At 36.5% G+C, this 288358-nt stretch overlaps 1 protein-coding gene across 2 annotated transcripts; it reads right to left on the bottom strand.

The window, feature by feature from the left end:
• Positions 1-81420: 81420 nt before the first annotated feature.
• On the bottom strand, positions 81421-237315 carry CDH12 (cadherin 12). 2 transcript variants are annotated; one of them, XM_009095120.4, is made up of 11 exons: positions 237085-237315; positions 204667-204961; positions 157353-157472; positions 150440-150607; positions 131594-131781; positions 121292-121545; positions 97432-97568; positions 91102-91223; positions 90377-90494; positions 85878-86129; positions 81421-82402 (listed from the first exon to the last, which is right to left on the bottom strand). In XM_009095120.4, the coding sequence occupies exons 1-11, from the start codon at positions 237313-237315 to the stop codon at positions 81906-81908; spliced, it is 2382 nt and encodes a 793-aa protein (XP_009093368.1). In that variant the 3' UTR covers positions 81421-81905. The 2 variants fall into 2 exon arrangements, with proteins under 2 accessions (XP_009093368.1, XP_050826781.1); XM_050970824.1 differs by lacking the exon at positions 157353-157472.
• Between the last annotated feature and the right edge of the window lie 51043 nt (positions 237316-288358).

The following is a 288358-nucleotide window of genomic DNA, read 5'->3' as shown; positions in this document are numbered from 1 at the left end:
TTGAGGTGGGTAAGAAATTAAAGTAAATATATCAGGTAAGAAACAAAAGAGATTAAAATTTAGACTAATTAAGTTCAGGTAATAAAAAGATAGTTAATTTGCCAATTAAAATATGTGAGTGTCAAATATTTCCGGAAAAAAATTATGAAACAAGAGCTATAAGGAGACTTCAAACTATAGTAAGTTAGGTACACATAAATGTCTTCTAGGAAAGTAGAGCGTGGCACTAGCAAAGGCAATAGCACATGATTTTTTTTCTCTCTTTGGTGAGTCTAAAACACAAGAATGATAGAATATTTTATATTGATGAGGAAATACATTGATATTTAAAGTATTACAGCTGCATTCCATTACTATTTTAAAATAAATTGGTAGCAATATTGGTAAAGAGAAAGTTGTTGAAAATCTTGCACTTTATTGGAAAGAGTGGGTCATTCTTCCATGGGATGCAGTCCTTCAAGTGCAAGCAGCTGTGGTGTGGGCTCCTTTCCCCATGGGCCTCCCACAGGGTCGCAGCCTCCTCTCAGGCATCCATCTGCTCTGGCATGGGTCTCCTCCAAGGGCTGCAGGAGAGAATTTGCATCCCTCATGAATCTCCATGGGCTGCAGGAGCACAGCTGCTTCACCATGGTCTGCACCACGGGCTGCAGGGGAATCTCAGCTCTGGCACCTGGAGCACCTCCTGCCCTTCCTTCTCCACTGACCTTGGTGTCTGCAGAGCTGTCCTTCTCATGTGTTCTCACTGCTTTCTCTGGCTGCAATTGCAACTGTGCAACAACTCCTTGGTTTTTGTTTTTTTTTTCTTTTTTCTTAAATATAATATCACAGAGGTGTTGCCAGCTTTTCTAATTGGCCCAGCCTTGGCCAGTGGCACGTCTGTCCTGGGAGCTGCCAAGGTTTGGCTTTGCTGTACACAGAGGAAGCTTCCAGCAGCTTCTCACAGAAGCCACCCCTGTAGTTCTCCCTCTGCTTCCAAAGCTTGCCCAGGCAAACCTGATAGACAGACACATGACATGTTATTTTAACATTTACTCACTAGAGATTAAATAATAAAAACATGCAGTGCAAAGTCTAATAGCCTTTTGAGTGGCTTTGTCACTAATCTTTCTTATAAATATTGTTATTATTCAGAGAAATTTTTGCAAATACATATTATTTTTACTCTTTTCATCAGTCTCATGATCACACTGTTAGGGGAAAAAGTATGTTGGATAAGTTCCTCTTCCAGAATTTAAAACACCAGCATAAAACAGGGGACAGCACTTTCATGCAGCCACTTTGAACAAAGAAACAGATAATTTATTTCATGTCTACAAGTTCTACACAGAGCAAAAGCCCATTTAAAAGTTTAATGAAAGTGTTTATACCTAAATGATAACTTGCCGACAAAATACATAGAAAGAAAATGGGGAAGTCACTTAGTAAGTGTCAAAACTATAATTTGCTCCTTCCTCTTGATACACTGCCCATAGTTTATCTACTCCACTGCTCTTATGCAGTAAAAAGAACAGAAGTTCAGGGTGTAACAGATTAATGACATGTTTGTAGCAATATGAATGAGAAGGTTAGGAAATTTACATTACTGTGAGCTACAAGATGGATTAATGTAATTTCTGTTTACAGCCTCACATTTAATTCACCAGTTTTTCCAGGAGAAAATTCATTACTGGTATCATGCTTGGAGAGAGTTTTGGAGTATGGTTATATTAGTAGTGTATAACTGGAGACATTTGTTATAAATACAGAGCTTAATTCCATAAAATGTTGAACAGTTTCCTAATGGAATATAGCTTTTCTTTGATAACAGGGTGAAACAGTGTCAAATTTTTGTCTAGGTCTTGGAATATAAATGAAACAAAATATGAAAGTAAAGGTGATAAAAATTGCAGAGCTCTAAAACTGCATTTTATTTCCTTATCATATTATTATCACTATCTTTATATTTTTTCTGAAACTTTGTTTGAATTTTATCGTTCTTAATCTTCTCAAAATATGAAATTGAATTAAGTTAAAAAGAGAAAAAAAATGAAAATATTTTTTTATAGAGGGTACGACAGAATAGTCATGACACACCGTGGATACTTAGCTATATTATATTATCCAATTTAGATGAGGATTTAAGAAGAAATTAAAATACTATGTTGAATAGTAAAGGATTTCATGTATGTGTGCACTGTTATTTTTCTCTTTTCATCTTTTAGGGTATTAGACCCGATATCATTTCTTCAAGGATTTTTACAATCAGTATGGTTATTCTCTTTTTCTTTTTTTGTGAAAAATACCTGGAAAGAGAGAAAATCTGCAGTTCTGTACTGTAAAAACTAATTTTTTTAATATTCAAATCCAGTTAAAAATGTAGAAGTGTCCTTCTTTGGGAGAGTTTGCATTTCTGAAAAAGATAGGAAGCAAAGTAACCTACCTATGATGAGAACTAGGTCTGTTCTTGGCCACTTGCGTTCAATCTGTTTCTGCCTCCCAAATCACAGCCCTATGGCAGGCCCTGCTGTAGTAGCTGGGTCTTTAAACCACCTCTGCCAGTTTAAGACATTTTTATATAAATATGTCATCTGCAGAGGGGCATTTGATAATTTTTATGCTGTTAGGAAATTGAATGGTTAAACAGCATAAAATATAAAAAAAAGACACACAAAGCAAAAAGTTCAAAGATGGTATTTCACCAGAAATTAATAATAAATTGGTTACTGGAACTTTTCTCTTTTGTTCTCAGGGGAATTTAAGACAACAGCAGAGGCAGGAATTTGTGATGGAATAAGGAAAATGAAAACTCTAGGTTACATTTAATTCATTTTATCTCTCCAGGCAGTGAGCAGGCAAAAAGAAAATACTTACACTGTATTGCTAAATCTTGAGGTATTACAGCAATGTGTATTTCTTGTTTGTTGGTAAATTAATAGTAACTTACAGTTTGATTATATGGGTATGGAAAACCAGAGGTCTTGAATGCCACAGAGTGCAGCTCTCATCTACCCTTTCAAAGATGTGTGTCTTGTGATGTGTGTCTTGTGTCCCCTCCTCTCTTGAAAATGATGGGTTCACATAGTTTTGGTATGCAGAAGCACCTGGAAAGATCTGGAAAAAAGAACATGAGTATTTTTATTAACAAAAAGCCTAAATGGACATTAATGTTGTAGTGTATTTTTTTACTAGATAAAAATACTAAAGAATTTTCTTGTAAGATTATCTAAAATAAAACCTGTGCAAAAATCTTTTGGGTTATTGTGTCTTATATGTTCAAAATGCTTTTTCTTTTGTTCCTTTCCATGTGTTACTAAAATGAACAAACTAACAAAATCACAAAACTACTGTAAGTATCCAGGTCTTTTAAAAAACTGATCTTTTATACAAACTAAGTCAAGGGTTTAATTCTCTTAAATATTGGGTTTTGTCACTTTTTACTGCATATTTCCAACAAAAATGGGAGTTGTACAATCTAATATATAAGACTGTTAAGTCTTGGTAGAGATACTGCTTATGAGAATTTAATAAAAATGACAGCTTTGTATCATTTGGAGGTTTTAGCTGTTTTCTTCCTGCCTATTTGCTTTCAAAAGGAAAAGAGTAGGATTCAGCAAAGCCCCTGGCAAAGGGTGTGGTACTTATACAACACCTCTTCCTCTGAGAGAGTTACTAACAGTCAGAGAGGAAGTTAAGAAAAAGAAGTCAGAGAGGTGAGGGCTGGGGGACTGGGTGAAGGGACAGATGTTTTGCACCATTTTTAAGTTACACATGGATGACTACACATTCTGGGATTGTGGTTTTGGTACAGCAAAAGTAACACTGTGCATTCCTCCAAAAGAGCTCATATTGGTCACTGCCTATGTTGGACAACATTGTGGTGTTGTCTTTGAGGTGAAGCAAGAAGGTAAAGAGAGATGATGTATCCTTATCCTTTGCTTTTTTAATCAGCCAATTTTGAAGAGACATGAAGCACGAGGAAAGATCAGGGGATGCCTCTGGCACAACTGTTATACTCATTCTAAACTTCCTTCTGTGTCTATATTTCAGCGTAGAGAACCTAAGGCTGATCATTGAACAAATGTAACCCTACCAGAATAAATTTAGTATAGACAGCTTTGAAATCTTTCATGTGATTGTAGTCATCTACATCCTAAGGATATGAATTCTATAAGACAACTTCCAATTACTTGTCCTCATTCCTAATGTCAGCATGATCCTTCCACCCTCATGCGGGGCACTCTAATAACAAAAATATCTAAGACTTGTAATACTTCCAGACAAGGATTTACATTTTCCCTAGTTTCCTTTACATAGGTATTTTCCATTATTTTTGCATATCCTCTGGGTATTTTTTTTTCATTATTTTATCTCAGTGTTTTAATTTTAAGCTTCAAAGATAAGGGACTGGCAGCCACACAATAAAACAATTATACTCCAGTTTAAAATTGTGCATACCCATTTAAGTCCTGCAATTTCTGCTGTTGATCTGCTGTTGGATTTCAGGCATTTATTCCCTCTGCCAGTCCCAATTTTCAAGTTAATTTGTGGCCACCTGGTATTAGTAAGCTCTGTTTAGAGCATCACATGGCAGCATGCAAAACAAATATTTTGCCAGCAGTTTTTGACCTTTAAATAACAGCTTATGTCAATGTGGCTCTTTGTAGTTCTCCAACAAGCCATTATATGATTTATAGAACAGAATAAGATAGTGCTTAGTTGAGACTTTAGATTCTTGGATGAGCCCTAATTAAACATCTGAGTTTAATCATTCCATAAAATTATTCTGATGTAAGAAAGATTGTACTGGGTTAATCCAATATGTTTTCTCAGGTTGTCACATAAAGGGCTCATAGTGGAGAGCTCGCAACTGCAAGAGTTTAGCATTCCATTGTTTGGAGGTTTTTTGTAACTTCCCTATCAGTGGTAGAATTTATATCACTGTACTCACTGCCAGAGATCTAGAATTTTTTGTAAAACCATCTGGCATTTGGACACATCAAGATAGAATTTTGAGCAAGTTACTTCAGTGATTTTTTCTTGACTTAGAGTAGGCCATGAAACACACAACAAGAAACTTATCAACAAGTATTGGTATAACCAGGCTATGGATGATTTTGGGGTGGGTGGTCAGATACCCCATCAATCATGTTTTTTTTTATTCACAAGTATCCTATAATCAAAAAAAATCTTTTTTCATATCTTCTTTTGAGACTGAGGATCATATTCAAAACAATATTCAAAACAAAGGACACCACAGATATGGATTTATGCACATTGCAGTTTTGAATTTATCCTTCCTAGTAACTTATATAATTCTAATTACCTTTTTGAATAAAGCTGAACTTCATTTGATAATCTTAATTCCTAAAATATGGTAATATGGAAATGGTCTCTCTTGAATCTGTGGTTTCTTTCCTTGGATGTGGGAGAGAGTTAGGAATGTGAGCCAATTCAGTCTCCCTCCCCTTCTCCTCAGCCTTTTCTGTCATCCTCTTGAGTGCTGATGACTAGCAGTCTTATAATATTTTGAAGTTATTAGCACCGATTTACATCTTTACCTCTTTAACAATGACAATTAACCAAACTTAAAATATAGATAACCTTTTCCCTTGGTAGGAATGACCAAAATAAATAGTGCCATTCTATGTAATTGTGGGGAGGAAGGAAGGAAGGAAGGAAGGAAGGAAGGAAGGAAGGAAGGAAGGAAGGAAGGAAGGAAGGAAGGAAGGAAGGAAGGAAGGAGGAAGGAAGGAAGGAAGGAAGGAAGGAAGGAAGGAAGGAAGGAAGGAAGGAAGGAAGGAAGGAAGGAAGGAAGGAAGGACGGAAGGAAGGAAGGACGGAAGGAAGGAAGGAAGGAAGGAAGGAAGGAAGGAAGGAAGGACGGAAGGAAGGAAGGAAGGGAAAGATAAAAGACAAAAAAAGATGAGCTTCATTTTAATTATAAGCTGCATAACAATCTGTAGGTAGGGCATAACTTCTATGGTTTGTTTAAAAGGCCATAGTGGTGTTAGACTTCAAACATCAGCTGCAGAGATTTTGTAAAAAGAGATGCCCTTTGGATGGATTGCTGTGTTGCTTATCGCTGTGTGTGCTGACTTCTCCAAAGAATATTGGTAGATAGCTCAGACAGACTTTCCCTTTATAAAGGCTCCTCTCATTATTCTTCCTCATATTTCCATTATACTTTATCTTTTACAGCTTCTTAGAAATGAAAGTCATACTGCAGAGAAACTCAATCCTCTTTTTCATTTGCTAACTATTTGCATAACTGAATCCACTTATTTTTCTTCATAGAGAGCTAATGTTATAGTCTTGCCTACATTAGGAAAATAGGTCATATTTTGAAAAAGCTAAATTATTAATGCTTCAAATGGCATGAAAATCAGAAGGAAAAATGGTAATGAAATCTTGATATGTTTCAATACCAGGAGAAGCTAAAGCAAACTCAACTTAAAGGCATAATATCACTAGACTCAAAATCATTATAAAACATGAGTAGAAATTTAAAAAAATAATATTTAAAAAGTTGGGAGACAAAGACAAAAATATTTCAATTGAAAGAAAATTCTGAAAAATAATAATGTAGGAAAATGTTAGTAATTTTAGCATTTGTGTCTGCATGATTTGTGTATATTTCTCTCTTTAAATAGACGGTAGCAGAGCAGCAAGTCCTCAGATTTGTGACTTCTCCTGGAGAAGGTGTTGTGGGAAGTCATTATAGCATAATAGGGAAAGCACTGCAAAATCAGTGTGTTTATCAGTCTCTAAGCAAGCTCCATTGCTGCCTAGATTAATGCACACCATGCTGCTGGATCCAGCTGCTCAGGCATGAACAGTCACTGCTTCATGGGGAAACAGCAATAGGAGTAACAGCCTTTCATGGAGTTTTCTTCTTATGAAGGTCAATTTGTGAGAGCAGCATAAACTGTTTAAAATGAAACATTTTTGCATAAGTAAAAAACCAAAAGCTATGAGGCAGTTTTGAAAAGGAGAAATGAAAAAAAAAAAGAAAACTAAAAAAGTAGACAACTTAAAGAGTTGAATCTTTGCAACTGGACTGGAGTCTGGGATACTGTATGCAGTAGAGAAAGACAAAAACAGAAAGCAGGCACTTGGCACTGCCAATAGCTGATGTTGGGGCTGTGACTGCACCAGGAGGCTTTAATAGGTAGCAATGGTAGATAGCTCTTATGTATGGAATGGGCTGTAGATGATGATAGAATAAAAATGCAATTTAAGAGATGTGGGTGTGGGCTGATAGAAAGAACATGTGGGCACATGGTGAAACCACAGGTAAGGAGCTATGAACAAATAAATGTTCAGTTGTCAATTACTGGGCACTAAACACATGCAGTGCTAAACTGGGAAAACTTTTCAGAACTAACAAAGGAAACACAGAATTGCTATTTAGCATTTATAAAACATGACATATACATTAAGTTCAGGTATAACACAGAATTGCAGACCAGTAAAACAAAAACAAGGTACGGTGCATTTTCCAGAGTACATAAAATTAGTCCATAAGAAGAGGAAGGAATAATATTTGCTATCAATAGAACAAATTTGCCAATTATTACAAGGGGAAAACAGCTCAGTTTACCTAGAATAATCTTAAACTAGAATCAAAGCAATTAATAAATTTATTATGGACTTGTGTTACCCATCTATCCTTGATTTATCCATTTGGGATTAATATATATTATACAACAGACAAGGTAGAATCCTAAGCTTTTTTAAATTGTTAATAATCATCTCTCTGAAACTGAATGCCCAAAATTCTAACCATGCTTAGGCACAGTCTGAATAATAGCTGTTCATGGCTTCCCATGGGGAGGTCATCCTCTAGCAAGGGTAGAGGTTATAGTGCCAGCAAGGATGGGTGATGCTGTTCCTACTCTAAGGTATCTTCCTCTCTTTTGCTACAAAATCTTGTTTCTTCTGTATTTCTCTGAAAAGTGAACTTTTCATTTATTTCCAAAATATGTTAGAATTTTCCCATTTACCACTTACTCTGGCTGATGTTTTCCTTGCCTGTCAACACCCATGGAGGCAATTGGTTCCCAGCCATGATATTTAATGCAATCAGTTTTGGGCAGGCACGCTGCTGAGCTTCCTGCATTTGATCTGTATGCACACACTGTGTACACTTGTTCTAATCCTACCCATGTCACTATTCAGACTATTTGCCAACAGTGGGCTGTATGAGTGTGCCCACACCAGTAAAAAAATGCAGAATATTGACAACTCACCACAGTAATACCCACATCTGCTCTTGAGGAGTCTAAGGTTGGGGATCATAACAACAGGGAAGGTTGGATACAGTGAAATTTGTATATAGGAGATTTCTAGTCTTGTTGTTGAGAAAAATAGGTTCAAAATTTGATTAATGTCTTGAAAAGTTAACAAGTAACTTTTTGAACATATTTTGAACATTTATCAGTTTAATATTTTACTTAGAGTATCAATACATTTGCAAGTAAGGTGTGTTTACTTATCCCACATGGATTGCATGAAAGGTCTGATATGGTACTTCCACCTGTAGACTTAATTTGCCTGAATCACAAGGCAAACAGTTCTTTAAGACACATTGACCAGCATATTTACAACAAATTACACACCAAAAAAATAAATTAGAAAGAAAATGCTTGAACTGCTGTCTATGATATGCATAACATCTCCCTTGAAACGAATTAGCTTCCAAAAGACTAGACAGTAGAAAAAATGATGGTGATTTTCATAGACGATTTCAGGGGTGATGAGTTGAGCAGATAAATTCATTGAGGAAATTCATTGAAAAAGGTATTGATGCTGACACTGTGAGAGTCAGAAACAGTTAACAATTTTCCCAGGGACTTACAGAGAATGACAAAGTGGTTGTGAAAGAGCATTGTGCCTATCTAATGTGAGGGATAGGTGCCATTTCATGGCCTCTGGAGTCTGGCAGTGAGAGATAGCAACCACTGACTCATGGACCAGTGACTCAGGAAACCCACAGACTCAAAAAGGAGAGAAAGATTAACCATCTGGCCTAATTAGTACAAGAAGAAGGAGAATTATTTAACAAACATACTAATTTTAAGTAAACTAAGTAACTTGTAGCCAGCAAACTTTTTTTTTGTTTGTTTGTTTGTTTTGGTTTGGTTTTTTTGTTGTTTTTTTTTTTTGTGTCCTAAAATGTATAATTAGTGTAAACTTTTGAGAATCTGTATGTTTAAATTCTGGAAAAGATTCCACCTTGCACCCTGTTCAGAATCAACTATGTAGCCTATTTAAATTAGGCCCCCTGCCCATTTTTAGAGTCCCTAAATTGGCAACAGTGCCACACTAAATTCAAACATTAAGCAGACACAGGACATCTGTGTGTTTTGGGTTATATGTAATTTTACAAAAAAGGTTGGTTTGACAACAGTCTGGTTATGTAAAGAATGGATTAGAATTTGTTTTTTTCTCACTACAGGTACATTTTAACCTCTTAAGTGCTATTCTCTGATGAGTGTGTGTGTCTTGGTTTGAAAAGATAGGTGACTGCTAAGGAAGGCAGGAGTCTCCCCCGAAATGAAAAATGTAAACCCCTCCCTCTGAATTGTTATAATTTTGAAATTAAAGGGGCTCTCAGGGAAAGATATGGGAGCAGGAATAACAGTTCTTTATTAGGGAAGAAAATAAAAAAAAAAATAAAATAAACAATGCAGTAATACAAAACAACTATGAAAGAGTCAGAATATGACCTGACAACACCCTGTTGGTCAGGGTGTTGATAGCAGTCCAATTGAAATTCCAGTTGCAGTTCTCCCTGAGCGGCAGATGGGGTTCTGTAGAAGCAGTGATCCTGTAGAAGGGTGTAGTCTTCCTCTGAAGATCCAGTGGTGGTGTAGATGGGCCTGGTCTTCCTCTGGGAATCTAGTGTGGAAGGCCGCTGCTCTTCCGGCAATCCAGTGGTCTTCTAAATCTCTGATTATATCCAGTTAGGAATGCTTAACCCTCTGGGTGGAGCTTCTCACAATGGGACAATGTGATTTTATCAGTCCTGCTGTGGCACTCAAGGGGCCATTAACAGAAGGGCAGATTGATTGTGGAAGAGATAAAGAGAACTGCCCAATTAACAGAAGATAACTGCCCCATCAGATGCGAATAGAATACACCCCCCATTTCCAACCTTAGACAGTGTGTAAGGGGAGAAGAAATCACTAAACATTTCTGCCCATATTGAGGCTAAAATACGTTACTGACAATCATAATCAACTCATCTCAAAACCAAAAATTTGAGTTGTGTACTTTAACAAGTTATTTCTATTCTAAGCACATTTCCGAACCCTAAATCCGTTGTCAGTGCAGAGGACCAAATGTTCTCCAAAAGTTATTCAGAGGACAAAAGAAAAACATCCTAGTGATTGTTTTATTTGGGCTCTCTAATCGCTATTTGGCAGCCTTTAATTGATTCTGTTTCTGCTCTACAGACAACAGATGGGGACTTTGAGAGATTTCAGGGTGTCATAAAGCAGCCTATGCCTTATCCAAACAGTACCTATTATGTGAGGAATTTACAAGCAACACCTCTCATTCTTGGCATTTATTACCTCTGCCCTTCTTTGAGAGTTGTTGCATTGTCATATTTGCATATTTACATCTATTCATTGGCACAGTATCCCTTTTCTAGTAGACACAATGAATCAAAGACCTTGCATTTGAAACAGCACTTGTCTAGGTCTTTGTTAGCAGAAGAATGAACTCCATAGGCTTGGATTTTCCCTGCTTCCAGAAGGTTTTGTTTATTTGCAGTGCAGCCCTGTCCAGCTTAGGAATTATGTTGTTGCCACTGCTGGTAAGAGGCTTGGTGCCAGTTACGCTGATCACGCGAGCCTTCGGACCTGTCAGGCTTTACCTGGGAATGGCCCGTTCATGGACCTGTTTCAGCTTGTTCAGCTGTAACACCAGCTGTGTAATGGCCAGGTAACTACTGTCTCTCTTGGTTTAATATTTTGTTTAGCCTTGTACTGCTGTGTGGAATAACAGTAATTGCTATTACATGTTTGTAACTGCTCGGCCACAATAACAAGTAAAGTTTTGCATAAAATAATAAAAAATTTATAGCCTTAGAACAAAATGCAGAGCATAGAGATACAGCTATGGGATGACAGCAGAAGCCTACAATGTACAGGTGAGAGTGATAGCCACAGGGCTACAAAAAACTGGTAAATGCCCAGCAGTTTTTCAGCAGCAGAATGTTGCCTTGGAAGCTGGGCAAAACCAGTTTTAGGGATAAAAAAGTGAGGAAAGGGCAAGTAACCTAAGCAATACAGACTTTAGTAAATCTGAGTGTAATGGGGAATTGCAAACCAGTGGGAGGAAAAACAGCAAGGTTGATCACATTAGCAAATATCTTTAAAATTATACAAAACAGGACAAAGGAAAAACCCTCAGCATTGTGTCTGTGTAGCAGAAGGACTTGCTCTTGAAAATGCTTTGAGTGTAACAAACTGATGTGAATTCAAGCAAATCAGAAAGTAATTCAGATGCAACAAGTTAGTAACCTTATTTGAGCTTTGCACATAAAGTAGGACACTGGTTTTTAATGAAGACACTGAATTTAAAAGCCGCAGTTTTATGCTACAGCATCAGTGGTCTTCTTCTATTATTATTATTATTTTCTTTTTATAGGTTCTGACAGCAAAAAGTATTCTATTGAAAGTTGGTAGCAGATTTAAAGGAGATTGGATAGCAAAAATCACATGAGGAATGGAAAAAATGCTGTTGCTTTTTCAAGTTTTATGTCTATATGTCCATCCTAACTTTTGTCTCCTTGAAATACTAGGACTAAATACCAGATGAAGTCAACTATGCAGATTTTCACAGTGCTATTCTAATTTACATCATGTTCCATGGTTAAGGGGGAGAAATCCAGACGTTTCACTCACTGATAGCACAAAAAGTAGTACAATAAAACAAAAGTGGTTTCAATAACAAAAGAACACTTTATATTAACATCTGTAAATATTTGGATTTGTAATGTTTAGAGTCTAAAGTACTTACTTCAGCAAAATTTTCTGTGCAGATTTTATTAATTTCACAAAATTAACCCTGAACTTTACAAAATTCATGAAGGCAGTTATTTCAAATTCCCCAGATGATTCAAATGATTTCCTAACAATTTCATTTAGGCTGTATGCACTAACTCCTCATTTGCTGTGAACCTCATGCTTATGTTAATTCAAGTTTACACATGGCTCACAGGTGTATTAGAAAAAAATGTTTTACAGGGATGTAAAACATTTTGGAAATGTACACAACAGTTTGGAAATTTCTATTTTCTGTGAACAGAGAATGGTATTCCTTAGGGCAGAGTCCATGGCATATCAGTTTTCTGTATGAGAAATAGAAATACTTCACAGTTCTAAAGCTTCTGGAAGAGTTAAGATGGCCTCATAGGCCAGTGCTTATGGGATCAGATGTTTGAATTAATGTATTAAGATGAGCAAGATTGTTTGCTATCACTAAGTATTTTTGTATGATTTTAGTGAAGGCTTTGAGAATTGCTTGTCTATGCTACAAAATTGTTTTCTTTAGTTTTGTGTTTCAATGTTGCAATTTGTCCTCTAGTAAGCAGCTGAACTAGTCCTCTGTCCTTACATAGTTCCAGTTTGGATGCTCAGCCTACCCTAAATTGTGCTTATATACTAAAGGATAGAGCTTTTAGGCACAGCACTGCCAATTGGGAATTTGGATGACGGTATTTAATGTTAAATTATGCATTTAAATGGCTAAAATTGGAATGATTTCATAAGTGTTTTCTTTAGATACAAACTCTTACTACAGGGTAGTAGACTCTCCTCTGCACCTAAATGGAGCTAGCATTTTTTAAGAAGAAAAATAAAATTAAAAAGTCAAGAATAAAATTAGAGATTTAGGTCAGCAGAAGAAATCCCAAATGAAGATTGTCATGTTCTAATAGACATATATGCTTATTGTGTTTCTGTAAACAAGATATGAAAGATGGTCAAGGGAATATATAATTAGCCAACTGCATCCTGTTTGCTGTGGTTGTTTGTGGGTGAGATTGGCAGTCACCAACCCTGGTGCTTCACACCAGCAGGGGATTTTTTCCTCTCTTTTTTTCTTTTTTTTTTTCCTCTTGCCTAGGCTCCTGAATTGTAATCCTTATGAAAATGAAAGAAAAAAAATATTTTTTTTTTATATGTTTCCTTTTTTATGCTGTGGTCTTTTTCATAACTTTCTTTTGTTAAAAAGAAGAAGTGAATGGCCCTCAAGGGAATCAAAGCCATGACCTTGGCATTATCAGCACCATGCTCTGACCAACTGAGCTAATCTCAGGGTCAAACTATGAACTATGTTTAAAAATTCAAACCAAATTCTTTGCATTTTAGCAGGTTTATTCATGAATAAATTCTAGTCTTTTAAGATTAAATACTCCAAAAGGCACATTGTTAATATATCATTAAGGTGTTATGTTTTGTAAACTTAAAGAATAAATAATTTTAAGAATAAATATTTATATAGGGATATAGATCTCAGCATTTTTCCAGGAGAAAATCACAATTTTCCACATAGTGGAGTGAAATCTAGACCAATTTTATGAGTAACTGTTCACACCCATTTTTTTTCCTTATATGTTTTTGGGGGATTGGAGTGGTTGGGACCACAATGTTTCTTGTGAAGTATTTTTAGCATATTTATGTGTTTTGAAGTTCTGTGATAGCATTTATAAGTATTAACTGTGGAATAATCTTATATTTATTAAGAGATATTTGTTCCTGTAACATGTTCATGGCATTTCAAAATGGTGACCTACATATCCAAATGTATTACAACGATAATATTGATAATATATTCAAACAATTTCTATTTCATTTTTCATATATCCCTTGAAACTTTCACTATCTACAGTGGCATATCCTTATACTGCTGATTATGGGAAGTTATGACTTTAAAAGACTTCCTCTTTGAAGAATCTGGATGTAACCTTCTAGAAATAAAAATGCTTTTAAAATTAAATATTCACTGGCCTCGCTGTCTTGGGAACATTTCTCAGGTACTGGATGGGATCTGAGCAAGTGCTTTAATTGCAATTTAGGAGAATTCCAAGGAGCCTGAAGATGAGTTAAAAATTCAAGAGGAAACACTTAAAATAAATCTGCATGTAGATTGCATGGTTAATAGAGTCTTTATGCAGTTGTGACTTTGTTTTTTATCTCAATTTTGTGTGACAATCGATTGGCCAGTTGCAGTTGACCAGCAGAACTGTGACATTACACTGATGTCATCACCTCTTAGAGCTCCTTCTCACCATCAGTGGAGGAAGAGGTTGCTCTGCATGGGGCTCAGCAGCCTGTTTGTACCACTATCAGAAATGAGTGCTTGAAATGAGACTGATTTCACTCCATTCCTTTGATGCATAAGAATTTTTGGTCATTACACTGCTAGTCCCTGAAAAGAATATTTGTTGCAGTGTTCATATATATAGGATAAGGCATTTAGAAGAAAAAGAAGCTGATACCTGTTGAATTTGTGCATGGAAAACTCAACATTTTTAAAGGAAAACGGGGGGTACTAATGCTCTAGTATGCATGGTCCACATTAAATGTGTTTGGATTTCATGTTTTTTTATTCCTGGTTGAGTAGGAAATATCTCTGCCCTTCCTGTGTTCCAGCACAGTGTGCTATGATCTCCTGCAGACTGCAAAGCTTACTACTTCAGTGGAAAGTTATTGTAAATTTTATTCTGTAAATTACTCTGATTAACACAAGTGACACCTACAAGAGACAAAACAAAGAAGTTTTAAAGTTTTAGCAGGAAAAGATAAAATATAACTTCTTTTAAAGAACTGAGAAAATTTTTGAGAGGTTTTTGTATGAGGAAAAACGTGAACTATTTGGGAGAACCACATAGAATGTGCCTGGAGAAAATGGCTGAAGAAGTATATGTAATATTAATAGTTACCCAAGAGCACTTTGTGATGACTTCTTTTGGATAATTCATTGCAAGAACTGTGTCAGTAGTGCTGTGTGCTCATCCATGAAGTACTAAAAGTTTTGTAGTTGTGGCAAGGATAAATTCCCATGTGTGAAAATGATCAGTGAAGGAAGAATTACTTTGCATTACTGAAAGAATGTTAAGATTCTGAACATAACATTTCAAAAGCATCTGTCTCAGCTTCATTTTACAAGTTCTAGCTCAGGTAGTCAAAGGAATGACAAGAACGAACCTGCTTTATAAACTTACCCTTGGATACCTGTCCTGTAGTTCTTTCTTCAGTTGGTAGTATCTGATTAAAAAAAAAAAAAAAAAAAAAAAAAAAAAAAAAAAAACCCAAAAAAAAAAACCCAACAGTTTTTCTCAATGAAGTATTTTTAGTTCAGGGAATAATGGAATTGCTGGCATAGCAATCTCTCAAAATTTTGGCTGAGTTTTCAACTGTCCCTAATTTGGAATACTTAGGAACTAGAGATGCAAGCACCTCAAGGCCAAGCCTTACCAGGCATCACCTATTAAGTTACAGAACTAAATGATGCAGTTTAGTCTCCAGTGAAAACTATTCTTAGATGAGTTTGGTCTGTCAGCCTGTGGAGGCTCTTACCTAGTGGCAAATCCTGACACTTGAATATGTCAGTGACTGTAGGCTGAATGCTTTGCAAGTGTGTGGCATTCAAAAGGAAAATTAAGAAGGTAGACTTCCAGTAAAAGATGTGTTAACGTTATTACTATTGCTACAGAAAAAGATTCTGGTTTTGAGACTCTGCATTTTCTGCTGAAATCCTAAATCTGATAATCCTGAATTGGATCATCAGGAAAAATTCATGTAACCATATGAAACCCCAATATGTAAATTATTTGATTTTGGCCGAAAAAGCACTGAAAGACCCAATCCCTCTATCATGACTGTATTACTGTAGATTTTAAAAATATTTCTTATTATTAGAGAATCTGGTGTTTGCTGCTTAGCCTGAGGTCCTGGTGCCCCACTCACCCTTGTAGTATAAAGCACCTTAAATTACTCTTCTCCTTCATGCTCTAAATTTTATGTACAGTGTTAATAGCTCTCTGAAGGAAGCATGTCAGACTCATCATAAGCCTTATTCCCAGAGATGACTGAGATCACTGAAAAGATGTTCCCTTAGCCAAAGGTAGGCTAAGTTGGCCTAGCAGTTACACCTTTAAAGCATGTGTTGGATCTTTGTGAAGCAATAATTTTGTGCTGAAGTGTCCCCAAAATATTCTAATTTTTTCTATTGACTGCTATCACATCTCTAAAATGTGAAATTGCCATCATCAGGAAATTGCACCCTCTGTAACAACTGGAAGCAGCAAATTTTTTTCACTTCAAAAACCTTTCAGATCAGCAGAAAATCTAGATTACACCAAAGGAGTTAGAAGGCAATGGTGACTTTTTTGTATCACACAGAAGGCAAACAGAATATTTCAATGAACACTGAAATAAATTTCTTGCAGTGTTTCATCTACAGCAAGCCAATAATGCAATACAGCAGGAAATAAGCTTATATATGTTGCTGTGAATATATGCTTTTATTATTCCCCTTATGTTATGCCCTTGGGGTTATTTTATGTTCAGGAGTTTTCAATACAGACATTACTTAAAATTCATCTCTTAAATTATAATGTCACTTACTCTCTGTCCAATAAATCTGACTTAATCATGGGATAAACCCTGCATCTCTTGCCTGGGATTACTAATAATAGCTCTTCATTAAAGTAATGCTGGAGTGGTTAAAGAATCTATTTTAATTATTCTGCACACGAGCTGCAAGAATAAAGATGCTGTTTTTCAAGCATTTTTGTTCCATAACAGATAATGAGATGACTTCTTGAAGCTAGGGATTACAAGGCATAGAAGTGCCAGTAGTCTTTAACTGGAAGAGAGTTCATTATCTTCAACTGAAGAAAATCAAAATGGGTAATATACATCTTATGCATCATTAAATTGGCCTTTGGGGGGTGGATGGAGTGACACACTTCATTCTTAAGAGATAAGTAGCAATATGTTCATTGATAGGAACCAGCAATTTAACAAATTTTGTTAGTAAATAGCACAGTGGTTGAACAAGATCTCATAACAAGGTACTCTTGACTATTTACTGCATAGAGAACCAGGTCAGACAAAACTGTCAGGGAAACTCTGCTACAGAGTTCTGAGTTTCTGAAAGGACATCCTTATGTTCTCAACTCTTCCTAAGAGTGGAGTTTAGGTGCAGCTGGATCCAGATTTGGTCCCAAACGTTTACAGTGTTTTATGTAAAGTATTATATATGCACAATCAATCATATATGTCAGCAAAGCTTTCAGTATGAATTATGCACCAAGGATTTGTTGTGTTAAGGAATATTTCAGTCTAAAGAAGTAACCTTGAGAAGCCTCACTGCCCAAGGGGAGATCCTGGCACGTAGCCTACTGCCATGTAGGAGAGCCCAGCAGGCCCTGGGCTGTCCAGTATTTATAGGGTAAAAAAATTGACTTACAGTCATATTTGCACACCACCTATAGATGTTAATTTCTTCCAAACTTGGCTTGAGTCAAACTATTAACCAGCACTACTGTTAGATACTTAGGTTGCTGACATTAGCTCTTTGCTCTTGGGTTGTTGTCTGTCTCCTCCAAATCCACAATGAGAGCTACAGCCAAATGGACCAGACACATTCATGGTAGCCACTGGAACTGGTGGTTAACACTTAGGCAGACTTATGGGAAATAAAGTTCAGGTTGAGATCAGGGCATATAGAGTGGACAGCAAAGCATCACAGGATGTATGGCACCAATGGATATTTTTGAAGTGCTTTTGTTATAAGGGAAACTTATCCTAGCATGAGTATTACAGATCTCTTTCTTTTTTTTGCCTCTTATGACTTCCATTTTCTATGCATTTTAAGATTTATTAGAAAGGAAACAACAAAAGCAAGTTTGAAGAAGAGCTTCTAATAAAACTAAGTCATAATTTTTACAAGTGATTCACTAACAAGAACATAAAGAAGTATACAAATGTTTTAATGTGTCAGCATTTTAATCTTGTGCTGCTTTAGTAGCTGGAAGTCATCCTGGTTCACCTGGTTTAAGGAAAAGTTGAAGACAATTTCACTTTTATACTCTTGCTCACTAAGGTTTCCTCCACAAGCATAATGACTAAGAATGCTGAAAGAGGACCCAGAACTGAAAATAAAAAGGATATAGTCTCTTTTAATAGCTCATATTCTTGAGAGAAAGTATTTATTACTTCACTGTGAAACATGCTAGTGTGTGAAGAGGAACAATATGCTGGTGTTCTCAACTAAGCTGGCCTTGTTAGGATTTTTATGAGCAAGTTCTGTAAGTGTTCAGTGTGTAAGATTAAGTAAAACAAAATCATAATGCTAAAGGAACTTCAGTTTATAAAGTGGTGCAGTATTAACATTTTTCATGCTTACTAATACATGGATGCATTATGCCAATTTTCTCCTAACACTGAGGTTTACTGAGCTATTGTATCATCTGGTTTCTGGTAAACAAAGGAAATTTTTATTTGTTCTGATTATCTCATCATACCAGAGAATTCCCACATAAAATTGTTGGTGGATTTTTTGGTTTTGTTTTGGGTTTTTTTTGTTTTGGTTTGGTTTGGTTTTTTTTTTTTTTTTTTTTTTTTTTTTTTTTTTTTTTTTTTTTTATGATTTTTTTAATTGCTTTCCTCCGTTGATATGCATATATAGCTTCTTCCTATAATCTTCCAATACACCCCAGTCATTAATATTTTTCCTGCTGCAGCAAGGGATATGCACTTCAGGGAAAATTAGGCACTTTTTCTTTGAGAGAGCACTGCTGACTCCTGTTCAACTTAGAGTCCACCAGGACCCCCAAGTCCTATTCTGCACTTCAGCTTTCTGGACAGTCAGCCTGTAGCTTATTCTGGCACAAAGGGTTCCTCTTCACCAGATACAGGTCTTAGCTCTTTCCCTAGCTGAACTTCATGAGGTTCCTGCCAACCATTTTCTCCAGGTTCAAGATACCTCCTGCATAGCAGCACAACACTCTGGCATGTCAGCCACTCATCCCAGACATCTGCAAACTTGTTGAGTGTTTGCCCTGTCCCATCAGGATCATGAATAAAGGTGTTGAACAGAACTGGACCCCATACTCTGGTGTACATCTCTAGTTTTTCGTAATTTATAAAACTGGTTCTAACTGCTGTATGACAGCACTGTTATTCCAGGGTTTTACTCTTTTTAAGTCATAAGTCTTTAAAGTACTAAAGAGAGATTTTTACCAAATTAATAAAGTAGATTTATTTGCTGTCTGTAGGAGCAAGTTGCTTAGTATGAAATAGGTCCTCCTCTGCCCGTTCTCTGAAATTAATGAAAAAATGTGGCCCATAAAAAAAGGGTGGGCTTTTAAATTTTTTTTTGATAGCAATTGCTACTTGCAGTTAATTGATCATTATGCATGTTTTTCAGTTAATTTTTTGGCATTTCTTTAGAGAAATTATCAGAGAAGACAATTGTCTGCATTTAGTATACTCCACTTGAAATGCAGGTCTTTAATATTCAAAACTGATGTAGGGATGTCTATTTCTGTGAATGATGAAATATGATAAATGTAAAACATTTCCATGTGTAGGTAGAATATGTATACTTTGTACATAACCAGAGAAAGAAATAGTATCTTTTAGAAGACTGATATGTTACCACTTAGGTACTTTGCACACCTTACAAATTTGCAAAAAACTCTACTTCTGAGAGGTATTCTGACCAAAAGTCACGTTTCTACTGAAATTAATACACTTTGAAAACATGTCAAGTTTTATTATACATGGTTATCAACCCATGTACTTGAAATCTAAAACACAAATTCAAAATGGAATATTGATTAGAATTTTGATATGAGAATAAAAACCTTCTACAAGTTTAGAGGGAATTTATTTAATCATAGTGTGTTCAAAATATGAGAAATTCTATTTTTAAAGTGTTAAAAGAAGGATGAGCCTGTAGAAATTCTTAAACTGTAAGATTTTTTTCTTATCTAGCACTACTAAACAAGTTTTTTTACTGTTGGAACTCTGTATGCATGAAAACATGCCATATGATTAGGTTTATTGCCTTAGGAAAAATAATAAAGAGTATTGGGTTCAGCAGCTGCAATCAAATGCTTTCTGCTTTCAAATTTCTTGTGTGTGTATGCGTGTGTGTACGCGCACGTGTGTGTGTGTGTGTGTGTGTGAGAGAGAGAGAGAGAGATAATGCTGCTTAGCATATGGGCTAGAGAAAATTATTTAAGGCTGTGTGAATTGTAACATTTCTTTTCTTTCAATTCCAACTCCCTTGAAATGTGCTCCCTTGAAAAATGCTGCTGCAAGACTTTCAAGTGAAAAAAAATCTGATTTTTTTTTCCAAAAAGTAGAAGTATTCTTATCCAGTTATGGGTTACCAATTATGCAAATGACAAGGTACTAGATATTAAGTTAAGCAAATACCTTTTTCTCCAAAGCTTTGTAATAAACATCCATTGCCCCTTACATTACTCTTCCAAATAAGTCTGAAACCACTGCCTTTCACAAAATATTATGCCTTGTTTTAATCTCTGAATACAATAAATAATGTCATTCATAATGTGGAAGTACCCAGTACTCTGAAGAAAGATTTAGTCAAATTATACATGCCCTTGAGTAATATCACAGCAATCACTTCAATAAAGATAACCTCTGTTTTTCTATCAGAGTATGAGCTTCCATGGGGCTGTGCAATTCATTCACTAAACTGCATTTTGTATTGAGAGCAACCTGAGGGATCCAATGGATTATGCAGTTGTCTGAGATTTTCTTTTTATTCTAGATAAATGCTAAGCCAAACTGCTTCCAAAATGTGGAGTACCTCCATACTGAGGGTACTTGGAAACTCCCTAGAAACTTGGAGAGGTGCTTGTTGCTGTTGGGCTGCTTGAGCCTATATTAATGATTCTGGGCTGGTGGAAGTGTATAAGGTGTGTAACATTGTACAGAAATAATATTTTTTTATAAATGTAAACAGCCCATTTGCTTGCTTTTATTTCCGCATTAGCTGATTTTGTATTGCAATTTCTTTAACAAGTCTAAGTGATAAATCTTCCTTTTGCCTGTAGGAAGGCAATAGGTAGCCTTAGCCATGGAAGTTCTGGTTAAAAGATTAGGAAACTTCTGTTTCTGTTTTTCTGGTTCTTACTACAGTAGAATCTCCAAACGATTCACAAAAAAACCCACAAAAACAAACAAACAAACAAACAAAAAAAAAAAAAACAAAAAAAAACAAAAACCAAAAAAAAAAAAAAACAAACAAGCCCCAGTAGTTATGAATACTTTTTCTTCCCATGGGAAGAAAGGGCAACTTAGCTTATTTGCCTAACACCTTGCCTATGCAAAGAAAGGTGAACCAAAGGGCAGTTTTAATATCCATCTGTTCTCTCAGTATTTTCATGTTGAGTACATCATTGTCACACTCTGTGTTTTCTATTTATCCCTTTAAAGGATGGGAGATTAATTAATTCAGAAAGATTAAGTTCAGCCACACACTGTTTCCATTCTTATATTGTTGTTAAGTACTTGACTTCTTTGAAAAAGCAGTAATACACTCTGCTTAAATTCTATTACAAGTCCTAGAGCAAGCTCTTTTCTGTAAGTTCAGAAGTTTTTTTTTTCTTTTTGTAAATGGAGGTCTCTTCAGGGTATGCATTTTATTGTCATGAAAGGAGACACATAGAGCACAGACTGTCAGCTTTATGAATAGTTTTTCAGAACACTGGTTTCATTAAACTATTACCAAAGTAGGGAAGAACTTTTTTTTTTTCCCCTGCAGCTCTGAAATTAATTTTATAAATCCTAGATGAAATACAAAGAATGCTCCTAATCTTCATTGTGAAGTTCTTCAGAGGTACAGTAACAGCTTACCCTCTGGAGCATTTGCATAAGGCATGAAAGCCCAAAATCATGCCCTTGGTTTGCTTCATCTGCATCAAAGTTTAGCTTAGTCTTTTTAACATGCCTGGTGGTTACACAAACCTTCTGTGCATTGGTTCTTCTATACTGTATTGTGCAGGGAGGCCTTGAAAGGTACTTTTTGAAGCTTATACTAGTGCATTTGTAAGTGTCTGGCTACATCATAGTCCCTCCTCCAAGTTTATGGTTGTTACACTTATTGGACAGTGAATGAATTCTTATATCTTTTTCCATTTTCCTTGGAGAAACTTATTGTATCTGTCTCAATCTGTTCATATCTAATTTAGATATGTGGCCTTCTAAACAGTCAATATTATCTTGTTAGCATGGGGAAAAACTTCCATACTATATGATATAATCTGATAGATCTTCAACCCCACATTCTCCTCTAGTATGAATAATCTATTTTCTGAACATTTGACTGTGTCAGACATCATACAGAACATTTGGAAAAAAAAGAAAAAAAGTGAAGTGTCATTAATTTTTTTCCAAATGGCTCACTGTGCTTTCTGTCTTCTTGGAACAGTATGTTAACAAACTGATTTATGATTGTAGTTTATGGAAAATTTTAATTTCAATGAGTCACTTCAAAAGTCCTTACAAAAGTCAGGAAGCCCAAAGCATCAATCATTATAACTTTATAAATCATTAAATTTCATTTTATTCAGAGAAATCATAGATTGTCCTGTACTGCAGATCTTTGCCCCACATTATTTTAATAATATTCCTCTGCATATTTTCCTTCTCCTACAGATTTTATCATTTCAACAACTGCAAATCCTTAAGAGAAAAGATTTTATTTATTGGGATGAGGAACTGCGAGACCAATGAATTTAAATAATTTGCTTATAATTACAAAGTGCAACAATTATTTTGAGTGCTTCACCTAGAGTAACTGTCATTTTCCAATCACTGTGAGCACATTCAGTAGAAATCAAAGTTCTTGGATTTTATAACACATGAGAACATGGATTTTTAACATTAGTATTAATTGTGTGTCTAAAAGTTAAAGACAGAACAGATGATGTTAAAAAAATAAACAAGGTGAGGGATTCTGGGATGTACAAAGTCCCGACATGACTTAAAAGGATGTCAGAGCAAACCAGATTTCTCTTCTGCCAACGATGTTAAAGTTATTCCAAACTGTTCATTTCAAGCTGCCTCTTCACCCTATGACAGCTATTTTAACAGAAGATCAGCTGTAGTGGTGATCTGGGAGTCTGAAATTATTCATGTGTTAGTGACCCTGGAAGTTAATACTAAGACATGAATAAAAAATACTGAATAGTTAGATCACAGTTCTTTTTCAGGATTACTTTTTACCCATCATTGTAGTAATATATGATCTATTAATAAACATGAATATATTCCAGTGTAATAATAGTAACAAAGATAGATGTATGTGCTGATTAAATCAGTTTCTCTTCCTGAGGTAATACTGATATATGCTTTGTTTCCAACTGTAAATTTAAATTAAAGTGGAAGGAAGGCTGGATGAAGCAGATAAAATATTGAAGTTGAAAGCCAGAACTGAAGGAGAAATGGAATTTGGTGATAAATAAAATTATGAGCACATGAGGCAGGAATATTTTAATAGATATTAGGAAATACACAGCACACAGATTGAGGTGATATGGTCAAATGATTTAGCATACTTGACACATATATCTGAAAGAAAATGGCTCTAACAGGGAATAGGTATGAAAAAAGAAGTAAAAGTGGAGACATTTAGAAACACAGAGTCTGTTTTTGTTCTCTTGATTGAAGAGAGAGTCTTTTGAGTTTTACTCCTCAGAGACCTGATTTAGCTGTTTTGGAGGCATGAAGTTATGAGTAGTTGCACCAACCAAGGATGTAAAAATAGCATATTGGACTTCCTGAATTGGCTAATTTTAATTATCATTCTTGAAACTCTTGAAAATGAACTCAGATTTCATTGCTCAAATTTTTAAAAATTAATAAAATAAGGAATCTGAAATTATAGGATGTTGCAGGAGTGCTGTCTACAGCAGGATGAAAATATTACTGCTCAAAGACGAAAATAAATAAAAGTAAATTTAAAGCTGATAAAGATAGGATTTTTTCCTAGGTGTCTCCCTGAAATAAGTAGAAATTACCTGTAAGAAATAATTAAAACACTCAGTTGAATACAAGAGGAAAATAAAAGGATATCTTCCCAAAAGATTTTAAGGTCTGGGACTACTGTTGTGGCTGCATGTGTCCAGATTTACTTGCAAGTCAAGATGCAAAAAAAAAATGAACACAGTTAAGTGCAACTTCTGGGGGTTTGACTAACTTGTGTGATGGTGCACTGCAACTTTAAGTGGAAATTACAAATTATCAATGAATGTTGCATTTTCAGATTTTTCATCTCTAGTATTTCAATATCATATTCTAATGCTAATTTGATAAGGGAAAAAATGCATGGTAGTAGAACATACATTATTATGCACCGATGTCAGAAGAGGTCAATTGAAAGTAATTAATAAATAAATAATTACCTTGTTTACAAATAACACATGTTTACAAAGAATATAAATTTATGCTTAGTGGATTCCCATAAAAACTACCTGGAAAAGCAGCTACTATACTAAGAATAAGAAACAATTTTTTCAGAAACAAGCAATCTGTTGCAGTTTTTCAGACTCGTGGTCATGTTCCTTTGTATATCAGCTGAAGTATAACCAGTTTTACATGTTTCAGTCTGTTGTTAAATGCTTTATGACCATTGAAACACCTTTGTGACATGCTGAATGCATCCAACTGTGAGACAGGTGTCATAATAAAGTGCCAGTCAAGGGACTTGAACTCTTGCCTCTTTCCCAGAAGAACAAACTGCCAGTGAAAAAGCAAGCAGGGCTGGCTTTGTTTGTGTGTGTGTGTGTGTGTGTTGTGTGTGTGTGTGTGTGTGTATCTGTTTTGTTGGTTTTTTTTCTTGTTTGTTTATCGATTGGGTACGGTGTTGGCCCTGGGAATACAATCAAAAATCGTTTAATCTTTCTAAAAATCTATGCTACAATGTGTTTCAGCTCAGTTACACCTTCCTGAATGATAAATTAAAAACACTGTGGAGTTCTAAACAAGCTGAAAGCTCCCCCTGCTGTTTCAGAGCAATAGGAGATAACTCATCCCTTTGGATTTTTTTATTTAAAAGAAAAGACAAGATCAAATGCTTAGAATGAGCTAATGGTCAAAAAATGTTTATTTCAGCGATGACATTTTCAGCTGATGAAAGGCAGAAGAGAATATGAATACATTAGTATTAAATTATTGTAAGAATCATTACAGATAGAAAGAATATTATTTAGTTAAACTAAATGATGAAAAATGTGAACTAAAAAATCCCTTTTTTCAAAATGCACCACTACTTAAAATAGGAAGAAATATTCAAGGTATCTGAGAAATTTATTGTTAAGGTTATACAATATATTCTGGTTAAGGTCAATTAGCAATCTCTGAAGATTACACTTTTGAGAATATCGGGTAGTTTATTGTAGCATTACTGTATTCTATAAATGGTGCTTGAACACAGTCTCAGTTATAACTGTCTTCACTAGTGCATTGAAGAAAAATGTACATATCTGGGATAGATGCCTTTCTACCATTCTGCATATGAACAATGTGTTCCTATTATCCATAAAATCCAAAAATCAGTTGGTGGAGGGATAGGTAAAACTGAAGGGCATATTTTTGAGCATATTTTGATTTAAGGAGAATACCAACAATATTTTGCAATACATTATGCAAAAAGCATGCTGTGCTTGCACTAGGTTGCAAATTACACTTGTGCAATAAAACATAAACCAGAGAAATTGCACTGATGAGAATGAGAGGAAGCCATCTGAATTGTATGCAGACAGAAGAAACAAAATGGATCTTTAATTCTTTTTCTAATTCCTGTATTATGCTTCTGATGTCGTTCACAGGGGGAGCAGCATCACAATTCTCACTTTTCCTGTTTCTTTTTCTCCTTGAAATGCTGATCACACATCACCATCTTGATGCATGTCAGCCAAACATGTAACAGGATATTCAGGTCTATTTTGTTTTCAAATTATGTCATCTACAGCTATCTGTGCTTGTCTTTCTGGTTGACCATGCCTGGTTGCCAGACACCCACACAGCCACAGCCATGCTCTCATTCCCCATCCTCACTAGCACAGGGGGAGTAAATAGGATGGAAAAGCTTCTGGGTCAAGACAAAGACAGGCAGATCCATTACTGTCACAAACAGTGACAGCAAAACAGACTCCACTTGTGCAAGATCAATTTAATTTACTGCCCATTGAAAACAAGAATAGGATGGCGAGAAACAGAGACAAAACCCCACACACTAATACTTTGCCTTTATTTGTCAACTTTACTTTCCAAGGATCACCTCCACCTTGAACCTTCACTCCTGATTGCTCTACCTCCTTTCCTCCAAGGCATTCCTGGGAACTGGAGCCTGTGGTCACAGCTTTTTGTAGCTCCTTCCTCCTCACACTTTACCCAGCTCCAGTGGGAAACCTCTCCAGAGGCTGCAGTACTTCAGGATGAACTTGATCCTGAGCGGGTTTTCCACAGCCTGCAGTCTTCCAGGAAATATTCCCCGTCTCTGGTGTTGAGCCTTCCCACGACCAGCAGGGCCAGCCCAGCCCGGCCGGGCTCTCTCCAGTCCGCAGGGCCATCCCTGCCGGGTCTCTCCCGGCCCGTCCCTGCTCCCGCTGTCCCCTCGGGGCTCCCAGCGCTGTTTCTCGCTCGCTTCCCCTGGCTCAGCCCTGGCTGCCGGGCAGCGTTTTGCCCTCCCTTGCCCAGGCTTTCCCCGGGGCTCAGGGGCTCAGCCGTGCCCTGCGCTGGGGCCGCTGCAGCCGCTGGCACCGCCTGGGGCCGGCCCGGGCAGAAGGTGTTGCCGTGCGCACACCGAGCCTCTGGCCGGCTCTCAGCCACCCCAGTGATGTCCCCTTCCAACCTCCTGTGCATCCCCAGACTCACTCACTTCGAGCAGGTGAGGAAGAGCAAGAACAACCCAGCAATAGCTGGAACACTGATATGTTACCAGCACCCTATGGACCACAAATGCAGAGTGGAGAGATTGCTATGAAGAAAGTCAACCGGAGAACTCCATCCCTTCAGCCCAGTCGTAGAATCATAGAATGATTTGTGTTGGAAGGCACCTTAAGGATCATCCAGTTCCACCCCCTCCTGCAATCAGCAGGGACATGTTCAATTAGATCAGGTTGCTCACAGCTCCATCCAACCTGGCATTGTACCTATCCAGGGATTGGGCATTGACCCCTATGGAAAATCTGTATCAGTGTTTCAACATCCTCATCATAAAAAACTTTCATTCTTATACCTAATCTACATCTATCTTCCCTCAGTTTCAAGCCCTTACCTTCTGTCCTATTGCAACAAACCCTGCTCAAAAGTTTGTCCCCCTCTTTTTTGTAGGGCCCCTTCAAGAACTGAAAGGCCACAATGAGTCTCCCTGGAACCTTTTCTTTCTCCAGGCTAAACGGCCCCATCTCTCTCAGCCTGCCCTCACAGAAGATGTGCTCCAGCACTCTGACCATTTTTGTGGTCCTCATATGAACCCCTCCAAAAGGTCCATGTCTTCCTTGTGCTTAGGACCTCATAACTGGACTCACTGCTCTGGGTGGGATCTCACCAGAGTGGAGTATCAGGGGAGAATCACTTCCTTCCATCTTTTGGCCACACTTTTGAGATGGCCCAGGAGGTGTAAGGTTGGCTTCCTGGAGCAAGAACACCTCAGGCTCATGTTCTGCGTTTCATCCATCAGCCCTTCTCATCCAAGCCCTTCTCATCCAGTCCCTATTTTATTCATGGGGTAACCTTTTAAATTCCAAGTATTCTGTTGCTTATAATTCCCTCTTGATTTTGGATTATGTAATCTTACCTATTGTGACACACATCAGATTTCTCAAGGAAAGTGTGAAAAATTTAGAGTTTCTGATATCAGTCCCTGGTTATACACATTTCCTATCTTTACATTTTTTTTTCTATTGAAAGTCCTGATCTTCTGTTTCACTCCCAGTTTCTATTTAAATCACAACAGAAATCTAGTTTGATTCTGTCAGGATTATTTTTAATAGCTCTTTGATTTCCTATTCCCTCTTTTTAACTTCCTCCTCTTACAAGGTTAAGGGGTTGTGAAGTTCTTACCTCCCTTTGTTTGAATACTGAGTGTTCACCTTGTCAGAGGTACTGCACAGTATCTTTCATAACATTGAATAAATTAATAATACTTTACTAATGCAAAAAAAAAAAAACCCAAAAACCCAAACCTACTTAAACATTCTCATTTGGAAAATTGCCTTTGATTAACATGTTTTATTTGGTCACAACTGCCACATTAATACATCATGTTATTAAATAAAAATAAAATATCCTTAAAAAATGTTATTGCTTGCACTCAAAATATTCTCTATTATTTTAAGAAGGAATCTCAAATCTCTTAGTAATCTTGCATACAAGAAAATTTAATTTGGCTTAATTGACTTAACTAATAAAACTGCTTCATATTTAAGCTTGTCTAATATTTAAAGCAGGATTCGCTGATGAATAATCTAATCCAACCCCCAGTTCTTTCTCAAGAATATTTTGGTACTGTGCTTTTCTAGTGTTTCTCTCATCTAAAGGGGTCAAAGTGTAAACTGGTACAGAATTCCAAATTATTCTTTTTCTTCTGCTTTTTGAGATTTCTACTTGAGTTTCTTAACTGCAGTCTGTGAGTTTTTTAGAACGTCAGGTCTATAATGAGGGTTTTTATTCCTGCTGGTATGTATAACAGTGGTGGGTGAAAGGTCTGTTTTACATAAGAATTTATAAAAGTATGAATGGGTTACGTTGGCAAGTATTTATTATCCCAAATAGAGGCTGTACAATACATACCCTTTATTTATGTTTTAACACTATTCTGATCATCACTGCATCTGACTACTTCATGCTTATTACATTATTTTATTTACCAAAACATACAAGGAGGGAAGCTATTACCATAAAATTAGAATCAGAAGATTTTTTAGGTTGGAAAATATCTTTACAATCACCCTGAAGTCCAACCATTAACTCAGCACTGTCAGTCCAAAACTAAACTACATCTTCAAGTGCCACATCTACATGTCTTTTAAATACCTGCAAGAATGGTGAACCACTTCCCTTGACAACACTTTCAGTGAAGGGGTGAAACTATTGTAGAGAGGAAAGAAGTCAGGTATCAGGGAGTTTAGAGGGAATAATTGAAAATATAGTCAGATGTAGATGGAGTTGAGCTAAGCAGCTCATTATTGTTTCAAAAGTTCAGGGCTGGATTTGCCTGTTTCCATACGAAGACTGACTTGTAGACTGCCCTTGCTCCCTTCTGCCTAAGAGCACCTTCCACTTTCTTCAAAGAAAAAATCATCCAAAAATGCTTAAAAAAAAAGAAATCTAAGCTAAAACTCAAGATTTTACCTTTAGATAGTTAGGAAGTGTACTTAAAAGCTGACAGTGTAGGGTGATACCTGGTTAAGAGAGAGCCCTCAGACTGTGGCTCGAGTGACTTAATAGGAAAACTAACTGAGCCAAGGCTGAGATCTATCAGCAAATTCAGGATAAGGAAAAAAACATCATATTATTATAGCTAAAAATCAAACTATGCAGATAGCAGACTGTTAGTAAATTTTGCTTTCAAATGGTTGTGTCATAAGTCCTGTAAATTCTCATAAAAAATTCTAACAATTTATTTTCAGTAGGATTCTTGCAAGAGCTTAGCAGAACATGTAAATCTTTTCTGGATAAACCAGAAGATGGATGAAAGTAGAAATTATTTCTAGATCCTATTTATTTTTCACAAAATTTGAGGTTAAAATCACTTTGGCAGCTTTACCATTTACTCAGTATTATCATTGGTTTCTGCCTCTTTTATTCTTGCGGGTTTTGATATTATATGTGAATATATTTATTTATACATATTTATATATGAACAGAGATGAACAAAGGGCAAATTTGAGTTAATATTTTGATGGATCTGCAAGGGAAGAAGAATGAAACACTCAACATTTCATGATAGAAAAATAAAGCTCCAGAAACATAATGACATGACAAATACTAATATAAAGCTATTAACATATACCAGTTAAAGCTCCTGCTTCTGGCATGTTGATCAAAGGGTGATCAAAAAAACCTGATCTATCATATTACCATTAGTTCTTTTACGGAAATAATCAGTGCAAGGTAAACACAACAAATACTGCCTGATGGGCTGCTAATAAAAATAATTTCATGTCCATGAAGTTCCCAAAGACAAGAAAATGATGCAAATATCTAAGATTTCAGCATGAAAACCAGCATTAAACCTAACTGACTATATGAAGATATGTCAAGTTTCAGTGTTTTGGGATGAGTACCTTAAATACCTATTAGTTGTTTACTAAGGTATACTGAGTGTAATTTCAGACAGAATATATCAAATATTTTAATTTTTTTTATTTTCCACAAATATCTTATTCAGGATTTGTATAGTTTATTTTGATTTATGCATTAAAGCATTAAGTTTTGGAGGAAGGCCTAGCTCTTTTTGTAGTTGTGAATTAAAATGTGCAACTACATTGTTAGAGATGCACCTTGGTCTGAAGTCTGATAAAAGAGCACATTATTTGACAATCTGTCACTGAACTGCTTTGAATGATTTTTTTTTTGCTATGAATGTGGACAATGTCACTGTATCACTGTCATAATTGATATTTCATTAGAAAAATACTTGTTTCTTTTCTTTTTCAGAATAATTAACTGCTATGCACCATTTCAACACATGAGAATCAGTGTGTTCCTATTGATAACGTATTATGTTGGAATTCAGGAGGCCTAGGTCTTATTGTTGACTGATGGTGCTTTAGTAAAGTATAATTCTTTTTTTTTGTTTGTTGTCTGAGGTGTAGCAAACTTTATAAATAATGAAATATGACTAAAATTCTGTTTCCCTGAGTTATAACTGAATTTCTTTGTCAGTCATTGCTTTTCTTATTCCGTTTGTGCATGCTTAAAATGTGTCTGAACAAACCTTTATACTAATTCTTAAAAGTACAGGGATCCTAAAATTTCCCCATACTGTAATATGGCCTTAGAAATGAAATAGGTAATTCTTTCTAGGGCTCCTGAACTCCCAGCAATAGCAAACTTTGCAATGGTTCCAGTGACTCTCATATTGCAGCATGTTTTCACCAACCTTATTTGTGCATAGGGGAGGATGGAGAAAAACAAGACGAGCACCCCTATATAGCAGATTTTTTTTCAGTTTATATTTATGGACAGATAGTTGTGGCTCTGACTGAGTGATTATTAGGACAGTGCTTTTGTCGATAAAAACAATATTTTCTCAGAGGAAGTGTATGTTTAGTGACTGTATTTTCAAAATTCTTATTACTAAAGTAGGATTACTGATCTGATACTGCTAGAGGAATTTTTGCTGTCATTCACTGACATGAAACTGAGATATTTTCCAAGGTCATATGTGAGGTCGCCACCAACTCAGTGCATGTAAAAATGGTTTTTATAGTGGCAGTTGAAAGATATCTTTTTCCTCTTCTGATGCCTGTGATATCAACTCATAATCTAGCTCACATTTATCATCTAAGGCCTGTATCATCTACCTTATTAACTGCCCTTTAGAAATGCTGAAATAGTGTGATGAGTAAAACCTATGCTTCTTGAAGTTTTTAATGCCCATAGCTTAGATGTTGACTTTTGCTGGACAAGTGATGCTGACCAAGCTCTGCTGTTACTTCCCTTTCTCAACTGGAAAAGCAAAGAACCATACTTAAAAAAACCCAATTTTGCTGGAAGACCTCTCTGAATATGTGAAAAATACATAGGAAATAAAGGTTTTTCAGGAGATTAGAGTTGGTCAATTTTTCTTGCCAAGATTGAAACCAAAATATTGTTTTGAGTAAAATAAAGTTTTCTAGAAATTTTAATCCTTTTTGAAAACCTGGTTTTTCCTTCTAATTTCTACTTCTGTTTTGCAGTACTTCAAATATTTTTATTTCAGTGCAAAATTCTGGCATTTATCAAATTGCTTTTTGCATAGTCAGCATTTGGAAAAGTTTCTCTTAATATTGAAGCATTTTCAAATGACATTTCCATCTGTTAGAACTCAGTGGAAAAATACATAAGTGGGCAGCTCTAGGGTTTGACATGTAAGGTGTGGAACTTGATCCTTTTCCATGCAAGGTTGAATCTATGCCATCCTAGGAATGGCAGCAGACTGTGATGGTTATTTAGCTGAATGTTTTCATTAGATCTGACAGTCTCTTCAGATGTAACATGGTGTGTTCAGTTAACTGCATATTTTGATAGGGATGAATGGTACTGCTAACCTGAATAGCTCTGCTGATTTTTCATGGTTTTGTTTTAGAGAGAGGTAATGAATAACAGCCTGCTAACAGAGGAAAGCAATTGCTTTTGGACATTTATAAAAAATCACTTGGAGAGATGAGAGTTAGATTCCAAAGATGAGAGTACCAAAAACGACTTCACTTATAGCTTATCAGCACCTCACTATTGACTTGCTGCTTTTTAAAAAAGCAGTGGAGTAAATCAGTCATTCAAAACTCCTCATAGTTTCTAGATATTTGTGTGAGGATGGAAAATTGTTTGAAGCACATGCACATGCACTGGAGGACTTGACTGTTCTCAAGTGGATTCAATACATTTTAAATGTTTGGTTGGAAGTGAGTAGAAAAAAAAATAAAGGGTTATTGAGTGCCTAGAATTAAATACAGAAGGGTATATTTTAGCAGGAGTCAAAGATAGCTATGTTAATCACCAAAAATATTTAGAACATGAAGCCTCTTTACCCATCTTTCTTTCCGCTTCCTAGAAAGTGATAATTGTTCATAATCTCCAGGTTATCCTAACAATTAAGCTTGTTTTATGTCAACCAAAAGCATTCTTAGCTCTTAGCAAGCACTTGTGAGGAGTTATGTAAAAAATCTGTGGTAGCTGTGAAAAAAATCCCTCATTGCAACTGCAGCTGTGAAGCTGATAATGTACTTCCATAATACAGTACTTAACCTGTTTTCTACATGGAGCTTTCAGGACAGTATGTATAAGACTTTGAATTAGTCACCTGAAACTTCATCTGCTCTTCATGTCCTAAAGACAAATACTTTGCTTGTGGTTTTTTTTCAAATGTTCTATTCTTGCACCACTCACTATAGATGCAAAACTGGGATATGTACCTTCATTTATATTTAATGAACCTGTTATTGATTTCTTGTTCTTACCTTCCTTCTGGCTTCACAAGGCAAGCAAAAAGTGAGATGACTTTGCTCTTTCAATGATGACATAGCTCCTCTGATGCAACATTTCTAGTGTTCTGAATTGGTGTCCGTAGTAATGCATTCTCATTTCTTGTGTTCTAGCAGGGACATCACACTGTGTAGTGCAATGAAAACACCTCACTTGCACAATTTTATTATTAATAATTGTGGGGTTTAAAATGCAACAGAGGGGTTTTTATTAGTCTAAATTTTGGATTTGTTTATTTTTTCTTCGATTAAATGAATATTGCCTAATGAAGGCAAGAACTGCTGCTTGCATGACATGAATATGATTCTGTATGATATAAACAAGCTTATTTCTGCAGCACAGTTTGTTAAAGGGAAATGTGTAACTAAAAACTCTGTAAGGGTTTTTACCCAAACTAGGGAACAGTATTGAAAAATCTTCACAGCTCCATAATACTGGATTTGAATAAGCACACAAAAAAATAGAATATGTACAGCTTTACTCATTATCATGTTTTCTTAAAATCTGTCCTTTTGATTGTAAGGTTATGTGTTTACATCTTATGTAATGTCAAGTGTACTGATTTTTGGTCAATCCTCATATCTTAATGAACAGTGTTATAAAACCTGAAGATTCAGTGATAAATGGAATTTATATTGCATTGATAGCATTATGATAATTCAGAAATTCTTCAACAGAGAAATATTAATGTTCTTCAGGTAGAGGGGTAACAGTTATCTCGGTTTTATGCCACAGACTGAATGTATATACAGTGGCATTAAAATTGTTGCTTTTGAATAGATTTTATTAATTTCAAATTAGTTATACAGCAATTGGTAATTCAAAATTGCTAATTGCTAGTTGACAAGAACAAAAAAAACCAAACAAAAACATTAACAGCAAAACCTCCCCTCCAAAACAAAAAGAAAACAAACTAAAAGTTGCCTAATACAAATAAATTTAGCATCAGTTTTGAATTTCCTACAGTAGTTTTTACTTAAATTTATTTTCTATCTGTATGGCTTGTTTTGTATTCTGTAAGCTTTTAGTTTGTATCCCCTGGTCACCACTTTATCTTTTGTTTGTCGTCTGATTTCATGCCAGGGTCACGCTTTGCAGTCTGCATCTCATCTCTGTTACACTGACACTTGTGTTATGAAGTTTTTTTTAAAGTCCAGGTGATGCAGTCCTCCAGATTGACATTTGAAGGGTAAGACCATGGAATTAAAATCTTCTTTTTGAATTTGGAGACAATGCATGATTTTTTGTAGCTTTTGCACTATCTGCCTGTGTAGGCATCCAGTGCTAGAATATGAAAAACTAAGGAACAGTTAAACAATTGAAAACAAATGTTCAAACAAAAGATATATTTTAACCAGCTGGATTTCAGAGGTGTTTCAGAGATTCATAGAATGACTAGGGTTGGAAGGGATTCTAAGGTCATCTAGTTCCACCCTCCCTGCCATGGCCAGGGACACCTTTTACTAAACCAGGTGGCTCAAAACCCCCACCCTGACCTCGAACACTTCCAGGGACTACACACACACAACTTCACTGGCCAGCCTTCTTCTGGTGTACCACAATCCTCACAGTAAAGAATTTATTCCTAAAATCTACTGTAAACCTACCCTGCTTAAGTTTAAGGCCACTGCCCCTTGTCCTGTCCCTACATGCCCTTGTAAAAAGTCCCACTCCCTCTTCCCTGTTCGTCCACTTTAGGTACTGAAAGGCAGCTAGAACAATTTACTGTCTACTTGCCTTTTTTTCCTGTATCATTGAGGACTACTGAAACATGTTTTCTGACATATTTTGGAGACCAATTTTAGCCAGAAGTGGACAAACACAACAATATTTTTGGGAATTATATTTATGATCTGTCATGGATTAGCCCCAGGCAGCAGTGGCTGACTCACTTCACACTAGAGGGATGGGGGAGAGAATCAGAAGGGTAAAAGGTAGAAAACTCATGGGTTGAGGTAAAGAGAGTATAGTTGGGAAAGCAAGTGCGGTGCACACAGAGAAAGACAGGAAATTAATTTGCCACTTCCCATGGGCAAGCAGCTGCTCAGACATCTCCAGGATGTATTCCATATAATGATGATTTGGGAAGACAAAAGCCATCACACCAAAGGTGTCCACCCCCCCACCCTTTCTCCTTCTTCCCACCACTTTACAAGATCTGGAATATCCCTGTGGTCCGTGTGGGTGACCTGTCCTGGCTTTGTCTCCTCCCACTTTTCAAGCACCCCCAACTTCCTCACCAGCAGGACAGTAGGGAAAGCAGAAAAGGCCTTGGCTCTGTGGGAGCCCTGCTGAGCAATAACAAAAACATCTCTACATTATCAACCCTGTGTTCAGCACAAATCCAAAACACAGCCCCACACCAGCCACTGTAAAGAAAATTAACTCTGCCCTGTCTAAAACCAAGACATGATCTTATTATCAGCAGCTGTATCTGTACTATAAAATTCAGTGATACCAGTGACAACCTCCTTACATCACTTATGACTTAAAAAAAAATGTTCACTTGATTTTATTTCCTGCAAGTGAGGTGTACAGAAACTAGAGGACAAAGACTTTTTTTTAACTTTAAATGACCTCTAAGGGCTGAGAATCATGTATCATTTAAAGAAGGGGTGGTAGTGGAGTTTGGCACAGCATTTAGGATATTAAAAATAAAATGGAGAAGAAAAGTGTCAGTGAGACATGTTAATCACTATGCCTGAAGTCACAGTCCTGCATTTACTTTCTTGGTCAACATAATATTATTTAAAGAAGACATACAAGGAATGCAGAATTGATGAAAAGGTGCAAAAATTGTACATTTTATTATATACAACCTAAATGAGTCTATGCAATGCAGGTAAATAAATTAGTTTCTTCCAGTGACTGCATATTAGTAAGATTATTTGAAATGTTTTGTTATCATTAGTATTTTAATGGTTTTCCATTAATTCTTTTCAAATAGATAAAAAATTCAAAAGGAAATAACGCTTCTTTGGTGTTAATCTCTTTAGTTAAATCTCACATAAAATGTCTTTAAACATTTACAAAAAGAGATTTGTGTTTTTGCAGACCAACAAAAAGGTTTCCTTTTTCTGGTTTTCATTAAATCATACTATTCTGTTCTGTCTTCCAGGATACAGTCTTCTAGAGAATCAAAACAGGAAGCAGGAGTATTTGTGACTATATTGTGAGCTTATAACATTACTCTTTATTAGTTAGCTGATTCTGCATTGTGCATAAAGAAGACAAAATTGTCTTGTTAACATTTTAGATTAAGGTTCAAGGACAACATAAAATGGATCAAAGCAAGTCTACGCAGAAAATGATATTGTCATTTTGATGAACTGTTGATGGACTCTCTGAAAACAAATACAATATATGCTTAGTTATATTATTATCATAATCAAGATCACAAAAAAAAAAGAAAAATTCCCTTTACAGTTGGGATACACAGACTGAGTAATTTTGCATATTTAAACATTGGTTACTCATTCTTTTCGAATTATTCTGCATATTTGACTTTATTTTTGAACAAATTTATTTCCTTTGGAATACAGATTACCCATGTATTTTCTATTAACAGAATGAAATTCATAATAAATGATATATCAAGCATGATTTAACATAAGGTCTGGGTTATTTTTTAACATTGTTATCTCAGTTTAAAAGTATCTAATGATTAAAATAGAACCTGTATTAATTACTGCTCATATTCTATTGATTTAAAGGAATTATAAGTCCACAAGCATTCAGTTTACAGTAATAGTATGGTCTACCATTTTTGAGTAATTTTCCTCAAAATAAAAGCTAAAAATTCTTTCATAATTTTTTTAGTTATGATGAACATTTATTTAATATAGTATTCATGTCAACAGTTACTATTTTTTCTTAATATTTTCTTAAATGTTATATTTACTTCCCTTAGCCTTCTTCTATAAGCATCCCTATGGCCCTGTGTGATTTTCAAACATACTATAAAACAGACCCTGTTCTTAACCTCAATAACCGTGTTTTCTAGAAAAGAAAGATGCACTACATCATTTGAACCACATTCATTTTATATAAGTAACAAAAACTTAAAGGCTGCACTATTTTATACTGAAAAGAAAATGAAATCTTTAGGCAAATAATTAACATTTATTTAGTTAGTAAAAATGTAGACAGTTATACATTAAGGTCTATAACACTGACATATTTTGGAAAAAATTTTGCAAAGAAATCCTATATGTCACATTCCCAGCATGGCAACTAGTACCTATAGGGGACATTCTACACACTTCTGAAAGTGTGGAATTTAACTATTTTGAGTTTGATCAACAAAAACGCATTTTTAAGTATGTAAGTACTATTCTGAGACATCCCTAGATCTGAAGCAAACCTATTCTTTTAAATGTTATTTAAGATTATAGAGATCACTTTGGGGATGCTTTCCTAAAAAAATAATAAAAGCAGACAAAAATTCAAAACACACACGCACTTGCCTCCCAAGCATTTCATGACCTAAAATCTTCCTTTCAATAGTTCTGTGAACTCAGTTCTCAACTAAGCTAGATACCAGTTTCAGTTGGTTGGGCTCAGAAAGGCTTTTCACAAGGTTAATCTGCTTTGAGCAGAATTTAACTTTAAAGACATTCCTAGGATTTGATGCAGAATCATGGAAAAAGATAAAATAAAAATCACAGATAACTAAAAAACACTTTTCAGAACAGTCAAGTGATATTTAAGTACTGAAGTCTATGCTTCAGATACTTAGTATTTCTATGCCCTTGCTATGGTGTCATGTCATTACCTTACCATCAGACCCTTCAGCCACCCCTGTCATCTCTGCTGGATTCTGTGAATAATTTTAGTACAAAGTAAACACATATGATGGAGAGACTACGGCCGTAATCTAGAAATCCCAGTGGGTCATGGGAGTAGCATGAGAACTTGCCTTTTAAGGCCTGGCTTTCTGTGTGACAGCATTTATGTAAGCTGATGAGAGTTTCATAACTTAGATGAGTATCCTGACTACAGGACTTACAGATTTCAGAGTAAAAGAAAATGGTTTGGTTTTTTTTCTCCACAAAGTTAATAAACTTTTGTCCAAGTGTATGCTGATATCTCAGTTAGTTAGAGGAGGGAATTCTAGCCTTAAAATATAAATAGGAAATCGGGGAGTAGAAGCAAAACACTGAAATAGAAAAAGGCTTAAAACACTGTTAAAAGTGTGGTTTTCTGAAAAACTTCAGTTCTGTATCATTCTGATGGATGCTGCTCCACTTTTTGTGTTGCCATCTTCCTTCAGGGCTTTAAGTTCTTCATAGCTGCTGTTGATATTTGCTGCTTGCTTTTGCAGCTTGAGCAGTTCTTCTTCCTTTGGGATTATCCTGTTAAGAAGAGTATCTCCTGATTTTGGTTTATAGGTGACATATAAGAAGACATATGTTCAGGACATATTGTCAGGACACTCTGTATATCTCCTGGATATATGTGCTCAACCCCAATGTGCTTCCAGCAAGTATTAGGATGATAGAATTCGTGGTTGAACATCTGGGCTCTGTGTGACTCACGAATAACATGATTTGTTTCAAAAACCTTTCATAGGAATAATTTAAGGTTTGCCACAATTATTGCTTTCCAGGTATTACATATCTATTAGGCTATCAAAGTATATTTTTCAATTCTCTCTGTTTAAGACATACATAGTCTAGTAGCTGTGCTCTAATTGACCTTTGACCACAATTAATATCCTGCATAAGGGAAGTAATGATAGCTGTTTAATTATTCATTCAATTCAATTTATTATGAATCATTCTGAAATCTTGGCAAGACCTGCAAGATTTCAGTTGAAAGAATATTAACTGCCTGTAATTGTTAGACCAATAAACTTAAATACTGAACGTTAAAAAAGATAAATAGTAGTTATTTCATATTTTAGCTATTCTATTTTCTGTGTGGACTTCCTTCTTCAAAGTTTTTTGAAAATAATTGTGGACCAAATCAAAAAGAAAAAGAATCTTATCTTTGGTTTATGTCACATATTTGATTGTTTGGGTGGAGTCAACTATGGTATTCTGTTGTACAACTTTCAAGATTAGAAGTAGCTATACTTATGTCTATTTTAATAACCTATAGAAATGGTCTCAAATAGAAAAGTAATTTTGCATTGCATCTGATCCAAAAAGCATCATTTCAGTTTGATAATAATTTAAAGTGATGCATACACTACCAAAATATTTTGGTGACGAGCCCTTGCTTCATTTTGGCTAATTAGCTGATTTTAAATAAGCTAATTTAAAGTTTTCCTTCCAACTCAGAATATACAATAGTTCCATGATATTTCTTCTTTTCTCATACAAAGGATTTGATTTCAGGTTAATTCTTTTTCAGATAGATAACTGTTTGCTTATTCTGTTGTTTTCTACTTTGAGTGAGAAGTAAACATGAGTAAATTAAGAGACTCCATAAGTCAAACATGTAAGCAGGAAAAAGTAAACTTTCTGTTTAGACATTTGCATGCACTTATTCATGAATATGCATGTTTGATACATGAATACCTGCATGTGTTTTTAGCTACTATATTTGATAATTTTTTTTACTGAAATGATAATTCATAAAGTGTTGCTTAGCTTATTAAAAGCGAGATTTAGCTGGGAATTTTCTCCTTTAGCTCTTTTGAAATTTAGGTCTTAGCCATGCCAATTCCTTAATAAACATACTTGAGTTGACTCCAAGTTACTCCATTTGCACCAAATGGTGCAAACAAAGTTGCTGGGTTATACTGTATTACTGATTTATGCTAAAAAAATTTCTTAGGGATTGGGAGGTCTGTTTCAGATTTCTGCCATTGCAGTTTGGGGAAAAAAAAAAAGTGATTTAAATTTCTATTGGAGCTTAATATGTTATGAAAAGATTACATAAGTTATGTGAGAATTCTGTGAAATAATAATTTCTCTATGACTTAGAGTACTGAATTACTTTGGATTACATATATAGGTCAAAATATTTCTAGTATTTTTCAGGGTCATAATGATTTTAATTTACTCGTAGTGTTACCTAAATGGAGGTCTCTACTTTCTGTCCTTCCAGTCAATCTCTGTACCACATTCACATTCATAATTACAGCCACTGTACAAGACTAGTGTAAGGATTGATGAAACATCCCATAATCTGAAGGATGGAGGAAAAAAATTCATTTATCTGCTTTACCATATCTGATCAGGGAAAAATTAATTGCAAGTTATATTTATGCCCATTCTTCACTAGATGAAAGGAAGTAGAAATCATACACAGGAATATGCAAGTGTGAGATATTGTAAATCATATTGTCATTTATTAATAACCCTTTTTATGAAAAAGCAAAATAACTGTAAATTTAGATACTTCAGTATTGAAATATTTCTCTTTTATCACAGAAAAAAAAGCAGAATCAGAGAAAAAGATAAAATCTTTTCCTTTTGATCTTTCTAAAGCTGCCATTAAAAACATTTTCTAATAGATATATATTTTGAATGATCATGCTTAAACTTATTATGTGTTTGAAAATTCTTGAAACCCATACATTATTTAACATCAATAACATCCTGTCCTTATCATGCAGTAGAAAGAGAGGTCCAAGAGCAGCCTCTCATGATCTCCCACATGATGCACTTTATCAGGGAGTCAGAGAAATCACACAAATTACCAAGAATAGTATGAGCAAACCCACAACAGAGCTGGAAACATAGCTTTCATCTCTGCAGGCTCAACTTGCATGATTCTACAAACATGGGGGGATATGCTGTTTGTTTGTATAATTCCTCAGTCAAGAACATCACCTCTAAAATCCCAGCCAAGTGTTGTAATAAAATGTGTTACCCTTTCCTGCAGTAATGTATGGTGAGGATCCTCTTCTTTTCTCAGTACTCCTTTTGTGTGGTGCAAACATTTATTTATACACCAAATATCTTTAAGAACTGTGGAGTAAGCAATATGCAGGAATCTTTATACACTGACCTAGAGTATAATTATTCTCAACAAGATATGAATGTTATACACATGCATCAGTGTAGAGATGCATGGCTGTATCATACTGTCCTTCATTAATGAATTTTCAGTGTACTGTTTATACTCTTCCCTGTCAGCTGAAAGAATGCTCCAGGGTTTTTCCACAATTCTTCTTCTATAGTATCACTTCCAGGGGATTGAATCTTATACCTTAGATGAGTAGGATGCTAGTTTAGTACTTTGTTCACATAAAACAGTCTTTCAATAAACACAGCAATTGTCAATAAAATGTAGAATCGGACTGATTCAGTCTCTCATAAGTGACAGAAAATATCTAGAGCAATTAGACCCCTCCAAATGAAGTAAAAAATTATTTTTGCAAACATTTCTTTTATTTCTCCAGCATAGAAATCTTAGCCTCTGGCCCTCTGTCATGATGCAATGGAACCAAGTCTGAGTGGGTTTTCTCCTATAGTAAAATACACTTGTTGCTATTGCTTTTATAACAGAGCTACAACTCTTACAGATCAGTATTACAGTATTAACAATTTACTGAAATGCATTAGTAACTTAGTGCAATCTGGACAGAAGATTTACTGTGCAACTGCAGTCGTAAATACAAAACTAACTCCCAAACTAATCGCATGCTCTACAACACAAGGACTATCAATCTTTAGAAAAAGTATATCCAAAGTGCTGGTGTAACAAAGTTTTATCTTAGTGACTACTTCATCACTCCTTGAATATTTTTTTTCTAAACAAGCAAGATTGATGCATCTACTGTAGCAGTATTTGGGACTAAAACTGTTGACAGTGCTGTACTATAGTGCAAGGACATTACCACCATTTATGCTATATTTGGAAGGGAAGAAGTCTCTCAGGGCTCCTCCTATTGCTTTTAAGCTAGTAGAAGGAAGATTAACTGAGGCCAGACAGGTCTTGAGTCTTCTAGAGCATAATATATGGCTCACTTAAGGCAATAAATTAGAATAAAATACCTTTGTCTTCTCCATTTTGAAGCAGATATGTCTGAGGTGTGAGGCTCTGTACCTAAAATTCAGCAGAAAGAAGATGGTACTGTGAATTCATGCAAGGAGATTAACTACTGATAGTGATTGTGTTGTAAAGTTCTATTTCTATTTTTGGGAGAAATAAAACTATTTCCTCTACAGTTTTTTTTAATTGCTTTACACAGATTTTTGTCAGGATTCTTGTTATTATCTATTAAAAATGGGGGTAGACTGGGGTTTTGCCATCTTCTATATTGAAAGACTTACATGGAAATTTAGATGTGATACCTTTTCCTGAAAACAGAAGCTTGTGAGTTGAGTGACCTGTTCAAAGTATACAAGTGTACCCATCCATGTTTTGATCCTGGAAAAGATGTTTCGGCAGTGTGTTGTACAGCAGAGTCTTTCCATCTTTGTGCCTTAAAATTCAGTCTGCCGCTTTTGCAGAAAGAAATTATATACCAATTCACAAATTTATCAGTCTGCATTTTACAAATTCACTCCCAGTCCTAATCCTATAGTTCCCTGAAGAGAATCTTTTGGAATCTCTCACTTTGGGTTGTTGAGCTATGTGTACATATTCAGAGCCTGGATGTTTTGTGCCTGAGCCACTGCTAGTTTGCTTGGTCCTGTCCTTTATGTACTCAAAAAAGATGGACAAGGCTTCCAGAGAGAAGGAATGTCTTTTACTAGAGGTCACTAAATGAGATGTTGGAATAAAAATTAGGAAAATTCTGTGTATTCATTCATTCTTCAGATTTTCAGAGGGTTATATCTACACTGTAAACAGGTACCTGGAAATTCTGTCATCCATATCCAGAACACAGCGGAAATATATTGTGGCATCTTTCTGGACTTCTTTTTTTCTCCTCCTAAACATCTCATTTCTGAAACATTCCAGTCTGTCAATGTTTTTCAGTGTTCCAGTCCTTTTTTCATTATTGATGCTTCACAACTTTTTGGGGTCCTGTTCAAGTGTCAGGATATTTGGGCTTTTTTTTTATTAAAGCTTTCTGTCATGTCAACTCATGTGACCTGTGATTAGCAGGTCATGCATGTGCTAGTGTAAGAACAGTTGGATCTCTTTGGTCTTTCATGTTTCACAGTTACTTTCTCTGTGATGAAAAGAGAAAATCTGTTGTTCACACAGCGTTCCAAAGAAGCTGTGACTACATGGTGCTGAGCCTGAGCTAATTTATCTTGAGACAGATTTACTATCTTCCCCCGTGCTGGCAAATGGAAATGTTCTGTGTTCTGGGTTCAAAGCAGTGCTGTGAACTTTGTGCTCATCCCTGAGATGTAGCTCGAAATATCTGTGATATTCTTTGGTGGCCCATCTAGACATGGGTCCATAGTCAATCTTCAGGAGACCTGATTTTGAAATAAATACAGAAATTATTTTAATTATTGAGCAGTCTTAAAACATGAGTATCATAAGATAAATGAAGCCACTTACTGGCATCAGCATTGTTTGCATTTCTAGAACAGTAAATCTGCAAACAGCCTGAGAATAAACTTGAGGGGCAAAGGCAACGGAGTGCTAAAAACAACACCTTTGACAGGCTGTCAGGTTATTTTTCTCTATAAGACTAAGTTTACATCAGTTTATGCCAGAAGGTGCCACCTTTTTGTCAGAGTTTTGCAGCATGAGTTACATTTCATTGATACCAAGTTGTTCGCTTTTTTTAGAAATTACTACCTAGATGTCAGTAAGATACTGGCTGTCAGAGATTTTTTGGTTTTGTTTTTATTTTCCCATATTAAAGTAGTGTGGTTTTAACCATACTCACCTGGTTATTCAAGCCTGTGTTAATGCCCAGCAGAAAATTAGGCCCTCTTTGTCATTCAGAATAATATGCTGAATATAATAACATACATAAGCTTAATATACTGCACAAAGAAAGGTCACTATCTTGGAATTTAAAATGTCAGAGAATAAAATGTAACTAAAATTGAAACTTAGAAATGAAATGGAATATTGATCCATTTCATTTTAGATCAATACAGTCAATTTAAATCAAAAAATGTCTTTTATTCACTTAAACACAGTGTTCTTAAACTCCTACAGATGCCTCTGGCCTGAATAACTGCTAAAATATTCACCATATATTGTCTTTCAATTATTTTATAAAACCTAATTATCAGAAAACCATTTGGAAACCCTTCTTATGTTTTCCCCTGAGCAGAAAGGAAATGAGAGTTTTAAAAGTTAGAGTTTTTACTTTGTCTGAATGAGGGTGGTATTGTTGCACCTTTTATCAGGATTAGTCTTCCATCTTTTCTTCCTTTTAGCATTGGAGAAGTTTTGAAACAGAGTAGAAAAAAAATCAGCACAGTAAAAAAATAATAGATTTTTTTACTCTTTCAGGAAAACATGGGGAGGTTAATATGAAAAGAACAGCAAAAAGACAAAAAAAAAAAAAAAAAAAAAAGCCTTAACACCAAGAGTTGGTTTTGAGACATTCAGAGTGGAGAGGAAAAAAGATGACACACTGAATTCCATAACAAGCCTATTGTAATTTTCCATCAGATTTCGGTCTAACCAGTTTCTCATCATAAACCTTATTTATGTTTCAATGTCGTAAGTATAACTCTGTTTTGCTATGAGCAGAAAGGATATGATTAAAACCTTTTCAAATTTTTAGCAAGAAATTAGGAATAGAAGTATTAGAATGGAATATCTTTTCCTATCTCTATTATGGTAGAGAGTCTGAATGATTATTACTCAGCTTTTGCAGTACTTTATCCTTCCCACATTACAATAAGAACAAACTACTACCTGAGATGTAGTATAAAGGGGTAAGATTCAATGAAACACAGGGAAAAGTGAAATCCCAGAGACCTGAAAAGCAAGTAAGTGACACCCCAGAAATTGAGATCTTGGTCTAAAAACTGAGCATAACTCATCCACTATAGAAGTCAGATGACCTCTTGATTAATCTGACAATTATTTTAAGGTTATGCAGGGAATTTTTTCCAGTACCAGGCACTGAGACCTGATCTGCCTCCATCCAAAATGTGCAAGAAAGTTTGTTCTTTTTTTGTCCTTATTTTGCTCTTTTCCTTCTCTCACTTTTCTACCAGCTCAAGCTGTCCAATGCTCTTTTACTTTGCAAAGCAGTATGAGCATTTCTTTCTTGATCTTCTTTCCATTATGTCCACATTTTCCTAAAGTTTTAACTTTTAATTAAGATTAAATAGTTGTGTTAGAAATTTCTTATAAGAGCTTTGATATACTGCATAGGATTAGAATGGACATAATTATATTCAAAACATTAGTAATTTTCTGCTGGCAAATAACTTTTTCTTTCACAAAGTAGGGGTGCCTCTTATATAAGATTTGCATCTCCAACTGGATCAGGTTTTACCCAGGAACACCGGTACATAGTGCTGCACTTTTACATTTCAGGTCTGCTGAATTTATCGCTGGCAAGCTAAAACAATTTATAGTCTTTTTCTCCAGTAAATTGCATTATTTGTGGATTTGTAATTGTGAATGAGACCAGACTTATAGTGTAACCCACTATATGCACCTGGGGTCCTATTGAACACAACCAAAGTTATAATTCTGAATTGGTTCCAACTGGAAATTAAGCCCAGCCACACTCTGCACTTCTAATCTCCGAGGACCAGATGGAATGCGAGGAGGGGTTTATTTTCTGCCAAATTTCTAGAATATTAATGCAACAATTTCCCACTTAACCCAATAATTTTTTTAAAAACCCACTAAAACAACAACAACAAAACAAAGTTAAGAGAATTCTTTAAATTTAAATTTAAATATTTTTCCATTGATGAAAAGAAACCAGAAAACAAGGATAGATGGAAAATTACATTTATATTAAAAAGAAGCATTGAGTCTAATATTCTATTAAGACTCCATTGTGTTTTGCTCTTTGTAAAATCTAGAAGGGAAATAAAAAGTGGGAAAGGTCTAATGCCCCTTTTGATGTGGGTAGTTAACATAAGTCATTTAAGTGGTTTTAAAAGGTCATATTTTACTACTGTCACTAAAACATAGGATTTATGTCAAAACTCTTATAATGGAGATCCTCAGAGAGATAATTTTGGACACAAAAATAAAGATATTTAAATTTCTCTAACACTTTTAATCCTTTAATTTTATTTACAACAATTAAACTTGCATTCTCTTTAAGTCTTGCAGTTGAAGGATCATATTATTGATTTCTCCTTACTTTCTGTTCAGTGGGAAAGTCTTTGTAACTTAATTTATTGATGAGATTTCCATGATTCCCAGGCTTGAAAGTAACTAGCAATTAATTGTCTCCCCTTAGTGTCTCTCTAGAGGTGACACTAGAGTGGCAGTTTAGTCATTGACTTTCTCAAGACTTGGAGGTTAGGATTTTAAAATTTAGATTAACCTTGCTCAAAAGATAGGAATTTTCAAAAGTATAATCAGAGTGGACTTGAGATGTACTGCAGTTTTTCTTCAAGAATATTTTAATTTTGATTTACAAAGATGTCTTCTGATGGCTCTAGTAATGACACAAACCATTGTTAACTCTCCAATAATGCAGGCATATGAACAATGCAGACTACAGGGAAAAGATATCCTTGAACTCATCCTTATAAGAAAAACTTTGTGGAGTAGTGGAGAGAATAACTGAAAGCGCTAAGATACAAAAAAAAAAAATTCCTTCTGTCTTCATTGTCTGAACGACTTGATTAGCTAGTAGGTTTTGTTTTGCATCTTGTGATGTATATCTTAAAGTGGTGGTTATAGGTTAGCATGACAAAGGTATCTTCGATGACTTACAGATTTTTTGTATAAATTGCTTTATTCTTATCAATATTGCAGCATACAGAGCAACAGTTTCCTGCAAAAATGTAGTAGCAGTGATAGACTAGCATAGTCAGGAGAATTATATTTAAATGCCACCCAAAATCCTTGGTGAATATCCATTGGTTGATGAAAAAAAACCTCTACCAAAATACCAAGCTATTATATGATATTATATCAAGGAACTGGCAACCAGTTTGACTAGCTGATATTTGCAAATAGGTTCTCTTGGAAACTGAGGAATTTTCTTGCTCTGAGTGTGAGGAATTTGATGAGGTCAGTTTGGGGTTTAACACATTCTGGTATTGCACCTTGCATAAGCTTAATTTCTATTTATATGAATTGCACAAATAAAGCCAAATTTGTATAATGATAAATCATATTAAGGAAGGAAATAACTTGGAAAATTAAGGTACTTTCTCATAAAACTTTTTGTCCTCACATTTTTGACAGAAGGCTACCCTCATCATTTGGAGAAAGTTCTTTAATGCTGACATTTCCTGTCAAGACTTTTTAAATCAGTTTGTAAATATTAATATCCTTTTAAATTAAATTGGAGGAAGAAATTTTAAATGTATAAAAGATACCCATGTCAGTTTCAGACTGATCAGAAGCTCTAAAAATAGGGCAGAAAGGTGTGTTCCTATGGGAGCAATGTAGAGCCTCAGCTGCCACTTGAGATGCCCACACAAATCATGACTTGACCTCTACAAATCAGATGCATGCCTTCCTTTTTATAACCATAATTGTCATTTTGTAGCTAACTTCATGCTTAACCTCTGATATATCCTGTCACTTATTTTGCTGGGAAGGTGGAATGTAAATTTTGAAATGTGAATCAGCATAATGGAAAGTGTCTCAAAGTATTGCATTTATACTCTGCAATTGCATTCTAAGAGTTTTACTGACCTTGGGGAATGCAAGGAAAAATCATTTCCACAAAAATTGAACATATATTTTCTAGGAACCTGTAGATAAACCTTATGAGCCTTTGAGAACTTATTAGATGGGCACAGCTTTCTCATTTTTGAACTTTATCATCTATCTGAAGCACTTTGAAGTGGTTTTACAGATTTGTGTAGCGGAGGAAAGTCAATTACAGCCTTGAATTTATTACCATTTGTAAAATGATACACTGGCAGACAAATTAGGAGACTACCAAATGAGTAACTTTATTGCAAAGCCATAAATGCTTAGCAAATTCATGTGTCTAAATTTATTCCATTGTTTTCCATTGCTTTTTTACATTATTTTGTACAATTTATGAAGATTTAAAAATAGATATTAAATAAACACTGCTGAAATGTACATTGCTGTGGGGAAACAACTCAGTTATCCGTAAGTAGCATAATATACTTTTAATATTTTGTTAAGTATATGTTGCAGAACTTTTAAACAGAGTCTTAGGACATACTTGCCTGGTACACTTATTCTAAGCTCCAGACAAGCTGTTCCATCTGCACAAAACAGAGCATTGTACATATCTAATAATTTGGGATCCCGAGCCAAGGCCCTAGTATTGCCCCCTTATTTCAATGGACCTGTGTACTGGGTTTGTGTGGTCAGGTCTGAGTAGCATAGGAGTTACAGGGATGGCTCTGTGAGAAGGTGCTGGAAACTTCCCCTTGTCAGACAGGGCCAATGCCAGCCTGATCCAGGATGGACCCACCACTGGCCAAGGCCAAGCCCATTGGAAATAATGGTGGTGATGCTGGATAGTATATTTTAGAATAGGACAAAAACTGTGCAATTGAGGCCAGAGTAAATATATGTGGGATAAACAACTCTGCAGACATCGAGGGCAGTGGAAGAGGATGGGTAAGAGGTGCTTCAGGGCAGCAGAGCTGAGATTCTCCTGCAGCCTGGAGTGCAAACCATGGTGAGGCAGCTGTGTCCCTGCAGCTAATGGAGGTCCATGGAGGAGCAGAGATCCACCTGCAGCCCGTGGAAGACACCAAGCCAGAAGAGGTGGATGCTGGAAGAAAGCTGTGACCATGTATGAAGATGTGCTAGAGCAGGCTGATGGCAGGATCTATGGACTCATGGAGAGAGGAGCCCGTGCTGAAGCAGGTTTTGAAGCAGGACTTGTGATCCCGTGGGGGGTTCATACAAGAGCACGCTGTGCCTGAAGGACTGAGTCCTTGGAAGGGACCAACACTGCTGTAGTTTGTGGAAAACTGTAGCCCACAGGAAGGACTCACATGGGGGAAGTTCATGGAACACTCTCTCCCATGGGAAGTAACCCAAGCTGGAACAGGGGAAGAGTTCTCTCCCTCATTAAGCAGGAACAAGTGGCAGAGAAAATGCTATGATGATCTGACCAAAACACCAATCCCACAACCTTCTGTGTCTCTGTGGGAGAGAAGGTAGAAAATCAGAGAATGTAGTTAAATCTGGGAAGAAAGGAGGTACGAGGAGAAGGCATTTTAAGATTTTGATTTTATTTTGCATTATCCTACTCTGATTTGATTGGTTATTTATAAATTTCATTCATTTCTCCAAATCAAGTCAGTTATACCTATGGTGATAATTGATGAGTGATCTTTCCCTGTCCTTATCCCAGCCCATAGGTCTTTTGTTATACTTTTTCTCCTCTGTCTAGCTGACAAGGAGAGTGATGAAACACTTTTGGTGGACATCTGGTGTCCAGCAAGGATCAACAACCTTCACAAAACTGAAAATTAGGTGGTACTACTGCTTTTATTCCCAAAAGAGTATCAATTAAACTTTGAATTTGTATATACATGGAAATAACCTCTCAAAAGATAAAAATCCTCCAGCTGTATCAACAAAACTGGACTTCTTTCATCAAGAGAATCCTCAGTTAAAAGGTGGAAACAAGTTTGGTTTGATAACCAGCTTGTTTTTACTTGCTTTGAAGTCTCAGGTTCCTAATTAGCAGCTCACAGCATGCTTCCATGTGCAATGACTGAGAAAAACAAGGGCCTCCTCATCCACTCATGAGAATCTGTATTTTCTATTTCTTTTCTGTTACAGGTATTTACACTTTATTTCATGTTATTGAGTATGAAAGATTAATTCCTTTAAAGATTTTTCTAAATGGTATTTTCCATTCTGATTCATTATTTTGCCTAGGAAATCAAAACCAAAACCAATTTCTAATCAATAGTTTCTCAGTGAGAAAATGGTTGTTTCTTTGAAGTCAGGGAAATAGTCTATTTAAGTTTCATATCTCAAGGGTGGTTCTAGTTCAAATGCAGGATGAATAATATGAGGTAGTTGTTTATAAGTGGAAAAGTACCATGAAGTTTAAAACAAACAGAAGCCAGACTTAGAGTATATTACAGTGCCAGATGCTGCTGTGGAATGAGAAGGCATAACTGCAGACCTACTCCAGCTATCTAAACAGATAAATTCCAGATTTACTGGCAGTACTGTCAGCTGGATGTGACTCTGGGTTACTTCTTTAATATGTGTCCTTGGCTACAAGACCTCCTAAAGTACTCTGATAAGGGATTTTTTGGCTCAACATGTGTCTTGCATTCTTGGGGAGCCTATAATAACATTGCAAAACCCAGCATCTTCACTTTTAAATTCCATGGTGTTTATATCTTTGGTGAAATTCAGTTCACATTTCCTGGCAAAAAATGAAAAGTAAGATATCACAGTTGAGGTTTAACTGAAAATAACTGGATTCTGTGTTGAAATAACCTTTCCAAGATTCATTAATGTAGTTTATTTTTTAAATCATGAACATTTTAATCCTTGTGCTTAAATAGTGGAACGAGCATTAACTGCTTAAAACTTTTTCCACTTGTGTCTCCTGACATGTCCTAGAGAATCACAAATCTTGCTTGTGATCCACAGTCCATGCATCATAATTTTAAAAATGCTGCTCTTTATCAAAGTATGTATTTTACGAAACTATCAGTGTTAAAACCGTCACATTTATAAAACTTGTCTTCCTCTCACACTTTAATCTGCAGAATCACATTTGTACAAACATACCAGCTAGAATCAGAGGTTTCAGAGCAAATTAACCAAAAAGTATTCAGTTACACTTGTTACCAGTCATCTGTGTAGACCAAAAGACGGGCAAGAGAGACCATAAGCCCTGAAACAAATGAAGGTACATGAATGAGAGAAGTGTGAATTTAGTGCTGTAATTGAAAGCATTCAAAGATTCTTGCTGTGTTAGCCATGAGAAAACAGTATGAAAAGTGGCTTAGTGGAACAGCTGTAAAGCTCAGTTGTTAATGTAAGGCTCTGCAAAGTCAGCACTCTCTTTCAGAATATCAAAACCTGTAGTCCTTACATCAGTTTGTACCAAGCCTTGGTACCCCTTCACTGCACAAGATCAGCCCATTCTCTTGCCTTGAAAAGGCTACCTAATTGCATTGAAATACTTATCTTTTATAATAAATGATCGAACACTTTGCTTGCATCATTTCTTCCTTCTGTTCCTTACAAAAAATGGCTGAGTTTGTAATGGCTTTTCTTAATGCCAGAAGAGTTTCTTCTTCATCTTGTTTTTGTGTTCCTCCGAGAGCAGAAGAGATTCATGAGACTTAAGTTGCCTGTCAGCATATTATCTTCTTCTCGCCTCTTTTTCATTTCTTTCTTATGGAAAGTTGCTAAAGATGTGCAGTATTGTTTCCACCTATTCTTGTGTTTTCAGCAGGAAAGAATTCAAATTTAAACAAAAGAAAGCACAGAGTAAGTGAGAAATTACATATAATACCTGGATGAGAAAACTACAAGTGCTTTTATACCATGCCATAAAAATTTCCTGAGAGAACATCAGCTGTAGTGTTCAGAAAGACTAGCTTAGACACTTAAAATTTTCACACTTGCTTAAAGATAACAATTATACAGCTGTTTATAGAATGTAACTTGTGTATCAGCCTCTTATAATTTTACTGTTCTATTCTTCCATAGAATCTCCACCAATGATAAACAATAGTACAATAAAAGGGTTCCTCTTCCAACCCTTTGTTTAATGGAAGAAACAAAGGGTTGGAAGAGGGAAAAAAAAAAAAAAACATTTTTGTAGAGCCTTAGATAAAGGAGGAGATAAATTTATATTTAGGTTTCCCAAGATAGATTTATATGTACTGAATTTCAGTGATGGCTAGATCTTGTTCTGACATACAGGAAATACAGTATTTTCATGAGCCAAATTAGAATTTCAAGGTTTCCCACTCTGTCTCTCCCAATTTTCTGTACATTTTTGCATATAGTGCAAGGAAATACTCTAAGATATCTTTTTACAGTTCAGTCACTATTTGCTCATAGTGAAGCTAGATTCTTTCAAACAGATTTTTTTTGCAGCATACATATAAGACAATGTAGACTACAACCCTGTTAGTGATACTCATTAATGGTATAAACATTTTACTGAGAGTAGAAAAAGTTATGTGAAGTTTGTTAGTTATATTGAGTCTGGGAAGGCAGCAAGAAAACAAGACCTTACAAAGCTGTCAAGCTGTCAGGAGAATGAAGTCAGGCTCTTCTTGGTGGTGCCAAGCAATAGGACATGAGGCAATAGGCAGAAACTGATGCACAGGAATTTCCTCCTGGTTATAAGGAAGAATTTATTTACTATGTGTATGAACAAGCACCAGATCAGATTGCCCAGAGAGTTTGTGGAGTCTCCCTCCCTGGAGTTATTTATGAACCATCTAGACAAAATCCCCTGCCATGTGCTCTAGGATGACCCTGGTGGAGCAGGGTGATTGGACTAGATAACCCAGTGTGGTCCCATCCAAACTGGGCCATTCTGTGATTTTCATTCTGTGACAGCTGGGAATCAGAAGTAGATCAAAGTCTCAGGTAACACTAGATCATGTTTCCCAGAATTTTTATGGCATCTCTGTCTCTGGAGATACTGAAAACCTGCTTAGGCAAAAATCTGCTGTAGCTGACCCTGCTTGAGCAGCAGGCTTTGACTAGGTTACCTAAATAAGTCCATTTCATCCTAAACAGTTTGCAATTTTGTGTAAATAAATGTCAACCAATATTAATTATTTTTATAAATTTGTTATATCAAGTACAACATTGATCCTTAAAAAAAAAATTAAATTCCTGCCAGGAACAATTGAGACAAAGTTGTCAAATCATATGACCCAACTATGTGCCATCCATTCTAAAAAATGGTTTTCCCTTTCTAACAGTGTGCTATTAGATTTTTGTTATTAGGAATTTGTTTAATTCATTTAGTTTCATTACAACATTTGTAGTCTTTCATTATAATTTGTGTTGTCTACTTCAGTGTGTTCTGTGGAACAAAACCATTCCGTGGTGTAATCAAACAATCTGTGTCCACATTTACAAATGATTGATCAGACTGATGTTTCCAGTTATCATTTCTGATTACATATTTTTCCTACAGAATCTTATTGATCTTTTTTCTCTTGACATTTTCATACTCTACCTTTGTAAAGGAACACTTTTTTTTTTCTCTTCCTCGGACAAATGTTCCTACTAGGACAAATAAAGGGCAATAGATACTGGGAGAGATTAGGTTATTTATATTGCTCACTGCCTTCTGAGTCCTCTACCACAGAAAACAAGCTGAATCACTTATACAGTGTGTGCTGCAGAATGAGATTACACTTTTGTGGTTTTGTACTGTACTTTGAATATGGTAAGGGTTTATTCATATTATAAATACTTTTTTATTAAGATAAATCTCACAAAGGTGGTTTCTAGTTGCACAAGCTGAATACTCCTAAGAGAAACTTCTATGCAGTTTGCACTTGCTTCTGAAAAAATACAAACAATGCTTTTTTGGCAAAAATTGAATTCCAGGTGCAGTTCTATAAAGTCAATTTGGGGAAAATTCATTTGAGAGCAACAAATTTTGGATGCCTGGTGGATGACCAGTTTATGTTTATGTGATGACTGACAAGAAATAGATGGAAAATTATTTTTTGGCAGGAACAAAATGCGGGTTGCAAACATTTAATAAAGCATATTTTAATTATTAGAGTGATGAGGATGTGTAGAAGTGAATTCCTGCCTAACAAATTCTGTATGGTGCCAGGAAATTGTCCTGTTGGCAGAACTAAACTAGAGCATTTATTATGTATAGTATTTATTATGCATTTATTATGATAGTATGGTCAAAACTTTCATTTTGCATACAAAGTTAAAGACTCCTAGCTATGATTTTAAATACTCAGGGGGTTTTTGTTTTGTTTCTTTTTCAATACAAGCTGACATTACATGAGAAAGGAAGGCAGAAACTGTGTAGACCTAATTGTGATGTTAAACTAGTCTACAGGTGTAAGGTAATTTTAAAGTTGCATACTTATTGCAAATAGCATCATGTTTTTATTGTGATAGGATAATTTGGATTTACATAGTTAAAAGAGAAAGGATCTGAGTATCTTTCACCCTGTTAATAGTCCCCATTACTTTTATTTTTCTTTCTGTTCTTAAGAGTTGTTTTCATGTGGAGTGCAACTAATGTTTTCATGAAACATTGTACTTTTAATAACAGTCATTTAGACAGATTCATACTTCTTGCTGTGCACAAATGGCTCTGCAGTGTCACTTCAGGACAGCATGTACTGTGGGCTGCATGGAATCACATCATCCTTTATGGAGCAGAAAAGGCTTTATGGCTGTAAGCATCTACTACACTGTAGGGATTTGTTTAGTGTCTTACCAGAATCATTAGTCAATTCTCAGAAAAGAGGAAGAGCCTGGACCCAGTATCCTGCTGGTACATAATTTTGGAATTACTGGGCAAACTAAGAAAAGAGTATCTGTGCAATGGTGTTCATAATTGAAACTAAGCCTGGAAGACACTTTTTCAGGGCAGATTTGTGGATAAGTACAGTTTAACCAAAAGAAGGGGGTTTTGATCACCTGAAGAAAGAAAAAATTATGCTGAGCAGAGAATTTTTTCAGGTGATGAGGCCAATATTAAAGTATGTTCTAAAATCCTAAGCAGCCATGCATTTCACCCATGTTTGGAAGGGCTAATATAAAGATGATTATCCATTTAAATCAGAGGTTCAAATCCTGACACAATGGGAAAGACAGAAACTAGATTTTTCAACTATCAATATAAAAGTGAGAAATAACTGGAAGAAAAAAATACAAATATATTTTAAGCCTTTTCATAGAGAATTAGTAAATCCTTTGGTGAAAGGGAGAATTGTGGGGTTTATTGGTGTATCCCTGTGGTTTGTTTTCAAAGCACAATATTAATAACAAAAGCGTTCACCTAAAAAACTCATTGCAACCATTCTCAAAATCAGATTGTATTATTATTTGCCAAAGCACAGTGCCTAGAAATGCATGGATGTTTTAAATGCCTGGACATCTACTCGGATTGCTTTCATACTGTGAAGGGATAAAAGTAAAAGTGTAAATCCTCTAGTTCTTCTGAAAAAAATGCTGTCTTCTATTTTCACCAGATGTAGTAACCCATGCCCTGTGTTACAGCACAATGCTAAAATCTCTTTACTCAGGAATGGAAACATAAATAGCACTTGATGCTAGTGTGCAGTATTGGATAACTTAGTGGCAATTTTAAACAAAGAAGAAGTGGTGAAGTATATTTGAGAAAATTCACTTGGATGGACTTTCTGCTTTTTTCACTCACAGTATTCTTTCACTACTCTCTGGCTGCATTTCTAATGATTTAATAAGTAGATTGATTTTACTCTTTTGCCTCTTGAAGTAGACCAGTCCTTATAAGGTGTGCTTCTTGAAAAGTCAATGGAATTAGAAAAACTCATAGCAAGGCAAAACAAGCTCTTTTGTTTCTTCTTTCATTTAGAAATGAAATTTACAAGGAACTTATAAATGTTCTAACAAGAAACTCAAGTGGTATTTTCTGAGACCCCTGTTGGAGGGAGGAATGAATGAATCTGACTCCATGTTCTTAAAAGGCTAATTTATTATTTTATGATCTATATTATATAAAAGAATGCTATAATAATCTATACTAAATAATAGAGAGAGGATACAGACAGAAGGCTAAAAGAAAATAATGAAAAAGTCCTGACTCTCTCCAGAGCCCCGACACAGCTGGATGGTGGTTGGGCAATAAGTAAAAACAATTCACAGAAACCAATGAAACATGCACCTGTTGGTAAACAATGTCCAAATCACATTCCAAAGCAGCAACACACAGGAGAACAAATGAAATAATATTGTTTTCCTTTTTCTCTGAGGCTTCTCAGCTTCCCAGGAGAAGAATCCTGGGCAAGGTGATTTTTCAGAGAATATGATGGTGACAAACTCTCTTCTTAGCTGAGAAATATTTATGAAAAGTATTCATCAGGCGATGAGCTCTCACTGCAGTATGCAGTAATGAGGACGAGGAAACATAACCAAAGTTATAATTGGTTAAGCTCAATAGACAAACAATAGACAAATCATTGTATGCTCAGAAGGCTTGAGATGGAGAGCACTCAGAGGAAATAAAAAAAATAAACAAAACCCAACAACTTATAGTGATTCAAAGCAGCAGTAGTTTTTAAGCCACAGCTGAATCCATTTTTTGGCATGACCTAGAACTGCCTATTATGTTCTTTATTGCTGCTTGTGCAGGCAGATAAGGTAGTTACCTCCACATTTGCCTGTTTTCAGTTTCAGTTTCAAAGGATTACTGGTTTGTGGGGAACAACTGATGTTGCTTTTCCTTGCTTTTCTTTGCTTCCTGGAAGGACCAAGTGGAAGGGAAGTGCAAAGCACAAGAAGGGGGTCTACTCTTTCTAACTTGCTGGATAAGACTTCAAAAGACAGCCCTGCAAATGGAACCCCTGCACATACTGATGAATGTTTTACAAGACAAGTGCTAGAACATTTCTTGCTGGGATGTGATTTCTACACTAACTTTTATCTTACGCTTTAAACACAAATGCCACAAAATTACCTTGCTGTCACAGCCAATTATGTGAACAAGCTTCAGTATTCACCACAGGCCAGAGTACAAATCTGTAGCTAGAGTACAAATGCATTAAAGACTTTATAAAATACAATTTTTGATTACTTTATAGAAAAGATCCTATATATTGATCCTTCAGTCCTTTCAGTTCTCAGAAAACAGTAGTGTTCAGTTCTGGGAATTTAAATGTTTCAAAGTCATTTTTTTCTTTTCATTTAAACACTTTTTAGAAAACCTTTAATGGTACAACATTTGCTAATGTTGCACACCTAGTGTGCAACAAATATTAATGGCTATAAAGAATTCGTGTACTTAGAGCACTTAAAATGCTACACAGTCAAATGTGGCTTGGGGAAAAAGAAGGGTTGAAAGCTGATGGGAAAAGCAGAAAGTCATAAATGTGCTGAATTTGAAACACAATATCTATATATATAATTTCACAAATTAATGCTCATTGAATTTTATTTTCTTAACAATTTTATGGATAGGTTATCCCTTTTTTATTCATCTTTTTTTTTCTTCCACAATCCTTTCTCTTTTGGACTTTGCATTCTTATATAGATACTGTATACAGACCTGCTTCTTCATTCTATTTCTGGCTTCAGATTTGGTGCACTGATACAAGAGCTGTTCAGAAAGCTGCCTTTAACAGGAGGAGGAGGAAGTGTGAGATGTTCTGACTGCAAACCTGTGCATGTGGTCATGTATTTGTGGGAACTTTAATAAGAATAATTATGGAGTACCATACCTAAAAAAAAACCAAAACCAAAAACAAAACAAAAAAAAAAAAAAAACAAAACAAAACAAAAAAAAAAAAAAAAAAAAAAAAAAAAAAAAGAAAAATCTTGAAGGTTATGGAATTGTTCTGTTTTATTTGCCTTTACAGCCCAAGATTTGGGTCTGGGATAAACTCACTCCCTGAGTTATGGACTGGCTCACTGAGCAGTCTGTGATGAGGACAGGGAGAAGAATGATGGGAAGAAGTAAGAGATCAGAGTTTCTGTGTGTGTGTGAAACCCCAAAATGCTTCAATTTGATGTTTCAACTTCCTGTTTCAAGTCGCACCCTGAGATCTGGTTACATTAAAAATAAAGAAAAAAACCCCAATAAATGAAATAAAATACCTCTCCCCCTAGAAGGGCTAACAAGAAGAAAACAAAACAAAACTTTTTATTTTTAGCTCCAATAGACAGTGTTTACCTGGACTGAAAATTATGATTTGAGGGGCTAAGCTGAATATAAGTAAGAAATTCTTTCCTTTTATGGGCCTTAAATAAGAGTGTTTTTTCATTGTTTTCGGTTCATCAGACATAAAAACACAGTCAGCCATTTGCACAGCTTTACCTTCCAAAATATTTTTTTAATCTTAATGCTAGAAGCCCTTTCTTCCTTAATATCAGTGTAGTTAAGTAAATTTATAATTTACTATAGATATAAATCAATGTAGCTATGTTGCTTAATTTTGAAGAAATTAAAAGTGTAATCTGATGAAACTATCTTGAGCACTCTGGCCTTCAGATGAGATGCAGAGCATGTGAGGGGCAAAGGTTCTGGGTTTTGGTCAGAAGCAGCATTTTATTACGTTATCCTTAATAAGACCATAAAACATAAAACTGATTTGGGTAGCAATGATAAAATAAAAAGGTGACATCTGGAATTTAACTTGCAAGTTCTTTTTATGATAAAGACAATGACTGGTTTTGTTATGAAGTACTGCAAAAAAGCTAGCCAGATGGTTGTATGTATCATTGTCAGGCAACAAAATGATAATTCAGAATGAAAGTGTGCCATAAAATCTTTTCTGCTAAATAATCTATAAAATAATATTAAAGGTGATTTTTTTTTGTAATGTCAGAACAGTAGCTTTCATAGCAAGTTGTGTCACATAAATGAAATATCCAGCTTGAAGTCTGAGGCATGAGGGAAAGCCTTGCTTGACTTCAGGCTGTCATTGCTGTAATTGTTGAAACGATAAATTGTTATGAAACTATATAAATTTATATGGACACAAAATCTTGGAATTTCAGTTGGCAGTTTTATCCACCTGAGAAATGGTATTGAAAATTGTTGCCTTAAGACAATTTCTGCAATAGAGTCATGTCATCATGCTAACACTCACTGCTTTAATATTTTTGGATGGTAATAAAAAAAATAATCATTTTTCACAGAGGCAATCTAGAAAACAGCTTATAGAGAACCACTGTGTCTCCATTGTCCACTGGCTGCATCACTGCTTGGAGTGCAGCCTGGTGCTGAATTAGCAACAGTAAAGAGTAAGTGGCTCTGTTTTCCCCACTTCATTTGTCTCCAGATGTGTCCACGTATCCAGAGGTGGCCTGCCTACTGTCTCATCCCCACACATGATCTCTCATGCAATTACAATAATGCTCCAAAGTGACTGAGGCAGTGATCTGACCTTCCATTTCTCCTCTACTTGGTGTTGTTTCCCAGGAGAATAGGAAAAATCAGGTTTCTTGCTAGTACTTTTCTAGTTTTAAATACATTTTTCCGGACATCATCTGTCTTCAGAACAAAATGATGACAGAAGCCTTAAGTTAACAAATGCCTCACTGAGGTATTGCCAAAATTGAGGGGGGTTTTTGTGTTTTTTAAAGGCAATAAAATAGAAGCTATGATTAATTGTCACAAGGTGATTAATGAATGCTGTATTTAAGGAGAACATTTCCCTCAAATGGATGCAGATCTTTGCCAGGATAGAGTTTATTTTCTTCATAATATCTTGTATGGGATTATTTTTTGGATTTGTGCTGGGAACAGTGTGTTTCCAGCATGGCACAGGCATGGTTTTGTTATTGCTGAGCAGGGATTACACAGCACCAAGGGCTTTTCTGCCCATCACACCATCCCACGAGCGAGGATGGCTGGGAGTGCACAAGGAGCTGAGAGGGCACACAGAGGGGACAGCTGATCTCATCTGACAAAAGGATATTTCAGGTCATATGGCATCCTTCTCAGCATGTAAACTTAGGGGAACAAAGAAGGAAAGGGAAGCCTTTGAAGTGATGGTGTTTGTCTTCCCAAGTCACTGTTACACATGATGGGGCCCTGCCCTCCTGAGGATGGCTGAATACCTGCCTTCCCATAGGAAGCACTGGATTAATTCCTTGTTTTTCTTGTTTGTGTGTGCAGCTTTTGCTTTCCCTGTTAAAAGGCGTTTATCTCAACCCAGGAGTTTTCTTTCTTTTACCTTTTCAATTCTGTCTCCTGTCCCGCCAGGTTAGACGGAGCAAACAGCAGTGTGGGGATTAGTTTCCAGCTGGGAGTGCACAAGGAGAGTAGGAAATAGAATGACCTTTTCCATCCATTAATCATACGTGTTTCTTTCATTGCCCTGGTTTGTGAAAGGAAACGCATTCAGGGTTCATCTCTCACTGTAGCTGGTGCAAACCCCACTGCTCCCCACGGGATGTCTGCTGGGACACTTGTTCTCCACAATTCCCACAGTGTCTTGAAGAATTCATTTGCTTCTCAACTAAGTTTCTATTCCACAATATTTTACATAACTTCAGCACATGTATTGTTTACTAACTCCTAGTTAGAGGTGTTTGAAATATTGTGGGGAAGGTCCATTTGCCCTCCCCTACCAGATCCCTTTACTTGTTTTGGTTATCCTAGAATATATATGCTGAAACCAAATTTTTGACAATTCTCAATTCAGTTTTCAGTTTGTTTTCAAATGGTTGAAAAAGTTGACTTTGTCATTAATTTTATATTTTACCTTTTCCCTAAATAAGAAGTTTTGTTTAGAAAATGTAATTTATCTGTAATATATTGTTGAGATTTCAGTAATATAAATGAAGCATAAAAATTTTTTCAGGTTTCTTTCCTGAATTAATTATTATTGGTGTCAAGTAACCTTTATAAAATTTTAAACTATTCCCACCAATTTAAGAAGAAAATAATTTTCAGAATTGTCAGAGAATATGGAAATTTTCTTTCCTCTTTTTTTATACTCGGTTAAAAATCTGTGCCAAATTCTATCTTGAGAATTATGAAAACTAAAGCAAACAGCAAATGCCAAGATAACTATGTTTGAGCAGAATCATTACTTTTTTCAATTAATTGTTTGTTTAGATGAACATTCTGTAAATGTTAAAGTTGTGTTGAGTTTGCATTTTCCTCCCTTCAGATTTGCTGAATGTCTTGGTGTGATATTCTTAATTATTCATCACCTTTTCAAGTGAAGTTTACCATATTATTGCTGATAATCCCTAAAGGAATAACACAGTGCATCCCACCTGTCAAATCAATAACTGCAGACTGAAGGTTAGCTGGTAAATAGGATTAGGTCTTCTAATTGTTATGGGGCTGTGTATCTACACACCTCTATGTTACTTTTCTCAGCATCTTTCCCTCAAAAAGTCTATTCATTCTGGCAGAGGTAAATGACTCTTACTTCTTCTATCAAAAATAATTGAGAATAACTGAGTGCTGCATTCTTCAACTTAAGCACATTGCCTAGGGTTATTAGTTGAGCAAATATCCAATTATGTTTCTCTGATGTGCTAATAGTAAAATGAATAATTATTGGTTTAAATGTTGGCTAGAAACAAATGAAAAAATTCTTTGTGGATAGAACTTTGCATCTACACAAGACAAATATCAGCATTTTTATCTTTTATTTTGTCAGATAACTGCAGTTCTTGCTGAAAGGTCAGTTCTCTGAAGTAATGGGATAGTTTACTTGGGGCTACAACCTTTCACAGAGCTTTATTAGAAGTAGTATAAGATATTCACTAAGGACTTTACATCCTTGTAAAATGCCCTCGGTGATATGTTTGAAAAATGCTAATAGGAATCTGGGGACGAGGGAGAAAAAAGCACCTGTCATTCTTCAAGCTTGCCATCAAGTGGCACAGTCCCTGTCATAAGGTCCAGTATTCCCAAAAGCTGGCTTTATCAGCTGCCAGGTATCCCCATAGGTTCTTCAAACAGATTGCAAAAACGCGGGAAAGGCTTACGTACTTACTCTTTATTTATAGTCCCCAAACACTTACCCTGGGGAAAGGGAGGACATTGCTTTGTAAAACCCTCTAAAAATGTAATTAAGAATGGGAGATCTGGAAAAGATCTGGAAAAGATCCTGAATCTAGGCTGGGAGCTGACTCATGAGAAAAGCTGACATCAAGAGTAGAGAGTAGAAAGCAGCACAGCTAAAGTGCTTTGGTTAAATTTTTTGCCTATAGTTCTCAGATAAATAAATAATAAAGCACAACTTATTCATGGTAGGAACACTTCAAATTCATATTTTTTTTCTTCAATAACCTAAAAAAAAAAAAAAATATCAGTAGAGCCACTTTAAGATCATTTCCAAGCTGCTGTGGGACAGAGTAAGCAAATGCCTGGATGACTGTCCTTAATTAAAAGGTTTCAGCTTGCTGATTTTTCTATTTTTTAAATTTTTTAAAATTTATAATGAGTATTTAGTTACATCATCAAAGACCTAATATTGCTAGTACTGCCTACATGCCTCCCAGGCACCTCTACGAGCACCTAAATGAAACTGTACTACAGAATGTACAACGCCCAGTCTTCATCACTTCACTATAAACCAAGAAATGGGTTTGTATCTAAAATATACAGGTAATTTCCATATGCAGATTAAACCAACAAATAAGCCTTAAACTCATCTAAAGGAACTTCTTACCTTCCACATAAATCTTACATTTCTTCTCAAATATATTGTGACTGTGATAAACTGCTGCTGAATGGTTTCTGAAAGCTGAAATACTTTCACCTTTTCCTCTACTGATCTTCACATTTTAAATTCATAACACTTATTAAAAGCATGTTAAAGGGATTGAAAATAATGCAGACACAATATTTTTTATTTATTTCTCACTGCTAACATTTTTCTGGTAAAGATGTACATGTTTAAGAGAGCCACTGTATAGACACATGATTGAATTAACACTTAGTGAAGAGAAAAAAGGTTTCTTTTATTAGCGAGCTTAGACAAACGAAACAAAAACTACAAGCAAAACTATATTCTCTTTCTCACTCTTGTAAAAATACTGAAAGCTGAAGATCTCTTTCTTAGATAAACTGCAGTGTAACTACAGTTTGTAACTGTAGCCCTGTATTTTTCTTCAGAAGAACATTTAAAATCAGTAGCTTTGTAATCTGCTTTTAAAAATGTTTAAGGTTTTTGGCAGTAGGAAGAAATCTGAGATTATGAAAGATTTTCTAAAGTAGTATATTTTTTTATAACTATGCATTAAATTATGCCAGTCTAGATTTAGCCCATCAGACATATGTGATATTCTTTCCTGGATTCATCAAAACAAGCACTTTATATTTTTTCAATGTGTAAATACACATCTATTTTTTGCTTTCATGTAGAGCCAAATATCCTGTTTATGTTGTAGGAACTCTGCTTTTAAAAATATAAGTATTTCAGTTGCTCGAAAATTTAATTTTTTGCTAGTTTGCCAAAAAAGTTTATCTAAAAATTCTGGGGGAAAAAAAGGCTGCTTATATGACTCTTGACAGCCTGCAGGAAGGGCAGAAAGTAATTAATTTGTGATTAAGCCGTTCCAAACAAATAATTTGAATAAAGAAGGTATTTTTCTTAAAGTGGTCAATACTTATTTTCAGTTCATATTTTTTCTTTGTTTAAAGAATTGATTTTATAATTTATATTGAAAAATAGGGATTGATGATCAGGAAAAGCTAAGGAGAAATAGACTTGAAAAAAATACTTCCACTGATGAGTAGCAGTTTCTCTTTGTTTCATTTCAAAAGGTAAGTGCTTCCTAAAAATTAATGCATTTTTCCTCCTTCCTCTGAAGTAGGATGGTGTTACTTTTCTCAGTTTGAAAGGAGAAAAAGTCTCTGAGAGATTTTCATTATAGAATAGATTGTCCAAATTTCATGGTTACTGCTGTAGAACTGGGGCTGTCTGATGGGCTCTTGTGGTGGGCACTATGCATACTCATAACAGTAAATTAAAAAATAATTAAAAGTACTCTGAGTGCTAGTGGAAATATTTCTATCACACATATGAGGAAATTGCAGCAGACAGAGAAATTTAAGAGAGATTAAGGCAATTGACATTTCTTTTGGGTGTTGCTATTTCGATACTAATGAGCCTTTGAAAATATTCCAAGAAATTTAGAACTATTCCATTTAATTTAAAACACTGATCTGTGTCACCTAAGATATCCACCTATTCACTTCAGATTCCCACCAAAATAGATAAAAATAGCTGGACTAAAATGAGACTCCATTAGTAACTGGAGAATCCTGACACTTCAAAGTAGGAAGGAGACCAAATCATCTTGAGAAACCAGAACACAGACGACAGCATTATGTGTAATTACATACCCTCCTTTTCTCACTCTGTCCACATTCTTTTCTATGCTTTAAATCTGCAGGTCATTATTCTTTATTCATCCTTTTGACATATTGATGATTTCGTTTTCTACTGAGAAACTCTTTTATCACAGATTCACTAATTTCTGAGATAGGGAATTAAACTGTTCTTTAACAAGGAGACAAAGATGGAAACACTTAAATGAATGCAGCTTTATAACATATCTACAGTAGTCCTTTTACAATTTTTAAGTACTTACTATGGGGCAGCAAGTCGAATATTCTCTTTCTTTTTCACACATATTAGTTTCTGATGCAGAAGACATAGGCTCATTGATAATTGCTTGCAGAATGGTAAAAACTCCAGCTGCTTTATACAACTGGATTCTTTCTGCCTAGAGTGTTCAAAAAAAATCTCTGTATTTCAATTCAGGCTGGTAATACTCATAGCTCTCTGTCCTTCATGTTAAAACAGGCAGCAGGAGAGATTTTCTAACATAGTGAAATCTGTCAAAAGCTTGTCTTCCCACAGGGAGCTGCTGATTGCTGGTCTATTGTGCATAGTCTCACAGTAGTCAGTGGGACTTCTAAAATGGAGCCAAACTTATCAGTCAGGTAAATGGAAAACAATTAAAATTTGTGATAGTTGAGAAAGGTCATTTTGATCTGTGTTTGCCATCCATTTATGGCCTCAGCCCAGTATGGACAAATTCCTACCTTTAACAACAGGGCATTGTCTTGGAGAGTTGAAGAGATTACTGATATGCCTGAGAAGTTTGTGTGAAAGCACTTTACAAAATCAAGCCCAAATGAAAGTTTTCAAAAACTTTTCTTCTTTGCTCTTACAAATCATTATTGTTTCAGTAGGAGTGGCCAAAGGCAGCCATCTCTATCTTTCTCAGTGCCAACTACTTACACATATTAATACTAGCTTCATAAAATGGCCCAGTTGGACATCAGAGGTGGAGAAGATTATACCTGCCTGGCAACTTGAGTTCCTGTTAGAAAGTACAAAAAAACTCGTGCACTGATATGTGCATTGACTTTTCATTGCTTCCCAGATATATTCTTACATTGTGTTCTTAAGCTCAAATCCATAATGTGTCAAAACAAATACTATTCTCATGGATTTTGGCCAGAGCAGAGGGCACTCAAATGAAGCTCATGAACATCTACAAAATCCCATATGGACAGCAGATGCCATGTGGCTGTAACTTTTTATGTTACAAAAATAGTTTGATTATGATTTTAGGGATTTTTTAAAAATGTATCAAAACTGCTTAGATGAGATGCTTTGTTTATTCACAATAGGAAAAATTACAGAGCAAGTAACATTGGATGGCTTTTCCTTGCTGCTTTTCAAGAAGCAGTGAAAAAATATTTGGCAGCAACTCACTGCTAGTTTCAGTTCTTTTGTACATAGAAAGCTTTAAGTTGCAAGGTAAATAACATAAGGTTGGCCATTAAAACCTATCAATATTTCTAATGTAAAAAAATTATTTATTTCTCTTTTAATTTCTTCATATTCATATTTCTTTAGTAGGAATTTTGATGCAATTCAATTTTCCTCTGCTAACACATTACAGAATACACATAATTTTAACTGTTTCTAGGTCCATTTCACAGAACTCAATAAATGCTATTATTTCAGCATTACATATTAATGATTTAAGGACATTTTAAATGTCTGCACATGTTGATTCATTAAGCTTATACAATATGTTTTAAAACATCCAAAAACATCCATTTAAATATCAAAAAAGTGAAAGAAGGGGCTAGGTGAGAGAGATAGACTGTCTGAAATCACTCTACAGAGGGTATCTCTCAAAGAATTTCTTCCTATATTTTTTGTTTTCCCTTCTTATAAAATCAAACATTTTGCCCTTTTCCAAATTAACAAAAGTTTTCCTTAGGATTTAAAAAACATAGTATTGGAAAAATTCCTTCTATTCAAAACAAAGAATTAAAAGAGCTGTCCATCAATTGCATTCTTGTTTATAAGTAAAAGTCTGTATTCTCTATGTCTGAATAGAAAAACAGTTCTAACTCAAAGAATTGTGGTTGTAACTCTAAACTGAATTGTGTGCCTTAAGTAATTGGGGTGATTTTACCCTGGATGGACATCAAGAATCCATCAAAGCCATTCTATCACTCCCAAGCCCAGCTGGAAAGGGGAGAGATAGGAATTGGGAGAGATTATTCACCAATTACAGTAACAGGCAAAACAGATTTGATTTGGGAAAATATTGAGTTTATTATCAGTCAAACCAGTGCAGGAATGAGAAATAAACCTAAAACTTAAAAAAAAAATAAAATAAAATTTCCCTCCCTTCTTCTCAGGGTGAACTTTATTCCTGAGTTCTGTACTTTGCCTCTGACAGAGGGGCAGGGGGACAGGGAATGACAGCTGTGGTCAGCTCATCACATGTTCTCTCTGCTGCTCCTTCCTTCCTCAATGGAAGGACTTCTCACTCTTCACCTGCTCCAGCCTGGGGTCCTTCCCAAGGGTTTCAGATCTTCATAAACTGCCCTGGCAGGGGTCCTTTTCCATGGAGTGCAGTTCCTCATGAACAGCCTGCTCCAGTGCAGGTCCCCCACAGGGTCACAACTCCTCTCAGCAAACCTGCAGGCTCTCCTCTCCCCTGGGTCACAGCTCCTACCAGGAGCCTGCTCCAGCACAGGCTTCCCACCGTGTCACAGTCTCCCTCAGACATCCATCTGCTCTGGCATGGGGTCTTCCATGGGCTGCAGATGGATCTCTGTTCCCCCATGGACCTCCATGGGCTGCAGAGGAATCTCTGCTTTAGCGCCTGGAGCACGTCCCCCACCTCTCACTTCTCTGACCTTGGTGTCTACCAGGCTGTTCCTCGCAGGTGCTCTCACTCCTCCCTGGCTGCAGGTGCAGCTGTGCAATAACACCTTCCCTTCTTGGATACGCTTTCGCAGAGGTGCTGTCACCCTTGCTGAGGGGCTTGGCCTTGGCCAGCCGTGTGTCTGTCTCAGACCCAGAGGCCATTGGCTGAGCCAGGAATGGGGATGTTTCCAGCAGCTTCTCATAGAAATTGCAGCTGGACTCCCCCCTTACCAAAACCAGTCCCTGCAGACCCAATAAGTGTTCAGTTAAATCTGGCTCCTTTGTAAGTTGTCACAAGTCTTGCCGACTTGGAATGGTGAGCACTTTTTCTTAGCTGAATCCTTTGCTACTAATAAAGTTGCAAGCACTTAGCAAGAGAAGCATTACACTAAATACAGGAACTGTGGAGAGCCATTGTTGGGTACTTGCTACTAATTTATGCTTTTGAAGTGCACAAAGCCATCTACAGTGTCAAAATTCATCAGACTGTGTTGTTTTGGTGCATTCAAGCTTTTCCTCACAGTCAGTGGTACTCCTGAAAAGAGATCCAAGACTGTTGATTTCGGTTAGCTAATATTTGATTGTCAAATCTTTTTATTCTTGTTTCTATGAAGTTTTGAGCAAGCTGAGACAAATTTATTATAGAAGGAGCTATTATTTCTGATGTTAGTAAATAATAATCTCTGTATATTTATATATATATATATCTATATATATAAATATATAGATCTATACAGATTATATATATATAGTGACTGCCATTTGTATATCTCATTCTTTAATGCACATAAGAAAATTTTCTTACTGGTAGTAGCAATCATCTTTACTATTTCAGAATTCATTGACAATATCCATTGTTATTTTTATGATGAAAACACATTAAAAAAATGAACATGCATGCTATACCATGGAAATAGACCTGAACAAATATAAATAAGGAGTCAAATAGGAATCACCAATACCGCCTGTTATAATTTGTTTCTTTATGCGCACGTACTAAGCAGAGCCCCATCCCATCGGATGCGGCAGATTTCGGATGTACGGTACCAAAGGTACACTTACCCAGTGTGAACACGGTGAGTCCCCTTTCCTGCCTTGGAAGGACTCCTGAGCCTCTGAGCCACATGAGGGCAGCAAAGACCCAGACTCCGAGGGAGGGCTGTGTGAGCCATCGAGAGAAGTGAAAATGCCACGGTGGCTTCTTGATTCTCCTACTTCCCTTTTGCTTTTCCCAGATAAATTCTAAGAAGATCATAACAGCAATGGCAGAAAGTGCATCACTGCAGTCTTTTAGAAATCACTGGACAGAGTTGATGGCCCTCTCTTGCCACGAGGAATGTTCAACGGCTTTCAATGGGAACTCCCAGCATTACTTTGGAATCCCAAAGCAGATTTATATAGCTTGTTTTATCCACAGTATGGATGAGAGAAACTGTATCGTGGTATTAAAAAGCAAACTCTTCTCCTTTGCTCCTAAGGTACAGAATATGGAAAGTTTTCCTGTGGTACACTGCTTTAGTAATGTTTTTTCTTTTGAGTATTCTTTCTTCATTTGAGTCACTTTGGTGTTTATTTTCACAGCTGCTGTTTCTGTCACATTGATTACAAAACATCTGAATACCCTTTTTTTAATAAATATTTCAATGCTTTATACATTCACACATGGAATCTTTAGGTAATCTGAGCCAAGAGAACCCCCCACTATCTATTGCCTTGTTAGTACAGTCTTAGCCTAAATTGCAGGAGTACGCATTTCAGATTTCTGTATTTTTAATTTCTATTGTTCTACTTAACAAAGAATGAACCTAAACAGAAATAGAAATTAATAAAATCAGATAAATAAGTATGCATGGCTATCAGTTCTCTTAGTTTGTACTAAACAGAGTATTTCATAACTACACACAATGAAATGAGTCCCAATTTCTGCCAAAATTGACACAAGTTTCTCTGAAATGTAAAGCATTTATTGCAAATTAAGATAGTAAAACCTACCAGATCTATGGTTTGATATGGCACCCAGCAGTTGTCAGCCAAGATAGTTCTATCTTATGTAATCTTAGTGCTGATCCTATTTCACATAGGCAAAGAAACAGATCAGGTGGTTGCCCTCTTATTTCATTGTTATCCTGATAGATTAGTATTCCATTTTTATGCTAATAGAGAAGTTGATAATTACTTTTTAATGTTTCTAAATGTTATTATAAACTTTTTACCAAATGACTGTGACACTGATGCTCAAACAGTGCAAGTAGAGCTGAATGGCAGACATCTCTTCCCTTTGCCATAAGTCCCAGCTCCTTCTGGTCAGAACCAGAATCCAGTCTTTCAGACAGATAGCAGTTTGTGGTTTTGCTTATACTACTGTTGCCTTGCATATGCTGGGGTACTTCAGAAAGTTCTTATCAGATGTTCTGTTGAGTGAAGTCCTTGCACCAAAGTACTCCTTTTGTGCTTACTTTAATATGTGCCATAAAACATCTCTAACTCCCTCCCACCATTTTTCTGGGGAAAGGACTGCATATCTGCCACACTGCATTTCAGGCATAGGTGTATATCTGACCTGTTCCAAGGGAGAAATGCTGCTGGATTATCAGCAGCTAGTGTTTTTCAGATGTGTATTTGTGTTCTGCTCCAGGGAAGTCCTCTTCAGCAGTTTTTCAGTACCAATGAAACACCTGTAAACATTCCTCCTCTAAGACAGAGCATATCAAGCAAGAGGGGGGAGGCAAAGGCTAGAGTGCAGCTGGAACAATTAGAGCAGAAGGGGATCCTGATGCCTGTGAGTAGCTGTAGCATGGGTAGAGTATACCCCAACATGATGGTAAGAAGCATTTTGATTGTACATCGAGATTCATAAGGGTTGCAGGACCCTTGTGAGTGCTTCAGCAAACTGTTGCCAAAAACGTGAGTTAGTGGACAGGCAAGAAACAAATTATATGTTTTGGGGTGTGGAAGGTATTTCTGAGAGAGCATGCTTTTGTAATCCCTTCTAAGTGATCAAGAGTACCAGCAGAGAAGTAATCCTACTAACACTTCAGAACAGATCAATATGATAGTAACTCAGGAGAATAGTGGCCACCTCCTATAGAAATGATGATATTTCACTGCCCATGGATCACAAGAACTTTGCTATCCAATTGATCCATTGCCCAATTTGCTGTAAAAGTTGAAATAATTCTGGAGAGAAGACTTAGTGAAATAGGTTAGTGAAATAAGCTAAACCTGAGGTCTGGAACATATTCGGTGATAAATTCCTCTGTGGTGCTAACAGAAGCTTTAAACCAAAAAAGGCTTTGAAGTCTTTGCAAATTCCTTCTCATTCTTTTTAACCTCATTTTCAGAGGTTGTTTCCAATACAGAACTGTTGATTGTGAAGCAAACTGAGTAATCTTAATCTGTGTCTCTGTATTGGAATCATTCATTCTATTAGAATTGCCAGATTAATGATGAACTCATTTTCCTAAGTTCTTTCATATGCTTAGAAATCAATGTATTGAACGTAATAATAATTTTAAAAATTGCTTTCATTTTTTTCAATACTTATTGAAAATGGTAAACATTTGGTTTTAAACTTAGTAGTTTAGAATTAATTTGATAAAATATTATTTAAAATAACTTCTTGATGACTGTGTGGAAGTAAAAACATCAACAAAAATTTAAGTACAACTTAATAAATAAAATTAGACACAACCACATCCAAATATATAAATTATTTATAGTGTAGTAAAAGTATCAGCCTAGTGAAGTGCAAAGTAAAAAAAAAGTTTTAATGTAAGAAATCTGGGGTTAGAAAAATGGGTGTTATTGTTTGGATATAAAATACTCTTTAAAATTTTCATCACATTTTTCTCTTTTGATGGGATTTATTTTGAAAGAAGTAGACTGTTAATAAAGTTACTTTCAGTTTTCCCCTATTATGCTGTATCTCTTTTATTTCAGTGTCTTCTCTACTATTTGTTCTGTGAATCGTACTAATACTTTCTGAAATGCTTTAAAGCCATAGTTGAAGAAGTTTTATGTATTAGTTTTAAACACATTTCCTGTTGAAAATATATTTCCTGTTCTAGTGCCTAGAGTTGCCAAACTAATCTACTACACCTTTATAAAAAATTTAAATGCAATTTAATGAATAAAAATATAATAACTAACAAAATAAAATATACATATTTTCAGTGAAAACTTGTTCCATACACCAGAACACACTTTTCAACTCATAATAGCCATTAATTTAATTTACAAGTCTTGTGTCACTGCAATTCAGGATTATTTCCATTAGAGTTCAAGGTGTTACATAAAGTACTGTAAAAAATACAAGACATCCAATCTCAAACATTCAAAACACATTACCTGGCAAAAATATATATTAAAAAATATTATGTTTTATTGTTTAAAAATGTTTGAATCTTTAAGTAATTATGTAGAATATCCATATGTCCCATCACAAAGAGTGAAAATAATGTTCTAATATCTCATTAAAATTTGCTTACTGTTTTTATGTGGATTTTTCATGGATATACCTTTTGTTCTAAAGTTTACTTCTCAAGTTCTTGGTATGTGAGCATTTCAGGAGAAAGGCAGGAAAGTTTTCTCTGCATATTTTTAATAATTATTATGTGCAGTAGTCTCTTTCACAAGTTTTTTCTCATTTCACAAGTAAAACAAAGTTCTTCAGTTGTGTTAAATATTGCAGATTCAGCAAGTGCAGAACAGACAAAAAGGAGAGCTGTTGCACACTAAGAAAAACTTTTTTTACTTTTTTATAATGGATAGTTCCAGAAAGCAGCTCTAAGCCAGAGAAAATTCAACTTGATACTTCAAGATTAGCAGTGTCTAGATGAGTCAGAGCAGCTAATGTATGAGACCAACATTGAGGGGGAATCAGAATGTCCCTGGCTAGATCTTTCTGTCATACAAAATCAGCCAGAAGCAACTTTCTAACATATTTTGCATATTAGAAATTGAGCACTCTTTATTGCAGTTCATTTGCCAGTCTGGGGATCCTTCCTCTGAGCAGCCCAGCATCAGCTGAATGGAGTTTTATCATGCACACTGATTACATATTCATTAGTCATCCCCTCTTACTTGACGTATGTAAATTAATTTATTTTGCATGGTCACACTCCTTGTCAGAAGTCCTTGTGTGGTCTTTTGGGGTCTTCTTTGCTGATCTTTGGTGTCTGGCTTCAAAATATTTTAGGTGGTCATTCATTGACCCCAGTCCTTGAGTAAGATCAGTACTGGTGTGTTTGTATGGCTCCTGCTTTGTCAGCCTTGCAGAGCTGAGCTGGCATCCTGTTTGCATTAGTTTCATCCTTATCTACTTTTCCAAGCCTCTCCTGTTCTGTTTTGCTGTCCTTATCAGCTGGAGCATTTTCAGTCCCAGTCCTAAGAAACTTCCAAAGGCCAACCTGTACTTAGTCGTGGTTGAGTCCAATCTTCCTATAGAAAAGACATTTCAGTCTTCATGATGAAGGAAGAAAAATTCCTGGAAGAAATACAATGAGTGAAATGTCATTTTTTCCTCACTCAAGGAAGAAGAGTTTGCCAGGGATCTGAGATTGTAAAGGGCAAGTATTAGCTGTGGGAGAAGAATCCTAAGGGCAGAGTGCCTGGCTTGTGAGCCTAACTTTGCCTATGGAGCATGTGGGTTATGTTTTATGGGCTTGACCTGATAAATTATCTACTCCTTTACACACAAATTTTATATAGTTTCAGCAGATAGTGTGAGGGACACAATGATGACTTGAACATGCTATGAGAGAAGCAAGCTACTTTACTTGCTGCAATCTTTGTAGTGCTTTAAAATTGGGCTCTTCAATTTTGTGTGCATGCTTTAACTGTTGAGCTACTTCATGGCAGAGAGGGGAGTTTCTTGTCATTGGCAAGTTTAGTTTCTTCTTCTGTTTTGATTGATTTCTGCAAGTGACTTCTGCAGCCTGTGTGATACACTAGGGCTAGGGCAAATAGGATCCCAACTGACAATTTAGAAAAGGGGGGGTTTTGTCCTGCATTTCAGCAGAATGTAGATATGTTAGCACTGTCACTGGTTTTCTACATTACCTGAAAATTCTTCACAGAAAACTTACCCTGGTAAGTAAAGAAAGCCTATGGACAACTTCTAATCTGAGAACCTGGCAGAATCTTAGGAGGAAAAGTACTTTGCAGGGCATGTTTTCAATTGTGTGTAAATGAAGTCATGTAAATGAGGCCAATGAAACAAAACACCATTACTTTGGGTAAACATTCTCCATGTTGCATTCTACTTTGGCACAACACAGGCACAGCAAATAAGATAATAATTGTGTTTTCCTTTCTCTGAGGTTCAGAGAATGTGAAATATTCTTGGGAAGAATTGTGCCTTGTATTTCTATGTTAAGAGAAATATGTGAAGCTTCCCTTTGGAAGCTGTGCTGGGTCTAGCTGGGATGGAGTGAGCTTTCATCATAGCAACCCTTCCCTTTGCACCTGTGAGCAAAGCAGCGCTGATAAATGCAAATCTTCTGGCTATTGCTGAGCAGTCAAGGTTTTACTTTCCCCACTCTGCCACTCCAGTGAGGAGGCTGGGGATGCTCAAGACTTTGGGAGGAGACAAAGACAGACCAGATTACCTGAGCTGGCCAAAGGGATATTACTGACCATGTAGTGTCATGCTCAGCAATAAAGCTGTAGGGAAGATTTTTCTTGCAGGCAGTCTTTGTTTTTAGACCGGCTGAGCATTGGTCTCTGTGGGAGGAGATGAGTTCATCACTTGGTCTTGGTGTGTGGTTTTTTCATGCTTTTCTCTTTCCTTGTCTTTTTAAACTGTTTTTAACTTGTTCCATGAGTTATCTGACTTTTCTCTGCCTATTCTGTCCCCCAACCCACTGGGGTGGGGAGTGAGTGAGTGAGTGAGTGAGTGAGTGAGTGAGTGAGTGAGTGAGTGAGTGAGTGAGTGGCTATATGGTGCTTAGGCACTGACTGGAGCTAATTCTCCACAGGGGCTCTCTCACATGCAGAAATAAGGACAGATTTTTGTATAGAGAGAAAATAAGAAGAATGATGGAGCCTGGCCAGCTCAGAGACTTTGAACAAAAGGGAGAGAACAATTTTAGTTCGCAACATCTTTTCTGATCCATGTTATGCTTTTTTATTTAATCCTGCAATGCCTTGTGTAAATGTTTGAGTAGTCTCTGAATTAGAGAAGAGCAGTGAAGGCCATTTATAAGGAAAATGTTGTGCCTTACAGTCCTTTGCAGATCATTTCAATGTGAAGAATGGTCCTGCTTAGATTTTCCCATATACTTAAGTCTACTCTGCTGCTGAGTATTTGAAACAGGGATCTCACTCTGCTCATGGCAAGTTTTCTAGAGTAATTATTCAAAGAAGTTGTCAAGTCAAGACACTGTTTCATTAAATTTGTACCGTGGGAGAACAATTTCCTCTCCATAACAATCAAGAGAGAACTCAAGCACTGCTTTCAGCTTGGGTAGCAAAGCACTATCTTCCAGATAGGCAGCAATTCAGACATCAGTATCTGTCTTTGAACATCGCTGGTCAGCACATTGCTTCATTAATTCATTTTTCTGATGTTACTTACTGTGGTCTCTTGACTACATATAATATTAAGCAATTTCAATCATATCATTTGGATCAAGCAAAAAAACACTAATGTATGTGATATAAAATTTTAATTTGAATAAACAGAATTGCAATCATAAAAATTAGTCCTAGAAAGAAAAATGTAGTACTTACCAACTGTGGGACAGCATTACTAGAAGCAATAATCATTCATTGGTGAGTTAAATTCATCAAATCTGAAAAAGATCAACTGAATTTCTGTTCTCATAAAAGTTTCACCTTTTATGAAATGAAGATGAATATCTTTCTTTACTGTATTTGAAGCATTTCTATTCCATTTGTCACTGACAAATTTCTTTTCATTTCATAGAATATTTTTTTCTTAATTTAAGAATAAAAACACAATTGAGCTAAGAAATGTTAGCTTGTTATTTATACATGCAAAAGGATGCTAAATACTAATAGTCATAAAAAAAAAAAAAGAACATAACAACTCCAGGGTCTTCATCTCCTACTCTTTGTATCGCCTTCCCTTTACAGAAAGGATGTGGTTTTACATACTGTGGTAGAACAGGAGAAAATACACTACAGGTTTTGGTATTGCAGTTAGGCGTCTTTCTTTTTCATACTCATAGTCTGATTTTTGCCTATGTAAGTTGACAGAACATTAATTTGATATTTGTTCATTCTGAAACATCTTATGCAAACCCAGACTACAGTTCTGCACCTCTCCTCCTGTGTACTATACTTTTTGGTCAGATGTTTCTGGTGTGAAACTTCAGCTGTGGTCATTTATGCAGCAAGACTCACAACTGGGAATATAATGAATACACAGGGGGATAAAGGTCCAATTTCAAAGTAACCTAAACAACCTAAAGCAGCAAGGGAGGAAGACAATTGGAGCATTTGAATAATATTATATGTATCTTCTGACCTCACTTACTGCTCTGAAAAATGAACTCCAAGGACAAAATTAAAAATATAAAACTAAAAACATAACTATTTACTGCAGCCATATGACCAAATAATATATGACAAGCTTTCAAAGCATATTTATTTGTGACCCCTCTTAATATGATTTCATTTCCTCACCATACACTTTTTTGTGTATGCTTTTTGAATTGTCCTTTTTTACGGAGGCAGAAAAACAGGCATTTGAGTGTAAATGCAGAGTGTTCAACATTTGAAAGCAAAAAAATCATTACAACACATAGCAGGAGAACAGTAGCCTCCTGCTATTCTGCATTCCAGAATAGTGGACTAATATTGACCCCTTTTCTAGTCAGTCACTTCATTCTCCCTTCTCTTTTTCGGGTGTTCTTGAAACACAGAGAGGTAACCAAGAAAGCTAACAAAGTGAAACACATGCAAAAGAGGACATGTATTGTAAAGTTGATTTTTTTAATGCAAAAATGTTTGGGTTTTTTTTTTAAATATAGACTAAACCAAACTGTGTCATCAGCCCTAACAGCAGTGTTAGTGTCCCTGTTACAGACAGAAAATGTAAGGTCTGTCTAAGGTGTACAGTATTGAAGGAAATACAGCAATTGCAATGGGTAAAATCTGAGGGAAATAATAAAATATGCATGCATATAAGCATGTGATATGTAATAAATAGGAAGAAACTTTTTATCTATGTGATCTGGAAAATTAGAACTGAAGGAATGTTGATATGAAGATCAAGTAAATTTACAATAAAATCATAATAAGAAAATAAGTTAGTCAAACTTGAGTAGTAAACATTTACTCAGCACTGGCAGAAGCTGAGATCCCAGCAAAACACCAAAAAACCAACCACATTATGTGACTTCCTATGATGTGACATTCTTATGATGCTAATCAAGCACTATTCAAGAAAATGTTCAGCCAGATAAGATTCCTATGTATTAAGCAACTCAAAACCTATCAGTTTTTCAGGACTTTGTCAAACCTTTTTTTCAACCTGTGTAAACTCTGAACCTCCATGACTCTCTCAGCTAGTCATCACATGAAGAACCAAATTTTTTAAATTTCACCCTCACATCTACTTGTTTCATATAATGCCCCTTATTTCTTGCACTGGTAATTACAGTCAATAATTTATCCCTCTCCACCCTGTCCTCCTTGCTAGTTACTGTACAGAGTGTTACTCTATTTCTTCACTCCTACCTCAGCTGTCTCACTGAAACAAATCATAGTTACTATGGATGGAGCCCCATGTCAGGGGCTTGGAGCTAGATGGCCTTTAAGGTTCCTTTCAAGCACAAACCATTGCGTGATTCTGTGATTCTACTCTGCTTATGTAGTTAGGCCCCTAGTGCTACTGAGCTTACTAGTGCTAAGGAGTCCAAGTAGGATTTTATCACAAGTCACAAAATGGATGAGGTTGGAGGATACCTCTGGGGATTATCTTGTCCAGCTTCCCTGCTTATAGCAGGGATAGTTACAGCAGGTTTCTCAGGAAAAAAACCAGTTGGATTTTGAAGATCTCCAAGGCTGGATATGTGACAACTTATCTGAGCAATATGATCACCTGTTTAACAGCCTGACAATAAAGCACCTTATTTCTTGTATTTTAATGGAATTTCATGCATTTCAATTTAAGTTCATTAATGCTTGTCATGTCACTGGGCACACTGAAAAACACCTTGCTCCACCTTGTTTACTTCCATCCATCAGGTATTTATACACACTGACAAGATTTCCCTGAGTCCTGGAAAGCAATTTGATTGGGAAAACAGTAATGAAAGTAAGATTAAAGAAAAATTCCTGGGAATTTTAGTTGAAAACTAAAGTTTAATAAAAGAAGCCTATGAATTAAATAAATAAGTTAAAAAGCACTCCAAAGTCCCACCAAAAAGCTCCAGGTACTTTTCTTAGTTTTGCTCAAAATAGCAATGGCTGCTGCTGCCGGTGTTCTGACTACTTATCTGATTCTTGATTTAAATAAGAACAGAAAAGGATTCAGGTTATTATAGATTTTCCATTACAAAAAGGTTGTGAATGAGTGTAATATAAAATTTGATTTTCATTCACACTCAAATGTCACCTCAGTAGGGTTATTATTGGGGGTCATTTAATTATTTGCTTTCATTAAGTTTTTCAAAGCTCAAATAAGTTTTTATACACACAGGATTTGCGTATCTATGGTAATAACAATCATAATAATAAAAGTAATAATATAACTGCTGTAACAGTACAACCTCAAATCTCAACAAGTAAAATATATTCATTAATGTAATATTAAATGCCTTTAACCCAGTGAACTATTACCTTTTCTTCCTGTATTCATTCAGTAGAGATCTGTTATTCCATAGCAACACAGACTTAGCTCTCACATCAATAATGGAGGTAAACCTAGTATGAATATAACATCTGCAGAACCAAATTTTTAGCAGTGTAAAATATAGGCAGTGCTTATGAGGATATGGAAATGGCATTGTAAAGGCAAGAATATTTTGAAGGCAATGTCTAGAAATATATTATTAGTAAACTATTGAGTCATCTATTGGTCTTTTCTTCATAATGAACTCTGCTTCCAAAACCTAGAGTAAATCTGCGGTGACTGTGATTGTATTTCAAACAGTGAAATTTAGCCAATATATAAAATATGTAAAAATCATGAAAGTATAAAATATTTAACCATAACTTTGTGCAGGAGACATAATCTACTGTCATTGTTTTCCAAATTCTTGCTCTTTTCCTCACTGTCATTTTTGCAGATCTGTGTTACGAGAATAGCAGTAATTTCAGATTTGTGTGGTAGAGGTCTTAAACCCAATTATTAAAAATCTTTTATATTCTGACTCCACAGAGAAATTGTATGAACTTCCCTAAGTATTGATATTTTCAGTCTTCTTGAGAGGGCAAGGAAGATTTTTTTTCCTTCTTCCCTGAAATTCCTTTGAGATTTTTTGTTATGCATTTGTCTTCTATTCTATATATTTATGATGAAAGTTTAATAGTTGACTTTTCTTAGATACTTCCACTCTTAGCTGAATGCTTTATTTCAGCATCAACATTGTGTGCCATAAATATTTGTTTTTAAAAGGGAAATTTTTTGTGCCAGTGAAGTATTTCAATTATTTCACATGCAGAAGGTGTTTTACAGAATGTTGTGATTTGCAGGGGGTGCACTGTTGGGACATTTGAGATGATGTTAAATGTGTACGTACCAGTGCCCTATTTTTGAAAATTAAAACGAAAAGATTCTCTCAATTCTGTGCCTTTTATACATTTTCTTAGCTTCTGGACACTGAGAGCTTTTGAGGTTTTGGCATAAAGAGAGACATCCACTTCAACATCTTGACTTTGCAAGGTTTGTTTTAAGATATAGTGTGTAAAACCAGAAGAAATTAACTGATACAATATATATGTTCACTGGGGCTCCCTACTCCTACTAACTTAATGTCATCTCAGATGCCTTGACTAATTTTTATTCTTGTAAATTTCATATTTCTTTAATTATCGTTTAAAAAATAAGATGTTAAAAACCTGGCAAATATCTTCTAGAAAGGGAATGAAAGAACATGGAATAAAACACAAATTTCCTGAATCCCAGGTTATGAATAAATGAAAAGCAATTAATTTTCTTAGTTCTACAGAACTATTTACAAAAAATACCCCTAATATGTTAAAAATGTTTGATCACTCTCCAAAAATGCTCTTCAAATAATTTAATTCTATATCTTTAGGACACTTTTGTAATTTATTACATTTTTTTCCAAAAATATTCCTGGATGTGTATTAATTATGTGATAGCAACATCTCAGCTACAAATACCTTAAATGTCAAAAATATACACTTGATATTGAATTTAGGTATTGATTTGAGATACAGCCCCTCACTGTCACATACAGATTGTGTGTAGCAGCATATTAAAGATCACGTTTTCTGTCTACCCATTTTTGGGTAGACAGAAAAGTCTACCCAAAGTCACAAAAGGACTTCAAAAGGCTCACATAAGGACTGTCCAGCTTAGAACAAAAGCCTGCCTATTCAAGACAACTAATGATCAGCCAGTATGCACTACAAATACAAAGAATTTCCTCAGGAGCCAGCACGCCTCATGGTGTCAAAAAAGTCAAACACTGCCCTCACTTGTGGCGATTTCACTAGTGAAAGTAAAGGAAATATAAACTAACACAGTTTCTAAGAGCAGGGGTTGGCTACAGGATTGCACATCTGAAAATGATCAGAGTCAGATGTTTGTTTTAGTGGTGGCAACAGGGCAGGAAGCATTGCCATGCACGTGCTACATGAGGAAGCTTTGCTAATTAGTTGTGACTCTTGTATGAATCAAGTCTCAGTTGTGACTAGTAGAAAATATAAATACTTCCTCTTTTATCCAGTGCTCTGTTTTAGGCCAACAGTGCAGTATCAAGTTGCTTTTGATGTACTGTCAAGATGTGTGAAAATTTAAAAGAATCTTCCACATGAAAACTTCTGTGCAATCAAATGGGCTCCATCACTTCATCTGCTTTCCTGTCCTGTGAGGAGAGAGCTTTTATTGATTTAGTCTGTCGTTAGGGAATGCAGGATACCTTTCCTGAAAACAATAAAAACCACAAGTTGCCATTTGCTGTGTCTCTTCCTCAGCACGCTGCTGGTAGAATTGTGCTTTTGATGCAGCCCTGTCCAACTGCACTGAATGATCCAAAACTCATTTATAATGTGTTTCAAAGTCTTATTGAGGGATTAAGTTTTACAATGCTGAAATATCTTTACCTTTCCCCCAGAGGGTAAAGGGAAACTTTTGCACTTTAATATCAGACTTGTGAGCTAAGTATATATGATAGTTATTAATTCTTTAGCTATACAAAAGGTAAGCAATAGGCTTGAGATGAACAAAAGACTTCTAGTTCAAGAGAGACTCAGGCTGACCTTGGCAGTGCCATTAATCATGAGTAGAGCTCAAACAGATTGTATAGCACTGCAGAGATTTTAGAAGAAGAATATAAGGATATATGCACTTTGGGAGCCATAAACCATTGTCTTACAAAATGTCTATGCCTTAGATCATCAGAAAAAGTCACATAAAATACAGTTTTGCAAGACATTTTCCAAGACATAGTGCCTTTTGTGCATCTGAACTTCTGTCATCTGCACAGCTGCATTTAGTCATGGGTATGTATATAAAGAGTGGACAAAAGTGTTGGTTTATATATTTATTCTGCTTCTGTTTAAATTATGTCAAGAATAAAATTAAGAAAGTGTCCAGCCTCAGAAGGTATTCTCAAATGTTTCCTGTGGGTGTGGTAGTGAAATATGGTGAGATGCTGAACTGTAGCAGATCATCAATGGAAAAATAACTATATTTATAATGTATATGCTTAAGGTGACTACAGAGTAACAATCTAACTGCAAAGAAAAATGGTGTGGAGTTATTTACATGTACTCTAGTAATACTTATAGTGGAAAAGGTGTCTTGGTACTGAAAATACAATAATAGCCTGTAAAGAACCTCTCCATTTTTATGTTCTAATAATAGTCTCATTTCAAAAGAAGAGGGAGAGACAAGGGAAATTTCCTTCACATCAAGGAATAGCTTCTTTCATCTTTTTTATTATTTTGGAAAAATGTAATATTTGTATGAACATTTTAAATATTCACTGATGTATGCTAAGATCTTTTCCTTTTTAATTTGGGCTTTACATCTTCAAAGTGAGCAATAGCATTTTAAATTTAAATTTTCAGTGAAACTTTGGAAGAGGAAATATGATGTTGTGACATACTGTTTTCTTTAAAAAAAAGACAACAAACATAACCCCCAAACACAATGTACACACCCCCCTCCTCCCCCACAGTTCTAGTCATTAGATACTCCAGGAAGTGGTCTCCATTTTTTTTCTAAAAGAAGTCAGCATGTTGCTATTGCTTCTTGTCTTAAAGTTCATGTTTGATTTACCATTCAGTTTTGTAACACCATCACAGCAGACAGTTTACCACTTAAATGATAAAAGTTTCAATAGGCACTTTAGTGGAATTACGAAAAAGCTACCACTCTTCCACCATGATGCCAGAAAGCTACCTTCTTTCCAAGTCAGGTCAGTAAACTGCACCTTGTAGGCCTGAGCTTGTCTCAGTGTAATTCCAGAGTAACAAAATAACAACAACAAAAACCTGTGTATGTTACAGGATTCATCATTCTTTCTCAAATCAAACCAAAACTGACGGTATGATAAATGTAGTAACTTGCTGGAAACAACTGCTGTCTTTTATAATCAAAGTAATTGTGTCTTATATAAAGCTTAGGTTTATCTTTTAAATTTGTTGTTGGTTTGCTTTTCTTTTTGTTTCACTGTTGGAGTTGTACTTAAGTGACTTTGTCAGGGCTATAACTTTCTTCTCCAAACATATCTGCCAAGATCTTAAAGCGAGGTCCCCAGTCACTCAGATAGTCATAATCCTGATCTGCCTCTGTAGTGAGGGAGTCTATAGAGCTGAGAGACTCTGCAACAGATCCGTTTCCTTCATAAGCATAGGTTGCCAAGGAGTCATAAGGGGGTGCAGATGGATCTACATCATTTTCCTGCAGCCTTTGATTAATGAAATCTCTTATGTCTGTGTTATCTTCTGCTGGTGGTCTGTGGCGCGTAAAACGCAAGGTGTCTGGTTTTATGTCCCTGCGTATTTTATTATCTTCAATCACTTTGGGATTCCTCAGGGCACCGATGTCAAAAGCCTGGGTGTCCTCTTCTCCCCCTCCTTCATCATCATAATGGATAACATTATCTCTGATGTCTTCTTTAGAGGTCATCAGGGTGTCTTTCTTCTTCTGCCTCCGTAGTGCTACATACAGTACTACAATAACTGTAATGAGAGAAAGCTGAAGTTAAGACATGCAGAGAAATAATTTAGTACGCTGATGACACATCATTATATCTTTCTTTGAAAGCCACAAGCAATCAAAGGGACTTTTGTCCTTAGAAAAGAACAGTGCTTTGCAGTGCTGTAGACAGTGACAAATTATATGCTCTTTGACATATGAATCTAACTTTCCTAAGTGCTTGCTGTACTGTTGGAGAAAGTACCAAATAATTTTCCTGCTGGTCTGCTCTGTAAACTAATAGAATTGAAAAGGACTTCAGGTTTGTTGTTCAGAGAGACAATTAAAAATATTTTAAAAATTTCTTTTCCATAGAAAAATAGAGAAAAGAACCCTAAATTTACACTTTGAAGACAAGAATAAAAAACCTAAACCAAAACCCCAACCCAAAGAAAAAATAAAAATGGAATTTTGAATAATAAATCGTTTGAGTAATTTCAAATTTGGAATTTTTGAAATACAGAAAAAATAATCCTACTGTATCTTTTTATACAGTACACTTCAGCCTCTTCAGGAATCTGCTTCAAAAAAATTACTTGTTATAAGGTTCTGGAGAGAAGAGGGGTCTAGGAGAGCTGGTTGATTTTCAAGTATCATGTCCTCCAAACTCAACAGTGGTCCAACCTCCAAGTGGAGGAGCAGGAAATCAAGAAAAGGCAGCAGGAGGCCTGCTTGATGAATAAGAACCTCTTGACTGAACTCAGCGATAAAAAAGAGGCATCTAAGAGTTGAAAACAGTGACAGGTGAGCCAGGAGAAATATGCAGTGACAGTCTGAACGTGCAGGAATGCGGTAAGGAAAGACAAAGCCCGCATGGTGCTGTCTCAGGAGGGACAAGAGGGGCAGCAAGAAGGGCTTGTACAAGTAGAAAGGTAAATATAGGTCCACTGCTGAATGGGGCAGGGGAGCTGCTGCCAAATGACATGGAAAAGGCAAACCTAATCAGCAACTTCTTTGACTGTCTTTTTTTGTAAAGTTGTTCTTCAGTAATTCCATGTCTCTGAGACCAGAGGGAAGAAAGAAGGAAGACCTAATCCTTGGTGGAAGAAGATCAGGTTAGAGAATACTTGAACAAACTGGACACACAAAAGCATGGGATATGGTGAGATACACACATGAATGATGAGGAAGGTGGCTGCTATCATTGTGAGGCTATTTGTGATAATTTCTGAAAGGTCATAGTGACTGGGAAAGGTTTCTGAGAAGTGGAGCAAATGTCACTTCTATCTTCAAGTAGGGCAAGAAGAATGAGCTAGGGAACTAGAGAGGTCAGTCAGTCTCACCTTGTTTTTTAGGAAAGCGATAAAGAAAATAATTCTGGAAACTAAGAAGGGGTGTAAGAGTAACAAGCATGAATTTATGAAGGTGAAATTCTGCTTAACTCACTTGATAGCCTTCTACAATAAGGTGACTGCTTGATGAAGGGAGAAAAGTGCAATAATTTTATCCTAACTCTAGCAAAGCTTTTGTTATTGGTATGAAAGCATACCAATCTTCTCAGAAAACCCGAGAAAGTGTGGACTATACAAGCAGGTGTTGAGGTGGATTGCAAAGCTGCCAAACTGCCAGACTGTAAAAGTTTTGAGCAATATTTCAAAGACCAGATAGAGGCCAATCTCTAATAAAGTACCACAGGATTTGGTAGTGGGACTACTTTTGATATTTTCATACATAGCCTGGATGGTGGGATTGAGTGAGTCCTCAGCAAGTTTTCAGCCAATAAAAAGAGTGGTTGTGCCACTGTCCAAAGGGATCTCATGAGGCTGAGGGAGTGGGCCAAAAGGAACTCCATGATGTTCAACAAATTGAAATTCCAAGTCTCACACACAGAGAGAGGAGTAACTGCCTGCTGTAGATGCTGTTGGCCAACTGACCAGAAAGCTGCTTGATGGATGAGGTCTTGTGATCCTGGTGGACAAGAAGCTCACCATGAGCCATCAACGTGCCCTTGTATCAAAGAAGATCAACAGCATTTGCGACTGCAATAGGAGAAACGTTGCAATGTGAGATGGTTATTGCCCTCTGCTCAGCTCTGCTTAGGCATGCTTGGGGTTCCAGGCCCAGTTCTGGGATCCTCATTAAAAGATGGACATGGACTCCCTGAAGTGACTCCAATGTAGACTCACAAAGATGATTAAGGGATGGGACCTTCTGCCACACAAGGAGAGGCTAAGAGAGCCAGGTCTGCTCATTTTGGAGAAGGCACAGGCGGATCTTACCAATGTGAATAAATACCTGATGGATAGAAGAAAACATTGAGCCAGGCTTTTCTGAAGGGTGTGCTGTCACAGGACAAGAGGCAATGGGCATAAAATAAAAAAATCGATTAAAATGTTAGAAAAAAAGATTTCTTTATCACCAGGATGTCAAGCAGTAGAATATGTTGCCCAGAGAAGTTGTGGGGTATCCATTGTGCTCTAACTGGAATTGTGTCAAAGGAGACAACACTCTTCTTTCTTCAAAAAAATGACGTAAGTTATTTGGTTTAGTTGTTTTTTGGTTTTGTTTTGAATTCTTCAGAATGAGTATATTTGTGAATTTAACTGTTATTCCATGGGAATAGAGACCATTTGCCATTCTTGTTCAGATTTGAAATAATATTTTTCCTCCCAACATAAATTTTTGACACAGAGCAGAAATCCTGACTTTTACCCACTCTTACTCAGAAGCTATTTATGTAACCCTGAGTCTTTAGTAATTAACTTAAGTGGCACCTACATCATTCAAATGCAATGAGGCATTGACATGTTATATATTCTGTGCTGGGAGCTATTTTTGGGTACACATAAGTCTATCACGGGACCTTGGAAGCCATTAGTATCAAAACAAGGCATAAGCCAGAATCTGTAAGACTCAGTCTGATACCTAAAGCCCACATTGCACCTGTGTAAGCCTTAAAGTTGGTTTTATTTCATTAACAGTTGCTTCAGGCTATATTACAAGTAAAATGCATTTTGGACAGGCTGTAAATAAGACAGTACATTAATATAAAGTAGAAGAAATAATAGTGCCACCTTATGAAATCAATGCCTGCCTGAAATAAAAAAAAAAATCTTCCTGTGAAGCTGTATATAGATGTGTCCAGTAAGAGTCTGTTACAATTACTTTCTCCTCTTCCATTTCTTACCTGTGCATGAGGAATTAAATAAAAGCTCTTACTATGTTCTTACTGCTGTCACTGTCAGTAGGACCTGTCTACCTTAGTAATAATCTAAAAAATTGATTATTCAATAAAGATATTTAAAATAATTTCAGAGAAAAAATAATGATTTGGGTTCCACTGAAAACTAATGCAATAAGAGATATTGCATGGATTAGGAGATTCTTGGTCATGAGCAGTGCTTTGGGATATTCTTCTAGAAATAAACTGCCACACATTTTCCATGGCTTTTGTTAAAAACTAGGGGAAGCTAGTGAATAATCAGAGTGAAGCACTTTGCAGGTTTCATGAGAACTAACCTAGAAGTATAACAATACACAACAAGATTGCAATCAAAGCTCCTGTGCTGAGGCCAACTGGTAAGAAGATTGCCTCCACATTGCAGGACTGGATGGTGCCATCAGAGTCACATCTGCAAACACGGATGGTCAAAGTGTTTGTGCTGCTCTGGACAGGGTAACTGCTGTCTTCAATTACTACTGGAAGAAAGTACAGCTCTTGCTGCCTTCTGCTGTAGCCATTTCTCCTGGCTTCAATCCCAGCTGTGTTGTCTGTAAAACATGACAGTCATTAGCAGATTTTTATTTTGTACTTCATATTGTAGCTTGTATCACCTTCAGTAATAGGCTGGTATTTCATACTTGAAACTTGGTGAATGACATGCATTACATAATTGCCTTGCTTTGCCATTACAGAAGGCGTTGTATTCTTACTGGTACAGTTTTTTTTTTTTCAGAGCCTTAAACAATCTTCCTTTTCTTATAAACCTTTTAACAGCTGAAATTTCAGAGACAAAAATAATTTTAAAATCCCCAAACAAAACATTACAAGTGTGATTTTGAAGACTTTTCAGTTTTTTTCACCTGATCTCCTTACATTCTAAGCCTGTGGTCCAAAGGATCTTGTTTGCATATGATTTTTAGAATCATTTCTGCATCAACCAATTAATTTCCTTAAAAATATCAAGTAATACACCTGGACAATATGCAATCATTTTAGCTTTCCTGCTCCATTAAAAGAGAAATTAACTGAGTACTAAAAAATCAGTACAGTTTCCATCAATTATTCCACTTCTAGACTCTGTCATTTCTTCCCAGTCAGTTATTGACGCTTTTCTGAATCAAAGAAAGTAGCAAGGAATTGATGTAAAGATTAAAATAATTGTATAAAAACAAAACTAACATTAATTTGGCAGGTAATTAATGAAATGACAGAACTAAATGAAAGTAACCTGCTGTAATTGCCATTTTTCCATCTCACATATATTCGTTACTATATTTTTACATACTTTATTATATTTTATTATATATAAAATGTCACATGATGGTTTTCCTGCCTCAGAGGTTTGTTCCAAGGTAGAAAAATTAAGGGTGATGAATTTCACTCTCAAATTCTGGTATGGAGTTTTGATTAAGGACAAGAAGAAAGAACCCTAAATATTCAAAATAAGGTATATTATGATTAGACACTACTGAAAAGGTGCATAGCTAAAAAAATGCTTCAGATGCCTTTTCATCAAACTCAAACATGGACAGGTCAAACTCAAACGTGGACAGGTCAAGTTCAGTTGCACTTAGTTTTGAAAGGAAAAAATATCTCAGAAAATTTTGATTCAAACTAGCTTCCATCTTCAGCTTTTTATTTCTCTCTATGATTAATCACCTGCACTGTATAAAAAGTTTAAGAACTAATTTGAAGACATTCAGTTTAATCTTATTTTTATATTTTTTCCATATTTCTATCTTTAGAATTATTTATACTCTTTTTTTTTTCTTCTAATTGAAACACCAAAGATCACTTTAATAGCTTACAATGCAACTAAATGACTTTCCATCTTCCTTTGAGAAGAATCAATCAGATAAACCTCTTAACTCCTTGATTTTGAACACTTTTTGTTGCTCTTTTATGACCCCTTTCGATTGTTCAAAGTTCTTTTGAAAATATGAACACAGGGAGGTGTTTGAACTCTACACAGAAGAGTCTGGAGAAGCTGAGATAACTTCTGGTTCTTCAGTCTGTTGGCAATAAATTAATTTCTAGGAGATGTGTGAGAAAAGGAAATTCTGTCTCTTACATGAGTAATGGAGTGTACTCCACATGAAAGCTGCCCTCTAGAGAGCAGACTGAGGCCAGCAAAGCAGGAAGAAGGAGATCTGCAGTCCCTTTGAAAGCACTCCAGCTCTGCCACTTCTATTAACACAGTGGATTGATCTCAGTGCTGCTGAAAGGCAACCTTGAGCTTCTGTCTCACTCCAGAACTCATTAAGCTGTATTCTGAAGTTTGGGGCCTGGCTTCTCCTGGGTACAGCACAAGAATACCTGCTGAAGTTACACCTGCTGAAGTATCTGACCACCCATGGTTTTCAGTTGTATAGAATAGCACAGGCATTAGGGCTTCTTGATATATTTAAAAATTTTAAATGCCACCTTTACTTACAAAATCATTAATTGTACTACAGTGAACAACACTGTGTCCTCAAAAAATAGGAAAAAAAAATGATTTCACAAAGTACCTGCTTGTTACTAGCATAATTGCTAACTTCAAAGGAAATGGTACTTGTTTTTAAAAGGTTTCTCCTGTGAAAATAAGGTTGTGTTACTACATGTCTAAATTGTACACAGAACAGACCTTCCTACAACATTTTTTGGCAAACAAAAAGCAGATAATATTGCAAGACAGGGTTTTTGTTTGGACAGATTTTTTCCTAATATCTCTGCAAATCATTAATAATGAAAAAAAGGTTTTTATGGTTTTTGGTTTTTTTGTTCCTTACATTGTAACAAATTGCATACTTCTATTTTATTTTTCTTTGTGTTTCTAAGTGTTAAAAAATGCTTTCAAAATTTTACATCTTGGTGGTTTCCACTATTTATCGGAATATTGCACTTGTTTTTATACAGTAGTGAAGCTTCATTAAGAGAGTACTGAGATCCAAAGTCATCTCAGTGTCAACATTACTGGTTTTAACAGGGAAATTTAATTATCTAATATTATTTGAACAATTTCCTCACCAAACTCATGCTAAGCACATTTTACAAAATCTGTAATTACTGTATACACTTACTAAGTTTAAAAATTCCTTTGATGAATAAAATCTATTAAAATTATCTAGGAAGACTTCTTTTTAAAGCATAAGTTTTAAATTATTATTAAAAAAAACCCCCAAACCCCCAATCTTTATCAAAAAAAATTAAAGGTATTTAGAAATTTATGGTATTTATGTTCTAAAACTATATAATCCTGAAGATTCTACCCATATGGGCCTTAAAATATGTTCCAGAGCAGAGTAAGGCCTTAATTTTCCACGAACAGAAGTAAGGAAATCTGGATTTGTCATAAAGTCATCCTTCATATTCATTGAGCTCTCTGTCTCAAGAAAACTGCTTGAATGCCCTTTGATAAAATGTGTTAGATCTACATAGTTTACTAATTTTCATGTCTATGATACTATGAAAGGCTTCATTGTATTCTCTATTTACGAATCCTGAAGTGAAGTTCTTGGCTCATCCATTCAATCTTTTTAACTATCTATGACACACAAAAAAAAGTCACTATTAAGTTTGGGTCTAAACCATTTTCATTGTATCAGCCTCACAGGAGAGCTATACATAAAGAGAAAAGAAACACAGTTTGTTTTTTCAAATTTATTTCTTCCTGACGTTTCTTCAGGATTAAGAGTGGTTAGCTTAATTTGCTGGCTTTAGTTTTCTATTACATAACAATGTCAGCAGTGCATGGCTCAAAAATTATGTGGGCCATATACATAAATGAAATACATTTTTTTTAAAGGTTAAAAAAAAGACTTTCACTGTTTAATTTCAATTAGTGCCTTAATTTCTAGCATCTTTAGGGGCTTGGGTCACTAAATTCACAAGAAAGGAACCTTTACCTTACAAACAATGTAACCTCAAATTTAAATTGAAAACAGAAATTTAAAAACTAAGAATTAAAGACTTTTTTAGATAGTGATATTTATAACCTGCACAGTTGAATGGTTTTGGACTTTGTTGGATGGCTTTAGATGTTCTTTCTTTGAAGTGTGATTTAAGTTCAAAGATCATCTAATAAGTAAATACTTTTTCTCTTATTTTGTTAAAGTACTTAGTGATGAAAATTTACTACAGTTTCGGTTTAGCTGTGTCTGTTCACAAGACTACATCCTTGAAGATGCTTACAGTAAAAAAAAAAAAGATAATTTTTTTTTGTCTTAGTTTTTTCTTTGCCATCGAACAAAAGAGTCCAAGTTATTAAGGAGAAAAAAGGATATTCAGCTGTGGCAAAAATTGGAAGAAAAATCAGGGATGTAATTTGTGTAAATTTCCAAGTTATTAAGGGTGTTGTTCCTCAGCAGCTCTGTTGATATTTAGAACTCACTCTTTTGCAGGACTAGGTATCCTCAAAAAAGCACAATATCTGGGTACTTTGAAAATGGTTAGCAAAGTCATAGTATTTAAACAAGACAGCAATATTGCCTTGTTTAAAGGTATACCTGCATTGGCATATGGATTCTTCCTGAGATACTGAATGATAAAAGGAAGAAAATAAAACAGGAAGCAGAGTTTTTGAAGGCCTTTAGGGAAATCTCAGCCTTTGGTGTTCTGACAATTCCTGCCCCTAAAAATAAGAAAAGGTGCAAGACCTGAATTTATATTAATATAAGTCCCAGAGAGTTTAGCAATTAGAAATGTCAAAGAAAAATGTTTGGTCTTCAGACACAACTGTAATTGAAAGTAAACATATTTGTCATTGTAACTACAGTCTGCTGCTCTGAAGGAGAGTTATGGGTAACCAACTTACTTCTGTAGTCATGGACTGTGAAGTTTGGTTTGTTGGAAGCCTCAGATGACAGTTTGAAGGAAAACCTTTGCCCAGCTGGTGACAAATCTTTATCTGCAGCAGTGATGGTCTGTATCACCTGAAACCAGATTAATTCTGAATCAGTTCACTCTTCCAAAAGAAGCAGTTTTGTAGAGGTGCAAAGTGAACATCAAACAAAACTGTTGAAAGTGAGATCTAGCTGGATTACTGTCATTCCTTTAAAACACTGCACAGTGAAGGCAAGAGGTCTGAATTCTGTAATCACCAGAGAACTCATAAGGTCTTGCTTTGACATATCTGATAAAAATCAGAAAGATTTACTGCATATTAATGGTATTTAATATTTATTGTTTATATTAAAATGCTAGTGATGGCTTTCAGTTGAATGGTTATGCTTCACTTCATCTGCTACTACGTCTGTCACAGTTACAACCCTTTAAGAAAGGGATTCTTTCTCCTCTAAAAGCTATTAAATGCACAATAAAGGGTGGCTCAGGTCCATATAATTGGAGAAATTTAAAAAAATGGACTGCAAATTGACCATAAAAGTCAACAAACAGAATTCCAATATGTATTTCTAACACAGAAATTTTGTTTGTAGAAGAATTTTGCCCATGACGTAAATTTTAAACCCAGAAATTTCTACTTCTATATATAACAAGAAAAGAAAAAGCAAAAGAGCAAGCATCACAAATTTGAAATACCTGTCCTGGCTTGGCATTTTCACATACAGATGTCTCATATGGAACTGAAATTTCAGGAGGAAACTCGTTGACATCCAGAACATTTATTATAACATTGACTTTGCTGGTTAGTAGTGGGTTACCTATAAATAATTTTAGAAGAAAAACATTACCTTTTTTATCATCACCAGTCTCATAAACTGTCATAAACCTGATCTCAGTACTGGCTTTTGGGTCCCAAAAGCCCTTGAATTCCACTTATTTCTGATTTGAACTAAGAAGAAAACAGAACCAAATTTCTTATCAATTTGTACCAGACTTTGATCCATTACTCTTCATAGGTTAAAGAATCAGTCAGGGTGCTTATGTTTATCAGAGCATAAAAGGGAAAAAAGTGAAGATGTACCTGTTATTAAGGATGCAAACTTTTCTCACATCACTTTTCATTAAGCCTGTGAAAAACCCTTCCAATGCTTAAAACTGAATTCTGTTTTCCACAAATAAATTCAGAAAATCAATATTTATTGCCTAGCCATTGTTTAAATCTTCGAGATTAAGGAGGCAAGCAGAGCATACCAATTTAGAAGACGGAGAAAGATATGGAAAAGCAAAATCTTGCTGCAAGCCAGAGAGAATCAGTATTAAATTTAGCAGTGGAGCACTCACAGCTAGCATTCAAATATTTGGCCATGTCATGGAAGGTATTTCTTTAACTGCAAAAATTTTCAGGCAGCAAATACTTTTGTGCAAAAGAAATGTTAAACAACAGTATACACCATGTTACTTTGTACTGTCCTTCCTCTATAGATAATCTTGATCAGTCACTAGTTGCATGTTGGAAACAAGTTTCTGTCTGACAAAACAGAGACTCTAGTACAATACAAAGCAGATAATGTTCTCTTTTACTTTTTTTACTTTACAGCATCCTCACTGTACAAATTTCTACCTCATACCCAATCCAAATCTACTCTCCTTCAGTTTGAAGCCATTCCCCCTGTCCTGTCCTTACACAGTCAAAAGTCCAGCTTTCTTGTGGCCTTCCAGGTACTGGAAGGCCACAATTAGGTCACCCCAAAGTGTCCTCTTCTCCAGGCTGTAAAAGCTCAATTGTTTCAGCCTGTCATTATAGAAGACATGCTCCAACCCTCTGATCATCTTTATGGCCCGCAATGGACCTTTCAAATTATTTGCACTGGGCACTTGCTTTGCAGCTTGTATAATCCTTGGCATTTCTTTTGTTTATGACTAACATAGTAAAGGGCAAAGTCTCTTCACGTTGTCACTAAAAAATTTGCATGCTTTCTTCCTTATTCTTAGGAACTACTAAATGCAGTAGTAGTTTCAGAAGACCTCTGTCAAAACCAAAGGTATTTTCTAGTTACACAGAACTAGCTGCAAGATGGATTTTGTTTTACCTATTTACAAGTAGTAGATAAACTGACCAAGCTACAAACACATCTTGGAACCTAGAAGACAACAAAAATGACTACCCAGATCACACAGTTGTAGTCCCTACCTATGAATTTAATAGAAAAATATTTAATATTTAATATAGAATGTATATAATGACATCTCTTTGAATTATCATTTATTTCCAATTCAGCATCATCCCTACTTGCAGAATGTCTCTGTGGAGGAGGAAATTGTGCAGTACAATCAAAGACACAGTCTGGTCTAGCAACTAGGAATTGAGCACTCATTCTTTAGGTGCTTGAAGAGCTGGGAGAAATCTAGATCACTTGTTCACACTTGAATTGGTTCCTTTGTAACATAGGAAGTAATAAAAAAATAAATTAAGAAGTTATTTTATTCAGTAGAGGGCTGACCTCTATAGAGAGATCAGAAAATCCTTGAACAGGTCAAACTCACAGAGCTACTGGGAGAAACAATCTGACCTAAACTTCCCTCCTAGCAGTACTCACTGAAAAGGACACACAATTTATATGGAGTAACTCAGATGTTGATTTAGATATTTTTGTGTGTCTGTGTTCATTTTAAGGTACAACACTGAGAAACGGGGATTCTAAACATATTCTTCAAACAGATTAGAGATTAAGACATTGCCACCAAAATACAGGCATAGATGTCCATTTACTTTTAGGAATATGTTCACAGTGCCTTTCCAATAAAACTTAAGAATGTATTCAAAATTATGCATCATGTGCATGAAAATATCAGATGATTTTGATGATTTCTGTTAGACATGTCAGTTTCTTTAGGAAGTTTTTTAGGTCATATTTTTTGTAAAGTAGCTTGTAGAAATTACTTTTTTCTTCTTTTTGCAACCATTTAGATAGTATTTGACCTAAATTTTTAAAATTAACAAAAGGATTTGACATTTTTTCCCCCTCAAAATCACAACAGAATAGCATGTTCTGGAAATATACATGAATGTAAGTAAAGTTTTTACATTTATTTCTCACTGATGGTATCTGATTTATTCTCTGTGGTTCTTTGAAAGTTATATTAGAGGCTAAAATCTTCTATTCCTAAGTATTTCAGAAAACTAAAATTTTACCTTGCACAGATGGTCTGGAAAAGACAGATATGAGAGTAAACAGAATTACCAGAGCCTAAGATGAACCTATTTCAGGTTTTCATTTTGTTCATAAGATTTTTCTCTCTGGTTTGCACTGACATCACTTTAACTTGTATATATAAATGAAGACTGCAAGAAGATTGTGTACAGCTTTGAATTCATATGTAATACCAAAGACCTGTAATACTTGATATGAGCAAGCATGAAGAATTGCATTTAAAATACTACTTTGCAGACTTGACCTCTATTTTCTCTGGTTTTTTGGTTGATGTTTTGCTCAAATTCAAGTCTTCATGAACCCTGTGAACACAATTGTGATGTACATATTGGTACCAGTGAGTGAGTCACTAAAAGCATCTGCTTATGCCTTTTAAACCCAGATTACACAGATGAGAAGACAAACTGGGTTAATCATGAACCTAGAAATTAAGAAACTGATTTAATGTCTCAATTCCACCAGTAAGATATAGGAAAATTAATTAGCTTCAATAATTTCTTTTATCAAATTAATTAATTAGTTGACCTTATTTTCCCTTGTTTTTCCTGTCTGTAAAACAGTGACCATCCTGCTCCCTTTTTATGCTTGATTACCATCATTTGTCAGAATGACAAAGCTCTTACAGCAGTAGAAAACATGTAACATTCTTTGAATAATGAACTTGTGAAAATCCAAGGTATCTGAGAAAATAGATACTGACTATTGAGGAGAACTGCTGATTCCTTAATCCCAGTTATGGTACATAGGAGGAGATCAACTCCATCTTGTGATTAAAGGTGAGGTTTCTTTAACATTCTAAAAATTTGGACCTAGACATAGCTGAGTTAGGAAGATGGTTTGGACAGGAAGGATTATTACTTCATTTTTACCCTTAAATTGTGCCTTGAGGACAGGAAAGCAGAAGTAAGTTCTTATGCATTTTATCTATCTCTTCTCTTGTAAAAAGGAAAAAGCACTTCCACACTAGATACTTAGGCAGTATATGGAGGAATTTTGAACACTGGACTGTGCTTTTTTTAATGCCACGATGCTCTTACAGCAGCTCTTGATACCGTTTTGGCCCAGGGCAACCAGCGGTCTTGTGGACAATTCACATGCATGTGCTGGGAATTAGTAAGGGCTAAAGGATCAATTTAAATGTGGGGACTCTGGAAGGTAAGAAGGCATAGAAACAAGCAACTTCATGCCAGCTGGCCTTTGTGCTTGAAATGAATGACAGCCCTGTTTAATTTACTAGTTTGGATAGGTTCTGTGGCATCAAAAAATGTTCAAAACCAGCATCCATGCAGACTACTAGGGTATTGATTTATTCTAATTATTAAGAAACAAAACAACAAGCTAAAATGAAATATAGTCATGCAATGAAAAAAAGTATAGAGGAATTGGGAAGTGAAATGGGGGGAAAAAAAAGTGAGTCTGAAACATCCTCCACCTGCTCAAGTACTTTGTCCTATACAAAACCTGAACTTTACATCTATGAATGGGCTAGGGATGTTCTGCATTCAGCTGCCTTCTCAGTATGTCTGCAGAACAATCATCCATCTCCTGCTTGAAAACATCTCCATTCAGGGACAATTCAAGAAAAGTTAGTTTACAGAACCATTAGGATGTGCTTAAAATGTGTGAAAAGTGTGGGAGGTGTTGTTATTGCTATTCTCTCACAATGAGAAAACAATATTTTAGCAATGATGTTTTTAAATAACATGATCTGTTACTAGTTGAGAGTCTACTTTTTTATTCTTCTTTTATAAAGACGTATTATATATATGTGTGGTGTGTGTGTGTGTGTGTGTGTGTGTGTGTGTGTGTATGCATGTCCTCGTAAATACAGTCAGTAGGAAAATACTTAAATTACAATACTGTCTGTTCTTTTCTGAAGAAAGTTTATGCAACTAATTTCAATAGTGGGCCACCTTTTTAAATAGTCATGTATATGTCAAGGCACTTCTCAGTGTGTTTTTCCTGTGATAAGGGATGACAGTTTCAGTTTCTACATCAGCACTGGACAACAATTTTTTATATCAACATTTCTTCAAATATAGCAATTTTCCCTCAATCTTTTTCAATTTTTTTCTCTCTAACCATTATATTTTGCTTTTGTGCAGTGTGTCAAACCTCAATCCACCACCCTTATTTCTACGCTCTTAGTCAGACTATTGCACATAATGTTTTGACAGTTACTATAGCTCAAATCCTCCCAGATTTTGCCAGTTACTAGTATTGTTGAGATATGGCAATTGTTACCATTATAGGTAATGGTCAATATATAAATATTTTGGGATATGTTGCAATAAAGCACAGATATGTTTTAGGTGTAGATTCTTAGCGTAGCAATTTATAAAATTTGGGATATCAAAATATATACTATTTGCTACAGCTCTGCTTAAGCGTCATAATATTATATATATGTGTCCATGGAAAAAATAAATTCCAGGGTTTTAGATATCTTTAATTACTTTTGAGAATAATAAACAGATTTAAATAATATTTTTCCCTTGCTGCAGGAAAAAAAAAATTACAAATCTCAAATGTTCTTTGCCCACTACTAAGCCTAAATAGTTAAGCTTTACTGAAACATAAACTATGATGAGACCTTCTTTCTTCACCTGCCTGCCTTTCAGTTTCTCTGGAAACAAATTACACTTCTGCTGGTTTTTCTGTGAATATATGCCTGCACATATTTATCCATGGACTCAACCACTTCTGACAGCTCAAGCTTCTCTGTTAGTGTATGTCTTTTCCAATCTAGGGATAAAATTCAAGCATTTATTTGACTGGTGTTCTCTTTATATTTTCAGGCTCCCAGGAGTGAGCCCATGGTTCTTTTAGAGATAACTACAATTGAGAATTTGGAAGGGGGGGGGGTTATCTGAAATAATATAAACGTTCTCTGCTTCCCAAATCTCCCTCTTCCTGTTAGTAGCATGTATCAACTTTTGAAGACTCAGCCAAACAATACACTGAGGAAAGCATGTCATTTGCTACAGAAACTTGACTTTTCTGACACATAAACAACATAGAATGAATAAGAACTAAAGCAGGACCCTTTTCTACAGCCTAATGATATCAACAGAAAGAATTCTGTGACCTTTGCACAACTGCTAAGTGACCAAAAGACTTGTATTCAAAGCATGAGATACACCCATGAGAGTTACAGTTTGACAGGACCATGAATGAGAAATGCCACACACAGGAATGGCAATGAAGAAAGTTGAAGGCACATAATATAATGGAAGAAGGGACTTATAAACAAAAAAGGCTATGCAGAAGACACAAAAACAAGAAATGAAATTATCCTGCCACAAATCATATAGAGAAAGAAAAGAAGGATTAGGCATAAAATTTTGGGCAGAGAGAAAAGATCAGAGATGCAGCACACAGTTTAATTTAGGGTAATAAATCTTGACTTAATTTTATTGTACTTTTTTCCTGAGTATAAAATTACTTTTAACATTTCTTTGTCTTCAGAAAACACATTGACAGACCTGTTATTTGACTAACCTAATTTCATGTGAAGTGACTTAGAAAACCAGAAACCAGAACTGGAAGGCACCCATACAGCTCCATGATGACAAAAAGTTTTTCAGCTTCTAAGGGAGCTGTGGTTACATGTGATCTGCCAGCAAAACCTTACTGAACAGGGCTGATTGAACATCACAATTATCCTCATGAGTCTGGGAAAATGATATGCATTGAACCTTCTTAAACAAACACTTGGCAATGCAAGTAGTCTTCACATTATATTTATACCTGAGCATTATATTATGAGAAAAATACCATATTAGCATATTAATTCTCTTTGTGTCATACTTACTAACTTTACTTGCAATTATAGAGAAATTGTATTGTGCTGTGCTTTCTCTGTCCAGTAATTCATTAGTAGCAATGGTTCCTTCAGTGGCATCTATGGTAAAGTAGCTGTCCACATCATTCTTCCAATCCATGAAATATCTGTATGAGAAAAATATTAAAGAAAGTAGATGCAAATGTTCAAAGATTACTCATTTATCATAGCAGCAGTGTACTTGCCTCAAGTTTTGTTATTTTTCTCTTTGCAGCTATTACCATCCTTGCAGGAAGAAGACAATAAAGAATGATTTGTTTATTTCTTTTTTTGCCGGCTTGAAATGCTCAAGGGGAAATGGGATATAATAAAAAGTTTAGTACTCCTGGTGTTCAGATTATTTGAAAACCTTGAAGTCCCAAGAAGTTGATGCACGTCTTCTGTGACCCTGATTACTTATATTAGCCACTTTGGAAGCACTATAGAAGCTTAGAGGGAAAAAGAGAAAATTTATGTGAAATAGGGCTAGAGGTGATGAATGGTGATGAAGAGTGTGCCAGATCTGGTCTCTTTACATCCATTTGTAGCTGCAGTGGGCTGGACATTGCCTCACAAAGAGGTGTCCTAAAAGATTTTGGCAGAGTAACAGCATGGGAGATGGGGAATAGTATGCTTATTCCCACCCATATATAGGATCAATAAATAGCACTTTGCCTATGTGAAGAATAGGCACCTTTCACTGGACCTGTGTGGAACAGGGAAATATCACTGTTTTGTTTTGTTTTGTTTTATTTTCCTGAGCCCTTATTTGTCAAGAAGTATGAACATAGAACAGATTTGAAACTAGAAAGGTTTACTTAGTTCTTATTTTTCTCTAGCAAGGAATGGAAAGCAGAGATGTACCTGGTAACACAGCTGTTTAAAAGCAATGTGATAACTATCCCAAACCCATTTCCCTTAAATGCTAATTAATTTGAAAGTCTATTTTCACATTTGATGCTACTGTTTGTAGTCAGAATAATTTTTTTTTCTGATGCAATTGCCTCCAGCTACTAATTTCCTTTTCATTGTCAGTCTCTTCATACCTTTAAAGTGTTTCTCAAAAACTAGGCAGGAGGAAATTGAGAAGGCTGTTTGTGAGCAGTAGGCAATAGGAAAAAAATGGCACTCAACAAGTACATTCAGAAGATTATAAAGCCTAGAGAACCACTCCTATGACACCTAATAGAGAACCACTCCTATGACAACTAATTTAATGTAAACCAATGAGAACAGGAATAAAAGCTGCTTTTTCCATCTCTAATTAGAGTTTTTTTGTGTTTAATATAGAGGGAATAGAATGATAAGCATTGTGTTTACTTCTGTAGAAGGAAGAAAGAGTAGAAAGGAATATATGTCATATTCATAAAGAAAATATTTCTACTTGGTACTAAGAATGCCAGTAGCTCTGGAAGACTTGAAGAGTAAAAAAGCCAGAAATAAGGTGATGTGCTCGTTTGGAGACATTTTGTTCAATCAAAATCACAAAAAATTTCCTATCTGTAGATGAAATAGGTTATTTCATCAATTGACAGGCATCATTACCAGTTTACAGCTATAATTAAAAAGCTTCAGAAATGGTTTGCTAAAGGCAGAATGTATCCTTTTACACAGTTGAGCAGGCACATTTTCTTGAATATGATATTATTATCTACCCATACTGGTAATTTCAATCTCTTTGTTCAAAATTTGCTTGACATTAAAATTATGAAAAATATATAAACCATTTATTAGAAATACCATTACCCTTGGATACTCTCTCAGGAACAGCAAAATTACTCTGTCAGGCTTTGCATCTTTAATAAATTATAACTTCTTCCAAAATTAAATACACAGCAACACACAAATAAATGAGTTCAAAGCATGAGCTAGTAACTTTGCTTTTATTTCCCCTTAGGAAGATTAACTTTGCCTGAGTACCTTGCACATTGCAAGGGATGAGCAGGGAAGTATGAGCCAGGGAAAAAAATACAGGCCTTAATTCAAAGCACCTGTAGGGGATGGCCTCCTTCACTGGAGGCTTTGAAAGTACAGAAAACATATTAAGGATGAGCACTCTTTTGTTTGAAGTGAAGTTCAGGCATGAATATTTGTAGGATGAGAATCTGATAGTCTGTCTGGAAGCATTCTCACAGGTGATAACTTCATGCACAGGCCCAGCATGCCTATTCCCAAACATAAGCATCAACAGGATCAAAGTCCACAGTAAGCACTGCAAGACTAGTACTACTCCTGCTGGTACTTCTGGCAGAATTCCTCATGGCTTCCATGGAAGTGGGAATCAAATAAATCAGGCTGTTCTTTCAGCTCCTCTCATTTCAATAATCTACATATCCAATTAGACTACTGAAGGGAGAGGTATAGGCAGAATTATTGGAGCTGCATTGTCTAAAAGACATGAATAAACAGGAAAAACTGCAAACAAGAATACATTCTTCCTCCTTTCATTGATTCTCCATGTATAGTACCCAAGAAAATATACCTAGCAGAAAATCCTCTTACAGGCAGATCTTCTGGACACAGGACTTCTCCCAGGTACATCAGTAAGTCTATAAAGCTTAAGAAAAGTGGGAATGGTACCCCATCTGTCTGGTCTTGAAAGGGAAATTATTTGGGACACCCCAAGGGGAGGTAACTTCTGGCAAAGACCCTAAGAAAATGCAATTTCCTTTTACAGGCAGAAATCACTCTTTCACACACTGATGTTCAGTGTGTGATTTTTTGTAAATAGGACAGCAGCAGCTAATCCCTTTCTAAGGCCAACTGCATAGCCTGAGCTCTGTTCTTAACATGGAAGAGATGCTTTGAAGAAGAGAAGAAATGGGAAAAATGTCTTCAACCAGAAGAGTCAGTAACTTTCTAGAGGTTAACCCAGATATCTGGGACATAAAGCCTGACATTTCTTGTGAGATTGGGATATGCAGAGGAGCACTGTTGAAAGACTGGTATTAGGACAGCTGTCTAGATCTTCCAGTCATGGTCTAGCAGTTTGAAGCAACTGTGGTTGGTTTATTTGACTTCTCAGAGTGTCTGCAAGACAGACCATGGATAAGTGCACTAATCCAAAGAGGCATTTCCTTCTTTGCAAAGTTAGGGTGAACTTGTTGATATAGGACAATGCAGAATTATTTTTCAGAAGCCCCCTTCCAGGCCTGCCTGGCAGCTCTCAGTACCAGACATTGATATCATTCATATTCACTGTCAGTGAAGAAATTTTGATATGTATATCTCCCTGAATATTCTGTCCAGCAGAGAAGTGTATTCCAGATTCCCTTGTTGAAGTCAGGGAGTGTGTGGAAGGACATGTCTTTGCTAGCACTGTCTGAGTTTTCTCAAGAATAGCTGAATTTGGACACCATGTAGAATAGAAGAGATAGAATGGAAATATTCAGTTTATAAAATTATAAGATTCAAGCTTACAAGACTCACACAGAGTCCACAATAACCTCTTAGGAGCTCCAAGAACTATGGACACTCACCCTGGCTAGGCAGTGAGGCTGCATGTCCCTCAGGAGCTCTCACAGAACACTCCCATGGACAAGGGCTCACCTCCATTCAAAGAGAGGAGGACAGCAAGGAAGGCTGAGCTGATTCCTGCTGCAGCACAGAAGATGGCAGTGCTTGATGGAGCAATATTGAATACATGAGTGACAGCACTGTTATCCTCACTGTTATCCTTGTGAGGATAACAGTGACTCTGAGCCATCGAGCAGACAACTGCAGTGCCTTTAGACTCTTATGCCATGAATAAAAGAACTGGACAGCTTTCCTGTGCTGCTGGGAAAACCTGTGTGACAGCTTGCTCTGAAGGGATGGGAGGCAGCAGGATGCTCGGGAGGCTGTGGAGCTTAGGACTCAGGATGTATTTTTTTTGGTCTTAAAAACATGGGGAAGACTTCTCCTGCCTATCCCAGAAAATGTTTGTTCTTGATATTATGATCATGTAATTTAAGCCAGGAAAGCAAGGTAAGAGATCTAAAAGTGTGTGTGTTTCAGAGGAAGAGAAGACTGCTTTAAAGCTACGCTGGCAGGATTAAGGCCAAATGCCAGAGGTAAAACTCAAGGATTGACCTAAAAGAGTGCTAAAGCACAGACAATAGATAAAGTGAAAGATAAAAGAGGCAGTGGCAATATAAATTTAGCACAACCAAAATCAGGCATTTGAAGGTTAATGGCTTCTGATCATTGTGCCTTTGTGCTCAATAACCTTTTCCTTAAAAATTCTTAATAATTTATTTTAGTTTGAGAGGGAGAAATAACCAGGTGATAGACGAGATTTACAAAAATAACTTCAATTTGTCTCAACTCACACTTTGCTGACATAAAGCACATTGCTTACTCTAGTACCTAGTGACTTAGAATACAGGTTATTTTTAAGAAAAATATTTCAAAGAAAGTTAAGGGATTAAATAACAATTTTCTGTAATGTGATAGATTACTATTTGTGTATATGACCTTAAATTGTTTAAACTGCATTCACTTTAAGTTTTATTTAAATATTAAACTGCAACTAAACAAAATTCAGAGTCTATGACAACTTGGGATGTATAAATAGCACCCATCATATCAGAAATAATAGGCAGTAGCCTAAAAACAACTAGGAACATAAAGGAAAGATAAGAGAATTCAGCTGGGTATTGTGATTAGTTAAGATTTTTTTTTTATTTCCAATACATATATAATTGAATAGATGAAAGAAGCATTAAAGCAGGAATGGCAAAAGGGATGAGAGACTGGAAGAATATAAATGAGATTCTAGGTGTGATGAGACTACCTGAAAGCCCAAAGGAATTTTCATTAGTAGAATGATCATGTGCTGTGGCTTGAAATTATTAGATCTCTGCGTATTACTGGATGTTGAGAATATGACACCTCTACAATACAATTTTGTCCTGGTCATTAAGTCAACAGATAAATATAAAAAAAATTAGAGGAAGCTTATGGAAAAGCAAGAAAAACTGTCTTGGGTCTAGGAATTTCCAAGTTATAAGGAAAAATGAAAACTCTAACATATGCTAGGCATGGATAAGAGATGAAAAAAAGGGAGACAGGATAACAGCCTAGAGATAACTGAAGAGCTTCAACAGCAAAAAGGGAAGGGTAGGATTTTTTTCAACACAGAGAAGTGAAAGGCCAAAACTCAGAAGGGAAAATTTATGTGGTGTAGCAAAATCTTTCTGTCAGTGATGTATATTATGCTGCACACCAGAGGAATGACAGAAGTGCTGTCACTTGGTACTAAAAGGGCAAGCTGGGCAATGTAATAGAGACTGTGGAGTAAAGGAAATTTCTAGAAAGGTGAAATGATAATCCTTATAGTCTCTGTAGCTGTAAGCTCTGTTAAATAAGAAACAATATCATCATATCAATCATACTCATCATAAGGTGCAGTTACAGATATTTTAAAGTGTAACAATGGTTTTCAGGTCTTTTTAAGATTGTTGTTAATAAAATATGGGAAAACAGGTAAATCACACCGACAATGAGAAACAAGAAATTTAGACTTCAAGTCAAGCCTGAAAGAATTTAAAAAGCTAGAGAATGCAATCTATTAAAGGATACAAGCTACATGTTCTCCAAAATCCCATCTTGCCACTAAATTTTTTTCCTGCAACTCTAAATCCATTCACTGAGTTATCATTGTGTAAAACAAACAAATCTATTACCATATTTACATGCATAAATATGAGAAAGTCTAAGTCAGAACTTTATTGCTCTTCTCAAATATAAGTGCTAAACTCTTCTGCCAGTTACTGGAAGTATCTTCCAGTCCAGTTAACGCAGAGGAGTGATTTCAATAATTTTGCTGAAAGTGCAGTCAAGAATTTTCAAAATGAGTCTTCTGTGTAAAAATATTGAATCAAATACTCCAGAATAAGCTTTTCCAATTGCTTAGCAGCTTTTTTTTAATTGAAAAAAATGGTACAAAAGTACATCAGTCCCTGCTCTCAGAGTCCCAGCCACCCATTGAACAAAGGGTTGCTGGAGGAGTCAGATGTTCTGTGTGAGCTGCTGCATCACAAGGGCACAGACACTCATCAGCTGCATGAATCCATCAGCACAGTCTGCCAGGCATTTGTCCACTCTGGAAATTTTCTCAGCAATGACAAATTCCTGCTTGTCGCTCTAACCCATGTATGCCTAAAGAAGTCATTAAGTTCAAACAGATATAAACAAATTTAACAAAACATTTTATTTTCTTGTGCTAAATGATACAGTCATCTGAGTATTTATGACTAAATAGGATTGTTAAATTACCAGTCTTTCTCAGGGCTATAGCACTTAAATCAGAATTATATTAATTTATTTTCTTTTCCATATGTCCTTTTGACTTAAAAATTACCCTTGACTCAGTTTCTTGTGGTTTTCTATTAACTTGAAAATGTTGTTTCACAGTTTTACAGGAGTAGAAATGCTAAAGAATCTTTTTTCTCGTCTGTAATATGATAATATGAAGTAAAATGTCATGTACTACTTGCTCAACAGTAGCAGGCAGGTTTGCATATCATTCATGTTGTCCTGTACTAATACAATTGCAATAATTTTTAAGTGCCCTTTACACTGTACAACCCAGCAGCTGTTGTGTTGTATGCATGCACACTATTATATATGTGAAATATTAGATATTTTAAAAAATAAAAGTGCTTGTTATAAAAAAAGTACTTGTTATATAAAGCACTTGGCTAAGCTCTATTAATATAAAATATTCTAAGAAATAAGTTTCTTAGTATAATGAAAATACATAGGACTTCTCTTATGCAGAACTCCCAGTTTTAATACCCTGGGTTTAATATTGTGATATTCTGCTTGAAGGAAGTAAATGCAATCGAATTTAACTATTTTCACATAAAACCATCATCTGATACAGTCATACCTGTCTTGAGTTGGTTCTTACATAGCAGATGCTGTTCCACTAGGTTGTGGAGTATTATTTTTGTTTATATGTTTTAAATAATTTATTAAGCCATCTCCCTTAACGGCAGCAGAAATTTTCTGTACCTTGCAGAATATCTTCAGAACACTGCTGAGGCATTAGAGATCAAAGCAAAGGAAGCTTGGACTGGTCTGCTGTCAGATTATATCCCTTCAGTAATCTCATGGATACCAAGTAGAGCACAGAACCCTACCCATGCCAATAAATAATAATCTCAAGTACCTTGGTTTTATTTTTCTTTTTTTAGAAGGAATACTAGAAATGGAAGATAAATATTAATAAACAAGCAAACAAACAAACAAAAAACCATCAAAGGAGAAAACCGAGTTCTACCTGAGGTGTGGAGAGGATTCAACACAGTCACAGAAGGGCTTCTGCTGCTGTTCCAGGTTAAGTAGCTATGTCCTATCCTGATCTCCCTTCCTGCTTTGAATCAGCATTATCCTGTAGTTCTCTAAAATGCAATTTCCTTTTCAAATGAAAAGGGAGAGTTTGTAAAAATGTAGTTTGGTTTCAGCTGCTTTGTGACCTAACCAGTGTCACAAATGGGCCATTACTCAGTTGTGCTTGCAGAACTGATGTCAAAAATCACCTGAAGTGGGATGCTAAGTTTGCATTAGAAATGCAACCAAAAGTGAGCAGACAATGTAGTTGGTTGACTTTACTGTCATGTAATAACACAAAACCAACAAGGGGAACATACACTGAACATTTTCAGAGGCATTGCTTTGTTCCAGGGTATCAAAACCTAGACATGCCTGTGTGGTTGATGCTGTAGAAGTGGCAGAATTGTCTTTACAGCACATCACACTTGACACACTTAAAAAAAAAAAATACACGCTCAAGTTTACTGACATAAATATTTTACTGATTAAAATATTTCTGTCAGTTTTACTATGATTTTTCATTCATCATTTCACACAAAAGCCATAATCTGACATGATTTTGCAAAGATTTTCAAATGTACAATACACTGAGGTAAAGTTTTTGTGATAGTCCAGGCTGAGTGCTTTTGAAAGTCCCAGTGAAGGAATGTATCTAGTCTTTTAGGGAGGATAGCTCTGCATTACTTAAAATATTTTGGCTTTAAAACCAGAGAATTCTGGATTTAGTTTGACAGAAGCCCCATTTAGTTGCTATCTCTGTATCCTCTTCCAAAAGAGGTCAGTAGTGTAATTTTTTAGAGTGCTATCCTGTGATCTCTCGTTCAGCCTTCCCACAATGAGTGTTGTCTATACAGCCCATCAGGTGGTGATGCTTAAGAGAAGGACAAAGGGATTGTTACACCTTGGGAGAAGGCATGAATGCTTCTTGTCATTGTTCCATGCCTGTTGTTTTCATGTCTTTCATATAACACTTGATCTCCCACAAGAAAAAAACAGTTTTTGTCTTTGGCATACTACTTGACTGGGTTCACAGTCCTCATACATGGCTTCCTACTTCTGTGATTTTAGTCAGGAGGTAGAAGGTGAAATGATGTTAGCAGTCAGTATCTTACTTGGTCTGCAATGAGTAGTATCAGTGCCAATAAATTACGTTTTGCTCCTTTGGAGAAGATCAACCGTTATGCCAAATTAATTGACAGGAAAGCAGCGGCTGCAGACAGCCAAACTAATGATGGGTCAGAGTCAAGAGAAGGAAGCTGTTAAACTTTTCATAAGCCTTATAAATCTTACATAGGAATTTTAGTAAAACATGGTAGGTAATATAGGAATTAAAATGTGCTGCAGTTCAGTTATCAGCCCTTTCAAACTGACAATTCTGCCTGTCTACAACTTCCTGTGATTTCTCTTCCCCCTGCCTTTAAAGGTTTTGTTCATTTGCTTATCTGACCCTCCAGTCAGCTCCATTGTCTGCTCTGCATTTCTCATTACCAGCTGAGTATCTTATCAAAAGCTGTTGTCATTTGGAAAATGCATTGTTTTCATTCAGTCTCAACATCGTTTTTCCTGCTTCATTGAGCAGGCAGAACTGCAAGACAGCCAGGCAGAGGGAAAGCTTTGTCCTGCAGCTTAATTAAGTCTCAGGTTTTCGACTGTGAGCAGCAGTAGAAGGCCTGTCGGATTTAACACCCTCACTCCCGGCTTAGCAGTCAATCCTGCTACCGTGGGAAAGCAGTAGAGCACTTTCTATACCAGCACCACACATTATAGACCCTGAACACCATTTCACCCTGATTTTGAAAAGTGTACATTTGCCCTTTGCCCTGCTGTCCATGGTCTGCTCTTTCCCCTTTCATCCAGCCCATGGTAGGAAGAACCAAGCCCCTGCATCCACCAAGGTACCCAGGTACCAGAGGGCACATCTCACACTTGGTGAAGAAGAGAAGGGCTCTAGCTTTTCTGGTTTTAGGTGGGGAAAGAAGATGCTGGGATGAGTGTCTGGATGTGTATGAGTATCTCTACTAAGGGGCAGAGTGAGTATAGAAAGATGGAGCAAGTAAACCTGAATGAATAGCTCCAGCCCTTAAGAAAGTTGAGGGGGTGAAAGCGAATGCTGTGACCTCATTAGATAGTCAGCCTCAGTAGACACCTAAAATGTATTTTGCCCTTGGGTGCATCTGACATAAACCCCAAAGGATAAGACAGAGGTGCTTCATTGGCTGCTGTTCCCATGCCTGGCCTGGAATGCTTTGTCTTCTGATAAAATGCTGAGACATTAAATATCATAAATACGATAAAGGAGAGCCGGCCTGCTGGTATATATCCAATATAAATAATCTTTGATTGTTTGCTTTTTCATCATGAAAATACTTAAATATTAGCTCTGTTCTATATCTTTGGGAACCAAAAACTGAACAAATATCTTATATTTTTATCCATTTAAAAGGCTGAAGTAAAATGCTGATGCTGAGATAATAAAAGGAAAAGCAAATAAAATAAACATGCTGACTCTAGAGAAAACTGCAGCATACAGTAAAAGATTTATTGCTTGCTTAGATCATCACTTGGGACTCAGATTTTCAGCTGGATCTGCAAGGGGAAATAGTGAAGTCAAGAACTGGAGGCTTCTTTTGTGCTGCTTTGAAGCTGATTTGGTGAAGTGCTTATAAAAATAATAGATTATTCAGAACAGCTCTGATGCTGCAGAGCTGCTGCATTTTCCTCTTTCATTTCTCCTTGCCTAGCCTCTGATGTATCAAGGAATGCAGAATCTACAGAGGTCAGTATAAGTATGAGGTCACCTTTTCAAAGGTTTTATAAATTTCATGAGGACACCAGGCAAAAGTTGCTGGATAAGCATCTCCTTGCTCCCATTTGCATGCTGATTGTCTGACCTGAGCAACATCAGGTCTCATCACTTATTCCTAAAATTGGTTCCTCTCTCCTCCTATCTGAGCTGAATTTCTGTGCTGTTTCCTTCACAATATTTTCAGATTTATTTTCTGAAATAATCTGTTGTTATAGCTCTGTATTCTTACTGTTTCAATGAATGATGACAGCAGTTTTTTAGCCATCATAGATGATTTTCTCCCTTTATTTTCCACAGATTCTGTTCCAGCTTATTAAAGATGGATGCCACAGAATCAGAGAAGGGTGGAGGTTGGACCTTTAGAGGTCATCTGGTCCAAGCCCTCTGTTCAAGCAGGGACATCTAGAGCCGCTCATCCAGGACCAACTCCAACTGTTTTGATTTTTTTTAATATCTCCACAGATACCCCATCACCTTCTTGGGCAATTTGTGCCAGTGCTTGGTCAATCTCACAGCAAGAAAGAAGTGTTTCCTATTCCTGATATTCAGATGAAACCTGTCCTTCAGTTTGTGCCTACTGCTTCTTCTCCCACCTCTGAACACTACTAAGAAGTTGTTTCCATCCTCTTTGCACTCTCCTTTCAGGTGCTCCTATGTGCACTAAGTGCTTTTATAACTGTTAAGACCCTCTTGAGCTTTCTCTTCCTTGGACTGAACATTCCCAACTCTCTCAGCCTTTCCTCATAGAAAGAATACTCCAGTTCCTTCATCATCTTGAAGGCCCTTTGCTGGACTCCCTGCAGTATGTCTCTGGCTTTCTTGCACTGAGAAGCCCAGAATTAGGACACAGTAAAAGTAGAAATATCTGAGATCTGTTTGTATCTACAGTCAGAATATGACTGAAACTTCAAAACACAGAGATCTCAAAAAGTGTAAAATTCTCAAAAAACCTGCTGTTTAAACTTTATTATTTTAACTGAAAACAACAAACAAAGTGAAAAATATATAAGAAACTGTGTATGCAATAACTATTTAAATGTAATAAAAAATTTGAGTATTTTAGGACAGGAAAGTATAGGCAATGCTTACAAACAGACCTAAAGGACGAATTCAGAAGGAAAGGACTTGGAATCTGACTAGGCTGCAGTTATCCTTGCAGAAAGGTATTAAAGACCTTAAATGAAAAATATTGGGAAGCCTATTTATTATTTGTTACTAATGAGATAGCTTCATGGTCGACTTGGTGTACCAAAGTGCAGATTACCAACTAACACACTTCCCTGTAGCACATAGATTTTTCTGAGACATAGTTTTAATTCCTGAGCCCTCATAATTCTCTGTCAAGCCCTGAGAGGTTCACCCACCAGTTGAGGTGATATGAAGATGGCTGTAGCCATTAAAGCTCTGTTTTAATCTCACAATTGGTTTCTAGAATCCTTGAGAAATCCATTCCCGAAGAAATTTGAAATAACACTTCTTGAAGAAAAATCAGGAGGGCTATTATTTGAGGTAAAATTACAGTTTGTGCCTCTGGGATAAGAACTGGCTTTGCAAAATCACATCACCAGGGGGTACAAGTGCTGTGAAAAAAAACAGAAACTATTATGAACTATTATGATCATATTGTTCCCTTCCCCTCACTTTGGCTACTTAGCTGTTCTCAATTAATTTAAAAGCTTTCCTTGCCAGGTTGTTTTTTGTCTTGGATCTGAATGCATACTTCTTGATTTTCAGCATCCACTTCTTTCTCAAACAGGCCATTCACTGAGAGCTGTAGTCCATAAACTTCTTGGGTCTACACATCTATTTCAGTTCAATCTCCTGACTGACATTTTATAGCATAATATGGCTGCATATGCCAACAGAAGATCACTTGCTGTTTTTCACAAGCTTCAGTTACTTGATGAATTACTGACTGTAAACAAAGTTACTGTCCTCTCTCTCAGTTTTACACTTTGTTTTCAGTTGCTTTTGACTTGCTGGACTTAGGAAATAATATTTCACACTTCAAGTGCATCCGGCAGTTGATCTAGGAAAATTTATACAAGTCAAATGAATCCCAACAGTCTTGGGAAGGTCTGATTTTTCACTAGCACAGTCTTTCTGACTTGTGCCAGAAAGTACTTACCTTTGCTCCATGTTCCTGCCAGTCTCGAGAAAACCCACACAGATCAAAATGTCAGTCTGCATGTGTCCCAAAATTGCAAAGAAGGATTTTTAACAACCCCACACAACTCCATCTGTTTCCAGTGAACCTGCTGCAGCGTCACAGAGGGCTAATAAGTGACTACATTTTCCACTGATCATGTGTGATCACTTCTGCCTCAAGTATATAAATTTAAGATTAAGGTTAAGACAAATTTACACCTTTTTTGTAGTTTCTTGTCGTAGTAGCTCCAAGCCAATCACTGAATCAAGGTACCACAGACCCTGAATTGATACAACTGAGCCACTTACCATCTGAGCTGTGATGATCGTCTGCATGCACCCAATCCATTGCAAGTGTAAAATAAAATGTAGTAATTTAAACTACCATGAAGGGGCTTGCCACAATAATTTGTTATTCACACTTTGTTTCATGGTAAAGGTAAAGTAAAGGCTGTGCTGCTAGAAAACAGCTCCTTTTGACAGACAATTTATACACAGAAGATAAAGATTTTTTCTGCCTTCTGTTTGAAAAGAAGTCACTTTTCTACACAGTTCCTTAAAACCACCCAGTTGCTGAGGAGGAAGACAGGTCATTCAAACCTAGAGAAGGACAGAGCAGTACATGGGACCATAGAGGAAAATCTTAGAGGACAAGGGTGGTGGAGTAAAGGATGTGATTGCTTGAGTTCATGAAGATGAAGATTAGGAGCTAGAAAACAGAGAACAAAGGAAGAGTCAGCAACTGGGGAGCAGTGGAAGTCAGAAGTAGGAGTTCATTGCTCTATATTATACCCAGCAGTGCTGGAAGGTAGGTGGATAGAGATCTTGTTATTATGTCGTAGTTTGGTGTTCACTGAGCCAAATGGGAATGGAAAGGAGAGGACAGTGAGGAAAGAGCAGATGTGCCTGCTAAATGTGGCATTGGAGTCCCTGGGAGAGCAAGGATAGGTTGGATTCAATCTACACAGGGACTCTCAGCCAATGTCGTCCAGTTCCAAATGCAGATGTACCTCTGGCCAGAGAGCTGGATGGGGCTAAGACCTCAATCAATCACATGTGCAATTGGAGAGCTTTTGAAAGGAGCTGGAGGAATAAAGTGGAGGCTGTTTGTCACATGGAGCTTTGGGGTGTGTGAGTATTGTCTCTGTCTCCAACCACCGACCCCATGGAATGAGTGGATAATGAACTCAGTGTGTGGTGGTGTGCCATCTGGGTGTGGAAGGGGGGATGAAGGAAGGGCTGGGCTCCCATTCTTTTGCCAGGAAAACAGGGGTAAAACCCCTACAAGAGAATGGTGGGGAGAGGTTGGAGGGAGGGTGGGTACTGTGGGAATGGAAACAGTGGAGTCTTCCCAGAAAATGGTGCCGGCCACATAGCACAGCCAGCTCCTGGCCACAAAAGCGGGACCCCAACAGCCCCAGCTCCAGGAAACTGCGACCCAAAGCTCCAGAGCACAACTCAGCACTCTGCAGAAACCCCAGCTGTGCCAAAAATTGCCACTCCAGGGGGGGAAAGGCAGTACTCCTAGGCAGCCTTTTCCTACACCAGTCAGGCCATGGGAAAAATCCCTGCAGGAGTCCCAACAGGACTGTGCCAAGCTGGAGCAGCCCACACCTTTCATCACCGTGGAAATGCCAGGACTGCCCCCTCCTGAGACTGAGTGAGCTGGCTCCAAAGAAGCACCTCTGCTGAGCATAGCCATGTCTCCAGGAGGCACGATCCCATCCCCGATTCAGCCTCTGATGGCCGTGCCTGCTTGTTGTTGCCCCGCAGGGGAGAGCCCCAAGGAAACAGCACTAACACAAAGGTGCCGGGTCCCGGCCCCTGCCACAGCCTCTCCCAACCTTTCTCTGCAGAGGTGTGACAGCAAAAGCCGTGAGGGAGAGACACAAAAACCTGCAAAAGATGCCTACTATTATTTCAACTCTACCAAAGTCTTTCATACTAGATACTTTCTACACACTAAATTATTTCTACTAAATAAAACAGAAGGTCGTGCTAGTTTAATAGCTTCTTCCTCAAAAGGGAAGTCTACAACTTCTACATATGTTAAGGTTAAACTGACTCATATAACATATGGCAAAGTGGTTTCACTTTTGCTGTCTCTCTTTTGTAGTACTAAATCTGTGTTTATAATTTCAAATGGGTTTGTTTGTAACAAGAGGGCAAATGGTGACATTTGTTTGTGTGTGTACGTATTATTGCTTATACTTTTTTTTAAGAGATTTATTAATTTGAACACTTAATTATAGTTTTTTATAGGTTTTTTATAATATCATAATTTAGCTAAACAACAAAGCCAACTATTCTATGGGTTATTACTGAGGGATTACTATTAAAGATATGATGGGGAAGCCTGTCCAGTCTATGTCTCAGTTCTAGCCAAGCTGTGGCCTTAACTGGTGAGAAAGTTGTTCCATCAGACCCTTCCAGACTGAGTCATAGCCCTGGCCAGGCTATGGTTTTTCAGGCCGGGAAGGTTATTAAAACCAGGTATTTCTGTGCTAGCTAAATTGTCTTTGCAAAAGCTTTTCTTTGAGATAATCATGGAGGCTTTGTCCAGAAGAAGCCCTCCAAGTCCTCATTGTGAGAAAGAGGCCCCTCAGCGATGGCAGACCCTGGGTGATGGTAAAGCATATAGGCAATTGTAAGTTTCACCTTATTGATTTTGTTCAAAGGTATATGTTGTGCTCCTACTGTGGTTATTAGAGCAAAGAAAAGGGTACACCCGTCTCAAAGGTCTCGAGTGTTCTCATATTCTCATTTCTCTCATGTTTTCCAATAAAAATCACAGCATGACCTGGCAAGCCAGCAGATCATCAGAGGCAAGAGATTGTCAATAGAGAGGCAGTCAGTCCATCAACTACAAGCTCCAAGACTCAAATATTTAGAGAACATCAGTGGTAGAAATATATATGGTTTTAATTGAAATGTTTTGAGTTGAATTATTATTGTTTGTAGCGTTAAGTCGTAATGTTGTAACTTAAGCATTTAGTCTGTGACATGCTAACCTAAAAAGATTGTCATGTTGGTAGTTTTAACTGACAGCTTCTGGGTGTGAGCATCACAGCTCCAATGATACATGAGGCAGATCACTACCTGCTGAGTGAAAAAGCCTTATTCAACTAGGCTCATCAATTACATTTTATAATATAACTGAAAGGGTGAGCTGTGGCATTGGAGTCCCTGGGAGAGCAAGGATAGGTTGGATTCAATCTACACAGCGACTCTCAGGCAATGTCATCCAGTTCTAAATGCAGATGCAACACTGGCCAGAGAACTGGATGGGCTAAGGCCTCAATCAATCACATGTGCAATTGGAGCTCCTATAAAAGGAGCTGGAGGAATAAAGTGGAGGCTGTTTGTCACATGGAGCTTTGGGGTGTTGTCCCTGTCTCCAGCCACTGACCCCAAGAAAAACATTGATAATAAACATAATTGCTAAAGATATTCCTTGGGATTCAGAGAAACTGTTGGAGGGAAACCTTGTTTATGTAGTTTTCAGAAGATCAAGTAGGTGGAACAAAATGAAAGGCACTGAGATAAAAAAAGGTGTCTGTCCTCAGCAGAAGAAAAGAAGAGGATAGAGCAGGACAGCAGTGAAGCTGATGGGAAATGGTTCAGCAGTAAAATTACTCAAACCAGACATGGGAGAAAAAAAAAGACTGTGGAGAAGGAGATTACTGTTAGACAGAGCATAAGAGATATAAGAAAACACTGGGCTTATAGGAGGACAGAAAACCATGCCAAGGCATCTGCAGCAGAAACTGAGAAGTAGTTCTGCAGGGTTTAAGTTAAATAGTTTGGATAAATTAGAACTTGAAATAGAGGTTTTAAAAGGGGGGGGGGGGTGTGACAGGGGTTTGATAAAATGCAAATGATGGAGTATAGCTAAAATTGCAACAGAAACTGACAGGAGGCAACAGAGCAAGTGTGCAGAACCACCAGAGCAGCTGAAAAGGAACCAAAATTCATGAGTCTCAACATCTCTTATCTGTACAAAACTGACTTGTTTCTCTCCAGCATGACACCATATACAGAAAAAATGGCTGTCACTTAGTCTGTTTTAAATGAGAATGCTTAAGGTCCTGGAACTAGATGTCCCAGATTTTCTATATATGTATGCAACTGTAAGGTACATTTTAATGTCAGAGGGTGGGACTTTTCTTTTCGAAGAATAACTAAATTCAAAAAATGCAAACACAAAAAGTACACACATTATTTCATCTTGTTGGTGCTTGTACATTAAGATATGGTGTTCTAGGATTCAGGAAGAAATCTTTATTTTCTTGATCTTAACATGACAAAGTATTTTTCTGGGAAAACAGAACCTGTTTATAAAAGTGTATAGACCCTTGTGAACTAGTTCAGAAAAAAAAAAAAATAAAGGGGGTTTTCTTTGAAAGCACTTACAGGGAATACAGTCTTATCCCTGAGATACTGAGGACAGGACTGACCTATGAATAGCACACATGGCTTTTTACTTTAAAATCACAGTTTCCTGACTCTGGACTTGGTCAAGAAAATGCATGGTCCCACAGCTTTCCTGCTATGAATGATTCTTTTGGTTCCTAAGGCAAAACTCCTGAGTCATGCAGAGAAGACCTGAAGGACAGTGTTTTGGCACAGAATATGAAACCCATTATTAATTAGAGTTGTCTGGGATTCACATCAGGAACAATAATCCTCTTATACTTTATTCCAGAGATCATCTTCATGGAAATCTGACAACTTCAGACGTGTCAGTGCAAAGTTGTTGAACTGCTCACACACTGTTAGACAGAGCTCACTAGGAGGTACTTCAGTCTTGCCCTTCATTTCTGCTTTCTTGTTATTTAGACAGCTTTGTCCATAACATTCATGCTGTATGGACACACAAAACAGCAATTTTTAGGAAGTCCTAAACCCACTGGTTCCAGAAGTAAAAGGATCTTTACCAAAATCTTGCCTGGTTACAAATTACAGACCTTACAACATAGTACAGGAGAGCAGCTTTTTTTCCTCCCACTCATCTTCAAACTGTCATAAACTGGAGGAATCTGAGAAGAAAATGAGATCAGAGCTGTTTTTGCAAGTGATTTGGGATTTTTAATAGCCAAAATGTACTTAGGACTTCAACTTAACATGTTTCTTGAAACACTATGGATGAAATAGGAATAGACAAAACAGATCACTTGAGACACATAAGCTCCAGATTTAACACAGTTTGAAAATTAGGTGCACTGGGGTAATGTTCCAAAACAGCTGCAAAACCAGTCACCCTTGCAGGTGTGGAATACCTGCAGCTCTTTTTCTCCTTGTGCTTAATTTCCTGTTCATTACTAAGTGTATGCTCTGTGCCCTTTCACTCCAGCATCTCTAGCAAATACCTTCCTACAAAAAAAATTTTTTAAGGCTTCTGACTTGTTTAAAATTTTGATACCAGTAACAGAAGAAAAGAGACAAATAATATAACCCTCTCCATTTTCAATGTCCTCCAGCAAAATATTTTCTTTAATGGCTGAATCCAGTTTTCAACCTTAGTCATTATCTCCCCCTTCCTGATGTGTCTAGCATAACAGATACAAAATTTTTGCCTGATAACATGGATTTAGTTGCTGGAACAAATACTGTTTCTTTTCATGTGAACTGCTCTAGCTTGCATTGCTCTCTGGAGTTTTGCCTTCTGTTGCATGCAGTGCAGATTTTATCCCAGTCTTTGTTGTTTGGCAGAATGTTGACTGTTTCTTTTTTCTGTTCCAGACTTCTTACAGGACACACCATTCCAGGAAAACATTTCACAGAAAATGATGAATCTGTAGAGAAACTACAACCAGTAGATGTAGTACTGCCAGTACAATCTGGGACTTTGTGTGGGCTGTGCCTTCAAAGAGCATGACTTGCTTTTCCCCATTTGTTTAGAGTGCATATTTACTCAGAAGTTGTTTGGACTCTTTTGCAACATGATGAAATTCATGAAGTCATTCTGTGCTCCATGATTTCATCTAGATTTTAAGCAGCTAACAGAGGTTAAGATACAATAAGATGCAATAAGGTTATTGGTTAAGATACAGTAAGAAATTGCAAACAAATTTAGCACCTTCAAACTCACACTTTTCTAACTTTTCTAACTTGTTTTGTTTGTTTGTTTGTTTGTTTTTCATTTAGAGCATATAAAACTTATGGAATATTGAATACTTTTACATTGGTGTATTGGGTCTAATTTTCCAATAGCAGACTTCACAGTGCTGTGCTTTGCATTGGTACCTAGAAAGGTGATGATAACACACCAGTTTTTTGTCTGCTGTTGAACAGCTCTAGTACAGCATTAACTCTGTGTCTTCAACATTTCCAAGATCCTGGGAGGGGGACACAACTAGGCCAATTAAATCTACAAAAGGGATAGACAATACCATAGGACATCAGCCCAGATATAAAAGCTAAGGAAAGGAGGAGCAAGGGGGGACATTTGTCATTTACAGTGTTTGCCCTCCGGAGAAACCACTATGTGTGTTGAAGTTCTGTGGCCCTGGAAGTGGCTGAACATCCCTTGCTGATGGGAAGTAGAGAACAAACCTTTCTTTTTCTCTTCACTTATGCATGCACAAAGCTCCATTTTTTGCTTTAGTAAACTGCTTTATTGAGTTGTTTTCCATTTTATTTTCTCTCCCTGTCCAGCTGGGAAGGGGAGTTATAGAGTGGCTTGGTAGGCACGTGTCATGTCTCCAAGGTCAACCCACCACAGTCCTTTAAAGTGCCCATGGAGTGAGACAAAGGCAGCTCTATCTCTCTCCTTCTCTTTGACTGTCTATCTATCTATCTATCTATCTATCTATCTATCTATCTATCTATCTATCTATCTATCTATCTATCCATCTATCCATCTATCTCTCAGTGTTGCTTGCTACAGTAATAGCAGTTATCTAGCAGCAAGCTCCTTTGTGGGACATGAGGTGTGTCAGCTGTGCTCCTTATCTCTCTGTTTTGCTGAGTTTGCTGGGAATGTGTTAACACAAGCAATTGTGCTTTGCCCTGACATGGCAGCCTTGTAATGCGGGGGGAGCTATCTTCTGAGGATGATGAGGAAATACATCTCCCTCTCCCTGCCCAAAATTGATGTGAATGGGTTTATAATACAGGCTCCCATGGACATTGCTCATCGTTATTTAAGCTGCTTAATACTGTTAAGAGTATTAAGGATTACTATTGGCACATTATGGGATTTGTGGAATCTGGTGTCATCCTGGTGTAAGAGAAAACAAACTTTAAATATGGAGATATTGAAATGTGCCCTGAGGCATCCAGTTCCCGGGTGGCAGGGTGTGTGGAAGGACTTGGGCAGGTTCTTAGGGTGGTTATTACTTCCAGCTACCTGTGACTTTACACCTGAACACGTGACCAACCCTGGCAAACTGACCCATCAATGATGGAAGGTGCCTTGCCCACCCAGTGAAAGCCAGAATCTTCCTGCCCTGTGCTGGGGCCAGACCTGAGCTTGCTGAGACACTGTTCAGTCCTCACAGAAGGACTGTAGTTGAGGCAGGAACCCAAACTGCATTTGAGCACACCGTGACTGACACAGGGACTCAAACAACAGCAACTACAGTACTTGTACCAGTAGTGAAAACAAAGTAATGGATAAAGGAAGCTACAGGTCTATATAATTGATAAGAAAGGGAGGAAGAGAAAAAAAAGGAGGAGGAGGAGAAGGAGGAGAATCAGGAAAGGAGGGGTCAGCTGAAAAACTGGTCATTCAACAAATAAATTTGAAACAGTGAGACAAATCAAATAGGATCCTGAAGTTACCTGTTCCTTGACCTCATCAAAACTTTGAGACTTGGGGAAAGACTACAGTGGCCAGCCAGGTGATGCTGGGATAACAGGGCTGACAGTTAACAATTAGAAGGTCATGAGGCCACAACAGCTAAAATCCCTTGCTAGAGATGGGGAAATTGAAGAAGGAATTGGAAAAGAAGGAGCAATTTGCAGTCTCTAGAGATGGCCTCTCTAAAGCATGAGGGCATGAAATCCATTTAAGGAAGATCTTGTGAATTCCCCAGGAAGGTGGATCACTGAAGATGAAGGTATCCAGTACCTGAGAGAATTAGAAGTCCTGGAAGTGCTTTATAGTAGAGTAGAAATTGATAATGTCCCTGTCTAGGTTTAGGGATAAATTTTAGGAGAAAATGCCCTGGAATGAGCATGTCCTCTAAAAAAAGGGGCCTTGATAATCCTGCTGTCCAATGAGATAAATAAATCCTAGTGAGTGAAAGTGAAAAAAAATCTGAAACCGTTTATTAACAAATAAAAAAACCAAAAGGGTGCCTGCAAGGCACAGAAAAGTACTGAATAAATGCTAGATATTCAAATTTCAAAATCTTCAACCCCCCACCAGACAGCATAGCTATGAAGCAAAGATAGAGGCTGCCCTTCTTTGTATCAGGGAAGGGGAGGAAGAGGAGTTATCATAGCTACTCAGGCAGAATAGATTGGAATCTTTCTGACATTAGTCTCTTCCTTGCAGAAGGAGAAGCTGGTAGGTTTTAGTGTCCTTTCTCCTGTTGGTTTAGCTGCTTTGACGTCTCAAGTTTTTGGAAGCCTCCCCACCAGCTCCCCAGGTGGACCAGAAAAATAAAAGTAAAAAAAAAAAAAAAAAGGAAGCAGAAATAGTTCAAGGGAATTAAAAAAAAAAAAAAAAAGAAAGAAAATGAAAAAGAAAGCATCTGGTTTTGGGCATAAGCAGAAAATTATGAAAAAAAAGTGCCATTATAAAATAACCCCAAGACAGTCCCTGAAGATCCAGAGAAGGCCCTCGGCACAATGGCCATATGGAGGAAGGTGGCTCAAAGTGCCCGAGAAGAACCATCATATAACGAGTTGTCCCAAAACAGAAGCAGCTGTGCTCTATTTACTCCTGGATATTTCTGCATGGTAGGGAAACCATTGGAGGTGGAAAGCTGCTGTGTGGACTCCTACACAATGACTGCTGAGGGAGAAGAAGAGTCAAGCCTATTTGCAGAAGTTAAAGCCATCCAACTAGCCCTAGAGATTTCTGAATAAGAAGCATGGCCTGTATTCTTTCTCTACACTGACTCCTGGCTGGTGTCTAATGTCCTGTCGTGGTGGCTGCAGCAATGGAAGAAGACTAACTGGCAGCACAGGGGCAAACCCATCTGTGCTGCTGTATTGGGGCAGGACATCACTGCACAGGTAGAACATATGACTCTGAAAGTAACTCATGTAGATGCACACATGCCCAAAAGTCATGCCACTGAACAACACCAGAACATTCTGGGACATAGTTCATGTTTTTTCTGTGGGCATGAACCAGCTGAATTAACTCATAAATGTGACCTTGGGAGGACTTATGCAGCTTGTTGGTGTAAGGGGTTACCAGGAAAAGCAGCAAGACTAAAATGTAGGGGTATCAACTTAATGTATTGATGTAGATCAGCATTTGGACAATTAAGTAATGAGTTAAGGGTTAAAAAACGTAGACATGGACATTATAAAATGGCTTAGGATTTAATATTCCAGAGAACATAGTATGTGGATAAACTACAGAGAGACAATTATTTTTCTTGTGTAGTTACAAATACAGAATCAGTAAAAAGCACTTGAGTCTCCTAGGAGCATTCGTGAAACAAAAAACTCTCACTGAAGACTGATTATACATCCAAATGATTTTCACTGTCACAAGAAAAACTGCTCAAAAATGTGAATAAAGGCTTTCTATCTGGTTGCAAGAGATTATGGTTTTCAACCAAATATTGACTTCACTGGGGCTATTTTTCATAGGCGACCACCAGGGAAAAAGGTTCAGACTTCAGTCTTTGTTAGTGAAGGATTTGATCCTTTGTCAGAGAAGGAATGTGTCACAGACTCATAGACAAATGCATTTCTATATTTTAAAAAAATGAAGATTATATTTAAAAAAGTGAAACAAACAGCAATAGTAATAGTTTTAAGCAAAAAGAACAGTGACTTGACAAAGCAGGAGCTAAACAGTCACTGTTATATGTTACATTTTGCATATGATTACCACTAACATAGTTATTGTATGTTTTGAGAGTATAAGTACTGAGCCAAAATACACTTAATTATTAAACATGGATTAAAAAAGTCCAAATTCAATTTGTAATCAAATATGCAAGAAAATGCATGCACTTGGTAGGCACTAGTGGTATTTTCCTGTTCTGTCATAGTCCCATTTGATAAACATTAATATTTAAAGATTGATGACATGCATTATGTCTTTAATATTTCTTATGAAAATCTGGGGATAAAAGTATTTCCTGAAGTCAGGTAGGCCCAGCACAAATTGGTACTGGAAGAGTGTGTTAACAACTGCCTACATCTTAGACTGTGTTTAAGTTTAAGGAACTTTCTTATTGGTACATGACTCTGGTTCACTTTAATCTTTCTAATGTGGCTGTAAATAGGTTCTCAAAATCAATGTAGTAAATTTGTATAACAGATTCCTTCTCCTTTTTATTTCATTAAAATAAGCTATAGCAATAAATGAGAGGCTTGCCTGGCAGGAGTTTCCTTGTGCTGAACACAGCCATGTTGTTCAGCAACCATATCCCCATAGCCTCAGCCAAGACACGTGATAATTGTTTATTGGAGCATTTGTTCTCTGCAAGATGCAGAAAGTAAGTGGTGAAAGGGGCAGTTCTGTCACCCATCGGGGTCTAACTTAAGCAGACATAGCAAGTAAAACCTTCTTTCTCACTACTGCACTTAGGAGATATTTTTGTGAAAGACCCAGTGTAGAGGACCAGACCTAAGCACATTTTGTCTCAAACTTTCTGAGCATTGCTACAGGAAAGGTGTGATCAGAGGAGAGGATCCTGCAGAGGTGGGGCTGGGCTGTTCTCAGCCAACTTCCTGCTCCATCTTGAGACTCATTCTCAACTTCCACCTGCCAACTCATTTCCTGGGGAAATGCTGGCTGTGCATGTGCTAGCAAAGCAGTGTGAAAACTCTACTTTATGTAAGAGGTGTGCACCAGGTTAACTATAAAAGTGATGGATTGGGTCCCCTCAGTGTCTCTGGAGGTGTCTTGTGGCATGTGAGCCAGCACAGTTTGAGGAGCTTGTTGTGGGAGTTGAGAATCTATTGAAGTGTACCTTACAAAATTAAGGGCTACCACGCTTGTGGAAGTACATTGTAAGAATTTAAGAACCTGTTAGCCGACACCTTGTGAGTCAGAATTATAGTGATGGTACAATAATAGCATGAGAGTTTCCTGACATGTGCCTTTGTTCAGCCTGAAGGAGAATTTATAGCAAATATCACGTCCTCTACCAGTGGGTTGTGACACCCAGACACCATGGTATTCCCTAGTCTGAGCACACCATCTCTGAAGTCATGTCAGTGTGTGGTGACTTGCATGATCAGTATAAATAGAAGCTGTGAGCATTTAATGATAATTCAGTCAAACGAGCCTGTCCTTCGAATATTTTTTCAGAGCATCAGTTACTGGCAGACTAGGTATATTTTATATCTTCATACTAAGTTCTTTGCCAGTGCATCCAACTGTCAGCAGCACTTTGGGTTGTCAGAGAGTTACTAAAGGAGGAAAAGCTCTCTTACCTAACTGAGCTGCTGCCAGCATCAAGGTCTTGTGCTGTCACTGCACCTATAATTGTCCCCACAGGTGTATCCTCATAGACTTCCATCGTGTACATGGGCTTGCTGAACACTGGGGGTTCATCCATGTCCAACACATTTATCTTCACAGTGGCAGTATCTTTGAATGGACCCACTGAGTGAAATCGATGGTCAAGGTGGAGATTGGAGGCCTCCACCTTAAAGGTGTATGCCTTCTTTGTTTCAAAGTCTAATGGCTGTAGAAAGAACAAAAGCAAAACATTAGATTTGACTAAAAGTTAGGCATTGCAAAATCTCTTTGGTTGGATTAATCTGATGAAAATTAAGATGCCTTTTGTGTAAAACTCATCTCCTGAACTAATCAATCTTTTAAGTTTGTTTTGCAGTTCATCTTATGCTAAGGTGAATATTGAAATAGGCCAGATGAATCACAGTCAGGAAATTACTGCTTCTCTACATCAAAAAAAAAATCAGGATGACTGGCAGGGATGTAAACAGTTACAGTGTAGATGTCTGAAGTTAAATGAGTGAGATTCATCTCTTGCAAATGAGCTGAGTGAAGGTTAGTCAGAGATTTGCATTTGCAACTCCCATGCACCAGCAATCAGCTGCCTCTAGTGGATCCAGCTCCTTAAATAGAAGATTTCCTGGGTTTTTTTAGCAGGAAAGGCTTTCAGAAGACCATGACAGTGATGAAGACGAGCCCAAATGAAAACTCTGATATATACTAATGAGTCAAACCAAACTTCAGGTATGACTTGGAATGTGAATTCTTACTTGATCTGAAACAAGCTTTTCCTGTAAAATGTCGATCTTAGCAGTGAACTGCTATTCATGCCATATGTTTGATCTGCATGTACTTTGCAAAATGCAGACTTTGGCTCTGTCTTATGATCCTAGGTGTAATTCATAAGGTCTTGCAGATGACACAGCAGCTTTTGTGTAGTTATGTGGGGTTTTGACAGAATGCACCCTGCAAAATAAGGTTGTTTTGATGTGGGTTTCTGTCAACGCATTTCAATTTAGTGCCTTTACTTCTAGAAAAGTAATTATCTCAAAACCCTCAATGTAGTCTTATTTAGTTGAAAAGATGCAGAAGCTTTATTTTCATTTTAAGGGTTTATCTGCACTGGCTTTCATCTTGTTTTTAACGTTTCTAACAAAGCCTATTCCCGATGTCTGGGTAACACTGTCACCTAGTGGTTTCTGCCTATAATTGTTAAGCTGGAAAATTGCTAAGGGGAATGAATAAAAAAAGAACAGGTTTACATGTGTATGAACAAGAATATTTCAATGTCTGTTATTTTTTCCCCGGTGTTTTCAGACAGTTGTCACAGCCAGGATAGATTTAAAATCTTCAATTTTCTGTCCTTATCACAACAGGACATAATTGGCCAGATGACTGACTGGTGTAAATTGAAATAGCTCCATTAAAATCCATTGAGTAACCTTGACTTGCCTTAGCTGAACAACTAATGATTATAAATCCTTATAAAAGACTTTGTCATTTCAGTAGACTAGATGCTCAGTCTTTTTTCTGTTTTGTTTTGGGTTTTTTTGGGGGGGGGCGGGGCTGAGGACTTAAAATTAGCTATATAAATATTAATGCCATAGAAATAATCAGACTTGAAAGTAATTCACTGCCAAGCACAACTATCCTCCTACAGACAAAATTACCAGAAAAGCCAGTATGTGCTGTACCTTTGTGTCTGGACTGACAGAAAGAAGAAGAAACTAAGCCTGAGAAGAAACAGACAAAATTAAGTCTGGTAGATCTCATGTCCCAGTGGTAAAACCCTAAGGTGTTGCCTTCACCAAAAATAGACATGTTGGTCCATTATCCAACACACACTGTATTTTCATTTTCTATACTATTCATCCACATTTGTTATCCATTTCCAAAATAATTTTACTCAAAAGAAAGGAAAAAAAAAAAAAACAAACCAAGACAACTCTTCTCCAGATATTTATATCAATTGGTAAAATGTTTTCAAAAACCATAATAAGAGGAGAAACATGAAGTTTAAGGACTTAGTCTGGAGAAGAAAAAGTCAGGGGTTAAACTAGAGATAAATGATTAAGACAAAGAAAGCAAGAAATCTCCCACAAAGGTAGGAATTCTGGGTAATACCTTGTATGTATCTTTCATACCACCAAAATCGCATTAAAAAATTTCAGATTGGCTCCTGTAATACATCAATATATTTGCAAAGAGATGTATTAATGGAAAGAGCCACAATTCATGCAGTCTTTGCAGGCTGTCTTTCACCTCATTACTCTTCAAGCACTTATACCAGATCATGGTGCATGGCCAGTCCCCAGTCACAACATTTCATGATGCAAGGGGACCAGAAAGCAGGAAGATTTCAGATGGTTCTGTCTATTGCTGTGCTCAGACTGGCATATTTCACTGCACAGGTACCCAGGAAGCAGGAAAACTGGCTGCATTACTTCTCTACCTCCAGCACTATGGGGAAATACGAAAGTATATTTTTGAAAACACTGTGATCCCAAGAAAGGATAATGTTTTTTTCCACTGTAGCCTCAGAGCAACTCATCCTCTGTTTCTGTCCTTCTATGGATCTGATGATAAATATAGTTGGAGGTTATGAGGCCAGTGTAAAGCACAGATGGCAGTCAAAACAAGAGACAGGCTGAAAGTGATGAGCCATCATGAGAGAAAGAAATCAGTGACAGACTCCCACAAAATAGCAGAAATTAGCCTTTAGCCTAAGTGAGGCTAAACTGCAACTTAAATGTATGGAGAGTTGGGAAATGTTGCAAGTGGCAAGCCTAAGACTTAATTTAAAATAGGAAAATATTTTATACAATGTATATGATGTAACAAGAGTGTGGTTTTATTGTCCTGTGTGTATGGGGACTGAAGCTACAATCTCCTGACCAGTTCTGGTTTTCTCATATTTGAACAGTTAGGTCACACAGATGGCAATGACAGTTTAAGATTTAGGTTTCATTCTGAATTGTCCAGACTCTGCCTGAAAACAGTAGAATTGAATGTCTGCATAGGTCTCAGGCAAAATCTCTTGGAGTTTTTGATTTTTGGCTTAAAATATGTTTAAATACCATTTTTTTATATTTTTAATTTTTAGTAGATATCACTAAAATATGTCAAGTTAGTGAGTGGTCCACACAATATTTTACCTGTTTTTGCTACTAAACAGAAAAAAAAAAAAACAAACATCAACAAACAAACAACAAAAAAATCATTGTGTTATGCTGTTATATATTAGCTGTCTGAGGGTGCTCAGCCCCATTTTCGTTTTGAATCTGGAATGGGGGTAAGGAAATAAACAGTAAAATGTTTGAATTGTACAAAAAACTCCAAACCAGCCCTGTAAGGTTCTTGAAATGTCTTTCAATTAAACAGATTTTAATGAAACTACTTCAGAGATTTTTCTAATAAGCAAGAGAAATATGTATTCCTTCTATAAAAGTAATTACATGCAGAAGGTAAATTTGAATAAGGCTTTTATTTTACAAAGTTTGTTGTTTTGCTTTGGTTTTTTAGCGTGAAGTAAACAGTATATTTGCTAATAGTAAGGTGATACCTTATTAACTGTGAACTATTAAATAGCTGGAGTATTTCTAATTGATATTCTAAGTACAACTGACAGAACAGATGTATTTGGCTCAACTTGACCTCATCTATTTTTTCCTATGTTAAGGTTACAAGCTGCTCTATATATTTGCCTAGTAAAGTGCTATCAGCATATACACACCTGTGCACAGCAAAGCCATTCTACAAATCCCCAAATCAAATACATACTGACAAATCACTTTATCTTGCAACTCTGTAAGTACTATGAATGGACTTAGTATGAATAGGACAAGGACAAAAACAGCTCTGTATTAGAAATAAACATATTTTGAAATATTGCTGGTTTCCACATTTAAGGCAGTAGTTAACAAATGCTGCTATGGTGGGAAAGAGAGAGTAATAATTAAAGACCAGAAAGAAAAAAAATTGGTCTGAAAGATATAATGAATTGTAATGATTCAAGCACAACAAGGGTGGAAGAAGAATTACCCGGTTAGCTTGTTCTGCTTCACAAAGAGGCAGGACTGGAAACTCCAGAAATTTCTGCGTTTTATCTACAGATATCCACACAAAAGAAATACTCTCTCACATAAGAGAGTATTGTTTCTGATAGAGGCTTTCACCTACAAGGATGGAAAAGCTATATCTTGGGATGAGATTTTAAGCCCCAGGACATATGGACAGTTATGGGTAGTAGGACTGGGTTGACAGGAAGGGCATAATAACTTAGGCTTGACTTCATACTAGCATTGTGCAATTGCAGAATCGCTCTGGGTCATATGTGCTGGTCTCAAAAGCTGGAAACACTTTCCCCTTCAAACTGGTTGAGCACCTACGCATTTTGTTAAATATCGGCATAAGACAATTTGCTGTGCATTGACACAATTTCTGTTTGAGCAGTTAAGTTTCACTAACTGGAGTTCTGCACTGCATTCTAAATAGCATAAGGAAATAAGTGGTGCTAATTACAAAGTGCCAATTACAAAGCAGGTTTGGTAAAGTAGGCTCTAGATCAACCAGAAGCATTCCTGAGTTAGATGAGATCTGTGGTGAGAATTTCAGGATTTGATGGCAAGTGGAAAAATATATGTCTGTTCTGTATCTGGAGAAGGGGAAAAGCTGATCAGTGTCAGGGGTTCAGTTGTTTGTTGCTCTTAAGAATCTCAGCCATTTCTGAAGGTGTCTTTTCCTGTTCCAGGGAAAACCAAACCAAACAGCTCTATCCACAAACTGCAAAGACTGAACTTTCCTCTTCCTTATTTTTCCTGTTGTTCTTTGTGATTGTAACTGCTCACAATTCACTTTCTGCCTGTACTGAAGGACTTAATTTCACCTGCTCTTCCCCCTCAAACTGCACAACCACTATTCCCACTCCCACAAACCCAAGAGTTATGATCACAGGCAGATAGTGCCTGTGCTCACACTTGCAGAGGAAATTCCCTGACTGTGGAGAAAGAATGCATGGGGTGGTATGCGATGAGAAGTATGTACAGTTTTGGTAGTAAAACAAGGAGTGGCTTTAACATAGGTTTCACTGGAAGACATTGGGAGTCTTCCTTATGCTCACTCTTGTGTGGAACAGGTGTTCTCAGACTGCTCTTACATTCCCAGAGCTACGTACATGGGCTGTCCCACGAGCAACACAACTGAACTTAGTCCACAGTCAAAGCACTATTCACCGACTGCATTAAAGGCTTCTAAAAAGCCTCCTGAGGTTAAAAGGAAGCACACACTATTAATAATTCCCTGCAGCTTCTCGTTCTATTCATTGTCCCCCAGTTTCTTCTATTTCATCATCACTAAAGTTATGGTTTCTCATTGTGTATTGTGGGATTTCTCATTACTGTTTCTCATTTTGCAGAGTGCTAGAATTTCTTGGCAACAGCTTTGTCATCTGATCAGTTAGTTTTAGTCATGGTGCACAACTTACAGAAAAAAAGATATGTTTGTCCCCTGAATTTCCCCTGAACCATGTGGAGAAGTTCACCCAGTATAGTGGAGCACTGTAGGATCACAACAGGTGGAGCTTAGAAACAGTTGTTTTCCAAGGTGTAATGAACACTGCACAAACTAGTAAAGTGATGTCTTCAAGCAGAACAAGTTCAGTGCCTGAACCCTACTCAGTTTCTGGATTAGCACATGCTGAGCTAATTAAAATCTTCTGCACAAAATGGGGATATTGTATAAACTCATCCTTGGTTTAATAAATTTAGTGACAACTTTTCAGAGAACATTGGAACCTTCTCTTTTCCTTTACTGTTTTTCCTGGTCATTAAAGATTTCAAAATCAGCCCCTTGCCTGGGACTGATGCATCTGAGGCCACTATACTCTGGCATGAAGGAGATGACACCTTCTGTTACTGTGTTTCCTGTAGCTTGCCTCCACTGTAGTTTGATGAAGATTCAGGTACAATAGAAGATGCTATTGAAATACCAAATGCAATAAACACTCTATTAAACAACACTAGAAAAGGGAAGAAATTATAATTCTATTCCTAACATAGCAATATTTCTGACTCTTTACAGAGAACTGTGTACATCACTACCCTTAAGCCAAGTTTATCTCCCCTTTTTTTGGGATATTATTTTCCTTTATTTTTTATTTTGAGAGGAAAAAACCCACAGAACTAATCACACAGTGGTGAAAGATGCATTTGGATTGTTTATTTAGCAGAATATAAGAAAAGCCATTTAATTTTTAATACCTGTAATTAGCACAAGACTAGTAGTAATCAGACTTTTATAGGATCATGGCACAAAAAAAAAAAAAAAAAAAAAAAAAAAAAAAAAAAAAAAAAAAGCAACCAAACCAACCAAACCAGATTATTTAAGATCTGCAACTTGTCCAGCTTGTCCAACCCATTTCCAATCAGAGAATGGGATCCCTGAAGCAGAGAATGGCCTTCTGTATCTGTCAACACACTTAAGGTGCTAAAATGAACAGTTAAGTGTGTGCAATTTTTTTCTCATCAAATGTATTTTCCAGCAAAAGTAAAAGTACTCCAGGAAGGCTTCGTTTTTTATCAATTTTGATATAAAAATCTCTGAATGTTTTTCTGCATAATAACAGACCAAAAAAATTGCATCTGTGAAGTGATGGACAGTTTCTAGCTGCAAGAAATTTTTCAGGGAAAATAAAAGCAAATTTTATTAATGGTTTTGAAGTGGCTCAGCACTGAATTACTGCAGCACTTACAGCACATGCTTACAGAATATGCTATAATGGAGAAGAAATTGTGAACATGTTTTCAAAGCATATAGCACTTTTTATTAGTGGCTTTCCCTGTTTATTATTTATAATTCTTAATTGAATGTGTCGGTCTTATTAAGTTATCCACTTTCATTTTTGAAAAGACTTAAATATTTGCATAATTTCACAAGGTCAAATCAGGTTGTGTCAATTTTATTTTTTGCTTAACCTCTCTAATTTTCTTTCTGCATGGCCTAATGACATCCTTAAACATTTTCTGAGTTGCCTGCCCATTTTTCCAAACATTATAAAACCTCTTTTTTCTCCTTAGTTTCTTTAAAAGCTCCCTGTCCAGACAGGTCAGTTGTTTGGTTTTTTTTTTTTTCCCTGCAGCTGTAACTTGTCCTGTAGCTCATGTTTTGACTCATAGGGATGGCCTCCTCCTGCACCTTCAAGATTTCTTTCTTGATGTATGTCTATCCTTCCTGTACCCCTTTGTTTTTACAGGATGTTTCTCAAGGTACTCTCTGATCAGCATCCTGAAGAGGAAGAAGTTTGCCTTCCAGAAGTCCAGTGTAGAGCTTTGTTTGTACCCTTTCTTCTTTCACTGAACATTGAAAACTCTATGATCACTGCACCCCAGACAGCCTCTGACCACCACATCTCCCACCAACCCTTCTCTATCTGTAAACCCAAGGGCTAGCAGAGCCCCACCCATGGCTGATTATCTTCCAACCTCCAGCTGCTTACATGTCACCGACATAGTTTATGAAAAATCCTTTACTTAGGAATTTTCCTCTCCTGAGAGCTGAGAGGCCTCAGGAACAAACTGTAAACAATTCTTATCTGCTGCTGTGGAATGCGACGGGAAGGTCTGTGATTGGCCCCGTCGGACTGTTTCCAGTTAGGGGCCTATCACAGGACACCTGTCCAGTGTCTTGGGCTGAGAAGACTTTTCGTTTACACATTCTTTTCTATTCTTAGGATAGCCTTTGTAGTGAAATCTCTAGCTTTATTCTTTTAGTATAGTTTTTATATCTTATATATCATATAATAATAAATCAAACCTTCTGATGCATGGAGTCAACTGTCTCGTCTCTTCCCTCATCCTGGGACCCCAGAGAACCATGTGACACTTACAGAATAATATATCCACCTCTTCATCCTGGCTGGGAGGTCTATAACAGATCCCCACCAGGATGTCTGCCTTGTTGGCTTTCCTCCCATTCCTTTCCCTTAGGCACTCAACCTCATCACCACTGACCTCAAACTCTATCTTGTCAAGAGATTCCCCAATGTACAGAACCACCCCCCTCCCTCCTTCCTCTCCCATCTCTTTGACAATCCATTGCAGCACTGCAGTCAGGCAGTCATCCCACCATGTTTCTGTGATGGTGACTACAGCCTAGCTTTCCTTCTGTTCCATGGCTTCCAGCTTCTCTTGTCTGTTCCCCGTGCAACATTAGCGTACATGCACTTCAGCTGGGCTGATTTCACCCTCTACTCTGGCTTACCACCCTTGGGCTTATCTCTGAAGAGCCTGGTTTGATCCCCTTTCCCCTTCAAACCTAGTTTATAGGCCTCTCAATCAGCCAACTCATAGACTAAAATCTTTTTGCCCTTGTTAGATAGATGGAGCCCATCTGACTCTGGCAGGACTGGTGCTGTAAAAGTTACCCCATGATCAAAAAACTCAAAATTGTGCTGATGGCACCAGCCCTTAAACCCCTTATTGTTAGCATGAGTTTTCCTGTTCCTTTCATCATTCATCTCTGCTACTGAAGGAACTGAGCAGAGCACAGCCTGCACTCCTGTTTCATCAACCAATCGACCCAGAGCCTTGAAGTTCCTTTTTAATTACCCTGGCACCCTTCTTATCACCACTACCAACCTGGACAACCAGCAGTGGCTAATAAATAAAATTAACCACAAGGATGGAAAATTCAATTGTTGTGTATTAAAAAAAAAAAAAAAAAAAAAAAAAAAAAAAAAAAAAAAAAAAAAAAAAAAGAAGCCCAGAGGATGCCAGGACTAATGCAAGGAGAACTGAATTCTATCAAAACCTGTTCTTGGTGATAAAATATTAATTTTTTTATGGTTCCTCCTTACTGCATTTTCCAACTGGCAGTGCATATGGAGGGGTATGCAGCTGCTCAGCCTGACAGCTCCAGATGGACCCATTTTTGAGTCATCTGCATGGAGGGAAAAAGGTGACCAGAAGGGTTTTTAAATTGAAACAAAGTCTACAAATTCCCATTAGGAGGAAACAGAACACTCAAACCTTTAGCCAGAAAAGAAGGGGGGGTGTTAAGAGGTCAAAGAGTTTGTGTCTCATTGACAAATTACTTCCTGTGAGTATAGTGGCTTCCATTTTATGTCATTAAAACTAGCAGAAGAATCAGTGACTTGACATCATCTTATTCTTTAATGCACCCATGGATAATTTACTATTTCCCAGGTCAGGAGGTTGAAGCCGTGACTTCCATTATTAGAATGGAAATAATGCAAGTATAGATCAATGGTCAGAGCCAAGGAAAGATAAGCACCAGCATTCTAAATTTTCTTAGAATTAAAGCTTCACTTTTCCTAAAGCTTATCTTAATATACATGTCCAGAACTCTCCTCCCCAGACCTCTATGAAGTGTTCAGCTAATAATTTGGTTTTTTACAAAATTTACACCTTCAAGCCTAACCTGTCTATAAAACAGAACTGTGCCTTCTGAAATGACTTGTGGTTCAGATTTCTTTCTACCAAACAAGTCGATCACTGGTGTATATGTAAGTGCCTGGCCTCAGAAAATAATAACTGGCTAGAACGTGAAACTGCCTGTGTCGATTTCTCCTGCTCAGTGCTTTAATCACTAAATTCTAAATGAAAAGTGCCCTTTCCATCTTTGAAATTCATGAATTCAGTAAGCATGAACTTATTCTAGTGTACTAAAGCAACATCAGTGACTGAGATGTAATGTGTTTTCCTGCATGAGTATCTTATAACCAGCTGCTTGGAACACTATCACAAGTTTGGAAGAAGGACATGACTATGTGCCATTTGGGATTCTTCTACCCTGAATAAAAACTATGTTCACCTTAGTACTTTCCAATAGTCATCAAAATAGCAAACACAAAGTCAAACTTTTCAAAATAAAATAGTTATAAGTAAAAAATTATTACATTTTATCTAACATAAAATACAACTCTTTCATTCCATGCTCTGAACTAAAATGTTTTTTGCATGATTTTAGGTAGAAAACTTCCCAAACAAAAGAAATTGTACTTTCTAGACAGAGATTGGAATTACTTGCTTCACCATGATATTATTTATGAAACATCACACCTAATTGTATGTGAAATGAAAGACTAAACTGCAATGCCTTTTAAAATTAAAATCACAACCATGGATTCAAATAAAGATATGAACTACTCATGTAACACTACTACTGTGAGCTACTTACGATGTAAAATTCCAAAACCTTTCAATCCCTCACCTGGTTTACCTCTTGAGTCATAGGCACATCCACCCATTGGTGCCACATACCTTTTTCAATTTAATGATTCCTTCCTGGGTGTACTCATCTGTCGTGATGTCAAACAAGTTTCCTCCATCTCCTGGAACTATGTTGTACTCAATTTCTGCATTTTTCCCAAAATCAGGGTCCACAGCTCTGATCCGTCCAATAGCAGAACCAACGTGAGAGGTCTCAGGTACTTTTAAGTGGAAGATACCTATGAGAAAGTGGTAGACAGTCATTCTTGGGATGTCCTGCTAATTAAAACAGGTATTTCTGATTAAAATCATGGAGCCTGGGCAAAATAAAAAGACCAAAATAATCTAATTAAAGTTAGGAGATGAAAACAATTTGAAAAATATATTCCTGTTTTATCTACTGACTTCCCCTAGATTCTAGATTTTGTCCATTGCAACTGTAAAGGCATTAGCATTTATATCTCTTGAGATCTTTATCTATATTTCTATTTTTAATTTTTCACATGTGATTGACTCTCTTGAATTAAATTGTACTTATAGACAGTAATACATATAGATAGTACATGTTTTTAAACACTTTCCTCCTTCTGTTTGTTTTTTTTGTTTGTTTTTAATTTTGTTTTGCTTTTATTTGTTTGTTTTTTGGATTTTTGTTTTGTTTTGTGGTTTTTTTGGTTTTTTTTTTAGAAAATGTATTTATTACTTTCACATTAATTGAAAGGAAGAATTCAGTGGAAAAACTTTTCACCCATTTTTTTTTTAATACAGTACTAAAAATAAATTTACAACGCCTTTTGGAAGATATAGAATATTGTTCATGCATGAACCACAAGAGGGTACTCTTACTATAATTTCAGAGCGAAACAGTTTTTAGCTTAGAACACTTTTGCTTTGAGATTATTTACTACAAGCTGTAGTAAAAAATAAAAGAATTAAAACCACCAAAAAAAATTGCACACTTTTAAAATAAATATTGCTGCTGACATGCAAGGAGAAAATGGTTTCATTCAGCTGAACAACCATATTGGAAAATGCTAGACACAATAGAGCTAAATGTAAAAGTCCAAAGTGCTTTGAGGCAGCCTTGATTTTAGCAACAGCAGTAGCAGCAGGCCTGGGCTAGTAACATGGTGCCCTGACTGATTTCACTGCTCCTGAAGTGTCCTTATTCCCTGTTTAGCTGCACCTCTTGCTGGAGCCTGTGAGAGAAAACTGCTCATTACGAAAATTTAAAAAGGTTTATTAAACCTTAACAAAACTACAACAAAGGACTACATCAGGAAAAAGCTGCAGTGCTGGGAACTGCCCCTCCTGCCTACCACGTGGCTGGTTCGTCTCCGAGATGGATGCTCAGTCTTTCATACCCTTTGGGGTTGTGTCAGCCAACCCTGGCCCTTCCCAAAGTCTGTCAGTCAGCTCTTTGCCATTTATCAGTGGAGACTGCTTTCTTGTAGCTTGATTGGAGGTCAGGTGTTGCCATGCTGCACCCCCTAAGCACCAAGCTTTTCCATTCCCAACTGCCCCAGGTAAGGGACACGTGTGCACGCCTTCTTTTTACCTGTCCTAGACAACTTGTCTGTCTGATGGTAACAATATAGGGGGGAAAATGGAACTATGGGGAGAACAGAGGACATCTAAACTCCAATAACATAAATATACAGCACTAAAGCTTTTATTAATATTCACACAGAGTTATCTTTTAATTGCGAGAGCCAATAATCTCATTCTCCATCTATAACAAGTTGTTTTCCTCACCTGCCAGTGAGCACCTCCATGATCAGGGATTACAGTGAGCAGGCAGAGCTCGCCTTTCTTCACGTAGCAGTCTCTGCATTCAAAGCTGCCAGCAACTTTTGGAGCTGGTTTTGAGCCCAAGATGTTTGATTCACTTCATCCTGCCTCTCAACAAAGCTAGCCCCATCATTTTATTTCCCTCAGTCCATTCTGTTTTCCTGGGTCAATGCTCCATAGCTCTCACAGAGCAGCCCCCTCTGAAGACATCGGCAGTGGCCGGCTCAGTTCTGCTACTTGTGACGTGTGGGAGGAAATTTGAATCTTTTTTCAACAGCATAGGAAGACAGGCACCTGTGACTCTTGGGAGGCACATTAGGGGGATGTCTCAGAGATTTCTGCCCAGCAGTGGTTTAGCCACACATCACAAAATGGAGCTCTGAAAAAGCTGTATATTATGTAACAGCAGGATTGATGAGTTTCACATTCAGCCACTGAATTAAACAGCAGACAATGTTCCCTGTCGTTATCTCCTTACAATGCAGGCTGTGTCAGCTTTTCAGCTTTGCAATATTTGCAGGTGAGGAACAAAATGACATTAGCACTGCTGGATTAGGAGCAGGCTTACTCTTTTGTGAGCTGGTCATTTGAGCTATGGTACCTCTACAATTGTCTGTATGATTGCCTCTGAAAAAATCTCTTCTGTTTACTTCCCCTCTCTGGCCAAGAGTATGCAAAGTATACCATAAGGCAAAATTTGCCTTTTTTCTTGGAGAAAATCCCCATAAGTAAAGTCAGCTTGTGCCAGCATTTACTTGTGGACATAACAGTGTATAGGTTTGCATTACCCATTGACTGAGCTGCGAAATACTGAGTAATTATCATTTCACTACTTTTCTTTCCAAGGGAGCATACTAAAGGATACTGTACTTCTTAGTGTTTTTCTAACAGCAGGAAAGGATTATTATGGCACAGAAAGGTGTCATGACAAGATAGTCTCAGCTGTTTGTTAGATATATTTCATTGACTCTGACTAAAGAATAAAATTTTTACATGGTTTTCATGATACAATCAAAAATCCTCCTATTGTTTAAAGTCATTTACAAATACGTGTATTAGTGGGTCTCTGCTATGCAAATTATGAAGAAAAGAGACCAAAAAGGCCTTTATCTATGCTTGAATTTTATATTAAGTTTCCACAACAGAGTTCAGGGTTTTTACAGGCACTTATATCAGATAACAGAAATCATTGCTGCAGCCATTGTTGTTTACATCCACAATATTAGTGAAAATGAAATGTAAGCGCATATGATCATAGATTTTTTTCCATCTTTGACAACTTGATCTATTTTTAGTGGTCTGAAGATCACTCAGATTCATTAAAACAAACATCTCCCTATAAAATATTGCACCTGGCTGAAAAGCATATGGGACTTAGATGGAGTCAAAGAAAGACTAAATTGCTAATTTCTCATTGTTTAAGTTTTTATCAGTTATTTTTAGTGACTTGTCATATTTCATCATTCCCAGAAATTCCACAGCAACAAAGATAGGGTCATCCAGAACTAATTTGAAACTCCGAAGCAGTCTTCAACCTTGGAAGAGTGATATTTCTGAAGATGTAGTATGTAATTACAGTGCCATTGTTCTCCTGTGATGTTATCTTCACAGCACATGGAAGCTGTTAACTGTTCTACTGTGACAACTTACTTTCAGAATAAAATAAATGAAAACAAATCATGTGTATTTCTGCCAGCTTGCAGAAAAACTTCAAGGGAATATAATATTTGCCATGAAACCCTCATTCCCTTCCTATCCACCCTCAAATAATGGAATCCTAGAATCACAACATATGTTGAGCTGGAAGGGACCCAACAGGAGCACTGACTGCAATTCCTGACCCTGCACAGGACTCCCTGAGAACCACACCATGTGCTTGAGAGTGCTGTCCAAATGATTCTTGAACTCAGAAAGGCTCAGTCTTTGCAGGGAGGACATTTGAAATGATCAATATATGCCATACATCAAATGAGATAGAAAGACAGTTTTGTAGATTTTTATTTTTCTGTTTCACACAGACATTACTTCTTGCTGTGGACTTGCTGTGACAGTTTAGCATTATTCATTTTTTATTGTCCTTTTGCCTGTATACTCTACTAGCTCCATTTGCTATAGAGATATATTGAAACAGGCCTGAGTAATAGCCTTTTACTCCCAAAGGTCCTGAAAACCTTGTTCTCTCCAGCTTCCAGGAATGATGGAACAAGCACTTCAGACAAACTTACACGGCAGCTGGTTACACTGCTCAAACAGTTCTGTCAAATTTTGTTGATGTGACTTCTCTGCCAACAAAAAAATCTTTTGATTTTGACAGGAGTTTGCTCCTGTCTTTTGAGATGTACCAAAGGAGAAAGCCCTGACTTTCTTCATACTGCAGTACAAAACAGGACTCTGAAATTAATTCCCCACTTTGATGATTTTAGTCACATATATTGCATGCAAGTCAGGATATTTTCATTTATAGGAAATCTGGTAGCAATAAATATTGTTTTATTGCTTGGTTAGGAATTTTTCTTTCATGTTGAGTGGCATCAGTGAGGATGATAAAAATAAAAGAGTGATGATACTGTTGAAGCTTTTAAGTTGAAATAAATGACAGGGCTAATTGCTTAGTCCCAGAATCATTCAGGAAAATGAAGAAGAGGTTAGCTAAAAATTCATACACTCTGCCTCTGAGTTTCTAAAACAAAGATGGTTCCAAAGCACACAGTGGGAAGAAATCAGAGCTGAGTAAGTGACAGGTAATCAGTCATATTGACTGAAATGCAGCACACATTTACAGTTCCTCTGATGTGATTAGATTAGTGTTCGTTTTTAAGGCTCAAAAGCTGTTCTGAGGTTTGATTTTTACTTACGAAGATGTTAGGGGCTTTTTTTGTTTGTTTTTTTTTACTTGAAAAGAGGGGTTTTTTGTTGTTGTTTCTCTACACTTGAAGTTTACACCACCATTTACCAGAAAGCTTTTCAGGTCTGATAGGAATAGCACATGAAAACCATCATTTCTTCTTATCAGCAAAGCAACCATTAAGAAATAACCCAGGTTAGCATCCAAGGACTTAAGCTAAATGCATAATGACCTTCAATTAAACAGCTGTAAATGCTATTTGAACATTTTTTTTTTTTTCTAATCTGTCACCATAGTCATACTGTGCAAGATTATCCTCTCCTGATTTTTCTTTGTTGTACTTTTTTCAGCTTTCTGGCACTTGCAAAAGTATTGCATTGCAGTGGAACACAATAGCATGATTCTTAAAGGCAAAACCACTGAAATAAAATAATTTCTCTCTTTCTTCTTAATCTTTAATGTTTCTTCAGGAGAAAAACAAATAAAACACCAAAACAAATAAAATAAAAACAAACAAAACCCAACCAAACAACAACTAAAGAAACAAACAATAAACAAAGAAAAAACAAAACCCCATAACAACAACAACAACAACAAAAACAAACAGGCAACAAACCCCAAGCTTACCAGACAGTGTATTGTTATATTATTTTTAAATTATATTGTCAAGGCATTTTAATTTTTATCCTGATCCTGGTTGCAAAGATAGTGCTTTATGTCTGTTTAGGAAGAATCATAAAGCAACAGTTCATATTTTCTCACTGGTGTTTTAACTACAGGATAATAGGCAAAGGAAAGTATAATGTAAATATATAAGCATACACTCAATATATTAACCCTGCTACATCAGCTACAGCTGTTAATTCTAATAAATAGCAGCATCTGATGCATATGCTCCTAAAACTAGGGAGATGTTATTTAGCACAGCAGCGAGATGCATTCATTCCTTTTCTGGATGTGGCTCTGTGCCCTGCAGAGGGGCTGGAACATTGTGTGGGGAAAAAAGCCACACTGTGTCGCCATGTGTCTGATGCAGGTCATGCATGATCTGGGATGGGCTTGTAAAACTTCAGTTATGGGAAGGATCCTTCCAGTCTTTAATCCACTTCTCTGAGTAAGGGTTTACAGCCTCATTAGATATAGCATAACCATGCTTAAAAATTTCTGTGGATTCCAAAGTCCACACCAAGAAAAATGCATCTTCCCATGCTGCAGAGATTATGGATGTTCAAGGGTCACCAGTACTTCAAGGGAAAATGAGCAAAAACAAAAACCATTTTGAGTTTGATCCTACCCTAGTTTAGGATAATCCTACCCTAGTTTAGGATAATGGACCTTCCCCAGAGCTGACAGCTCCTGAGCCAGCTCTATCTGGCTCCTGAGCCAACCCTCTATCACCCTCTGAGAGGAGTTAGCAGCCTGTGTTTTCTGAAGCCATCCTCCTTTCACCTTCCTGAAGGAAAAATTATGTTCATTATACCGGTGTAATTTTTGTATACTGAAATATTCAGTATAATAATTTGCTTTTTTTTTCCCTACTGATAAGATGTTATTGTCATATAGCTTTCTAAAAATAGACCTACACACTTCAGAGAATAATTCCACAGACATGAAAATGCCCCTTGTTGGAGCAACGGTTCAGGAAATGGGAAATGCCAGTTCATTTTTATTTTCTCAAGATAGTCAAGCCCACAGCTTTTGCCTTCAAAGTGTGCTGGTTGTTGCATAAAGAATACTTCTTGCAACAGAGAGTACTCTGTTTAACAACGTAATGTAGAAATAATTATAGAAGCAGCTGTTTTGAGCCAAGCACATTTAGATCTGTGTCCTAATACTGAGGCAAGGTTAACTTAATCTTCTTTGAAGATTTTAAACCATATTGGTATGGTAGCATAGTTTTACCGAGAGGGGAAGAAAATACTAGGTTCTGTACATTCCTCAAGTTCATAAAGAAGAGTTTGTTCTAGACAATATGGAGTTTCCATGTTACAACAGGCTGAAGAGAACTAATCAAGCTCCTGAGAAAGTGCTTTAATCCTGATGCAATTGTTGTATAGGAAAGATGCCACCTTTATCACTTCCTCTTTTTGCGAAAAATTTAACTTTGCCAATGCATTCACATGCTTGTGTGGCTTTCTCTAACTCTGAAGGCTTACGAGGAAAACCAGTTCCACATGATCAGTTTCATTATGTATCATAACCAATGAGGAATTGTTCTGCTAATATCCAGTCTACTAACTAGAAATTTCTACCAATCAAAATAATCCAATAAGAGAAACAATTTTTGGGGTTTATAATCTAAAAGCTCAAATCAATTATTTTGTATGTAAATTTTATAGTGGTTATAAGGAATTATCAAGGTGTATCATGTCTTATAGAAAGAAACAAGTTTTCAGGAGAAGATGTCTTTCCTTTTTCAGAATCCCAGGCAGCATGTAATTGGCATTTATCAGGTAGGCTGGCTGGTAATATTCCGGTTATCACACCGTCACCATGAAGTAAATCAATACGCTTGTTCCCTCTATAAAATTTAAATTGAAAGGTACATGGGAAACATTAACATGATAAAAAGTACATTTTCAAGGATGGGACATAGAGTTTGTAATGATCTGCTTAACATCCCTGCTTCTTAAATAGCTTTCTGGAGCCTTTTCATATTGTCTTTATCACTCTTGCACAAGATATAATAACACAACTTTTACTACAATTCATTCACTCTTAAGAATATGGTCAAACCATTTACTTTAAGATCTAAGCCAGGTGCTCTAAATCATCTGTATTGGAAGAATAATTTCTCTCTCCATTGACTAAGGAAATTAGGTTCCTATTCTTAAGTCCTCCAAGTCAAACCTCAGTTGTATACCTAAAATTACCTAAACAAAGCATGCTCAACATCTGTATTACTCAAAAAATTCCTTGTGAAGACTTGATTTTTGCATACTCATTAGGTACATTTTATGCAATTTTTTTCCCTGAACTCCATATTACTTTTCTTCCCTATAAGGGCACAACATGAGGCCAAAAATTATTACTTCTGAAGACGAAATTGTGAAATCATCAAGCACATGTTAATGATAGTTTCCTATACTTTGTTTCAAGTTTTGGTTTACTCTCTGCAGTTTCCTTAATTGCTTGTGATTTAGTGTGGGATGTAGATAGGAAAATATTGATATAATGGGATAGCCATTGCATATTTTGCATTTCTCTTCTCTTATACTTTTATAGCAAGTACATTCAGCTTATCACAAGCGATGATTATGTTTTGCAATTTAAGTTTTATAAGTAATCTCTCCCTATAAATACTGCTCATTTTGCAATAAAATGTAAAAGTTGTGAGTGCTTAATTACAGGTCTTTCTCTTGTAAGCACTAGACAGTCACATTTACACAAATTCAACAAATTTTCCATAGAAGCCACCAAGAATAAAGTAATTGTCATGAATTCAAGACAAAACTTAAGAAATATACTCTAGAATATTTCTGTTAATTTCTTTTTATTTTTATAGCTTTCTCTCTGCAAATATACTGAAGACATAGTTTGAATTCACAGAAGACAGTTACATACTTCTTGGTATCTTCAGCTCAGCTCCTACTACTGTCGTGAGGACCATGTGGGTGGTTGCAAGCACTTGGGCATCCCAATTAATGCTTTCAGAAGGAGTGGAGCACTGCTGAAAATCTGCATACAACAGCAGTTCTTAGATATTTTTGAAAATCCTGAGCCTAAACTATTGTGATTATAATTAGATAATTACATATGGTCTGTTTCACTTGATGTTGCCCTGTAGTCTCTAAATTCTCAGAAAGTAAGCTCACCACGGTTAGAGGCAGAAAGGATATGCTGATTTCTTACTTAGATGGAAGACCTCAGGGAAAAAGGCAGATGCTGCCAGAACCGATAGTGACACAGCAAGTGGAACTGTTGTCAGTGAGTCACTTTGGAACCAATTCTCAGAGCATTGCAAGGCAACCCCATGCTGTTAAATCTGTACCCTCAGCTACTTTTCCATATCAGAGTAGGCGGAGATGCATGGGGCTTTTAAGACATACCAAGGTTACTGAGAATAATTTCATGCATCCAATCTAAATACTCTCTGTGTTTTGAATGAATAATTTCTCCATCACTCCCCACAGAAAACACATTGTAGTGGAATGAATGACATGATTCCTGCCAAAGGTTGTTGAATTTCTATGAACTGTATTTATTTGTACCTTCTCTACATAAGGTAGCAGTTGTAAAATACCATTATTAATGATTATAATCTACTATGATGATAATTATAGTGTTTAAAACAAATTTACCTAATCTTTCCATAAATGATCAATTACTACTTAGAGATGATGATAGGAGGGAAATGAATTAATAACAGACTGTTATGACAAATAGATAATATTTAACTTCTAATCACTATTGTGCTCATTTGTATTTCTTGAACTATTGTTTACACTGCAATCAGACCATTGTATTTCAGCCAGTGAGAAATTACCTATATTTTTCATTGGTTATGGAGTAGTTTAAAGAAATAGCTATATTTGGGCTTATGTTCTGCTTTGCAGCTAAGGGTTCAGTCTCTCTTAGTTTAGACCTTTAAACAGGTTTTTTGTTTCATTCAATGCATACTCCAAACAGTCCTCAGATAACCTTTGCTACTTATGCATTCTTGAGAAAGTTAAAAAACAATATAAGTGCTGCAGACAAAGAATTTGCTAAACACTTAGTGTTTTGAGAATCTGTGGTAATTGAAATGTCTCCCCCTCCAGTTTATTTCTCAGTTTTCTTCCAATTAGTATGCTTTGGTTGGGAATTCAGTTGTTCAGTCTGAATAAAATGATTCACTCTTCAAGATGCTTTATGATTAAGAACATGCAACAGTGACAGCTACAAAAAAGAGAAGAAGTTTCCAGGGAAATTTTACTAAGGTTAAATGCACCTTGGGGGGAAAATCAGCTCTTACTAAAAGTGCATGGAGAATGCTGATATGGAAAGGAAAAAGAAAAAATTAAGAAAAAGTTGGTATAAGTGTAAATAGAAATTTTTATAGAGGTTGAAGTTTAACTCTTTTATGTTGGATACACACAAATAATGATAGAAGGCTACTTAACTGTGGGGTACTGCGACCCAAAGAGGGCTGCATGGCCTGGATTTCAAAGTATAGGCTCAAACCAGTTATAAATATACAAAGAAATTTTATGTACCAGCCATTTTCTGTGGCCCAGAAGCCAGCCAATGTAAATGGCCTAATTCCATGTTATTAAATTCTTTTGCCCACACCAAAATAGGTCAATTTCATGGAAAGTGACTGCAGAAAATAGTTCCTGACCTGTACTAATTTCTCCAAATGCCCTGAATTTATCTGAGAAAGCTCTACTTGGTGTTGGTCAAAACTGTGCTCTGGACTGTTCTAAGACTAACAGTACAGAAAATGTAAAACTTCAGGAAACTTCCCAGATATTCTCATGTCTTCCTTTAATTTGAAAACCAAAATGTAATAAGCCACTGTATATTTTCTTTTAGTCTATGTAAAAACGCCCACAATTTCACTGATTAAATGGTAAAATACAGAAGCTTTTTTATGACTATCTGTCAAATATGTAAGTCAAGTGAGTGAAATAGAAACAGCAGGCAAGGGTCACTGATTTGTGTGACAGGGTAGTGGCCTAAAAACATAAGATGAAGATATAAAGAGTTTATCTGGGATGGTGAAGACTCATAATTTCAGTACAGCAAACTATGGAGAAATGCAGAGCTGGGGGTGACTCAGCAAAGTAGAAATTCTTTTTGCAGTGCTACTATTGGGAAAGAGAAAAAAAAAAACTTACTCGAGGAGTTGAAGGAGGAGATGGCCACAGTCTAGTTATATGATGAACATGAGCTCAAGGATAAATATGGGTCTCTCACACAGTAGAGTGGAGACAAGAGTGTATGTTGAAAATAAGGATATATAGGATAAGGAGGAAAGAGAGGCCAAAGGAGGATGAAACAGGTGAGAAACAAATGCAAATAGTACAGAGGTGTGAGACTTGGAAGGAACCTGGAATAAAGAGGAACTGCCTTTGGTTCTCCGTTGATTCCTGTAAGAGCCCTATGCAAGCACTGGTCAGATGGTATTTATTATTGTACTGATCTGACTGTAGTTTTACTGATGCTGAAGCAGTAGTGAGTCAAAGGTATTGCAATCCAAAATAGGTGCTGTTTTCATGACTGGCTTGCAATTGCATAAGCCTTTGTATTCATATTTTCCATCACTGTTTGGAGTGGTTGCTTAAAGTACATGTTTAACACAAAAATGAAGTTTTAATTTATTCAGAACTCACAGTAAATGAAAATCAGACTTGTGTAAGATTTTCTGACATTAAACAATATAAGCTTGGTTAACAAGATCAAGCTGGTGCTTTTTTTCCTTTTATGTCTTATGGCATAGACATTTGAAAATTAAAGATGAAGACAATCAGGATTTGACCTTCCCTCCTTTTCTGATTCAAAGCAAGTTCTGGCTCAGTCTCACAACTAATCTCTGCCTGCAGGCTAGTCTGCAATGAATCTGTCCCCTGTCCTGTGCAGGTATCTCCCAACTGGTATACATAAGTAATTAGTTGCTGGAAATGAATTAGGGCATCTTGTCTGCCAGGCAAATTCTTTAATCAATGAAAGATGGACTCATTTTCATTCTGAGATGCAAGTGCTGTATATAAAGTACAACTCTTAACAGAAATACTGAGAGAAGCCATGTTTCCATATCTAAATTACAGGGAGTAGGACAACTTCCCAGAAACTCATGCAGACTTGTTAAAAAGCTTAATTAAGCAGATCTGAACCTTAATCCTGAGTAAATTTTCTAGCTAATGAAAAGTAAGTAAGTTCTCTGGTTCTAAAATGTCCAAGTAAGGAGGGAATAAATCTCCCTCACTTATTTTTAAATCAAATCTCTGCTTTCATTATGTAATTTTTTTAGATTAGTGAACAGAATAATTTATTAATCACATGATCTTTTTCTATAGATTTCTAATGCACTACTGTGTGGGATTTGTGTTGCAATCTTCTAAAATCTTTAACAGTAGCTACTTTTGTCTCTCATAATCCACTCATCAAAAGCAATGGATTAAAATATTTTCCTTTCTATCTCTTGTAGACCAGATGATCTCTTCCTTGAATGTTGCTTCTGAACAATTTTTTCAATACAATCTGAGCTAGGGTTGTTCAAAGTCAGTTGAATGGTATCAGCCACATTTAGTTTACTGAGTTAAAAACTGACCAGCTTTAATGTAGTAAAACTTAGGACAATTAATGCATGTGCAATTTCTGTGATGTACTAAGCTTCCAATAATACGTAAATAAGTAACTAGGATAGGAGTTTTCAGTCTAAAAGGTGTGTATGCATATGCATATTTAGGCAGGCTATTCCCAGTTCAGCACTTGGTTGTTCTTTCTTTTTAAGTATTTCTAAAGATTGTAGTACTTGAAAGTAAGCCTATTAAACTGCAAACCAATAAATAATCACAGAAAAAAAGATGCAATGTAAAGGGTAATAATATGCAAAGCATGTTCCTTATATATAATACATAACATGTCTATATAATAGATCATTCAAGTGCCAAATTTGCAACATGCCAAGGTTAAATAGCTAAGAGAATAAATGGCTAGTTTATGTTTGCAAAAGTCCTTTTCACTTGCACTGAAACACCTGGAACTGCATAAATGAAAGGTATTTTCCTGTTTGTTTTTTCAATTGTCTATTTTTATAAACTTCGTTCTCTAAGATTATTTAGTGTTTCCTCTGCTGTCTCCAACAGAGGATTTAATGTATTCTATGGAATACACTGTACTGGCCACTGGTGAAATCCAAATGCAATTACCTGCAAACTCCTACATTATGGACTGATGTGCAAGGTTGGAGGAATGATCCTTCAACCTTGCTTTATTTAAGGTGTCACCACCAGAAAGATGAATAGTTATGTTTCTGTTTCCAAACACGTTAGCATTTCTGGAAATTTGCCATGTTCTTTTATGCAAACTACCATGATGGATTTCACTGAGTTGCTTTTGGAAAGACCAATGACAGCAAAAAAAAAAAAAAAGCCCTTGTGATGTCTAGGCCTTGCTCTACAGCTGTCTGAATATTTCAAATGTGGTTGTAAACCCACTCTGAGATAATGGTTTCTGACCATCAGAGATGCACTTTTTTTTAACGCAAAGATATACGCAAGTAAACAAAATTCAAATATTGGGTTCGCACCTTAATTTTTCTTCTATTAGAAAAAGTTTTTAAACATTCTCTCACAAAATTGACTTCTGTTAGAGAGAAATGATGTGATAAAATATAACTTTATCTAAATAGTTCTTTTGAGGTCAGAAAAGCAAATTCAGGAGGTGACACAATAAAAATACACATCTTAAAAAGAAACCAAGCTTATTACTGACTTCATAAGACACTTGAAATACTTTATTTGTTAATATCAGAATAAATAGAGTTTAAATTTTAAAACTCAACTCAATTTTTTCTATGTCAGGGCCTTATTCTCTAAAAGCATATATATGTCATATTAAAATAGAAATACATACTATTCCTTTGACTAAAATGATTCTCTTGTGCTTTTATTGCTCAGGAAATAAGAGTTTATATCTCTAACTTGATTTCACACTCACTCTGTCAGCAGTGAACAAAAGGAAGAGACTGGGAAACTGAAGCATAATAAACTTACAAAGTATGAATCCACCACTTCCCTTAATTAGTTTGATTCCATAAAGCCTAATTTATAGCAACTAATTATGCAGGTTTTGTCATTTAAATGTTGAAGTAAATGTAACCCATCCATTTTTTCTTGAAGCTTATTTTAAGAATTGGAAACAAGCCACTGCTGTCCTGGCAGCTTGCTCAGACTGGTCTTCTGCTTGATGAGTTAAGGGTTAGCTCCTTAGCTTTCAGGAATCATGTGCTTAAATACGTTTTTACTTAGCCAGCTTTCATGCACATAAGTAGCTGAGGGAGAAAGGCCATCAGTCCCCTTGTGGACCAGGACGCATGCCTACACGAACTTAGCTTTTGTCCACTCCTCTCTGCTCAAAGGCACTGCTGTGTTATACCAAATTTTTTTTCAATGACTTGAACATTGTTGTTATGAGAGGAAAAGTACTTATCTTTTCATTCATTGCCTTATTTTTTTCCTCTTGTTTTGGTAAAAATAAAACTTTGACATGAAATATTTATTTTAACACTTACAAAAAAGATCTGACTCTAAGAATGAAACATGCACAGCAATGCAGAAAGCTGCTGTACTAATGAAGAGCCAGGGAAGAAAGAAAATACTTCTGGAAATAAATTTTTACTAAGAAAATCATTCAGATTAATTTTTTCCTACTAGTTTTAAAGAAAGTATCAGTTTACTGAAGTGTCAGTTTTCTGAAATGTGGGCCAACACATACCTGCAGGTCAAACAACTCTGACAGAAATATATGTTTAGAGGCTTCCTCTCTGTTACACTCCTCATTACTAGGAGACTTGCAAGGTGGGAGTTCCCCACTGAATACGTTCAAAAGCACAGGTTCTAAATAAAAAATTCCATGTTCAGCAGGATAGTCAGTGGATTTCATCGCTGGATGCTGATAACCCATCCAAACCTGACTGTCTCCTTAAAGGACCCTCAATGAGATGAAGGTGTTTCCTGATACATTTTTTTTGCAAGCTTGTAATGTATTATTTATCAATGTAGCTCCTTCCAAATATTAATAATATATGTTCTCCTACTTCTGCTCTTCTGCTGTGAAATCTTTTTTCTCTCTAGCTTTACTAAGTTCAGAAAATAAATTTAAACTTTATCCTGTGAAATACTAGGTGATCTATAGCATAACTTATTTGGCATAAGTCCTTTGCAAAACTGTGGTCCTGATTATGTGACACAAAACCATTAACCCTGCAGCAGTTTGTGTCCTTTTTTCCAGTCTCCACTTCCTGGCTTTGTTGACTAATAACGAGCAATGGGATACTGGAGGTCTCAACCCCAGCAGCACCCAGGGGTCCTGACCTCTTCCAGGCCTACACTGACTGGATTTTAAAGATTTATTTTTCACATAAACTAAAATTCTTCACAAGTGTCCTTTGAGCTATGGTAGTCAAGCAAATGGCAAACTCCATTTCCCTGCAGGTAATTCCTCCAAATCATTGCAATGCTTTCAAGGAAAAAAAAAAACAAAAACAGTTGTTATGTTTGAAATATAATTAATACTCCACTTTTTCTCTCTTAGTTATTTTGTTTAGTTGCAATTAGCTGGTGTCTCTGTGAATTTCAGGCACACTGCACATCATCTTATGCTGCATAACCAAACAGTGCTGGCCAAGTAAATCCCCATTGATTGAGACTGTTGTCTGCAATGCGTGCAAAAAAAAAAAACCCAACAAACCAAACAAACAAACAAACAAAAAAAACCAAAAACAAAAACAAAAAACAAAGGCTTGACCAACACACTGGAGTCCTCACACTGACATTTTTTCTCGTAGGCCATGTTAAGTGTTTGTTATTTTCAATATCAACACAAACTTCCAATCTTATTCTCATCTGTTTTGTTGAATGTGGCTGCTGTAATTTGTCTTTTGTGACATTTGATATAACAGAAAGAAAAGGTTTTCAACCTTCCTAGCATGCAAAGTACAGGACAAGCTCGGTCTCTTGTGTGTGATTTATTTTGCTTCTTTATAGCAACAATTGGGCAAAGATGTCATAACTGCAATTCATGCATTAAATGAGACCTGGAGGCTACCTTCTTCAAAGAGGATGATATATTCCATGGTTTCTCTGTGTCATGAAAACTATCTGACATTATGTGAAAATTGTGCATTTTTGCACACCACAGTAGATGAAAGCGTACAAGAAAATATAAAATACTGAGGGCCCTAACAACAACGGAAATAAAATATACAACTAAAAACCAGAATGGGAGTGAGGACTGGGCACATGAAGTTTGCCAATGTACTGAGTTTTCAGTCTCCAGACAATTACATTATTTCCTGCTGTACCCATGGTGCTCCTTCCTTTCAGTTCCAGCTGAAAGGAAGGAGCAGACTGCAGTTGTGGGCAGTTTAACAAGCACTGAGGATGAAGGCAGTAAGAATGATGGTAGAAAGAGGCCCTCTGGCATGATTCGCTTATTGGTCAGGTTCGGAGCATCCCACAAGTGCTCTGACAGCATGTCATGGAAGTAAAGGAGAGATCATGTGAGGTCTGATAAAATAAAAAAGTCTTAGGATTGAAATTTAGGCTAGCAAATGAAACCTGAAGATAAAGACATTCACAGTAGCATAAATTGAACTAGTGTCACCATGTACAATCAGGAGAAAAAGATTGAAAGGTAGAGCTTTAAATGCCTGGCTGAGAAAAAGTGGTGAGAAGTGAGTCACAATATTAGAATGTTGGAGCACTTGTTAAAAAAAAAGGGAAAATTGTGAAATTCATTTTGGCCATGAGAAAAATAGGCCTATGAAAGTTAAAAAACTTTTCTATGACCCTTGTGATACCTAGTGAAAGGTTTGGGAGAATTTTAAGGTGTTGGAAAGCACAAAATTAGGAAAAAAAAAAGGCAAAGGTATGCAGTTCAAAGGGTGAAGTTATGAGAATTCTGCTGTCTTCACTGGAGAATGCTACAAAAGGAGATGACAGCCCAGCAGAAAACGCAGAAGTGGTAGTTCATGCAGAATCAAACTAGGGACCAGTAAAGAGGAGAAAGAAAGCCATAATATAAAGCCAAGGGTTAAAATGGGACCTAGTTACCTAGTATAGGCAACTTTAATGCTTAATGCTAAAGAAGAATATCAGCATTTTACCTGTGTTCAGTATCTGTGGGAAAGAAGAAAATCAGTCAGGCAGCATAGCATCAAGGAGCAAAGTACGCAGGAAAGTCAGAGCAGACTTTGTCCATGGAGGAATAATGATTGTTGTGAAAGGAATCTTTGTCAACTAAGACTTGGAATAGAGGACAGTATTAACATTAGCTATTCAGGAAAAGTTCCCTAGTTCTTCTATGCTTTACAACAACTATAATTAGTTTAAATGCAATACTTGTGCAGGAGCAATAAAAACTAGAATTACAAGATGGTTGTATTCAGTTAAATAAATAATAAGAAGAAAGTGGAAATAAATAGAACTGAGGCATATTGCTATAGAAATTCTGTATGGTATAGCTGAGACTGGTAAATCACCACGGGTGGTATGGATGCTATCTAGGGATGTCATTTAGAAGACCCACAGCAAATGCACATTTTCATTAAAAGGAAAATCTGTAAGGGCAAGCAACATAGCTAATGAAAGCAAGAACACATCTTTCAAAAAAATGAAGCTGTGTCTCAGAGAGGACAATAGAAAGAACCATAAAACCTGCTTTATCTATAAAACCACAATAAAGAAGATGAAAAATGAGTTTGAATAAATCTCTGCAAACAAGCTAATAATAATTGTCTTTTAATACATCTGGAGGCAAAAGCCTGAGAGGAACTGTGTAAAGCCAGCTCAAAACTGAGATAGAGAAGTGCTCAGAAAAGATAAGATCACAAATGTAAAACTTACTATGTTTTTTTCTTTATTGTTAGTGTAGAAAAACTGGGGATTTTTTTCTGTCCTGGAACTTTATAGGGCACTCAGGAGAAGGTTAAATTAGCTATAGCAGCAGTTGTGGAACAAACAGACAGAACAGTAACAAATCATTTGGATTAGCTGTTACATGCCCAAGAGCCTGAAGAATGAAATAAGGGAACTATTATGATGTGCAATATTTTGCTTCAAACCACTGTGGCAAAAGAACGCTTGGAAGTATAATACAACACTGATTTTTTTTTTTTTTTCCCAAAAGTTCTCCAGGGAGTCCAGGGTAGATAAGGATGGATACGACTGACATGTACAGGCAAAACAGTAGGCAAAACAGTAGGAGCAAATTTACTTAATACAGAAAGAATTTCCCATTCTGAAAAAAAGAGAAATCAACACAGCTTCTCTAAATAAAGCTCATGTTTTGCCATGCTTTCTGAATTCTTTGAAGAGGTAAACATGCAGGCAATTATGTAAAGATGGATTAAAAACAAATGGAGGGAGCTGTTAGTTGTATGATATATATTAATCTGTGTACCTCTGACAGAGAATATGGACTCTGAAAATTTACATAAAATTCAAAGCAATGGGGCAAATTGCTGCAAGAAAAGTACATTGAGTGTTGTTAAATACAAAAACAGCATTAGAATTAAATACAATTAGAAAGTAAGTAAGTCTTATGAGGTATTGCTTGTCCTGTTTTGTGGATACCATCTAGGCACGAGTGTGAGACAGAAGGAAGGACCAAATGGATCCTTCTCGTAACAAGATTTTTATTGCATGGCTGCAAAAACACAATTTATTTTCAGACTGAGTAAAAGAAGTAGATTTTTTTATATGAGAGAAAAGTTCACAGTTGCAGATGTGGTTTTTGTACCTATGGAGTATTCATGATACATATAGTGGGACTTTAATTCATCTCTTTGCAAGAAAGAGATGCAAAGTAAAAAGCTGCCTTGATCTTACTGCAGATTCATGCAATATATTTTAATATGAATTACCCTTACTAATGAATTTTAGCAGTTAATTATTTTGGCATAGCTATCAAGATATATGCTTGATTAGTTTCTGCATTTTGAAGGTACAGAATATACTAAACTTCAGTAAATTTATGGAGACAAGTAAGTGACAATCCTCCTAATCATACACAGACTATGAACCTCTTTAAATTAGCATTTTTCTGAAAAGCTTCATTTAAACTAACTGGTGTGAAACATAATAAATTATCAGTGAATGATCACTGTTTTGAGGCTGTAAGTGTTTTCAGGGACAGATATAATCTTCTGTGCCAAGACATATAAAAATCTGCTCCTGAATATCATAACAGTAATGCTTAGCATGAGCTAGCTCTGCCTTTGGTACCTGGAAGTCTCAGGTTATAACCTTTTGTAATTTGAAGGAGTTCATTCAGTTTCCCTTGACAAAATAGTGTTTACCAAATAATTTTTATAGTGTAAATGAAATGAACTCAGGCTCAGGCTGGTTTTGTGAAATGATGGTATATAACCTCTTAAACATTCAACTCAAACTTTCAAATTGAGTTTTATATTTTTTTAAAAAAACAGGATGGCTGATTTTTTTCATCATATACTGTTCTTTTCCCAGGATCTCAGTTTCTTGTCTACAGGACTTTTCCAAATTAATACTTTTAGTCATGCTTATTTGAAATCAGTGCTTTGGAACATTACATACTCTTAGGAAATCTGGGTGGGTTGTCGTTGACATCCGTGAGGGTAATGTTTACAGTGGTAGTACCAGCTAGTCCTCCCAGCTGTCCTCCCATGTCCTTGGCTTGGATTAGAACTTGATATTGTTCTTTCACTTCTCTGTCCATATTTGGCAAAGCTGTTCTTATTACACCTATGAGAAGAAATGGGAAAGAAAAGAGGAAAATAAACAAAGGGCTTTGATTGTCTACTCTTACAAATTAACACTGGATCTCTTGAACCACTAATAGAATTCTTCTGAATGGTTTGATGAGAGGAGGTCGCATGAAAACACACAAATCGCTCAAGCTTTTCGAAAGTGTGTCTGTCAGCTATTCAGCCACTCAAAATGACTGTTCTGTCTTTTCAATCAGGATATGAATGGATGAAAGAGAATGATGCGTTTTCACTAGGGATGTGAATGCTGTGATCATAGGTTTGCCATATCAGGGGTAAGGAACACTGCCTTGTACAGAGTGAGGTAATGTGGAAAGAGGTGGCATTGCATTGCAGAGCCTGCATCTTCAATTGTTTCCAACCACTCTCTTGACAATAAATTCAAATTACTGTAGGCCAAGACAATCTTCCTCTGTCCAAAAGAAGGTCTTTATTAGAAGACTCTTCCTTTCCTAGAGAAAGTTTTCTTGATATAGGACAAATATGCAGTGAAAATTTGAGTAATTTCCTTTTTAAAAAGGAAATTAATATCACATGACTTTTAGTCTCTGGTGATTTTGGATAGCTGCTATCTAAGCAGACATGTCTTAATCTCCCTTCAGATAGGCTAAGAATATATAGAATAAAAAGAAGACTTGGAGAGAGAAAGAGAGGGAGAGAAACTGAGAGGTACTACTGAACACACAGATTAACTGATGAGGGTGTATAAAGCTAAAAGGTTTGGTGTACTAAAGGCTCTTTCTTGAAACCAAATATGTAGGAGGAAATACATGTCTTTGTCAAAATTTTACAAATATAAATAGCATTACAAAATGCTATTTATTAAACAACAGTTATCAGAGAATGCCTAGGTGCACACTGGTGAAGATAACATGCAAAATTGAAAAATAAAACAACTGGAAGTATGGCCTTCCTGGTTATTATTGATTTAGAAAGTATTATTTTCTAGTATTAAACAATTTGATGTCAAAAGTAGGTTTTTACCTGGTGTTAAAATGGGTCTGCAATGGCAAGAAGCATACTTTAAGGACCATTCTTATCTTTATAGCAGCTAACCACTGCTGTCTGAACAAGCCAGAATAGGAACCATTAGCTTATAATACTTTTTCAGAGTCTAGAAATAACGTTGACCTAAATCTGCTGTTTCTGGAACCTATTAAAAATTCCCCTTGAATTGAACTCTATAACAATTTCCTTTCTTGTCACCTGTAACATGATGATAATAACAATAATAGAAATCACAATTTTCCTGCCTCAGGATGGCATGTGCTATAGTGCACACAGTTTGCTACAAACTGAAATCTTGAATCATAAAACTGCAAATAATTTGTTCATATTAATGAGATTCAGAAAATAATATTTTTTGCAAATAGGATGAACTTTAAAGTATTCCTGTAAAATCCCCTAATCTTAATTATTGCTTAATTTGACATTGTGGAGGCTATATGTTCCACAGTAATTTACAACATCTTTGGTATGTTCATTCCAAGGAGAAAAGACTTATGGAATGAAAGACCTCCTGTGTCATACTAACAAAATGAAATATAAGAATTTTAGAGTCAGAATATGCTAAGTTGGAAGCCACCACCCATCAGGATCATTCTGTGCAACTCCTGTCTCTGCACAGGACATGCCAAGAGTCACACCATGCACCTGAGAGTGTTTGTACAAATGCTAATGAACTCTGTCACACTGAGGCTGTGACCACTTCCCTGGGAAGCTGTTCCAGTGCTCAACAATCCTCTGGGTGAAAAATATTTCTCTGATATCCAACCTAAACCTCCCCTGACTCAGCTTTATGACATTTCCTCGAGTCCTGTCACTGGTCATGAGAGAGATCAGTATCTGCCTCTCCTCTTCCACTCATGAGAATGTTGAAGACCACAATGAGGCTTCCAATCAGTCTCCTCCAGGCTGAACAGACCAATGACCTCAGCTGCTCTTCATATGGCTTCCCCTCAAGGCCCTTCACCATCTTCATGGCCTTCCTTTGGATGCTCTCTAAGAGCTTACATGGGTCCTTTTTTATATTATGGCACACAAAACTGCCCCCAGAACTCAAGGTGAGGCAGCCCCAGTGCAGATCAGAGCAGGACAATCCCCTCCCTTGCCTGGCTGGTGATGCTGTGCCTGATGCACCCAGGACAGGGTTGGCCCTCCTGGCTGCCAGGACACAATGACTCAATTCAATTGACCATTGTCCAGGACATCCATGTTCCTTTCTACCGTGCTGCTTTCCAGCCCTCATTCCCCAGTCTATACAATCAGGGTACAGACTGCAGAATCTGGTACCTGTCTTTGTTAAGCTTCATATGTTTACTGACTGCCCAGCTCTCTTTTTTGTCAAAAATCTGCAGGACCTCCCTGCCCCAAGAGAGTTGACAGCTCCTCCCAATTTAGTGTCATCAGCAAACTTACTTAGTGTTCCTTGCAGTCCTGTGACCAAAGAATTTATGAGGATGTTGAAGAGCACTGTGTTGAGCCCCACTAGTGCCAGGTCACCCCTCTGATCACCCCGTCACTCAGGTCACCCCACTCACTACAACCCTTTGTGCCTGACCTGTGAGCCAGTTGCTCACCCATGACATGATGTGGTTTTTACCCAGCTGTGTGCTGGACATTTTGTCCAGAAGGATCCCGTGAGAGATGGTATCAAAAGCTTTGCTGAGGTTCAAAAAGATGACAGAAAAACATGACAAAAGAAACTGAGCATGGGCACACAGCAGGTTGTGAAGAGAAAGTGCAGTTTATCTGGTTGATATAGGTGTACTGGGTACAACTAAGTGACTTTCTCAGAAATGTTCCAGGGTTTTTTCAGAAAATGAAGAATGGGCAATCACTCCAGTAGTAAAGTTCCAAATCACCCAATGTTTATTCCTGTCTGGAAGTGTAAGGTCGTTCTATATATTTTTCTGGAAAAAAAACCCTTTATCTTTAGAAAAAGAAAAAAAATCTATGAAAATAATTTTTATGTCTAGCAATTCATGGGCAATTTTCTTTTTTCTGCCTACTCTATTTCAAAGGCTTAGACAAAACACTGAGAAATATTATTTCTTCCAAAATCAGTTCATATGGACAGGACAAGCCTGAATTAGAGTTATCTTACCAGCAAAATAGAAGAGTAAAGTAGATCTAAGGATCCATGGGAAGGAAAGGGCTACAAATGCTGGTATTTCAACTTCAGCATCACAAAGAATATCTAAATTTAATCAAAGGGTTTTTAAAATGTAGAGATGTGTTTGTGATGATGTTCTGAGTTTTTTGTAAATCCTTTTACCTTAAGATTTAAAAATATTGTTCAACTGCAGAACTGAATAACTTTGATTTTGTTTTTTGTCTTTTCAGATGTCATCAATATCAAACACATAGAAAAATATGGTATCATTGAGATTGCTGAAAACTGAAAATAGTATGTATGGGATTTGGGCCAGAAGTTTTGCTTTCCAAAGTTATCGATCTGTAATTTAGCAGGAGATCACCCACTTTTGTGGAAGAGAAAACACAGGTTCCAAGAAAAACCTCCTGCATAAATATTAACATCAATACTCCTGCTGATTCCAATTTTGATTTCAATAATCTAACTGAAGTCAGAAGATGGACTAGAGTACAAAGTCTAACAAAACCTGGTTGCATCTAGCCATAAATAAGAATATTGACCTCAAAAACTTATCAGAAAATTAGGTGGAAAGGACATTTTCATGGTGGAAATGGACATCTTCATAAGAAAAGAGAATATACAGAGGAAAGAGAAAGAGGTTATCTCTTTTAAGAGAAGTTCTCATGTTAATAAATCACTCACATTAAAATCAGAAGAAAAATTATATAGCATTTAAAAGTACCCCCAGCATACAAGATTGGAGGCCTTAGAATGTGGCATTCAAACAGTTGCTCTCCAGAAGGTACTGTACTGCATGTCACCTCCCTGAAACAGCAATGAAAGCTAACTCTCCAGCTTCCATGGTTTGCTGGTCTCCAAAAAAAGATGGAAAAAGTAAGGAGGTCAATAAAGACAAGGAGTAAAAGGGGCAGCTATGACATTCAGACTCACAGAGGTTAGAAACAATTTAAGTGTACTAGTTTCATACCAGAGTAACACCTATTAGGAGTGACTTGAGGAAGGATTGTGTGCTGTCTTGTGCTTGACAAACACAGCCCTTATTTCACACATAAACTTATGGTCGGTGGTTTCTCTGTTACTACTTTGCAATGGGACCTTGAGCTAGTAACAGAAATTTCCACAAACGTATCAACATCTGTGCAGTAGAAGCTAAAGACACAAACAATGTTTGGAACTGATTGGGAAGGAACAGGGAACAGAAGTGCTATTAAACAGCTCTATACATCCATATCAGCTGCCTTCCTGAATACTGGGTGAGCTTTCTCACGCTGCGGAGGAGAAGGATGATTACTGGTAGGGAATGGCTTCTGTTAAAGAAGACTTCAATCTAGAAAAGAGTTGTTTCAGGGAGAATATTGACCCTTAAATAGAAATAGAAATATGTATTTATGTGTTATATTATATTCATATATTATATAAATTTATATTATATTTCTGTATGATAATATTTATATAAATATTAATTAACTATTCACTGTTTTATGTAATGTGTGAGGTATAAAACAAGTTAAGAGATGCCTCTCTTTAAAAAAAAAGAGCAAGAGGAGCAGGTTCTTAGCCAGATAAACTTTTGCTGTGGAATTTCTAGTCAGTGAGTATGCAGCTACTGCACTCCTGGACAAGTCAAATCTACTGGGAAGTGGAAAAGTTGTGATACTTTCAGACTTTTAGTTACTGTGGCCCTGCTAGTCACCCAGGAACTTTGTAGGGACAAGTTCTTTCAAAACTAGAAGAATATTCCAGGGTTACATCACTAAACACTTACCCTTTGTCCCTCACTAGAACTAACCAGGCCATCACTTTTGGAAACATGAAACAGTGCAGAAACTTAGTATAGATGTTCTTGAGTTCTTATATTACTACAAGATTATGTCTCAAAATTGTTTCTGGAATGCAAGAGATGGCAAAACAAGCTAACAAACAACACAAAAAATGCCTATTCATCTGCTGCAGTTCTGAGTTTGTCATGGTACCAAAATGGCTTTCTTCCCCTTTCCTGCCAAAAGCACTCAGGACAGATTTCAGGCAGTAAAACTCTCTACTGAAAAATTACTGTATAAACTCTGCAGTTATAAAATAAAGAGTTTGAAAGAGCAGATCTACAGTACTGCCCTGGTCTTCTGGATTTTAGAAAAAAATCATTAAGCCTGATCCTGTGCAGTGTTAATCACATACTGTTTACCTCTAAAGTCACTGTTGGACCCATGAGTAATTCTCATACTGTGAACTTCCTAATGTAAGACATGTTACAACATATTAGTGATGCTTGTAGAAGCATGAATCTATATGCTTTTTTTTTGCCATAGGATTTTAAACTATGCTGGGTTATTGTTACACCAATGTTCCTCTACAGCTGAGCCCATTCTTTTAGCACGAGTCATTCATTTAAGGCAATAGCCAGGTTTGTATGATATTCCAGAGCTTGTAGGATGCAGGCCATCACCAATGGTTAACTCACAACTAATTAACAGATGAGAACATATGACACAGTCATTCAAAGTGACATGGGAAAAATAGTTCTTCTTCCATGTACCACTAACTACTCTTTTTTTCTTGTGAAACTTGTGTTGAAACTCCAATGTTTGCTCCAGTAAAGCTTTTTCTTGCCGCTGAATTTATACCCTTTCAATACAAAACTGAAATGAAAAATTAAGTATAAAGGCAACTTTTTTTTTCCCCCAGACACCCAAAGAGGTCCTATTTCAGTTTGAAAAGTAAAATTGCTCACTGCAAATTGCAGCATGATCTCCTGCTAAATGGAGCATGGAACAAAGGAATGTGTACAATGGAGATGGTGTGCTCACAGCCTTACAAAGCTCCACCATCAGGACTAAAGGCCCTGAATCTGACATTCAAGTACAGCTATACTGGAAGGCGAAACTATTTGCTGAAAGGAGCATATGGATGGCTTTCCCTGCAGCACACTCAGGTTGCCACAATGCCTGTCATTCACCATGTACGTTATCGCTTCCTCAACTGAATTACTAAATATAGAATCATGAATGACATTTAGAAATATAGGACAAGATACCCAATTTACATGTCTACCAACCTCCCAAATGCTTCAATCTCTTAAAACATATTATCTTTTTCTGCTCACACATCCAGTAACCCCAAAGATAATATGCCCAAGAAAAAGAGGAGGAGAGGAGACAATTAGCTGTTCCACAGTTTCTAATTAGTTCAATATAACAAAAAAAATATTTGCTGGAGAATTTCTGACTGTATGTTCAACAAGTAAAAATGCTGAGAAGACCCAAGTTAAAATACTTAATCATCAGGGAAAAAAACAAACAAACAAAAAAAGGATACATGTATAAGAGTAGAAGACAGAGCTTGATCTTAGGGAAATGGTAAAGCATTGAAAAAATAATCATACAAGGTAGACATATATTAGACTTGTTGGACGAGCATGTTTCTTTTGTTTCTAAAACACATTGTAATTCATTAAAAGCTAGTCAATACTCAAAACTGAATCATGTGGGAAATTGCTCTTCTGGATTTTGGCCATATCAACCAGGTCCATATTTGTTCATTGATACTGCCTACATGAATCAAAAAATCCAAAGCTTAAATCTTCCACTGTAGCTGATAAACTATATACCTGTCTTGGGATCAATGGAGAAATATGGTTGCCCCTGAAGAATGCTGTAAACCACTCTAGCGCTGTTTCCATAAGTGGGATCATCAGCATCTGTCGCCTTCACTTGAAGCACATATGCTCCTGCAAAGAAACACAGGAAATCACATTTTTGTTATACAGCAATGATCAGGGATATTTCAGACACATTAGTCCAGTTGCTAGTGGATTCTGTTGCAATTCTTGTTCCACTGGAAAAAAGGTGAGAATAAAACTGTTAATTCTTCGGCTCCATGCTAGCAGCCATCTAGGTAATAGCTGAGGCATAAAGGGGAAGAAAGAGAAAGGTGTCCACCATCAGAAGATACTTATAAATAGTTTATGATTTTTTTGCAAAAACCTTTTGCATAACACATACAGAATGGAGGTGTGGGAAAACTCAATATTAAATTTTGAAAAAAGATTATGTCCCACAACTTTGTGAAAAAGTAGACAACCATGAAAGTAAAATATGGGAGTTGCCTTTAAAACAAGTATTTGGTCAATCAACCCCTGAATCTTCAGTAAGATCAAGTGAACCAAGCTCTAAGTACATTAAAGAACTGCACTGCAGTCTCCTAAATTTTGGATTCATATTCTCTAGAGTATGAAATTAGGTGTTTAGTTCAGGTAGTTGTCTTTATAATGCAGACATGACTACTCTTGTCCTTCCAATACAGCTCAGTAAGAATTAGAAATACCGTGGAGGAAGCATTCCTTCTCACTTTGTTTTCAGCCATAACTATAGACCAGACCTACTGCAGTTTTCTTTGCATTACAACTTAAAATGGACCAATGAAGCAAAAATGAAATGCACATGAAAGCTGAAAATTCACTGCAAATGGCAAAAATCCACAGAAATTTCTTATTCCTCCTGCTGTTTGCTAATCTATTTACTTGCATTTCCTCACTGCCCCATAATTAAAATAGTTTTCAAACTATAATCTGCAGCAAAACAAACTGCCACATTGTTGGGCTTTCCCAGCAGTCTTGCAGAATTGTTTCCTATGATCTTCTGTGAAATTCAATGTTGGAATTTGCAGTGCTGATTTGGAGTGAAGATTGCCTACACGAGAAACAGCACAGCAATGTGTGTTGTCTCCACCATTCCTATTTTAAGCAGCATTGTGCATTTGGACATCATTTGGCATTTTTTTTAAGAATATCCATGGAATACTGCCAGAGCTTTAAGACTGCTACTTTTCTGCAATGAAAATCTATGAGTTTTAAAAGATGTTCAGAATTGGAAATGAACATCAATGGACTTGTCAGAGTTTAGTTCTGGGAGTACCTCACTGAGAGATGTTCCTCGTGAAAGGTCCTATGACTTCTACAGGAAAGTAACAGCACAGGTTAACTGTTTGAAGGACAATTTTTTCAGTGCCTGGCCCATGTAATCTCGTCATATGACAGTGATGACTGACACAGTGGTGCCGAGAGGTTTGGTACCAGCATTGTAAAAACATTTGCTGCACAATGACAGCATCAGACTTCTCCTGTTTTTTTTTTTTTTTGAGCAATAGACAATGAAAAGCAATTCCAAGAGGAATATCTATCTCCTGAGAAAAACACAAAAAAATAGGTGTTATTTGATTAGCAATCACTTTTTACAGTTAATGGGCACATCATGCTCTTAAGCTGACAGCAAATTTCATTAAAATCAACTTCTAAAAGAAAGAAAATATTAGCAAATAATAAGTGAATGAATGAAAATAAGCACCACAGCTAAATCCATATCTATATATCCTCACTCAAAAATGTGATGATGAAACATAAAGAAAGCAGACACTGGCCATTAAAGTACCTGAAAATTCTGTCACTGACTGAGGTACTTGATGATTCCTGCACGTACTGATTATTTGTGTAGATATTCCTAGGTATATGATCCAGGTAGTCCAACTTTATTGCACAAATGGAGGAGGGAAAGTTGATTTACAAACTCAGTTTTATTAAGGGAGACATACAGAGTCTGATAAATAGCTGACACTGAATATGGAAAGTGATCCATTTCACATGGACGGCATTTTCATCCGTATTAATCCACCTGTCAGATCTTATAAACTAACAGATAAAATGTAAAGTTTATATTTTTATGAGAGATCTGACATTTTGGTTTATATTTTTTTTAATATGCCTCCAGTCATTTACTTATTTAAATGCATACTTAATGTTCTAAATGGGTTTTCTGAAATTGGTTTCTCATCCTTTTAGTATTATCAAGCGTTGCTCTTTGTATCTAACAAGCTTTAGTTTATTGCAAAGCATTAAACCAATGTATTTTTAAAAGTAGACTCTAAAATCAAATTATATTTTTCCAGGCAATAATGCAGGGCACTACAGCCCTGTAAATCTTTAATGCATAAATGTAGTGAGGAAGGATCACATTAACTGTACTTCATGACATTTTAGTTAAAATATATACTTACATTACTACATGGAGTAATGAAATGAACAAAAAAGACACAATGTTTCTTTTTAGGGAAATACCTCATAGGAAAGTCAACATTTAAATGTATTTTTAATTTTTGATGTGCAAGCAAGACATATTTGATATAAGGCATTATAAAATGCAGAAAAAATGAATTATGCATTTTAGTCATTTATGTTTTAGAAAGAGAAAAAAAAATAGTGTTAAACCAGCTCAAGAAATGGTATGGAATTTTAAAGATTGTATTTTCTTTGAAAAAATACAAGTGGTCTTGAAAACTAACATGCTGTAAATCACAGCAAGCATACTCACCTGAATTTTACTCTAGCTGAAACTAAAGGAGACTCATCAATAAATGTTAATAGAATGGAGCCTAAGATCTATAACTTCTTGGTAAAACTGACAGAAATAGCCCTAATAAAAAACCCCTTGTTGTTTATATGAGAATAACTGTAAGGAACTTTAGGACATCGGAGTTTATACCCAACAGAAATGTTTATGAAATATTGATTTGACTTCTAGAAAAATTACTTTCTTTTTTTCTGACAGTCTCTCATTGGTAAAAATGTTATTTTGCCAAAATAAGAAGAATCTTTGAAAGAAGACCAATATTGATGGAATCTTTTTTTCATCCAAGTAGTACTGCAAAGAAATTTCAAAATATTGTAATACTCGGCTTGAGATTTTCAAATTGATTATGAGTGTCAAAAATTGTTTTAAAATTATTTTAAAGTTTAGACACTCCCAAATTTTGAAAGAGTATTTGATTCATTGGTTATCTTTCCCAAGGTTTTTTTTTCCCATATAAAAGACTAAAATTTTTTTTTATTATTTCAACCTAGAAATAAATTCTACCTTCAGCAAAGTGTAGTTGGGGTGGTATATCTTGCTCTCTGTGGAGTTATTTCTGTCATTCAAAGTAATCAAGCATGAAATCTGAGGTTTTTATGTTTAATTTGTTGACCTGAAGAACATGAGAAAGAATACACAAAATTCGACCGGGATTAGATGAAATGGTTATTTCATTGTAAAGGAAAATGAGATGATTCAATGCTGTGAGGATAACTGAGCAGAATTATTTACACAATTGTGGAAAAAACAAAAATAATGCATAGTCAAAGGAATTGCAAAGACAAACTAGTAGGAAGATGGTGATATCTTATGTATTTTCTTGTTAAGAACAGCTTGCTCTATGCCTGCAAATCCCATTTGTTTGGCTACAAATGCCAAAACTCAGTTAGGTGGTAGCAGTGTGTGGTTTCACAGAGGAAATGAGGGTGGCCTGCTTCGAGGCTCTGAAGAGGTAAGAGAAGGCTGGATGGGAGCGGAAAGTTTTAAAGGTAAATAGAGAAAGAAAGGGATGCTGAAAATATCATATCACAGGATTTCAGATGTTCCATAGGCTCTGGTTGGAGCCTCTCTCCACTCCACAGTGATCAGAGGTTTGGTCAAAGCGTGTGACTCAGACCCTTATCCTGCCAGGTTTTGAATTTCACCAATAACAAAGATATCACTGCTTTGGTGATCTTGTCTAGCAGATTCCTACCTCAACTCTCTTTTGAAATTCTGGGCTCTGATTTTGCCATTTTTCTTGTTCACCCTTTTCCTGTCTTTTGTTAGTAGGAAATGAGTATGTGACACTGTATGTGAATTTTCATGGAATTACTTTTTGTAATGGACTACCAAAGGTAGTTTCATCTACTTCACGGTAAGTAAAGACATGATTTCCTTGTACAGTCAAAAAAACTGTCATCATCTTGCTGCACAACCTCTCCCCTTCCACATGCATTATGTAGTAGTTTTGAAAGAAATTAGATGATTGTGAAAATATTTTTTTTTATGGGAAGGGTGAAGGAAGAGTACAGCTGCTGGCATAGAAAATAACTACTTTGTGCAATATTCTTTCTAAACAATTCCAAAAATAGCGCCATGGCAACCCAAACAGCATCCATCTTCTTATCAGAATTCAAGTAAAAACTTAATCAACACATTTCATAGTTGTGGGTTTGGGGCTTTTTTTAAGTTTAAGGAAAAAAAAAAAGAAGTGAATTTATGGCTCACTGCAGCACTACATTGCAATTCAGATCAGGAGATTTCGTGTCTCAATAAATATTCCCCTGACCTGCCACCAGTAGTTTCAGCAAAATTCCAGTGCTCAGAAGACACATGCATTTGTAAAGAGAGATGCTGACATTGCCCTTTTGGGGCTTATCTTCTATAGAAAAATTACCAGTAATAAGTTTTGAATATATACTCTGGACGCTGACTCCCACAAAAGTAATGTGAGAAAGACATATTTTACTTGGAAAAGTCAGTTTCCAGTTTATGTATTCATGGCTGTGCAGCCCCAATAATAACACAAGCTTGCTGGCTCCATCAATATCTTGAACACTAGACACAATCAGGGAAGCACACTTTATTCCTGTTTTGCATTCCAGACATCACCCTGAACAAATATATTTCTCTCAGCTGTCAGAAGTGGCCATGGCCACAAAAGCAGTACTGCCATTCCCTTTTGTAATTGATGAAGAATGGCAGCCTTTTGGTAATAGTTTTGCTGTGCTGGTAGCTAAAAGCAGCTGCTGCAAATCTCAGCATTTAATGCATAATCAAGCATATTTCTAGTATGTCTAGAATAACATTTAACTTCCATTGGCAACAATCCATGGAGTACGGAAGCTGATTTTTTTTTTTTTTTTTTCTCCCCTGCTGGTCATCACTGTCTCCCTCATGGATGATGATAAAAAACAGGGGAAACCTGCTGAGGTAGTTTTAGCTAATTGTTTAGCTTAGAAATCAGCGAAGCAATTATTTTCTTTCACTTTTCTTTTTCTTTTTTTTTTTTTTTTTTTTTCTTTTGGTACTGTCATCTGTTGGGGTCAGCCAGAGCTAAGCAACTCAGTGTGGCTAAGCTAATAATGCCTGTTATTCACTGAATATTTATTTAATGTATTTATTTTTATTAATTTAGGCTATTCATTTATTTATAAAGACACTCAGTGACTTACACAGTCTCAAGGCTGTGATAATGTTTTCAGAGGTTACACCTCTGAAGAAAATTAGGAGCATGCAATAGCAGCTAATAGTCTAAACACAATATGGGCATAAAGGAGCGGCCTGGTAAAGTAACTGCTGGAAACTATGCATAAGGAGAATGGCAGAGGAACCAATTACCTAATACTAAGCTTAATTTCTATCTGTTTGAGAAATACACCTCTGGAGAGTAATTTTTCCTTTTTGTATTCAAGATTGCTTTCCTCTTACGAATATGACTGAAGTTCTTCTTTTATATATATATATATATATATATATATATATATATATATATATATATATATATATATATGAAATTTAGCAAATAGAAAAAATTAGCTTTGACTTCTGCTTTTATCATCTTGACAACTTGATTAGTTTTCAGGCTATGACTCAACAGGGACTAAAGTGTGCCAGTATACCTTTATGGCTAGGGTAGGTGAAATAAAAATAACCAGTACACTCTCTAATCATGATAGCTGTGCTGGCAAATCTCCCACTGTAGATGTTTCTGTGCTGATAAAAGCATGGCTTTGCTGCCTTAGTTTATGTTTTTCAGAGAGGTAGTTCAAGTTGTATTAGAACCTTTATGATATGAAATGCTACGTCTCAACCAGACAACTTTTCCAAAACCACTGTTGGAAATCGGGCGTGTTGTGGGAAATACCTTCTTCAGTGGAACTGCAGAATAATGAATTTTAGTGTTACTCAATGCACTGATATCCTAATGGCTTGAAGAAAAATAAGTCAACCCTAAAATAAAAGCACAGAGATTTGCTATTCATTTATTAATCTGTAGAGTTGTTTCTGTGTGATTAAAATATTTTTTCAGACATAAATGTTCAAAGCAAATACTAAGTATTGAGTACAATTGAGCAAGGAAAGTGATACACTCATGGAAGTGATGCAAGCTGATGCAACCTGATGGTTGTTATGATATTTACCTGGACAGGAATTGTTAATATCAGCTGCATGTCCTTTCAACTGCATATATTCTTCTCATGCCAGATAAAAGAGTATTAGATAAAGAATTTTTAAGCATTCACTTTTCTTATGGAAGAGCTCCTGGAGATTCTTAATGTGTGACAAAGGACTTGAAATTGTGACACTCCTCCTGACATCCTTCAAGCCCTCTTGCCCCCAAAACAAAGTATGCCAAAAATGGTGGCCATCACATGAAGAACTCAGGGGAAAGCCAGTCACAGTGTTACTTCCACTATTTTGTGATTTGAAGTATTCATGAGCTGGAGTTTCACACATCAGTTCTTCAAATGTCAAATGATTTATTCAGAATGTAGTAATAAGAAAACTTGAGCTTTACAGGGGATACAAGAAAAAAATTACTGTGAAATAAATGTCATTCACAGTGAATGTCAGCTAATGAGACCTGGTTTTGAATTTCAGTAGATGCTCTAATGCTATATGGAGGCTGGGTTGTTTCAATATTTGTTACCAAATATTGGACCTGTTCAGAAATAATTTAATTCTGTGTTCACCCAGGTATCTTTATCTAAGCAAAATTAATTTCTACACCAGTATTTGGTGAAAAAATATTTTAAATTTTGAACGAAATAAAGAAATTTATCAAGACCATTTCCCCGGTTATATTTAGAGTCATGCACTTAGGCTCAAGAATTGGTAAGAGAATTAAGTACTTATGTGGTAACATTTCAAGGAAAAGGCATTTGGAAATGATGATGACTGAACACTTCTAAAGTTTATATCACATTTCTTCCTACCTGCTTAAAAATGTTGTTGTTAAATCTCTCAGGAAGGATGCAGAGCCATCTTCATTAACATTTTTTTCATGTATTTACCACTTTTTCCTACTCAAAATCTACAAATATGCCGAGGGCAATCTTGGATTAAGCAGAGTCACGATTACAGACAAAAAAAACTTCAGAATACATCAGTGACTTCTACACAACCGAGTATGCAAAGAGATTCTCTGTGAAAGTTGCTGACTTTGATTATTTAATCAGAATATTGCTTTGAAGGCTTTCCTGCTACTTGAAGATCAAAGTACTGAAGAATTTACAGAATTTTACCCTACACATTTGCATTAAAATTTAAAATGTAATCTGATCCATTCAGTGACTTAATTCATAATGTCAGTACTATTCTACTCAGCTCTCTACATCAATATCCCACTACACTAACCTTCTGTGTTGAGAAGAGACAGTAACCCCAAATACCCACCATGAGTATATGACTATAGGGGCTTCAGAAGATGGAACAACAAGGGTATCCTCAGGCTTGACAAGAGGTTCCCCCTTATGCAAATTCCTTTGCAAGAATAAGAGAAATGTAAAAAGAGGGATTGTTACTTTAGGTGACATCAATCACATTCTCCATCAAAAATGGTATTTAAGAAAAAAAAAAGGGGGAAGAAATCCAGCATCTGAAAACCCTCAGGATAATAAGCCCCTGTGTAAGCCCTGGTGTGATTCCTACCCATGACCAATTTACACTATGAAACATACCATTTCCAAATACCTCTTACCTTTTACCACAATAAGTGGACAAATTATTCCTAAAACAAAGCCAATGATCTAATTTCCCTTTCTACAAGAACAGTACAAGGGACTGAAGGGAGTCAGAGGTTTGTGACAAATGAACAGAGAGAGATTAAACAGAGCTGACTGTGGCAACTCTTCTCATCTAAGCTTTATGTTCCCTCTCAGAAATCCAATTCCTGTTTTAGGAGCAACCCAGTGACTTATAAAGGTACAAACTCAGGTCAGCTTCAGATTTCCCTAATAATTCACAGCAGTTGGAGGACTTTGAACATGCAGCTGAACCATCCTTGCAGCAGAGGCTCTTAAGAGAGAGTGGGAACAAACAACTGGCAACAGAAAACCATGCAGGCATTAAGGCTACAAGTGGACAGACTTTAAAGAGAGCCCTCATATTAATGGTAAGCACATAATTCCCATTTGTTCTTTCACTAGAGGGATTGTAGCGTCACTGACTTGGGAAGTTCTTGGAAACAGATCAGACATGCATTAGGAATGACATATATGTGCTGATCCTCAAAGAAATGCATAACATGAATCTGAGATGCCTTCTGCCCAAGCTTTTTGTTGACTTGTACTGCACAAACAGACTTCCCTCCCTTCAGAGAACTATTGTATCCTTGTTCTTATGGCTATGATAGAAGTGCTTTAAACTGGTCCAGGAATGCACTATTGAAGCAGATCTTCCCCCTTCAGCATGTGAACTGGGTGAGTTTGAGTTAAAGCTATGTTGGAACATAGGTGTGCACTTGATGCAATGCTACTGTTCTTTGGTAGTTGCTAAGAGCTTATCTGAAACCATGAGGGTTTCAAATACTCTGGATGCCAAATTCTCATCACACACAGTTTCGTCGTACAGCTCTGTTTCTATTGCATCATGCTACTGCCTAGTATGACATCACATTCTTTCCAGAGCCTTTAGATACTATAGCATTACCTAAGCATCATTAATATTTCACATCAGGAACAGTTGCAACTTAATTAGCAATAAAGTTTTAACTGATGGTATAAAATGCTATCGTAGTACAACTACATGCATTTGGCCAATTTCATGGCACTGAAAAGAGAACATTTTCATGATTAGGAGAGAAGGAATTCAAACCACAAGGTCATATTACACATATGGAAGCTTTAAATATACACACTTAAAACTGAGCATGACTCTCCCGTCTCAAATATTTTATATAAGTGTGACAACTCTCTCCTTTTCATGTGCTTGCATTAAATTTTGATTTTTTTTTTCATAAAATCATTTTAAAACCTTCTAGTGTATTAGTCTGATGTTTTGTTGATCTGAACCTTAAATCAAATTTTGCATTTACTTCATAATTTGCATCAATATAATGCTTTGATAATAAAGTCCTAGTAAACAAAACCTCAAGCATCCTCCTCAGCAGGCAGATTTCTGGACTGTATGATGCCAGAGTGGGAACTTACATCCAGTTTTGTTATGAAAAGTCCACTGAGACAAAGAAAATGTCAGTGTTTCACCGGAGGAATGCACTTCCCAGGCATAACTTGGAAGATGTTCTTTGCCAAAAGGTCACAGAAACATGCTTTTCCTTTTTTTCTGCCTTACTAAGGATAACTCAGTTTCAGGATACTGCATGCAGAGTTTTTCTCAGCATGGGGAAAGACTGAAGAGGAAGATGGAGATCTGGAGCTGTTCTTACCAGACTGTTACGTAACAAAATATCTTACTGGTTCTTAGGTTCTCTAAGATAAAAGGAAAACAGAAACCTTCAGACACTCAGTAGTAGATCCTGTTCTAAGACAGTTTAATGTGCAGTGACTTCTGGTGCTCTGTAGTGTGATGGTAATAGAGATGTCTTCTGTTGCATCATTGATCATGACATAATAATATACATTATTTGGAAATGCAGCATTATGCAGAATACCACACCATCCCAAGGTAAGACATGAAGCAGCACATTCTCTTTTTCAAACTCCTTAAATTCATATCTTTAAAAGAATTATGTACTACAGTACATAATTAGAAGCAGTCAAATAACAATCTCAAGAGCTGACAGAATTATGATATTGCTTATTTTGAACAATATTTTATGAGAGAAGATATTTTATGATAGAAGTAATCATCTTGCAACCTGTGGCTATTCAAATTCCCAATATTCTTTTTGATCGATTTGTTAAAAACTGAAGGACTTTTGTGGCTTTTGGAACAAATAAAAAACCTGAAGCAAAAATGTGATTTTAAGTTAGCATAATGCTGGTCAGCACGTGAAAAGCATTTCAGTTTTGAGCACAGTAAACAGGCAAGAGCAAGAAATCTTTTGTTTCCAGGGTTGCATTAGGAGTGGAAGACACTCAGGTGCGCTGTGGGAGTTCTCAGTTCAGATGATTTTTTTTTGCCTGAGGAAGCTCAAATTTGTACTGACTACCTTTCTGGAAAATTTTGTTCATGCAACTGCTTATATACTTTTATGTTTCATTTATTCATTCACAAGGGTATACACCTGTTTTCTAAAACAGCTTCCTGGCTCATGCAATGTTACTCCTTTCATTTTGTTCCATCTCAGATTCTTCTGTATGAGCACTCCTCATCAATGGAAATCTGTGTTTTCAGAAACCTGAAACAATATTATCCAGTGAGCCTGAAAGACATACATTTATCTATGAGAGGTGGAATAAGACCACTGCTGGTAGAGAAACAAAAAGTTGAGTCTTCTAAATAAATTGGATTACTGCAGTAAAAATTTTCCCTGATACATTTTTATGTATGCATAATTTGCTAACTGCAAAACAGATTCAAGACATCTTGAATTGAGCTTTTCAGTGAGTGAACTCTTCACTGACAGAAAATTGACTTCAGTAGCATTCTTGACTTTTGTGAGTGGGTTTTAACCTCCTAAGAGAGATTCAAGGAAATGTTGCAGCAACAAATATGATGGAGAATATGGAGAAGAAGGAGGTTTGAAGTCTGGGACAAAATTCCCACCTCCTCTGTTTGGAGAAGACAATAACTCTAAGATTGCTCTATTTTAAAAATAATATTGTTTTCATCAGTGTGTCCTAATTGTGGGTACTGAAGTTTTACTGCTTAAGTTCAGGCACTTGAGACTCAATCTCAACACTCTAAAAGCTAATGTACCTGCCAATCCCAAAATATGGGTAGTGTTCATTTATCAATTAAATTTTAATTCATCTGTTATTTAAAAATAATCCTGAACCCTCATGGGATATTCTGTGTTATGCTGACTGTGTGGGTTGTGGCTGCAAAGCTTCTAACTGGAATGATGCCCGATCAGATGAAGAGCCAGCCAGAGGTCCTGGGGTTATTCCAGGTGACATTAAAGGCTGGATTCATGTATGTGCCACTCTTCCCTGACTGCCAGAGATAAGTCCAGAGCTCCACCCCAACAGTTCTTGTTTAGCTGTGGATGACAAAAGAAACTGTTCTCAAAGCTAGTCAAAAAGTGCATCTTGCGGCAAAGTGTAATTATTATCCTTTTCTTTTAGCCAATTAAGACTATTTCAGCTCATTTTACGCAGCACTTCCCATTTTAAAGTCCTGTTTGGGAAGGTTGAGATCCTGTTCATCCTAAAATTAACAACAAACTTGTCCTTACCTTAGATAGCAAAGGACCATATGTTTAGATACTCCTGGTGTTTTGAAATTCAAAATCTATCTAGCTCTATCAGCCTAGATAAAACCAGATGTTTCCCATCAGGCTGATAATTATCCAGAGAAAATGGATAGAAATTAAGTTTTCATAATTGACTTTGTGAGCTACCATTTGGTTTTGAGCAGCCTTTCTGTTGGAAATACTGACTCAAAGCATTGCCTGAATGATTCTTCAAGCATTCCTTTCTTCAAATCACTGACAATGCCTTCTGTATTCACAATATGTGATTGTACTCTGTAGGAACCCTTAAAATACAAAACCTCATGTCACCTATCTCAGAAAAATACAAGAAATCCAAAGTATTTTTCTCCTCCTTGCAAAGAGACATTAACATTTTCCAAAAAAGGAGTGTTTAGATTCCAAATAATTTATAATCTTATGTTTCTTTTCACATTTCTCTAACTTATTAGATCAGTTTGAAGATTTTAGCACTTACAAAAACATGGTAGCCAAGATTCTTTTACCTAATTCATTTGAAACCTAATTCACAGAAAAATTTCAAAAGTTTTTAGAAATGTATTTCAACCTATGTGTTACACATGCTAGAAAATACAAAAAAACCCAGCTTTTAATAAATTATCATTTATTTCCCAAATATAAACATTTTTGACATAATTTTCTTCCCCAAGAGCCAGAATCACATTTGTCAACTTAACTGATCCCTGAAATGAGATCCAAATTATTCAGCAGGGATAAAATTAGCAGCAAGCCTCAGGCATAAGACAGCAGTTGTCTTTAGCATTCATTTTTGGTTTATTAACTGCTAAAGATCTACAGCAAAAAAAATAATATGATGATACTGCAGTCCGGTTGAATAGTCTCTTATTCCTGCAGCAGAATAACTTTTTGTTTGTTTGTGGGGTTTTTGTGATTTTCTTGGTTTTTCGTGTTGTTTTTTTTTGGTTTTTTTTTTTTTAATTGTTTGGTTTAGTTTGGATTTGTTGGGGTTTTTTGGCTTTGTTTAGTTTGGTTAGTTGCTCAGTTTTGTTCTTTAACTTTATCTACAACTCTGGAATCCTTTAGATGAAGTGGAGCACAGGTATCAGCAAAGGCACATTGAGGTGCTCCAACTTCCACCATCTGAAAGCACTAAGTTCTCAATTTCCCTCTCAAATTTATTAAGACTTCTAGTCATAGCAAAAGTTACCATCTAAAAACAAAATCAACCCAAAGCAATAAAAATGCCAAGTCATCCACCGAGCTGCTAGAAGTAATCTTTCTTTGGAGAACAGTAACACTCTGCCTGGACTGACTGCAGCTCTTCTCCTTGGCTGCTGAGAAGACCCATACCTTTTGCAATTTCCAGCCGTATTCCTATTCCCATTCCCATAGTCTCCATCTAGTGAGCCACAGAGAGGAAATCCATCCAGTCTAAACTGCAGTTTCCCATAGTTACTTACTACCTTTGCTTATCCTCCCATTTTTCCTGACACGTACCCTACTGTGCCTGTTATGCAGCCATCTCCCTTGTGCCCCTGTTTCTTTCTCCTCTAGGTCTTTCCCTCCTGAACCTTGCCCAGATCTAGCTTGATAAAATGTTCCTGAGGCAGCTTCTATTTCCCCTAGATTTGTCTCTACAGAAAAAAAACCCAAAAACAAAAAACCAAAAAACTGGTTTATAGCATCTCCTTCCCACAAAACTATGCTTCTGGATGCAGCGCATTCAGTCATTTTCCATTCTTCAACACAAACCAGCCTACACCTCTTATTTTTATATTATTTTCAATTTTATTTTATAAAATGAAATTATAATCAAAATGACTATTTTTGACACATTTCAATCGTTTTAATCAACTATGGGATGAATAAATGTGACATTGTATTTTCTGGAAACATATTGCAAAGGAAACATTTCACACTGCATCACAACAAGGTTTTTCCTGGCCCCATTGTACCTAGTGCCAACAACAGGCTTCATGTCAAGATACTGAAAAAAATACCCTAAGTAAACAATATGGACACCTTAATAAGAAATCTGAGCAGTATCAGGTCACTTATGATTTTCTGGGGTTTAAGGTATTCATTTTTCTTACTCTGAAGATCTCTGTGATTTTTTTTTTATAAACCAAAAGTTTTTAAAAAAAGAAAATTAATAATAATTAATATGAATGGAGACTAGTTGAGGAGAAATGTATAGGAAGACAGTGGAGAAAAAATTTGTTCATTTCTTTTTTATTGCAGCTAAATATAATGCAGAATACAGTCTTATTTTCTTAAAATTCAGTAGGCATGTGAAGGCCACACTGAAAGAAGGAATGCACTCTTTGACCATTTTGTAAAAATGTATAATTAACTTTCCTTTGTCACTTTCAATATGTTTGTATTACAAGCTTGGGACTACTAGGATTCCCAATGGTAACTGAATTTTGCAGCTGAAAATTACTGTCCTTAAGTAATTCTAAGAATTTCTCACTGAGAACTCTTAAGCACATCAGATGGTAGTTGTGGCCACACAAAGAAAGACTCTGCTTGGTTATACTTATTATTTTATATTGACTTGAGTATTATATGTTTATTTAGGATAATTGCAAATTTTTTTGAAGTCACCTGCAAGATTTTCCTCTTCACTATAAACGAGGAATATATGTTTCTGAAATATTCTTTTCATGGACAGCCATCCATGAGCAGGGGATCCCATAGACTGCATGGTCTTTGGTAGAAACGAAGTCTGGGAGTGTATCCAATTCATCCAGTTACCTGAAAAGTTACAAGTAGTGCAATGTAGCAGGGAAAATACCATGGGCAGAAGGTGCCAGAACATGCTGTCATCAAAGATTCCCGTGGATAAAGGTCACCTGTGTTACCTGTGTGGGAATAACTGACTGGATAACAGATTTCCAGTGCTCTGGTAACCAACAGAATGCCTCTACCAGTGACTGTCATTGTATTCTAAAGGCAAGAACTACTACTACAGAAGTCCTCAAATCAACTGAGTTCTTACGTAATGAAAGAGTAAATGAGGGAAGCTGTGCCCCCAAAAACTCCCTGAATCTATATATTATTTAAATTTCCTGTACTCCACTACCAGGTTGAGAAAACTATTTTACGGAATTTTAGTATAGGTTCTTTAATGGATGATCATAGTTATGAACAGAGAGTTCAAGTAAACACTTAATAAATTGTTTTTGACTAATTTTCCAGGTTCTCTTTATTACTTACATGGCATTTATTGTGCAAAATATAAAGGTAATTTCCAAAATGAACAATGGTGAAAATTATGTTTTTAATAACTGTTACATTTCTTCACATCTTATTTAACTTTTAGCACTTCTTGCAAAATATTCTGTTTTACGGTAGAGGAGCAGCCTCTCAGTTATGACTTCACTTTCCAGGAAATATTTTCCAAAGGATAGATCCACCAGATGGTGCCATTCACCTAGCCAGATGAGGAATTTGGTCCATGGAAGCTTTCAATTTCTTATTCATAGATAGTATTTAATAATCAATATATCCTTGTTCACCATTTCATCAATGTCCTATGCATTTATGAATGTTATGTTGATTTTTATTTAAAGACGTAAACTTGTGCATCGGTTTCTCAAGGAAGGTTAGGTGGGCAGAGATGACCCAACAAGTTATTCAGTAGCAGAGTGTTCAGTTTTGGTTTTGGGTTTGTTTTTTTACTGACAAGAATAAAACACAAATCTGGGAGGAGCAGCCAATACCAGAGTGCTCTGCAGCCCTTCAGAAGGAGCTTGACAGGCTGGAGAGATGGGCAGATAAGAACCTTCTAAAATTCAACAAAGGCCCCTGGGAAGGATTAAACCCATGGACTAGGACAGGCTGAGGGCTGGAAAGCAGCACTGCAGAGAGGGACCTGGGGGTCCTGCAAGCTGTCCATGAGCCAGCAGTCTGTTCTTGAGGCCAAGAAGGCCAATGGGATCCCGGGGTACTCTAGGAAGAGCATAGCCTGCAGGTCAATGAAGGTGATCCTGCCCCCCTGCTCCATCCTGGTGAGGCACATCTGGAGTGCTGTATCCAGTTCTCAGCTCCTCAGTACAACAAAGACATGGAGCTCCTGGAGCAGGTCCAGCAGGATGACAAAAATGATTCAGGGATTGGGGCACCTCAGGAAAGGCTGAGAGGGCTGAACTTGTTTACTCTGGATAAAGACAACTGAGAGGAGACCTAATTAACAAGTATCTGGAGGAAGGGTGTCTACAGGATGGAGCTAGGACAAGAAGAAACAGGCAGAATCAGATACAAAAAAAGTTTCACCTGAACCTGACCAAGCACCAGAGCAGAATGCAGAGAGAGGTTTTGGAGTCTCCCTCACTGGAGATATTACAGAACTGCCTGAATGCAATCCTGTGCAATGTGCTCTAGGAAGACCCTGCTTGAGTTGGGAGGCTGGACCAGGTGACCCACTGTGGTCTCCTCCAACCTTACCCACTCTTGTGATCCCGCAGCTGATGGAAAACTTGCCATGCAATCACAGAAAATAAAAAAGATAAAAAGAAAAGCAAAACCTGCTACCTGACTCCTCTACTTTTTCCCCTCAGTAGGAAGCAACCCATGTCTGTCTTCCAAAACTGCTCAGAATATTTTACCATTGGCTAATATATTTAATTTATCCTCTATTAATTTTGATCTCTAGATTTGAAACAAGCTGGAGCTGAGTCTATCCATTAAATGAATGCACAGGTTTTTCTGATTTACTTTAAATGGCCAGTTCAAATTATTAGTATTTCTTCTCAGAGAATAAATATTTTTACATCTATTGTTCTACTATCAATCCTAGCCCTTAAATGGCAAATACAAGTCCAAATTTTCATTTTAGCAAGAATCTTAGCCTCTTTCTATCTTCATACCATATCTTAGGTAGTATTCAGTTTTGCCTGATCCTTCATTTGAGTACAACAGAAGACTATTGCACAGGGTCCTACATCCTTACCTGGTCAACCCTTAATGAAAATACATTATTTTTTTCATCAGGCTTAATGTAGCATTTGTCAGAGAGGGAGTCTTTGTCTGTCTCCATTCCCCAGAGGTGACTCCCATTCCACAGGCTGCCTGTCATTCCTGTTCCCAGCACAGAAATGACAGTAGACCAAACATATCTGGAACAATCAGCAATAAAGTTTGAGGTTCCTGAGGAACAAGGCACTTATATAAACACTGTACTTACTGATAAGCGCAGGCTAAAAAAGAAAAGATTAGACACAGACTAAATGGTTTGGTGCTAATTCTGGACACTTTCCCACATGGCTAGGTGCCAACACAGGGCTAAAAGCCATGCAGGCATAACAATGTTCATCCATCCACCTGAGATACAGGACACGTCAGTCTCTGCACAGACATGTACTAATGAGCACAGGCAGCCCTGGGAGCAAAGCTGTTTCTCACAGTGCATGCCCAGGGATTTTGCACCAATGCAGACAAACTCTAAGTGAATGCAACACAAATGTTTCTCTATTTAGTGCAATAAATTCATACATTGAGCCAAAAAAAGAGCATCTATAAAGTCCAGTTTCATTTTCATCACAACTCTGGAAAGCCCTGAAAGCAAACTCCTCCGAGGAATCAAAGTGCTTCCTTGCTCAAAATTACTTTCCCATTTAAACTTGGAGTCTCTCAAACTCTTCTCAGGACCACACTAATAGATAATGGCAGAAGTCTTACCTTTGTGAGCATGTTCTCTGCCTGATTTATTCACAGAAAAACTTAGCTTTCACTGACTTTTGATTGGTTCTCTGTTTATTTATTTTCTATGTACTTTTCATTGAACTAAATATAATTAAAGTTATCTCCAGACATTGACATCCTAATTTTGCATATATAAATGCTTAAAAATTGGATCTCTGGCCTGAATGTAGCAAATACATTTGCTTGTGTGTGTGTGTGTGTGTGTGTGTGTGTGTGTGTGTGTGTATGTATTTGTTACTGACCTGAGAAAGTTAAAACTTTTCACATATATAATTAGAAAGATTCCATATTCTATCAAGTCACCCTTTCTTGAGTTTTGGGTTTGCTTGCTTTTCATAAACTGATGATGACAATAACAGGCTCGCATAGAAAAACTACACAGTGCCTAGACTGTTAATAGTGAATCATACAATTGCTAAAAAAGCATTCTTTAACAATTTTTTAGCTTTTTTAGGGTAATAATTCCTTAGTCATAAAAAGGAAGATTAATTATCACTTCAAATTTTATTTCTTAAAGTATGCTTAATGGGAAAGGTAACTCATGCTGGTTTCTATGTATCTGAGGATCCAGCCAAATCTGCTGCACTTGACTAATTTTTTTAAGCCCAGAGCTAGTTTCCACAATGGATTGCATTAGTACACTCCTAGAACAACTCCTCTCATGAAATCTAACTAAAATGACAGGAGCCTCAATGGTGTTAAAAAATTGATACAGGTGTTATGGCACTAATCCAAAATTTGACAGAATCTGACTTCTACCTCTAGCATGCTTGTTCTTATTGACTGTGGTTCTTTTCCATGTCTCACAGTGTAAGAATGCATACAATTTTTTTTTTTTTTTATTAATTTGCCTCCACTGAAATTAGTTGCTGCCCCTAGACTCTGTTGCAAAGGCTGACTTATGTTTTCATTATTTCTTATTTTCACTGGGGAAATGCATCTAACTAAAGAACAGTGGCAGTGCAAGAAAGGTTAAGCAGAAGCACCCTTGCAGTAAGTCCTTTGTCAACAAAGAAGAAATGAATGGTGTCAGATAGCTTGACTCAAGACATTAACTTCAGTGTGATATTCTGAGCCAGACTCTGTAACTGTGGGACATACTTTGTTTCATGTACACCAGTGCTCTTGCATCAAGATAAGCAGGTCTTCATCCAGAATTCCATAAATAAACAAAAATTCAGTGTTTTAAGCCAAAATAAAACAATTAAATTTAACTATTTCTGCCCTTTTTAGACTTTATGAGTGTTATTGGCAACGACTAATGAATTATGTTTTAGAGACTGTTGCACAAATCACCAAGGAATTTTTCTGACAGCAAACCCCACAGACTAAGGACTCCATTCACCCTCTACTAATAGTGTGGGGCAGGACTCACTTTAATAGGTAAGTCTTTCAATATCATTGCAAGTATATATCTGGAATTATATGTTTATTTAAACTTTTCTCTCTCCAAGTTTTGTACATTTTATGTTCTTACCTGGATTTAACAATATGTGACCATCAGAAAGACATCATCCTAACGGTATCTCATTTTTCATCCCTTTCATTTCCTGATTATAATGCACTAAAATATGCATTTGTACTCCAATCATTACAAGGAAATATTGAAATAACCATAATAATTTAGCCTTTTTTCTGCCCTCACCCCCCGGAATTAAGAAATTTGTACACTTCTCTATAAGAAACTATGTAATAGCCTTTTACTTTAAGCTGTGTTACAGTAAGACAGATTTCCTGTCTGTACTGTTGGAACTAGATGGTCTTTAAGATCTCTTCCAACTCAAACCATTCTATGATTCTATGTAGAATCATAGAATGGTTTGAGTTGGAAGAGACCTTAAAGACCATCTAGTTCCAACAGCCCAGCTGTGGGCAGAGACATCCTTCACTAGGCAGGTTACTCAAAGTCCCATCAAACTCTGAAACTTCCAGGGATGAGGCATCCACAACTCCTCTGGGCAACCTGTTCCAGTGTTTCACCACCCTCACAGTAAAGAATTTCTTCTGGATTTCCTAATATCCCATCTAATTCTACCCTCATTCAGTCTGAAGCCATTACACCTTGTCCTATGACTTCATGCCCTTGTGAAAAGTCTCTCTCCAGCTTTCTTGAAGGCTCCTTTTAGGTACTTGAAGGTGCTCTGTGGTCTCCCCAGAGTCTTCTCTTCTCTAGACTGAACAACCCCAGCTGTCTCAGCCTGCCTTTATAGGAGAGGTGCTCCAGCCCTCTGACCTTCTTCATGACCCTCCTCTGGGCTTGCTCCAAAAGGTCCATGTCCTTCCCATGCTGGGGACCCCAAAGTTGGATGCAGCACTGCAGGTGGGGTCTCACCAGAGCAGAGCAGAATCCCATCTCTTGCCCTGCTGGCCACTCTGCTTTGGATGCAGCCCAGGACATGGTTGGCCTTCTGGGATGGAAGTGCACATTTCTAGGTCATGTGGAAGCTCACAAAAGGAAAGAACTGAAAATGGCAGGTGTGTAACTGTAATTAATATGTAACCCATACAGTAGGAGGAAAAACACTTCCGATGAGAACTGAGCCTTAGCTAGAAAACAGAAGCATGCAAATGATGAGATTTCAAATCCTTTGTCCCTTACATATGAAGGACAGGAATTCAACATATTTTATTAATCCATGTAGGGCCTTTAACCATGAGTTTTTCCTGACAAATACCACTGTTTAGAGGCAGCAACGCTAGAGATCAACTCTTGCTCCAACAAATTTTATAAAGTACGCTCCCACATTTGTGAATGCAGTGTGCTTTGTCCATATTTGCACAAATCTAATTTAATTGAATGATAATACAAGAGGCAACTTAAAGACTTTTTTCCTTTTGATATTTGTTTTTTCCTACAGAAGCAATACCTCTTCTCCAAACATGAATCAGAAGCTCTATTCTACATAATTTATTGCATTTTCTCTGGACTCATGGTTTGGTAAAGCCAAAGCTCATGCAGTTATCTCCACAACTGACTGCTGCCATGTTTGCTGTTTTTTGCTTGGTGTAAAGCAGAGAAAGCTAGTGATTTATCTTCAGCAAGTTATTGGCATACAAGAAAGACTTACCAAATCACACCTTCATGTAAGTATATTTAACAACATACTTCCATCCCTTTTTACCCTAAGAAAAAGAAAAGCCTCTGTAAGAGATATGAAGACCACAAAAAGGCTGATAAGAACTTTGTCCCTCCTTTTCAGTATGTATCTACCTAGATGCAATTCCCCACTACTCCCATTCACTCACCAGGGATAAAGCTCTGGGACTGCTGACAGATGGTTATCAGCACCTCATTGCAGAGCCACTCTGGGACAGAAAAACAGACAGCTGGTAAGGGTCACCAGCATGAGGAGCGCTACAGCCATGGCTGCAACCTGCTGCCCACTCCAATTTCTGCCCTCTGCTCTTTCTCTGTGGGCTTTACCAGGTGACATCTGCAATGGCCTCCCCAGCAACAGAGGAGTTCAACTTGCAGGCAGCTGGCCTCTTGTCAAACAGCTAACTAAATAAAGATGTCTTTTCAGAACGCAGGCAGTTCATTTCTCTTTTCCCAGCCCTCTGAAGTAACTTAAAATGATAAGAATCATGCTACTTAAATATTGCAGTTAAAATAATTATATGATGAATATGCTGTAAGGTTTAATTGAAAAAGAGAAATGCAATTAAAGGACTCAGAGTTTAATTTTATATTAAATTTAAAGATGTACTCCTGCAGTTGAATTTATTTTTACTTTTTCTTTATTATGCACATGTCTGATTTTTATAAAATTAAAATTAAATGTGGAAGGACAATTTGCCAAACACGGTATGTATTGTGTCCTTTCCTCCCCTTACTTCACATGCTTAGAAAAGATTTTTTTTCTTTTTCTTTTTTTTCTTCAGAAAACTTGCTGTCAATTACATGGATTTTTAGGTCATCAAATAAAAACCATTCACCACTTCAGTTTCCTTTAATTATTGCGTATTTGATTTTAAAAACTCTTTAGGCAAAATTCTATTCTCAGCGACACACATGCAGCCCCACTGAAGTCTCTAATTACCGTTTAATCAGATATATAACTTACTCTCAGGGAAAGCAGATAAGAATGAAAGGAAAGGCAGGAAGAGAAAGGACTCAGAGCACAAAATAATAGGCTGACTGGCACAGATAATTTAATAACATAGACATAACTAAGGCTTATGGTAAATATTCTCTTCTTCCTCTGATTTTGTGAGTTAACAGTCATTTAAGATCAATGACTATGTACATTTCATCAGTTTCATTTAAAAGACAAAGGGGAAATTATGTTCAGTTATAATTACATTTATAAGGAACATGCTGGCTTTTAAGTTTTCACTATTGCTATTATTGGAACGTACTAAATACTCAAAGAGCAGAGAGACAGAAGGTCAGCCTAAACACAAAAAGGAGTATCACACCAACATAGAAATAACAGTAGAAGCAGTGATGCAGAGAGATTACATGCATTGCACCACAGCCTCCTCTATCCCTGAACTGAGCTATCTAAAATTACCTAGTTAGGTCTTCTTATTTAATGTCTTGCTGCATTGAGATGAACTAGAGCTTGATTAGTTTGAAAAAGCAAAAAAGTTACAACGACAACATAAACTATCCCAAGAAGAGAGCACACTGGGGTTTTTGCTACTTTTAGTGTCCATACTAGTTTCTTAAGATTGTCTTACACCACAGCCAAGCAACCAGTGCACCATGTTGCTGCCACTTGCTGACAAGGTTAACAGCAGGTACAACACGAATAGTAAGTATGGGCTGCAGAGATCTGTGTCTGCTCTTGTGCCCTGGGAGATGCACATCCTTAGGTGCTCACTGACATGTACTGTCATACCTGCATTCACCATCTTCTCTAGGTCAGATTTGGTGCAGCCAAGTTGCCAGGACATTTAGTGATAATAGTGCTTTTCAAATGGCTGTATGTATATTTTCAGATGGTCTCAACAACTCCATAATGGTCAGAAGAAAAAATTGAGTCATTTTTCCCTGTTTCTCTGGAAAAATCTAATACAGCTGAGATATAGGTATTGGTTTGGTTGTGATTCCTGCATGGAGGCAAGCAGGACCGGAAGGCAGGCGGGCCGGACGCCGAAGGACGGACCGGACAGGACGGCCGGCCGGGGAAGGCACGGCCAGCACGGAATCAGGCCGGAATGCAGGCTAGGAAGGACAGGCAGGCAGGACTGTCAGGCCGGACTGGAAGTAAGGAAGGACGGACATTAGGCTAGGGAAGGCCGGAAAGGAATGATTCCTTCAGGCCGTACTTACGTGACTTCCTGCCGACACGGCAGGACGCAAAGGACCTAGGAGACACGTCACTGCAGCCAAGTGCCGTCCGTAAGTCAGTCTAATGCAAAGTAGGGGAGGAAGGGAAGACAGGATGTCCGCCACCGCAGTAGGAAGGACGGTACACGGAAGGTACGGGAAGGACGGCACGGAAGGAAGGAAGGCAGGAAGGAAGACGGAGGAAGGCAGGGAAGGCACAGGAAGGACGGAGTAAGGACGGTAAGGCGGAAGGAAGGCGGCCGGAGGCTGGAGGGGAAGTGCAGGCAGCAGGAAGGCGAGGAAGAGTAAGGAGAGACGGAAGGACAGAAAAGGACGTAAGACACAATGACTGGCCGGCCGGCCGGAAGGAAAGGCGGCAGGAAGGAAGGAAGGACGGAAGGACGGTTCCGTAATTAAGGATAGGAGGCGAAACGGAAAGGAAGGGAGGGAGGCTTAGGACGGAAGGACGGCAGGAAAGGCGGCATGACGGTAACGTCATGAATGGAAGGAAGTGAAGGTTAGGAGGAAGGCAGGAAGTCGAGGAATGCCTTAAGGAAGCCACGTCCTTCATGACTTGCCTTAAGCCACGTCCTGCCTTCTGCACGCACTTACCTTACGACCCAATCCTTCCGCACCACTGCCTTCCGCAATTCCTTCGCAACTAATAATTACGCCACTTCACTCCATTCAATGCCTTCCTTACGACGCCAAGGTCAGCACGTGACGGATTGTGAATTCCGCACCAAGGGTCATAGGAAGGGAGAAGGAAGGGAAGGGACGAAAGGACTAGTGAAGGACGAGGCAGGATGGGGATCTAGAGGCGGAGCCGCGGGAGAGGCGAGAGGGAGAGGGAGTGGAGAGGAGTAGTGTCTCTAAGTTATCTGTTATTTCTTTCTCTGATCGCTTAGCTCGTTCTCGGTCTGCCTTTCTCTTTCTCTCTTCTGTTTTTTTCTCTTTCTCTTTCTCTTTCGCTTTTTTCTCTTTTTCTCAAAAGATGTGAGATCAAATAAATATTCTTGTTCCATAGACCCTGTGCTTTCCTATCCTGTATCTTTTACAGTCGGCATGACTAAGCAGTTGGTTAGTAGAGAGCACTTACATATTCATAAATTTAAAAAACAGTGTAATTCTTTCTCATACAAGATATTCACAAATAACAAAATATTTAAAGATAAGTGTTTGAAATACTTCCTTCCAAGAAATGCCAAATCAGAAAATAGTGTGCAAGAACATGGGTTGTGAAAATATAATATTATACAAAAATTCCCAAAAGAATGATGCAAACATATTTTAGTTGTGCTTATTGACAGGGAAGTTTGTAGAGCTGTTTTAAAACCTCCTCAAGAAAAGAATTCTGATTCAGAAAGGCAGCTTTCCATGCTTCAAATTTATCTTCAGTTCTGTGCTGGTTTTGGCTGGGGTAGATTTAGTTTTCGTCACAGTGGCTTGTATAAGGCTATGTTTTGGATTTGTGCTATAAAGAGGGTTAAAAATACTGAGAAGGTTTTTTGTTACTGTCCAAAATGGAGTGTTGTGGTTTAACCCCAGCCAGCCACCAAACCCTGCACAGCCACTTGCTCACTGCCCCACCAGTAGAACTGGCGAGGGTATCAGAAAGACAAAAGGTAGAAAACTCGTGGGTGGAAATAAAGACTGTTTAAAAGGGAAAGCAAAGACATGCACACAAGCAAAGAGAAACAAGGAATTAATTCACTGCTTCTCAAGGACAGGCAGGTGTTCAGCCATCTCCAGGAGAGCAGAGAGAGGTCACAGATGCCTCCGTGACACAGAACTGTGATTTTAGAAGACAAACACCATCACTGCAAATGTTTATCCACTTCCTCTTTCTTCCCTGAAATTTATATGCTGGGCATGATTTCATAGGGTTTGGAATATCCCTTTGGTCAGTTTGGCTCACCTGTCATGGCTGTGTCCTCTCCCAGCCTCCCAAGCACCCCCAGCTCCTCAGCAGTGGGGCAGTGTGAAAAGCAGAAAAAGACTTATATCTGTGTAAGCCCTGTTCAGCAATAATAAAAACATCTTTTGCTATTGCCCATCAATAACAAAACCAAAAATACTCTCAAAGTATTATCAATGCTGTGTTCAGCACAAATCCAAAGCACAGCTCCACAAGAGTCTGGGTGAACAAACTTAATTCTACCCCAGCCAAAATCAGCACAAGTTCCTAAGTTAAATATTTTACAAATCTTTATGTCATAAAGTATTTTCTGATGCACAGCCATTTTGTGATAATTGCTTTTTAATAAATTAAAACATTGTCTTTTTAAAAAAAGACAATACAATAGAGAGATGATATTTGAGGATTGACTTTGTTAAATCTCTTGAAACATAAGTGATTACAGGACAGTATTGCAAATCCACTTGGGCTTTCATTATTTTTTTTAGTTGTTCTGTACCTGATAACATTTAGAAAGGTGAAGGAATAATATGGAAACTTTTTAATTAAAATTGTCATTGCCCCAAATACTGTGAACAACACATCAACATTTATGGCAAATGGAGCATGAAACACAGCACTGTGAACATGATGGTCAAATTGCTGGGTAAGTAAATATTCTGCCTCAAAACCTTTTCAATGTCAGATATGGCTAAACATTTAAAGTACAGTTCTACTGTGAAAAGAAGCTGTCAGAAAATAACTGTTTTGTACTTTGGAGATCTGCTTCTTATATGACTCATGTGACTGAAAATATCAGACTCTATTCCAGCTAGCTGCATTCATTTCATCTACAAGGCTGGCTACACAGACATGATAAAGTGTGCTTACTTGAGTCTCTGGCAGTATTAACATAATTGTTAATTAGTTTCCAAGAATAAAATCTTAATTGCTGATAAAAGTTGTGTATCAAAGCACAAGTGAGCAGTTTTGTTCGTGACAGCGTGTGGGTAGCATGAGCTCAACACATCTAGGCTTCAGACTGCACCAAACACTGAGAATGTTTAGTACCTTGGATTACTGTGCCTGAGTTTGCTCCATGTGTTAGAAATGGTGAGCAAACATTTCAAAGGCTCACTGTGAGGAAAAATTGAGGGGAAGAAACATTAGAAAGACAAACTACAGGGCGCCAAGAGAAAACTTTCTTCCATATCCACCCCAAGCTGGCAGGACATCTGCTCGGTGCCCACCATCTGGGTGTGTCTAATTAGAGACTACCTGGAACAGGCTCTCAGAGAGCTATTACAGAAACAGCTCTGCAGCAGATGCAGCTTCAGTCCCTGAGGGCTGAAAGATAAGGCTGCAAGGAAAAGGGGACCACGGAGCAATGGGAATATTGTATCACTTTGTGCAGTCGTTTTGTAGAGTGAAATGCTTCCAGAAGAAATAAGTATTGCTTGCTCTTGGAATTTACATGGAATCCAGCAGGGAGTGATGATTACACAGAGCAGCAAGTACAAAGACATTGGAACAGCACACTGAGATGTAGTAAATACATGCTGTCCCATACTGATGCTTCTGATGCATCACAGTTTAGACTGATGTGATATGAATTTTTTGCTTGACTTTTGGTTTTTTTTTTCCTTTTCCTTGAAGCAGCACTTCCCCCCCATTTTTAAAACTATTCTTTTCAAGTTTTAATATCACTTCAATTTCAAATCATATTCAGCTGAAATTTAACACAGATCTTCTCTGTTTGCTTTTCCACACTCTAGCCAAAAAGTCTCCTAAAAGATAACTTTCTGGGGTTAAACAAATTGCAGTATAACATCAGGAGAGCAAAGTTATTTTCCCCTTTTTCTAGCTTTTTTTCTCTGCAAAAATATCACACTTGCCCAGCATAGTACTCTGCAGACTGAAACACAAACTCAGAAACTTTAGATACCTCAAGATAACTCTAGAGAACTGAAGCAACTTCCCTTGTACTGGAGATGCATTTAAATAAAACTTCTGTTTGTCAGAGAGCTCAATTCTCTTTTTTACCTTTTGATATCTCTACTGATCCTAAGGCTGCCTAGAGCCTCCAACAGGGAAGAAAGACCTGGGTTCTGGTGGAGCCTCACTTGCTACAGCCATGTACACATCACGACTTGGCTCATGGCTCAGGGCACAGTGCCAGCTGCAGGGCTCTCTGGACCCCTTCTGTGCTTCCCTCAGAAGAGCCAGCCTCAGCTCTGCCATCTTGTTAAAATAAGGCCATGCTTTTAAAAACACAAGCAATAACAGGTATATTATATCATAAAGGCTACACCTTCTCTATGAGCCATTTCAGTTATGTTGCTTATGAAATACCTGCCCTTTCTGGGTCTTTCAGGCTAATTTGTGTGTCTCAAAATCTTCACTCCAGATCACTTCCACTTTGCACAGCAGCAGGAGCAGCTTCAGGGAGCTACCTGACTGTGAGACCCTCCAAAGCCTTGCTCTCAAACACTCCTGATCTTTGGCCTCCACTTGTCTTGTGCCTAGAGCCAGATGTGAATAGACGCCTCTAGACACTCACCTTTGGGGCTGACAACACATGAGGACAGATGAAAAATGTCCTCTGTAAAAGGGCAGTTCCCCTTTCCTTGGCCAGACAATCACTTACTTGATCTTACTTACATCTTCTGCATTCTATGATTATAATTTTCCCAGAGGTGATCTGAATGGTGTAAAAAAATCCGTATGGGACTTCAAACATTAATGATGTTTTCACCTACAGCAACAGCAATAAAAATTATATTCCTAGATGCAAATATATATTCCTCCTTCTATTGTAATTTCTGTTAGAATTTAATGCAGTTTCTCAGTGTTATCACCTGGCTTTTAAAGGCTCAGGGGGGTTTTCAAGCATAGAAAGATAATTCATCAAGTTCTTTCTGGTAGCTTAATAAAACTGCACATTAGTGAAAACCACTGTAGTAAATTTGAGGATGATTAGAGATCAGTAGCCCCAGCTTTGACTGTGCAGTGCACCCATCCAATGCCATCAGGGTGCTCAGAGCTCAACAGCCTGATGACAAGCACAAGAATGGATTAAGCCAGCTGAGATAGGAGGTGGAGAGATGAACTAGCATGACCTGAACATGACCAATTCTGTTTATTCTTTTGAATTACTCAAGGTGCATCTTATAAAGGATGTAGTGTTAAACCTCTTCTAAAAGAAAATAAACTGTGTTGATATTTGTCACGAGAGAAGATAAAAATCCTAGGAGATGTCTATGCACAACCCTCAAAAATCTGGAAACATTTATTACCAAAATTTTAACTATGTTGAAAGATCTGCAATTACATTCATCTTGCATACTGACACGGTGGGAATTCTACTGTTAAAATCATCTTGATGTGCACAAGAGAATCATGCAGACCCCAAGCTGAGCTCAGATCCATTTCTTAGTGCCCAACTGAATCCACACAGAAGTTTGCAATAGCTATGTTGCAAAAGGTAATGGATCTTCAGTGAAAACTTTACTTATAAACATTTCATATGTTAAGAAATGTTTTCAAGGCTTTTCAATGTTTTTTCCCCTTCTTGAAAACATAATCCTAAGCACTGTTTTAATTTTAGATGTAGAAAAAGAACTACATAACTGGCTCGTCTTAATCAAAGATATGTCTATATTTGTTCAGAACAACTTTATCACAATTATCTCTGAAATAATATTATGAGAGGTCAAATTATTTGGGTTTTGAAATTTCAATCTTTGATTGCAATTTTTTTAGGTGGTCCTAATTTTTCAGGTCAGTGAACTAAGAAAAAGCAGCTACCTGTACAGACTATTTGTATGTCAAAACGCTTTGTTTACATGTCACTAAAAAAATATTAAAATAAATATTAAAATAAAGATAAATAGTTTCTCCATACATCTCTAACTCCCCAATAAAATCAGGTCCTGATGATTCTCCGGGCAACAGCATATGTACTTCAAAACATAAGCATAGATTTGTGAAGCAAGAAAATTCTATATCAGTGGCTCCTCAAACAAAAAATGGACAAGAAAGGAAAATTAAACTCTTGCTCACAAGTTAAAGATCTACTTAATGAAAGGGACCAGCGGCAAAAGTAAATACATTGTCTATTACCAAGGTGTGACATGACGTTTCCTCTTGTACAAATGTAAAAGAAGGGCACAATGAGCATTTTCTTAAAAAAAGAACCCAACAAGTGTATGAAAAAAAGTAACTTTGAAGGTCATTAGTCTTCCCTATGGCATCTGGCCAAAAAAAAAAAAAAAAGGAACAGCACTGAATGTTGTTTATCACAATGTACTAAAGCAGAGGTGAGAAAATGTACCTTAAGATAAAACTCTCAGCCAATGCCCGATATTCTTATATTTTTTTCCTGGTATCCTAAACTCTTCTAGCAGAATTTTCCTCTGTATTCTTCATTTAGTGAGCATGTAATCAGTGTGGATCATATGCTAGTAGATGTGTAGATACAGAATGGACACACTACACAAAAGTAGTTTAAAATTAAAAGCTGCATACTTTAGATCTAAAGTACTTCAATATGCTTGAAATTGGGTTTAAGATTAAATGATACACTGTTTTGCAGATTTGGTGCATAACATCTGTAGGAATGCTTGGGAATTTACTCACAAGTAGAACTAATTTACAAATACAGTGAAAAACATTCAGAACTGATGTGAACAGCTGTAGAAATAAAAGATCATGGGAATTCATCAGCCTAGTGAAAGATACAATTTTCATAGCTTTTTCAATTGTTTTTTCAGAATATATTGTTTTATGGAGTACTCCTATTGATTTTAAAAGAGCTAGTCTCACAAAATTCTCTGTATTGGAAGATTCCATTCCTTCTAAAACAATGGTGAGATTTTTCAGAAAAGGGGAATTTTTTTCCACTCATAGGTAAATAACAAAAACAGTGTATTTACTAATATGTCCCATGTCGACCTGGAAAAACTAAACATAAAATAGCAAACAAAATAAATAAACAGGATCAATATGGGCCTGAGAGCTCTGGCTTGCCTCCATTCCTCATAATGCAGTACTACTTCATTGTCAGAAGGGAGTCCCTAAATAGAGATGGGAGATTAGGGGGGAAAAACACTGAGAAGAATGAGATTCTGAGATGCACAGATACATAAAGCTATCTAAGAACTTGAGTTATCTGGTTTTGCATGTGGAAATGAAGTTGCAGTTCTTTGACTCTGAGATTGTTTTACCTTAAAACTGAAATTCTGTCAGTTTTTATTTTGAATGAAAATACTTGTAAATTTTCATGGACAATATTAACTAATCCCACTACACTTTTAGTGTACAATATTTGGTGATCTGCAAATTGGGATGCAATGTTAACAGTGTGTTGTTCAGGTAACTGTGGAAAAAAAATCAAACAACCAGGGACCCCATTTTTTCCCCCACATTAGAGAAATAATTCAATATGGCACTTTGTCTAGTTTGGATAAGAGAGAGTACAATATGGGTGAGCTTGCAGTACAAATCAGATTTTAAAAGTGTTTATCTTCCTGATAATAAAAATGAAGGTATTTCTAACAGTGAAAACTGTATTTTTTATTTTTTATCAGACGAAGTTTATGACAGGGATTAAGTATTTGTAAGCACAATGCGTGAAGAGAAAAACAAGTGTGCATGAGCTGTGAGGCTGACTCCAGTCACCAAGGATGGCTGCCTGGTCCTGTACATGCATCTGCCAGTCACCACCTGAGGGAGCAGAAATGTGCTGGAGACAGATGTGTGAACAATGTCAGAAATATAGGGGCTCATTAGCTCTGGACTATGTCAAGGAAAACATCCAAAACTTAATTTTTGCCTCATTATTTGAGTATTTAAAAGGCAGCAGTGAAAACCACCACTCAGAAAGCCTTCAGGAGTCTCACTCCTTATCTACACAATCCCCACCAATGCCACATCCCCACCCTAGGACAGAAATAGTGTATGCTCAGAACATCTCACTTTCCCAGATGTTTAGTCAGAGGACTTCTGTCAGTGGGAGCTCAGCACTGAAACTCACCTGCAGGAAGGTTTCAAGATGTCTTTTTCTGGGGCTTCCCTTGGCTTCATCCTCCCTGTACTGAGCTCCCCTGCCACACAGCGTGGCTTATCCTTCTCCCTTCCCTGTCATTCTTGTCATTTGAGTGTTGAAAAAAGCTTACACTGATCAAACAGTAGCACTTGAAGTTATTCTCTCTTCATGGAGGGCTATCCCTGGGTAAAATGACAAATACCAGGCCAGGTCAGGATTTCCACTCAAGAATCCTGAAGCATTGCTCCATGGCCCAAATGTCTTGGGTAAGCACAGCCTTGGATTTATCTAAAATGTGAATGAAAGCCTGACTGCAAGCTTTAAGAATGTAACTACTCAGCACAGCATTTGGCATATGTTCCATTTAAAGAAAACTTTAAAAGGTACTGAAGATAGCGAGATTCAATAATTCTATTTTAAAGTAAGTAATTGGGATTTATTTTTGAAATAATGGAGGGATATATGGTAATACAATGTACAGTTTCATTTCTTTTCTCCATGGTCATGCCTTCATCCTGTTCTTCTGTTCCTAACTGATAACCCAAAATTTAGGTGCATAACTGGTAATCAGAGAGCTCTGAGAAAAAATCTAAGCCCAAACTTTCTTTATCTGCCTAATTTCCAATTTGCTGTAAAATCTAAGTAGAAAACATTTGTTTGCCTTCCTTTGCTGTCACTGCCCAATGACAAATCTTTTTACAAGACTTACAACAATTCTTCTTTGAGAAGACTTTCTCTTATTTGGGAGTTCTGAGCTATCACTTCTGCAATATATCCTTCTCCTGATGTGATTCAAGTATATATATATTTTGCAAATATTTCACTGGTAGTCTGTTAGTTTTATAAAGAAATGTGTAGAAAAATGATGATTTCTTAATTAAAGTGCCTGGACTTTGGAAAAAAGGAGTAAAATCAAACAATGACTCTTAACTGTCTCTGTAGGAAGGGTGCAGCATTCTTTTATAATTTTAATTTTAAGCCCTTGTATCCTATTTGATGGCTTCTTTAATGCCTCAATTTTATTTCAATGCAATATGTTCTTTAAATAAGACACAAGACAAAAAATACCAGAACAACACGCAAGTATATTGTGACCACACCCAAATGCATTTATGCAAGAATTTCAATATTTGTATAACAGAGCTAGGATACAGAAAATTCCAGTTAAGGGTGATACAAACAGCCCTAACTCTGCATTTCACAGTGTTAAAATGACTAAGGTAGAAACTCTACAATTCTTATCAGATGGGAGTTTAAATCATTTACTCATTAGAGTTATTCTGAGCCTACTCTGGGATATTTCCCCCCGATTTGCATTTCTCACTCTATTTTGATCATCAAAATCACTTGTCTCTGGAGATCAGATAAAAAGCACTGCTTAAGTTGGCACCACTCAGCAAAAAAAAAAAAAAAAAAAAAAAAAGAAAAGGAAAAAAAAAGAAAAAAATAGAATAAATAAAGATTATTAAAACGGTAAAGGCAGAGCACATCTGACTGCTGTCCAGGCTGATGTGCAGTCTGATGGTTCTTAGGTGAGGATTCTATTCTAGAAACTTGCCCTTTTATTCCACTCCCCAAAATTTTTATGATTATTCATTAATTCTAAAACCTGTGAGGTAAGCAAGCCTTGATATTCCAAAAGTTCTGAACTTATGAAATACCAGAGCTAAAATTAAATGCACCTAAATATGCCTTAGATATCCATAAAAACAGAGTTCTGTTATTTCAGAGGAAAATATTTGCTCAACGTTTGTTATGTAATATTTTAGAGATGAATCTACATCTGTTAAAAATCAAACCTAGGTCTACATTTTGACTATATAAATTCCTACTGTATTCAGTATTCAAGTAATCTTGTCTTCTCCTTAAAATTTCTAAATAAAATACAATCCAAGTTTTTTGATTTTTTCCAAAGATCAAAAGTAGTAAAAATTGCAAATGAAAATTCTATCCTAATCCCAAATAAAACAAAGAACAAAAACAAAACCAAGAAAAAAAAAAAAAAAAGACAAAACCAAAAACAAACAAAGCAAAAAACCAAATTAAAAAAAAAACAAACAAAAAATCACAGATCCTAATTTTAAATAGCTCATGCAGTCCTTGCTCCACACATAAAAACAGACATCATGGTTATCAACTCCCTAAACTAATTCTGCTCATATTTTTTTTTAATGAGCATTAATATTTTGTCCTATTCTTCACCTGCTTTACTGACTTTTTCCTAATTTTTGCTTTTGTATTCATCAACATTTTCTTTTCCCTGACACCTTCAGAAATGTATTTCAAAAGACATACTGGTTTTAAGGTAATTTCCCCCAGTTCCCTTGCACACACATCCTTTCTGGTTTTTGTCAGTTCTGGTACCAAATAAGAATTATTAATCAAGCTCTGCAATGAATATTTCTTCTCGGTTTTCACCAACTTGAAGACTACCTCTATAAAGCAGGGATGTGACATTACATGGTGCTTTTATGCACAACAATACTGAGGGCATGAATCATAATAATGAGCCACTGCAAAATGCAATAAGCCCAGATTCAGGTTTTTTTCTCTTTGGTGTTATTTAGATGCCTAACAAAGAAATCCAAACAAGCGAGCTTATTAGTGGAAAGGTGCTGTAAGAAATACCAAGGAGAAAAGCTGTATCCTAGATATCTTCTTTCTCAGAAATTATTTACTGGGGATCAAAATTCTGAACCCTTTTCTGTGTTAAGAGTTTAAAGCAAACCTATTGAGATAAAATGAAGAAGAAGATGATGTTGTCCCCCTGACTGCTCAGTGGATACATAAGCTACAGATTTTTTTAAGTCACTCTCCTGTTATATGTTGGTTGAATGCTTATTTCCTACCTCCTAAGTGAATGCTCTCTCAAGATCATCACTCAAAAAAAAAAAAAAAAAAAAAAAAGGAGGAAGCTGATTTGTTTTATGTAGGATCATTAAATATTTATCAGGCCCAAAAAAAGGGAGAAGGAAGAAAAACTACAAAGACTCTGGTGCTTAAAACATAAGGAGGGGGTATTCAAAAAAAGGAAAGTATTAAAGCTGCATCTGCAGCATCTTGTGTGAGTTTTCTACCTACCTCACTGAAAAATGAAAAACATGTAACCTCTCCTCCAGCCACATTTTGCATGGGATATAACTCTGAACTCTGAAAATGTCACTGACTGGCTTCTGAAAGAGAATTAGGTATATCTACTTTATGATTTCTGACAGTGCTTAGGCATTAATTGGCTTCTAGCTGCTCAGCAGTGTAAAGTTCAGATGCTTCTATGTGCAAGCAGATTGGGGACAGACTTAGATGACATTTTAGGTACCCATGGAAAAGAAAATCCTGGAATCTTGCTATTTTTACGGATTCAGGCAGGTGCTAAGATATTTCATGTGGAATCAGACAAATAAATGCATGTGGGTGTCTAACCCCCAAAGGCATGGCCTCACTTACAGTAGTAGTGCTGAATTTGATTTGTGTCTGATCTGATTGGGCTCCAGAGACATTGCTCCAAGTACCTGTCCAAATTTCGAGGACGTTGACTCATATTTATAATGTAGGTCAGCAAAAGTTAGATGTCTATAGATAAGGGGTTCTCAGTATAACTTGAGGAACTTAGTGGTAGAGCTCAAACTATTAAAAGATATTTGGGAGTCTAAAGACTGACTGGGGTTTTCAAAACCATTTATATGCCCTACACTTTGTCATATCAAGGAAAAAAATACCCACAAGATGCATGTAAAACTCTCAGCGCCAAGTTGCCTTTAAAAATCTGTCCTGAGAATGAATGTGCTGATGAAAAGCTTCCATGAAGAAGACCCTACAAAAGAGTCTAAAATCTCTCCTGTTGATAAGAGCAGTACCAATGTGATGCACACTGTTTCCACAAGTAAGTCAACACTCAAATCATAGAACATATTTGCAGTGGGAGAGGTGCAGCCTCATGTGGTCTTTAATGTCAGCAGTCTGAGCAACAGCAGCGCTGGAAATGAACCATCAGGACATTCCTGCAAGGTAGCTGGTGAGTTAGAGTCCCAAAGTCTCCTGTACTATGCTGCCATAAAACCTGTCCTGTCATCACTGTTACTGTCCCCTTGTGCTAACCAAAGTCAATAGATCAGGGTGGCTAAAATATAAAGCATCCAGGCTGCACAGAGGTATTACTGAGCTGCCACAACTTCATCTCTTCAGTAAATCAGTAGGATGTGCTGGTGCAGTTCTTATCCCTTATCTTTCCTTTAAATCAGCCGTTCAAAGATCTCCTATTGCTGTGCAGTGGCCCAAAGAGAGGATTCCTTCTTTGCAGCTTGCCAGTTCAATTACTAGCTTCATATGGATTTTGGAATTTAAGGAGCTGATGCCTTGCTACGATCTTTTGATTCCGGCAGACAGTCTGACCTCTTGGCACCTCTCGGGTCATTTATAAAAGATTTTCTTCAGAAGGAAAAGCTAGAAGTTGCTTTTGCTTATTTCTTACAAAGAAAAGCTGATGTGGGAACTGATTATCCAACACTCTGTGTAGCAACAATTCCTGGTACAGCAGTGTCTGGGTGAAATAAAAGCAGCTGTTTACATTTGTTCACTCACTGCCTCTCCCTCCACAAATGTTGAGTCCCCCTCCCTTATTCCTTTATCAGTATTGCAAAAAAAAAAAAAAACCTATCAAAACCAGTGCTTTAATATATTGTAGTAAATCTGTTTTCACTACCCAACAAAGTAAGATTTCTCCCTCCCCCATCCAGTTGCTAATATAGCGATATTAGCAACTGGATGATCTTTGGAAGGCACACAGGATCATCCACTGTTTGAACAACAAGGTGCTGTGCCTCACTGAATTATGCTCAGTGATTAATATTGATTTAGGACTTAAAACCTGTGAACAAAGGATTCGTTCAGAATCACATGGAAAAATCATGAAAGAGTCCCAGGACTATCAAGCATCTGTCGAAAACTGTCTGAAAGGGTTTGGTTTGTGTTCAGGCATAAGGTGATATGGAGAGAAAGCAGCAAGAAAAAGTGGATGAATTTGGAGCTACTGAACCAGAGAAGTAGCAAGTAGGGCTGATAATTTGATCATCTGTGTCTGTATCATCTCCTGCAAGACCATAAATTGTAGGCTTGAGCACTTGAACCTTCCCTTCAGGCATCTTTCTCATCTGAATTCTCTCAAGGCTGTTGAAAATATTGATTACTGCTGCCTTATCGCTAAAAGGACAGCAAAAGTAATGGGGGCTCAGAGGAAAGCAGTAAGTGATTGAGACATCAAAAGTTTTCCACATAGAACTTTAAAGATTTTATCTGTTTAATTTAGAAAGGAGACAAAAAGATGTGGCTTGATAGAGATGTATTCAGTAGGTAGGACTACACCTATATCATCTGCTGTTATACACCTTTTATCTTCCAGACTTAAAGTCAAAAATGTTAAAAATAGGAACAAAAATGTTTTGTAGAATGACATGAGCAATTTAGGCAATGCACATCCACTACACCTAACAAAATGGGGATTAGAAAAATATTTGACATGTGTGTGAACCCAAGCAAAAATCTTTTTTAAGAGATAGAAAAGTACTAATTGTGCTTGGGTAAAACTTAGTCCCAAATAGACTGTGACATTATAATCTGCCTAAATGTGTATTTAACCTTCTCCCAGGTTCTAGTTCTGGAAATTTACAGATACGAGAGGATAGATAGGTTTCTAAGGTGATGTTTCTACAAAGTGGGAATCTTAGCTACATAATTCTCTTATGCTTCAGTTAAGTTGGGATACTCTTTTAGATCAAAACAAATGATAAAATTGATGCTTGCTGTACTAACAGAAACAAACACAGATGGAAAATGAGAGATATTATTGAGGAAATGATCTCCAGCTGTAGGTTTCTTGACCAGATTTTTATTGGATTGTCTGTTAGGATTCATATTACCCCTTACCATTTAGAAAATCTATACCCAAAGCATTATGCAACCTCAGTGGGATGACTAGCAGTCAACAAATTATTCCCAGAGAAAATCATCCATTGTTTACAATATGTACCAAGATGTGAATAGTTTGCTGATATTACACCTCTGAGAGTACCAGCAGCAACATTCTCCATCAATCCTGGTGCAGAACAGTGCTTCAGGTAATCCCTTGGTTGGAGACCCTCTTGCCAAGTCCTTGCTGTTTCCTTGTTCCCTCAAGACTGCTCCATAGGTGTTACTGTACAAGCTGGCTTGTACTGATAAATAAGAATACTGATACCTTGAGTGCTTATGCATTAACACCCTGTAAGCTTTTTATGAAAATAAAAGAACTGTTCTGAGGTTTTGTTTACAGACATAATAGCTGTCTTTTTAGCAGTGTCAATCTAAATCAAGTTAAAGGCAGTATTAAAGGAGTCCATTTCTTTCCAGAAGCTCTTGAAAGGAAAGCTGAACAGTCTGTAAAGATTTTCCTCTTCCTCTGCTGTCATTCTTTACTTTCACACCTGCCTGAAGTCTACTCCCCTTCTATTTCCAGTCTTTGCCTCTCTAATCCTCAATGATCTCACATTTACTGCTGGCATCTGCACAAAAGGTGCTCAGACATAACTGGCAAGTAAGGATGTCTACACAGTGAAATTTTACTTTACTGTGATATTTCAGATAGTTTTGGATTTTCACTTCATCCTTCATCATTCCAGAAAAAAAAAAAAAATTGCACTCCAGAAAACAATACTGGCACTGCTGAGTTTTTAACAAAAAGAACAGTTTCTTTCATTTCCCCATTTCTTCTTCCTACTTAGTTATGACCTGTTTGGCTTACAAGCTGTCTAGCTTGTCTGGAAAGCATGTCAACCTGTCTTGTCATCTACTCTATGGAAGAGAAATCAGGGAACAGGCAAAGGCACCATGCTCCAAGCTTCAGAGAACGCTGCCTTGTCTAGGGGTTCCAAGCCAGCCAGTGCTTGGCTTGTCAGGGTGATATAAAGAATGCTCCTTTACTAATACAGGAACCACCTGTTTAATTTTCTAGTCACCAGCTAACCTGTGGGATGGCTCACTAGGCTGCCATTTGGTTTTTCATAAAAAAGTTTTAAGAGAATTACAGGTTTGCACCTTTCAGTTGTACAGAAACTTCGCCAAATATCTCTTGTGGAAAGGTTTCAATCAGCTCCATCAGGATCCTTGTTGAGAAAAGGGTGGAGGGATGGCAGATTCCTGTTCCCACAAGATCTGTAAAGGTTCCTTAGTTAGGAAAAAGCTACAGTGTGCAGGACAGATATTGGACTGGATTGCCAATCTATGCTGTTCCTTACTACAAGCAAGGAGAGCTGCTAAGTACCTAGCATTCATTAAATCCAAGGTTGGCAGACAGATACACCTACTAATTGGCTGACATTCCATTTAAACATACTCCTGTATATTCTGTTCCTCAGTCTGCAGATATTTTTAGACCCCTGGTTTATGTAGATTTTCTTTTCCTAAGGTATTATTTTAATCTGCAGTGTCTTTGCTGTAGACTTTAGGCCTTATGGGATTCTCTAAAGAGAGAATAATTTGTCCTTAACAATATGTTTGTGATCAGTGATTTTTCTCTTAGTTCTTGTTAAGCCAGATTCTCATGAACATTTTTCCTATGACTCCAGGCCTTCCTAGGATTACATCTAATTTGCCACAGAGAATTCTGCACACAGAATTAAAGCCTTTAATCACGTTTGGTTTAGTGACTCCTATTTGCTTAGTGATCTGGAGAATATTTTGCATTCTCTTTTGCCCTCCTCTAGGGCTGATGATGACTTGATTGATTCACACAATCCACCAGTGACTGATTTCTTAGACTTCTAGGATTTTTTAGTACAGAATATCAGTCATGTCTGCTTTTATTATTTTGTTTTACTGCAGAGTAAAACACAAATATGGGTGACTAGAACACTAGATATGCACTCACCATGCAAAATATCCATTAAAATCCTTTTAAAATTTGGCTTGTTATTATTACCTGCAGTGTTTTTATGAGAAGATGGGTAGGACATGATTACTTGTCATAAATGAAGAGCTGCCTTGTGCCAGTGAAACCTTGCACTTGTTTCTTCTCTGGAAAGTTATAAATAGAACTGAGTGCATAACAAAAAAAAAAATAGTTCAGTGGCTGAAAAGCAACTTTAAACAAAATTTATATTCATAGCCATGCAGGCAGTAGCTTGAAAAGCAGCTTTTATAAAACATATTTAATGTTTACAGTCACTCAGTGGCTGAGAAGAGTAATATTTTTAAAATATGTTTAATGTTTAAAACCATTTGGTGGCCAAAAGAAAAGGTTTTACTAAAAAGCTATTTAATGTCCAGAGTCATTTTGTGATTAAAAAAAAAACCAAACTTCTTTTTAATTTTTATCATTTACAGCTGATCTGTGCCTTCTAAAACAACTATCAATACACATTTTATGTTTACAGATATTAAGTGCCCGCATAAAAACAAATTTTTACATTTTTCAATACTCCATGTAAATATGTCAATTTCTTTCCCTCATCAACTGTGTAATTAACAAAAAAAATAGCACATAATCCTAAAAATTCTAATACAATATATCTTGAACCTAAAGGTGTTTATACAAATAGCAAGACTGCACTATAAATTAAAAAGCTTCTCCTTATATACTAAAAGAACTAATACTCAATACCATGTAAACTACAAACAATATTTAGAATATAGATTTAGAATGAACCCAATAGCTTAATTTTAATATTTAAATAACTGCTTGAACACCTAAAAAAGGCTAGGTTGTATCAAAAGATGCATATGATAAAATATATTGTTTGATTTATGCTTCTGAGCTGCAGTAAAATCAGTGTGTGGAAACAGAGTGGTTTTAACTGCTGTGACATGGGTTCTTAGCTTTGCCCACATACAGTTAAACACAATCACACAGAGAATCAAAGAATGGGTAAGGCTGGAGGAGACCACAGTGAGACATTTGGTCCAACCTCTCTGCTCAAGCAGGATCATCCTAGAGCACATTGCACAGGATGGTGTCCAGATGGTTCTTAAGGGAAACTCCACAACATCTCTGGGCAATCTGCTCCTGGGCTTGGTCACCTCATGTTCAGGTGGAACTTCCTGTGCATCCATTTCTGCCTGTTGTCTCTTGCCCTACTACCTGGCCCCAACGAGAAGAGGCTGGCTCCATCCTTGTGGCACACTGCTTACCAACATTGTTCAGGTCCCTTCCCTGTTGTTTCTTCTCAAGGCTGAACAGGCTGAGCTCCCTCAGCCTTTCCTCATAAGAGAGATGCTCCAGTCCCATAAATCTCTATTTTACCCTCCACTGGACCTGCTCCAGGTCTCTGTTGAACTGAGGAGCCCAGATTTGGAGGTAGCACTCCAGCTAGGAACAGAAACACCTCCCTCAGTCTGCAGGCTACGCTCCTCCTAATGCATCCCAGGATACCTCTGTCCTCCTTGGCCACAAGGATGCACTTCTGGCTCTTGGAGAGCTTGTGTCCACCAGGGCTCCCAGATCCTTCTCCACAGAGCTGCTTTCCAGCAGTTCATCCCCCAGCCTCTGCTGGTCCATCATCCAAGAACTGGTTATTCTTCCCCAGTTGCAGGACCTTACACTCGTCTTTGTTGAATCTCAGGAAGTTCTTCTCTGCCCACCTCTCCACCCTGCCAGGGTCCCTCTGAAGGGCTGCACAGCCCTCTGGGGTAGTGGCCCCTCCTCCCAGCTTCATGCCATCAGTGAGGTACAAAGGAGGTCTCTGCCCCTTCATCATAGTCATTGGTGAAGAAAAACAATATTGGACCCAGTATTGAACCTTGGGGGACACCGCTAATGACAGGCCTCCAACTAGGACCTGTGCCACTGCTTACAGCCCTCTGGGATCTGCCTTTCAGCCAGTTCTCAATCCACTTCACTGTCCACTTATCTAATTCCCATCTCCTGAGTTTGCCTATGAGGATATCATGAGAGATAGAGTTGAAAGCCTTGCTGAAATCATGTAGAAAATATCCAGTGTAGGCTTAGATATATGTGAGGTAAGAATCAAATACTTTTAAATAGTTTCAGCACAAATATTGACATTTTGGGACTGTAAAAACAGTCAGCAGAAAACAGCTATCCAGTGTCTCTTTTTAACATCCAAAACTTCTCAGCTTTGCTGGGAATTTTGTTGTTCATATGTTTGTATAGTCCTGTGTGTCACAGCTTTCATTTTACGTAGAGTGTCCACCTCACAGCATTTGCCAAATATCTTAGGTTAGCTGACAATTTCAAATAGCCAGGGTGTATGAAAGGAAACTCACAGTACGGCAAAAACCATTATCCTTTGCCTAATCCAGTCTTGATTTTCTGCACTATCTTCTCCCTCTCTTTTGATCTGGGTTTTTTTTTTTTTTCCTCTGGCTCCATAATTGAAGTCCCATGATTGAAGCTGCCTGGTTACCCAGCGGTCTATCATAAAGAAACACTTTTATTTCAAAAGCTTTCACTGCCTACTTGTAATGTTTTCTCAATATTTCAGTGTTGGGTTTTTTTTTTTTTAAATCTGCTTTTTGTTTTATGTTTTATGCAATGTCCTGTATAAAGGGAAAAACACTATTTGAGAAAAGGATAAGCAGCCCCTAACCTGCCTTCCACTCTGCTCCTTCCTTAAAACTCATCCTCCTACACAGTGGCAAAAAAAAAGTTGTTCTGATGATCAGTGCAGTAGATGTATCTTTTCAAAATTAAAACAAAAAGAGGATCAGAAAGACAAGAGCTGTAATTAAAACTACTGAACTGTCAATTGTGATGAGTTATCTGCCACCTGACATAGCCCCAGGAAAGAATACAGAAAAACGATGTCGGAACATGAATTTTTCTGAAACATGGTCTGAATGACCCAGGGCACCAGGTCTGACCCAAGTGGCGGATGAAATCTGTACACTTTAATAAGGTATTAAATTAGAGGACATGTGGATATCATCTGTAAGCTGGAATTCAGTATGGTTTTGTGAAGGGAAGTTGCTCTTCACTAAACCAATTAAAACTATTGGGTGCATCAGTGAGTACATAGCTCAAAATTACTGGCATAGATTAAGAATATGTAAATTTCAAAAAAGTTTTCAGCAAGGTTCATAAGCAAAGACTCATAAAAAAAAAAAAAAGAAAAAAAAGGAAGCTTAAGATACAACAGCTTTTCCTTATATAATCCAAATAAAAAGAGATCTAAAACAGTAGGAATAAATTGCCAGTCTTCATATGAGAGAGGGGTTGCCAGTGGCATCTCTCTTGGATCTGAACTCATAGGTTGCCAGTAAAAGAGAATATATGAACAGGTGACAGTTTGACAAAATGAAAGCTTTGCTGCAAAGTGCTACAGGGGAATCTTAACATAGCACGAAACTGAGAAAACTGAACTTCACATGGAGAAACACAAAGAGGCTTCAGAAAAAGTAACTTATCAGTACTTCTGCAGAGGTGGGTTGTAGCTCCATCACCTATTAACTCTTGATCTCTGGATCGCTATGGAAAATCCTCCAAAGTTTTCTTCTCAGTGATCAACAGCAGACAAGAAAAAGGAAAATGATCAGTGGGAATAATTCAACAAGGAAAACTGGATAAAAATAAAACATATTCAAGATGTTTGTATCTAGAATATGACATCCAACTCCCATTTTCTCTAAGGGCTTGATAACACCAGAAAAAAAAGCCTGGAGACCAGGCTGGAGCTGGAGGGGCTGCAGACAATGGCTGCAGACAGATTATGCTGTCTGTTACCTGTTCATGAGCATGCATAATGCCACTCAAAAGTACCTCTGGTCTCAATGGATTCCCTAGGTAATATCTTGTGCAACAGCCTGGGTAAGCTTTTGGAAACCCTTAAAAATATATTGCCAACAGCTAGGAATCTTTATCAAAGGCAGGCTCATTCAGCATTTGCTCCAATGCCTTATAGCCCTTCCTTCCCCAGCCCTTGCTCACTGTAAGCTTCAGGCTAAACTCAGGCACAAAGTGCTAAACTGCTCCAAACCAGAGTGCAGGTTTTCACCCACCACTTCACCAGGTTAGTTTTCTACATATTGTAATTCTTGCACATGGAACTACATAGATGGATATATTAAACATATGTTCCATTATATAAGCCAATGTTTAAATAAAAGCCAATTAAGTATTCACTCCAGAAGGAAAACTGCTAGAAAATTTATAGAGACTATTTTCACACTGACAGTACCATGGGAAGCAAACCCATAAGACTCTTCAGGAAGCTGCTTTGCACCACTGAGGAACACAATAAAAATAGCCTGATATCAACTTTCTAGTATCATTGGCCATTTCAGTCTGCCATGGTCATCTGGAGTTTGTAGAGTCCCACCTAATCAATAAAGAGTTAATGTAGTGGAAAAGTATCAAATTGAATTGTGTTGGAAAGAGCATATGGTATCTGTATAAAATGTAATTGTTGGGTTTTGTACAGCCCTAGTTGGTCTATGTATAAGCAAAGAATAATGCAAAGACCTTAGAAAACAATTAGGAGATTGTGACATAGAGGTTATAAATTTGCTGTTAAAATCAGCATATTCACTGAAAGAAATGCATAGGGAAGCAAATTCCTTTCTGTGCAGATTTTTATGTATAAATATATAAAATATATATAATGATATCTTTCCTTGAATGTGTGCTTAATGCTGCTTTGCCCCTATTCTCAGTCATCTGGACTGATAGCTTTAATAAGGGGATAACCCTGGTTTAAACTCAGCTGTATTTGCATGCTTACGTCAACTATATTGCAACAGAAGCTGGCACAGCTGCCAGAAGCAACAACACAGTTGATTAAACTATACTTAAGGAGAACATGTTTTGCTAATGTAAACTTAAAAGTGGAGATATTAGGGCACCCTTTTCAGTTCTCATAGATAAATCCACGTTTCTGCTTAATTCTACATTTTGGAACTTACATTAAACCAATTAAATATTTTCAAAAAAAGATATTGATAAAACCGATTCAATTTCAGAACAGAAAAAAGAAACAAAATAAAACCCCACAAGCAACATTAGGAGTTCAGCTCTTAAGCTTTTATAAGTCTCTTACTAGCCATAAGACAACAGCATAGCAATCTATGTTCTTAAAATATTAGTTCTGCATTGTAATTTGACTCCATCTGCTGAGTTTTTCTGCAGGGAATTTCAAATAGTTTGTAAAATATTTTTCAAAAATAATAAATAAAAAAAATTACAAATAGTCCTTCAAAAATAAAATCTTCACCATAAAGTATTATGCACCTCATTTGTCGTGTGAGCAATACAATGTCAACTTTGGAGGCACTGATATCCTTCCACTACAGTGTGGAAGCTGTGCCCACTTTGAGACTATCAGAAGCACTGGAAATCACAGATGGGTACAGCAGCCTGCATCTTACAACAGTTGGTAGCCCAAGGGGCTTTTTAAGAGAAGACACTTCCTGTTCATGGCTGTGATTGACTTTCCTCTCCATCATACAAGAACAGATGACAGTGAATGTATGGAAAGAACAAGGCTGGCTGTCCAGTCAAACTTTGGCATGAAAGTGATTTACATCCTAGCTTGTATTGGGTAAACCTCCCTCTAACGTTTTTCCTTGAGAGCATATGAGGGAATTTGGCTCCTGGTAAGGAAGGCACTGCTAAGTAAAAATAGCAGTCCTAAAACTATCTCTTCAGAAAAGAAATAAAATATATTCAGTACCACTATCTTTTTAAATGAGTGCTATTGATTAAAAGGAAAAAGAGACCAAGACTGGAGTACAGAAACTGTAGAAAAAAATTCAATCTGCCCTCAATGTAAATTTGAAGCGAAAAAGTAAACTTCCACCTGTACCATGCATGGAAAGCAACAAAAGTTCTAAGAAAATCTGCTGTGCAAAACAAGGCTATGACAGGTTTATCTAAGTAATATCTCTGTGCAGAAAAATAGAACTTGAGAATGCCACGAATTTTCATTTTTTGTACTATTTCCAGTAAAAAATTGCTAAGGTCCAGTTGGTGTACAATTTTATTATAACACTGTAACTGCAACACTGATTCCAGAGGTGAATGCTATGGCATTATTTCAGCCATCCCAGATTCAGCAATAGCAGTTATTAGGAAGTCTAGAGACATTAGAAAACTGAGAACCATGTAGCCATGACAATTTCTAGAAAGTACCATTACTAATAATATTACAAATACCCTTGGGATAAAGTACCAAACTGGGTAAACTTTTGCATGCAAATGTCATGAAACAATAAAAGACTGCAAGTCACTAGTCACAAAAGCTTGTCATGTTGACATAAGACACTGGTAAGGGTAAGTAATGTAGTGTTTCAGTGAATTTCCCACAATTTCCTAAGAAATATGTGCATGAATGCAGTTTATAATCAATACTCCTGTAAAAACTATAGTAAGTGAAATTTGGAACATTTGGTATTTAAAAAGTGGCAACTAGAAAATGAAAATGTTAAAAAAAAAAAAAAAAGAGAGAGAAAGAGTTTATCTGGGCTTTTTCCTAAGCCAAGACAACCATATGCTGCACCAGCTGAAAAATCAAAGTGATTTTCAATGTCAGCCTCAGGCACTGGTAGGTCTAAGCATCTCTAAAGGTGCAACTAAATGGTACTGATGATAGAAAGGAGTAGTTTTAGATCCTCTGAGAAATCAGTGCTTGCATAAGGAAGAAAAACAGATAAAGAGAACAAGAGCATAGCAGGACCTACCTCAGAGAAGGCACAATCTCCTGGCACACTACAGAGGATATTTCTGGATACAGAGGCATTTCTGGACATTTTTGCTGCAAGACAACCTAACAGCAAAAATTCTTATCTGCTTTAGTAGGCACTAATTGAAGTTTAGACTTCCATTTAGGGAACTCTTTCCTTGCCGTGACTTTTCTGATCAATTTTAATCCATCTTTTATTTTTTTTTATAGAGGAATAGATAGAGTGAACATGACCGAATTAAGAGAAGACCAAGAAGATCTATTTTTGCCATGGCATCTATTTCTGTTTTTCTAAAGGAGAATAAATTGAAAGGCATTTCTTTCAAAATGCTGTATGCATGTCACAGCATGCTCAGTTGTATTCATTTAGTCATGCAACTCCTCATACATGTAAAAGCTGCCAAAATATGGCACACCTTGAACAGTATTTCATATGAAGTAAAAGCTCTGTTAGCATTTAATCTTCTGCTTCACACACATGTTTAGGAAAATAACAAAGAAAGATGGGGTAGAACAACAGAGTAAGGGAATGAATGTAGGCACTGTGTTCTGCTGTACTAACACCATCACTGATTTTCCTTTTTTCTTTCTGATAAGGTTTTAAACACAATTTCACTATCAACCATACATTCACTGGTGAAAAATGTTATTCTGAATTTTCCACAGACATGGGTGTCAAAATGTTTTTCATCTTTACCTGATACAACTGTAAGTAATATTATTATGCATCTTATTAGGAGAAACAATAGTGTACCTATATTGAGAATCTACAGACAGAGTCTTGTAGGTGACTGCAGTGAATGCTTCTCAACACTTCTATAAGATTAACATGATCACCTCTACATGCCTACTCACATCACATTTTATCACATTCTATCACATTTTACTGCTACTTACCACAAAATTTAAAATAATACCTCATTAATTCTATGTAGTACACAATTCCTGTGTAGATAGCTAGTCGCCTCCCATATTGACTTAAAAGTATCAACATCTGAGGTGTATAGCTGGAGGAGAACAGTATCCCTCTGCCACTCCAAAGTCAGAAAACTTACAAAAGTGTTAACAACTACAGGGAGTATTAAATGGCTGTGACTGGCTTGTGAAGTACTGGGGAAATGCAGTTTAGGAGAGAGAGGGGCAATAAGCTGGAACTAGCACTGGGAAGTTAAATGACTCCCAGCCCAGAACAAATTAATTTCTGGTGCCTGCAGGGAAACCCAAAATGCCATCTGGCAGCAGGACACAAGCACTTTGCTTATGTTACAAACACACTGCTCAGGACCACTGCAGAATCAGCCATCAGGAAGAGACCAAAAGGGCCCATTTAGCTGATTCTCCTGCTCCAAAGCAGGATCAATGCTCTTTATGTCATTCCTGGCAAACGTCTATCATGTGGTGAAAATTCTTCAAGCAAAAATCTATTCCAGTACTTCAGTATCATTACTGCAGTCCACCTTTCTCTGAAAAGAAAATTATTCTGTCCTGTGTGCACTAGGTTTTAGAAAACTTACCATGTTCCCAGGCAATCTTTTTTTTTTTTAAACTTAGGAGTCTGATGCACTAAAAATTTTTTGGGACATTAGGCTTTTGAGAACTTTAGCCACTCTTGCTGACTCTCATTCTTGCATTGTGACCAAGGCAAGGGCAATAGTTACTCTGAGCATGCAGAGTATAACAGGACTTGAATAAAGAATTGTCCCCTAATGCATAATTAGGAGATCATGCAAGTCCTGTAGGAGTTTAAGAGCCACAAAGAAAAAAACATTCAAATGACAAGATGCTTTACAGCAAACAGCAAATGTAAACTAGGAAGAGAGGGGAATGCACCACATCATGTGACAAAACAGGTTTGGGGTTAGAGGACCTTAGCATACCTTTCTTGAATATCTTTTGTTTTTTAACTCATCCTACCCTCAAAAACTTACCACAGGTACTCATACTGCAGGAGAAAAAGTTTCTAAATAAGCAAACAAAGCTAAAACAAAACTGTAATCTGTGTACATCCAGGCACAGAATATTAGAAACATTTCTAATAATAGGTTTTAGAAATTGGTTTTTTTTTAATTTCAACTCTCTCTCAGCAAGAAAAGTACACTTAGGTAATTAAGTAATACACAATTAGTTATCAAGCATTTACAGCTCCTTACTCACCCACTGGAGACATTTCTGGGACACTGGCAACATAGGGCCCATCCAGAAACTTTGGCTCATTATCATTAATGTCCTGCACTTTGATGATGAACTCTGATTCAGGCTCTAGTGGTTTCTTGGTGTCAACATCCACAGCCTGAGCCCGGAGTGTGTAGAAAGGTTTTTCTTCTCGATCTAGGCTCCTTATGGCATGAATGTCTCCCGTGGTCTCATCAATGGTAAAAACCGTGCCAGCACCATCTCCTGAAAGGGTGTATTTAACAGTGCCAACTCCCTTGTCCAAGTCAGAATGCAGCTGGAGAAGAAAAAGAAGGACAAAAGAGAGGACAAAAACATTAATGGCTTTTCCTAGGCTAGACAGCATTTTATTTTTTTTAATGTAATAAAAGACTTTGGAAGAACCATTTTCTTAAGTCCTTAACTGCCTCTAAGAGCATGGAAAAAATGTGGGTAGTATGTTATGCAAGACTTTTGCTCCTACCTAGTACAGCACAGACTTGCTGCAGTTCAGTAACTAAAACTGCAATGAAGCAGGGATTCACATGTTATAAACTGAAATTTAAGATCAAGTATGTAAAATCACCCATAGCCACATCAAACAAATGTGAGATGACATGAGAGAGTGTCAAAAGCTTTCACAGGCATTTGGCTTTCAGAGAAGAAAAAGGGAAATATCTAATTTTTTCAAGAGCAAGAGTTTAATGGCATCTGGAACTCAAAGTCAAACTTGGTTAAAAAAAAGAAAATATACACCTCATGATTACAGTAAATGCTAAACAGAACTAAAAATTCTGCCTTTTAAACAAATACTTGATCCCTTACTTTTGTATTTTCTGAGGTAATCACACCACAGACTGTGAATCTAAAAGTTTCTTCCTCATTTTGAAAGAGTAGAGAACTCAATATTTTCTGCCTGAAATACCAATATATAAATTTTTTTCTGGCTATTACTCTGATCAATCTCTACTTATAATTTAAAAATAAAACAAAATAGAAAAATTGAATTTACCTTCTTGGATGTTTTTTTCCCTTTTAATCAGTGTCTATCCTACAGCAAAGTGGCCTTAAACATTATTTTAAACACAGGGTTCTTTTAAATCCAACTGTATGATGAACTTTGTCAGATCCCTTCACCTGCTCCATACTCAACTTTTAAAAATATCTAAAAGCTTTGAAAAAATACACAGGGTTACATCCCTGATGTTGAAATAGTTTTTAAAATATTCATCCACTTTTCTCAGCTATTGAGGACTAAAACAATCTTCTATAATGGCCATTGGTCAGAATGGAGTTTTCAAGAGTGAATTCTCTTAAGCTGAATTGTAAAGCGATTATGGATATAGGCTTTATTTACATGATGTCCTGCCCAAGGTGAAACACAATAGAGGAAACATGGGATATGAAAGGAGATTATGTAGAAAATGAATTACTGAGAAACTAAATGGTTTTGGTAATGGGGCAAGAAGCTTAGCTACAGAAAAGGAGTTAAAGGCAATTACTGACATTTATAGCTATTGACTTGAAATTGAAAATAGGTCCTTGTGACTGTGGAAGAGGTCGTGGTTTGTGGCACAGAGTGAACACGAGCTTAGTCTCTTCTTTGTCTACTTTTCTCTTGCCCAGTGAATATATTAATTTCTGAACTTTCTTCTAGCTGCCCCCCGCATGTGATTTTAAATTATCTCTCCAGTCCAAATGAAAGCATTTTGCTTCCAAGGTGTTAAATATTTCCTTGCTTGCAAAATGAAAAGATAATGTAGTCTGAGATAATTAATGTCAATTTCTTCCTCCTTATTTAATTTAAATGGCTCAAAACTTCCTGCTGTTTCATTACACTCTGCTTAGTAAAAACTTGGTATTTTCTTTCCATTATCATTTAGAGGCTTACAGACACATATCAAGAGAAAAAAAAAAAAAAAAGGTGATAAAGCTTGAAGAAAAAAAATGTTAGAACTTTTTAGAGGGAACCAGACAACTGTTTTATTAGTATCCCTATATTAAATAAAATTTGTTTGGGCTTCATTGTGAAGACTACCTTGATGCATACTCCTGGAAGTAATAATATCACAGAGCAAAATAATGCAACTATGAAACAGGAATTTGTAAACAGGGAAGCATGACAAGATTACTCCCATCTCCTGTCATTGGATGTTGCACTAAAGCTGAGATGGTTGAGTGTGTTTCTGATTGCCAGCTGTAGGTTTTGTGTTCAACTAGTAACAAATCAGGATGTATTGCATGTCTTATCTAAGCCCTTGGATTATACTAGAGAGAATCAATTATAGCTGCTTTTCCTAGCTGGAGAAAAAGCAGGAGAAGCAAGAGCTCCCAAGACAAAGGAAGACTGAAATAAAAAGACTAGACTAAACATAGTTGTTTTTTTTTCCCAAATGTATTGGAGAAAAAAAGGAATAGCACCTGGTAGGAATAGCAATTCTACAGCTGCAGATGTATTCACTGGGCTTCACAAGTATCCCTAAGCTAGTACAACCTAGGAGCCATTCCATCTATTTTAGCAGAGCTGCAATGCTCTGCATTAGCTGGGATGTGCCATGTTGTATTTATTCACCAAATCTGCTGATTTTGACATAAGCTTCCTAGATGACATTGCAGGACAATGTACAAATGCATGCTTATTTGTAACCCACACCAATCTATGCAATTTGTGGGCCAATTCAACATTGCACAATCAAAATTACATGAGTCAAATTACTGCAGGGGAGCAGCTGATTGATTAATATAAAATTAACTAAATTCTCCAACAATAAAGGGAATGCAAAACTTATATTCAGATGCAAGAATGAAGAGCAAGAAGCCAGCATTAGCTGTACTTACACAACACTAGAGAATATTCCTGACTTTCAATGCCTGAAATTTTCCAGAAAGCAGTTTAGGCTAAAGAATAAGTGCTAGCTACTGTGTCTTGATTTATGTGCTACAAGCTGTATTGCACTGGAAAAAAAAAACATTTATTTTTTTGTACTGAAAAACAGAAGATTTGTGAGAGTCTAGTTTTTGTGACACTGCATCCACAGCAGCTTTGGGTTTCTATCCCATTTCACCTTCTTGCTCACACTTATTTTCTTATTCTTGGTCTTCCATTATTTCAGTAAAATTAAAGGGCAAGAGAACAAATGCTCAGATATTACCTACTTCCCTCCCCACAAGATGTTTACATTCCAGAATCACCTGAATTTACTGAAGCAAGGTTTTACAAATGACTGTATTCACACAGGTTTTCTTAATTTTATGTTTTCCTTATAAATCTTGAGTATTAAAAATGCAGCAGAGGCTTGGAAATGTGAGAGATTCATTTCTATCTTTGTTGAAATTTACACTTGTATTCTACACACAGTTCGGTGTCAGATCTTTGGGCAAATCTACCCCAAGTGTAAAACTAATAATATCTTGCAGCAAAACTCTGTTAGTGCAGAAAATCATGAATATTTTTCCATGATGGCAGAAAAAGACATATCATTCCATAATTCTTGCTAATGTGTATAAACAATAACACATATGGCAAAGGAAATTACTGATTTGAAAAAAAAAAGTATGAATAATAAGATGGAGACTATTGTAAGACACATTGCATAAATCTATGCAGAAATTATAGCAGTGTTTTTTGAATCATATCCAGTACCAGATGCCAGACTGAGCCAGTCTACAAATCCATGTGATCTAGCAATCTGCTTCAGCCTGTAATAGGCTGAATGCTAGTTTGCTTCAAAGAGGATGAAAAGTTGGTAACAGCTCTCTACTAGCACATCTGGGAGAAATTATTTATTCAGTTCTGACAGTTTCTAGCAAAAGTATCATTGCTTGTGTTTTAGCAATAAATTAAGATCTTACTCCTTCAATAACTCAGTGTTATCAGCTCTGTGTCACTTCAAGATTTCATACACCTGCACAAATCATTTCAAACCACAAGAAAGACCAGTAAATGCATTAGGTAATGTACTTCAAGAATGGGTCTATACTCCTAGGCAAACTAAGTATTGAAAGAGTAAGGATCAGATATATTTGTTCCTCAGTATCTTGTGGTGCTGATTTTCTTTTCAGTATCCTATTCATCTGATCCTCAGCTGTTCACCTCTGTTCACCTTCTCTTTTCTTAAATACTTCTATGACTTCTATTAATACAATAATTTTGAAAGTCAAATATGTAAATTCACATACATATGTAAAAAAATTGGAAACAAAAGAAGCTTAAAAAAATACAAGATAGTTTACTTTAAAATGAAGCAATCACTATACGCCCACAAATCATTCCAGAACAAGGGCTATGACACCTGCCAGGATTGTTGTGATCTTAATTTCACAACACACATATCGAAAAGTTGTTGTATGAGTTGAAAACTTCCCTTTCCACATTTCCCAGATGTCAAGGAATGTTTAAAACCCCTAAACTGATATATTTACCCTCTGATACACTCTGAGATACTAGGTCTTATTCCACTGCCAATTTCACAGGCTAAAAAAAAAAAAAGAAATCACTGTCCCATTATTTTTTACAAGTAAATCAGTTTAAATGTTACATTGCAGTGCATATCTGGAGTTTTAAAATGGCAAATGTTTCAGGCTATTAACCATTCCTTGCCTGCACAACAGTATTAGTTATACATCCCACATCTGTACCTTTACATCATTTTCCTTTATGGAATATATTTTAGGACTTTACTCCATTATTTTATCTTCCTGCATCTACTCCCAGGTATCACGATTTATTCTGTAGCCACCAGCCTCTTTGCTTTCTTGGGTAAGATGTGCAATGAAAACTATTTGAGAAACCAGAACATCCATTCAGCTCCAATATTACTTAAAACTGAAAATACAGAATGATGGCCTGAACTGAGAAAAAGAAAAAAAAAAGGCCATTTTTGTGCAGTTAACATAGACCCAAGCAGACCTGTTTTGGCAGATCTCTTCTGAAAAATTGTGTGTTGGAACAAGGATACCCACTACAAGAGAGAAGGGTGTAAATGAGTCTGGAGACTTTCTACTTGGAAGGTTGCCCTTTTAAAATATAATTATTCTACACATATTTTCTCTTGGCAAGAGCTCTATGGTCTACACAGATTGCATAGCTTCTTTTAAAAACTGATGATTAGAATCTAATGCACTGCTTTCACACAAATGTTCTTATTCCTTCCATCTAAAAATACATAAACCTAGAAAATTTTCTTAAGATTCAAAGGGTATGGGGATGCCAGAGACTTTAATTCAGGACATGGAGAAATAAAAAAAAAAAGCCCAAACAGTTTAATTGTTGCTAATGAAATCCAATAAAATAGGTTTTTTTTCTTTCCCTCTCCATCACACACACACACAACACTGCAGAGGACATTTAAGGACGAGGTTAAATCTGCTCACAACACAATTAGTGTTTCCTGATGCTAAAAGTTTGGAACACCTAGGGCAGCTTCTAAATAATAAGTTACCATGCATTAGTCATGCAGACTAAAGCTTGTGTTCAGAGGAGTTAGGACACTACTACAAAGGGGTCAGATGAACGACAATAGGTAATTGGAAACAAGGAGCAACTAAAATCACAGAATCAGAGAATCCTTGAGGATAAAAAAGACCTTTAGGATAGCTGAGTCCAACTGCAAAATCATGAGGTAAAAGGAAAGTGAACAAAAGGAGAAAAGAATGATTTTTTTTAAAGGTCATTTGGAAAGGAACAATTTTCAAAGCTGAAAATTATTTGTACTAGGAAGAGGTTTCTTTATTAGATTTGTACAGGCCTTTATAAGAGACTCCTATCTGTGAGCCTGCTTTCTTAGTACTATGAGAATTTCAAACAATAATTAAAAATGTCAATTAAAGGATGTGTATGTGTGTGTGTACACATATATATACAAAAATTTGAAAAATATTATTTGAATTAGCAAGCTGTGCATCTTATCATCATGATTAATTTTCTTTGTGTTGTATTTCTTTGTTATCTTTATTTTATGTTCAGTAAAATATCTGCTTCCAAGAATTGACATTCTTCTGACTAATTTTTGAAAAAAATAGTAATAAACAACATGGCTCTGCATTTTGAAATATCTTCTTGTTCAAATTAGATTAGTATAAAACCTCAGTCAAAAGCAGTTAAGTAAAAAAGAATTTATACACTTTTTTTAGTGATTCTTGTTTTGCAAATAAAGCTGAGCTTTATTAAAATTAAAACATTTATTATTCAATTAAATAAAACATTTTTCCTTCTGTCATGGGGATTTAGTCTAAGCACACTAAGTCAGAATAGACTCTTTCAATAATGATTGTGGTTGTCAGGTAGTAAGATGATGGCAAATGAGTCATTAGAAAGGAATAAAAACAGTTCCTGACCTCAGTTCAGAGGAATCTTCATCTTTACCAAAATCATGCCCTTGAGGAGTTAAGGACTGTTAATTTTCTAATAAAAATCTTCTCTACATTAATTTTTTTGTTGCGTTATGTGGAATTTAATACCAATACTTCTATAATCACAGTGAAAAAACTCCCAATATTCCTTTGATGTGATGCCATATATGTAAAAATATTGATAAATGAAAAATGCTATGCACTAATAAAACACTAAAAGAACAAATAATTCACAATAATTTCCTTATATAATTTAATTATACAAGTAATTATACATATAAGGGACAAGTTGCATAGATTTCTGATGATTATTTCTACTTCACCATTTCAGCTGGAGCTGGTGCATATAGAAACACTGTTTTACTCTGCCCTCTTCAACTTTAATGCAAGAATCAACACAAAAAGTAAGTTTTAAAATTAAATTATTCCCTCTGATCTCATATAAATCCATGTTACAGTGTGCTCTATGTACACATGTTGATAGGTTTCAGTTCAGTTATGCTGGATGTCATTTGAGAGAAATGCTCTGTAGAATGGCGACAGCTGATGCAAACTTCAGTCTGTTGAGGTCTCTGGGTATAGTCATTGTCAAGTAACAGCATAATCACAGGTTCTAACAACAAATTCCAAGATTGGCCATTAGACAGAAACAGGAGACCGAATTTGAGGAAATTTATAAATTTTCAAATTCTTCTTTATCCAGCTCAATTTTATATATCCTTCCTAAAGATTATGAGCTACAATGTAGTATGCAGCTGCTGATGACAGCTCAGTGTAAAAGATTCTACCATAATATTAATTTTTTATAATTTTAGGATTTTTCTAAGTATTTAACAGGAAGTTAGAAGGGGATTGAAAGTGCAACCATCACAATCCAAACCCCTTAATTCATCACATGAAAAATGAGGTTGTTCCATGTATCCTCATACATAGATGCAGAATTTCTTTTCCTATGGTGCACACAAAATCTGTGGTAAATAATCCTGTGGGTTGAAGGAGCCTGTGGAAGACATCACCTGTTACTAATGGATGCATTTGAGTTGGCACCAGTAGGCTTGGTTTGATCTCCACCTGTGAAAGCACTGCTACTCCCTCTGCACCCATGCCTGGCTGGAGTCCCTGTGGTTAAGTCAGAGGATAATGTTGATGTCCAAAACTCAGAAATGAGGGAAGGGAATTTGCCACAAACGGCTCTGGGGGAAAAGTCATCTCACCTTTAGGCAGAGATATCTGTATTCCCCTTCAAGAGAACACTTATTCACTGATTCTGAAAGCTAAATGAAGAAAAGACAGCATGACAATCAAATTTTAACTCTTGCTATTTAATTGTGAAAGATCAGCAAATGGCATTGCTGTAATCAATTAAAATTGAAAGTATGAAGGGGTGGTGATCTTTTTAGGTGGTGATTGCAGTATTTTTTCTTTGAAAGAGGAATCACTATCAGAATATCAAAAAAAGCTGCATCTCTCTAGATAATACATACTGAAAGTAATACATTATTTTGCACTGTGTTGCCTGCTGTATCTCTTCTACAACACATATAAAAGATCAGTGCATGAAAATATTAATTATGCTGTATGGATGAATACAATAAAAATATACACTAGATAATTAAGAAGTCTTTATGTGATTTTTTTAATAAAAACCAAAATTTCTAAGACACCAGTTAAAAGAGAGTTTAGAATTTCTAATATCTGTCTACTTATATTTATGAAGTTAGTCTCTCTGCAGATCACCAGATAACCACTGTTCAGAAATCTGTGAACAAGCAGGAACTTTATGCTGCAAAGTGTCACTGAAATGAAGCTGTTGGCAAGGTTAGAAATTTTCAGTTTAGAATGAAGTGTTTATGCTCCTGAAATGACAAAATCTGTTTTCTTTCTAGGGTGTGTGAATGTGATCTAGTTTCTGTAGCATTATAGTCTATAGATCTCTTAAGCTGCAAGGTATAAAATCCTGGTTAGTTAGTTGGACTTTTCTACACATAATAAATACCATTATCATCAGAGGACATGTGCTTTATTCCTCATCTCTCCCAATAGTTATGATATTATGGACTTGTTTTTTTATTTGAGATTTAATTTGTGATGGCAGCTATAGCTACAGCCAGTCAGTTGCATGAGATTTTTTCTCTCACAGGAGTTTCCCTACCGATGCTGGTAGGAATATCTTGTGTGATAGGGAAGAAAGTGTGGGGTGAGCCATTCAGTTTCTGAAATGACAGACAAAAAGACAGCTGCCTGTTGACAACTGCCATGCTGCTGGAAGAGATCTTGACTCTGAGCAGCTTCCCACTCCTTTTCTTGGTGGTATTCACTTCTCCACCCTAAACATCTGGAGCTAATTGAATTCCCCTAAAATTCTTCATATCAGACTGTCTCATCTAGTTAGAGGAATTGAATGGCTGACTTTTGTAAGCTTGGTTCTTTCAAATTAATTATGGAAAACTCAAATTTCCTGCTGGAGTTGCTCTGAGGGGGAGGGAGCAACCTGCATGAGGGATGGTAGCTGTGAGGCAGCATAAACTTCCATACCACAGCTGGAGCTAGGAGCAGAAATACATCTTCAGCTATGCAGCCATAAATATCTAAAGGCAAAGTAGTCACAAAGTAGTTATCTCCTCCTGTTCATCAATCCCTAGCACAGAAAACCCCAGTTAGGGGTTAGCTGACCTCCATGGTCACATAAATGGCGCGTGGGACCACACACAGAGTGAATCCCTGACTGGCTTCCTGAATCAGCTGTGCAAAATATGCAGAGATGGCTTCTCTGTAGAGCCAAGGGCTCAGTATCATTCCTCAAAGTGTACCCTGCTTAGTGCTCCTGAACTAGGTGAGCTCTGCTTCAGGAAGTCACAATTTTATGACATGCAGAGACATGAAAGGACACATTATCACACAGACTCTCATTGCCTTACCCATTAGTCTCAATAAGCAGCACTTTTTCTGTGCCCAAAATAATAATAGAAATAATAATATCAACAATGCTGATAAATACACAACTTTTAGGTACTTCAAAAAGGCACTCTGTCATAAACAAAAAGTGACATGTTCTTGAAGTTAAAACATAAAAAGAAAGACTAGAACTGTCGCAAATACATGCCTAGAAATGTGTGTTGAATGAGAAACAGTTTAAATCCATTGCATTTGTAAAGTTAAAATATTATAAACTGATCATAAAAGCTTATGCTTAATTTTATACTGATTGGAACCTTATTTAGCAAATGCATCTTCTGCTATTATCTGATTTTTATTAGTGTGCCCTTCAACTCTAGCTGGAACTTGGAAGGTTTAGAGTAAAGGTCTACTAAATTCTGCTGGTGCTGATGAAGCTTTCTTCATTTTTATCCTTCCTTTCATTCATTTTTCTTTGAGTTTTTCAATTTTTTTTCTTTATTGACCGCCTAGCAAATAATTGTTAAAAACTCCCTTCCTCATGTATTTAAATTTAATGTTAAATACAAAAACTTGTTCCATAAATTGCACTTGCTGTAAAGCTCTGTCAGTTAAGGTGTCTCTTTTTGTTTGATAATGATATACTAGAACAGGTAGGGAATGACAGATTAGAAAGATTTTACCTCAGCCTGTCTATCACTGTGACAAGGCATACTATCATAACCTGTTTGACCAGTTCTCTTACATAAACATGAAAAAAGAAATCTTAGTTCCATCACAGACATTAAAAAAAAAAAAAATCTATGTTAGAGATATAAGACATTTAAAGGCACCGAATTGTATGAGTGAAATATGATATATTTTGAATTTTTAATCTTTGTCTTATGTTGGCCCAAAGAAAGTCAGGCAAACATTCGCACTACAAGACACACCAAAAAATAATCCAGAAAGCATGAACAAATAATGCTTAATGTGCAAAAAATACAAAGGACAGCAAAGAAACTGAAAGAGCTCTTCTGTGCCCTATGCATCAATTCCAAGAAAGCACACCCTATGAATAATGTTCTGGCTGCAAGATTTGCTCAGAACAATATTTTTAAAGGCTGTATTATCACACAGCAGTGCTGATATTTCTCAGGTTCCAGAAGGAGAATAGGAAAGGGTTGTGCTGTATGTATTTCTTTCATTTTGCTGAAGCAGTACAGATAAGTGACAGGCTGCATAGTTTGCATTTTTTGCTAGCTTGTGACACAGGTGGGTTTTTTTGGTGGTTTTGTTTTTTGGTTTTTTTTTAGGTTTGAGGTTTTGCAAAAATAGGTAAACATTCTATTTTAGTGAGGTCTTGTAACTAATCAACATTTGCATGGGACAAAAGTAGGTTCTTAAGACAAAGGTAAAGTATCAGATAGAGTTTGTTCTTCTGGCTTGGATTAGTTAAAACTAGCAGCATTTATATGGAACTATACATAACTGAATCAAATCCCAGAAATCCTAAATATATTCTAAGGTATGGATGCATTAATATTGTTAAGCTACAATGTGTAAGAATATTGGTAGGCCTTCTTTTTAATAAAAATGTCACACCTATGTACTAACAGGCAAAAGAAAAATACCTCTCACACCTCAAGGTTACATCATTTCTGTTCAAATGGAGCAGTTTAATTATAAATCTGAATATGATTGTCTCTGCTGGATTTTCCCAATTCAGTGTTAAGAAGAACATGTTGAGTTTACACGCAGTTATATGCTAGCTGTAGCAATCACTTTCAAGATTTACTCATGTATTTAATGAATAAAGACAAATATTCCTAAGAATCCACAGAGAGTACAATACAATAGATAAAAAAAACTAGAAAGCTTTATAATTTGGAACAAAAAATTACTGTATGGCTGCTGTGAGATATCTGTTTTCTACAGCTGTGGCTGTACTTATGTTCTGTATTGATGAGATGGAAGAACAGCCATGTCTGCTACTGCTATTGGGAGTGGAGAAGGAAGAAAACAACATTGTCATTTTACCTCAGAGACAATAGGATGGGAAGGCTATTCCTATAGAGAACTTGGAAGAAGTCGAAAGTGAAATAGAAAAACTGTTTCTGGATGAGTTTGTATTCCATTTTTCTGACAAGCCTGCTCATTGAAACAACAGAGATGTTAATTTGTTCCTATCTTGCATATAATTCTCCTAGAAGTCTTGGAAAAATCAGTTAACAAGGACAAAATCTCTCCAGGGTCCAGGGAAGTCTAACTGTGTCCATAAAGCCTAAATCTTGGACTTTAGAAAGCCAATGACAAAGCTCCTGTTGTCTGCAGTTTTATTTAGTAATAATTAGGGCCTTGCAAGCACAAGCAGAATACTCTCCTGCAGAGTATTGGCAGGGTTCTCTCCTGCAGACTGAGAGTAAACATTTTCTTTTGTTTAAGTTCATGCACTTAGGGAAATTTTCTTTTCACCTTTAAGTTTTACCATACTAAAGATCTCGAAATGGAAATAACAGAAGTTTTTTCTTGTGTGGAAATCATTCACCAACTCTACCCCCTATCCCTCCCACCCTTTCCTTTTTCATTTTTTAGAACTTCAAATACCTCAAATAATAATATTTGATTGTTTCAAGATTCAGGGGTAGGATAAACTTTATCCAAAAAATGCTTTTGCAATTTAACACTAATTTTTGTTAGACAGAAATTACTGGGAAATCCTTTCAGTGGTATGGGAGTTAGTTTTGATGTGGCAGGGCTTTTATCCATTCAGAAATGTTTGCAGAAGTTAGGCTTCTTCCACTGACAAATATTGCAGCTATTGGTAGCTAAATTCACCTGCATTTGCAGCAGCTGTTAATTATGATCAAGGAAGTGATATTCACAAAGGGAACCCATTTTAGCAATTTTCCTAAAAATATTCTTGTGGTAAATGGTACACTCTTTTTTGAACATAAGAACAGACTTATCTATTAAACAATAATATATTCACTGGCTGTAGACCTTAGCATAAAATGTCATCTTTCCTTTGTTGTCTTCCTTGAGGTTTTTACAGATTTCATCATCTTATGACATTACCCAAATGTAGAAACCAGGACTTAGGAAAGTGTTTGTGCCTCTTCAAAAAGACTGAAAGTATTTTACTTACTGAATAATAGAAAATCTCGATAGTGAATGAGGCACTTTAAGAAAATATACAACTTAGTGACATTAATTTTGATTATGCCTAAAAGATGTATGTATAGAATGAACAAGTAATTGCAGTTATTTACTAATGAATTTGCCCAAAATTAGTAAACCAAGAAACAGTAGTTACTTTTGTTGCTTCAGAGAAAAATACTCTAGATATAAAAATTACCAAATCTGTTGAAAGCTAGAATTTTTAATTCTACTAAAAAATTGAATAATAAAATATTTATTTTTAGTGCAAACTTTTTTGTCAGAAAATCTCATTTCTTTCAAGGATATCTGAAGATGATTTGTCTTCTGCAGTATTGATTTAATGAATCAGAATGGATTCAATGTAAAAACTACCTTATGAGCATATTCTCTTGGAAGTAGTGCTTATAGTAATTGAACAGTAATTCACTCTAGTATTGAGGCAAGATGTATTTCCCTATCTCATTCAGGACCAAGCTCTCACTACCAAACTATGATCATGGTGTGTGACTGACTGTAGGAACATAGCAGATACAACCCCTGAAAAGAGAGTCTGCAAGCCATTCATGGAAAGCCATGCAGGGATGTACTCTGTAGAGCTGCACTTTATTTATCCAGTGGGAATAGCATGTAGCTGCCAAAGCCCATACATATCCACAGCAGGGCACAGGACTATTTACCACAGCCATGTGCCCCACAGAGCTGATTGTGTTAAAGGAATAAGGTCTTCAAGTAAATGAGTCTTATTTGACTCAATAAGAAGAGAACAAGGCTTTATGCACAGAGCTTCGCACCCTCCCACCCTGACCTTCCACATCTGCACAGGGAAACAGCCATCCTTGAGCTGCTATGAGATCCAATTTAGAGCCACATCCTTTACTCTAAGACAAAGTTTTTTGAGAGGCTGATTTAGCAGAATGAGAAGAATACAGCATTCACTTGCAGTGAGCCTTTTAAGCTTTCAGAGTAGATTCATCTCTTGTTGGCATCCAGCTGGCCTTGTTTTGAGTGCTGCAAAATTTTCTTTGAAAAAATCACATAGTACAGACAGAAAAAAAAATTAAGCAAGACCAAGCTTTTGATTTACTATATGTGTGCCTTAATGTACATATTTTTCATCTTAATGATACATTTTCTGGAAACATGAATTGGTGTTGTGGGATGCCAAACACCTGTCATAACAAAATTTCCTGCTATAAAATCATGAATAAACTATGTCCCAGCACACTTACAGCCATATCAGGATAATGTTCTTCTCTAAGAATTCAACTGAATACCAAATTTACTATAAATATTCTTTTAGAATTCATGAACTTGGTAAGAAACACCAGTAAATAATTTAAAATTCATAAATACATCAAGACTTCTTTACTATTTTGTTCATTAACTTAATAACTCAGACTGGGCTTAGCTTGATTAACAAGCCGTTTTAACAATAATCTTACATAAAATAAAAATAATCTTAAAGTTAGTTTAATTTAAATAATACTACTAAGTAGCTGTGTTTCCAGTAATGGAACAGCTGGTACATGGAGCAATAGTTAGATACTTTCTTCATATTTTGATATTCCAGCTGCACTGTACCTCTAGTAGCAGTGTAGCATTTCTGACTTCCCAAAGCATCTGTTTTTTGGGTTAGTACTGTTGACCCCTAGCAACAATTTTGGGTCCTGTATGACTCCTTTGTTATCAGCGCCATATGGCCAACTGTGGAATATGGATTCTTTAGATTTTTTTTTTTATTTTTGGTGAGAGCTCAAATTTTGTCCCTGTGAGATAAACATATACAAATTCTTTCTTAAGTGTGAAATGAATGTGAAATTGAAGCTGCATTTTAGAAGAAAAAAGAATGGGACAATATGAAGATGTCTCTTCAGTGCATAAATGAAATCTGATTTGATGCTGATTAGCTTGCTCCCAAAAAAACCTTCAGTATTTAAACAAGTTTGCCCTCAACAGGCACCGTTTTCAATTTTAAGAAGGAGCAACAAGAAGTATTTTTGAAAGACAGAAAAAAAAATGTACAGAGTAGTTCACCAACTTGCCTGTGATCTGTGAATGTCATGACTTTGATAGGCAGAGGAATAGGTGCTTCAGCCAGGCTGGGCTGTACAAAGCACAGCTAAGAACAGATCCATGCTTGTCCATAACGAGGTTATAAAAGAGAGGTTACAGGTCTCAGGTGGGGGATATTTTTCCTCGTGAGTGTAGTGAAACTTTCTAACATCCTTCCTCAGCACAGCAACATAAATGCACCAGAATCATTAAGGGAAGGTTGTAAGGTGCTTCCAAATGACTTCCCAAAAGGACAAGATTTCCCAAAGGACAAGTAAACCATGGTTTTCCCAGCATTACTGATTACATTTTGCAGGCTGATCCTGCTGTTACACCTACCTCTGTCCCACAGGAAAGGTATGTGTGCCAATGCTGTGCCAGGGCAGTAGATGCCAGCTCTTTCCTTACTTAGCCCACAAGAACTCCTACATTGCCTGGCTGAGCAGTACTGCCAGCTGTGAAAAGAATGGAAAAGCACTTTTCCCTGTGAACTGGCAAAATAATAAACTAGTCATGGCAGCAGCAAATTAGCAGCACATATCAGCACTGCAGGGTGCATATAGGATTTGTGGAGCAGCACGCTGAGTCCCAGCGGTATTACAGACTTTGACAAAGGAAAGTTAATGATGTTCAGGTTCTACAAAGCCATGTTCATGTAAGTGCTACAGATGATAACTTTACATCAATTTTCAGAGAGCATTATCAAGCCTACTTAGAGGAAGGGAAACAGACAAAGAAATAGAATGGTACAAAGAAGCCCAATGGTAGAATTTGTAAACAGAATTCAGTGTAAGTGTACTGACTTTAATGGCAGTGCTCAATCGTTCAGCTGCCTTCCAGCACAATAGTTGTAGATGAGTGTGAAGTTTGCTTTTCATTCCAGCCATAGAACCTCAAATGTCAGAGAAACGAAGAAGAATAGTCTAATCTTATAGAACTTCAGCTAGGAGCACCTAAGAAATTATTGATCTTAGTAACTCCAGCTGAGTTAGTGAGAGAGTGAGAGAGGGAGAGAAGCAGAATAGAGAAACATCAGCTCTACAGAGAACACCAACTAAAGCAACTTGTTCTCCTTCCATATGAACTTGGGCCAGTTTTATGAAGGTTTAAGGTAAAAACCACTAAATGTAAAGACTGCAAAACCAGAGGACCTATGAGAACAAAATTTGGATCATTTACCAGCTCAAAAGTAATTGATGAAATGAAGTTTCCCCAAGTGCAGGTTTTACACACACAAACAGACACCCACAGATTGTCCACATGCTTGATTTAGAGTAGTTCTTTTCCTGGTTAACATGGAGGAGAAAAATGAAAACAAAGAAAAAGAGAAAAGAAGGAAAAACAAAAAAGAAGACCGTGATCAAAGGTGTAAATTGCATGCATTACTAATGGATGTTGCAAAACAGTTAACAAATGTTTCCAAAAGAAAGAGCAAATGAATTTTACATAGCCAAGTATTTTAAAAATACACATTTTATGAGAACCTTAAAGGAAAAAAAGACAGATGGCATTTTAGACTGCGTTCTACATACAAGATTTCTCTATCATGGATTTTGAATTATGTATATATCCTTCTCATATGTTTTATATATAAAAATGTTTTTAAATATTAATTTTCCTAGTTTAGAAAATATTACCATGAATATTTTCAGGAGCACATATTCAGAAGTACTAGCCTTCAGGGAAATAAAAATAATGATAAGAGTATAAACAAGTATTTAGAAAATTACTCATCTTCTTCAAAATACCTTGTATCATTGTTACATGAAAATTTTCATCTTGAAAAATACAGTTTTCAGTTGAACCATTCTACTTATCTTTCCATTAAATAAAAATAATGAACTACACTTCATTTTACCTTTCATTATTGCAGTGAAAAAATCTGTTTAAATAGATCATCTATTATAAACTAAATGTAACAATAATTTTTCATTTTTCTGGCACTATTCTTTTAACTTTGCATTGCCTGTTTCATGCTTTGTCTTTATAATCAGTTAAGATCAAGTCAAAATTTATTCAAATTGAAATATCTTGGTGACTTCAACACAAATTTGATCTATCTCATCATTTTTATTGCTGTTGATATGGGTTTTGGCAACATGAAAAGTAATGGATGAACATGTTCTAACACAGATAAGAACTAATCATAAAAAAATTACTTGGACAAATGTAACTTCTACTTACAGATCACACACAGACACATAGACAGACAGACGTGCAGCACCAAACTTGGAAGTTAATTTCTTCTAAATCAACATCATTTTACACAAACAATGTAAAGACTTATTTTTCGTAGCTAGATTTTTCAAGGATTGTAAGTCATGAAAGATGTACACTAGAAACTTGAAATTTTTACATATTCCAGCATGTAAGGACCACAGATGTAAATATCACTAAAAGTTACTCCAAAATTGAGATTATAAACTCATGCTTTATGCTACTATTTTGCCTACTTTCACCCCCACTTTAGTACATTAGCAGTATAAAACCCTTCTGCTCTGCAGGTCATCTTAAAAATAATGGAAAAGTTAACCAGTTAAATTTAGGGAAAGATGGCTGACTAAATAAGCCAGGACTCACCAAGCCTTGGACAGTGTCTCTGTATCTATTTTTTATTAGACACAAGCTGTACCTGTGTTAGCAGGTAATGTGAACCAGTGAGAGTGTTCTGTAGAACGAAGCAGCTGATGGAGAGGAAGGATGCAGGCAATAAACGCACCTCAGGGTTTTCTGCTGTGAACAAAATCTTATCTGGTTCAGTGGACTAAGTGCCAATTCATGTAGTGCATGCTCTCAGCTTTTTTTATCCAGAAGTGATTTTTTTTGTATTCTCCAAGACCTCTCCTGATGTGAAAAAACTATAGTAAGTCTGAATGATCAAAAGATTTGCCTCAAAAGTGCCTTTTAGTTCAGAATGAAAACACTCATGGAGATCTGCCAGCTATCTGGTAACGATTCTGAAACATGGCTATGACTTCAGAATTTAGGAAGTATAGTATCTTCATTTTGAAAGAGTCAAAAAGAATTTTTAAAGAAAGGTCCCATTTATTTTTTGGACACAGCCCAAAATGTAATTGAACTTTATGTCTGCATTGTACCTTTAAGTAAAGATGTAGAGCTCTCATGAGAAGATTATAAAATTTGTGGAGGCATAAAGTAAAATGAACTAGAATTCAGCAGGATAAAATGAAACTTTACTTTAAAATCCTTGAATCTGAAAAGCAATTTCTGAAAATGCTTTTTTCTTAATAAATTCTGTCAAAATGTGTGAGGTATTGACAGCATTTAGAAAAAATTCTTTATTTACTTTGTAAACACTGTTTTAGGCTCATCTTGTCCTTTAGTGTATAAAATGAGCATTAAGACTAAGAACAACTTTCAGGGTTTTTTAAGACATTTTCATGAAAGAATATCAATGGCTTTGAAAAGTCCTTGAGTAAATTTACCCATATAAATCTTTTTAATTTACTCATTTCCTACAGTCTGCATTACATCACTGGAAAGTAATGCACTGGAGATAAATTGCTGGAATAATTTCTGCCTACTTGTTTAACTCAGGATATGGACTGCCCACCACTAACAAACATGACAGTGGACTCCCCACAAACACAAAGAATAAAAGAACCTTTGGTTCCTGTCCTGTATATTAGAAAAAGGAATTTCACATGCCTTTTTTCTCCAAAAAAAATAGGGTTTTTTTCCCCCCAGTTTTGCATTTCCTCCAACAATACACAATTATCTGTGCAATGCATAAAATGTGATCAAATTCAGGACATATTATCTTGTATAGCCTGTAGAAAAAGTAATGTCAATAGGCTAATTGCTTATACCGTTACTTTTTACAAGTTTTTAACCACTAATACTTGGAGATAATTAAAGAAAATGAGCAGCCTGTCAGAATTATTTAATACACAGAGGAAGCCATTACTTCAGAATCAGTCTCTGGGGCTGGGCTCCCCAAAGAAACATAACAACCTGTTACAAGGAGCACAAGTGAATACCCATAAAGCACAAGGCAGACAGACTGTTGAGACCACAAGACTCTCAGTTGCCTGTTTTGCCAGATATTTTCATAATCTTGTCATCTCTTTTGATAACCCATGAATACTGTGGGCTTGTGAGGACTTGGCAGCATTGACCTTTAATCCCCTTCCTTCTTCCCCTTGAGCTTACTTTACCTTACTTTCTACCTTGCAGTTACAAATTTGACATTATTAATGTCAAGACTAGGAATGGACTTGGAAGCTAACTATTTAATCTAAAGAGCACTGCAGTGCTGGATGTAAGAAAATTTAATCAGTAATCCTTTATTTAATTTCCAGGTAGGCAGATCTGCACAGCTCCCTCTTATTGTGTCCTTCAACAGAGACACAACTGCCTACATATCAATCTAGACAATATCAAACTGTAAACTATTATTTATATAAAAAGCCCCACATTTAAAGAAGAATTAGAAAAAAACAGAAGGATGGACTTTGCAGTTTTTAAGGTTTCAATTTCATTTGTAAAGGATTTAAACAAATAATTCAGTCTTCCTGTGCTTCTACTCTCTACTTAGGGAAGAGAGCTGCTACTTTCTTTCCTCACAGAGCTACTGCAAGGATAGTGACTGAAATGTTCAGATACCTAAGTGATGAGGCCCATAAAAGCATGTCTTTCAATCACCCTCCTTTACGGACAGGTTAATAAGCAAAGAGGACAGAGCAATTTTTTTTTCTGTTTTTAATAAAAATAAAAATGTATTTTTAAAAAGTGTTGCTTCAAAACAAAATAATAGGTTAGACATTTCTTTTTCATTTTTAGTATATATAATTTTACTCACCTGGGTAATAAAATTATGCTATATTTGCTACCAGACTCACCTGGCAGAAGACTCAGCTTGCCAAAGAAGGAATGATTAAGTGCACTTCAGAACCAGGCCTTACAACAGCTTTCAGATATGATAGTGCAATAAACATGTCCAAATGGTGAATAGAGTAAATAAAAATAGAACATAAGAAAGAACCAAACCCAATCTTGTTTGCATCCAAATGAAAGAATGACTTAGTTTTGGTTCTGTATTTTGCTATAAAAAAAAAGCAGCTCAAGTTCTTGATTCTAATACGAGTCATACACTTGTTACTGCCTTTTTACTTCCTGATAATATCAAATTAGTCTATTAGCATATAAATTATTCAAAATAAGTAAATATTTTACTTTTTAAAAATACCACAGCAACACATACCTTTACTGAAAAGACATTTTCAGTTGTACTGGTCAGATTTTCAAGTTTTCAGCATCTTTATAAAGGTTCTTAATCTGTACAAATGCTGTCTGCCAGAATTCATTTGGCTTGCGCAGGAATCTCCTGATTCTGCAAACACTCATTGATTATTTTCTTGGACTCTAGTACTGGCATCAATTAAACTAGAAGCAGTTACCTGCTGTTGGGCTGATACAGCTGGATTTGAAAAGCCAGAGCTATTAACTGGCTTATATGACAGTGCTGAAAAGTACTCTTGGTTTCTAGAAAATATATACTGCACTAATAATGTCAATGAGGCTTTTTTCCTTAGCTTTCTCCTCCACAGTTTATGCTTCAATTCTCATAGCAAGAAAAAACCAGCATTGTCACACCAATTAAATTGTCCTATCTCACTCTTTTATGATATCCTTAAGTCACCCCAGCAATAATACATACATATTTATAGGCTGATGGGTTTTGACACAATACCTTTTGTTGACTATCCAAACCTACAACTTGACACACTCAAGAAAATATCTTTGCATCCTGCATTATGAAACACTAAAAAACTGTACTCTCTTCAAAGTAGTAATTTTACACTGACACCAAGGTACAAGAAAACATAAAAAATTCAGAATCAGCTGTGATCAACATCTTACTCAGACATCACTCCTGAAAACCAGTGCTATGACAAAAAAACTAAACAGAACAACCTCTGCTGAATGGCACAGAATAATCATCAGGGATTACGGTTTACCCACTGCCACAGTGACATAGAAAAGGATTTACTAATTAAAACTCATTTATTGACATTATCCTCTAGGATATTGGAACAGAAAATTCTTTCATCTTGTCTCACCTTAAGCTTCTTTAAAGGACAACTTTAAACTGAACACCAAAAAAGGGTTTTTGAAGACCCAACAATTAAAAGCAAAAGGCTGGTGTACACATTCCTGACAGACCTAAGTTCTCATTCAACCAGCACATAAAACACTCTCCCTCAATGTATGTGGGATTTTTTAAATGAATACTTTATGCAAAAATATACAGAACTCTGAAGGTTTTTAAGCTTGCAAGATGAGCAAGGAATTCTTCCACAGAAGTAAAAAAAAAAAAAAGAGTAATAAAATTCCTTTCATTTACTTCTTGATTTTCAGCTTATCAGGCAGTCAGAATAACAAGACATGATCACAACTCTCATCCCCTTAAAGAGGTCATTTTATTTTCATGAAGCATATTGTGAAGTATAATTTAAATCACCTACTGCCTTTTATAAGAATGCAATAAGATTCACATAAGAGGGTAAAAATATCCCAGCAAGAAGACATACAGGAATATGTGTGCTTTGTAGCTGTCTGTCTTTTGCAAGCAAGTTTGAGTTTGAGTGTGGGTTCTGCTGTGGTTCAAGGGTTGTCATATTCATCCTGCATGCGGATGATGAACTTGCCTGGGAGGTTTCACTGCACCTGATGCAGTCCATTAACATTCCCAAGTTGGCCTGAGCATAGGCTGAGCTAGTTTCCTCTCACTTAGAGTCAGAGAGGAAACCAAATCACCAAGTGAGTGTGTGGGCTGCATCCTCAGCATCACAAATATGTTTTGTGCTTAGCTCAGCTTCAGATAGAAGAGATCCTCTCGGAGACTTGGAAGGGGCATGAAGAGGCTCAGCTCTTTTTTAAGGATGTTTTAAGGACAAAGTCAGTGAAATGGACTAGAAAACTAAAGAAGCAGTTTTTGTAGAATGACTGGCAGTATGAGATACTGAAAGACATGAAGATTTGCAACAACATTCCAAGCCTCTTGCTAACCGGACATTTTTCTTGGCATTACATTTGTAATAGTGACCTGCACTACTGTCTTATGTTTTTTGAATCTAATATTATTACTAATATATCCAAATCAACAAAAAAATCAGTAAATTGCTACGTGAAGTACTGCAGATGTTTGCATTTTACATATAAAGACAAATGTTTCTATTTTTCACTAGAACAAGTGCTATTTAATAAAATGTATTTTTTCTGATTTTTTACTTGATGAAATTCCTTGCCCATTAAACTATCCAAACAATATGCAACGAATTTAAATGAGTCACTTCTGGAAACATGACTAATAAAAGCACTTATCATAATTTTATTCTAGGTGGAGGAGCATGTCTGTTACTATCTTTGGACCCCAAAGCACGGTATGCTGCACTGGGTGAAGGTGGCATCCAACCCAGAACTCTGCCTCTGGCAAAGATGAGGGTCACAGCTCACCACATAATTGCCAAGTCTCCAGTAGTTTGTGGATATGGATGGTGACTACAGGTATTAGCATTTGGCAAATTGATTTTTTATTAATTTCTTCATTCTCTTATCATCAACATGAAAAATTCTGTTATCTCCAGAGCAGCCTGTGGCATGGAGCTATTTTGCATTGATTCATTCTGTGAAGAATCACTTCCTTTTCTTTACTCTGAATGGGCAACCTGTTGGCTTCACTTGTGCCCCACACATCTTGCATGGGTGAAGGCAGGAATCTCCTCCCTTTAGTCTCACCCCTATGGTCTAGACATTTTTTGAGATCTATGATATCTCCTTCTCTTTGTTTCTTTTCCAGGCTAAGGAAACTTATCATACTCAATTATTCCTCACTGATGAGACAGTCCAAAGGTCCTGATTAACCTTTTGTCCTTGTCTGTACTTTTCCAACATCTTTGGGACACATGCTCTCTGAGACTAGAGAGAAATCATTCCCGGTGTGCAAGATACAGGCTCACCAGAAATTTAGATACAAAGCTATATTAATGACATCTATTTCCTTCAGCTGCTGCTAAGAACTTCTAACATCCCATTTGCTTTTTTGGCACTCACAACACACTAAGCAAATGTGCATACAGCTATTATGAAACAAGATCCCATTTGAGAAAGATTATCATTGCCACAGAGAACAACAATTTATTAATGAAATTGGAAATATTCCCCTCCTCCCATAGTATGTTCTGCACTACATCAGATTTCATATCTTATTTTAGTCCTGCTCCATAATGTTTTTCCCATTTTTTTCATTTAGCCTTTGTCTTTAGCAACTCTAGTAGCTTAATTTGGAAAGCAAACACTTGCCTGGATACTCTCACACTTTCCAAGATAATTTATGATGGCATTAAACAACATAGGCCCCAGCCTAAATTCTTACTGATACTGAAATATAGTGCCCAGGATGAAATATAGTAATGGTTTTGCAGTGGTCAATTAAGCATTTTCACAACAATAGGAGTGAATAATCCATCTGTTACTGGAAATCTATTTTTTTAGCAAGGAGTAGCAAGGTTTAAATGGCATAACAGTATCAATCATTGATAACAGAATCAATAACAACTCTAACTTACATGTTCAGTGACTGACAGCTAAAATAAATACAATGCACACAAGGTAATAATTTTTATAATTACAACTGGTGCTAGAAGACAAAAATTTTTTCCAACTTTGCTTTGTTATTTGCACACACTTTTTTCTCTTACTGTAAATACAAGAATAACTTCTGCACACAGCTATTTAGACAAAACCCATTGTATTTATGTGTTTATGAGACCAAATCTTCTCCAGAGGAAAATTAAATTTCAGCTAGTGCTTGAAAATTAAAACTCCATTAGTTTTAATTTTAGTATTCATCGATGCTAGTGGACATTGTGTTCTCTTATTATTATGTCTTCTTGCTTTTCTCCTCCCTTTTAACCTTTTATGAGATCAGGCCCTGGGCTGGGAGGGGGAGGGACATGTCTCCCAGCAGTGTGGATATAATCACCTTTCTCCTTAGTCAACCTCTCCTGCTATAGGGCACGAGTTTCACTGCCATGCAGCAATCATAGAACACACTCATCTGTGCTGCACAATGAACTACATCAAGGGAATTATCTTGGAGATATTTTAGAGTTTAAAAAAAACACTGGAAGGAAAAGGCTAATTTTACACCAGAATGTTTTGATGCTTTATATCATCTTCCACCCTGAGAAACAGCACCATCTGTTTCTAAGAGTCTGCAAATGCCTCTACAAGGCTTATTGGATTATTTGGGATTTTATAATCTTCATTTAGGTTGACTAAATGATACACAAGTGACAACAGGGAGAAAACTATACCATAGTGCTCCTGTTACAAAATTATTTTCCACTACTGGGGCATCTAAATAATATTTGGGGTTTTTTTGGATTATTATTAGGTCCTCAGTTTTAATCTTGCCCCATTCCACTTTCCTTTGTTTTCTGCATTTTTTCTGCATTTTTTTCCTGACTAGAAAAAAAAAAAATCTACTTTGTTTTATGAAATAATTATTATGTCAAAAAGGCTAGGCTCATTTGTGAAAGACAATTCAGTTCACCAACTCATGTAGAAAATATAAGCAAGATTTTGGTACACAAGGTCTATTTGAAACTGGAAGAGAAGATGTGGATTTCAAAGCTGCCGTTAACTGGGTTAATTCCTCAGAATTTAATAGGATACATAACAGATCCTATTCAAGAAGTAAGGTGACTGTAACTTTTGCATCACAGTGGATATCAGATACAGGGAGACAGAAAGAAAGATTAGGGAATAATTGTCTCTAGAGTGAGAGGAGAGACAGGTCATGTAGAGCCTGTGGGACATGAAGTGTTGATGAGAGAGAGGAAAGTGGTCATTGCCATAAAACCAATACTTGCTCCAAGTCCACTGCTTTTTGTGTTACTTAACAGAAATTGTGGTTTGAATATCACCTTCAGAAGAGCAGAGGGGTTTTCACTTTAGGACATCTGCTGTTAAATCACTTTCAGGGCCCTAAATCACAAATTATGTTATGCAATGGCAGCACTTGACAAGACTGCCAATCACAATAATTCTGTTTATGACTTGCATGCAGGGATGTTAACTGCAGTGACTGAAGATGAGACAACCTTCTAACTTGTTAGCTTCTCCTTTGTGTTGGTGCTGGAAAGCTGATAGGAAATGATTTTTTCTTTTTCTCATGAAGCATGTTTTATTAATGATTGATTGGTTCTAGCTGTGGGGTTTTGAGTTTGTTTTATGGAGGGTTTTTTTGTTTGTTTGTTTGTTTGTTTGCTTGCATGTTTGTGGGTTTTATGGGTTTTATTTGTTAGTTTTTGGGGGTTTTGTTGTTTTAGGATATTTATTATTTTGTTTGAAAAAATGAATTTGAGTTTTATTTTGTTGCATTCTGTCTCATGCTCATACTTTGATTTTGAATTTCAGTGGTTATTTTTCATGCTATGTTTTCAAAGATTTGCATTTTATAGAAAAAAAAATTAATCACAGAATTGCAGCATATTCTGAGTTGGAAGGGACCCACAAGGAACTTTAAGTGCTTGCCTGCACAGAACAGCTTCAAGAGTCACACCATGTTCCTGAGAGCACTGTCCAAATGCTCCTTGAACTCTGACAGGCTGATGCTGTGACCACTTCCCTGGGCAGCCTGTTTCAGTGCCAAACACCCTCTGGATGAAGAACTCTTTCCTAATATCCAGCTTAAAGCTCTCCTGACACCACCTCAGGCCATTCCCTTGGGTCCTGTCACTGGTCACCAGAGAAGAGATCAATGCCTGCCCCTTCTCTTCCCATCAGGAGGAAGCTGCAACTGCAATAGGGTCTCCCTTCGCTCTCCTCTTGTCCAGACTGAAAAAAACAAGTGTCCTCAGCTGCTCCTCAGATGGCTTCAGCTCAAGGCCCTTTACCATCCCCATGGCCTTTCTTTGGATACTCCCTAATAGTTTAATGTCTTTCTTATATTGTGGCACCCAAAACTGCCCCTAGCAGTGGAGGTGAGGCCAGCCCAGCTCAGAGCAAAGCAGGACAATCCCCTCCCTTGCCCAGCTGGTGATGCTGTGCGTGATGCCCCCCAGGGCAGGGTTGGCCCTCCTGGATGCCAGGGCACTGCTTGCTCATGTTCAACTTGCCACTGACCAGGATCACCAGGTCCCTCTCCACAGTGCTGCTTTTCAGTGAGAACTGTTTAAATATCCAAATTATATAAATATACATATTTTGACAATTATATAAGTATAATTATAAAGTATTTCTATTTCTGAAATTTACAGTTTAATTTTTTTTCCAATCACTGTTTTAAAGCTGGATCCGCATCCCTCAACAATGCACAGAGGAAATAAAAAAGTCCACATTGTGAAAAAAGTTCTCCATCCCATAGCTATGAAATCCTGAGCTTTCATCTAGCCTCCTGTCACTTAGCATTTCCTTAATATTTCTATAATTTCTTGTTTTCCTGCTGAAAATTTATACTTTTGTAGCACATTTGAGGCATTATAGTATCTCTTTTTTTTTAACACCTTGCATGTTGCAGTAATCATAAATTTTATTCAGTTTCTGAACCTTCTTGTTACTTTGGTTTACACATAATTAGCCAGATACAGGAATGGCTCCAGATATTTAATACTTTCCCACATTTTGCTGTGTGGCAAATGCTATTTAATTTATTACTTGGCATTCTGATGATTTTCCAGAAAGAAGGTCTCATGATCCCAGCTGAATTTTTATTGATGGTCTAACGTTTCACTAATTATAAATTCAGCTTGCATTGCTGACATATAGAATACATGCCCATGTCTGATCTGCCGATCAACAACAATACATCTACTACGTGAATCAGAAATTCTCAGCCAAATTCCATTTTTAGATTTGAAAAAGAAAAATAAAATCTCCACATTTTCCTGGATTAAAAGAGGAGACAATGTTTTGATTTGTCTGTTCTCCTCAAGTCCTTTGAAGAATTTCTAAATATTTTTTAAAGTATCTTTTCCCATATTTCCCTGTTTAAATAAATTCCTGCCCAGATGAAGCCATTTATACAGAAGCATTCCAAATAAAACTACAATATGTGTAAGATTTTTCTTTAGCAGTTTAATTTCTACAAGCTCATTTGTGTTTCTCCATCTGTGTTGGCAACAGAAATTTCAGACACACGAGCACCATTAGCACCCTACACTCAGCTGTGTTTGGAGATCTTGTGAGACCCAGTCATTGATTCCAACAGGAACATTTTCACAGGCTCTGAATCTTCTATAGTGGGCACTGACTCCTTGCACAATACAGCCTGCTAAATTTTAGAGTTTGAAATATTTCAGTCTGTGACCTCCTGAGTTGTTCAGAACAATAACCTCAACCTTTTACATCCTCTAAAATGCAGCTGACAGCTCAAGAAGTTGATCCTTCCTTTTTATTTTGATCTCGTCTTGTCCTGAGATCATTCTTTCTCCTTTCTCACGCAATCAGTGAAAACATAGTCCTCCTTTTTTTTTTAGTTCCAAATACCTCATATAATTTTCATCAATGTAAGGACCACAGGCAAGAGGTCTTACTACAACTACACTCCTAATTTACCTGCTCTGAGCTACCTAAGCAAATCAATAAACAAAGTGAAGCCACTAGATCAATACTAAACCTTCTGTTGCAAGTTGCTCATCTCTGCTGCATATCTTTGTACACCTTGTAAAAAGGCTAGCTTTCAGGAGTAAACATTAAATGCAAGTCTGACTCGCTCATGAGGGTTTTGTGTTTCCATGGTTCCATTTCCTTCTCACACTTTCATGTGCAACTGTCAAAATTACTTTGTGTCTCACATACTCCATGCAATATACAGGATGCAAAGCTTTTAAAGTCATCACTTTTTTCACCAGACAGACATAAGTGGGAGAGACAAAGGTCTCAGCTCAACAGAGCAAGAAAAGAAATCCAGAATTCTGATACCAGTTCTGATTCTGCTTACACCTTTTTTACCATTTCATTTTTCCTTATCAATTTCCTTGTCTGTAATAAATTGTGACAGTACTTTTGCTTGAATATGTGCACAGCATAAACTCTATAAACCAATTTAGTAAGCCAGGTTAATGTGATCATGCCTGATTGCTCTTTAAATTACTATCTAAAGACCATTAAGGCCCAACAAGATTTCCCTTTGATGTCAGCAGACAGAGGTGAGTATATGTTCGATGTACTGAAAAAGCTCATTCTTCTACACAGCATATCTTTCATATTGAAATCATACAGAATGAGTAACTGTGATGTCCTGCATCATGGGATTCAATTAATACATTACTAGAAGCAGTCCCTGAAACAATTTTCATCTCCTTGATGATGGCACTGTGCAAATGTCTAATGGAAATAATACACAGCTATCCCTAATATTGTTTCTTCAGTTGTGGGAATGGAATCTCATAAATTACAAAAAAACATTTTGGCAACTTTAAATGAAATATTATTGTGATCATATTACTAGAAATCTAGTGGAAATACAATTTAAAAAAAAGATGAGTTTAATCAGGGTACATTTATTAATAGATTTAAGTGGGTATTTTTCCTTCAAAGGGCAGTAGCTTTCAAATTCACTGCACATATTTCTTTTCTATAAGTTTTACATTTTCTTTCAAGTTAACTCAGTGCTTATGAATAATGCCAAAATGATAACCACTGCTCTGTAAAATTGTTTGTCTGAACAGATTCAAAAAAAGCAGTTCATAATTTCTTTCACAGACTGCCCTGTCAGATAGACACTCACCCAAGAGGGAAAATAACCGTAAAAAGAGAGCACGTATTCAGAAGTACATGTTGATTTAAGCTTAGCGGAAGGTGGTCAACATTAATTCCATCATATCAAAAATTATCCACTATAAAGTGCATAAATAAATTCTATGCTCATATTTCAGATGCAGAAGATAAATGATAAGGTTTTGAAAAGCATGCCGTTCTAGTCATAGATACAGAGCTCTGCTACCTCCAAATCAGCATTCTTTCTGCCTTGATATATGGGCAAACCTTTGAAGATGAGGAGAGTTTCTCAGGACAGAGTCAGATGAAAAATACCATATTGTTACATTACTCTGTACGACCATAGAACAGTCGTGAGTATTAAATTTTTCAGCATCCTTTTCTTGACAAAAAATATCTGTAGTTTGTGTTTGATCATGTGTTAATGTGGCGGAGGTTTAAACAATAAACTTGTAAAACACAGGTTATTAATTGGCAGAAAAACATCTGGTAAGCTGAGGTTCCGGGATTTTTGTTGGTTTTTTTTTGTTGTTGTTAGGTTGGTTGGGGGCTTTTGGGGTTTTTTTGTGTTTTTTTTTTTTGTTTGTTTCTTCATGTTTGCTATACTGGAAAATAGAAGAGAAATGTCCACTACACTGAAGAGGACTTTGCAATCTTTTCCTATGTACCCAGCCTGCATCCAGTACAAGCTACCATATGTCTATCTCTGAAAGCCTGAGGACAGACAGGAAAATAATTCTCACTGGAAGCAATTGTACAGGTGTGCAATACACCTGTAAAGAAAGATGTGATGCATTTACACACTAAGAATGTAAAGACACGTAAAGGGAAAATGCAGCACAACCAAAACCTTTGCTAGTATTATCTTGACCATGTTGTTCTCTTGAAGATTCAGTTTATTTTGATGCCTCTGCATGTCACTGTTGAAACACAGCAGTAAAGAAAGATTATGGACATGTTTGTAGTGTTCTGGTGGGGCTGCAACCCCTTCAGCTCTCCTTGCATAAGGGCAATGAAAACTGCTGCCTTGTTTGTGGATGTAAACTGTGCTGGAACTTGTTTATGCTTGAGGACTTGATCCTCTGGTGATTTCTGTCACCATTCACTGGGACCTGTGGTTTTGCACAAAAAAAGGCATGAACTTTTTGTCTTCATCCACACATGCTGCTTTTGCCTGGCTTTCTGGAACTTCACAGTACCAGAAAAACAAGTAAAGCACCGCAAGGTAAATGAGCAAGACTTATTTTACTCCCAGCCCTCTGTCTGTTTTCATGGGTCGCATGGTCACATCATGCATTCATTTTCGTTTTTAGACTGGATCTGCTTAATGAATGTTGAGTAAAGAGGGTTTATCTTCTGTTATCAATCTGATGGATTTTTATTTTTCTTCCAGATTGCATGAGCAGCTTCCCAAACTTTAATAAACGGGTGAAATGCTTTTAATGTGTAAGTTTCAAGCACTATTTCAAAATCACCACCTGTAAGCTGGACTAATCCCCATCAGTTTGTAAACTATGTTTTGATATGCCACCTGACATTCCTTGAGATAGTCATCTACAAACAGACATGAAAGGAATTACATGCCCTGGCTTATAACAGAAGATATTATTTCTGTAAATCTGTATTCTCTTACAAAAGGTTTGCAATATTAGCTAGTAACCCTCAACTGTTTTGTGAAACTGTCAGCTGATTTAATAGATACATTAAAATTCCTATTTATAAATTACTGTGACATTATTAGTGCAGTGGTTCTGTAGTAAGTAATATAAATGTCTATGCACAGGTGTCCTGATATCATGGCTAGAAAAAGATAAAACCCTTGTGATTTCATGTCACATGAAATATCCTACACTATATAATATATTTATTACTACTTTAAAATATTTAGGAGTAACATTATAAAAATAAATAAATTGAAAATATACTTTTGGAATAAACATGTAATTTTGGTGAATCATTTGATTTTGCAGATTTAGTTCTGCAATCAACCCAGAACTCAAATGCATTTAACATCTTAAAAATTTTATGAGATTTTTAAAAATTGCATATGATCTAAAGATACTGATTTGTGACTGTTGGATATATTTTAGTATGCTGACAATGGTTTGAATTTATATGAAGCTTGGCTTTTGCTATCTGGATCTAAAAGAAAACTTCTCTAAGGAACTTCTCTCTTTCAGTGTTATACCTTCTCTCTTTCAGTGTTATACCTGTGGAAAATAGGAGAAAATGCCAACATCTCCATCTTGGTTTTGTTTATTTGTTCGTGTTCTGGTTTTTTGTAAGAGATTCAGCAAAGATGACATACAAAGACTGGCAGACTGGCAGTGTTTGTTGGTTTTTTTCAGATATAGTAAAGCAAACAGTTAATATAGATAAAACAGGTTGTGATAAACATCAAAATAAACATTGTTGAAGAAAGTTATTACCTAGAATTAATTGCTTTATTCTATAGGCAGGTGTTTTGATGTAAAAAAGGGGTTTTATTTTTGACTTTCCTCATAGTTAAAAAGTGTTGCACAATTTGAAACAGTTAAAAAAAGACTTGAGGTAAAAATATTCCAGGTAAATCTGTAATAAGTGTTAGTCTTAATAAAAATATTCCATTAGTTCTAAAGTTGCATATAAACTTAATGTCAATAGAGCAAAAACAAGACAAAGAAGAAGCTAATTCATCACTACATTGATAATAGTCAATTTTGTGAAAAATTTACATTTTTTGGCAGTTTAGAACTGACCCTAAATGACTACCAAGAAAAACTGACACAAAGGAATAAAGACTAGTGATCCTTCAGTAATATCTCTATTTTTTGACATTAAAGGCACATCTATCACATTGCCTGTTCTACAGCACCAAATGTGATGAGAGTCCTTGTTGGCATCTTCAGCAAGGTGCCAGAACAAAGGTATGTCTTAGGGAAAGTGTACCTTGTGCCAATTGGATATCACAAATATGATTTTTTCCATTATGTGGTCCCCCTTTTTTCAGACTTAAAGCAAGCTTATTGTATTAACTTTGTGATATAAATACACTGCTTTGCAAATCACTTTGACCAATACATTTTAGGGCTCAACACGAATGTCTCTGTGTGCAAAATCCAAGTACATTTTTGGCTGCTGTGTTAAATAACCTGCTGTTTTATTTATACATCCTCAGAATAGTTTTCTGAAAGAGTAGGAGGAAAAATTAATTTTCTGTTGATTTATTTATATTTAGGGAAAAAAAAAGATTTCCCACTTGTACACAAAAGAAAAAAAAAGGTTCACAATGGGATTAAAGTAAAAACTGAAGCATGATGACTAATTTTTACAGTAGGTGAAACCTACTGTAAATTTGAAACCTTGCTGTCTAGGGAAGTGGCATTTGGGGACCCAGGGAAAGAAATTCCTGACTTGTTATTTTCACTAAGTCCTTTACTTAAACTGAAAATTATACACAGCATCCAATTATACACTCTGCTAAGATTTTCTTCAGGTGTCCTTTTCAGCTTTCCTATCTGAAAACTCTATTGTTTAAATTCACCACCCCCACACCCCTCAAACATTTTTCTCTCAATTACTTATTCCCTCTTACAGAAACAGTGGACATATAATGAGAGAGGGAATTGCAAAAATTCTCTGCAGGTATGATTGTGCATGTCTACACACAGTATAGAAAGCTGTAGTGCAGGACTGTGAATTATGAAGCAATAAAACATATTAGAAATACTTGAAACAATCTGAACAATCAGAAACAAAAATAAATGGTTCTGAGACATAAGACAACAGACCAAAAAGGATATGCCTTCATTAACTGAAAAAGGACTTGGAATAACCATATCAATCACAGGAATGATTGCTCATTATGGGCTTGAGATTTAAAGTTTATATCTTATCTCTTGCTATCAGAACAATTTTTATTGCTAAAAATCAAATACGCTATCACAGTAGTTTCAATTAAAATTAGTTGTGAAACACAGACTTATATCAGAACCCTCTTTTTTTTTTTTTTTTGTTTGCTTTCATTATTGTTGTTGCTGTTGGTTTTGTTTAATATAAAAAGCAAGAACAGGGAAATAAAAATACAAAGACAGAAAGTATATAGTGACTACAGGAAAGGATGGATAGTAAAAGCAATGAGCAGAGGGAACTACTGCCAGTAGATTTGTCCCACCAGAAACAGGTACACTTTTATAACACATTATACTGCTTCTCTGTATCATTTGAACTTTCAAAGAAATAGTAAAATATTACCTTTCCCACATACTGAGGTTCAGAGCCCATGTACTCCTCCAGCACAAAAAACTGATTCCACACCCAGCCTCGTTTGACTCGCTGGGCAGATGATCTCCTCCCTGACACTGGGACAACATTTTCTCTTGGCTGCGCTTCTAAAATCTCTTGTGCTTGTGGATGCAGTGGTGTTAGGAGACCTCCATCGAACAGGACCCAGAGAAGCAGGGATAAGCAGTTCCTTGTGAGCATTGGCAAAGGCTTCCCTACCACAAGTGATAAAAACTCCAGCACTTAATGCCGAGCAGAGGAATCCAGGTTTGAGGTGTCTGTGGCCTTCACCACTTAGCTTCTGATTTTATTGCAGAAATGCTAATGCAGGCATTAATCCTTCTGATGACAAGGTATTTGCCGCAATAAATTCCATCTATAGGGACCTATAAAAGAGATTTACATGCAACATCAAATTACTTAGGATTACACTGAAGCATTCATCAAAATTCTCACACCTAGTAAGTTTCTAGAGACAGAGAAAACTATTAAGAAACACAGTTTAAAAGAAATTGCTTTTTCATTGTAGCACTGAGCTGCTCTAGAACATTGTGTAGTTATTACTTCATTCTTGCTCTGCTTAGCATTACCTTTGGGTCTGTCTGAGCCAGGGCTGTAGTATTTATTTTAGGATCAGTTAGCATACAAAACTGTTTCCCATCAGTGATATCAAAAATGTTTACTCATTTCTTTTTAGTTTTACCCAAATTTTACTCAAAAATCATTTTCTCAAAAAATATATACAAACAAAATGCTGGAGAGCAGGAGATCCACTCTTTCACCCTACTGTCCAGAGCAAGAACCTTTGCTCACTTTCTCTGTCATAAAAGCCTCTTGAAGTCTTCTCTACAGTGTGCTGGTATAAAAAAGAAAAAAACTAACTGCCTGTAGGATTTAAGATAGATGCATTTTACATTTTAAAAACAAAATACAATTTATAGCACTATGGAATTCACCACTTTGTTGGGTCATATTGTGTCATTGATTTTTAAGCATAGGTTTCTAGGAAATCAATAGAGTTCTACTTATAAAGCAATGACATGATATGGACCTCAAAAAAGAAGAATAATAAATTACTGAACCATCTATATTTTCCCTTTTAACATACTGCCAAAGGTTGTATTTTCTTAATGAATATTATTAATACTATCTATAACAATAAATAGCATAGAAATTCTTATTTGTTGGGTACATGATGAAGTATTTAAATAGAAAGGATTTATAATCAGGAACCTGAAAAATCTAAGTCTTTTAAAAGAAAAAAAAAAAACACCCTAGAAAATAACTGCACTTCCTATGCTAAATTTAGAGTGAGATTTTCTGTTCTGATTTGAAAGGCTATGTTTTAGGTCTTAATAAAAAAGAAAGTAAAAAACCTGGTGAAAGGTATCTACTGAGTGTTTTAATTGTACCTTCTGAAAGGATAAAAGATGAGGGAAGAACTCCCATCTGCTCAGAATCCTCTAAAGAAAATTTTTTCTAAGTTTTGTTCAAAACATTTCAATGTTTTTCATCTACAGCAAAATAATCTTTTGTTTTTCATCTACAGCAAAATAATCTTCTTACTTGCACAATCATTTGCAGTCTATGGATTTTATTCCAGCAAAGGAACCTTAAGACATGATGCAACCACAGCAGAGATCTGCATTCAATCTATTTGGTATTTCTTTTCTACTGAACAATTCACATGTGGTTTTCTGCTTCTCTTTTTCGTGTATTCAGTGGTATATAACATCACATTCAGACTATGCTCATCCATAATTCTGGTCCAAGATTTCCAAACTTTTTTACCTCTCCTGATCTATGGTTGCAGAGTGCATGCCTCGTTTTTATGGCAAAATCATAGTAAGCATGAAACATAGCAAAAAATAAAACAAATCAACTCAACATATACTTTTGAATTGCCCAGACGCAGATGGAAGGTGGAAAAAAATATTAAAAAAAGGGGTCGGATAGTCTGCACTGCTTCAGAAATGCCAAAATCATGTTGCAGTCAATTTAATTGCCACATCACTTCTCTTTGCTCAGAAGACTCTGTACATTGCAGTTCTCCCAGCAGAGCTCTGCCTCTGGCCATGTCTGTCAGTCAGGGAGCTTTTAAAATGTTATACAGCACCAAAAGTAATGCAAAGAGATTGAAAGACTTCAATGAAAGGAGAGCAATTCCCCCTCGGCTGGAAGGTTAGTAACCAAGTGCAGCAAGAGACAGAGCACTTTAACCTCTTCTCCATTGGTATCCCAGACAGCCTCCCAGAATGCCTACTGCAGAGTCAGGAAAGAGCAATGCCAGTGCTTGCTTCATTTCCTACAGCTTCAAAAAGATGATGAATGGGAGGGTCAGAGGAAAAAATGGGAGGCTAATGGGTGTTGCAGTACAGGATTGTAGCACAGATGCCCTCATCAGTTGCAAAGAGTTCAGCGTGAAGAATTTCTTTCAATTTTTTTTTTCTTTTTCTTTTTTTCTTTTATTTTTAATTTAAACCTCAGCAAGGAAAATAATTGAGACTCTCATACTTTGACACTTGAAAGAATCACTCCAGCTTGCTGTTCTGAAACATTTGTGCCGTAGGAAGCCTCAGCTTCAGGCTCTCCCCCAGTAGCTTCTTCTTCCCCATAATTTCATTTCTGGCTTTGTCTGATGGAATATATTTTATAGCATCATTGGAACTTGTACAGGAATTCAAAGGGTAATATATATGTCTTTTTCTTGCACTTATTGTTTTCCATTTTCTTTTTAAGCTATGTCAAAACCTGTCTTAATGCTTTTATATTGTCAAATACTCATTGGTCCCTTATGTACCTTTGATCAAAAAACTACTAAAACAGCTAGGAGACAAGGATTTAAAAAATCCACTTAGAACAATTGACCATAAGGAAGACACTATAATTCCTAAATTTTTAGGGTATTATTTTCAATGATGCTCATAAAGAAATACTTTTCTAGTGAGCTGGTTGTGAACAGACATGAACCCTCATTGCATCTGTTTCCTTTATATTAGGGAAGTACAGATGGTCAGATTTTTCTTAGATCTTGGGTTCTTTTCAATATTAGCTGTTGCTACTCATTTCTTCAAACTATCTTGTAAGGATTTAAGTACCATTATGCATGATCTAATTAGCCCATAAACAGAGATACAAAGGGATACCCTGTATGAATTTAGCCCCACATATGCTTTTATAGACTGTGATTACATTTATTCATTTCCCCAGTTTGATAAATGGAAGTAAATGACCCAACTGCAAGCATGGACAGTCTGTTAATACACAACCATTAAGAAATCTTGATCATATTTACTGTGTCCCCCAAACTGCAGGCTTAGAAACTCATGAAATGCAAATGATGAATAAAATATCACCACTAAAATTATTTATCAGGAATAACAAAATACAGTATAAATGGTGCTTCTGCAAGAATTTTTATTTTGACCTGGACTATACAGCCATTAATCTAAAGAGCCTGAGAAAAGAAATGCTTTTGGAATACAAAACTGATGCATGCCATTGCTGCTGCAACAGCCCTTTATCACTGGTGCTGCAGACACAAATCACCTCACCAGGCTTGGCAAAGGTTATCCCTTGTAGAGAGAACAGCCATAGATCCTCTGCAATCAGTAGTATGCACATAAGGCCTCATGTAGGGAAATATTTGAAAAGAAACTTTAAATGATCTTTGGTTTTGTCATGGTTTAATCCCAGCCAGCCACTCAGCCCCACCCAGGTGCTCACTCACTCATGCCCACTGAAGAAGAGAATCAAAAAGATAAAAGTGAGGAAACTCATGGGTTGAACTAAAGACAGTTTGATAGATAAAGCAAAAGCTGCAAATGCAAGGAAAGGAAACAAGTTCATTTGCTCCTTTCCTATTGGCAGGCAGATTTTCAGTCATCCTTAGGTAAGCAGAGCTCCATAATACATAGTGGTGTCTTGGAAAGACAAATGCCATCACTTCAAACATTAAAACTTTTCTTCTTCTTCTCCCCCACCCCCCAGCTCTATAGGCTGTCCATGATGCCATATGGTCTGGAAATTTCCTTTAGTCAGCTTGGATCAGCTGTCCTGGCTGTTTCTCCTCCCAGCTTCTTGTGCACCCGCAGCCTCCTCACTGATGAGCTGGGGTGGGGTGCAGAAAAGGCCATGACTATGTAAGCACTGCTCAACAATAGCTAAAACATCCCCATGGTATCTACACTGTTTTCAGGAAAATCCAGAGCACAGCCCCATAGTGGCTGTTATGAAGAAAATCAATTCTATCCCAGCCAAAGCCAGGGCAGACCTGTATGATGCATCTACGTGGATCAGACCACAGATGCACTACTGTCACACACAGACAAGCAGGAAACACTAAAGCTCCACCATGCACTCAAAACCGTCATCAGTCCAGCAAGGCTGGTAATTGAACCTCCATGAATGGAGGCAAATTGCTTACTGACAAAGGGTCCATTATGAACTGGTGGTGGGAACATTTCTGCCTCCTTTACCATAAATCTGTCAGCATAGAGAATGCTTTAGCTCATGTGAAATAAGAGCTAATGTAGAGCAACCATCTTCCTACGCATAAAGCCATTTGAAAAAGCTTGGTGGTAGTGTAAAATGGTTGATCATGCCAGCAGGAAAGCCAGATAACATCTATAACTATAGATATGCTGTAATAGCTGACCATGTAATCTTGTTTCTCTGTAATATCTTGCAATAAGAAAAAAAAAACAGCAGGAGAAACAAGCCCATGGGTTTTTTTATCTATTCAAATTAACTGCTTAACTATTTGTGATGATATAACTTGTTAAAGAATAGGTAAAAGGATATGCTGAATCTTTCTCTGAGTTTAGACAAATCAGTTAAGAGGATATCCTCAAAGTTATTTAATTGAACAAATCCCATTAGATTAGACTAAATTTCCATATTTCTTTGTGAGTTTGACTTTCTTGAGCTTCACAACCTAGCTAAATACTTTGTAAATGAAAGTAATTCTTCCTTTTTCCACCTGGTCTGTTTAGTTAGCGTGGGAACTACTTGGTAATATCAAAAGAGGGGTTTGGAATGAGAGTAAAAGTAAAAAGATTACAAGCCACAAGCTAGCAGACTTTAATTTTCAATCTGTCCATCCTACAAGTCAGAAAACTTTCAAAATATTAAGCAGGTCCCACCTCTGCAGCTACTGTAACAACTTGGCAAGAATAACATCTGGAATCCATGCCAGGTAACTGTCATGGGGAAAAAATAATATCAGTGTTTCTACCTGCTGGAGTCTTAGCATCATCCAAACCAGTTATTCCTTTATCTCCCTTTGTGTGAGATTTAATAAACTGTATAAACTGTCCTAGTTAAACATCTGTCAGCAACCAAGCACCACACAGCTGCTCGCTCACTCCCTCAGCCAAGAGGGATAGAGGAAAGAGAACTGGAAGAATAAAAGTGGGAAGACTTGTGGGTTCAGATAAGAACAGTTTAATAACTGAAATCTCATTAAAATATTAATAATATTAATAACAATAATTATAATATTGCTATGAAAATTTAAAATAACTGAGTGAGAGAAATAAACCCCAATAAATGCAAATGAAAATAATCGGGCACCCCCAGTGAAACGACGCCCAGCCAGTCCCCAAGCAGCATCTTCCAACCTTCCCCTAATTTATTGCTGTGCATGACTCCCTATGTCATGGAACATTTCTTTGGTCATTTGGGATCAGCTGTCCTGGCTGTATCCCCTCCCAGATTATTGAGCTCCCCCACATGTGTGCTGGTGGGTTGGTGGGAGAAACAGAAAAGGCCTTTACTCAGTGTGAGCACAGAGCAGTGATCAATAAAATATCCCTGTGGTATCAATGCTGTTTCCAGCACAAATCCAAAACCTCTGCCCCATACCAGCAACTTTGAAGAGAATTAACTCTCTTTGAAGAGAATTAACTGTCCTAGCCAAGAACAGGACAGAAGCCTAGGCTGGCTCTCTGGCTGTTAAGAGTGAATCCTCACAAGGCTGAAAATCTGAATTTCAGTCCCATTACTTCAGAGGTTGTTTATATGAAGTTGCTGATTAAGAGAGGGAATAGAAACCAAAATCACCTAAGCTATTCCCAAATATTCTGTAGATAAGTGATAAGAGCATCCTGATTTAATGTGAGAAATATATGCAGAAAATACATATATGGAAGATAAATCTTGGTATTTCTGGAAGATATATGTCATCATACAGACAAGAACTATACTCTGTAGACTACCAAACAACAAATAGATGGAAGCATTTCCCCTGCAATAAAGCGATTTTAGCTTGCTTTTGTTAAATTCTATTACAAAAGCCCCCAAATCCTATTATTTAATGACAAATATTTTGCTTATTATAAACTTAGTAATAATTCAGCTTGGCAAGATTAATATCAGTTTGGTTAAGGTTATGGTTTTTTGGATTTGACTGCCAAAGCCTCTTCCTCTCCATATTTGATTGTTCTGTGCAGAGATGTATTTTGTACGCTAGTTAAGAGATCAATTCTGATGTTAGTTGTGCCTACAGAGTCACACCATCTATGAATCTGGACTCCTCTATTGAGTTTTAACTGGCATAAAACCAAAGTGAGATGAGAATGATGCCCTCCACCTTTGAGTGTGATTGTCCTTGTAAGCACATTCATGGGAAGGTTGCCACAAAGATATATTACAACACAAAAAAAAGTGTGATACATTCTATCAATACCCAGTAAACACATTGCAGAGGAGTCTAATTATGTCAGGCGTTTCTAAGCCTTACAATAATAAAACTATTATAGCTTCACAGATATGCTTTAATAATTGGCTTTCTAGTATATAAAAAAGGGATGACTTTAGGGAGTTTGGTAACATAACAAAATTAAATGCTACATACTTCCAAAACCAGTGTAGCTTTACAATGCTGAGGCTTATAGAAAAAATAATGAAGTGCAATGTAAAAACATTCTGAGTGTAAAATAATTAACAGGTTCTGCATGCAACTATACATATTGTGTCAGTTTTGTCATCGTTAGTAATACATACAGAAGATCATTTATAACTGAGCTATCATCCTCTACCAGGGAAATTACCACTTCTAATTCACAAACACGCATAAGAATATGAGTGAAATAATTGTTAAAAAAAATGGACTGGAACTTTCACTATAAAATGTAAATACATCAGTAAATGCACAAGTCTCTGTGGCTCATTGAATTCTTGAAAGTTAAGTCAGCTAAAATGAAATTTCTCTTTCACTCCAGTTTAATAATTAATGTATATTTTGCTGAGATTCAAATTCAGGCCAGTACTACTCTGTAAGCACATAATGCAACTCTACTGTTTAATCATCTGTTTCCAAACTGTTTCCAAAAAGAACAAAGTTTTTTTACAAATGCGGTCAGTTGATGAAGAAAAGTCATCAATTTCATTTTTATTCTGTCTTGTGTCATGTTTGACTCAGAAAAGTCCTATGGTCAATCTATACCTACTTTGTCAAAGATCTAGAATCTTTATTTTTGATAAATTACAAACATTTTAATTTCTGCTAGGAATCTGTCAATGTCAATGCTAAAGCACAGACAATCAGGAAACAATACTTCATTCCAGTGTCCTTCTATTCTTTTTGAATAAATATATGAGACAGGGGAAAGAAGGGAAAGGGAAATAAATCAAAATATTTCAACACATTAGCAATGCATGTAAAGCAATAATTGACAAATCTGAGACTGCAGCTCAAATATATTTATAATTTTGTATGTAACACGAGATATTGAAATGCATGTGAGAATACTTTAATGTATTCTTTAACATTACTTTCTTAATCCTTGGGATATTTCTGTTTTTCTGAGCCTGTCAAGAATTCTATCAGATTTCAAACATACTTTAGTTAAGATCTCATTTTTAAAAGATTTTCTGATATTGGTCAGAATCTGATTATATGAAATTTTAAACTATTTATTATAGTTTCTGGTGTCAGAAAGACTAAAAAAATATACTAAATTAAAAAACTAACTCAAAGATAGAAATTTTGAAGTGAGTTCTTGCAGGCATTTGTTTGTGAGTTGTGTATATAATGGTGCAATTATTGCTTAATATCAGCTTGGTGTATAACCTTAGACATTTAAAATGAAAATATAGCACTCCTCTTGCTCATTATTGCAACTTCTATAAAGATTCAAAAGTCCTTGTCTCCATCAACATAGTATTACAAGGTGCTTAATCCCCAATATTCCTTTCTGTAGTAGATTATGGAAATCCATAGTCCAACTTTTAGACTTTCAGTCTTCAGAAAGGTTAATAGATTTGTTCTAACAGCACTGAAATATAAAATTTCAGAGGATGATATCATCCTCAGGAAAACATGACAGACAGCAGCTGTGCTCAACAGGTTTCTAGCTATTAATCTTGTGAATTTTAACAGATAGTCCCAGAGAAAACAGGAGTGAGAGATAACCCTTCAGTTTTCTGAACTGTGAGAATATCAGCTCAGACCCCTCCGTATTCTGGAGTCATCTACTTTATTCTGGGCTTTCTCCAATGCTCAATAAAAAATAACTCTCATGCTTGGTAATTTATCCCTTTTCACAACTCATTTTGGCTTGTTTTCACCCTAGCTACATTTACTGGTAAGACTATGTCTCTTTCCTGATCATTGGTGAACTAAAAAAAAAAAAAAAAAAAACAAACCCAAAAACAAAAAAAAAAAAACCTTCATGGATTTTAAAATATCAGAAGTAGTAATTCTAGGGCTTCTGTTTTAGAACTTCTTTAGAAGTTCTCTTTGTTTTGCCCAGCATTACTGCATAGGAATGTAAGGTCATTAGAGCAACTAAGGCAGGCTCTAGTTAGACAGGCAACAGCTACTCTAACTAGAAAGCCACCTACAAATAACTTCAGCCAAAGTAATCCTCATGTGTATTTTGTTTTTCAAAACTGGATTTGCTTCATGAAGACTCACCAAGTATCAAAGCTGTGTGTGAATAGCTTTGTCTTTTGTCAAGAACCTTTCACTCAAGTAAAACCCTCTTCTTGCCAGTCAATGTGGAAGTGCTCCCATACTAAGTCAGTGATTAAACTCAGAGATGCTAACTAAAAGCAGCCAGGAGACATTTTGTGTACAACTTCTAAAAGAAGATTAAATAATATTTGTGCCTCACTTTCATCTGTATAAATCCTCATGTCTCTTGTGTACAATTGCTCATTTCCCAAATTCAAGAGTAATTAATTGAGTAATTTTGTAACAGATGTCTGCTGTGAATTTCAGCAAATACAGCCAAGCAAAGACAATAGATGAGGTGGTGCACAAGGAAATGAAGTGACACTCACCACTGCAGCTCTGTCTGTCTTGTCTAGAGAAATGAATGCAAATCCTTTTGATGAAAATAATTTTCCTTTTAGATTCTTTCCTACCTTTCTAAATTTCAAATTAAAAGGACAAGAAAATAATGTATTAGAAAAGAAATGTGTCTTGTCATCTAAGTAACATTCACACTAATCAACATAAATTATTGGTGCTTCTTTTTTTCCCATTTTGAATACATGTGGATATTTATTAACTGGTGTGAATGTATTTTCATAGTGTCATTCACAAAAATGTATCTGCTATAATTTAATAAATAAAAGGCAAATATTATTTTGTGTCTGTTTCATTGTTGATACATACATACATGCCAAATCTCACAGATTCAGAGAAAAAAAAGGAATTAGATAAATTTAAATATTAAATGCAAAATCTTATCAATTCTTGTAAGCATATAATTTCAAAAACACTTTTTTTAAAAAAAATAAAATGTCCATAAAGGGTCATAAACCATTTTCAGTTTACACTGATTCACCTTAGAATAGAAACCATTTCATCTTACTGTGTTTCACCCTTAACACCCTGCTTTGAATGACTTCAATAATTAAATGAGTATTCATTAAAACAAAGCACATATTTTCATAAACTATTACAGTCAACATCCTCATTCATTAGAAAAGGCAGTGGTTACTTTTTCTTTTTTGTTTGCAACTTAAGCAAGGTTTTTCCTTGGTTTTGGTCTGAGCTCCTTCCATGCTACAGTAAAAATGCAACTGTATAGTGGCTAGGTGGTTTATGATTTATGTGACTTACCTCAAGACATGTAATGAGCAGCTTGTTTATTGCATATATTGCATATTTTATTTTTTTATAATAAACATACCTTTGTCTAGTTATTTCAGCCTGCAAAACTGCGGTTTAGATAGAAAATCAATAATGTCTTTTTAAGGTTAAGCTCCATGAAATGAAGTGCTGAAATAGTCCTGCTGAAATTGCACCTCAGCTGAACTCAGAAAGAACAGCATTATGGCAAGAGGATAATGTCATACCTGCAGCATTACAGATTGCAGCCAATCAATCAGACATATTGTAATCGCTAAGGGCACTGTCCTGCTGAACTAAAAAAATACCTTCAGGTCTCAAGGTAGAAAGATTGACACATTTAGTCTGGAGCAACCTAAATCAAATATTTCCCTAAGACTAGTGAATTAACCTTACAAGAGGACACAGCCCAGAGACTCACGTTTTGTCCTGGTATAAATGGAGTAGTGGGCCAAAGACTAAGCTGCAGGGAAAGCTGCTACTTTGGTGGAAATAAAAATGTGCTTCTCTCCATGCAACCTCTGATCTGTGGTCAAGTGTGACCTACTGTGTGGCTCCTCTAATTGCAGAATCACAGAAACACAGAATGGTTAAGATTGAATGGGATTTCTGGAGTTCTTCTGGTCCAGATCCCCAGCTCAGTCAGGGTCAGCTGCAAGAAGCAGCTGTAGCTACACAGGCAAAACAAGTTTTTCTACAAATGGAGACTACACACCACTGGGGGACCTGTTTGAATGGCCTGGCCATTCTGCAAGTTTTTGATCCACCTCTCTGTCCACTTAACTTCACCAGTTTCCCTATGAGATGCTTTTGCAGCTGATGTGAAAAGTTGTTTTAAAGATTACATTCATTACACCCCCCTCACCCACCAAGCCAACTGCCTCAATATAGAAATCTAGCAGGTTGTTGAAGCATGATTTCTCCTTTGTAAATCCATACTGACTTCTCTCAGCTGCCTTCTCGTCCTTCATATATTTGGAAATGGTTTCCAGGCTTTATTATTTTCCTAAGGACTTAGGTGAAGTTGATGCCTTAGGCCCCATGGATTTGTGTATCTACTGATTGCTGAAGTGCTCCCAACCTGCTCCTCCATCACTGAGAGCAAAACTTCTTTGGTCTATACATTAACTGCAGGTACTTCATGTTTTCCTGGAATTTCAAAGCCTCAACCACAAGCACTATGATCAAGTCTCTTCTTGAAGATAGCTTTTGTTATTTACACTAAGACAGTATGTGAGCCAAAATAAGCCCTATTATTTTTCAAACCCTCTTCACTTCCCTCTAAGAAAGGAGCCTTTGAAAGTCCCTAGGACTTCTAGAGAAGATTATTGTTAATTTTTCAATTAAATTCCCAATTTCTTCCTATAAATGAACGAGTCTCTTCCTCTTATTATTTGTTACTACATTTGTTAACATGGAAGGCCAAAATATAGGTCTATATTCCACGTTCCTAAATAAAGTATTTTGATTTTTCAGAAATATTGTTGACTTCGAATTCCTGGTGAAACCCTTAAAATGCTTTCAAGAAACAAGTTACACTCTGTACTCTAAAGAATGGCAAGCAAATAGCAATACACACACAGATACTCAACACGTATTAAATATGCTAAATAAAAGCTATTTGAAAGACAACATTTTAATGTAATGGGACAAAAGAGGAGCTCACATATAACATCTAAAATATTTATAAAGATTTTTTTTTTTGCATGAACATCAAAATTTTAATGGGAAGTGGTCACACTTTAACATCAACATAATGAACAAAGTTTTTGGTTTTTTAATGAAAAAAATCTTGTTCAACGACAAAAGTTTTACCTGGAAAATTCTCAGAACTTTTACCTTGAAAATTTTCATATATAAGTAGAGAAAACTCAGTTTGCACAGAGAGCTTTAAATAATGCATCTGTAAAGTAATTTCCTTCTAACATTTTACAAATTTACTCTGTTTCCTATATTTCTCTGACAGAAATAGTAAAAAAAAGTCACATCATATTACAACAGATAATTCAGATATATAAAGAGAATAATTAACTCACCATAAAATCAAATATTTGCTTTGCAGAGTTTTATAAGATATTAAAAGCAATTGATGATATAAAAGACAGTAAAATCCTATTGCTTATGAAAATTCCAACTGAAATGGTTTTATAAGTTTACCTCACTTTAGGCAAAAGTTTCTCTGATGTTAGAGCTTTTGAAATTCCTGGGAGAGTTTTTTTTAGAGTCCTATTTTCCATTTCAAAAAGATCAAAACCAATTCTTTGGTTTTACACCTTTTGATACACATACGTATTATTTTTATATTGTTTGTCGCATTAAAGAGCATTTAAACCCAAACTCTGAAACTTGGAAATGGAATAAAGTTGTACTTTTTAGGTTATATGAACCTCTACTGGCTATACTACTCCTTTGTTTTTTCAGGCAAAGCATAATGCAGCAAACTCCTCTGACTGCGAATTTTCCATTGATTCACCACTTGCAACTCTTCTGTTTCTCCTCATCTGCTAAAGCACCAGATGTATTTCCACCTATTTACCTGCCAGCTTTGTTCAGACCCAGAAACAGAATTTCAGGTGCAGATCAAAGGAAGAGAGAGACCAGACAGGAGCCCATCAGACACACCTCTCATCGGATGTGTGTGTGAAGTAGAATCTCTGTTGAGCAGTTCAAAACCTGGACTGGCACTAAGATCACAAACTTGAGACCCCTAACTCTGTTTTGATATTGCTGAGAAAGGGGGCTATCCTTCTACTTTTGTTTGAGTAAATATCATGAGGTTTCTACAGAATTTATTTGCATGATAATGTAAGGTGCAGAAACAAATTTTATATCCCCAAAGGAAATGAGAAGGAAAAACAAGGTTGTAAGATTCAGGTTTGTCATTAGCACAGAATGAGCTACTAATTCTCTAGGATACATAACCCCAAAAACCATAAAGTACTCTGCCTTCTGAAGGCTCTTCCTAGCTCAGTAAGAAAGGCTGTAGTTCTCTGTTACCTGTGTTAGCCATCATTATGGTATTCAAGCATCACTAATTATAATGAAATATTTAACTAGTTAGCATCTGCAGTAATAGTTGGCAGCCTGGCTGGGCAGCAGCACACAATCTGAGCAGAAAAAATTGTTGTGATTATTTCCTAATAAGGTAGCTAAATTGGCTCTCAGCTAATCAATGAAAAAGATTGACTTACTCAGCCCTTGTTCAGAAACAAGCTGAATAATAGTTATGCAAATGAGAACTTTCAGACAGGTTACAGAGACTTTAATATTTTACTATTACTAAGAAATAATCACACTACAGTTACGTAAGAAAACCTGCAGATGAGGTGCAGGAAATTTCTAATTGCCCCCTAAATCCACAGATCAGTGTCAGCCACTAAGCAACCTCCCAGTTGTCATACTGGCTCAAGTTAAAAAAATTAAGGACAAAACACTGCAGCAGCATTACAGCATGCCAGCACATCAATCAAGTCAACCCTTTGTTGCTCACTAATTAATCACCTTCCCTATCTCCCTCTCTATGCTGTTGGTTTTCCTCTCCACCAATTTTAGAAGCAACATTTAGAAGAGATCAAAGTGAAGGGAGAGGAGATGAGACTTTGTCATTAAAATGCAACAGCATGTAATGTTAAAACAAGGCATTAAGTTTGTAGTTAGACACGTGAATTAAAGGGATCTGCTTCAGAGGTCATGTGTGTCGAGTACTTTGAACACCAGGGCAAGCTTTTATATATTAACTTTTTATATAATATAGATACATATTAGCTTCGGGCACCTTATGTGTTTTCTTGATTAGCTTGTATGAGAAGTTGGATTGTATACCATGTTAAAACTCAGAATTTGTTTGCTTGTGTGAGCAATGGAAAAAAAAATTACAGCATCCTCGATGATTTAGTTCACACGTTCCTGTTTGATGCAATCTCTGAAACAGAGAGACCAAACTGTTACCAATCTAATTTTGAACAGCATTAGGTTTTTCAAGAATTTGCCGCAAATCTAAGAATTTTTCATTGAGAGTTGATGTGCTTCTCAGCCTATGAGAGGCAACAAAGTTTCACCTCCCACAAATCCCTTTTGTTTTGCAAAGATTAAGCATTTAACCACCTTAAAAAAAAAAAAAAAAGAAAGTAATTTTTTTTCAGAGCAAAGCCAAAACTAACTCTTACAATGTCTCTTGTTTTTTTTTTTTCTCTTCTCTTACAAAATCAAGGTAAAACTCTCAGGTCTCTAAGTTTCTTAAACTTATTTCAAAAATAATATAATTTTCAGCCATTCTTTTGATATCAGAACAAAGCTTTCATGACAACTACATTTGCTTTGGTCTTCAAGCCAAAAAATTCAGGACAGCAAATATCCCTTTATTTTGTATTCTGTGTGTATATGTATGCATAAAAACTAAGAAAAACAGAGACATGCTTATTTATGCCTAAGAAAAATGAAAGAGTATTCATTACAGGCATGCCTAAGAGTGGTAAATTACCAGAAAAACACCAAATATATTTTCTGCCAAATAATATGAATTAATCTTCCCAATACAATGCAAAAAATCCTTTCCACACCTAGTTTTCTTAAAGAAAAAGCATTCCTGAAGGATACTGCCAATAATATGACTTCCTCAAATGTTTTTAATGTGCAGTCTCCCTTCCCATACAGTATGAGCTCCAAGAAAGTTGCTGTTTGCCAGTAAGAAAAGAAGCAGAGTAGACACTTGGTATATCTTCCATTTTCTACAAAGGGCAGAAGTCCAGTGCTTTAAAGTGAAAACAAAAGAATATTAAATATATTCTTCTGCTGAAAAAACCCCAATCCCAAATATAATGCATTTTCCCAAAGAGTATAATCTCCCTGCACAAAACTCAAATGTATTTTCTAATTTTGACTGTGTACAAGAGACATTTATTTTTCAAACTGAAAGCACTAACTGCAGCACTTTTGCATTTCATGCTTTATTTTAAAATTTTCTCTTATCAAAACTGGAACTATAGATTTAAATTTGAAAAAAAGAAATAAAATTATTTCTGGTTGTGTCCCAGAATCTTCTTGAGGTTAGAGAGGGCAATGCAGGAGGAATAACATGAGGAAAATGTAAAACTAAATGGATAAATTGCAAACACAGGAGATGCTAGAATACATTTTATTTTCTTTCAAATAAAGGAATTATTAAGAGAAATAGTCCTTGTTTACCAAATTCTTACTGCAGCACTCAAAAAGTACAGCACAACTGAGAAGGCCAGAAAACTTTCAAACTGTGAAAAATAGAATTGGACACTTACTGAGACTTTAAGAAGATGAGAAATTGCAAAAGAAAACATGACAGAAGCTGAAAAGAGAAGTAACCATTTAAAATGTCTAATCTTTTCATACACCCTTCCGTGACATTTTCTCATCTGATACTGCTTTAGTTTTTATTTTTAGATTATAGGAAACAGAGGCAAAATAAAAGAGGTATACACAGACTTAAAAAATAATGGAATCACATTCAGATTAGGATTATATGAAGCAAGAAATTTTGCAAGATGGGAAGCTCTTTCTTTTTTAAACTTTTAGATCTGAGTTGTCTTTTCATTCTTTAATAAAAGGTAAATATGACTGATAACTTACGTGAAAAACTTCTATCACAAATGCTATAGCTGGCTAAACCAAGTCAAATTAGGTGAAACTAAAGAAAAACTATTTTAGAAATGAGAAAATATTTTTGAAAACTCCTTTTCATGTCAGCCTTTTTCAAAGTATTTTCAGACATAAAATGCCACTTAGAATAAAAAAAAATTGAAATTAAAATATTCAATAATGAACAAAATCTATTGACCTCAAAATTTAAAAAAATACAATTTCATTTCATTTCATATGGTATTTTGAAATTTCATTTCTTTGTAAATTGTACTTTATTCATAATTAAAGAAAGAAACAAATTGAATTCTTCCTTTTTGGAATTATCAGCTTTTTACATCAATCTTAATTTAAAATCAAGAACAATTGAAAAGCAAACTTTGTTCAAAACGAGTTTCCTAAACAGAAAAGATAAAAAAAACCCAAAAAAACCAAACAAACTTGTTTTTCATTCAATAAGGCATTCTAAGGTAAGGCCTCTCATAAAAACAGTATGTTGCAGTGTTGTATAGCAATTGTTTTCCATTGCCCTTTAATAAAAGAAGCTCTGCAAATCTTTTTGAGCAAAATCACCAACTAAAAAAAAAAAAAAAAAAGAAATAAACCCAAGTACAGCAATAGCCCTGCATTGTGAAAGCACTGCTGTCATAAATTAAATGGAATACATCCCAATTGGAGATATCAGTTGTTGGAGGCACAAACAGAAGCAAAAAAGAGAAGATTAAAATGTGCCATCCTGTAAAGCAGACACAGGAAACTATAAAAGTAATTTTCAACATAAAGCACAAGCCAGAAGTCTGCCCAGATGGTTCAACATTTCATATTAGCAGAGAGGTAAAATCTATGTCCCCACAATGGGCAATGACCTTATGAGTTGGAGACTACAGAAATCCAGCAGTTACAAGCAGAGGAAATTGAGCCACAGAAAGAGTTATGCAAAAGAGGCCACAGCGTTCCTGGAAGCCAGCAGGAAGAGCAAGGACTCCGAGGTAAAGATTTTGAAGTCAGCCTTTACTTATGTGCACATGATCAAATTTTATAACCCAGCAGTTAGAAATAATTCTCTCCATTATATGACAGTTTAATTCTATAAAATCAGCATAATTTTCATCTATCAAATGCTAGGCTGTGACAGGAAAGACTTATTAGCATGAATTTCCATCCTTCTGTCAACACAAAGTTTCCTGGCAGGCCGGTGCTCCTGCACCTGCTCAAGCTCTCAAGGCTTGCAACCCAACCTCCATGGGGCTTGTAGGATTGGCTTCCCTTTCTTCAGCCACTTTTGTCACTTGTGCTCTCCTCCCACCTCTCCCCATCATACACAGTGACAGAAAATCCTTGCATTGAGTCAAGGCCACAAAATCAATTAAGATTTCTCTCTTACCAAACCACTGCCCCCCATACTCTGGTGCTTCTGATTTAGGAAAGGGAAGTAATGAAGAAAATTAGGTTAAACTGATTACATTCTGTAAAAAAAAAAAAAAAAAAAAAAAAAAAAAAGAGAATGCTTTACAAATTTTAATCTTTATTGCACAAACTTTGGGGTTTGGGGCTTGGTTTTTTTGAAAATACTTTTTTCTACTTTGTCCCAAAGGGCTCTGTCTTAAGACCAATATTCTTTCACATCTTCATCATTGACACAGACAGTGAGATCAAACACATCCTCAGCAAGGTGGCAGATGAAACCAAGCTGAGTGATGCAGTTGACACGGCTGAAGGATGGAATGCCATCCACAGGGACTAGAACAAATTAGAGAACCGTGATGAGGAGAAACTCACGAGGTTCAACAAGGTCAAGTTCAAGGTCTCCCACCTGGGTCAGGGCAGTCCCAGAAATGACTGAAAAATAACTAATTGAAAGCAGGCCTTCAGAGAAGAACTTAGAGGTTCTTGTGGAAAAAAGGGTGGACATGAGCCAACAGTGTGTGCTTGCAGCCCAGAAAGCCAATCTTATCCTGCAGTGTGACCAGCAAGGCAAGAGAGGTCATTCTGCCCCTCTGCTCTGCTCTGGTGAGACCACACCTGGGGTGCTGCACCCAGATCTGGGGTCCCCAGCACAGGGAGGGCAAACAGACCTGTTGGAGAGAGCCCAGAGGAAGCCATGAAGATGATCAGAAGGGTGGAGCATCTCTCCTATGAAGACAGGTTGAGAGAGCTGGAGTTGTTCAAACTGGAGAAGAGAAGGCTCCAGAGACACCTTATTAGTAGCCCTCCAGTATTTATAGGGACCTTATAGAAATGATCCAAAGCAACTGTTTATATTGGCACACAGGATAAGGCAGAAAGACTTTAAAGTAAAAGAGGTGAGAATTAGATCAGATGTTAGGAAGAATTTCTTTACTCAAAGGGTGGTGAGGCACTAGCAGAGGTGTCCCAGAGGCATTGTGGATGTCCCATTCCTGGAATTGTTCAAGGACAGGTTGGCCTAGTTCACATGGCAAGCAGTGTAAATTAGATGAATTTTAGTCTCCCTTGCAACCCAAAACATTCTGTGACTCTATGATGCTATGAGTCCATGGATATTTCTGAAATAAAAAGGGGAAGAAAGATAGTTTGCATTTATTTATAAAACAAAAGAGATTTTATATTTGAATGATCAAATCAAATGTCTGAAAATATTTTTAGTTCATTATAACTATTCATAAGTATATATATAATATTTTTTAGAGCAAGGTGGTGTGGTCAACTTTTATCCAAGTTAGCAGATTGCTTTCCATTTCCATCAAGAGACAATCCACAATTTCACAGATCCCATGACATCCCTATATTTTCCTTTTTATTCAATTAAACGTTATCTTCTTGCAGATATGATGTCTGTTAATATAAGTATTTCGTTGCCTATTTCAACCTGAAAGATTTTACACTGGGATGAATAAAGGAGACTCTTGCAGAGCAGAGTACATCCTAAGATATTTTTCATTCCTGACAGATGTACATGACCAAATAATCTTGGTGGAATGTTGGGGTTTTAGTTTGGTTGGTTTTGGTTGGTTTTGGTTTTGTTGGTTTTTTGTTTTGTTTTGTTTTAATCACAGAAGTAGTAATACCCCTCTAAGAATGTGTAGCATTTCAGAGCTGCATAAATTACAGGTTCCTTATCAAAGTCTGCTCTTGGCTTCATTTAGTTTTCACAAACTGAAGCTTGGCTGGATGCTTGCACATCATCTTCATTCAACAGACAAAGGCTTCTTGAGCATGGCCTAGGATGAAAAGCATGATCACTTAGCCTGGCATGCTTACACTTGCTCATTCTGATTGCAACAATAGAGCAGATTTGTCCTCTGAAAAGAAACAGCTTAAACGAGTTCTTCACCCTATTTCAGCTTCGCTTATCCTATGGAGTCTAAGGTTAGAGCTGTGATTTGACATTATTATATTGCCACTAAGGGGATTTTTGCTGTCTACAAAAACATGCATGAAAATTAGAGTAACTTCACACCTTCAAGTACTCATACCTAAAGGTTTTGACAAATTAATGCAAAATTAATTTTGCTCTATAATACCGTTTGTTCACTGAATCGTTTAAGTCAGTCAGAAAAGAATTAAAAAGTAATTTCTTCACAGCATGCCATCCATGGTTTATTAAATTCTGAGGGCATCCTTTGGCACCTGTATGCCTACTGGGATTCTAAAATCTTCTGTAAGATCATTGCACTACCAAAAAGACTCACTTGGATACAAACAGCCTGCCACTAAGCAGACTTAGTCATAATTCTCTCTACGTCTATCTCCAACATCTTCAGAAGGGAAAAATCAACTCTTTAATGGGTTGTGTGAGAACAATGACTATTTTGAGACCCTGTATGAGATAGCTCTTTTCCTTAGGAGGAGGAGCACATGTGATTACCATATGTCACCCCTGAGAGCTGGTGTGAAAGGGCTGACCTTGTGTCTCTTTGCCATTCCAGGAGCAGAAGCCTGACAGGACACACACCCATCACCATTAATAATCTGAGAAAGCCAGGCTCCTGCCTGGATGAAGAACAAGATTAAAGATGGGTACAGAGTTCCACATGAGTTCTTTGCTGTTAGCCTGATGTAAACATGACTAACGGATAATGGGATTAGCTTGGCTGAGCAGAAATCACCCGGAGGATCTGAACACTTTCTCTTCCTCCCTAAAATATTTCATGGAGGAAGAAAAAGGGTGAGGAAACTCTTGTGTGTCACTTTAACAGCCTGGCTGGGTTATGACATTGCTTGAAACAGAATCCTCTCAAGGAGGCAGATGTGCTTTTCGCACAGAGAATTTGGAACATGAAAGAAAATAAAATTAGTGTGGGGAATTAGACTGACAGAAAATGTTTATTTTGCTGGGTTTTTTTCTGGATATATTTTTGGATTTTTTTGGTAACATCATTTAACTCTATAAACAGCAACAGACCTGACAGTTCATTGTTAGGCAAGCACAAAACAAACAATTTGGGATGCAGCAAAACTTCCTTCAGGGGTTAACAAGCTATTTTCTCCTAATCAGCGATCAGATCTTAAAAAAAAAAAAAAAAGGATAAAAGATTCTGTATTTCAAATACACAGACACCTAGACAAGCACCAAAGACAAGCAAGGCATTGTTGCAGATTTTTATCAATGTAACTGACAAAAAAACCTGCTTATTAAAGCAGATCTAGGATTTTTAAAGAGCCTAGAAACACTCAGTTGAAAAGTGTAGCATTCACACAGCCTGCAGAAGCACCCCTCCCCACCACCAAAAAAAAAAAACCAAAAAAAACAAACCCAAAACAATAACAACAACAAAAACAAACCAAAAACAAACAAGGAGAAAAAAGTAAATAGGAAAGTCAAACATAAAAAAAAAAAAAAAAGGATATAGAGGATTGGGTTTTAATGAAAAATCTAAATTTTTTTGCATCCACATAAGTCATGAAATCAACAACGTGTCAGTTTATAAGTAATTTCTCTGAGTCTTCTGGCTCCCTTTTATTTTGCCAAAGCTGATCAGGAAAAAAAACAGAAGAGAGGCTAAAGATTTGTGAAAATAATGTTTGAAAAAGTTCAACAAATAGTTTCCTACTTTTCTTTCCACTTTTCTGGAATGTGTTTTAAAGCAATGATATGGATGGCAAAACAAACCTTTGTGCTCACAGGACCTGCAGGCATTTTAAAATGGCATTTCAGAAGAAGAAAATGTGGCTTGCAGGGAAGCTTAAAAAAAACCTAAAAGAATCAGTATACATCAGTTCCACCTGAAATGAACTCAAGTCCCTAATGTCCTGAAAAACTGATGCTTGACTTTCCTCATTCTTATACTACAAAGATTCAAAAAGCATTATACACACCCAATGGTGCAAATTTCAATAATTTAATCAAGAAATTGGGGAAAATGTACTTTTAGGATATATTGCAGTCGCAGTTCTGGGAGTGCTTCTTACAAAGCCTAAATTTCCTGTGCCTCCTTTTGCTGCATATGGTCCCTGCAGATAACACATTTTAGGACAGTCAGTGTTTCTTCTATTGAGAGCAGCTGCAAAGCACAGTGGGATGTGAGCACACATTGCCCTGGGTGAACAGCATGACATTCAATGGTCATTATGGACCATTTTTCCTGGTGGTGCTTTTGGTTCTGTTCATTTGTCTGTTCAAAAGTATGTATTCACTCACTCCACAAAATTATTTTTCATTTGGGAAGCTGAAACATTGAAAACCATCTTTTCTAGCTTTAGAGTCAACCAGGGAAAGACAAGAAAAAAAAAATTAAGAAAGGAAGGGAAGAAGGAAGTCAGAAAGGTAAAAATGTTCTTCTTCTAAAACCCCTTGTCAATAACCAGGCAACTAAAACTTCATTCTTTGACCTTAATACTATGGCCTTCTGCATCCACTACAAGTTTAATAAAGGAGAATTTTTCTACTATCTTTTTGCAGCTGAGGAAGAAAAACTCAATAACCCTCCATTCACTTTGCATTGGAAGGAGGTGTAAACTTTTAAATGTTTCACAGGTTGAGTTTGCTAACATTTCTTTTCTGCATAGTATAATATCCTTCTATGCATCTCCTCAAAATGCTGTTCTTTAAAAACAGGTCAACAACATTTGTCATATATTTTTGTTTTGGCAGAACGTCCATTGTAAAGGAAACACTTTCGTTTATAATCCTAATTTCCTGTATAGACCCTCAGCATCTAACACACTTAGCATACACCTTCAGAAAATACTGGAACAAGTGAAATTCTACTTTAAGATTTACAGCTACAGTGTTAATATATATTTTCCTACCATTTTCCTTAACTTTCATCCTGAATGTTAAAAAAACAAAAACCAAAAAAACACAAAAAAAACCCCCAAAACTGACACAGTTCTTGCACCTTATTGCAAGAAAACTAAGAGAAACATGTATTACAATGCAATAAAAACTGTTTTTCAAATTTTTTCCATCCTGTTTGGGAAAAAAAGAATGAGCTCACAAAAAACCCCTACTTTTGGGAAACTAAGAAAGAATAAAGAGTTTATAATGTATCAATATTGTTATTTATAGCACAATTTGATGGTGGTGAACAAAAAGCACATAAAACCTTTTAAACATTAAAGTATATTTACTAGATGCAACATTGATCTCATAATCTTTTAAAGACCAAAAAAATATCTAAATAGTGATCCAAGTAATAATGAGTAGTGTATATACTGGGACTGTTCATTTATACATCCATATTTATCATATAAATAAACTCTTCTGAGTGAAGCACATGACTTTCTAGGCACTAATGAATAAAACATCTTGATAGATCCTCTCAGAATATGAATACCAGCAACTGTATTTCACAAAGTGGGAACTGAATATAGAGCAAAGGTATCTGAAAAAATCCACTGAATCAAGCAGAGCTAGGATATGAACTAAATCCAACCATGTGTCTTCAACATTGGCTTAGTCCTTCTTGGCTATAAGTGATGGACTGAAATGCCAAATGGTTCTTATCTAAAAGGTTATGCCACTTTTAAAACCTGCATTCTGAGAATACAAAATTCATTTAATAGATTTCCCTGCTACTTAAAAGCTACATGACCTGGCACAGCAAGTGCTTTCCTCAGCTTCCAAGATTACTCTTTGAAAACTGACTTGTTGATGCCTTCATGTTGCAGCAAGTCACAAGCACAGAACACTCAATGTGCATTTGGCTTCAGGATCTATCACACATGCAAACTTGAAATGCCCACAGTAAATCAAATAGAGAGCATCCAAAACACAATCAGTTTCAGTGCGCTCCATGATAGCATGAAACAATGAGTCTTTAATGAAGGAAAGCCATCAGGGGAAAAAAAAAAGAAAAAATTATACAAAAAAGAAAATGAAAAGGAATAAAAAAAAAGAAAAGCTATACTCCATTACAATTTTTCAGGTTGATTTCAATCTTTGGAAAACATGCACCAATTTATTTGCTGACTTATAATTTGGCTGATGTAAATTGTGTAGTGCTCAAAGGGAAGTTATTCTGTGTAAAAAAGAATAAGAAATTTGATTACTCAAGTGCACTGTCTCATGAATACTATTGATCTCTCTCCTACAGAGAATGGTGAATATTCTCTGCAAAACCTTTATTTATAACAATTACATCTTAATAGCACTGCATGCCTTTTTCTGCTTTTGCTTAATATATGCTGCTCTTTTTGCTCTACAGTACCTTGCTGGAATGTACAATTATTTTCAAGATGAATTGGTCATATTTTTAGGTGTTACTTGCCCATGATAGTGATCATCAATTTGAATTTGGCTTCTACACATTGATCAAAATTTGGTTTTCCTATTCAGTTTACAAACTGTCTCCACTCAAGCTGACCTTTTACTCTGCATGTTCTAACTACCAATAACATGATAATCACTAGGACCTACATACAGCTGAAAGGAAAGTCAAAATGATTTGTAGGTACCATAGGAGGCTTCTTGTTTTCACACCTGTTTTTCTGCTCTTTATGGTGCCTAATCTATAGAGATGTAATGAAAACTCACATTTTTGATTGCTTCAAACCCTTCTGGAGATATAATGTTTAGGTTCCTCCTATTCTTATGTTCATAATATCTAAGTGGCAATCAAGTTATCAACACATTTAAAAATAACATTAACTTAATCCAAGTTAAATTAAAATGCATATTTCCCCCTCTATCTTTTTTTTTCTCTCTTCAACTCTAATACTACTAATGTGCTCACAATAGGGACTTGGTCTATTTAGCTAAGGTTAAACAAGAATGTTTTTTCCCCTCCTCTCAAAACCAGATATAGCTGGTATGCTCTTGCAGGTAAGATGGCAGAAGCATTTATAATCTTTTCCTTACTTTATACCCCTCACAGCAGAGAGAACTGCTACATTACTGCCTCCACCAAAAATCATGATGTTGTTGCAAAATGTTATGTTCCTGTAGCCATGTTCTCCCACCAAATCTCCCAATGCACCCAGGGAGCATCATCGTTTCTCTTAGAAAATTACTATGTCAAGTACCTACAGAGAAAATCTGCTGACTCTGCTTTTTGTGTAAAATAAGTACTTTTCTGCTTCCTTAGATATGTTGTTTGTTACATCCTGTGCTTGACTGACCAATTAACATTATTTTACTCAGTCAGAGAGAACAGCCATCTCCTCTCTTCCCTTGGTGAACCACTGATACATTTTATTGTGATATACAATCAATAAACACTACTAATTTTGTATTTTTCCTCCATATAAAAAACTCATAATTAACAAATGTTTTGATGTTGTACAGATATGTAGCTCATAGCTACTATTAAGATAAAGCATAGTGGTAATTAGTCATTCCCTGGTTACTGATCTTCAGTGTCTTTTTCTAAGCCATTGTCAACATCTTCTGATGACTAAAACTTTACAAAACCTGTACAAGGATGAGCATACCAAGGATAAGCATACCAGTTTGCCTCCATTTGTGCACACTGCAAATCACTGTCACTTTATTTTTTGCGTGAATTATGCTGATTGCTCATTCCCACAGAAGCTTGCTGACAATTTTTAATCTTTTATACAAGACCTTCAATACTTCACTGCATCAAATCTTTAACTGAAGTGTCAAAATAGCTTTTTTATCCCTAAATTACTAAAAGGAAAATATCGTAGTAACAGTGGAGCACGTGCTGGTTTTGGTAGGGCTGAAGTAATTTCTCTCCATAATAGCTAGTATGGGACTATGGCTTGGATTTGTGCTGGAAGCAGTACTGATAACTCAGAGATGTCTTGGTTGCTGCTGGTCAGTCCTCAGAGTCAAGGCCTTTTCTGCTTCTCACACCACCCCAACAGCAAACAGGTGGGGGTGTGCAAGAATTTCAAACAGCCAGGCCAGCTGATTCCACCTGTCCTGGAATCAAACCAAAGGGATATTCTAGACCACATGGCATCGTGATCAGAAATTATAAAGGGGAAGGTTTTCCACTGGGCTGCTGCTCAGTGACTGAGTGAGAATCGGTCAGTTGGTGGTGAGCAACTGTTTTCATTTTCATTGCTTGTCTTTCTTGAGTTTTATTTTCCTCTTCTCATTACTTTTTAAATTGAAATTAAAGTTGTTGGTTTTTTTATTATTATTGTTGCAATTATCAACTTGTTCTAATCCAAACCCAGGAGTTTCTTGCATTTACCCCTTCCAATTCCCCTCTTGCTCTCCTGCTGTGGGGAGTGCAAGCGAGCAGCTGTGTGGTGCTTGGCTTCTGCCTGGAGTTCAACCAACACAGAGAATGAAAATAATTTAATTTTTTCAGATGAAGAAGGTGGTGATTAATTTTGAGCATTCATTTCCTGTCTTCTTTTCAGCAGCCTTTCAAAGCACTCAGCTTTTTATAACACATTGTTATCTAACTGGGCATGCCCAGAACAGATGTTAAATTAAGGTCATATTATATTAAATATTATGATAAAATATAGTCAGTTAATGTTTTTTTTTTCCTTTTTTAAATTAGGAGTCAGCCAGCAACACACTTTCTATTACCAGCAGAAGACAGAGTCCAGCAAATGCCGTACATCTTTCCTCATATTGCTCATGCTGTCCTAGAATGTGATTATTTCAGTTTTATTGGCAATCTGTTATTTTGCTAATTCAGTATATGACAGGACAGCAGCTGAAAACTCTGCAAGGCTCTCCTCTGAAGGTTGCCAGATTTCTTTTTACACGTCTTTGATTATCTGCTTGTAAGTAAGATAAAGAAAAGCCTGTACCTTGTCTGAGTTACATTACAGAGTGATTCTTCTGTACCATGAATGAAAGTGAAAAGGTTTCCAGCAAGTTGGCTAACAATATTTTTTACAAATTAAAGATAGTCACTATTCTTTAGGAAGGAAGGAGTGTTACTTGCTCTGTGAGAGGCATTGTTTGATTTACTAACTAGCACTTTAGGCTCTGTAATCTATAGCTTGCACTGTTGGCCTATGTAATGGGCTTTCACAGCTTGTTCTATTTCATTGTGCAGCTGAGGTTCATATAAATAGGTCAAGCTTTTTTTTCCCATAATCAAGTAACCTTCATGCAACCTTAGAAAGTATGTTTTTATGACAAAGTCACAAGTCTGCTGCCTTGTCTAAAATCTTAGTTTGCAGTAACAGCGACATACAGGACAACTTGAAAGGAAATGTATATAAATTACCAGGCTCAAATGACTTAACTCCACCCTGCAGTGTCTCATGTCCAGTGGATGCTGGATTGCACTCTGAGTAACAGGTCTATAAGGAATCTCCTGTCTTTCCTTCATGAACATCTAAAGTGTTGGAAAGAGTGGTCTCTATGATTTCTGCAAAATCTCTCACTCTGAAAGATCTTTTCACAATAACAGTCAGTTTCAGCAATCCTTAATATCCTTTTATAAAATAATATTTCTATACATTCTCATGATCATTGCTGAACCACCTTTCTTTTTTACCTTTCTTGCTTTGAAAATGTTTCTTTTCAGCTTTTGCTCACATTTTAATTACCAAAACAGAGGTTTTCTTCAATGCTGTAACTGCAAAATAACAGGCAAAATATGTATATCAATATCCTAGTTGGAAGAATCAGTAGACAAATCTAGAGGTTTGCTTCCTATATAAAGTATTTTAGAGCCCCACTGCCCTAATAGAAACAACTTCATTTTCTCAAAATAATGGAAGTTACATTTTTTGTATCTTCCAGGGATAAAAAAAAAAAAAAAAAAAAAAAAACAAAAAGCCAGGGGGGGGGGGGAGGGAGGGATTTTCCTTACATTTGTCCCATACACTGCTAAAGCACATAAGGACAAGATGGACTTATGTATCTTTACATACATTTTTACATTTGTTTTATTTACTAGTTTCCTCATTACTTTCTCCTCTCTTCTCCCTAGTTATTATTTTCCTATTTATTATTTTCCCTTTTTGGTTTCTTATGGTCTAAATTTTTTAGCTCTGAGTGCTGCTCAGAATTTCCAGTCTTTCTCCTTCATTTGTCTCTTTCCCTCAGAGTAAATGTCCAGTATGCTCTTTATTATATCACACATCCATGGAAGTGTTCAAGGTCAGGTTGGTGAGGCTCTGAACAACCTGGTCTAGTAGAAAGTGTTCCTGTGCATGGCAAGGGGTTTGGAACAAGATGATCTTCCAGATCCCTTCTAATCCAAGCCATTCTATGATTCTATGATATCAAAATAATGCTTCCCAGAAGATATACCAGATGCCAAAGACAACTCAAGACAGAATCAGAGATCATCTTTTGTTTTAATAAAAGCATTGTAAAAGCGTTTCTCCTAAAAATTCATTCTTAGCAAAAAAAAAAAAAAAAAATAGATCCTTCTTATTCCCATTCCTTTATTACTTTTCTCTCTATATATAGAAAGAATTCAATCATAATTTGGTTTTTGGAGTACAGTTAATTTAGTGGCTGATTTTGTTGTTGGGGTTTATCCTTAATTTATGTCATCTGCTCATATTAAAAAAAATAAAGTATGGAATACCAATTTTCCTGAGGAAAACAGGAACCTTTTAGTTACATAAGTTTTAGGTAAGATTGGAGTCTTTCTCTGACTCTGAACTATGGAGTACCCAATATCTCCTAAAATGTAATAAGAATAGTCTCTTGACAAGCCCAGGTCTTTTACCAAGACAATATTACAAGCTGTCATTCCTTCTCCACTTTATTAACATCTACACATAGTTCAAATACTTAAATAATATGGGGTAAAATTGCCACTACATATGATTTATTTTACCTTATTGCTCCTTTGTAACCTGCTTGGTAACTATTTCATTGTTTCTGATGTAGAACTTCCCAGTCTAAAATTAATAAGTGCTTTCCCTATGTAGATAATCTATTCCTTTTTAGCTGCAATATTCATCATGTGTTTCAGCTCAACTGCTTACTTTGTTTTCCAGACAGGCTTGCATTTACTCATATCTGTAGACCAAATGCTAGAGATTTATTGTTTCCAATTTTGAACTATGTTCATACTTATGCCTCATGTATCTTGTCTTAGCTTGTTGTCAGTGTCCTGAATTCTGTTAGCTGGTTTCTGTCCCAGAATTTTCACCTTTTTAAAAAAAAATCTAAGAAATCTTACAGCAAGGGACATATAGCCAGACCATATGCAAAACAGCTGTAGGAATGATCAAGGAACAAGTGCTAGGAATACTTTCAAATCCAAGCAGAGCATCCTGGCACATGTGTTTAATACATTTAGATAGCATCTCAAAGACCTCAACTTATTTTCTTGTATCCATTCCATATAGTTATGGATTCATTTAAATTGTCATTAATCCATCTCAGCCCCTTGGGCCTTGAAGACATATATTTAAGAACAGAACTAAATGCATAAATGTTCAAGTTCTGCAGTAGATCTGGTCACATCAGATTGACTCAAGGACAGTCAAAAGCAACTTCATGTAAGAATTGTCTTCTATCAGAAAAGGTCAGGCTATTATTGTTTTTACAATATTACCTTTAGGGTATTGAGATGCAACAGTAACACACATTCAAATAATTTATCATAAGTAGTTTCTACTTTTCATTATTTTTCACATTTCTAGTTAAAGTTACCAGTCCAAAGTCAGATGCAAATGGATCAGAACACATATTTCCACACGTTCATGTTTATCTGATTTCTCTGTGGTTGGAATCTCTCGGATTTAAGCAGTCACTATCATAGCATGGCATCTCTCTCAAACACTCTTCCTTCATAATATTATACATCTTGAAAAGTGACCTAGTTTTGTAACAGTCCATAATTACAGATCATAAATCAGATGATTTATGACTGGCTAGACTATGCCTGAAAATATTTGTGACTACACGTTGATAGGAAGGTGATTTTTGGGCTTTTTTTTTTTTTTAATAAGCTGAAACTCTGGATTTAATTACACATGAATTTATTGGGAAGTTTCAAATTTCAAATTGAGATATACAATTTCTTTGATATACTCTACTGAATTATACAATCATGAGCTGAATTATTCTTTTTTTTTTAACTTTTATTTTAAACAATTTCTAATGTGTTCTTTTTCATCCATGTTAGATTCAGCTCCAAAATTTCTCATATACAAACCTTTATATGGTTTGGGAAGCCACAAAGCCTCTTATGCTAATATTCAGAGAAATAATTCCTGATCTTTTACTTGATGAAAAAAAAAAAATTAATAAGATAAAAAGATCAAGTTGACATGTGGATATATCCATATACCACATATGGATATACAGATGATGTATATGCTTATGTGACTGGATGCCCAAAAATTGAACAAAATGACACAGTGTAATTAAATCTAGGCAATGCCACTTAGCAACCAAAACTGAACCAGCCACGTGACAGATGTGATGCAGCAATAGGAGAGGCAAGAAACGAAGGAAGATATAGAAGAAAAGGCCATAAGGAGCAAAACACCACAACAAAGCAGTCAACACCCCTAAAGGCTAAGTGGCTACTGAGTAAAGAGGGCCATAGAGAACACCTAGACAACATGTCTATCCATACAGGGGGTATTACTGCTCTGCTTTACAGCCTTAACAAATATATGGGATTTCCCATTGTATACAATAATGTAGAGAAATGCTATTGAGGAGATGAAGTGAGCATAAAGCACAAACACCTCAGAATCCATTGGATGAAAAAAAAAAAAAATTATGACTTATATTTTGTAGAGCATGTTAATGGCAAGGACATTAAAATATACATGTGGAAGTGAATGCTAATGTCAGAAGTTATTAGGAAGTTGACTATATGTTTTTATATTTATGAGATATTTAATTAAATTTTGAAGGTAAAATAATGTTTAAGCAAAACAATTGGTGCTGTAGGCTATAAACTCTAAGCTGTGCCCATACAAAAGAGATAGCTTTACACACAACCAGGAACAAACATCAGTTTTCCCTATTACCTCTCATGCTCAAAAACTAATGTAAGTTTTGCTCTAACAGATAATCTCTTTTGACAGCAATGTTAAAAAAAAGTATCTATGCATGTGCAGCACAGTTGTCCTATTAAGACACTAAAGGTAAAGCTCTAGCTGATATCAACTCAGTAGGTAGCTAATTTCTAGTTAATTAGATATGCAGCAACTAGCTAATATGGTGTGTAAAACTCTTACCCTCTTTGAACTCCTTAAGACCCAAATTTTCTTCCAAAGTGAATGCAACAAAAAAGAGACATTGAAAAGGGATGAGAAGGACAGAAACAGAGCTTATTAAATTTAATCTAAAAGTGAGCAGCACTTCATTTAGTCCCCATTATATTTCCAGTGCTCTTAATCAGCCTCCAAAGTGCTATGCCTCTCCAGACTTCTATACTTTGGACTCTGGCTGTGTGATGGAAACTGAGCTCAGATTAAAAAAAAAAAAAAAAAAAAAAAAAAAAAAAAAAAAAAAAAAAGTTTGTGAATCTACCTTTATATTACAAGATTTCATAAAAACAGCAGTGTAATGAAAATCATCACACTCCAGAATGTTTTGCCTACTCAGCTGTAATTGCCAGAATCATGTCATATTTCACTCTTGTCAGAAGGAATACTAGTGGCTTCTGATATTCTCTCACACTCTTGGCTGATAAATGAAATAGACTATAGGAAAAAAACAAATTATGACACTGAAACTTTCAGTTATTAAAAGGGACTCAGAATTTACACACAATTTGTTTCACCTCTACTACAGGAAGCTCCAAAAATTTACTTTCAGACCTTGTAATACAGTATGTTTCCATCAAGCTCACTGCATTTTGGAGGGACAGAAGATAGGGGGCACATTAGGAAGACTTCAAAAATCCTGGTTCCCTGCACTCTAACTGTTCTGCTTCACATATATAGGAAGCCCTGTTTTGTAACACTTTCTAGTTCACCAAAAACCATAATCTAAACATCATTTTGAAGACTGTGCATATATTTAATAGTGTATTCATATATGACACGTGTCTCTGTATTATAGAAATAGTTTGAGAATAATGAGAATCAAATGCACCTAACATATATAGCCTGATGGTTAGCTTCACTCAGGTGAGACCTCTAACTTCAAAAGAAATAGAGAAAATGTCCTGGTAGAGTTGAATTGTTGACAGCAGTGGCTTTAATTAGGCTTCACTTTGTCATCACTACTGCTCTTTCTGGCTGCACACAGCTCTCTCAGAAGGGCTATAGAGAACTGTCTAGCCAGTCCTAAATCTGAAAGTCAACTGTCATTCATTCTTCCCAGAGCTGTGGATCTCTGGGTTGCATCTGACACATATTCCTGTGTTGAGGTTGTCATTATTGATGTGAATAGTGCTGATAACTATTTCTTTCATAAGAAAATGCTGCTCTGGTGGAACACCCACTCTTCAACATATAAATGAAACTTCTGAGAAAGAGCAAAAAACCTTTATCAGATACAGAAAACACACAGAATAGTTCATGAAGCACTAACCAATGGAACAAAATGGAAATTAGTATTAAAAATTCAAATTAATCCTCTTAACATCACTAAAAAGCATTTAAACTCATCAGACTGACTATTCCCCTTCAAATTATACATATTACAAGTGTCTCTTCTTGAAAAAGTGAAGCACAAAAGCATTTTGATAATATCTGGGTTTTTTTCTGCTCTATGGTGCTGATTTTTTACAGCTGATTTTCTTTGTCCATTTTTGTATCAAACGAATTTCAGACCCTCCTGTAATTATGTTTAGTGACTATTGCTTACCTGATATTTTCATTATATTTTAACTTACAAGTTTTATTTTATTGCGTACATTGAAGTAGCCCAACACCATTATCTAAGGCTTATTAGTTACCAAGGCTCAGGAAACTGGGACTTTTCTTTTTTTTTTTTTTTTGTTAGATAATGTACCATTTAAATTCCCTACCTTCCCTTGTTACTAAGCTTTGTTGGTGAAACAAACTTAGCCTTCAACTAAAAGATTGTGTCACTTTTTCAGTTGCTTAATTACAAAACAAAATAAAGGCCTTCTGTCTTAAACTTCTGACATCTAAAGGAATTTAAAAATAAAATCACATAACAAAAAAAAAAATCTTTTCTAGAGATTAAATTTGTGCTCTTGTATTTTGCAATCATTTGACTGCATGAATGCTGGAACAGATTAATTTGAAATCCTGCTTGAGCATTTGGAGTTGAAAACGGAGCAATAAGTCATTGAAAATTTAATTTCCTCTAGATTTACAGTGAAAGCTCAGCTTTGATCTATGGCATTTATGTCCCAAGAAACTGGCCATCCTTAATGTTATCACTCTTCAGACACATACTTCCATCACTGAAATATAAGGTATAACAGATATTTGGAGCACTGGTAGAGGACCACAGTAATGAATTAACAAACTGAAAGTGACAGAGAAAGTTTTGTAGAATACAGTTATGATGAACAGACATCCATCAGCATGCCAAGCCTCTGGTTCAGCAATGTGCTTCTATGTCAGCCCCTATTTCAAGCCAGGAGCAGTCCCACTGATTTAAGCCAGCCCCAGACCTAGCACAGAGAGGTGCACTAGAGGAGCAGAATGAGGCTCCAAAAGCACAAAGCTGCCACAGCTCTGGTCCCATCAGGAACAAGTCAGACTCCTGTGATGGCAGGAGCAGCAGCTGATGACAAAGGCACAGAAGGCCTGGGAAGTGGGGGCTTTCAGACACTTTCAAATCAACAGAGGAACATCCTGGGCAGCTGTATGGCCACCTCCTGCTCAAATCTCTCTGGGTTTTGTTTATTGGTTTGATAGATATTGCTGCTGTTGTTGCTTGTGGCCCTGTAAACAGCAGTCCTAAGTGAGACCCTCTGAGCTCTCCTGGACCACAGCGGGCTGTGACCAGCAGTCTCCCTCTGAGCAGGATGCCTCTCAGCACCAGCCAAGTCTCAAGTTTGCCATACCTGGAGGATCACCCAGCAATGATGGCAGAGCCTTGGCTGGTGCCCCCATCCCCCCAAGACTTAACCCTTTGGCCACTGAGAATATGCAAAGGCATCCAACACAAGAACTTTACTGAATTCAATGGGAGTTTTTCACAGGTGTATGCCTTGTACATACTCCTTTAGTTCTGCCCATGAGTGTGACTATGACATAGCGAATCTACTGTGAATGTTGCTCTCTTAGATTCTTAAATATATTAGATTCACTAGTAAGGCCTAGAAGTGAGTTGTTTTTATGCTGTAGCAAATTTGATAGAATCTTTGGTGAAATTGTTTAAATTAGGCTATCAATTGAGTGCTGTAAAGCTTACGTGTTCTTAAAATCTCCAAGCCTGGACCATTTGTCAAGTCTGGGGCTAAATTTGAGAAGGGGGTCCACTTTCAGTATAGTGACTGAACAGGAGAATTTCTCTTATTCTTTTTTATCCTTATAATTTCATATTCCTACCCTTTTTCCATCCCAAACCTCCACATAGATTTTTTTTAGTTGATTTTAGATTTTACTCAGATTTTTCTCTGTGTGCTTTAACAATCTAGTAAGTAGTAGAGTAAACCTTGCCAACAAACTTTGCCACGCTTTCTCTATAGTGCTAAACCTGCTTTTGCCACTACCCTTGAGTGACCTAAAACACTCACTTGAGGAACATAATGATGTTGAGGAACAACATCATTAGCACTTGAGGTGCTAAACCTGCTTTTGCCACTCTCCTTGAGTGACCTAAAACACTCACTTGAGGAACATCATTTCAAAAAAGCCATTAAATCTATAAAATCAAACAAGAACAAGAAATAAAAAAAAATCGCAAGTTAGTTGCATTTTTCAATAAACCAACACAATTTAAGACAATAGCTGATCAAAACTGAAAAATTATTCTCCTTTTTGCTCTTTCTGGAATCAAGGAAAAGTAAATTCCCATGTAAGTAGAAATTTTCAGGCACTGTTTACTTAATTTTTCTGATCCCTCATCAATGTAAGTTAAAGCTACAATTTAGTTATTTGAACCAATGAGTCACTTATGAATCTATGAAATCATCCATTATGTTATTGTAAAGATTCTGCATTGTCTCTTTCAAAAATTTGTGCTCATTATAACCTAATATAGCTTTGAACTTCCAGTGAAGATTTCAAATTCCTTTTAAAACTTCATAAAACATTCCAGTACACAAAAGTTGTCTTGTCCACCTTCTTCAAATGGAACATTAAAGAACAAATTTATTGACTACCTCATTTATAAATACTTAAGTACCAAAATGTAGGCAGTCCAAATTGGATTACTTAAAAAGAACTGTGTATGACAAATGACATCCTTACAATAAAGGACCTTTTAGACTAAGGAGAAGAAAGATATATTGGCTTCTAGACTGTGTGCCAATCACAAGCTGAATTATCCTGTTCAGTGGTATTTTTGTGGGATTTTTTTATACAAGGAACTAAGGGCATAATACTGAATGAAAAATAACCTTACCATTTAAAAAGCTCGTCCTATTACCATCAGTGAAGCAGCAGGAAATTCAGCTGCTAATGAAAACCTCTAACCTTAACCACATCTATGAAAAAACTTGCTTTGCCTAAGCATGTGAGAGGAAAAAGCAAGATTACAGTGTACGAAAAATGACATGTTCAGAAGTATTATAACAAAATTATATAATTCCACAAAAGAATTTTGTATGCATGTATTTTTTGTACTTCTTTAAGAAGAAAGATGCTTATCTTCTTCTATGTGACCGGAAGGAATTTTTGGATTGAATTAAGAAATGTTAATTATAGCATTAGTGTAAGATTAGGACATGATAAAATTTCCATTTAACCTAAACCATTACATGCAACATAATCCAGAGAAAAAAATTTAAAAACCTCAAACTGAAAACCCTCTCTCCTGACTTTCTAAGGCCTTTCTCTCATTTAAAAATATAACCAACTTATTCAGTCAGTCACAAGTCTTTACTTGGATCTATATATCATCTTCATTTTAACAAAACCAACCAAAAATGTTGTATTCTTGAATATTCTTCATATTCTTCATATTCTTCAATGACATCTCACATTACTATGGATGCAAGAATGACTACAAAACATTCTGTAACTCATCTTGTTAGCAGCAGGTTCTTGAACCAGCACAAATACTCAAATAAGCCAGTACTGAACAGAAATAGAATCCTTATGTTCTATCTCAAAAGAAAATCAATTTACAATCTCCCACACGAGCTACTCTCATTCTGTTTTTGTTTGTCCTTGTTTTCTCCTTATTAAAGAAAAATTGCAAAAGCTACATTTCTGCCACTAATTCATTTTGGTCAATTAATGAAGCATGCATATTTGTTGTAAGAGATAAGATTAAGTGCAGTAGTTTTACCAAATTATATGAATGGTTGGATAGGAATTCATTTCTCTATAATCTACAGCACGTTCACAGTTTTGCCTGATATAAATTCCTTGAAGACAGGTTTCCACAACATACAGACAAATGTTTGGAAAGAGAATTAGAATATGAGGAAAAGACTGTATAATGAGAAGGAAAAAAAAAAAAAAACGACTATGCTCATTTTGGTTTGGTTTTGTTTAGGATTTTTCCTTGGTTTGGGGTTTTTTTTTTTGGCATCAGGAAGGGACTTAATGTGTATTTACACCCTAACTCACCTTTAATTCTCTTCTATCCTATTTTCCCCAGACCAAAATACCTCTAGGATACTCTTTTTGTAATCATAAGTATAAATCTGCAGAGGCTGGCTAGAAACAACCTTCAGGAATATGAAAGCAAAGAGGTGGATACACCTAAAACCAGCCTAGATATAGGAAGTGAGGGAATATGTTGACAGCCCATCAGGAGAGTAAAATCAGAGGAAACACTCCTGATATGTCCCTGAGACAGAAGATGGTGTGTCCCACACATGGGAGTTCAGCACCACAGAACACATCCACAAAGTAAATAGAAGTACTTAGTGTCTCCTCTTCAGCTTAAGTAATTAATCTTGGTTTTAATTTCTATGCCTTAATCACTTTGGTAACCTCCTTCCGCTGCCGCAAAAGCCAGGGACTGCCTGACCTTGTAAAACAAACTCTGTCACTTTCTCTGTGTCATTCTAGTTCTTGATAAACCTGAATTGCTTCAGAGATCTCTGGTCTAAGCTGCAACTAGGTCTGACACACTTGCAGGAAACATTCATTACAAAACCTGCAATTTTACTCCTTTTTTTTTCCTAACAAAAATATTCTCCAACATAGTATTCATATTCCATCAAAGTAATAGATTCTTCTCTGTCTTTCCTCTGGCAGAACAGATTCTAAACTTCTATAGAAAAGTAACTGCTTTATTTCTTGATCATGTACTACGGAAGCAATTATTTACTATATTTCAAATCTGCATTATTCACCTCATACTGCACAAGGGTTTTAATTTCAGTTTTTAAACTTATTAAGATCAAGAGTGACCTCCATCAGTTACCATGAACCACTCTACAGAACAGAACTCTGCTTCAAAGCCTCCACTTCTTCTCAAACACATTATTGCTTCTGTAAATTCATGGGAGTTGATACCTTTGTAGATTAATGTATAACAAAAAAACCCAAACTCTGTTTTCACATTAATTAAGAACTCAAAATCCCATGTCTTTCAAAATTGTCGGTATGACTCTGTTGTGTAACAAATTATATTGTTTCAAGTTACAAGCTCGACTAAGGCAAGTGAAGAACTCTTCATTGTGCATCTTTATGATCAGAAACACATGAAAGCCTCCCTCCCTCGTCATAGAGTTCTGACCAAGTTCACAAAGAATGGTAATTTTCAAAGAGTAAAACCTTTGGCTAAGGGGTAAAACCCATCTGAAAGCACCTGCCTGGTTGAAGAGAGGGGAGAAGAAAAGGTGAGCACACCTTGGAAATTCATCCATTTTGCTTCCCTCTCTCCAGTGGGAAGGTTGTCAACATCAGCCCTGCAGACCCCATCATCTTCTGCCACCATCCATCCCCTCCCATTCCTCCAAGACATGGCTGTGGGATGTGGGGCTGGAAAGCTCCCAGTGCTGCTGAGCCCAGTGGTGTGGAGGCACAGCTCCAGCAGAGGCTGAGCCCCAGTGCAGCAGGGCAGGGGCAAGGCATGACACAGACAGTACAGCTGGCAGGGGTTTGGCCATCCTTGTTTCCATTGCCTTGGGCTTCAGGACAGGGCCAGCTTCCAGCACAGGAACAGCCACCATTTGTATTTGTCCTAGTGGGCAGACAGAACTAAGTTCATGTGGTTTTTTTTGTGGGAAAAGCACCTTCTCTTTTTGTATACTTTTGTTAATGCTATTGCTGCTTTACTGTGTGTTTCCTATTTCATTTCTTGCTGTTTTCAGCAAATTGTTATCTCAGCCCACATTCTCTGCCTTTGTCCCTCTCTTACTGGAAGGGACAAGGGGAAGGTGAGTGGCTTATTTGTAATTTAATTTCCACCTGGTGTTAAACCACCACAACATCCCTGGAATGACTGAGACCTTGACTGAATTTGCCCAGTGCCCAGCTTGAACTGCGACATGACTCTGGTATGTGCTATGAAATCAAACCAAGGACAAACAGCTTCTATGGAGAGGCATCTCTCAAAGCTCTGGGCTACATCTGGCCTGCTCTGGTGTTTAGGCATGCACAGAAAAGAAATAAAGAAGATGAATTCCTAACAAATTTCTGCCCAGGTAAGGCATTTTGGAAGGACATTGATACCTAGGTTACTATCACCTCCAGTAAGCCAGGAAGTGAGAATAACTAAGGTACCAATGTCCAGATGGCTACAGCTATGGAAAAAGTAACAGGAAATAGTGATGGCACCATTGGTTACTTACAACAGTCAGCTGTGCTAGAAAGGAACAAACAGCAATAACAACAGCCTTTCATGGAGGACATCCTTGCACAGTGATCCCATTCTATTTACAAATACCTTTCACATTATATGTCACTAAGCAGTGTGGTTCTGTTCATGTGTCTACCTCACCCATGACAATTATCTAAAATAGTCAGTTTTGCAATCCTCCATCACATCCAGTGGTTTATTTTTCCACTACAATCCTAGGCTTAGATAGTCAGTATTGCACACAAATTCCCTTCAAATTGTGCAGAAAAGAGATGCATTTGGCAATTTTTTGCAATATTGCATCAAGGAATTTACAGCCCAGAATAGATCCTGAGCTTTATGAAAGCAGCTAAAGGTATAAGCATTGCCAAAACTCTGTGACTTATGTATTTTAGTAATCATGAATTGATTAATTTTTACTTGGCAATCCTTACAATTAAAGATCCAAAGCAGACCCTCACAGTGGGGCTTGTTTTAAAGCCCTTGTAAGCAGAGAACAAACACCCTTGAGGGACCAGACCTTATAATGTGCATTTCTTCTATCCCAGTGCAGCTCACTGTAAAGAATGCTAATTAATCTCCTACTGTCTGGTAGCATATGCACAACACTATTTTTACAGTATTATTCAAATATTTAAAATGCCTTGACAAAATATGTTCTGAGAACCCTTAACAGAATATGAAAGGACTAAATCATGGGAATTCTTCATTACAGCTGATATGCTGCATGAAGCACAAGAACATGACCAAATACAGTAAATGGTATTTACAGTTTGTAAAATTTTGAAGATGGCATTAAGAGATTTAATACTGTCAGATTTTAATTACTGTTTTAATTTTAATTACTGTTAATGGCTTAAAATATGTTATGAATGACCTGTTTGCCCATTATGGTAAAACTGTGCAAAGAAGGTGTGACCACCAAAGCCCTCTCCTCCCTGAATATGCCTCTGGACTGGAACTTTAGACTGTGAGTTAAACTGCCCAATCGAGCTTGAGATAAGATAAAGGTGACATTATAGTGCATTTAGCTCAGATTTAGGGAGGAGTACATAAGGCTGAGGGAGATGAATGTATCAAGAAAGATACCAGCTCTGGCTGGCTTTGGGGGCAAGGAGTATGGGGAGAGAGTTTTTGGATATGTGGCATAACCTCAGGTGAGAGGCAGTGAACACCCACCCTCCCTTACAATAAATTGTCTCATTTTTAATCCCCCTCCCCCAGTCCATGGGACATTCATGCAAAAGGCAGCTGAGGAGGTGTCACAGTCCATCAAAGACCCCCTGAACTTCTCCCCATATTCAGTTCTCAGGCCTTGAAACGGAGCATAGTGCACGATGCCAAGCGATGCTGCAGATCCACAATCTGCTGCAAGAGACAGTGTCAAACTTGCCCCCCACCCCCCTGCCAGGGAAGGTACTTGGACAGTCTCACCTGGCATGAACCTATATTAATCCACTGACCTGTATGTTTTGCAGGACCCTCACCATCCAGAAGCCTGGGAGAAGAGAATCAATGGGAGTGGTGATATTTTCTACTTAATCTGTCTCTGTCACTGCCCTTCTCACCCCCCGCCCCCACCTCTTTTTTCTATTTCTTTATATCTCACTCTCTCTCTCCCTCATATATAGTGTTAAATAACATCCATACTTTTGACTTCAGCATATGGTCTCGTTTGCACCTTAATTTGGGTAGAGGCATCTCTCTAAAATGTTAATAACCCCACTGTAACAAATATACATCAATGTTTCAGTGTTTTGGGAGGATGAAACTTTTTTGCACAAATGATTTTGTTTTTTTTCCTTATTTCTGCCTGAAAACACCGGCATGTAAATCTGAATTTGCTAGTAGGCACTATAAAAAGCCAGTAGCAGCTAAAAATAACATCTTGTCCCCATATTTACAGAGATAAGGTGTATTGTTTTATATAGTAACTACAGTCAGGTACAAGAAAAGGTACAGTATTGAGCTTTCTCCCCTTTGATCTTTCTCTAAATTATTGAAATACTTAACACTGAAAGTTTATGGCTGTTGCAGAAATAAACCAAACTGAAACAGTACAGTTAGCCTCAGAGGTGTGTTCTCCCATCCATGTATGCACATAGTCTCTATTAGCATTAATGAGAACTAGCCATGCATATGGATGAGAGAGCAGACCCCTCAATTTGTTTGGATGAGACCAATTTTAATCAGTGTAAGCTAATGCATAATTTTGCAGCATGCTTGTGTGGTTGGTGAGTCAACATGTTTTAAGGGTTTCACTTCATATTCCAGGAGTGCCTGTGTATGCTGAAAATATTTGAAACCTAAGAATGTCAGAAGATTAGTCAGGAATATCATTCTCAGGGTACTTTGTCCCAGTGAGGAGCCAGAGCGACATTGAGTGACCTCACAAAAGCAAACCAGGACAGAGAGAGAGACTGCTGAATGCCAGAAGCATGATTTAGCATTCAATCCCTACCATTAAAAAACCCTTAACAGCCATCATAAGGTCTGCTATAATAAATCATTGCTCTTGATCATTAAACACAGGTCAGTAAACTTATGTTTCAAGTGAATATTCAAAATCTGTATTACCTCCTAACCTCACAGCAAGCTCATAAGAAGCTCAGTAAACATGCTTATTCAAACAAAACAAGCACCAAGAAAAAAATGTTAAATTACATGACAAAGAAACCCTAAAACACAAAATACAAGGTGAGACCAAAGACCTGCTCAGGGAAAAACTTATGATACTCTGCCCCTCATTTGAAAATTACTTTCAGTCTCAAAAACAAAAAGCATCTTTTATGTTAAATACACTATCTTTCTACTGTTTCATCTTGTACCAATAATCATATTCTTAGCTCTCATCAATCCCACTTTGTGAAGATTAGATTGGTTTTAGAGACACAGAATTGTGACTGCATTGTCTGTTTCATGAAAAAAATGCACAGCAGATAAATAAATATGGTAGCTTTTTTTTTTTTTGTTTTTTTCCAACAGAAAATACAAGATATGTCCCCTAACTGAAGACATATACAAGGACAAGAAACTTCACATCGATAAATGTACCTATAAAAGAGACCACCAGTGCAGATCCATTTGGAAGACGATGTCTTCCAAATGGAAGACATAATTGTCTTTAGTTAATTTTGTTAAACTTTCCTTCAAGGTTTCAAATTATCAGTGCTCAAACCTTCTATTTGACAAATGTAAATTTTAGTTTCTAAGAGGTTTCAGCTGTGCTTTATGAGTTCTGTGTGAAACCATGAGTAACCTGTAAAGATCATCCTAAATAAAGGTCTAGTGTAACCTTGTACTACACCCCATAAATAGTCAGCCTGAAACATAGAGAATCAACTGAAAATATATAAAAAGTTCTAAAAATATCCTCATGATCTGTTTTTCCTGCCTTATTTCCATAAAGAACACATAGCTTTTCCTACTAAATTCAGCATGAGGCCAGAAGAATATAACCAGTAGCTGACACAAATACACAGTGCTTCCATTTCAAGAGATGCTATTTTTAGTACGACTGATGGAAAAGTAAGGTGACCACCCAGAAAACTGGATTATTAAATTCCAATATGTTGCATCACTCTCAATATCTCAGTGGGGAAGAGGAGAGAGAGAATTGATGTAAACGCACCTGCAGGCATTCACTCCTATGCTGTGCACATGTAAATTGCCAAACACTCAGAGATCTACAACTTAAGATGCAGACTTAGGAGAATTTATGAAAGGAATTATGAACATGTGACAAAAAATGCTTTATAAAGGCAACAAACACAAAAGAGACTGCATTTTCCTTTTGTATATAAAATTTACTTACTTATTTATTTACCCAAACATGCATTTCACCATAATAAGTGAGAGGAGAATGAGAAATACACTACGGGAGTACCTTTTTCATCTTGGTAAAGAATAAATGGTTTTATGGCAGGCAACACATTGGACCACTGATTTCTTCAAGTGAAAACAGCTTTTGGAAGTCAATACTGATATTGACATTGAAACTTAAATGCAAGTAATAAGAGAAATGCCTCTGAGATTTCTGTTTGGCTTAACTAATTTCAAAACATATTGCAGAATATGGGTAGAGAAGGAAAAAATGGAGAGTGGACTAAAGTATTTTTATCAGAGAAGATGCTTGGTAAATTATTACCACATTATTTTTATTACAGATATACGAAAGGATAAAAATAAAAGATTGTTCTAGGCATTTTTTAAAGGAAAATATTTTACTGCTACCTAAATTCATGCAATATTTATAAGATAGGACTTATTTTCATGAGTCTTAGCATCTGAGAAAAGCAAGCTGCGGTGTTACTAAAAAGTAACTACATAGTTAGTTACTTAATAATTTATAATAATAAATGATAATAGTAATAGTTTATCTTAACTGGGAATAAACTCAAACTGTCCAATCTTAAACTGATCCCAGCTGGATATCGTGTTACATATTTGAAAGGTTTATTAATTCTATATCTGATCATACCCAAATAAAATATGTGCACAAATAAATACCTTCATGGTCTCAATGTAATTTCTAATATTATTTTGTTCTCTTCCCCAGGCCACTCTGTGTTCTACATCAAATTCAGCACATCTGCAAACATTCCAGCAAGCTTCCCAACTTAGGAGTGTAGTATTCAAGATACATACTATGGAATTTGAGCTGAATGTTCAAATTTTATTTATTTACCTGGTGTCTGTTTAGTCAGTGAAAGGAATCTCATCATGTTTAGTTCTCTGGAGAGTTAAAACAGACCTCCAATAAAACTCATTAAAATGAAGCTTCATTGGAGTGAAAACTTCACTGCCAACATCACCTCCTAGATGAAATAACCTAACCTCTCTACTACCTCAGTAATTCACAAGGTGAATTACCTTACCATCATCTTTCTGTTGAGTTATTGAAGGATTTAGCATTACTGAAAGGTAAAAACGAAGTTACTATTCTGTTCAGCAAAAGTAAATGTAGACAGAAACATCCAAGGGAACTTTCAATGTTGCTGATCAGGTGTGTAATCCCAGACCTATTGAGCAGAAAATTCTACACAGAGAAATGAGTATTTTCTTTCCAGCTTGCTCCTGCATTACGTAGAACTGTTAAGAGAGAAAGATATCAGAAAAATTTTCTCCCCCAGTATTGTATATTGCTACAGAATAAATCTAAAATATGGTACTCTGCTTTAGAGGGGACAGTTTGAATGAAATCCAGTAGACGCTGCTGAAAAAAAGTTTGTCCCTTTCTAAAGAACTTGGTTTGGATTGTGCTCTCTCACTTCATATAAAGACTTCAAATATACTTTTTATACTTTTTGAAAGGTGTTGTCAAGAAGGTCATCTTGTCAGTAAATTATTTATTCTAAACCTTTATGAACAACCCTCAAAAGGTTGCTCACTCCTGTTGTAACAAAGACTTATAAAAGTTTTTACAAAATACACATGGGTCATAATCCATGAAATTTTACCTGCACTTTCTTCTTCATCTGTTTATTTACATTACACTAAATAACCTATGGTTGTGACCATTCTTCTGCAATTAAATAAAATTATAATTGCATCAAAATACTTAGACAATAAAGGTAGTGCAGTTGCTTGATGAAAACAAAAATAAAATTTAAAAAATTTCAAAAGGAAAAAATAATTAGTTGAAATTCAACCACATATTTTAAATTTACCAAGCAATTCAATTGCAAAAACTTCCCGAGAAAAAAATACTCACTGAGTGTAAAACATGGCACTAAAAACGTTCATAAATATTTGCAGCCTCTCCAAAGAGAATTCACATCAGAGCGAAACTAACAATATACTTTCAAAAATCGTGTGAAGAAAACTAATTTTCCTTTCCATCAATTATATAGATTCCTTAATCAACTAGATTAGGTAGGAGATGTAATGGAGATACAAGAAAGAAGGCTGGAAGGATGAAGAAAGAGTCAGGGCAGGGGGGGACAAGGAGGGAAGGGAGGGAAGGGACAGGGAAGGGGAAGGGAGGGAAGGGAAGGGTGGAGGGGCCGGGGAGGGGAAGGGAAGGGACGGGCAGGGAAGGGAACGGGCAGGGAAGGGGAGTGAAGGGAAGGGAAGGAGGGAAGGGAAGGGCGGGAAGGGAAGGGAACGGGAAGGGGAGTGGGAAGGGGAAGGGAGGGGCAGGGACGGGAAGGGGCAGGGAGGGAAGGGAAGGTGAAGGGGGAAGGGAAGGGACGGAGGGACGTGACAGGGACGGGGACAAGGGAGGAATGGAAGGGAACGAAGGGAAAGGAAAGGAATCCGGCACGGAAAGGAACAGGCAGCACGGAGGACGAGGAAAGGAAAGGAACGGAAAGGAAAGGACAGTGACCAGGAAAGGAAGGCCGGAAAGGGCACGGAAGGCCCGTTCGGCCGTTCCTTCATAAGCTTCCCTTTTCTTCCTTGTTTCCCTTTCCTTTTTCTTCCCTTTTCTTTCCTTCCTTTCCTTTCCTTTTTCTTTCCTTCCCTTTCATCTCTTTTCCCTTTCCCTTTTATTTCCGAATATTATAAACTAAGTCGAAATTTAGGACTCTGTCTTTAGGTAGCTGGAAGCACCTCTGCAGAAATCTATGTATACTGGATGGGCATGAGAGCCTAGGTCAGACTTGAGGGTCACAGATATCACAGGGCACAGAGCCAGTGCTAATGGGAAAAAAATACTTTAAACCCTTCTGTGTCCTGGATCCATTTCAACCATTTCTAGAAACTTATTACGGAGTAACTAATATGCCCCTCAAAAATCACAGACATAGGAATTTGTCTGTGTACAAAAAAAAAATCACAACTTCTCACTCAGCCTAGCAATGCATTTGGGTACAGAGATTTATTATGGTCTTGAGTAAATCAGGTTAAATTCAGTCAGACTGGTAAAAAACCCAGCTGTCTGAATCCTTACTCCAAATTTTGCATGAAATTCTGCACATTCATTGTCTTTTTTTCCAACAGCTGCTTTCTATAGAAAATAATTTAAAATATCATAAAATCATGGCAACCTTTGATTTATGACTGGTCAATTTTGTCTTGAATTTTGCAGCTATTTTACACAGGCTACAATGACTTTACAATGACTTTTGAGATGAAAAAGACAAAACCAGTGAATAAAAAGTATTGATACAAAGAGGTCTGTAGTGCTTAGAGTTATGAAACAGACTTTAGAGAAAGGCACAGCTACTTACCACCTGTTGGAGTCGTGCTGTGATGGCACAAGGCAGGAATGAAAATATTTTTATACCTTTACTTTCTCTGTTAAAAGGGAACACACTTTTTTCAGAGCAGTTTCCTACTGAAATTGTTAACTGGAAGACTACACAGCTCCACATGCTCACATACTTTTTACTAGCAAATCACTTATGTGTGGCTTTAAATTAAGCATGTCAGTAGACTTACTGTGCTCATCAGTACTAGTCACATGCTCAAATGGGCTTGGAAGTCTTTTTGGTTAAAGAACCTTAATATCTTACAAAAACAAGCAGAAGTAGTAGCTTAGGAACAACTATGAAAATAACCCCGGGAATTTCAGACACAATAAACCTGCAGGCATTTAATGTAAAGGTGATATGGATGAAATAAATAATAACTCCTGATGAAAGAGAGAATCAAAATTAACATTAGAACAGTTTCAAGTCTTAGTGATCTATGATTTCTCAATTCTAATGCATTACTACCTTCCAGTGTGTACACACGTAGGTGTTCTTAATTGCATGTTCTATTCAAGCAGTGACACACATGCAATCATACCAACACAAAGATTTGTTGATACGAAATGGAAAATCAGAATCTTCCATTGCAACACAATAAAGCTTCAGAGTGAACTGTAGCTTAATTGCTAACACCTATCATACCTCTGTTAGAAACTGCTGATCCTGGCAACTGCTGGTCCAGGGAACTGCTTACCATGATTAACCACACAAGAATATGTAATATTATAGGTTTATAATCTCTGGAAAAAGAGGCAGGCAATTCTGGAGGACTAAAATGATACTGTGAGGTTGTTCAGGGAGAAAATTAGAAAAATCAAAACCCACCTAGAACTTAAATGTGGCCACTGCTAATAAAATTAAAAATGTTTCTATTGATACATCAGCAACAAAAGGAGGGCTAAGGAGAATCTCCATTGTTTATTGGATGGAAGAAGAAATATAATGACAAAAGATGAGTAAATGTCTGAGGTACTTAATAGTACTTCTTTGCCTAAGGTCTTACAGGGTTTACATCCAGCTAGAGGTCAGATCACTGGTAGGATTCCTGAAGGCTCAGTTTGGGGGTTAGTCCTGTTTAATGTCTTCATCAAGAACATGGACAAGGGGACGGAGTCAGTCAGTCACTTGCAGGTGACACCAATTTGGGAAGCAGTATTGATCTGCTGGAAGGCTCTGCAGAGGGATCTGGACAGGCTGGGTCAATGGGGCAAGGCCACTTGTATGAGCTGCAACAAGGCCAAGTGCCGAGTCCTGCATTGGGTCACAAAAACTTCCTATGGCACTACAGGCTGGGTGCAGAGCGGCTGGAAGGCTGCCCAGCAGGAAAATACCTGGAAGTACTCGTTGGCCACGAGGGGAACACGAGCCAGAGTATGCCCTGGTGGCCAAGAAGGCCAATGTCATCCTGGGCTGTACCTGCCATGGTGTGGCCAGCAGGACCAGGGCAGTGATTGTCCCCCTGTTCTCACAAGATAAGGCCACACCTCAGACCCTGTGCTCAGTTCTGGACTCAGAACGCGTCCAGAGAAGGGCAATGGAGCTGGGGAAGGGCCTGGAACATAAACCTGTGAGGAGTGGCTGACGGAGCTGGAGTTGTTTACTCTGGGGAAAAGGAGGCTCTGAGGAGAACTTACCACTCCTTTCAACAAGGAAGTTGTTGTGAGATGAGGGTTGATCTCTTCTTCCAAGTAACAAGTGGTAAGGAAAGAGGAAATGGCTTTGAGTTGTGTCAGAAGAAAGTTTGTTTAGGTAATAGGAAACAAATTCTTCATGGAAAGTGCTGTTGAGCACTGGAACAGCCTACCCAGGAAAATGATGGAATCACAATCTCTGGATGTGTTTAAAAGACATGTAGGTGTAGCACTTTGGTCCATGATTTAGTGGCAGTGTAAGGTTTGTGGTTGGGCTTGATGTTCTTAATAGTCTTTTCCAACATAAATCATTCTATCATTTCTACTTGCATCATTTCTTGATGGCTACCAGATGATGGATATTATGCTACTTATTTTCACATTTTTTGGAAAAAAGTCTCTTTAGTAGTCTCAAATGTACAGCTCTCACCGTGACAGTTTAATGTTTTTTAAAGCCCAAAATGCAAATTAAATACAAAAAGAAACTCAGACAATATATTTCAGGCAAAGTGAAATTGATTGTTAGTCTTTTAAAGAACATTTTCACTTAATATTTTTTCTACTTGAATATGTTTGATCCCTTGACATATATCTGTGTTTGGACATAATACCTTTGACAATCATAATTTTAAAGTTGTGCTGCAGAGTTGATGAATTGCCAGCAACCCATAAATATTCAAATGTTCATGAAACCAAATTGGACATCAGGAATCTTTTTGTTGGTTAAATGTGTCGACTTATTTCAAAAAGCACTGTATTTTGTGAATTTCCTTACACACATCAAATAAAAAAAATGAACTCTCATTTGAGGTACAAATGCAAATGCTCCTTTTCTTACAAGCTCATGTATTTTGTCTTGCTTTGGAAAGGCATGGATATGTTCTTGGCTAGCTCTTCTATGCAGCTACACTTCTATCCCAAAAAAGTCTTCCAAATTCAGGAATTGGAAAAGTCAAACAGAAGATTGTGGAACACTTGGCCAACCTAAAATTTGGGTTGTATTTGAAGTTTGTCTCAGAGACCCGTCTTAGACTCCAAATGCTCAACTCTATCTTTAACTCTATCTTTAGGCAAGGTGAAGAGTGTAGTCCATACTTTTCATAGCAGCACATAATCTCTGCAAATCTCTGTTTTCCTGTCTCTCCCACTCTGAGATTCCTTTGACAGAAACTCCCCATTAAGCTCTGGAAAGCTTTAAGTTCCTGAATTTTCAATTCCAAAAGGCAGTTGGAAGAAACTATATAGAATTTTTCCCACAGGAATAAACTTTTTCTTTCTAGTGTCTTCCAGAGGAAGTACTCCAAAACTAGAAAGGCAACTGGCACTACATGTTTCAGAAAGAGTGAGACCTAATTCTGTCTCTTTACATTTTGCTTATGACAACCTAGAATTCTCCAATCAAAGTTTGGGATGTAGATCTGATCTTCTGTCTCTTCCCTTGAGATTATGTAGGAAAACAATTAATGCATTCACCTTAGCATAACACTTAACTGGTGAATAAAAGAAAAATAATGATTTTTGATTTCCTTTGTATGCTTCTTGAAGAAGACATGGGACTACAGCAGATGCCTTGAGTAAAGTTAGAGGTATTAGGGGACCAGCTTATATAACTGCCTTGCTTGCCTTTCCAAATGTGAATTGGATCATCACTGCTTTCATAGGATAGGCTTCAGATTTCTGTGTTCTCCCTTTTGGTAATGGCCTTGCAAATTAAAGTGTGACATAAGGAGTGAATTCTGTTATCAGACTGCTCTTCAAATATACCTCTTAAAAGTACACAAAGATCATTGAAACTTCACTGCTGTTGACTGACAGGCAGCTAGTGCCTGTCACTTCAAAGAGTCTCTTATTTCATATTCCTTGAGGAATGGGGAACCATGGTGTAAACTTTAAATTTGAATTTTTCAACTTAAATGCACTAAGGAAATTCACATTTGCTTACTACTAAAACTGACAACTAAAAGATTACCAAACACTTCTCATTTTCTCTTTTTCTCATTTTTTTGTTTTTTGTTTTGTTTTTTTTTTTTTAACTCTGCTCTTGTGATTAAGTGGGAATCATTTCTTGGCTACCTGCAAGACAAAGTTTAAGCTGTGAGCGTGGAAGTGACATACAGAGTAATTTCATGAAAAACCTTCTCATCTATTTCCCTCTCATTCTCATCAAGAAGAAAGAACATCATTACTGACAGGGATTGTCAGGATAACAGCAAGTTGCTGTCACATCAAAATAGGGGAACACTATGGGATATCAAATTTAGAGGGTCTAAAATTAAGAAAAGGACTTGAAGTACTATAAAGGAGTATGAGTTTGTACTTTGATTACTTCTGTGTCTCTATTATAGTGGCCACAAATTTTTTTTCATGAATTTCATATTAAAATAGGGGATGAATAACTCTATCTTATTTGCCAATTTTAATAATTTAAGAATTTGTTTCTTTTTCATTAAAATATGGGGAACCACGAACTTCAACTACTATCTCTTCTCTCTTGAGTGATACATTTGCAGTTACTCCAACTCCGATGCTGAGTATGGTTAATACTCATTGAATTGGTTGAGTATGGTTAATAACTGAAATATGCTTTAGTTTTTCCCAGTTAGTGCACTAGGCATTAGAGAACCAGAGTTAGAAGTACTGCCTAAGGGCTTAATCCACCTTATTGGGAAGTCAATAGGAAAACTCAGGTTCACATCACTGGGACTTGAATTAGTCCTAAATACACAGAAAAAAATCCAGCTGATGATACAGTTCTTATGTTCAGTTTACAATTCAAACAGAATCCTTATGAGCATGGATAAGTTAGAACTAGCAGCAGGAATTCTCTGGAATTTATTCTGAAGTTACTCTAAGCAAGTAGGTGGAGAAGCTAGAAATTGAAGAGATATTATACATAATAAGGACTTGTATTAACAACACAGAGAAAGTTATGGCAAATGATCACCACAAGCGTTATACAAACCATTTGATTTGCTGTGTCAATAAACTATTTATTCACAATAAATTGCAAAAAATAATGTTTATAGGAACTGTGGAATAAATAGATTGATGTCTAGTATGTTATTTTTATACAAGTCCTTAAAAGGTTTAGAAAGGTCTCGTGCTGTAACAGTTCCACGTATAATGAATTCAAATCAAGTTATTAAACTTAGTGCAGCTATAGTCATACAAAGAGGATGGAGAGTCTTGACTTAATGTAATAAAAGTTATAGGAATATTAAAAAAATTATCAATGTCCTTCATACCATATTCAGATCTTGATTTTTGTACAGGAAGGAATAGGGCCTGCTTCCACATGTCTTCTGGAATATAATGAGTCTCAGAGAGAATAAGCACTGTAATTTTCTTTGTCTGTAAAAGTGGATTAATGCTATATCATGTCTGACTTATTCCTGTCCTGAAGGAGTCTGAAGAAAAAAAACCCAGCTCAGTAAAGCAATAGTACAAAGAAAATCTTTGCTGGGACATGGCATACAGGATGACATACATTGTCTTCATCCTTGCCTAATGGGTACATCATCACCTCACTTCTACTCTGTTTTCTGACCACTTTCTCTATTTTATTGCAGATTGCATGGGAATTAAACAGATACTGAACTTTTGTGCAGGACATAATAAAACCCGTTTCTTCTTAGTGATTGCACAGTGTAGAAGTTGAAGTTAATTGACATTAAATAGTCTACACCAATTAAAATAGAAGCATATGTCTCTGCCATGGTCAGAATATTCTTTTTCTCCCCAGAAAAATGATCTTTTAAACTAAAAGCTTCAAGCTGTCTTTTTCACTGTACACTTTCTGTACTAGAATGCTCACGTCTCAAGATTTTCAGTGGAAAAACTCAGCTGCAAAACAATACAAGACAATTGTCATAAAAAAAGAAAGTACACAGCCTCCTAATACCTTTATATTTTCAAGAATTCATAGCTGGTTTTTATGACTTTTTGTTTCACAGAAGTGATTGTGACACTAATAGTAAGGAGTGAGAGGTCATGATATACTACAAAGACAGTTTCTCCTTGTTTTTTCTTTCTTTTTTTGAAAGTGAGAGTATCAGATCTTCATCCAGTATCACTGAAATCAATGTTTCAAAAGTTTCACCGAATCAAAATCTGATCATATTTTATATGGTGTAACTTAAAACTAAATAGCTGCTCTAAAGTTAGTATACTTGATGAAACTTATCTAAGGAATCATCCCAGCACGTGTCATTGACCTCAGTGTGAACAGCTTTTAGTGATGCTTTTAAACAGCATCTCTAGACACCCAAGCATATGACATTTTATAATTTCTTTCACTTACCTTACCATAACAATTCAATTTGAAGCAGCAGAAAATGCTGATGTGATTCTATCAGACAGATATTGACATTAGCTGTTCTTATGGAAACTTATATTATGGAATAACCTCACTGAAGTTACTTGATTTAGTTGGTATGTTTGACACATGATATATTGATAAGAGTTTATATGCTGCATGAAGTTTCAAGGTGTATTTTCAAACTGCAACTGCTAATGTAACCCAAATGGTCTTCAGAAAGAAAGCCTTACAAAAAATGACAATTTGAATATAATAGAATAA

Source organism: Serinus canaria, chromosome 2 (genome assembly GCF_022539315.1).
Source record: "Serinus canaria isolate serCan28SL12 chromosome 2, serCan2020, whole genome shotgun sequence".
NCBI classification, from domain to species: Eukaryota; Metazoa; Chordata; class Aves; order Passeriformes; family Fringillidae; genus Serinus; species Serinus canaria.
This window is presented reverse-complemented; position numbering and strand designations above follow the sequence as displayed.

Bases quoted from the DNA above. Each gene is read 5' to 3' on its own strand.
- CDH12 (XM_009095120.4), bottom strand. From the start codon at position 237,315: ATGCTCACAAGGAACTGCTTATCCCTGCTTCTCTGGGTCCTGTTCGAT. The intron at 150,608-157,352 runs GTATATAGTTTA...TTCTTCTCATAG, and splicing joins CTCCATTGATCCCAAGACAG to GTGTAATAAGAACAGCTTTG. The intron at 121,546-131,593 runs GTATGTGGCACC...TTCTTTCTACAG, and splicing joins GAATCATTAAATTGAAAAAG to CCATTAGACTTTGAAACAAA.